This window comes from Hylobates moloch, unplaced genomic scaffold (assembly GCF_009828535.3).
Source record: "Hylobates moloch isolate HMO894 unplaced genomic scaffold, HMol_V3 SCAFFOLD_17, whole genome shotgun sequence".
Lineage (NCBI taxonomy): Eukaryota > Metazoa > Chordata > Mammalia > Primates > Hylobatidae > Hylobates > Hylobates moloch.
Window position 1 is genome coordinate 4497507 of NW_026652292.1, and position 279436 is coordinate 4776942.

The 279436-nt window shown below is 43.6% G+C and overlaps 1 protein-coding gene and 1 pseudogene across 1 annotated transcript; one reads left to right on the forward strand and one right to left on the reverse strand.

Annotated features, from left to right (window-relative positions):
• Positions 1-18331: 18331 nt before the first annotated feature.
• ADAMTS16 (ADAM metallopeptidase with thrombospondin type 1 motif 16) lies at positions 18332-184825 on the forward strand. Its single transcript, XM_032135772.2, has 23 exons — positions 18332-18541; positions 18666-18768; positions 24124-24449; positions 58316-58577; positions 62272-62471; positions 63919-64002; positions 66138-66297; positions 67829-67934; positions 76295-76432; positions 84953-85106; positions 96931-97026; positions 100760-100908; positions 103627-103799; positions 105608-105738; positions 107784-107907; positions 108317-108561; positions 110621-110759; positions 131015-131141; positions 168527-168728; positions 168831-169025; positions 171217-171441; positions 182642-182789; positions 183531-184825. The coding sequence occupies exons 1-23, from the start codon at positions 18470-18472 to the stop codon at positions 183644-183646; spliced, it is 3675 nt and encodes a 1224-aa protein (XP_031991663.1). The 5' UTR covers positions 18332-18469; the 3' UTR covers positions 183647-184825.
• A 61327-nt stretch (positions 184826-246152) lies between these two features.
• LOC131381751 (uncharacterized) lies at positions 246153-264130 on the reverse strand (annotated as a pseudogene).
• Between the last annotated feature and the right edge of the window lie 15306 nt (positions 264131-279436).

Genomic DNA, 279436 nt, shown 5'->3' on the forward strand with positions numbered 1-279436 from the left:
TTTTTATTTTTGCCTTTATTTCATTGTTCACCCAAGAGTTATTCAGAAACAAGTTGTTTAATTTTCATGTTTTTGTGTATTTTTTGAAAGATCTTCTTGGTATTGATTTCTATGTTTATTGCATTGTGGTTTAAAAGTGTCTTTGGGCCGGGCGCGGTGGCTCACGCTTGTAATCCCAGCACTTTGGGAGGCCAAGGCGGGCGGATCACGAGGTCAGGAGATCGAGACCACGGTGAAACCCCGTCTCTACTAAAAAATATAAAAAATTAGCCGGGCGTGGTGGTGGGCGCCTGTAGTCCCAGCTACTCGGAGAGGCTGAGGCAGGAGAATGGCGTGAACCTGGGAGGTGGAGCTTGCAGTGAGCCGCGATTGCGCCACTGCACTCCAGCCTGGGCGACAGAGCAAGACTCTGTCTCAAAAAAAAAAAAAAAATAAAAATAAAAATAAAAATAAAAAATCAAAGTGTCTTTGGTATGAGTTCATTTTTTTTTTTAATTTATTGAGACTTGCTTTATGGCCAAGCTTGTGATTGATCTTAGAATATTCTCTGTGTGTAGATTAAAAGAACATGTCTTCCATGGTTGTTAAATTGAGTATTCTGTAGATTTCTATTCAGTCCAATTGGTCAAGTACTGAGTTTAAATTCATAATTTCTTTGTTAGTTTTCTCCCTCAATAATTTGTCTAATGCCGTCAGTAGGGCGTTGAAGTCCCCCATTATTATTGTGTTGCCATTTAAGTCTTTTCATAGGTCAAGAAAAACTTGTTTTATTAATCTGGGTGCTTTAGTGTTAGGTGCATATATATTTATGATAGTAAGTCTTCTTGAATTGAATCCTTTATCATTATGTAATGCCCTTCTTTATCCTTCCTGATTGTTTTTTGTTTGTTTAAAGTCTGTTTTATTTGATATTAGAATAGTGACACTTCTTTTTAATTTTCTATTTGCATGGTAAATCTTTCTGTAGTTTTGTTTGTTTTGGTTTGGTTTGGGTTTTTTTTTTTTTCTGTTTACTTTGAGCCTGTGGGTGTTATTACAAGTGAGATGTGTTTCTTGACGGCAGCAGAGGGCTGGGACTTTTTATCCAGCTTGCCACTCTGTGCCTTTTAAGTGGGGACATTTAGACCATTCATATTAAGGTTTAACATTGATATACATGATTTTGATCCTGTCATTATGTTGTTGGCTGTTTGTTTTGTAGATTTGATTGTGGAGTTTCTTTATATTTTATTTGGGCTATGTGCTTGATTGTGTTTTTTTCTGGTAGCAGGTTTCAATCTTTTGTTTCCATGTTTAGCACTACCTTAAGGATCTCTTGTAAGGGTGGTCTGGTAGTAACAAAATCCCTTAGTGCCTGCTTATCTGAGAAGGATTTTATTTCTCCTTTGCTTATGAATCTCAGTTTGGCAAGAGATGAGATTCTTGGTTGGAGTTTCTTTTCTGTAGGAATGCTGAAAATAGGCCCACAGTCTCTTTTGGCTGGTAGGGTTTCTTATAATAAGTCTGCTGTTAGTCTGATGGGCTTCCTTTTGAAGGTAACTTAATCTTTCTCTCTAGCTGCCTTTATGATGTTTTCTTTTGCATTGACCTTGGTAATTCTGATGAATCTATGCCTTGGCAATTCTGATGAATCTATGCCTTGGCGGATCTCATGATCATCTTGTAGCTTGCAAGGGTTAGCTGTAGTTTTTGAATTTTTATGTCGTCCTCTCTACCAAGATTGGGAAAATTGTCATGGACTATATCCTCAAATATGTTTTCCAGTTTTCTATACTCTCTCTCTTGCTCTTTCAGGAATACCAATGAGTTATAGATTTGGTCTCTTTACATAATTCTATATTTTTGGAGGTTTTGTTCATTTCGTAAAATTATCTTTATTTTTGTCTGACTGAGTTGATCAGAAGAACCAATATTCAAGCTCTGAGATTGTTTCCTCAACTTGATCTATTGGGTTTTAATTTTCTGTTAACTCCTGGTGATCTTTCTTCCCATTTAGATTCTGAATTCCACATCTGCCATTTCAGTCATCTCCATCTCATTAAGAACCATCTCTGGGGGCCTAGTATATTTGTTTGGAGGTAAAGAGCCACACTGATTTTGAGTTGCTAGAGTTCTTGCACTAATTCTTTCTCATCTATGAGGGCTGGTGCTCCTTTAACTGTGGTATAAGTTGAGTATAGTCAGTTGGCTTTATTTCTGGGTGTTTGTAGAAGGTCAAGACTCTGTGCAGAATCTTTATTTGTGGCTGGATATTTTTCTCAGTTTTCACAGGCATTGTATACTGGCAGCATATTTTGGTGTTGTATTGTGGGCTTCAATCCAGTCAGTGGCACTTAAGAGTACTGGCCAGCAGATAGGCTCTTAGCCTTTTGGCGCAGTTGGCAGAAGTGTTCTGTGGTAGGGGAAAGAGAGATTACCCCCCTCACATGGTCTGCTTCTGGGCTTTGAAAGAACTCCAACCAGTCACTGGCTCTGCACCCATATTTTCTGGTCCCAATGCACCCCATTGCTCTGGTCCATGGGGATCCTTCAGGCAGAAGCCATGGTTGGCAGACACGCCCTGCCCTTCCCAGGCTGGCTCTGCAGAGGGAGGTATGCCCCAACCTCCACCAATCCACAAACCCAAGTGTCTCACCTCTCTCAGTGCTCTGAGAGTGAGGGCTCCCCTCCTGCTTGGGTGCCACCCAAGTCAGTGAGTCCTGACTGGCTAGGAGCAATGAGGGTGGGTGGAATCATCTGTTCCACCATCTGACATCCGAGTGCTTCCTGGGAAAACATGGGGCTGTGCCCACCTGCAGAGTTCAGGCAGAAGTGGGTCCACTGTGCTGGAAGTCCCAGCAGGCATGACCCATTCAACTAGGAGTGGTGTGGGTGGGTGGAGTTGTCCGCTGTGCTCTCCAGTTCTTTCCAGGGAAACACAGGGCTGCACTTACCCACAAAATTCAGGCAGAAGCAGGACCACTTTGCTGGAAGCTGTCATTGAGCCTTGTCTAGTGAGGGTTTGTGGAGCAATCTTACTGCTTCCAGGCACTGTCACTGTGGCCTCTATGGGGGCTATTGCACTGGCACCAGGCTTCTCCAGATCCCAATTCCCATGTGGGGCCCTGTAGACATGAGTGTTGCCTCCACAAATCTGCAGGCACTTTCTTCATTGGTCTAGAGGCCAAGAGGTTTAGAGGAAGTCTCTCATTCTCAGCATTTCACAGGCCCTTGTGGAAAGTTTGGATCCCATGGGGGCCTCATTCATTCACCCTTTCCCCATGTTGAGGAGCTTCTCCTGGCTCCACACCAATCCCAGATGGGCAGCTACTCAGCTTCATTCTTCTCTGTTCTCTGTTCTCCCCTCACTCTTTTGATGGATCCCCATATGGTTTCTTAGATAATCAGCTTCCAGGATCAGTGTTTACTCATCACTTTGTCCCCTCTCTTTAACAGTGGTGATCAGGAGCTGCCTCTAGTCTATCATCTTGAGTCTTTAAGCTGATCCTTACTCCACTCCAACAAAAGACTACAGCTGAATGAGAATGAGTTCATTGTGTTCTTTGAGAGTTAATTCTAGCATATCTGAAATTGACCTAACCTGCATGGCCCTGACAATGGGCAAGGTATGCTCCTCTGGTGCTTTGATTGACCTTCACTCTTAGCACCTGCCTCTGTGCGTGCCCGTGCCACCCCAGCCTTTTAACCACTCCTGTCCCTTGGCTTTGCTGTGCTGCTCTGTGTTGATCTGTTGTTCATCCGGCCCAGCTCTGTTCACTGGCAGTGCCAGACTCCTTGCCAAGTGCCTATCGAGGTATGAAAGCCCACTTAGGCCTCCCCTTGTTTGGTTCCTTCCCTGGAACCTGATTAACCCTTCTACACTTCTAGTCATCCCATCCTGAAGAATGAAAACGGTGCAGCCCAAATAATTTAAAAATATGTCGGCATATGTTGAATTGAAAGGTTTAAACATCTCCTTGAAGTCTGGCTATTGGGTAAAGATAAATAAATAAATAAATAAATAAAGGCTTAAACTGTCTTCATGTCCTAAAATATAAAGGTCTAAATTCTCTTCTACTCTGTGCTGACTGCTGAGGGAAGGAATGAGAGAAGGGGTACGGAGATTGAATGTCCACAGTTAATAAGCATTCCACTGGAAAATGAGGGCTTTCTATGCCAGCCACAGTGTTTCTGGGCAGAAAAAAATAAGGCCATTCTTTCAACAATTTGCACCGCTAAAATACATAGTGAGAGCTCCTACTTTTTGCCTATCATGAAAGCAGAGTTTGAAGTTTTTGAGGAGATGGTGGAGGATATCAGCTCTTCTATTACTGTTCCAGGAAAGTAATAGCCATGGATTTTTTTGAATATCATAAAAGGCAAAAAGGAAACTTGTATGTAGACCTGTTCCATCATCCAGGCAACTAACAGGTATTATAACAATACCTGGAACATAGGAACCTCACCACGTGCTGGGCACTCTCTGAGTACAAGAGATACAGCAGTGATCAAGACATTCTAGGGGGAATGCAAATGATCAACAAGGCGCTGAACAATTATGTTATGTGATTCCAGGCAGTAGAAGAGTGATAAAGAACATAAACTAGAGTGAGGGGATAGGGAGTGATTATGTCTTCTGAGAAAAGCATTATCAGTGTGGTTGAACCATATGACTCAGAAGGGATAGTTAAAAAAGAGAATGACATTTCCCCAGGCCTGTTTTTTTTTCACCAAGAATGCTTTTTATACACAGTGATTTTTCAATGTCCAAATTAGTGATTCACAATCAGAGTGTCTGCCCTTGCTAGAGAGATATGTTAAAGGTTTAAGTCAGATAGCATTTGAAAAAGTATAATCTACAACTCCATTGATTTACTTTGCTTTATTATATATGCAGTTCTTTACTTTCTAAATTGCATTAAAGGAAATTATCAGATATGTACATTATCAAGCTTGATTTGGTTTAAGGATATTTCAGAAACAATAGTCAAATTCATCAGTTCTTTTGAGAGGACAGATAGAAAAAGCTAGAGATCGAGATGTTTTTATTTTGATTATTAAGATGTGAAAATTAGGCATTGAAATTTCTCATGAGAAATTATTGCTCAGTTATCAGAAGTTAATTAGAGTTTTGTATTCCAGTGATTTTACACACTATTAATTTTGTTCATAAAAGAAACAATACTGTTATTATAAGTATGCTGGTCTTAGTCCGTAAAATTGCATCGTATGCTTCCAAGTTGGAATTTCGTAATTTGGAAACTTGAATTTTTTCATCTCTCAAAGATAGAATGAGACAGCTGAACTAAAATCACTTCACAATGGAGTCTTGATGCTAATTAGCTGTACATATCAAAGTTTTCCACTTGAATCTGTCCCAGGGCATGAAGAACATCATAAACTGTGGTGTTTGCAAATCATGGAGGATATTCATTATCTCTGAAAATAATCCAGACTTTTCCCATATGCTTTTGCAAAGATTAAGACTGGGCTGTCTTCTCCTATAATTTTTGTGAATCTGATGGGAAGTTTTCCCATTCGTTCAAGGTACTTACACATGAGATACGATATGGGAAAAATGAATCAGATTTGTCACAACAGATTTGCAGTGCAGTTTTTGGTCTTTGGGATGCAGGAATGCTAAACTCTGTTCAAGAGCTGCAATCTTTATCCTGGAAGGATCACTGGAACTATTTCCCATGTAAATCAACCAAATTTGGAAGCAACATTTAGAACAAAGAAAATGTTCATGTTGATTTTGAATTTGGTCATTACTGATGGGATACTACCAGCTATTTTTTCCCATTTGTTTTTATTTTTTAATAATTTGTATTATTTTTCATTTAAATGTATTAAATTTCATTTATATTGAAGTTTTACTAAACTTACATTGCAGTTCCTATGTTCCAGGTATTGTTCTAAGCTCTTTACAAATATTAATCTATTCTATTCTCATAACAACCTTCTGAGTTGGGTTGTATTTTTATCATGTCCGCTACACAGATGGAAACATGAAGACTTTTGAAGGTCAAGAAATGCATCCATGCTCATATCCTGTTCTCCCTGCTGTCTACTTACCTGAAAAAATATTTTAAATTAATTTAATATTAATGGAACAATTAATTTAATTTTATATTTCAGTTTTCATTTGCAGTATGTGTGTATTTTAAGAGTATACTGTTAAATTTCAATTCTTTAAAAAATCTAAGACAATGTTTTATAATAAACAAATTTAATCTACTGCATATAACAGATTAAGTTTTTTTGGATATTCTATTCATCTTATGCCTTCTAATTTGAATTTTTCTATTGCTACAGTTGGCTTTTTTTCTAAATAGGCAATGTTTATTTACTTCTATAATATATTCTGCTCTTTTTTATCAACAATATATTTCTTTTGACTTTTCAAAAGGATTTTAATTCATCTCTCTGATTTTCAGTTATGAATAAAACGGTATTCCCTCATCTGTTAAGACAGAATTTCATAGAATTTCACTTCACTTTTCTGCCACTTCTTCCCTTTCTGATCCTTGAAATTATTGTGAACAATATGAAGCATACTATTTGTATTAACCTCATTTAGTTAAAGATACATACGCATATATAGTTTTTAAAGTAATTGTCTTTGTCATTTTATGGTTTCAACAGTTGTATAAACTCTCAGCTTATCTGTTTTAATGCTAGACACTACTCATTTAATATTATATGTCCTCAATAATGAGCACATAAGTATACAGATCTTTCTAAAGCTGGAAAATATAACAAAACTGAGTGTAGGGCTCAAAAAAGTTCATTTTGTTCCAGGCAAAATGAATGGCAGAATGCACAGCCAGACACATCTTGCAAAACACAAGGTCAGAGACACATGAAAATCCTATGAGGATCCAGTCCGAGGAGCGAAAGGGGTTACCAATAAAATAACAAACCCAAACTTGCTTCCAGATTTCTCCTCTGCAAAAGTACATGTCAGATCACAACAATGACATATTTGAGAGAAAAAAAAGCTGTGGTTTACAATTTCTATTCCAAGTTGATGTTTTTGGTAATGTAAGGAGCAGATATAAATTGTCAAACATGCACTATTTGTCCCAAGTGTTCCTCACCCGTGATAGTTTGACTTCAGTTCAAGATTTTCCCTCCTCTGCCTTGGGAACTCCTCACTCCACGTTGGCCTCCACCCTGTGAGGTACAGTGGTTGATGTGTTCTGGGCTAAATATCTAAACTGTTGATACAAGAGCATGAAGTTCTAAAAAAATGAGCTAAAAGTGAAGGTGAAAAACATACAATGATTTACTCAGTTAATAGAGACTTTTTAGAGACTTTTTTGTCATGAAAACTAAATATGCAGAAGCAAACTGTATAAACACAGTGGAGCAAATTAAAAGGGAATTGGCACTCAGAAAAAGCAAAAAATACACTTTAATGCAAGTTAAGTAATATAGGAAACAAAAGAAGAGAAAGATCAAATTAATGCCAGGAGATAATTTATATACAAGGCAAAGGATGCTCAACAACATACGTGTGTAATGGGCTTCCGAATTACAAAGAACAGTATCAGGACTCAAGCAGATGCCAGATGCCTGTGCTCTACAATGTCACTGATGGGGATCCAACATCCAATGACAGGGGTTTTCTTTGCAGGGATTGGGGATGAGGACGGAGGACGGAGGAGGATAGAGAGGAGGTGTGATAAAACACACTCTTATGTTAAATATACATTTAGGTTTTAAGATGAAACCTCAATTTAACAAACATTAAATTGGGGAAAATTAATTTCACAATGGAGGACACGTGGACAAGAATGAAGACTTTACTAATCAAAACTGGGGGTAGGCCTGGTGCAGCAGCTCATGCCTATAATCTCAGTGTTTTGAGAGTCCAAAGCGGCAGGGCTGCTTGAGGCTAGAAGTTTGCAACCAGCCTGGGCAACAAGGCAAGGCTCCATCTCTACAGAAAATTTAAAAATTGGTTGAGCATGGTGGCATGCATCTGCAGTCCTAGCTACTTGGGAGGCTGAGGGAAGAGGAGCGCTTGAGTCCAGGAGTTTGAGGCTACAGTGAGCTGATTGTGCCACTGCACTCCAGCCTGCGCAACAGAGGAAGACCCTTTCTCCAGAAAAACAAAAAACAAAAAAACTGTGGATGAAAATATTTATAAATGTAGATAGGAAAGACACATATATTTATATATTTACATTAAATATATTATCATGAATTTGCAAAGTGTTTGGAAAAGAGCCCAATTAATAAATATATTCTTCATAAAATATAAAGTCCAAAAATAAAATTATAAGGCACAGTAACCATTCACACAGCCCTCTGTATTTCTTCAAAATATGCGATCACTGAAACATTGAAAGTAATTGTTCAATGTTGTCTTCCCCACTGAGTAATAAGCTTAATGGGGAAGGAACCTCCATGGTGGATTCTCAATAAGTAGATAATTATTCATAATTAAACATGATTAATGAGAGACTAATAAAAAAGTAAGAAACTATTCTAAACTGATTGAAGAGCTCAATGAAAGGAACTCTCTTATAGGAAAACATAAACTGAAAAACTGCTTTAAGACGACGGAGAGGAAGTGAAGGCAATCTGGCTGCAACACGTGTCACTAGGGTGGATTGGGCTGATCTGGCTGGCTAGCCAGGTGTCCCCTGCATCCCTCAGTGCTCCATGTGCATCTCTCCCAAAGCTGCACACTCAGTCCAAGAGGACAGCCATCCCGAATAGAAGAGGACTAGTCTTCAGTCAAGCCTACATGAGTAGTTATGCTCCCTGATAAAACCTCCAAACAAGCTCTTAAGGTGATGGAGGAAGACACAACAGGCCATTAACAATAAAACACATTGAATAGTTAGGCAAAAAATTTCCTCCGAAAAATAAATCAGACTCTAATAATTGTACAAGTGTTTTGTCAAATCATGAAGAAGCAGATAATTTTCACTTGCTTAAAATGTTCCAGAACACAGAAATCATTTGGGAAAATTTCCAGTTAACTTTACAAGTTGCTAAAGCGCTAAAAACAAAACGTAAAAAGGGAGGCAAACGTGTTTTAATTGCCTCTCTTTTGCTCCACTGGTGAGGGAGGAATTCCTGCCCTAAGGTTATGGGGAGGGCCAAGTGCATGACACATGGCGCTGGGCAGGGGGGGAACGTTTATTAGTCACCTACACTCACAGCCTGAGGAAGAGGGCGCTGCACTCCATGGAGGGCCACGTGGGGCTGCACTTGGAACAGACTGAACAACAAGGGCTGTGGAGAAGACTTTGTAGTACCCCTGTTCCCAGGGGAAGGTGTGATTGGCCTGTTTGAAGAATTCCACAAGATGACAGAAGACTGAAATCGTCTACTCAGGAATAAGCAGACACTGCTTCATCCCAGTGATAAGGAAGGTTGTCAACTTTACCAGATGTCAAGACAGCACATAATAGTGACCCTTAATTTTAGGTCTTACACTACAGTATGTCTAGGAGCAATACACAGACACCCCCCGCACACACACAATTGACAAATATTTCTTATTATTATTTATATAAATATACTCAACAAAATACTCTAAATTTGAATTAATCAGTATACTTTCAATTTAAATTTTAATTTTGTATATTAATCAATATAGTTTAAACATACCAAAATAAAGCAGGATAAATTCGTGAATAGCATTGTTCAATTTTTTTAAGTTAGGTAATTACATTAATTAATGGGGCAAAGAAGAATTAAAACTTTTAGAAATTGAAAAAGAAGACACATCCACTCCCCCAACCCATACCAGAGGGATACATTAGAATTACTTAAAGGTTTAAAAACATCCCCCCTTTCTCGCATTTTCTTAATCTCCAGAATGAGAATAATGATGGAAATTTGGGTTTGTTGAAGAAGAAGACTAATCCAGAGAGAATATGTTAAACATTCAATATTCCTTACCACTAGTACTTCTTAGCAAATTAGAAAAGAACTCTTTTTAGCATCGTAAAACAAATCTACTGGAAACCAAGGGCTAATACCATCCTTAGGAACAGAATGCAAGAGCCATTCCCACTACAGTTAGGAATAAGACAGCTGTGCTCCTAATCACCAGTACTTCGCTGCCTCTGGAAGCTTTCTAAAAGCCCAGTATCAATTTTATATTTGTAACTGTATAGTTTGTCTTAAGGACGACTCCCAGATGGTGAAAGTGTAGGTTCCACAGAGCCTGGATCCCCCACTCTGTTCAGCTCTAGCTGCAGCAAGTGCAGCCACCTTCACAGTACTCGTAAATGAGCAATACACGGAGAGAGGAAAGACTACAGGATTTCTGTGCACGATGGACACAGTGGCATGTTTTTTTTTTGAGACGGAGTTTCGTTCTCGTTGCCTAGGCTGGAGTGCAATGGCGAAATCTTGGCTCACCGCAACATCCGCCTCCCAGGTTCAAGAGATTCTCTTATTTCAGCCTCCCTAGTAGCTGGGATTACAGGCATGCGCCACCATGCCTGGCTAATTTTGTATTTTTAGTAGAGTCAGAGTTTCTCCATGTTGGTCGGGCTGGTCTCCCAACTCCGGACCTCAGGTGATCTGTCTGCTTTGGCCTCCCAAAGTGCTGGGATTACAGGCATGAGCCACTGTGCCCGGCCCCAGTGACATGATTTTTTAATGTGCAAAGGAAAGAATAGAATGTTTTAGAAATTGGGGAAGAAATGAGTTTAGATACCAGATAGCACTGACTACTCCCTGTGGGGTAGGATTGGATTTTCTTTGGAAGCTGGAAGAGGTGGAGGGAAGGAAGAGAGTGACTATAGAAGTAGACAGGTCATTTATGATGGGATTATGTTTCAAACACCCCTTGCACAACACCATTGAGGAGAATATTTGGTATCCAAGGGCCCGTTTCAATATGGGACTGTTTCCTCTTGGGTAACATGATGCTGATGTAGCATTAGATGTTTGCTTTTGTTTGCAGTTAGCTTCACACTCCACCAAGGTCAGTCACAGAAAGAGGGGGTTTCTGAAGAAGGGTCAAGCGTGCAGGGGAACAGTGACTAGGGCTCCGTGGCACTGGAACAGAAGGCATCAGGCTGGGAGGACTGGGGGAAGAGCCCAGCCTGCTGCATCCCATAGTCCTGGTCAGCCCACTGGGCTCATACAGTGGCTGAGGCTCTGCTGCTGGGTGGTGAAGCTAAGCACGTCCTCCATCCCCAGTCAGGAAGCCACCTGTGCCCTGTGCCTCACTCAGGCCTCCTCTCCTGTCTGGAAGCTGAAGGAGAAGCTAAAGTGACAGAGAATAAAGGGGCAGAAAAAGGGGGTACCTGCTCTGTCCTGGTTGGGACAGCACCTTTAGGAACCCATAAACTCTTTCCTCTTCTCTTTTATTGTGGACCACTCAGAGGGTTTCTCCTCATGAGACTTCCTCTGACTCCAGTTTTCTTATTTATCCATTAAAGAAGAAAGTGTTTAAAGCAGATACCAAATGTAGTTTTTCCACTGCTCTGTCCAACGTAGTTATCCTGCCAAGAAGGGATGAATGAGCCAGGAGTGGTGGTTCACACTGTAATCCTGGCACTTTGGGAGGCTGAGGAGGGAGGATCTCTTGAGCTTAAGAGTTCAAGACCAGCTAGGGCAACACAGCAAGACTCTGTCTCTACAAACATTTTTCAAAAAAATTTTAAAAAGAAGCAATGACATTGCTGAAGATATAATCTAAATTCTTTAGTCCAGTTTGTAAAAACTAAACATACCAACATTTCTTAGAGAAACATTGCATTATGATTACTTACAGAATAGTAAGATCAGGAGTGAAGATGGCTATGTCATTCTTAGATTTTAAAAGTCATTCTTTGATTTTTTTAAAGTGAGATAAGAAAAAAAAAGAAAATCTAACCATGCCAACATCTGGTTTTAAATTAGAAGAAATAATTCCATATTTTAAAATGTATTTTACTGGCTTTTTAAAAAACGTACAAAAGTCATACATAATTGCCATTACAATCTAAACAGCGTGAAATGTGTCTCAATATGAGGCCCACGGTCCCTGCCTCTCACCAGGAATCACCCGCACATCTTTTTCTCTAGAAATTATCTTAGAATTTAAAACCTCAAACAATGATATACACAATACTTGGGAACTTCACATTACAGATAGATAGACGTCCATACACACACATTCGCATAGGCACACTGCAACCATACTACTCCTGTACACACACAGAAGCATGAACAGTCACTGCACATGTGCTTCGGGGGGGCCACTTCCGTGCAGAGAATATCTAAGGGGCTGGGCGCGCTGTTGTACCCAGAGCCATCTTCCCCGACGGACACTCAGTGTCTTTACTGTCACCCTCCCAGCCGCTCAGCTCGAACCACCTGGTGTGATTCTTCTCCCCCAGCTCCGTTTCAGTGTCTGCAATAGTGGAATTGCCCCGGGGAATTCTCCAAATTGAATCCTGACATCCAGACCCTAGCCCTTACCCGTGATGTTGGGCTCTGGTAATGGGTCCAGAAATCAGGAAGTTTATGACTCCTGAGGGATTCTGAATGCAGCACAGCAGGAGGCCCACGGCCCCGATGAGCCTTCTCAGGGTGGGGTTCACTGGGAGGGGAGCACCTGTCAGGGTGGGTGTAGCAGCAGGCTGTTCTTAGTGAGGCAGCGGGAACCTCCTCCCTTGTTGGGGCTAACCCCAGTGCTCACAGGCCTCCAGGTGCAGCAGGGAGGACTCAGCCTTCATCCCAAGTGCTTCCTCCGAGGAAGCATAGGGCACATGAGCCCTGCCACCCCCCCTCTGGCCCGAGGCCTCCGCCTGCACTTGCTGCCAACAGCCTCAAGATCCCGGCCTCCCCCAGCTGTCCTGCTGGCAGGCCACAGATCACACACATGCCTTTCCTTTGAAGACCCTCGTGGAGGCACCCCCAACACCCCCCCAGCAGCAGGAGAGAGTTGTAGAGTGTCCTCCATTAGGCCCTGGGATGGAAAGAAGGTTGTAATGGATATTCACATTACAATGTTTCAACACTCTTTCCTAAGGGACAGAAACGTCATTGGCTCTGGCTGATTGTATGTGTTTGCACACCCTGAAGGCCTCATTTTAACTTGATTACCTCAGTAAAGAGCCGATCTCCAAAGAAGGCCCCAATCTGAGGTAATAGAGTCTAGGCCTTCAACTTAAGAAACAGAGTGGGTAGATTCAACTGGAAACACCGATTAACCTACTGTGTTTCAACAAACGAAGAAAACCAAGGCTCTTCTTCACTACCCCTGGAGAGCATGACTGGGGGGAAGGTGCAGAAAGCTGCCTCTCTAACAGCCCCACCCCCCACCTCCCCCCCACTCCCACCAGCATCACAGCCCTGACCTAACACCATGTACCTCTGTCCTCAGCCTGGCACTGCCCACGGTGCAGGTACTCCTGGAAGGCATCACACAGGAAACACCATTCCCTGGATCCAGTCTGCATCTCAGGTCACTGACGAAGGTAACACGGGAGCAGCGACAACATGTTCCTCAGATCAAAATCCACAAAATGGTGAGGTTTGAAATGAAAAGCCCTCCCTGGCTTCACACCTTTGCAATGTGGCCTTGCAGCTTCTCCCAGGAAGCAGCAGAGTCTCTTCCCTTGTGTCTGAGCTGCCCATAGAGCTTGGCCAGTAGAAGGTGGCAGAAGCAGTCATGTGGGTACAGCAGGCCCAAGCCCAGGACTTTAAGGCCTTCCATGCAGTTACTCTCTCTCAGAACCCAGCACCACCAGGAAAACAAGCCCAGGCTGGCCTGCATGAGGGCAAGAAACTGTAAGAAATAAAGCTGGAGCTGAACACTTGTTCCATTAATGTGAGCAAGCCCAATTCTACTCAGCCAACAACCCAACCCCGTGGACAGCACACCCGTGTGAACCCAGCCAAGATTGACAGGGCCCCTCACGACCACCAGATAACCAGCCAGGACGCAGATGCACAGGAAAAAAGAACTGGCTTTTGTTTCAGGTTTCGGGGTATTTTCTTATGCAGCAATGGCTAACTGATACACCAAGCTCTGACAATTATGCCGCCTTTGTACCCATTCGAAGAAAGTATGTTTGGCCGAAGCCAGTGTTCGTATGAACCAGAAGTCTTCAGGGAAAAGTGCTGAGACTTATTTCCTGAGGTGTCTGAGTGACTGATCTATGTGCAGCTTCAGCACTGGGGAAGAGTGAGGGGCCTCACTGCAAGAGGTGGTATAGAATAACAATAGCAATAATAATAAAATAACAAATATTTAACTTATTAGAAAAAAGATAATTATTGTATAATTAGATACATTATTACTATTTAACCTGTTTTTCTGTGTTTAATAATAAAAGGAAAGGAGCTTATAAATGCCATATTGTGATCATCATTGGTTTCCAATTTTCTTTTCTTCTTTTTACTAAAAACAGTCAAGTCTCAAAGTAAGGGAGGATGACAGAGACAAGAGTGCGGTAATGAACAGAATCGTCATGTAAACCGCGGGCTGACGTAATCTCGTTACTGCCTAGGTATTTGAAGGACGTGTTTGGCCCGTAGAGGGAAGGACTCTAATCCTATTAGCACTGAGGAGCTGAGATGCTCAGGTTCAGTTAGAACTCGGCCAAAGCATCTTGTGGAAACACAGGGGGCTGGGACAAGTGTTGCCAACCATTCCCGAGGCACAGTTCTTCCAGAGCCCTCTCATTTCCAAAGTTATACTCAGTCCAAATTCATAGTGAGTTCTACATTTTATAGAATTCATTTAATATTTCTTCTGTCAAAATATCTTTTTCTTGTGTTTTACTATGCGACCTTCTCACATTGTCGGGGTACTGTGAGCACTGGGAGACAGTGTGGCGCCTCACTACTTTCGGCCTATAAATCATCTTATTGCACAGGGGCCAAGAGCAGGGCTGGGAAGGAGTCAGTGTACGAGGCCTGAGCGCTCTGCACCTGTGGTAGGTCATCAGATCTGCTTGACCTTCTTGGGACTTGGGTTTTCTCAACTGTAACCTGCAAAGAAGGACTAGAGCCACCCATAGGCCTCCAAGCTGGAAAGTTATTTGACATCATTGTGCTTGTGTTTTAATGACATTGTGTCCCTATAATTTATATAAAGTAATAAAGAACGACTCTAATCTTTTAGAAAAGAATATGAACTACAAAAATTTTTCATACAATCACTGTAATTTTTTCCACTAAAGAAAAGTGTTGATGCACAATACGATGCTAACTTCTTTGAAACCTGACTAGTTTCAGCTGTGTGTGAGATGAGGAAGGAACAAAATTACAGACTAAACAGAATCTTCGTAGGGCACAAACACATCCAATTCTTCTCTGTTTCGGTTGTGTGGATGGTGGTTTTACATACAAGGTAATGTGCCCACTTGCACCGCTTTAGTTTAAAGTTTATGCAATTTAGAAAAGGGTTATGACAAAGCTTAATCCTTATAATCTAAAATGCCATTTGTTTCCACATGAGAAAGGGACCTGGCTCCTTTCATTTTGAAAGGGCACTGGGCATGGGAGAGCATGCCGCCATTAGAAGATACTCTCTCTCAGATTCTTTGCTAAGCACTTTGTTTTTATTTTTAATTTAATTTTTATTCTCTATTGAAACGTCTACCTGATATTCAAAATGACCTCAGTAATCAGAACCTCTGTCTGAAAGGAAACAAGTGCTAACTGTGAATGGTCTAAATAATTTACAGCAAAATCTTTCTGTGAAGGGCCAGATGGTAAATAGTTTAGGCTTTGCAGGGCACACAGTCTCTGTTGCAGTGACTTAACTCTGCCATTGTGAAAGCATTCACAGACGATCTGCAAACAAATAAAACTTTATTTACAAAATGAGTCAGCTGGCCAGATTTGATCTTAGGCAGTAGTGAGTTTTCTGACCCTGGATCTAAACAAATGACGACAAAATTGCTTTCCTAAACTTTGACCTCAAAGTTAAGAGTGCTAAGTTCTTGAACGGCTGCAAAGTGAAGTAGTTTGAGGCTGGCGGTTTGTTCTGATTCTTCCAATATTTGTTCTCAGGGTTACTTTGCTGGGACACTTTTAAATTGAAGGGATTCCATATACATATTTAGATTTCCATTTTACCTTTAAAAATTAGGCAGGTCTGGGCCCCAATACTGTATGGCACCAACCCACGCGCTGGCCACTCAGTGCCAGGAGTCCCTTTTAAGGCAGACACATGTGCTCCAGTTTGCCCAGGCCCCTCCCCTCCCTCTCCATCCCTCCCGGAGACTGACAGGCAGCTGCGAGTTACTGCCACCATGTTAGATGGCCAGTCTTAAACTCGGTCCACTCGTGTGTTGTGCATCTCAGCTCCCAATCTGGCCTCTATAGCCTGGACTCAACCACCCCTCTTTGTTACCTGGAGACATTCATACTGCAGGTTGAGTGCTGAAATCCGTGCACAGCTAGAGGAAATGGGAAACACTAGTCATTTTAAAGAATGTTGTCTCTTTCTTCACAATGAAAAGAGACTCATTAAGCATTGTTCTGGTCTTACTGTTTTTAAGCACACCCTAAGAGTGAATCCTTTTATATCAGTCATTCTTCTTTTTTTCCATGTTTGAACTGATAGAAGAAGGCCCCTGGGTATCTCCATGTGATAGACTCGAAAAAATCTCACTCCCTTTCATGTTACACTGGACACAATTACAAGTACGTAGAGATCCCCATTTATCAAGCGTGCAATGTACTCAGGACAACGGAAATTCTGCCGGCAGATTTTGGAGACTTCCAGGCACTGCCCAACCCCCCTTCAAGGTAAGTGTAAGCTCCCTGAGGTGTGAGCTGAGGCAGACACTTGTTAGGCATTGGCAGAGGGGAAGGGTGGCAGGTGTTTTAAGGTCCCTCCCAATGCCAGCCTTTATGTAAAAATATTTGCACTTTGAAGAATGGTTTCAAATAAATGAATAAGAGAGGAAGTGTGTGTTGCTATGGAATGGGGATGCCCATACACAGCCAGGCGGTTCTACTGCCTCTGCCTGGGGTCTGGGGCTTCAGGACAGCCCTAGCAGGGCGCCTGCTGGGAGCTCTCCCTGGGTACTCACAGGCTCGCGACAGGCTGGGCAAAGAAAGCCAGAACCCAAGACACCATTTCCCCCATTCATCCCCCTCTCCAAAGCGTGCAACAGAGGCAATGTCAAGCTAAGCTGGCTGTGAAGGACACCGGAACCAAAAGGCAGCTGAAGGCCCAGGATCTACAGAAGGTGAGTGATGGGAGAGCAGCCAGGGACGGGGAGCGCCACACGCACACACGTGTGCAAACATGCACTCCCACGCGCGCAGTCCTACGGGCTCACAGCGTGTATTCGCGCATACGCAGTCAGGTGTGGATGTACACCCGCGCACACCCAGGCACATGCACACTCGCGCGCTCACACACCCCATCCAGCTACGCAGAACTCCGGCCAGGCTGATGACGGCACACCTGCTGCCTCCTTGGCCACCCTGTCCACACAGTATCCCGCTCGACCCCTGTGGCAGCCGAGACCCAGGCCCATTCGCAGCCCTGAGACCTCCCTAGGGATTGCACCCAGCAGCCAGTCACCGGCATCCGCGGCCCGGCCAGTTGAGGGCGGCCGTGACCCCGGGGCCAGGAGCGCCGCCACATCCCGGGGCCAATGGTGCGGGGGAAGAGCTTCCTCCTCCGCCTCCAGGTCTCGGATCACTCCGCAAACTCCAGAGCGACGCACACGCCTTTAAAAGCAGGTCCGCGGCTCTCCCACGTCCTGGCGTCCGGTTTTCCGCACTCAGCGTCTCCACAGCTGTGCCCGGGCACAGAGGCGCGGCCAGAGCGCACTGCGCTGGCTGCAGGTGTCCCGGCCTCTGGCGGCGCCGGTGCGGCCCCCAAGGTGGGAGCCCGCGGAGCGACTGCAGTAGCTGGAGTCCCGCCGAGTCCCCAGCCCCAAGTCAGGGCAAGAGCGCGCACTGGCCGGAGGTCCATGCTGAGCATCGCCCGCGCCGGTGCCCCGCAGCCTCTCCAACCGTGTGGTCCCCGCGCGCGCAGCGAAACACGGACTGCAGGCCGTGGGCAGCTCCATATTCCCGCGTCCTCCTCCCCTGGCGCTGCCCGCGGTCTCCCGCCTTCCCTCTGCTCCCCGCTCGCCTCCGCTTCAGCGCCCCGCTGACCTCGCCTCCGCCTCAGCGCCCCGCTGACCTCTCAGCGCCCCGCTGACCTCGCCTCCGCCTCAGCGCCCCGCTGACCTCGCCTCCTCCGCTCCGCTCTTTGTCCCTGCACTCTCCCCTCCTCGGTCCTCTGACCACCCCTGCCCTCGCCTCCTCCCCTCCTCTCTCCCCTGCCCGTCCCCCGCTCTCCCACGGCTCCCGCCGCCCCCGCCGCCGCGGCTGCCACTCCGCCCCCCGCGCCGCGCGGAGCCCCAGTAATAACCCCGGCGCGGCGGCGCAGTCGCTGTGGGGAATCCTCCCGCGCTCTGCCTGGGTCGGGTCCTCCCTGCCCGCTCGCGCGCTGCCGGCCGGGGACCCTCCGGTGGCCCCTAGCCCCTCGGAGCGCTCCTGGATGAAGCCCCGCGCGCGCGGATGGCGGGGCTGGGCGGCGCTGTGGATGCTGCTGGCGCAGGTGGCCGAGCAGGTGAGTCCCGGGCGCTCCCGCCAGCGCGGAAACCGCGGGTCCCGACGGCTGCAGGCCAGTCCCCCGCGGCTCCTCTCCCGCGGACCCCGCCGTCTCACCGCGGTGTCGCCGCTGTTTTCCGCAGGCACTTGCGTGCGCCATGGGACCCGCAGCGGCAGCGCCTGGGAGCCCGAGCGTCCCGCGTCCTCCTCCACCCGCGGAGCGGCCGGGCTGGATGGAAAATGGCGGTAAGTCCGTGAGGTGGGGGCTTCTAATCCTTGCCGTTTAGCAGCTCGTAATCCCCGTGCCGCTGGTTTATTAGGTGCTGTGAATGTTCTGACTCTGTGGAACCCTACTTTTAAGATGCCGTTGTGCACTTTTTTTTTTTTTTAACTGTATGAGCGAGCACCGATGAGTGGACTTCCACCAATATTTACATTTTATTCCCTGGCAAAACGGTTTGCCAGAGTTATTGATATAGCATTAGGAAAAAGGTGAGGGAGTTCATTTTATTTTATTCTAAAGAGCTTAGGAGGAATCTAAAGCTATTAATGTATGCATCAAAGCCGTCATAAAGAGCAAATTACTTTCTTTTCCGTCCCCTCCTACATCCTTGGATCCTCCTTCCCGTCCCCAACCCCTCCTTCTCCTCTTTTATAAATTAAAGTATTTCTCTATTGTTGCTTATTCTCAGTGAAGGAGATAAAAGAAGCGCTTAGCATCTCAATACCAAAGTTAATGCTCCAACAATCAGGGCGTACTTCAAACATAATAGTGCCTGAAATGGCTAATCAGCTTATTGTGACACCATCAGCAACGTTCCTGTCCTGGGCCTCGATTTGACATGAGGGCAAATCTTACTCTTTTTCAATGCATGCTTTTACTTCTGCCACTTACAAGTGACATTTGCAAATTTGCTCTCTTATGGGAAGGGATCTCCGTGTCTTCACACTGCGTCAGGTAAATGAGAAAGCAGGTGTGTCACACTGGTTGCTAGGTGGCTTTTTAACCTGAACCCATGCAATGACAGTTAATAAATATTATTTTGCATTGTTACCAACAATAAATTGCGGTATCAAATATTAATATTAATTGACTTTTATAGGAAGAACTAGGTTTCATTCTCTCAATGTATTTCCAGAAGATCTAGAAAATTAAAGTTAATAATTCCGAATTTCTCAGTATAGTTATTTCAGTTTGATAAAATAACATAAAGGCAAGCGCTTAATATATGCATTAACTTTTGAAATTATTCCCTGCCAAAGGAGTATATAAATAGTATATAAGGTGACCAGTATCAGATTGACGCTCACCGTAGTACCTCTTTGAGAACCACCAGGGGGCGCTAAGTGCAAATGATATAAAATGTTAAAAAATTGTCACGGTGAATTTACAAGAGAAAGTTAATTATCTGTCCATTTACAGACTATCTTTTTGTGGTTGTCCTTGTCCCTTTTAGCGTTTTGCTTACAATACTAAAAGTTAATTCTTACAATTTTAAAAGTTAATTCTAATTCACCTTTTTAAGTAAGATTTTTGTAAAAAAAAAAAAAATTCTAGTTCCCTAAAATCATGAAAATTCCAGAGGGACTCAGGATATTTCCACAATAGCTTATGGCATTTATGAAGTTTTATTTAAGATAAAGCACATTATAGACACAGAAGAAAGAAAAAGAAAAGCCAGGGCTTCATGCCTAAGTGTGCTTTTCCCCTGAAGCCATTCAATCTGCTTCAGCATCCTCTCTGGGAGTGGGGTCCCAGCGTGCCGCTCTGAACACCTGGCACCTCGGTTGTTGTCACAGCCCATCGTCTCCATGACAACCACTTACCCGGCTTGGTGAGAACCTGAAGGGGAAGAGGCAAACCCTTCTTAGTGAAGTTCTAGCCCAGTGGACACAGCACACCCTCCTCCCTTAACCTTCTATGCACTTTGGCTCCTTAATTATAAATGGCTAACGTGTGAGTCTGGACATCCACAACAAGCTTCTGTGCTACCAGAGAAAAGATCCTGCTCAACAGTGTTGCCTGTTTCCCTCTGACCTGGAGCAGAAGAGCTAGAAGACACTTGGTGACTGCTGGGGTCGACTTACTGTTGCCTGTCCAGGTATCCATCAGACGAGTTGGTTCTGAAGTAACTAATTGTAGCCATATATTTTGTTTAAAGTAGCACATGACTCAAACTATTATTGCAAATCATTCTTGGTGGCTGAAGTAATTACAAAATAGCAAAGAGAACAAAGCTGGAGGTGTCACACTACCTACCTGACTTCAAACTATGCTACAAGGTTACAGTAACCAAAACAGCATGGTACTGGTACCAAAACAGATATATAGATCAATAGAACAGAGCAGAGACCTCAGAAATAACACCACACATCTACAACCACCTGATCTTTGGCACATCTGACAAAAACAAGCAATGGGGAAAGGATTTCCTATTTAATAAATGGTGCTGGGAAAACTGGCTAGCCATATGAAGAAAACTGAAACTGGACCCTTCCTTACACCTTATACAGAATCTAACTCAAGATGGATTAAATATTTAAATGTAAGACCTAAAACCAAAAGCAATTGCAACAAAAGCCAAAACTGACAAATAAGATCTAGTTAAACTAAAGAGCTTCTGCACAGCGAAAGAAACTATCATCAAAGTGAACAGGCAGCCTACAGAACGAGAGAAAATTTTTGTAATCTATCCATCTGACAGTGGGCTAATATCCAGAATCTGCAAGAAACTTAAACAAATTTAGAAGAAAAAAACAAACAACCCCATCAAAAAATGGGTGAAGTATATGAACAGACAGTTTTCAAAAGAAGACATTTATACGGTCAACAAACATTTGACAAAAAGCTCATTATCACTGGTCATTAGAGAAATGCAAATCAAAACAACAATGAGATACCGTCTCACACCATTTAGAATGGCAATCTTTAAAAAATCAGGAAACAACAGATTCTAGAGAGGATGTGGAGAAATAGGAACACTTTTACACAGTTGGTGGGAGTGTAAATTAGTTCAGCCATTGTGGAAAACAGTGTGGCGATTCCTCAAGGATCTAGAGCAAGAAATACCATTTGACCCAGCAATCCCATTACTGGGTATATACCCAGAGAATTATAAATCATTTCTACTATTAAGACACATGCACACATATGTTTAGTGAAGCACTATTCACAATAGCAAAGACTTGGAACCAACCCGAATGCCTATCAATGAGAGACTGGTTAAAGAAAATGTGACACATATACACCACGGAATTCTATGCAGCCATAAAAAAAGAATGAGTTTATGTCATTTGCAGGGTCATGGATGAAGCCAGAAACCATCATTCTCAGCAAACTAACACAGTAACAGAAAACCAAACACTGCATGTTCTCACTCATAAGTGGGAGTTGAACACTGAGAACACATGGACACAGGGGAACATCACACATCGGGCCTGTTGGGGGGTGAGGGGCAAGGGGAGGGATAGCATTAGGAGAAATACCTAATGTAGATGGCAGGTTGGTGGATGCGGCAAACCACCATGGTACATGTATACCTATGTAACAAACCTCTACGTTCTGCACATGTATCCCAGAACTTAAAGTATAATAATAAAAAAAAAAAATCAATGGTCACATGCTCACTAATGAACATAATAACAATACAGAGAATATAAAATAGAATTGTGCTAGTTTCTTTTCCTACCCCCCTCTGCCTTTACTATTTGCCTTCTACATTTTGTCCAGATAATCTACAAGAATTTACTTATTGCCCTGTGTTCCTTACAGGCTACACTTTTTTTTCTTTTAAAAGGTCACTTTGGCTTCAGAGCTTACAGCGTACTTTGAAAGATCATTATATTATGAACTTTGCCTCATGTGGTGAAATAATGTTTTAGATTTCATTATTTTAGAGTATATTTTTTATAAGCTTTCAGGTATTCCTTTCTATGGCTTTACTGTAATTTAGTTACCAATTATCTGTTGTTGATTATTGTTTAAAATTTTACCTCGTTACAAATAATGCTTCCATGAAAATATTTACATAAACCTTTTAAAATTCATCTGGGATTATTTCCTCCGGGTGATTTCCTAGGTCAAAGGATTTTGCAACTCATTGCCAAAGCAGACTTTAGGAGGGTAGTGTCATTTTTCTTTCCTGACATCAGCAGTGTGTCAAAGAGGTGGCCAGTGGTGGACTGATTTTTTGTTAATGCGATCGATTTCTATTTAGAAGGCTATACATCTCCCCCCACCTGCCCCACCCTTCTCTCTCTGTTTTCTGGATTCTCCTTCCCTGCTATCCTCCTAGGGTGCTCGTGAACGTTCCTTTGCTCTTGGAGAGTTACAGGCTCCGTCTTTGAGTCTGGAGCCAGCTGCAGTCAGGTGCCATCTAAGCAGCCAACTGTGGAAAGAGTGGGAAGGGTGGAGCCTGTGGGAGATGGTCCTGTCGGATGGGCGAGGCGTGGAGCTCTGGCCGTCTCCCCCAGCCTTTTGGAATTGAGCTCTCCCAAAACAACCCGGGCCTCCTGGGAGCCTTGCAGGGCTTCTTGGAGTTCAGTTTGCCTGAGCGTTGAGGTTGTGAGCCTACCTCTTACATATGTGAGTTTTTAGATGGCACAAACTTTTCCTCTTGCAAGGTTATCGTGTTTGAAGTCTTTCAAATACGTCTTTCCCATTTATGGAAAAAATACTGTATTAATAAAGACACCAAATCACTGGGAGAATAATTAAAATACATACATTTACAGTGAAATTAATTATATTAAAAACGTTGCAATACTCAAAGCTCATCATTTCATAATTATTTCACTATATTTGATAATAATCTAGGCTCTTGAGGCCACTGGCCTCTTTTGCATCTGTATGGTAGAAATAGCACACATTGGGGGCTGCTGCGTATCTCTGTGCACTGCACGTTCAGTGACGGCACAGCGGTCATTGAAATCAGCCATGAGGGGAAGATTTACACCAGGGAAACTGGCAAATGCCAAAATCCGGGTCATTCTTCTCCAGACAGCGGGTTGTTGAATGTTATTACCACAGCATTGTGTTTATGTAAACATGGCTTATCAGTAGTTATTTTGCATGATAAATATTATATGTGCCCCCTATAAAGGACACATATTGTCTCTCTTCAAAATAAAGGTCATAAGAATATGACTTATTTCATCTGAGAATAATTTGATTTTTTAAAGAGTAATCGCTTTTTTATACACAATAAAATGTGCTAACCTGCCAGTGTTTGGAACAAGCCACCCTGCTTTCAGTCATCCTTCCCCTGCCTCAGCTACAGCGGTAGGAGCTGGTGGGAGGTGAGGAGCATGCCCCTGAGTGGCTGGCAGGGCACGATGACAGCTGTTAACATCACTGCATCACTGTTGTAGAATTTCCTGGCTTGGTAATAGCACATTATGGGGCCCTTGTTACAATTTTTTTTTTAAACTGTGATGTTCCGTATTCCACACTTTGAATTCAGTATGGGTAGGTGTTGCATTTTTCTTCATCATTTTTGACTGGGTGGAAAGATCTTGTGGTAAAATATTATATCTTAAGACTTCCTGATTCTTCTCAGTATTCCGAAATGACTCAGCCTCTCCTCGCTCTTTTGATTTCAGAATATGACCTGGTCTCTGCCTACGAGGTTGACCACAGGGGCGATTACGTGTCCCACGAAATCATGCACCATCAGCGGCGGAGAAGAGCAGTGGCCGTGTCAGGGGTTGAGTCTCTTCACCTTCGGCTGAAAGGCTCCAGGCATGACTTCCACATGGATTTGAGGACTTCCAGCAGGCTGGTGGCTCCTGGCTTTATTGTGCAGACGTTGGGAAAGACAGGCACTAAGTCTGTGCAGACTTTACCGCCAGAGAACTTCTGTTTCTATCAAGGCTCTTTGCGATCCCACAGAAACTCCTCAGTGGCCCTTTCAACCTGCCAAGGCTTGGTGAGTACAGTGCAAGTCCCAGGTAGGGAGGCGAGGTTGGTGATGATGGTGGAAGGGAGAGCGTAACCAGGACTTTCCCTCGAATTCACATACATGTTCTTCTAGTACTGCAGTGCAGATTAAGCAGGAGGAATATTGCCAAGTACAACTTTCCAAAAAACATTGTGTGCCTCCTCTGGCCTATTTGGAAACAGTGTGCACACCCACCCTCCTGCTGCTGTTCTAGAATTATTGTGGAAGAGCACTTCAGCTTGAAAATTGTGTATAAGAACCTCTGGCCAAATCTGAATTCTTTAGCTTCTTAGGGGATGTTTTTACTCTAACTTACAGCTTCTAACTGACAAACTGGAGAAATGTCTTCATTTTGAATAAAACAACACTATTCAAGAGATTGGCCGTGACGATTATTTGATCAGATATTTGAAAGACTTTGAATACTGTACGTCTTTCATTCTGATGATGATAATCTGCTTACACATTAGGGCATTCATCCATGGCAGGGCGTTGCCGGTCGTCCTGGACTGATGAATCCGGGGTGCATTCTCCATGTCCTGCATATCGGGTTTGGAATGGCACATCACTTCGATGCTTCTGGTGCTGCGATTTACAGGGACCCTAGAGTGGGGGGCTTATGGCTGAGCTAAGAATCTACCTGCATCCCTCAGGCCTGCCCAAGTCAAAATCTCAATGGCTTGCTTTTTACTTTTCTTAAAATATTTTCATACATTTAGGGAGAAAAATCTTAGGAGATTCCTAGATTCTTGGCAACAAATGAATTGCTCAGGTGCAGAGGAGTGAAGTGTGACTTAGACAACAGAGTGAAAATGTGTGGTCAACAGTTCAAGGTCTTGAGGATGTTAAAGGTTTGGCCAACAGGTCTGGGACATTTATTGCTTCTCTAGAAAGAGCTTTCGGTGTGTCTTAAATTTCCTTCCCTCTTTGAAGAGAGGGAATTCAGACCCCACATCTCATAAAGATTTTGTGTGTGTGAATTTTGGATGCTGAATTCATAACCAATTCCTTAAAATACTAAATATATGCAAATGCTAAATCCTGTAAAAAAATTTTTTTTAAAATATTAACATTCTGCTTTTTAGGGAAATTTGATATGAGTTGATGTCATTGCTATTTCACTTGTAAGAAGTTTTTGGGTTGAGTGGCCAGGGATAGGGTGGTGGTTATTTGGCGCTCTCGTTAAGCATGAAGACAATGGGGCTGATTTCTTCCACACTCTCCCAAGAAAAATAAGTCTTCCTTAACGGACTAGAACTCTTCATAAAATGCACAAAATGAAGATACATCTTCCTTGGTTTTCTTACACAAGGGCTTAAGCCAGAAATGGAAGCCATCTGTGTGGCAGCGAGGTGTGCCATGCCCTTTACACTTGGGTAATTTTGGATTTGGTTGTGGAAATTGGTGAGGTGCTTCTTGCTAACCCAGCAGGGATGCAAGCTCCCTTAGGCCCCTGGGTTTCTCTGAGCCAGGGAGGCTGAGCTGTGCCCTGGAATCTGTTCCCTGAATTGAGGTGGTTTGCAGTGGCTTGAAATTTCTGGCTCTTTTGAGCTTGATCAGAGTTAACAGGAAAAGTTAACACTAAAGTAAGTGTGTAATTATAATGAAAGGTAAAGAAATTATAAATAACAGAAAAAAATGCTTCTCTGGATAATAAACAGTGGTATCTGATACTGTAGCTGCTGGAAGAGAAATTTATATGTCTTCTCCATTAATCTTCCAAATACCTGTAGTCCAGCTTTACTGATATTTTGTCCATAGATGGTCACTACAAATGTGACCTCAACCAGACTTAAGAGTGTGAGGCTTAGTGTTTTTGTCATAAGACAGGACAAATCAAAGGCATTTGAGAGGGCCCTGTTCTTATTTAGGTATCTTTGCAGAGCCCAGGGCCGATCACTTTGAAAAGAAGATCTCTTCTAGCAGGAAATGCTCTGTATTCCATTCTATCTATTTAATTTGTAGGATAAGAATATTACTTTCAAGTTTAAAAATATATTGCTTAATTATTACATAATATCTTGTATCATTTAATTAGAGAAAATGGTTTACAGTTGTGAGACAATGCAATTTCCAAACTGATGCATAGTTTTTCACCCTGGTTCTCAGATTCTGCATTTGGAAGTATTTTGCTGTTTTCCACTAATGATTGGTTTGAGGAATAGCGTGAATGTGAATCATTGAGGTATTGTCCTATCTATAGTAAATAAATATTCATAAAGAAGAAAGGAACAACTAAACAAACATAATACATTAAATCTCATGTTCACAATGACAATTTGAGTACTGAATGACCTTGAGAACTGCGTATGGCTGCAGCCCAGCAGACCTGGGCCCCAGGAGTTTATTGTCCAATGAGAGAGGCAGGACATAGGCAAGTCCCCTACAGGGGGAGGAAACAGGGACAGACATGGGAGCCAGAAGAACCCAAAGGAGAATGCCTCTGTGTGCCTTGCTGGTAGGTGGAGAGTGTCAGGGTAGGATTTTGGAGACTGTCCGGAAACCAAGTCCAAGCCCTGTCCTCATAGTAAAGTTGGAACGTGATGCCCATAAATGAAGGAGTAACAAGCAGTCCTGGAGAAGACTGCTGGCATCTGCCAAGCTCACAGATCCTGTTAACACCACCTATAAATGTTAAGAGCTTAACATTTGCGTATTAAACCCAAGTATAATATATTCAATGAGATCTGTAAACCCTAAAATTATTTCTAGAGTTTACCCTGATATTGCCACCAAGTATCTTGACTTAAAATATTTCTTATTCAGTTAAATAAGGGTAATTTTTGGAAAAAGGATCCCTGTTATATTTATGTCTCTACCAAATTGTCATTAGAGGTCTGTTTGTGGTCACCAACCACAAGCACATAAATGTGTGTCACTCAGTAGGTACTTTCTAGTTCTTGGTTAAATAATGGACAGACTTAGAGGGCTAGTTATAAGTAAGAGACAGTGATGACCATGGCAATAGCACAAAGAACAATAATGACTTATTGAATGTTATACTTTGCTAATAGCTTTACAATTGTTATCTCACTTAGCTTGAAGGTAAGTTGAAGAAATAGGTACTGTTTTAAAAACAGCTTTATTGAGATGTAACTCACTCCTTAAAGAGTTAATTAGCTCTATTCATTTAATAGTTTCACCCTTTACAATGTATTATTCAGTAGTTTTTAGTATATTAACGGAATTGTGCAAATATCACTAGAATCTAATAGGAGACATTTATATCATCTCAGAAATAAACTCCTTATGATCAGTTCTCACTTCCCCTAATCTCCCCGTTCCCATCCTAGGCAGTATAGGTTTGCCTAGTTTGGCCATTGATTATAAATAGAAGCATACACTATGTGGCCTTTGTGACTGACTCATTTCACTTAGCATAACGTGTTCAAGATTCATCCACACTGCAGCACATATCAGTACTTTATCCTTTTTTATTGCTGAAGTATACCACATATTTTATTTACCTGTTTATCAATTGATGGACATTATTGTTTTACTTTTTTTGGCTACTGCGAATAATGCTGCTGTGAACATTTGTGTGCAGGTTTTTGTATGAACATGTGTTTTCATTTCTCTTGGGTAAATACCTAGGAGTGTAATTTCTGGGACATATGGAAACTCTACACTTAACATTTTGAGGAATTTTCAAACCGTTTTTCATATTAGCTGTACCATTTTATATTACCCTAGTAATGTCTGAAGTTTCCTGTTTCTCCACATTCTTGCCAAACCTTGTTATTGTTCTCTCTTTTTAAATAGCCATCCCAGTGAGTACGAAGTAGTATCCATCGTGGTTCTGATTTACTGGGTAGAGATTACTGGCTTGTGAAGTGGGTTCACTGTGCAGAGGTTAGCAACTTGTCTGAGTTTGGTGAGACAGCAACCCCCACACACAAGTTACATGAAGTGGGTTTATTACTTAGAGATAGGTAGGGCAGCAAGGGACAGCGAAAGCCTAGGAATCATCACAGCCTAGGAATCATCACAGGGTCATCCTTGCTGTCATAAATGGTTCTTCTTAGTTGCTCACAACCAAAATCTTTATTATTTTTGACAACGCCCTTAGGCACGAAATTCCCACATTCTGCTCCAAATAACTTCAGGCCCTGGAGGCAAGATCCTTGTTCATGCAGACTGTCTCTTCTCCTGGGCAAAACCTCCAAGACACCGAATTGCAGATGGGACTGCTAGAGTGGCTTGCTTCTCCCACTGTGAGACCCATACTCTGAGTAGAGCTCTGGTGGGGATGGTAACCCCTTGTCTTCCCTGCTTTTGTTTCCTGTCTTGAAACTTTAACCTACAAGTGAAATGGAGTAGAGGTATTCAGGGTTTCGTTGCTGTTGGCCTGATAAGCCTGGAGAGTAGTGTCCATTCTATGTATAGGGGCTGCTTGGCAGAAGAGAAACAAGTTCTCATGGCCATGCCTGCCTGGAACAGAGCTTCTGCAATATGGAACTGAAAGAATTTCAGATGCAAGTGGCTTGCCTCCCCTGTGGTGCAAATGGAGTCCCAGAATAGAAGTTGGTTGGGGGTAAGGAAATAGGGATTCCTTATCTTCTTGGCTACACAGGCCTGGAGAAGAACTTCTGTTGCATTTAGCTGGGGCCAAGGTAAAGACTTGAGCAAACCATGGCTCAAACACTACCAAATTTCACTTTTCTGTTCAAGGTTTATTAAAATGTTTTTCAGTAATTGTTTCTCCGTATTTTATGCCCTTAAGATAATTTCCAAGGACTTTAAATTACACACATGTGTGTGTGCATGCATGTGTGTAATTTTCAGCAATAAGTGGTTCTTTCACTGGGGTGAAATCCCATCTTGCTCCTCAAATTGCCATTCTGGAAGTCTGTCTTCAATAGACACTATTATTAACATATTTTACAGATTATGATCCAAGACCACGTGATTATCCCCATTTTACAGATGATCCCAAAGCTAATTCTTCAAAACATGGGAATCCAGAACTAGCCCTTGAAACCACAGTACTATTTCACTTCCCTTCATCATGAAGCTGTTGCTGCCTTACAGGGACCTGTGAGCTCATGCCCACCAATCTGCATTGTGTCACCTGAACTTTCTCTAAGGGGTAATGTCTTTCTCATTGGTTTCCACTTCAGTACCATCTTCCTCAGCATCTAATGCTGTTTGAGCTTAGTGACCACATTTGCAGTGTGTAATGTTAAATTTACAGTGTGTAAATACTAAAGCACATATGTGTACTTTATTCCATAATTATTTATTTACAGGTTTTTTTTGTTTGTTTGTTTGTTTTGAGACAGAGTCTGGCTCTGTCCCCCAGGCTGGAGTGCAGTGGCACCATCTCGGCTCACTGCAAGTTCCGCCTCCCGGATTCACGCCCTTCTCCTGCCTCAGCCTCCCGAGTAGCTGGGACTACAGGTGCCCACCACCACACCCTGCTAATTTTTTTGTATTTTTAGTAGAGACAGGGTTTCACTATGTTGGTCAGGATGGTCTCGAACTCCTGACCTCGTGATCTGCCCACCTCGGCCTCCCAAAGTGTTAGGATTACAGGCTTGAGCCACCGTGCCCGGCCTATTTACAGGTTTTTTAATACCAGACTATGAACTCTTCAAGAGTCCTTTATTATTCATCTTTGTATCCCAAAGTTCTTGTTAAATATTAACCTAAATTCATTTTGTTCTTGTAATGAGTGATTGTATTTCCAATTTACAAACAGAAATCCTATATCTTCTCAACCTCTATTTTTGGGTATTAATAAAGGTAAAATTAGTTTTATAATCCACTTCATCTGATTTCTTGCTATGACTAATGTCAAACACTGCAAATTTTCTTTTGAAGTGTATAGTTTATTAATAAATGGTTCAATCACTAGGGTTTTTAACAAAACTATTTTTTAGAAACTCCATTAGTCAATATTTTAAAGTGAGGTTTGTTTAAAAATGTTTTCTGTTGCATATGATGGGAACAGATTTTTCTTAGGATTTTCTGAAAGCTCTGTACTTGGATTAGAAAAATATATATAATCTGTCGACTGCCAGTGGCATAAAATCTGCATGAAATTTAATTCCTCTTGCATAAAACATGATGTTTGTCAAGGCATTAATGCACAGGATAGGTGTCATTTTTCCTGAAGTCTAATTATTGTTTTCAAAAGTGTTGGAAAACTTGTAAATGTTGTAATTCTCAGTTCTGTCTATATTCTCACTTGATTTGACACTTACTCAGGGCCCTGGTTTGAATTGTACTGGGTTTTATTTCTACCCACAAACTCCAGGGATTCCCTGGAAATTCTAGTCATTTAGAGATTTTTCTAAAACACTCAATAAATCCTAGGAAACTATCTTAAATGCTGCCAGATTTTCAACTGACTTTAAAAAATGTTCTTGAGCCAGGATAATAAAATAGGAATACAAAGGAAGAACCTACATGGGGGATGATCAGAAGAGATACTATGATTTTTGAAAGAAAGGTGTCACTATCTGAGAAGACTGCTGATGGCATAAGCAGATGAAAATGTCAGTCTTGGGGGCTTGTGAGACAGATGTTAGGTTTGTGGATAAAGAATGGCCAAAGCTGGTGGTGACTAGGAAATTTAAGGTGGTTGTGAAGAACTAACTGAAAGTGTAGATAATTTCTTACTTTTCCGCTAATTACATAAGAATAAATATAATAGTGCAATTGGGAAATTAGCAGAAATGAATATATTTCATTAGATCAAATAATATTTTATAAGGTAATCTTTCATCTTTGAAGTGATGACAGATTTTTCTATTAATTTACTGTTAGTCGTAAACAAAAATTAGATGACTAGAGAAATTTAGCTATAAAATCTATGGTTTTGTTCCACTTCTCTCATTTTCGAAGTGATGAAACTGAAATCGAAGCGGAGTGGAGTCACTTGGTCAATATCACAAAGTCGGGTAGAATTCAGACAGGTCTAGGGTGCGTGTCTTCAGATTCTCTGTCCAGCAATGTTTTCACCAAGAATCACTTGATGATATTACTTCTTCATCATGAAATAGGGATCAGGTGGCATAGCAGAAGTGGGATTTGTAGAGTTCCAGCCTCAGCCTCACAAAGCAGAGTTTAAAAGGACAGTTTGGAGTTAAGAGATGACTTCTTAGTAATGCTCAGACCTGAAACTTGATTCCCTGGGTGTAACAGAAGATGATCCCTGTGGCCACTGACTCTCGGGGATGATACAGGCCTGGGACTGTCTGAATGACAGGATGTCTGAAATCTACTTTTAAAGAGAGTGCTTGCTCAAGCAAAAGTCCAGTACAAAGAGAGTAAAAGAGTCCAAATGAAACCAAGCTCTTGAAGGCAGGATCTTGCTTTGCCTGAGGTTTAACGACAGCAGCCTGATTGTATCCGCTTAACATGCATGTGACCTTTTTTTCCTCCTTAAATGTTACCTTTTAAGAAGGAAGTCCACTGGGGCTAGACAGGAAGCCCACTGGGACAGACAGGAAGTCCACAAGGAACAGATAGGAAGTCTGTTAAGGACTTCCTTGGCCCACCCATCTAAACTCGCCCAGTCCCTGTTTCATTCCTATCCCTGTTTCCCACTTCCTATCCCTATTTTATTTTTCTATTTGACATTTATCATTAACTGTATCAATCACAGTCTAGTCAGGAGACAGAAACCACACAAATTATTTGAAGAGAGAGAATTAATACAATGCATTATGTAGGCATTTGAGAACTGAAAAATTAAACAGAGAATATCAAAGCACCCTAGACAACAACTACAAGAATATACTGCCCCTGGGGCTGAGGAAACTAAGGGATAGAGTTTGGGATTTTCAAAATTCAGACGTTTGGAGCTGGGCCTCATATCCCTTAGTAGTAGGAGCTAGCTGGTGCTAGGACTCTGAGGGAGAACAATGTAGCTGGTTCTTTAAGTAAGCTACAAACGAGAATCAGTGGCTGCAACTGGAATGATCTGCCACTGCAAGGGTGAAGTGAGAATGACAGGAACAGGAGGCAGGAAGCCCACTGGAGACAGACAGGAAGCCCACTGGGGAAAAACAGGAAGTGAGGGAACAGACAGAAAGTCCACAGGAGCTGACAAGAAGTCCACAGGGGACAGACAGGAAGTGAGGGAGCCAACAGAAAGTCCACAGGGGTTAGACAGGAAGCCCACTGGGATGGACAGGAGGTCCACAGGGAACAGACAGAAAGTGAGGAGGCAGATAGGAAGTCCACTGGGGCTAGACAGGAAGCCCAATGGGACAGACAGGAAGTCCACAAGGAACAGACAGGAAGTGAGGCGTAGACAGTCCGCAGGGCCTAAGCAGGAAAGAGCAGGTTCTTCCACCTTCCTTAGACTGTCCCCATCGTGTGGGCTATTGGTGGATGTGAATAGAGAGCAGGTGGCAAAGCAGAAATGGGATTTGTATAGTTCCAGGTTCACATCAGGAAAAAGAGTTTAAAGGGAGAGCTTTGAGTTGAGAGGTGATTTCTTTGTATAATCAAGCTGCCTACTACCCTAAATATTGAGAGAATAACTACCAGGGATGTTTGACTTTTTCTTGCTTTATCCCCAACACTTTCAATAGTGCCTGGCATATAGTAAAGCCCTCAATAAAAATTTCTTCAAAGAATGAATGATTTTTGCAATGGAGGAACAAGACTTCCGTTGCCTTACAAAAATCAGCTACACAACCACCGATTTGGATGGGGGAAAAGAGACCCCAAAAACTGAAGTAGGAACATTCCAGCCTTATATAGGGAAAGGAATGGGCTAACTAAACCTTGCTAGGCCTTGTGACAGGCTTATTCTTGTATGGGGCTGGAACTGTCAGACACAATGTGTCCAGACATTCCTCCCCCATGGTAGGCTGCACTTGACCTCTTTTACTGCTTTGATTAAAATTAAGCCTCCTGTGTAGCTTGCCAGGAGAGAGAAGGAACGGTTTCCTCAGTAGGCTTGGGGGTAGTATTTCATGACTCATACAGGTATAAATTAGCACTCAGGGGCTTGTGTGTGTGTCTATTTTCAGTCTGAGTTTGGCTACTCTAAATCACTCCTGAAGGAGAAGTTAGGGTATATCTTCTAGAGGCCTGAGGCCGGACTCTGTATCAAAGGGAATTTACACACTCAGTGGAGTCCTGTCCTTCTTGATTTTGGACAACAGCTGTTCTCAGTAATCCCCTGCCAACTCTCAAGTGCCATGAGCTGCAGCAGTGTATCAGAAACTCCTAGTTGCACTTGCTCTCCTGTTGATCCTCCATCCCCAGTGATTCCAGGCATGGATCATTTTTACTGACTTTGATTCCTTTTAAAATAATAACATCCATCATTTGTCATTTGTTGAATGTATTTTTCACTACTTAAGAGTTTTAACTTTTTTTTTTTTAGGAAGAACAGCATGTGTTTAAAATCAAGTAAATCAGCATTTTACATTAGTAGCAAAATCAGTAGTAGTGCTAATTTTATATGTTCTTTCCTATAATTTCACAGAAATATATAGAAAATATATAAAAACTAAATGAAAATAATTTATTTGAAAAATGTCTACCTGAAAATAGGTTGAATTGCTATTTTTTCTTCATATTTAATTGATAACAAATGGAAATATCAAATAAGGGATGTACTGGCATGATGTAAAATCTTAGCAGTTTTGTAGCAAAAATAAGCCTCACTGGGATAAAACTTAAAAAAAAAAATCATATGCTGATCACTCCCTAGCTTTATATATATGATTAAATGGCTGGTTGCCTTTAGTTTAAAAATGGTAATAAAATAATAGAAAGCTTCAATAGTAGTGACATGATGCATCTGGTGGCTCTAATTTTCTGTCACTGAGTAATTTGTACATCCCTTAAGACATTAGAAATTGGACGCAAAACATGTCAAGTGAAATGTGGCTTAAGCAGTTGGTGATTTAGTATCCAAAATCTGTGTTAAGTAATTGTCTCAATAACCCTAGGGTCCTTTTATTCTTTTATCATAATTTAAATTTATATGAGTCTTTTCTTCTTAGGTGAAAAAAAGCAAGAGCTTTCCCTTCAATGTGTTAAACCCCTCTTTACGTCCACAGTTGTTGAGAACTTTTTCAAAGAATGTCGTTTTTGATTGAGCTTTCCTCCGCATAAGGCACTTCAAATTGTGCCCTGTGGAACTTCCAGCAAAAGTGGGCAAGGGGCCTGCACCAACTTTTTGTAAGTTCCAAAATAAAGAAACTCCCCATCCCCTTAGGGTTTTAGCGGATGCTGTTGCCTCTGCCTGCAAAACAATTCCCATCCCATCCCTTCTGTTTACATGTCACTTTGTTCTTTAGGTCTCAGTTGAAAAGTGACTCCCATAAGTAATATCACACGGTTTCACTGTTGCTCCAAGCCAGGGCAGACTTCCTTCTTATGCATCCATACTACACCTTATTTTTCTCTTTATGAAGACTTATCTCAATTAAATTCTTATTTGGGTTACCAGTTTAGCATTTACCCCTTCCTCTCAATAGACAAAGAGCATTTTAAGGGCAGCACCATGATTATTATGATTCCTACAGTACCACCACTGCCTGGCAGTGTTCCCAGCTCATGAAAGGAACTGGATGGATGGGTGGGAAGATGGGTGCATGGTTGGATGAATAAGTTGATGGGTAGATGGATGGAAGAAAGATGCTAGTTCTATCTGTGCTGGAGAGTCTCTGTATCTACAGAGAGAGTGCATTGACTGCAAAAGGCCCAATCTAAAACTGGACCTAAGTTGCATTTGGGAAGCATGCGCTCCCCAATCAGCCATCATGCAGGTCCAAGGAGTGTCTCTGAGGCCCTGGGAGCATATCTCAAAAGCAGGGAAGCAAATGGGGCAAGTGCTGTTCACATGTGGGTGATCTCAGGAAAGGCCAGTTGGAGGTGAGCACTTTTCAGTCCTAACCATGTGAGTCATTTTTCTATTTACAGATAAAGAAAATCTCTATACAAATTCTAAATAATAAATGTTGCAATACACTTTAAGTAACATGATATGATGTAATTTATATGAAGTACAAGTCAAGCAACTAAGTGGCATTTGTCCAGCTCTTAGCCTTTTGTATCTACTGCTTAAGCATAGAGACGTTGTAATTTCTGTGCTTCAGTCTCTTAGGCATGTCTTATTTAATTACCAAGCTTACTCCAAGGAGAGATTGCCTATTGTGTATTAAGATTCTTGTGAATAGGCACTTTCACCACCCTGCATCCTCCACAAAAAGTGATGCAGTGACCATCTATACTGACACCCAAAGACGAAAGGCTGGCACTTCTCGTAAAATCAGAAACATGCTCAACGTTTACCTTGTTTGGTTAGTTAAGATAAACCAGATAATAATCAATGTCTTTTATCAAAATCCAGAACCAAGAAAGTTAACAAGCACTTTAGAGAACCTACAATTGAAGGACTGTGGAAGTCATTCTGCAAAATAAATCAGTGGGAAAACATGAACTCTACATGCAAAGAAAGATATTGACTTGGACAAACATTCAAACGAGAAGCAGAATAAAAATGCTTCTTAAGTAAATGGAAAATATGATGAAAAACATGGCTTTTGGAGTCAGACAGGTCTTGATCAAGTGTGATTTATCTTACTAACCAGCTAGCTCACTACCTTGGGCTTCAGCTTTCTTAATTCACAATTAACACTGTGGCCTCCTAGGGCTGAGTGAGTTTTGAGTAAGAACATATGAAAGCCCTTAATACAGGGCTTGGCACAAAGTAAGAACTGAGCAAGTATTTGTTCTCCTCAGTCCCCCACCCCCCATTATTGAACTGTGTAATACAAATAAAATCTAATCAGAAAATCAGTGCACATTTTGTAATGCAAGCCAGTTCAAACAGAGTTAAGGAACCAAGAGGTGAAGTTATACTGACCTTCAGAGAAGTCCCACAGATGGGATGGGAATAGGATTAGAATGTATTTTATTACATTAGAACCTTCAGAGTGACTTATGAAAGCAATTAGGATGATAAAAAGACATATCATTTGAGCAAGCTATTTAAAATGTGAGAGTGTTCTGCAATGTTTAGAGCCATTGCTGACGCCCACATTTTGGAAGAAAGTTGTCTATTCCCAACACCTGGGAATGATAACTTAACAAGTTATCATAAACTAGGGAGGTGCCCAGAATAACCAGCATTTTGATTTGTATTCACCCTGAGGCAGTCAAAGGAGCCATAAACCTTGTTTTTATTTGCAGATATTACCTAACTGAAGATGGGGGAGTTTTTACTATTCCCTTTGCAGGTTATCATTAGGTAATAAATAAAGAATGATGGATTGCAGATGATAAGCCAAAAAGAAGCTGGGATCTCTTATAGCACATCTCCAGCTGAAATGTACAAGTATGTGTGGAAGACTTGGGTGGGTAAATACTGAATGTTTAAGAATAAAGGGCTCCGGGCCGGGCGCGGCGGCTCACGCTTGTAATCCCAGCACTCTGGGAGGCCGAGGCGGGCAGATCACGAGGTCAGGAGATTGAGACCACGGTGAAACCCCGTCTCTACTAAAAAAAAATACAAAAAATTAGCCAGGCGTGGTGGCGGGCGCCTGTAGTCCCAGCTACTCGGAGAGGCTGAGGCAGGAGAATGGCGTGAACCCGGGAGGCGGAGCTTGCAGTGAGCCGAGATCGCGCCGCTGCACTCCAGCCTGGGCCACAGAGCGAGACTCCGTCTCAAAAAAAAAAAAAAAAAAAGAATAAAGGGCTACGCAGAATAGGCAGACCATAAGTAAAAGCAAAAGTCATTATCTGTTCCTTAAGAAGGCCCAAATTTAAGTTAGCCTTATCTTCACCATTCAGCACCATTGTTCTGAATTTCTAGTGTTGCTTTGACATGTAACATAATTATATGTTTACTACTTTAAAACTTTCTTGGATCTAGTATCAATCCTAATTATCTATTCTGCTTTCAGTAGTTCAATATATTGTCCATTGGGAAATAGTTGTGGTCTCATGCAGTCTAGTTAAAGCCCACTGACTCCCAGCACTTTGAAGTTTGCTGTGATTACCCCATGAAAAGTTAGAGCAATACCTCCTCTACTAGATGAAGAACCAGAGCTACTTGGTTTACACAAATGTAGAAGAATTATCTATGCCCACATATTTGAAATAGACCCAAGTCTAAAGTCTTGAAATACCTGCAACTGCAACCCCAGGTGTGGTAGGTGCAAAATCTTTATGGGATAAATAATTTCCTCTGAATTTTGTTTCTGAAATACTGACTGGGTTATGCACAAGTTTACATTTACTTAAACTAGTGAAAGTGCACCTTACCTTGACTTAAAACTTTACAAACTTAAAAATATACCAAAAAAACAAAAAACAAAACAGCTTTACTTGACCTCAGGCCTAAGTTACATGTGTGCACCATTGGCTGAGAACTGGCAAACCCAGCTTTTAGTCCCACCAGAGAGGACAAGTGCCCTGGGAGCCCTGTGCCTTTATATGTATACAAAAAACACAGTGTTCGATAGATTTGGGCACATTTGTCTTAAAGTGTTAACTATCTTAGAATAATTTGCTAATCTCACAGATTGCAACTTAAATGTAAAAATATCTTAAAAGCCCATACCTTAGTCATCACATTATTGAGTGTCAGCTTTCAGTTACATATACACTAGTTTATTACCTATATTTTTGTTGCACATGGCATTATCTATACTATGATAAAATCAAGAGTTATCTGTTCTATCCAACAGACATATGCAAATATGAAGGCCAGGCATATTAATTACATTTTGACATTGTATCACATTCCATTGTACAGTTTGCAGATTAATCCTCTTATTTGGCAATTATTCACAGTGTAGATTTCACCTTCATCTTCTGCACTCTAAAATGGATTAGAGTTGGAGACTTTCAAGAGGTCATTTTTGTTTGATCTTGGTTTCAAAGTCAACGACAACCAACTTCTTTCTCCAGTTTCCACCTTTCATCCACCCTTTGTCAATGGTGTGGCTGACTCCAGGCTCTGTCATGGGATAAGGGGATGTAACACAGCTGTCCTAGATACAATGCCCATATGGGTGAAACTGTAGAGTCCATAAGTATAATGGAAAGTTAATTATCATGTTGGGCAAAATATCAGTAGATACGTAGATGTGTCAGAAGAGTCTGGTTGCTGTTGCCACCATGTGTGGTTGGATACTGGTGGATAATTTCTTTTGTGTTGAGCTAAATTTCCAAATTTCCATACTGTCTTAATTCACCTTCCATTCACAGGTGCTTTCCACTATTTTTCTCTTCAGGATAATACCATTCTTGTAGCCCACATTCACAGCCCTTACCTAGAAGTGTAGATTCTGGTGCACTCAATAATATATTTTCTATCATAGGAAGAGCAGACACATTCTTAGGCTTTGACCTGCTTCAGTTATGTGGGTCTTCAGAAATGGTTCTTCTGTTCCCTGTGACTAGATAATGGCTGGGGCAGGGGACAGGGACTGTGAAAGTTTTATGCAAAGGGCATTATTTATCTTACTGTTCTTTTTCAACATACATATCCCTTTTCTCCAACTCCCAAACCAAAGCTTGGGAGAAAAACGTTTTCTTATCTTTAGTGTACCCCAGTACCAAGGCATGCTTGTAATCTAATTTCCATGTTTGGTTGTTATGGAGCAAGCCTATGGTGAATTCTGCTTTATTAAGATAGACGTATGCATGTTAAAGTATGCGTCAGTGATATAATTTGAATAGTTTCCAATAAAATCTGAAAATGTACCCATTATAAGTCAGGAAAATAATTGATATTGAAATAAGCACCTACTGTATGCCAGGCATTTAAAAAATTATTTTAGGCAGATTCATTGCAGGAACTACTATTGCATTTAATTATATTAACATTATGAGAAACATTTTTATTCCTATTTTATTTAAGAGAAATCTGCCAATCAGATCCATTATCTAACCTGCCAAAAGTTGACATCTAACAAGGGTGAGAGCCCGGAAACCACACCGTGGCTATGGGATCTCAGTGTAAAGGCTGAGCATTTGACCAGGCATCTGTATCTCCTCCCAGGAACATTCCCATGAGCATCCATGGAGTCTAATTGATTGTTTGGACAACATTGGGTATTGGTGGGAAAAGAGGAACTTAGATGTACAAAGTCTGTGCTTTTAATCACTTTGGTGCATGCACGGGGAACAGCTCTGCAATTCTGCATGACCTTGCTGAGAAAACCAGGATTCCTACAGAGAATTCTGGAGGGCTTCTTTAACTTTCATAGCTCTGGTGGCTATCAGCTCCCATGATTATATGATTGAGTGATGAAAGACCAGAGAGAGAGAAAAACAGAGAGAGAGAGAGGAGAAAAGAGAAGGAGAGGAAAAGAGAGAATAAGGTAGACAGACAGAGAAACACATACATTTAAAGCATTTTTAAATCAAAAACTAATTGAAAGAAGCCTACAGAGATTTCCAGTCCTAGAGAGTGGATGGTCTCCTTAGTTCAGCTTGATTCACAGCTATCTGGAATTCTGCATTTATTGTGGACATAACAGCAATAGTTCCAACAGCATTATTTCCATTTAATGTGGCCAAGCCAAAAATGCTTCTGTAGAATTGACAGAAAGCTGATTTCAGGGAGCTTCGTGGCGACAGCCACCACTGCCTGCCCAAAAAGGGTGAGGGTGTCACCTGTAAATTGCTGAGAGAATAGGTACTAGGGCATTTTTATTTATTTATTTACTTATTTTGTGGAGAAAAATATGTAACTTGCCAGGAACCATCCGTGTCAATGAATGACATGCATACACACTGCTATATAGTGATTTCAGAACATTCTTTTTAGAAACCTTTTGTTCTGCTCAATTATTTTATTGGGTATCCTGAGCATAAATAACTTCACTATCTGCTATGGTTTGGCTGTGTCCTCACCCAAATCTCATCTGAATTGTAGTTACCACATCATCTGATGATTATACAATTGGAGCTAGCATCCTGAAAGATCCGTCATAACTTTTCTAATCCCCACAGGATTCTGACATGTGAGTATTTGCAGTCATATATACAACTGGGGCTGGAATTTATGAATGGTCAAATTTGGTAGCCACAGCAACAGGTGTTTAAGGTAATGGCCTGGGGTGTTACATGTGTAAGGGAAGTCATGTAGAATGTGAGTATTGGTACAAATTATCCTCCTCAGGCCCTACAGTGCGAAAGCCATGACGAGGCCATGTCTTCAGTCTATGCCAGTGAACTTAACGGACGGTTGTTGTACTCAGTGTTGCTTTCGATATGTATCTATTTGCCATCAGAAAATTGTGGTGTCTAAGGTCAACTTGCTTGAGAGTAAGGAAGTGTCAGTGATAAAAAACTCCACATAAAGTCAGATTGTGTCCTAGCAGTCCTTTGGATACGTGGTGGACACCCCACAACACCAAGCTTTCCTGCAGAGGCTGTGTCCTGCCCCCTGACTGTGGGGCTGAGGAGAAAAACAAACACAACAAACAGAGCACAGGGTGAACAGGACCTAGGCCTTTGTGACCCATGTGGGGTATCCCAGTGTTAAGTTTGTGAATCTTACTAAACATGTCCTTTATCACACCCCACCCACACCGGCTGAGGCAGAATATTTGGGGAAGGGAGATCTGAGATGATTCTCACAGACGAGAGTTCTGAGAATCATGGGTGGATATGCAGAAGGCAGCAAACTCAATAGGTAACCCTCAACCTATCAGTCCCATTTTCAGCGCAGATACATTCAGTTCCTGTTGTATGCCCACAGCTGGGAACCCACAAGTGAAAATATCTCTGACCTTCCATTTCGGGCTGCCCCGTGCAGTGGCAGTGTGGAGGAGGCGGGAAACAACTGGTTTCAAATCGTAGCTGCCTTTAGAGTGACGTTGCTGAAAGGGAAACAAAGATTCTTGTCCACAATCTTGCTGTGTTCTGCATAAGTCAAGGGGAGCGAGTGTGGCACATGCCACCTTCCTGGCACTGGCTGCAGTCTCTCAGCTTTCTTAGTTGCCTCTGTGTTCTTTTGTGAGGAACCTAGCCCTTCAGTCAGCCTTCTGAGTCTTTGTGCTGCACTGTTAGACTGATTCTCTTCCAAGGGCACTCCCTCCGAACGACAACAGCACAACTCCCTGGGCACCAAGGAAGCACCACGGTGTGGAGGAAGTGGCTGGAGTAGGAGCCCGCCAGCCCTGGGCTCACCGTGTCCTGGTCACCCTCCAGGGCTTCCGCTTTGTTCTGTTTTCTTTTTTTTTCAGACAGAGTCTTGCTCTGTCGCCCAGGCTGGAGTGCAGTGGCGCTATCTCGGCTCACTGCAAGCTCCACCTCCCAGGTTCACGCCATTCTCCTGCCTCAGCCTCCTGAGTAGCTGGGACTACAGGCGCCCGCCACCACGCCTGGCTAATTTTTTGTATTTTTAGTAGAGACGGGGTTTCACCGTGGTCTCGATCTCCTGACCTCGTGATCTGCCCGCCTCGGCCTCCCAAAGTGCTGGGATTACAAGTGTGAGCCACCGCGCCTGGCCGCACTGCCTTTATTCTTTAAAAATATGTCCTGTAATCTTGATTGATAACTCTAAAATATCTCTTTTTTTGCCATCTTTGAAGTTTGTTTATTTAATCTACAGTCATCTTGTGAAATAGTTATGGATTTATCCTCTAATTGCAAACATGGAAACTGGGTATCTGGACATACAGTTACTCTCTCCCCCTGCCCCACTCACCATCTCACACACACACCCACACACACACACACACACACACACACACATACATGCACACACACGGAGCTTATGCCCTGAAGACAGGCAAAGTCAGAACTTGCACCAGCTCTGTGACCTCAGAAGCCACCACTGGCTATCCGATGGCCACTGTGTGTGCCACAGACCTGGGTCTAATATGAGCTGCACCTTTAAGAGCAACATGGTATGGCTGGAGGGTCTTGAGCTCCCAGAGAGCCTGGGGGAAACCAACACTGGCCAGGGGGTGCAGGCTCCTAGGAAGGCTTCCCACGGGAGTCCTGGGCTGTATTCCCAGAGACAACACCGCACAGTTGTAAGTAGAGGGTGATCTGGTTTATAAAGCAGTAGAGAAAAAAATTATAAGGGATTCCAGAGTGATAGTAGCCAGATGACAAGTGTAGCTCTCTGAGGAAGAAGATGGTGATGTCTCAGATAGCACAGAAAACCCCAAAACTTTGAGCTGTCCCTTCCATAGAATGTGCTAAAAGATAATTTCCAAGACTGTGTTTCCAGTTGGAAAATAAGGCCCTGCTGAACTATTATTATTAATTGGTGAAAGTATCATATGTGTATATTTTGCAAAGAACACACATATCAGTGGCTGCCACGTGGAGCTGCAGGTCCTCACAGCGTCTCTTCCCTCCGCTGGGCCCACGGCCTTCCCTCCCGTATGCTCACAGCCAGCTTCTCGCTTCATCAAATCCGTCACTGAAATAATAACCCTATTTAATGATGACCCTATGTAAAAGTAAAACCCGTTTTCCTGCACTCTGATGTCCCTTTTCATCCAGAATTGTTTTTTTCTTTTCTTCTTTTTTTGTATTGCTCATTACCTTTTAACTTCTTATGCTTCACATTTTATGATGACTACTGTTGATTATCAGTTCCCCCACCCACATTGGAACCTAAGCTTCATGAGGATAAGGATATTTGCCTAGTTTATCCATTGTTGTGTCTGGATTGTGCAGTAGAGTGCCTGTCTCATAGCAGGCAGTTCATGAATAGTGACTGAATGACTGAACAAAAACACTACACTCCCTGGATAAGAGAGACTGAAGTTATTCCACAGTATGGAATGAGATTCATGTCTAAAGGTGACATGGGGTATCTTAGGTCCCAGGAATATATTCAGTCCTTTGACCGATGATCATTTGCTTCAATATTTCTCTTTGTGTCTTAGGAATGTAGAGGTACAGGATCTCGGAATCTAAGTTTTGGTTGTTCTTAGTTCAGGTGTTTTTGTGTCAACCAAAGCAGTCTTATTGATTAATCAGTCTAGGTTGGCATGTTCTGAATATTTTAGCTGGGACAGTTTTAGAAGGTTGCTAGTAAGTGTGATTTCTAAGATTGCCCCTAACTGGGCTATGTGTGCTACTTGTAGAGAAATATTGTAGCCACTTCTTTGTCTAGCAAATTAGTCTTAAGTAAGCTTTCAAATATGTGTTAATTACCCAGGGTTCCAGAGCCTTGCTCTCCACAAGTGCTTTGCCCTGGGATACAAATCTGTGCTGTTCAGTGTAGTAGCCACCTGCCACATGTGGCAGTTGAGGAGTTGAAGTTCTAAACATTAAATTTTATTTGATTTTAATTTATTTAAACTTAAATTTGAATACCCATGTGGGGCTATTCAGCAACTGGAGAAGTGCGTTTTTAACTGTATCCAATTTTAATTAATTTAAATTTAAATGTACATAGCCACATGTGGCTCATGTCTACCATGGTGAACAGCCCAGATCCGGAAGGCTTCCTCTAATAGACTTAGATCCTTTTAGTATGTTGGCCTGACAGATGTCATAGAATTGAAAAGCACAACAAATATAACTACAAATGTAACAACAAATTCACTAATTTAAGTAAGAATACTTACTATGATGACATTTAATCTCCAAGAAAATTTCCATCACTTATTTTAAATCTCAGTCATATATCATCTATTTTCTTGACTTTTTAATATTTTCATTCATTCCGTTTTTATGAGGCATGTCCATTTTGGTGTAAAAATTAGCTCTTGAATTGTCTTGACTCCTTTAATATTCACATTGTTTTACTCTTTTACATCTTTTTTTTTGTTGTTGTTGTTTTTTTTTTTGAGACGGAGTCTCGCTCTGTCGCCCAGGCTGGAGTGCAGTGGCGCAGTCTCGGCTCACTGCAAGCTCCGCCTCCCAGGTTCACGCCATTCTCCTGTCTCAGCCTCTCCGAGTAGCTGGGACTACAGGCGCCCGCCACCACGCCCGGCTAATTTTTTTTTTTTGTATTTTTAGTAGAGACGGGGTTTCACTGTGGTCTCGATCTCCTGACCTCGTGATCCGCCTGCCTCGGCCTCCCAAAGTGCTGGGATTACAAGCGTGAGCCACCGCGCCCGGCCACTCTTTTACATCTTTATTTATCTGAAACATTATTATTATTATGATTTTACAATTCTTTTCTGGTTTGTGGGTGGTCATTCTTTGCACTTTTTAAAAACTCTTCAAGTTAATGCCTAGTTTATTTATTTTCTTTACTTTTAATTAAAAAAAGCATTCAGGACTTTAAATGTCTCTAATTGCACCATAAGTAACTATCACCATTTTTATTATAGATAGGGCCCTTATTTTCCACTTTATAATTAACTAATTATTATAATTTTCTTTTCTTTTTGATCTAGTAGTTGCTAATTAGCAAGGAGCAGCTAACAAGCTGGGTCAGGAGTATCCTCACGCATTGAATCTGGGATAGACCCTGAGCCCCGGATTCCTCTCGATAGTACTGTGCAGTGCTGCTTCCTCGATCTCATGAGGTAGTGATACGTAGCATGGGTATCCTATGGCGTGGGGGCTAGGTGGTTTGAGATTTGATTTCTCACTTCCCGGCTTGGAAACTCAGGTTGATGGCTTAATCCTTCGTAGGTATCAGTTCCTACAGCCTCTTGACAGGTCTACAGCAAAGACCAATAAACTAATACCTATGAAATGCAGTTCCTTGCATAGATGACAGGCTCAGTAAATGGAAGTTCTATTTAATAATTATTACTATGCTCCTTCTGGCAACATTTCTTGTTTCAATGTAGGAGGAAATACTGGTCTTTGGAAAACATTCATGCTTAGCTGCTATGAATTCTCACAGAAGGCCCCTCCAGTTTTGTTAAATGCCCAGTGAAGGCTAAAGAGGGACCTAGGAGGACCCCCACATTCATTCCTCATTGCCCAGCACACTCAGTCTCCTGGAATTTTTTTTCCATGTTAGTTGTACTATCTGGGACCTCTCATGACTGGATGTGCGCTGTGGAATTCCTAGGTGGGACTCAGCTGGCTTCTGTATCATCACCTTCCTTGAGCCTTTGGTGTACTGGTCCTCCTCTGTTGCATCTGACAGAGCCATTAGTGATTTTCCTCCACATGGCTGCTTTGCCTTTCTGCCGCGTTGATTCTTGTCATTAACATTTAATCACACGATTGCTCGCTAGGTGTCCTTGCTGCATATTCATAGACCATTCACAGACTTCTTCTGTGGCTCCTTTTTGAGTGAGAAGCAGGTCGTCCGCGCCCAGTGTCTGCTGAGAGGGTGCTTACTGAGTTCCTGTTCTCGTCTGCTCATGTGCCCTCGGGTTCTTGTCTGGACTTGGGTGGACAGCAGAAGTGGATGTGTCTACTCCCTGGAGATGTGTGTCACCTCCTAATTTGATTCTGCTGAACTAATGTTGAGGCGCTTCACCTTCATCTCTAAATATTGGGTCATTTTCTTTATCCATTTGTTTTTTGATGGACATTTAGGTTGCTTCCAAACCATGGCTTTTGAGAATAGTGCTGTAATAAATGTGGGAGTGCAGATATCTCTTCGATATCCTGATTTTCTTTCTTTTGGATATATACCTAGGAATAGGATTGTTGAATTCTATGGCAGCTCTATTTTTAGTTTTTTGAGGAATCTCCAAATTGTTCTACAGAGTGGGTGTACTAGCTTACACTCCCACCAATAGTATACGAGGATTCCCTTTTCTCCACATCCTCACCAGCATTTTGTTGCCTGTTCTTCAGATGAGAGCCATTTTACTGAAGTGAGGTAATATCACATTGTACTTTTGATTTGCATTTCTCCAATTATGTGGAGCACCTTTTCAGATACCTGTTTGCCATTTATATGTCTTCTCTTGAGAAACATCTATTCATGTCTTTTGCCCATTTTTATTTTATTTTTAGTTCTATTTATTTATTTATTTATTTATTTAAAGACAGAGTCTTACTCTGTCACCCAGGCTGTAGTGCAATGGCACGATCTCAGCTCCTGGAAACCTGGGCCTCCTGGGTTCAAGCGATTCTCCGGCCTCCGCCCCCCGAGTAGCTGGGATTACAGGCATGTGCCATCATACCCGGCTAATTTTACATTTTTAGTAGAGACAGGGTTTCTCCATGTTAGTCAGGCTGGTCTCGAACTCCCGACCTCAGGTGATCCACCCGCCTCAGCCCCCCAAAGTGCTGGGATTACAAGCGTGAGCCACCACGCCCAGCCCTTTTGCCCATTGCTAAATCAAATTCTTAGATTTTTTTTCCTGTAGAGTTGTTTGAGGTCCTTATATATTCTGGTTGCTAATCTCTTGTCAGATGGGTACTTCGCAGATGTTTTCTCCCATTCTATGGGTTGTTTCTTCACTTCATTGATTGTTTTCTTTGCTGTGCAGAAGCTTTTTAACTTGCAGTTATCCCATTGGTCCATTTTTGCTTTAGTTGGCTATACTTATGGGGTATATTCAAGAAAACGTTGCCCATTCTAGTGTTCTGGAGAGTTTCCCTAATGTTTTAATAGTAGAGATCTGTCACTTCTTTGGTTAATTCCTAGGTATTTTATTTTATTTATAGCTATTATAAATGAATTTACTTTCTTGGTTTCTTTTTTCAAATTGTTCATTGCTAGCATATAGAAATGCTACTGATTTTTGTATGCTGATTTTATCTCCTGCAACTTTACTGAATTTGTTTATCAGTTCGAATAATTTTTTGGTGGCATCTTTAGATTTTTTCAAATCTAAGATTATTTCATTGGCAAAGAAGGATAATTTGACTTCTTTCTTTCTAATTTGAATGCCCCTTCTTTCTTTCTCTTGTCTGATTGCTCTAGTTAGGACTTCTAGTACTATTTTGGATAATAGTGGTAAAAGTGAGCATCTTTGTTGTGTTCCAGGTCACAGAGGAAAGGCTTTCAGCTTTTTTCCCATTCAGTATGACACTAGCTGTGGGTCTGCCATATATGGATTTTATTGTGCTGAGGTATGTTCCTTCTATACTTAGTGTTTTGATGATTGTTATCATGAAGGAACGTTGGATTTTGTCAAATGCTTTTTCAACATCAATTGAAATGATTATATGGATTTTGTCCATCATTCTGCTCATGTGATGTATCACATTGAATGATTTGTCTATGTTGAAGCATCTTTACATCCCAGGTGTAAATCCTACTTGGTCATGATGAATAATCTTTTTTGTCCTGTTGAATTTGGTTTGCTAATGTTTTGTTGAGGATTTTTGCATCAGTGTTCATCAGGGATATTGGCTTGTAATTTCCTTTTTTTTGGTGTGTTCTTATCTGGTTTTGATATCAGGATAATACTGACCTCATAGGTCGAGTTTGGAAGTAGTTCCTCCTCCTCTGTTTTTCAGAATAGTTTGAGTAGGAGTGTATTAATTCCTTATATGTTTGGTAAAATTCAACTGTAGAGCCATCAGATCCTGGGTGTTTCTTCCTTAGGAGATTTTTTATTATGGCTTTGATATTATTATTTGTTATTGGTCTGTTCAGGTTTTAGATTTCTTCATGATTCAACTTTGGTAGTTTGTAGGTGTCTGGGAATGTATCCATTTCTTCTAGGCTTTCCAATTAGCATATAGCTGTTCACAGAAGCCTCTAATCATCCTTTGTATTTCTGTAATGTCTCCTTTGTAATCTCTAATCTTATTTACTTGGGTCTTCTCTCTTTTTTCTTAGTCTAGCTAAAGTTTCGTCAATTTTGTTTACCTTTTCAAAAAACCAGCTTTTCATGTTGTTGATCTTCTTATTGTTTTCTTTGTTTTACTTTTATCTATTTCTGTTCTGATCTTTATTATTTCTGTTCTATTAATTTTTGGTTTTGTTTGCTCTTGCTTTTCTAATTCTTTAAGATACATCATTAGGTTGTTTATTAGAAGTTTTTCTACTTTATTGATGTAGGCAGTTATACCTATAAACTTTTCTTTTAGTATGCTTTTGCCTTATCCCATAAATTTTGGTATGTGTATTTTTATTATCATTTTTCAAATAAATTTAATTTTCTTCTTAATTTCTTCATTGACCCACTGGTCATTCAGGTGCATATTATTTAATTTCCTTGTGTTTGTATAGTTTCCAAAATTCCTCTTGTTACTGATTTCTAGTTTTATTTCATTGTGGTTAGAGAAAATAATAGAATTTCAGGGTTTTTTAAATTTTTTAAGACTTTTTTGTGGCCTAACATATAGTCTATTCTTGAGCATTATCCATGTGCTGAGGCGAAGAATGTGTATTCTGCAACTATTGGATAAAATGTTCTGTAAATATCTATTAGGTTCATTTAGTCTATAATGCAGATTAATTCTAATGTGTCCCTGGTGATTTTCTGTCTTGATAATGGGTGTTGAAATCTCCAGCTATTTTTTCATTGGGATCTATTTCTCTGTTAGCTCTGATAACAATTTGCTTTTTATATCTGGGTGCTGCAATATTGAGTGCATATATATTTACAATTGTTGTATCCTCTTGCTGAACTGACCCTCTTATCAATATATAGTGACCTTCTTTGTCTCTTTTTATAGTTTTTGTCTTGAAATCTATTTTGTCTTATATAAGTTTAGGACTCCAGCCTTTTTTTTTTTTTCATCTGCATGGAATATCTCTTTCTATTCCTTTATTTTTAGTCTATGTATGTCTATAGGTGAAATTACTTGTAGGCAACAGATCATTGGGTCTTGTTTTTTTTTCTTAATCCATTCAGCCACTCTATGTCTTTTGGCTGGAGAGTTTAGTCTATTTATATTCAATTTTATTATTGATAAGTAAGGACTTACTCCTGCTATTTTGTCATTTGTTTTCTGCGGTTTTTTGTGGCCTTTTATTTCTTTCCTTGTTGTCTTCCTTTTAGTGAAGGTTATTTTCTCTGTGATATGTTTTAATTTCTTGCTTTTTACTGTTTGTTTATCTTTTGTATGTTTTTTTTTTATTTGAGGTTACCATGAGCTTGCAAATAATATCTTATAACTCATTATTTATTTATTGTTTTTTGAGACAGAGTCTCACTCTGTCGCCTAGATTGGAGTGCAGTGGCATGATCTCGGCTCACTGCAAGCTCTGCCTCCTGGGTTCACGCTGTTCTCCTGCCTCAACCTCCTGAGTAGCTGGGATTACAGGCACCTGCCACCACGCCCAGCTAATTTTTTTTCATTTTTAGTAGAGATGGGGTTTCACCTTGTTAGCCAGGACGGTCTCACTCTCCTGACCTCATGATCCGCCTGCCTCAGCCTCCCAAAGTGCTGGGATTACGGGATAACTCATTACTTTTAACTGATGACTGCTTATCAGGATTTCATAAACAAACTAAAAACAAGCAGAGAGAAAACTAATAAAAATCCTGTGCTTTAACTCTGTCCTCCTGCATTTTAACTTTTTGTTGTTTTTTCTTGTATCTTATAGTATTATGTCTCAAAAAGTTGCTGTAGTTATTATTTTTGATGGTTCGTCTTTTAGTCTTTCTACTCAAGATATGAGTGATTTACAAACGTAATTACAGTATTATAAAATCCTGTGTTTTTCTGTGTATTTACTATTTCTAGTGAGTTTTCTACCTTCACATGATTTTTCTACTGCTCACTAATGTCCATTTCTTTCAGATTGAAGAATTCTGTTTTCTCTGCATATATTATTCTAGGATTAAAGTTTTCTTCCTTCAGCATTGTAAATATGTTATGCCACTCTTTCCTGGCCTGTATGGTTTCCTCTGAGAAGTCTGCTGCCAGATGTATTGAAGCTCCATTGTATGTTATTTGTTCTTTTCTCTTGTTGCTTTTAGGATTTTTTTCTTTATCATTGATCTTTGGGAGTCTTTTAGGTAGTCTTCTTTAGGTTAAATCTGATGCTCTATAACCTTCTTGTACTTGGGTTTTGATATTTTTCTTTAGGTTTCAGAAGTACTCTGTTTTATTTCTTAAATAAACTTCCATCTCTCTCTCTGCCTTCTCTTTAGGGCCAATAACTCTTAGATTTGCCATTTGAAACAATTTTCTAGATCTTGTAGGCGTGCTTCATTCTTTTTTATTCTTTTGTCTCTTCTGACTGTATTTTCAAATAGCCTGTCTTCAAGATCATTAGTTCTTTCTTCTGCTTCATGAATTCTGCTGTTAAGATTCTGATGCATTCTTCAATACGTCAAATGCATTTTCGACCCAGAATTTCTTCTTGATTCTTTTTAATTATTTCAATCTCTTTGTTAAATTTATCTGATAGGTACTGCCTGGCTGCCTCCAATGCTCATTCAAGGCCCAAGGTGTCTTCAGTCAACGTGTGGTGAATGCTGCCAGGCCTGAGACTCACTCTTCAGGGCAGTAGGCTCCTCTCTGGCCCAGGGCTCACCCTGAAATGCCATCCAAGAGCCAAAGCCTGGAATTGGGGACCCCAAGAGCTTGCTTGGTGCTCTGCCTCACTGTGCCAAGCTGGTACCTAAGCTGCAAGGCAAAGTCTCCATTACTTTTCCTCCTACTTTTCTTAAGCAGAAGGAGTCTCTGCCCATAGCCATCACAGCTGGAAATGTGCTGGGTCACACATGAAGCTAGCACATCTCTGACTCTCACTCAAGGCCCATGTCAAGTACTGCCTGGGTACCACTGCTGATTATTCCAGGCCCCAGGGCTCTCTCGTCAGCAGGTGATGAATCCTGACAGGACTGGGTCATTCCCTTCAATGCAGCTGGTTCCCTTCGAGCCCAGTGAGTGTCTAGAAATGTCATCTGGGAGCTAGGTCCAGGAATGGGGGCCTCAGAATTCTACCTAGTGCCCTATCTTACTGGAGCAGAGCTGCTCTCCGAATTGCAAGACAAAGTCCTCGTTACACCTTTTTCTCCTCTCCTCAAGTAGAGAGAAGGGGTCTGTCTCAGAGTGGCAAGCTGTGCTTTCTGAAGCTGGGGGAGGGTTGATACAGTCATTCCCTTGGCCACCTTGGCTGGTGTCTCATTAAGTTGCATCCCCCCAAGTCCACTGGTTGCACGCCCAGCACAGCACCAGAACTTGCACAAGAATTTCAGTTCTTGTGGCCTAGACGGCCTTTCAAGTTTATGTAGAACCTCAGAGCACTTTCGCCCACAGTGGCAAGGCTTACTGTATCTCGGATTCTGTCCACTGGGATGGTTCTGACCCTCCAGCTTGCCCTGGTCTGGTCTAAATGTTCCATCTGTGGGTGTCGGCTGAGTTCTGCCCCGTGTTGCTTTCCACTGTGATAGGGCAGCACTGAACGCCAATGCCAAGTCCCATGATCGCTGTGCTCTCCCTCCCACAATCAGACAGATTCTGTCTGTGCCATGTGGCCACTGCCAGGAGATGGGGAAGGGGTGGCTTTGGCAAATCAAGACTGTCTCTCCTACCCTCCTCAGAGCCTCAAGTGACTCTTTCAGCAATATGAAGTTAAAACCATGTACTGTGATTGCTTACCTGAGTTTAGATTCTCATGAAGGTCCTTTTTTGTGTGGATGGTCGTTCAATTTGGTGCTTCTATGGGGAGGAGGTTTGGTGGAAACTTCTGTTTGGCCATCTGACTCTGCCTTCTTAATATCGGCTTCTCAGCAGGCTTGTGCTGTTCCTCACTCACAGCTGGCTGCCTCCACCTGACCCTCCACTTGACACCACAGGCAAGGACAATGCTAAGGACATCCTCTCTCCCACTGAAATGTTTCCTTGTTGCACTTTGGGTTTGAGAAGTGCTGTGCTCCTGGGTCCTGCCCTTCTTAGAAAACCCTAAGAACTGGGTAAGAAGTATTTACCCCTGACAGAGGATCACCTTTCACTCCAGATTCCTTCTTCAGCCAGGGATGGAGGAAGTCACAAATATCGTTTTCATCTAAGCTCTAATCAAAAGTTACATCACTATGAAGATTAGATTGTAGAGTTTGGCAAGAAATCTTGGTAAATTTAATTAATGTCCAGGTGAATTAAATGAGTATTAAATACTAAAAATATGAGAGCTCTTCATGCTCTAAGAACAAGGTCAGAAATATGGATGTTCTCAGTGTTGTACCCTTGAGGCTTCAATGATGAGATTTTAACATACAAAAAAAAAAATCACTCTTCTCCTAGTGAACGAGGAACATACAGATACAGGAGTGGTTTTGAGTAAACCCACAGTCAATGATAATTTGGAATAGCCAAGGATAATCGTAGCGCATTCTTAAATTATACTATTAAATTACACTCTGCTTTCTCTAGCCTTCTTGCTGCCATAGAATTCATCCAAAGCCTGATTGGCTGATGACTCAGGTGTGCCCAGCTGTGCAGAAGACATGGGAGGCACGTTGGCCCTCTGAGACAGTATTTGTGGGGCATGTAGACAGTTGGCACTTCACCCAAGTCACACTTCTGCTGCTGGGATTGTTATTACACTGATCCAGTTTAGCCAGGCCACAAGATCCAGGTAGAACTCAATAATTTCGTCTATGCCTATGTCCCGTCAACCTCCAGATGACTCCTTCCCAGTCTTGCTTCTCCTTTGTCCGGCCCTGCCTCACCCTTGCCCCCTCTCCTCCTCATGCACAAACAACAGGTATTCATGTTTTACAAATGTGTGCTGATATCACTGCAGGAGGAACTGGGGTTTGTGAGAAACCAAGGACTGAGTCCTCTCTGATGGATTATGATGATGGGAATAACTCGTCACTCACAAGATTCAGCTTTAACCAGAAACTTTGTCAGAGTGTCCAGTGTCAAAGCCTTAGTAGTTTGAGTCTACACATAAGCAACTGGAAAGTGACCAGGGGCCAAGTTTAGAGCTGAGCAAATGACTGAAATTGTGAAGCCTGGACTTCTTTGGGTTTAGGATGATGCATGATTCCTGTGACCAGCGTATCAGCCCCATTGTGTTTGAAGACAGAAAGGTTGAGAGAGCCCAGTGCCCAAGTCAGGTGTAGTGGAGAGAGGAACAAAAAGAAACAGATACAAAATTTCTTGGAGAAAAAGGAAGCTTTTTGGTTTATTCAAGATTTTAGCCAAATTTTTATTTTCAAGATACCATGTATAATCACACAACAAGACTTACTGTGGCTTTTGGTGTAGATTCATATTTGGTTCTGAGGTTATAAGAAAATAAAAAGCAAAGTTTCACTTTGATTAAAGTTTGATAAAAATTGAAATTGTCTAGTGTTTCTGAAATATCACTAAGAAGACCTAGAATGAATAGAATATTCCCAAAACAAATGACACTTCAGGAGAAAAGATGGAGGAGAGTAAAAATGAAATTACTTGCAAATTAAAATGCCTCTTTCTCATAATGAGCCTAGTTACTTCTTTACCATGTTTATTGATAGGTGGCTCTCGTGAATAGGGCACTTGGCGTCACCTGAGACATGCTTGGAACTGGTTCACTGGGAGTCTGCCTCACTGCAGTGGAAATAACCTCAGTGATTGGGCATTTCTTCTTCTTAATTTCTATTTTTTGATTGATGAAACTTTAATGAGCAGTTTCTATGAATCTCAACAGATCCCAATTAATACACATCTACCAACTTTTAGTTATGAATGACAACAAATACACTACAGTAAACATCCCTACTGCTGAGCTTCAGTGTTTTCTTTACTTACATTGCTCACAGCTAGCATTTCCCAGCAGTAACAAACACATATTCGTTCGTTTCTTATGAAGGCAATAGAAGTGTTTGGTGAGTTTTTCTAATGTAAAATGATTTCCAGAATTGGTCATGAGAGAGGCAGACCCTGTGAGAGCAAAGCCTGTCCTCTGCAAAGCCTGAAGGACTTGGCCTTTTCTGAAGCCTGGTTAATAATCCACCCGCCTGACATTCCAGTGGTTACTGTGAGCTACAGGCAGGTTCCCCTAGACATTTTGAGTTTCCAAATATTCTTCATTCTGACAAGAAGAAAACATTAATCTTCTGCAATTTACCTTATCTTTTAGAATAGCTTGCAAACTAATAATGAAACAAGCTAATGAAGTAACTTTTTTGTGTTTATTATCTGTTGTTTATCAAGGGATATCAAAATATCAGTCTTATCAGTTACTATGTTCTATGTATTTAATGAAATTGGAGATTATTTAAATACCGAATATTGTAACTCAGACTAAATTATTAATGAAACAAGTATAATGCTTGACGACTTGGTTAATGAAAACTCAGAAATCTGCCAGCTGCAGCCAGACACCTTTGCCTGGGGTTCCGATCCTCTCAGCCTGGGCCACCCAGAATGTAGCCTTGAGCCTAGGGGAAAGGAGAGATGGTTCTGAATCTGAAACAGCTGTGTTCGATCACAAGCGTGTAGGCCAGGAACCAGAAAGAGTGTAAAAAGCAAAGCAGCAGGTCAGAAACAAAATTGTGTTTGGGATGATTGTGGTGCTGGGTGCACCAACACTTAGGACTTCAGAGGGATCTCCAACTACAGAGTGAAAAATTCCTCAGGGGCTCTCTGAATTATCAGAAGGAGAGCAAAGATCATCAGGGCGAAGTATGATATTTTACATCCTTCGTTTTATTAATTCAGCAAATCTTGTTTGAATGTTCACTAGATCATATACTTTAAGTATATTAAGTCTTATAAACCCGTGACAAGTAGCTGTTCTTGTATCTGCATCCTAGATGACAGAGCAGCACAGAAAGGCTAAGTAAATCATCCAGAGTCACACAGCTAATAAGTATGAGAATGGGATGATAAATTCTGCAGTGTCCGACTCACCCGGCCCTTCCCTTCTATCAGTCCGCTGCAACCTGCAGGGGAGATGCTGAATCACATCTATTCTAGGTTCTTAAGGAGCCAATCATCTTCTGAGGGGGGTTTGAAAAGTGAGCAATTGTTTACATATCAAAAAGTGCTGTTATTGTTTTAAGCCATGCATGAATTTTTCTTCTTTTTTGGTTTAATACCTAAACTGGTTACCTTAGGTAATGGAGAAACTAATTGGGTAGCGTTATACAAGGTTGAACACATTGATGACTGCTTACGCTTCTCAGTTAAAATCCAAAAAGGTTGAAACCTAATTGGCTTTAACCATTATTTAATTTATTTCACACTTGGCATTCCCTGGTAGAACTTCTAAAAGTAAAGTGTTGTTGTGTCTCTTCCTTTAGTTCCCGGAGTTCTAGAAGGCCAAGAAGGTTCCGAAGTCATTCATGAATAGCACTGCAGGAAAGGCTGCCTCTGCCCTCTCCCTCAATCCTGGGCATAAATTCCAAGAATTTCACTTGCCCATGGTAACGTGGTATTTGGGCCCCAGGAGGTCTACCCCCCATGGTGGTGCTGATGGCTTCACTGATAGTCTACCAAGCTTACCTTTGTCTTGCCTCCTCTCACCCCCAGTGGTAACACTGCAGCCAATGCTTCCTCTCCCAATATTTGATAAACCTACTCTCCTCTTTCTTTTATGTCTCCCACCCCAAATCCTATTTTCCTTGAGAGTTGTGTTTGGCATTTTCTCAAGGTCTAGGAAATGCCCCTCCAGGCCTGCAGTTCACACTGTACAAATGCCCAGACTCACCCAGGACAGGCCAGCCCCACGCAGGGCTTCACTACATGGACATTAATGCGAGGGAACTCTCCCTGCAACTCCCAAGTAAGAATCAGACCCAGGCTCCCCACATCAGAGGCAAATTTAGAATGGACATTGGACGCCCTGGGCAGCAGCTGAGAATACCTAGTGAGTGTCTCAGTCACTGTGCAGCACTAGATTTGCAAAATCACTGAAAAAAATCAGCATAATAGTAATACTAATTTTCATGTGCGTCCCTGTGAAGAGATCACCAGACAGGCTTTGTGCGAGCAACAAGGCTGTTTATTTCACCTGGGTGCAGGCGGGCTGAGTCCAAAAAGAGAGTCAGCGAAGGGAGATAGGGGTGGGGCCGTTTTATAAGATTTGGGTACGTAAAGGAAAATTACAGTCAAAGGGGGGTTGTTCTCTGGCGGGCAGGAGTGGGGGTCTCACAAGGTGCTCAGTTGGGGAGCTTTTGAGCCAGGATGAGCCAGGAGAAGGAATTTCACAAGACAATGTCATCAGTTAAGGCAAGGACCGGCCATTTTCACTTCTTTTGTGGTGGAATGTCATCAGTTAAGGCGGTGCAGGGCATTTTCACTTCTTTTGTGATTCTTCAGTTACTTCAGGCCATCTGGGCATATACGTACAAGTCACCGGGGATGCGATGGCTTAGCTTGGGCTCAGAGGCCTGACACTAATAGTTCAGTATTAATAGTTCAGTATTGGAGAGCTCTAAATGATACCCTGATGTTCTGTAGGAGTAGATTTCATTATAAAATTAGAGCAATATGTAATAACATTTATTAGGATTTTAAAAATTCATCTGTAATCCAATGATCCAGCAATGCCATTGACATTATTTTAAAAGAATGGATGCACAGACTTGAACTTGAGTAGTGCAGAGTGCTATAAAAAGGAAGGATAGTTTTCTTCTTGCGTCCCTCCTACTCAACTTTCTCCTCCTGAAGAGGCTTTCCCCCCCTGAAGATGGTTGTTGTTCCACCATCAACAATTTCTCTTCAGTCATGCAAGAAAATTCTTTTAAGTGTAGATACACAATTTTTAAAATGAACATAATTGAGAGCACGCTATATACTCTATTATATACTGTTAACAAATTAATACCTTTTGGAAACCCTGTAGTATAAACCTTAAACTTACAAGTTCTGAATGTACTCTGGTTTTGTTCTAATCCTTACACTGTATTTCCTGGCGAGCTGACCTTGAAAACATTGCTGAATCATTCTACATCACTATTTCCTCACCCATAAAAAGGGACACTGATACCTTACAGAACTTACCTATTGATAAGTAATCAATAGGTATTATATGGAAAATATGGGCCACAGCTTCAGGAACTAAAAAAAAATGTTTAATTATAATTATCATCAGTACATCCATAACTCTAATTTTTACTGGTTGTATAACCTCCAATTATATAAATACACTTTAAAAATTGACCCTGAATTTATTGGTAACCATTTAAATTGTTTCTTGTTTTTATTATTATTAGTTTTGTGATTATAAACAATGCTGCCATACACATTCACACCTGTTCACTGATAGTGAAGAAATCCTTACAAGAAATATTTGGCGAGAATTCCCAAAAGTTAGATCCCTGCAGTTGAATTGTGCACTTTAACTCATAAGGTCTGTGGTACACAGATGTATGGGCTGGCCCTGGGGCTGCCTCCTGAGTGGGGCCTCAGTTACATTTCCCAGAATGTAAGATTGCCGGCTTGTCCTCATGCTCACCAACAATCGTGCTACCAAGATCTTAAAAATATTTGTCACCCTAAAAGGTAAAAAAGCAATCTGTTGATTTTTTCTCTCTATGATTTTTAACGTTGTATTTAGTCTGTTTTGCCCTACAGACAGTTTTAGTATTTTTATAAAATCACTGCTTTCCTATTTCCTTTAATATCTTGCTTAGAAAAACCTTCCTGATTCCCTAAGAAAAATTTTTATGCTTTCCTCTGGATTAATTTTGTTAAGTTATACTTTTCTAGAAAGTGTTACATTGCTTTGTTTTCAAATTCGCTTTAACAGAGTTTTGCACGTTACCCTATTAGGATTCTAATTTTTATCACTTTATCTGAGACCCCTCACCAATATGAATATTTAATATTTAAGTGTGCACGTGTTCTTTCTTGCACCGTCATTACTTTTGGTGTAAATTAACTGACTTTGGTATGCTGTGCACCCTCTGTCCCTTTCTCATTTCTGGAGTCCAGTCCTGGAGCAGCTCCACGCCAGCCCTTCTCCAGGGATGCAGAGCCAGAGAGCTCAGACTGTGTGTGGAGGCCTTTCCCATTGCTAATTCTCAGCTGGGGTTTTGAACCTTTCCAATGTTCGCTCTCACTGGAGGGAACAGCATGCTTCCAAGAGAATAATAACAAATGCAGTGCTTGGACAATCGGCCCTGGCTTCAACCAGAAAGTCTAATTGTGTTTTCTTTCTTTCCTTTTATTTTTTCCAGTCAGGCATGATACGAACAGAAGAAGCAGATTACTTCCTAAAGCCACTTCCTTCACACCTTTCATGGAAACTCGGCAGAGCTGCCCAGGGCCGCTCACCGTCCCACGTACTATACAAGAGATCCACAGAGCCCCATGCTCCTGGGGCCAGTGAGGTCCTGGTGACCTCGAGGACATGGGAGCTGGCACATCAACCCCTGCACAGCAGCGACCTTCACCTGGGACTGCCACAAAAGCAGCATTTCTGTGGAAGACGCAAGAAATGTATGTAAGGGCGAATCTTTGCGTGTATTTAGTGATTCTGACATTTATGTAAGCTGATGGAACCTTGTACATTTTCTTCAAAGCATGTCTGCCCACGAGGTGAAATCTATCGACTGTCGTTGCTAAACTGAAGCAATGATTCCAGAGAGAGTCCCTTATCTGTAAGCTCAGCACGGGACGTCTCTCTGTGGCAGATGGATGGATAATGGTAAATGATGTTTTTTTAAGAACTCTTCCCTGGGCAGATTAAATGACACAGTGTGCAGAAGTGCAGAATCTACCAGACATCTTCAAAAGAACCCTGGCATCACTGCTCTGTCATTCTATATTTTTGAGGTTCAGATTTATTCAAGCTCACATAGTTTTCCTGCTGAGGTAATTCATTTATATGCATACTTACATACACTACCACATCAAAAGGGCAGACTCAGTGTGACATAGTACACCTACAATTTATCACCAAGGCTTTGTCAAAGTCTTTTTTTGTCATGAACATTTAGGAAATGGTTTATTATTTACATTTTATGTAGAAACCGCTCAGAAATTCAAGAATTGAAGCTGGGTGCTTTCTGGAATGTCCCTCACTTCCTTGAGCTCTCTCCTCAAGCATCACTGGGTGAACCTTCCCCAGGAGCCTCTGGACAGCCCCCCCTCCCCCAGCCCATCGTTTCCTGCGTGTTTGGTTTCTATGACTGCCTTACCCAGCACCCAGAATAGAGGCAGGCCTGTTGCAAGTACTTAGTGAATCTCGTTGAATGAGTGAATAAACAAAAATCTCTTGGCACCTACAACAACAGAATCAGTGCTTGTTAAACCATCAGTGCCTTTGTGTCCTCTGAACCCATTTCACCCTACCCCTGAAAGTCATGTGCTGCATTCTGATGACTGGAAAACCTCACACCCAGATGAACTTAGTGGGCTCAGGTGTAGGGGAGGTAGCAGGAAGAACCATGCTGAGAACAAATGGAGGTGAGCAGGAGGCTGAGAGAGTTGGGAATCCTGAGGTTGGGTGAGTGTTTGAAAAGGGCGTGCATATCAGCAACAGCTGCCCGAGGCTGCCTTGACCGGCAGGTCAGGACCCAGATGCGTGGTGGAGGCTTCCACAAGGTCAGAGTCAAGACTCTGCTGCCAGGGCTCACGGTGTGGATGTGGTCAGAGCCAGACAAATTCCATATACCAGGGAGATGAAGTGGCCCACACACCTGGATCTCAGCAGGAGAGATAGCAGGGCCGTCTTAACCGCCTTGACAGACCACACACCAAGCTCTTAAGCAGATGCTGCAGTGGACCTTGAAAACATCAAGCAATGCAGACCATTGTGAGAGGACTGCGATCCTTTCATTCCTCTCTGAAGGTGGTCGCCATCACTCAGGCTGGTAGCACAGCTAAGGCATAGCTCTGTGCGCAAGGCAGTAGAGATGATCCTCAGTGTGGTGTCCACATCTGTGCATGTGTGCATAGGCATGTGAGTGTGCGTGTGTGTGTGTGTAGTGTATGTTGCCTTGAGAGACATTTCAGAATTGTAATAGTGGTGGTAAGTAAAAGGCAGTTATGTGAAAAAGGATACTAAACTCTATAATACATTTTGTATTTGGAAAGTGGAAAAAAGTTCCCATGGTTTCATAATAAAACTAGCGAAAGAAAGCTCAACAAACTGCCGCTTGTAGGTGGAGGACATTGGTGATTGACATCCTGCTGTTTGCCAAATATTTCTGTCCCCTCTGGGCTATGCAGGTGACAGTACTACACTCCTGGGCCTCAAGTGGTGGGGGGCCATGTGACCAGCCCAGGCCCCGGAAAAGTGAGCAGAATCAACAGCGCTGCTTCCTACTGGAGCGTGCATCCTCAGGGCCCTGTGTCACCTGCTCATGGACGGACCCCCATGTCCTTGTGTCACCTGGGCATGGATGCACCGCAGCCCCAGGGTGCCATGTCACCTATGCACAGATGCACCCCCAGGGCCCTGTGCCACCGACGCGTGGATGCACCTCAGGGCCTTGTGTCACCTGTGCTCGGACACATCCTCAGCGCCCTGTGCCATCTGTGCATTGATATTTCCATGTTGTCCCTGAGGCTTTTGGGCTTTTGGACTTCCCCTGGAACTCAGGGCAGTCCTGCTCTTCTGTCTTGGTGGAATTCACACTTACAATGATTCTTTCCTATTAGAGTCTCCAGTTCAGAAAATGGGAGCCTTTTCTGTGTTCACTTAGGCATTTTTCGGTGGAAAAGGGCAAACAGAGGCAGGTTGATTTGCTGAAAACTAATAGGGAGGTTGGACCTCAGGCTGATTAGTGGACCTGCTGCCCTTCAGGTGATGGTGGGTGTGCAGCTGGGGCCTGTGTGTTCTGGGGACAATGTCGCAAGCTCCGTATTGAGGGGCAGTCATTTGCTGAGGGGTTTTCAGAGCCAAGGCCCATGAGATCACCACCCCACTGAGTTTCTGACCCCTGCCCCCAATACTGAGGGCCTGTAGCTGCTGGGCCCTTTGCTAACATGTTGTTTTCATCCTAAAGACATTTTTCCACCAGTGGTAATTAAGAACAAGAGCTCTAGGACCACACTGTCCAAATCTGAAAGCCATTTCCAACACTTTTGAAGGAAGGCGGTGTGAGCAAGTAATGTTGCTCTCCTCTGCCTTCATGACCTCATCCTTAGAACCCCATGCTCGGGCTGGGGTACAGACTGCACGAGTTACACAGAGACATCTCCTAGGGTGGAGCTCACACCTGTGGGCATTGCATAAACATTAATGGCAAATGATGAGTGCTCAGTAAACATTAGCTGGTATCATTATTATTCACCAAAAGCTTTACTTAATTTTGGAAGTATGTTAGCAAAAGAAAATAAAATGTGTTGGATATACCAGTCAAACAAAATAGCATCTGCTTACAGTATGCTCTGTGAATACAGTCTGCATAGATTTTGTGTGCATGCCACCTAAATGTCTGGGCTTTTTGAAGTCCACTTTCACATGAAACAACTCTAACCACATTTTCTGAGGCATCCACTAAACCTAATTGTTTTCAGTGTAGTGTTAACCTAACAATTATACATGCCAAAAATATTTTTAAAGGGATTACTTCAAGAGGAAAGTGTGTGCTTTGTCTTCTAATCAAATACGTAAATATTTATGGTACTTTCTAGGAAATTAAGCTCTTCAGTGAAGTGGAGCTGCCTCGAGCATTTTATAATCCATTGGAAACAGTGTAGACAAGCTAGTTATGTGTCCAGAGATTGAAATCAACTTTAAACATTGTCAAGTCGTTAAAAGTCTTCAAGTAGGAAAACAATGCAAGCCAGCCAGTTCATATTCTTGTAATTGTTTGTTCCATTGCTTTGTCTTTGCAGAGGAATCTGTTCTACAAATCCCTATGCTCAAAAAAGTCTTTGAACCCTTTTGCTACCAGATGCTAGGAGCTAGAGCCAAAGAGTGCCCTCTCTTGCTGTTTTAAATTAGGATGAAATTATATAAAGGGAAATACAGCCATGATTTCCATGATGCCTAGACTACGTGAATTTTACTTAAATTTAGTGTGCTACTTTAATACAAGCTTCTGTATCACAAGGTTTTAAAGGTTATGTGGTTTTTATCATGAGCATTCATTTTTGAGACCAAATTTCTCTATGACGATTTACAGCCCTGATTTTGTGTGTGACTTGTGCTTTCATTTGCCCTCCATGTGTCCCTCCGTAGACATGCCCCAGCCTCCCAAGGAAGACCTCTTCATCTTGCCAGACGAGTATAAGTCTTGCTTACGGCATAAGCGCTCTCTTCTGAGGTCCCATAGAAATGAAGAACTGAACGTGGAGACCTTGGTGGTGGTCGACAAAAAGATGATGCAAAACCATGGCCACGAAAATATCACCACCTATGTGCTCACGATACTCAACATGGTAGGATCATCCTTCCAGTTGAGGCCACCCATGTCATTGCACTTCATAGAGTGTGTGTGTGTGTGTTTCCATTTTACTTGTTACTTGTGGATTGATGTTTCATATATGAGAAATATTTTACTAGTGATAATTCATTTAGTTTTCTGTGCTCCAATGAAAAGAGCCATTTTCAGAACTTCATAGACTAATTCAGTAGGAAAAATCATTTGACCCTCTCTATAAGCCTCCGTAAGCCTGTGAGATGTTTTGGGCTTACTGGTGTCTATTGACTGGAAATCTCTAAGGGGATGCTGAGCCACCGTAGTGCAGTAAATCAGATTATCAGCATTAGATGTGTGATTTTAGATGGCTCTATAGAAATGCCCAACTTTTTAGAAATATTAATGTTCAAATGCTAAATATAAATTATTTGATCTATAAAAACAGGGGAAAAGTGCAACCTTTTAGAATATCACCTCAGGTAAAATGTGTTTGTGTCTCAAATTGGCAGCTGTATTAATCACTGAAGAGTGATGAGAGGTATACTAAGCCTCATTTCATGTAAGTGAAATCTAAGTAATAAAAGACAAAATCTTGGGTTGCCAAAGTGTGTTTTTAGGAATAGTTTTAATGACAGTATTTTAAAGTATGTCTTTGCATTCTTCTGCCTCAATAAACAGAGTACCCCTGAATGTGCCCATCTTTCCATGATGTCAGTGATTACTATGGCTAGTGTCATTTTTGGTAGACTGAACCACTCGGTTTCTGGTCTCCCAGGAAGCCGAGGAGGCGGTGAAATAGAGCCACCTTCCCGCCACATGGGGTCAAAGCAAGCATTGCCCTGTTGTCCTCAGCCAGCTGCTCTGGTGTGTGGAAGTGTTTGCCTCTCTTCTGTAGAGCTTTTCCAATATTTCCGCAGCTCAGCGCCAAATCACTTCAGGTTGCATTCCGTGGTGGTCGTGCTGTTCCTGCTCACCACCCCAAATGCCACTCTGATCATTCATTTCCACTTCCATGATCCATCACCTCTAATATTTGTGTCTTTCTCTCATCATCTCATTATCATGATTTTTTCTTTCTCTTTATTGTATCCTCTTGGAAACCCGTAAGTGCAAGAGTTTCTCTGGCACTTATGGAATTTCTTGCCAGGAGAGCTTGAGAAGTGACTGGCTTCTGTCGTCATCATGATTAGCTTAAAAATCCTCTTTATATTCTAAGAAGAACACTTACCAACTCACAGGCCTTGTGATCCTTTCATAAGTGTTTGACAGTAAGAGGTGGACCCCACTCCCCCCTGAAGCTTCGGCTTTTTACAGTGATATGATTAATATATCTGTCTGCCTAGCAATACAAGAAAATTAACATTGCTCTGTCACTGAAGAACAAGGGCGTTGGGTTCTAGGCCCACTAGTAAGTAGGGGGGAAAATGCCATTTATGGGGCTGACTTGGATTTCCTGTCTTTTTCAGGTATCTGCTTTATTCAAAGATGGAACAATAGGAGGAAACATCAACATTGCAATTGTAGGTCTGATTCTTCTAGAAGATGAACAGGTAGTTTATCTTTGAAACTATCTACTCTTTTTATTCCTAGAAAAACAAATGCAAAATAATGCTTTTTTCTTTAATATAATTGTTCTATGGGTTCTTCTCTCTTGAGGGCAAAAAGTATTTAGTATTTTGTGTCTATTGCAAATGAGTGTCTTTTCAATTCTTTTAAATGTTTTTTGGATTTTTTGTGCAGAAGTGGTAAGAAATTGTCCTTTAATTGGCCTGTAAGAAAATGGCATGTAAAAGCTGCCTTCAGCATATAGATGGGACACACACTAGGAATCCACAACACAAAATATATCTTAGCCATCATGAGCTTTCAGGATGCCAGTGGGAATGAGCCCTTTCTGCTTCTTGCTAGAGGAGTATAAATGTTTTGTGGTCTTGAAGTTACATTGTACTGTGTGGCCCTGCATTGCTTTATTCAATTATCTCCCAGTTCTTAAACTTCACCATCTACAGTCTGAGATTTTTATTTTTATTGAGATTTCTATGGACTCTCAAGTGCATTTCCCTCACTGCATGCAAAAACCCAGATTATGCTGGATCTTGGTAGCAGTGGGTTAAAGATCTTTTGCCTTCATTTGGGACCCCCGTAAATGCATAGAGGTGGTCCCTTCAAAGTGCGGATGGGCATGAACACCTCGTGGCACAAATAATGGGGAGGGATTTTAGGCACAAAAGCCTCTCACTTCCATTTTTCCCCAAGCTAATCATTGCGCAAAGAAGAGTGGGTGCTGGACAAGAGCCAAGTGCCCAGCCTCAGCTCCACCCTTGCTGCCCTTTTCAGAGTCTCCTTTTCGCCACAGTTTTCTTATTTATAAAACAAAGAATTTTTCAGATGAAACCTGAGATCATTCATAAGGTCTAAGATGCCTTCGATGTTAAAGTTCTGGGATGTTGTTCTTTTTCTGTGCAGGGTGGGGGCATGTGTGGAAAGGGCTATTTCTAGTCTGACTAGTCAGGGAAGATACAACCTCATTGTCTTTTGTGTGAGTGCGCAGTTGGGGAGGGGGTTGCTGAACATGCCGGGCTTCTCAGGTGACAGGTTAATTATTCCTGGTATTAAAACATTTTCACCTTGGAATTCATCCAAGCTGCAAAGAATAAGCGAGTTTATCGTTTGATCGTACACCTGTGTTAACTTTAATTAATGCGGTTTTCCTGGAAGTCACCTGCTAAAGAACGCAAGGCATGCCCCTGTGTTTATATGTAGCATTTAGCTTGGGTATATTTGACTTTCTGGAAAAACAAAACAAACATTTCCGGAGAAAACATATTCAGTATCTGAGAGACAAAAATTTCAATACGACATTCTAACAGTGCAAGCTTTAAACAAGCCAGTGTCCTGAAGTTGAGGTAATTAAACCTGGTGTTGCCCCACCAGCCATAGGAAACTAGAGCGTGCTGGTGAATAAGGTTCAAATAACTTGGTGCAGCCTGGTCTGATGCATGTTCTTCTCTGTCTCAAATTCTTCTGTTCCCAAGAGTTCCAATGTTCTACACTCTGTTATTTCATTGTTGGGTTATCTGAACTTGATGGAGACAGAGGAGGTTGAACATGGCTTGCAGAGTCTCCTTTTAGTTGCAGTTTGTTTTCCAGAAATAAAGCTTTACCAATTGACCTAACTCCTCTCAGAAATATACTGCCTTTGTAGAAAAGATATTTAACACTGTAATAATATTAAAAGACTTATTTATTGGAAATCCCACTTGCTTAACTTGGTTATGAGATAAACATATCGCCATCTAGACGTGTTTTTGTATATGTATGTACAAAGCCATGTATAAATGATTCTGTGACTTTACTTAATTTCGAAAAGTGTTTTTCAAAGATTTTTGAAAACAAAAATTCATGCACAGAAGTAATCTTTCTTGGGTCATTGAACGTGCGTTCAGGGTCGGCCAGATACATTTCAATTGTTTATGTATGGAACTAGAGAAACGTCCATAAGTGTGTACACTGGATCTGTACAGGTTTTATAGAGTACATAAAATACATGCATTAGCTTATATGCCGTCCAGATCCAGCCGTGTATTTGAAATCCAGGTCAAGGATAGTTTGCTGTGATGACAATGCATTATAACATGTTTTCTCTTCATTATCATGAGGTCCTTGGTCCTTGTCTCTTGCACAGCCAGGGCTGGTGATAAGTCACCACGCAGACCACACCTTAAGTAGCTTCTGCCAGTGGCAGTCTGGATTGATGGGGAAAGATGGGACTCGTCATGACCACGCCATCTTACTGACTGGTCTGGATATATGTTCCTGGAAGAATGAACCCTGTGATACTTTGGGTGAGAACCTCCAGCAGAGTGTGGGGACCATGTGTGGAATGTGCACCCCTGGCCGTGACACAGTGTTGAGTATTTTTGCCCTTGTTCCTTGTTAATAAGCAGTAGCAGCCTCTTAGGGAAGGTGTAAAGACTCACTTTCCTGTATAAACTTTAGCCAAACATAGAAGTATGCTTGCATTCATCAAGAGTGATTATTGAACAAGTAAATGTCTCTCACAGATTCCAGAGTTCCTATCTCTTCTAACATAATAAATATATATATATATTTTCTGTTTCTTCTACTGTTTGTGAGAATGGGGTGGATAGATGGAAGGCTTTCTCATTATATAGTGGAAATAGTACATTGATGAGTATTTGCGGAGATACTATGACCATATTATATTTCCTGTTTTTTTCACTTCTGTCTCTGTATCTCAATCTTCGCAATGTTTTAGACATTTACAGGGCTGGGTGTGACTTAGAGGCAGCACTTTGTGATTTTTTCCAGATGGTCTGTGTCAAACACTGTGCTACTGACCAGGATTCTGCTGAACATTTCTTCTAACTCTCCATTTCTTCCCAAGTTCTTAGGGAGGAAGAGTTTTTATTTATAAAAACTTTCAGATAAAACCCAATTTAATAGTGGTTAGTCTTATTGTGCAAAAACAAGTTAACGTGGTGTCCTGGCTGCTTGTCCTTAGACAGGCCTGCTTACCCAGTTGGCGCTTGGCTGGACTCCGAGAACTCAGGTTGTAGGATGGTTCCCACTGCCCTCCCTCCAACGAGTGGCTCATTGTGCCTAAATTGTGTGTACAAACAGTGTGGTTTCCTTCTGAGGGTCTGGAATTGTGGCACACTTTAGGCAGTGGGTGCCTATGTGACCAGCTCCCGGAGAAAACCCTGGACACTGAGTTTCTAATGAGTGTCCCTGGTGGACAACATTCACCTTCATTGTCACAACTCATTGCTGGGGGAGAAAGCACATCCTGTGTGACTCTGCAGGGCAAGGACCCTTAGACGTGTGTGCCTGTTTTCCGCCTGACTTCTGCCCATGTGTTTTCCCTTTGCTGATTTTGTCCTGTATCCTTTTGCCATATTAAATAATAACCATGAGTGTGACAAATGTTCATTATGACAGATATGAATCATTAAAGCTGGGGGTGGTCTTGGGGACCTCCCAGCACACCCATTCTCTACAGCACTTTTTCACTTGGTCTTTTGGGAACATAGGTGTTTAGAATAAGGCAAAGACCTTCCTCCATCTGCAATAGATTCCCCGATCTATTTTGCCCCAATTAGAGCCTGCACCAGGAACGTTACATAGAAACATGTATTGTGTTCCACAATACAGAGAGTCCTTGGGCTCCCTGGAATGGAATCCCTTCCCCTGTGTTATCAAATGTGCTTTATATGGTTGTCTAAGTGTTTCCCATTTCATATTTCCCCATATGAACATAAGAACTAAATTTCACTAAGGGTCAGAAAATAAATATACCATGCTTTATTTTATTACAGCACCGCTATGTGTTCTTTTCATCTTTGTCCTTCATAGGGTTTGCACCCATAAGTGGAATGTGTAGTAAATATCGCAGCTGCACGATTAATGAAGATACAGGTCTGGGACTGGCCTTCACCATTGCCCATGAGTCTGGACACAAGTAAGTGCGTCTCCATGGGAGGATGGCAACCCGAGTTTTTTCCTTACCAAATGATTTCCATAGAAATATTGACTCATCAAGTCAAGTCCATGAAGGGAATTCACATACATCCAACAAGAATGCCATTGACAGTTATAAAATGCTGTCACTTAGGACTTCTGTTTCTGTGTCCCACATCATGCAAATTTTATTCTTATTTATTACTTATTTTAAGACAGGCTCACTCTGTCAATCAGGCTGGAGTGTAGCGGCATGACCTCAGCTCACTGCAATGTCTGCCTTCTGGGCTCAAGCAATCCTCCTACCTCAACCTCCCAAATAGATGGGACTGCAGGCATTCACCACCATGCTTGGCTAATTTTTGTAATTTTTGGAGAGATGGGGTTTCACCGTGTTGCTCAGGCTGTGCATATTTTAAAGCCACAGCAATGCACAAGTTTCCATGTCCCTGGGTCTTTCTCCGACACTCCTGTACACACCTGTGCCTAAGATTGAGGATAGCTGTATCTGTCCCTATTCCTCTGTCCTGTGTTTTGAACATGGTCTGGTGGGCTGATCTCATTCCATGGTTAGCTGCTAACAGGGGACTCTAAATGATGAAGAACAGTGTCAACCCTCCCCTTGCTTCCTGCTGTTACCCTCACGTTGGTGTTCTTGTATATATATATATATATTTACAATTTATAGAGATGCTATTTTTCACTGGTACTCCAAACAAGAGTTTGGAAGTGTGGGTACTGACAAGAGATCGGGCAGGCCTCTAGGAACTGATTTGCCTCCCTTATTCCACCTCTGACTGCACCATGAATGGCTTGGAAATGAAAGTGTCAGGGAGCCCCACAAGCCTGGGGTCTCAACACAGAGGCCGGTCCTGGGTTGGCGGTCTCAGCAATGGGCAGTGGGTCATTAGTGTTTTCACCTTACATGAAATGCTTACGATTGTAGAATGAACAATTTCTAGCAATTATTTGTGGAAACTATTATTAATACAACTTCTGAGGCCAATAATTCTGTGAACTGCTTTACCTTGAAGTACCATCTATTAAATCAAAAATTCAAGGGCCCATTTGCTGTCCAAGCAGCTGGGGACTTCCTGCAGTCACGCTGATTAATACCAGAACCACCAGCTGGAATGCAAATCTTTTCCTGCTATGCTGAAACAATACTTGAAATTTCTCCTAGAAAAATTTACAACCAGGAATTATAAGTTTTTATATTTTTAAAATTTCAACCTGATTTTATTGGCAAAAGGAAAACCAAGGCAAGTGTTTGTGATTTGTGGTTTTGCAAAGCTGACTTATCCATTATTGGAAAATGGACTGAGGCCTCAGACTTGTTCAAAGCAGTGTGTGTGTGTGTGTGTGTGTGCACGCATGTGCGTGTGTGTGTACGTGCACACATACATGTGTATGTGTATGTGTGCATGTGTATACACATGTGCTTGTGTTTAATGGAATTCCACGAAGGTTCTGCACACTTTGGCTGTGTGTGAACTGATGACCTGAAAAATGAAGCTTCGTATCTTATTACTGATCCGTTCATCACTGCAGGTAATGATTGACTATTTCGTTGCTTAGAAAATTATACCTTCACTTTATAAAGCTTTCAGTTGAATCATAGTTGTATTTTTAATAGTCTGCTAGAGTTAAAACTTCAAAAACTCTCATTATTGTAACAACATGAGGCTTCTGCTGTCCTCTGAACCATACCTGAATTTAATTAAACAATCAAGGCAAGAAATATTTAAGTCACTGAGGGCTGAGCCAGTGAACGTTCGATAAGCAGTTGAGATATGGGAATTGGCAGCGCCAGCCGTTGCAGGTGGCGAACTTAACTAAGTTAAACTAGAGGCATCCGACACAAGGCCCTCAGTTGATCTTCAGTGTCAAACAAGTATCAGTGTTGGCATTTATTTTTCTTAGAAGTCAATTATTACTGTTTCCTTTCCTCACTCAAATTGGGTGTAGTTGGAAAAAGATTTTCTCCAAACAAGAAAAAAATGTTCTTTCTGGAAGGTCAGAATCTAGATGTGAATAAAGAAAGAAGCTCAGTCGGTCGTGGTGGCTCATGCCTGTAAACCCAGCACTCTGAAAGGCTGAGGTGGGAGGATCACTTGAGCCCAGAATTTCAAGAGCAGCCTGGGTAACATAGTAAGACCCCATTTCTACAATAAATTTCAAAAATTAGTCAGGCATGGTGGTGTGCATCTGTAGTCCCAGCTACTTGGGAGGCTGAGGTGGGAGAATCGCCTGAGCCCAGGAAGTCGAGGCGGCAGTCAGTTGAGATTGCACCACTGCACTCCAGCCTGGGTGACAGAATGAGACCCTGTATAAAAAAATAAATAAATAAGCCCTGCATGTGGATGAAGGAGAGTCCCATTGCTAATATGGGATTAACTGCCAGAAAGTATCAGATCTTTCTTGAACACCTGACTTCTTCAAGTTCTCTGAGACAGAGAACCTTGAGCTTGTCAACAAAAAACCTTCTGACCGTGTTGAGAAAATGGGAAATACATGTATTTATCATGTGCTAAATGCCAAAATGCGTGGCAATAATAGTAATAGTAGTAATGGTAGTAATAATGTAATATCTGCTCTTCATGGAGCACTTTTTGTAAAATTCGCCTAGCAATTTCACATACAGCTCAAACCATGGAGACCACTCGGGACAGTTCCTTCTGTTGCCTTCACTGACTTAGGAGAGACTATGTGGAATATTCAGCAAATGCGTATGAATGGAGTGGGGAATGAGTGACGCAGGGCGTGAGCAAGCAACAGGTGAGGAGTAAACATTTCAAATGAATTGTTAGCTGTGACCACCACTTCAAATGAGAAAGGTTGTGATGTGTAAGACTCAATGATAAAACTCCGTGTATCTTAGTTGAACTAAACTGAAGACAAACACAGTTGTTCAGTTCATTTATTTAGTGAGTTTTGTTTTTGGAAGAAGGAATGATAAGTTTGATGCATGGAGGGAACATCGGAACATTAACAATCTGCTTTTATCAATGAGCTCCAAGCAGAGTCAAATTTTTGAGTTCTGTACTTCAAGAATTAAAAAGCAATTCTGAATTTATTATGACTTTTACTATAAAAAAGTGTAAAACATCCTGCTTGGAAGGTAAATTTTACTTTTTCGGTTCTGTTTACATTCATGGGACGTTATTTGGGATGGAGGAGTACTTCTCCATGCCTGCAAGCCATAGGTTTCTAACCTTTAACTCAAATAAAGATTTCAGTTAGTGTCCATCCAATCTGTCCTCCTAAATTCCACTTTTTAAAAAAAAATCTCAAAATATCATGTAGTTTATGCTGGGGAATACGACCTAAAAATAGAAATTACTAAGAACAGGTGTTTGGATTTGTGTTGGAAAGAGAGGAGGAGAGACTGGAACCAGAACTGAGATATGTGTTCTCCAGTAGTACATGGGATTAAATCAGGATTTGTATTAAGCTGGTGGTACAAGGAGAGTTTCCTGGTTATGTTAAATCACTTGACACAGGACATGTGGTTTGCTAAGGCAGGTGCTGAAGCATTGGCACAGATGCACAAGGGCTGAACTGCGCATTTGGGAGAATATGTCATCTGTCCATGAATCCTGAAAAATTCCTATTTGCTAAGGGAAGTCATGTCATTTGATGGGTAGGGCTCTGGGACTCAGATTCCAGATCAGCACAGTGCTACCACAGTCTGATAGTGACCAGGGAGTGTCCCCTTAACAGCTCTCACCTAGGTTTCCCATCTGCAAAAACAATAGAGCACTATATGCTCTGTAGTTCATATATGCAAGTGTAATTTAGGTCGCATTATTTGAGCTGTACATTCTATAAAATAGGCTTAAATAGCTAAGTTGCATTATCATTTGAGACCATTAAGGTGCTATTAAAACAAACGTGTTAACTGTGCTCAAAAATATTCATTATTCATCAGTCTGTCTCTTGCATTTTCCCAAGTTTATGGACCCAGTCATTGGGCACAATTTGCATTCTGAGAGCATGGCATTGTGTAGGAATCTACAAAAAGACTAGTGATCTATGCCCTTCCAAAGTTTAAGAGAAAAGAATAAATAGATATGCCATGCAAGATATCAAGTAATGAGAGCTGTCGGTATTACAAGAGACCACACAGGGACAATCAGGGAGGTCTTCTTAAAAGAAGCAGCATTGGGCCGGGTGTGGTGGCTCACTCCTGTTAATCCCAGCACTTTGGGAGGCCAAGGTGGGTGGATCATGAGGTCAGGAGTTCCAGACCAGCCTGGCCAAGATGGCGAAACCCCATCTCTACTAAAAATACAAAAATTAGCCGAGTGTGGTGGCAGGTTCCTGTAATCCCAGCTACTCAGGAGGCTGAGGCAGAGTAACCTCAGGAAGTAGAACTTGAACTCAGGAAGTAGAGGTTGCAGCGAGCCAAGATTGCACCACCACACTCCAGCCTGGGCAACAGAGAGACTCTGTCTCAAAAAAAAAAAAAAAAAAGCAGCATTGGTGTCACTATTGGTGTCACTAGTAGTTAGCTTGAAAATACCATTCAGCTTAACCACAGTCACTGGCGATGCCCTTTTCAGTATTTGATGATGACATGTGCCTCCACCTCATTTGTGGCTGTGCTCTCTCACCAGTCTGGGCCTCTTCCAGTGCAACAGGGAGGCACGTGGTGATTTTTAAAGACTTGAAGAATATTGGAGAAAGCCAGCCCCTCTACCATCATCTGGACTGGGGATTGTCAGGGTGCTCTCTGGGTAGCTGTGGTAGGTCAGAGCATCAGTTCTTACCAGTTTTATTTGTTGTCATTCCTCTTAGGATTTCCTGTCTGTTTCTGTGTCCAACAAGTATTTAAAATCCATTAACACTTGGCCAGACCTTCCCATACACATGCATGCACACACGCATACCCACCATGAATGGCACTTAGGTGTTATGTGATTTGACCAAGACCACATTTGGATCCTGGAAGGGAATAGAAGTTTTGAATTTTCCTTTGTGATGTGCACAGTCCCAGGCATTCTGTACAGTTCATGAGGAAGGTTTTACTATCCCATTTTATATATAAGGAAACCGAGGCTGGGGGGGAAGTCAAGTAATTTGCCCAATATCAAGCAGCTTGTGAATGACAGAGCCAAGACCCTGACTGAGGTCCGTGCACCTCCACAGCCCATGCTCTCTCCCATTTTCTTCCCTGCCCATTTCCCTCAGTTCCCCACAACTGCTGTCTTCATCTGAGCCTTCTGCCTTTCATGGAGGGTGAGCTGTGCTTCTCCACACGCCTGCATGAAGCCTGCGTCAGAGCTCTGGGCAGCTCAGTCCTACCTGTGGTCACCATCATTATGCCAAAGGTAGACTTTGCCATCCAGATAACATTGGCCCATGGTTCCTTTAAAGAATGTCTCATGTCCTTAACCACTACTGTCTGAACAGCCTGAAATAAGTGATACAGCCCCTACAAACACTTGGCTGGTTATTCAGCATTCTCAGTATATCATGAATAATAAACAAATACTTCCCAATAGTAATTGAATCACTCAAAAAATATTGTAGAAGACAATAAAAGCATGACGTTGAAATATAATTCCCAAATTCAATTTAATCTGAAATTAGATTTCTGTCTGGGTATTTGAGTTAGTGTTATGGCAGAAAAGGTTGTCCTTCCTTCACTTAACAAACATGAATAGAAACCTGTTATGTACTGTCAAGTCCACTGGCAGTGGGGCTGTGAGCATGGATAAGAGGAGTCTCTGTCTTTTAGAAACTTATAAACTGGTAAGGGGGAAAAAGATAAAATATACTTACGATTTTAGCAAATGGGATGATAACCATTTTAAAGTACTACGGTGCACAGGAGCAAGATATATTCTCTGGTCTGCATAATTTGAATAGTAGTTATAGTTCTTGGTTGCCAAATAGCAACCTTATCTTCAAAATGTGTTCTATTCATTCTTCTGTGACTTTATTAATGGTGATATTAAATGTAATCACTGTGTGCTACTTTTTTATGCTGATCTGCTGGCATTCATTGCATTACAAATGTGGGCATTGTACTGATTGGAAACACAGATTGTGAAATAGTGGTGCTGAGATTTTGTTGGACATCAGAATCACCCGGGGATATGTTCGAATACACCCAAATGCCAGATCCTAACCCTCAACCCACAAAATTAGAACTATACCACTTCGGGCTTGGGTAGCTACATTGTGCCTTGTATCTCTCAGATGTTGATGCATCAGAGTTTGAGACTTGATACTAGAAAAAAATCATTGAAAATACTTTAAATGTAAAAGTTGAAGACCAAGATTTCCCCAGACTTGGGATATTGTGGACTTTGAATTCCTTAGAAAGGTAGGCAAACGCGGTAGCAAATTTATCAAGGGCAATTTCTGGTCTGTAATGTGTCTTCTTCATTAGCAGCTCAAGGGCCAGCCAGGGGAGGGTAGTTTGGTATTTCGTGTTCCTCCTTTTCTCCCTAAGGCAGCCTCCCATTTGGGATTTCAGCCTGAATCTTTTTCACAGCCATGACACATTTCCTCTGCCATATGGTTACCCTGGCCTTGATTAATTGCCTTTAATAGAACTTCAGAGAATGGGTGGAGGCTAAAATGACTACATCTACATCACCCTTGGTACTGATCAAGAATTTTGCAGAAATTCAGCAGTATTTGCATGCCAGATTTCCTTGGATACAGCCTTCAATCACATTCAGATTACACTATTAGATGAATCCTGGCTAGGCTCTGACATCAAAGTGTCAAGGTTTCAGCCTTGACTCTGTAACCCTGGATGAAGTCTCTTTCCAGTCCTTGGTCTTGCTGTCTTTATATTGAAGCTACCTTATAGAGCTGTGTTGAGTTTTAAATTAGAATATGGGTTACAAGCCTACCATAATAGCTGTAAAATGGTGAGTGCTTATAAATGTTAATTACTATATTTACTAGTAATGTATTACTAAATAGCTCTAAGCAAAGCAGTTAAATAGACAAATGTGTCTTCAGCCGAGGCAACAAATACAGATTCTCTTGACACCTTTTGGAGCTGACTTTCCCCTACATTGGTGTCTTCCTGTCCCTGCTGCCTTCTGTCCACTCTTTATGGAATTCTTGGCAGCATGATGTCCCCCATAAATAGAAACCACCATGTCCTTATTTGCTTTCCCTCTCTCTTGTCTTCCCCTTTTCTCTGCATCTCACTACATGGGACCCTGTGCTCAGGGAATCCATACAATGGCTGGGTGCCAGACATTAATGGCAATAGTGGTTTAGCTCTGCAAGAGTGTATTTACCTTAGTGAGAGGTCTTCAGAGCCATAAGAGCTCCCAAGGAAGTATGTTGTGTTCTTCTGGGATAATTGAAAATGGCATCATTGAAATAAGCCTTGAGAGCACTCAAGGCCCTCCTACAGCTTTCACAGGTTAAGAAGAAGAAGAGACTTGCTGATGAGGGAGGTAGCAGCCCCGGAAAATGTGATTCTCACAGGCGCACAGCTCCATTTTCTCAGGCATTATTAAGGGAGTGTTGATGGGCATTGTGGGATCTGAACACCTCTGATGGCCCCTATTAAGGGTTCCTATAGCTGCTGTAGCTTGAGATGTACCTGTACTCTGAGCCAGGTGTGGCTCTCCAAAGTAGTGTGGTTTTCACATAAAAGTAACCTGTGCTGCTTCAAACAACACCCACAAATACATGCAGCCATAGTCACCTGTTGGGTTTCTTTGGAGCTACTCTCTCCAAACAGACAGAGGGATTCAGGTCAAGCGCTGCCCGCCCATCACAGCCTCCAGCAGTGCAGGCCTAATAGTTTGAGATGCAACATCCCTAGGTGAGGGTAGAGACAGAATGTCAGCCCACCGTGAGTTGCAGTAGCTGTTTGTAGTTCCCAAATTGCAGTAAGCATCAAACTCACCTGGGGAGCTTTTCTGGACAGCTCAAACGCCTGGATCTCTCTTTTCTGAGTCAACAATTCCTGGGTAGAAGTCTGGCGTCTACATTTCTAATGAACACCCATTGAAACTCTACGCGATCCTGCTGAGCAGAAAAGAGTGTGGAGAAAAAGCAGCAACATAGAGCAGTGTTAGCCTAATCAAGAAGATCCCAAGTCCCTCCACCCCATTCAAAACGCAGGCATCTGGACATTTACTATGCTTTGATATTGCTGTACATTTTCAGGCAATTTGGTGGATGGTCCATTCTTCAGAAACTGTCTTGGAACACGTGAATATTCTCAACCAATTGGCTGTTGTGGCTTTTTTTTTTTTTGCCTGCCTAGCATACAGGGGTGAGGGAGTCTCACAGTCTTGACTTGTAATTGTTAGAGGGTATCAGATAGTTTAAACTGTTTTTGTTCTGAAAGAACCATCTCTCTCTCTCTCATAGCTTTGGCATGATTCATGACGGAGAAGGGAACATGTGCAAAAAGTCCGAGGGCAACATCATGTCCCCTACGTTGGCAGGACGCAATGGAGTCTTCTCCTGGTCACCCTGCAGCCGCCAGTATCTACACAAATTTCTAAGGTAGGAACTCTTTGAGCTGGTCTTGTGATCTTTCGGTGCCTTTGGTGCTCACTGCCTGGTCAGCCAGATCCTTTGCAAGCAGCCCCAGGCGGTGCTTCCTGATGTGGTTCCCTTCGAAGGTGTCTTGAGACATTCAGTTGACCAAAGAGTTTGCTAAAATCTCCTTAGAGCATGGAGGCCTGCTGGCTTAATCCGACATCGATTCATTCAAAGGGAATCAATGACTTGAGACTAAAAGGGAGCCATGAGACACTTACCAAAATATTTGTCACTAATATTTAAGTTTTACAATTCTCACTTCCATAATTAGGCATTTTCAGGAAGTGAATAGAAAGATCGTGCATGTACACATCTGTACACACAATAATAAAGCATAACTTTTTTTGGTTTTTCTTCTTTGTCTTTATTTTTCTTTCTTTTCTTTCCTTCCTTTTTTTTCTTTCTTTCTTTTTATTCCTTTATCTCTCCCTTTCTTTCTTTTTACTAAATGCATTCCTCATTAGGTGAAGAAACTTGAGTATATAAACTTTAACCTAGCTCTAATATTCTGTAATCTTCAATAATATTTTTAGAAATTTTCTCTAAGCACTAATTTATTTAGGAGATAAAGCATTGGGGAGATAGGGTTTGATTCTTGAAAAATAGTAGATTTTAAAATTTCAGAGAAATGAGGAACTTTATGAAACATTATTAGAACTGCTAGTTTGTACACTATTCCCTAAATCTCTTTGGCTTTGAGTTTGAAGTTTGGTTTAAATCTTAAGCCAAAACTTTCTTTCTGACATTACAGTCCAGTGTGAATTGGAATGTCTCTGCTCCACACAGTCGTTCAGAGACCCGGGTTTCTTCCATCCTGTGACCTTTCCTCTTCCAGGACCTAGTTCCCCACTGCAGCCATCCCGGGGACTGAGGACAGAGAGAGCATAGGAGGGTGTGCGGGACAAGGGTGGTGTTCCTGGAGGAACTCATATGACTGCCCAAAAGTGCAAGGGTCATTGAGAAATGTCCTCTACCCATGTGCTCAGGTGACAGCCATCTGTGCCACATGATGAACCCCAAATCCTATTGCAGAAAAGTAAATAAAAATTTTTTTAAAAATTTTTAAAAATTTAAAAAAGCAAATAAAAATTTTAAAATGAAGAACAGAGGGAAGGACACAAATGTATAGATTCTAAGGAACTAGCTAGTTGTGATAGGAAAATTTGAAATTTGACAAGAAAGGAATTATATTTTTATTACTAAAAAGTAGGGCAAATACTAATACTTCCAACAAAAGCAAAGGTTTTTTTTTTAAGTAACAGCTTTAATGAGCTAAAATTAATACACAAAAACTACACATATTTAATGTATATAGTAAGATGAGTTTAGACGTTTGCATGCACCAGTGTAATCTCCAGGGAAATTCCAGCAGGTTTGGTGGAAGAAGAAAATAGCTTGGCAGCACCCAAGAAGTCCCCAGGCTAGGAAACCAGATTATCTGACTTCCAAGTCTTTGTAACGTACATGTCTTTGCAGTCAAAACTAGGAACTAGTTATTCCAAACTGAGAACTAAGAACAAAGTTCCCCTACCCTATTAGATCCTGTAGACTCTTCAGTGCTCAACCGGCCTCTCTGGTTCCTTTCACTGACCTTACTTCTTTGTGTCCTACTTTTTTTTTTGTTTTCTTTCTTCCTTTTTTATTCATTTATTTAATTAATAGAGCTCTTTTTTTCTGTTGCACAAATTAAGTCGTCTTATTTCTAGGACACTATTTGAGTAGGAGGATCACACCAGTACTTCTGTTGGTTTTACTCCCATGTACTTCCTGGTGATCTGTTGCCCCAGGGCTCACCTGGGGCTGGATTGCCCCGATGGCTGCCTCTTCCTTCATTCTCTAGGGATCCTGGCTTCCCACCTTCCCAGCCAGAATCTTGATCATCAGCCTCCAGGGGCTGTGTTCCTCTAGCTTCGTCCTTTCTGGTGTTCCTACTCTAAGGACTAAGGTATGTTAACACATCAAGGAACAACTGTGTTTCATAGTTTATGCCACCCAGGATAAGTGACAATAGTTTGGACGATATGTGTATCTTGGTAATATAAACCCGTATTCTGGGAATATACACTTGATCATTTTTTAAAAAAAAATTTATATTACCAAAAAAGACAATGTTAAAGCTATACTACAACTGACATGATGCATAGGAGTATATTTAGCATTTGTTTTTCCCTGCATGATATTCTCAGAGTCAAGCTGGGAATTGTTAGCATTGTTTTTAGCTGTTTCTTGCAGCTGTTCACATTTTTCTCTCTCTGTGTATGTAGAAATTCTACTTTGGGTAACAAGCAAGATTATTCACTTTAGGCTCACCATGCTGTTATTTGCATTAATGAGGAAAATTCGGAGTTTTCTATATTCCAGATCCTTTCTATAGTTTTCTAGATTCAGAATTTTTTAAACCTCTTTTTCATGTTAATGGTTATGAGGAAGATACAATAACACTTTTTCTATTTTGAAATATCCTCTGACAACTTAAAAAATCAGGGGATTATAATTTGGGTGTGTAGTGAGAACCAGCGTCATGAAAGTCCAAAAAAAGTTTTGAAACTGCCAAGAAATATAGGCAGACTCATGGAAAGAAGATAATTACATGCTCAGGGAATAATTATTTTGAGGACGTTGAAAATAGAATGTATCTTGAAGACATAATACAGTCCTAAGAATGATTACTAAGCTACTGGAATTAAAAGCCATTTTCATTCTATGATACTGGAACACCTGAACTATAAGTTGAAGTGTGCTGATGTGTTTTTGTGTGAATCCAGCAAAACACTTCTATAGCATTTCAATGATAAACATTTATTTTCAGGGACTATACTAATTTCTTTTGACCACATGAATATAAATAAATAGGTAAGGTTTTACGTGCATACAAATTTGTTTTCTTGAATGGTGAAATTTTCCAAGAAAGTCTCTTGTTGTTAAATTCACTATTAAGATTCATTTTACTCGAAAACTGGTTGCAAATTGGACACTTCTACAGTGTGTTAAATCTTGATTTTTCACTGACTTAATGAATCTGAGACTGTCTTGTTTGATTGTTTGCTGACTTTCTGATTTCTAAGTAATCAAAATACTGTTACATTCTCCACCAATTAAGTGGCTCTGTGGATATGATCCCGACAATGAGGAAGGATAAACGGCTACCTTTTCAGATGAATCTGTTCTCCTTAGTAGTAGTCTAGCATTTGGTAGTGGAAAAAATGTAAGGGAACTCAATTGGCCTGAAGTTTTCAGCACAACTTTTCTCTATTCTTGGTAGAGTTATGAAGGCTTGATACTTTTTTGGAGTGAATTCATCAACCTCATCAATAAAGTCATGTGTCATTTTCCATTAACCGACACAGACCTCATCACATTACTCATGTCTGCATCCAGGAGGCCTGTGAGTTAGGGAAATTTTAGCTCATTATTTTAAATTTATGACAACAGGGACTCATCTTCAGTTACTTTTTAAAAATTTAAATCATGCCCTGCAGATCAGTGAAAATGCCAGCTCTCTGACCATATGAATCTGAACACATCAAAGCATAAGAAGGGTGACCATCATCGCAGGGAACTTGGAGTGTAAGCGGCGCCATACCCCATACTACTTCTGTTGATGGGAAAATGAGATCTCACCTGAGAGCCCATTAAGCATGTTTTTGCACATAATGGAAATAATACATTTCGATTCACACCCTGCTCTGTGATACAAAGCTCATCTCAAGTCATGGCCAGTTGTTGTCTCCGCGGTGCTAGTGTGACTCTAAGACTGGAGGGTAGGCACTTTCCTGCGGAGGAGAGAAGGACCGAGGGAATCAGGTCATGTCTTGTTCACCCATGTCTGGGAAGGTCTTGACTTCGGTGGGTAATATAACCTTTTCTGAGGGCCTCAGTCTTCTTAACTGAAAAATGATGGGATATAACTAAAAGATCTCTCAAGCTCTTTAACATTTTTTGGTTCACCACTTAGAGTGGGAAAGGGATTTTGAAATGTTGTAATGATACTTTTAACCTTCCTTAATGTGTTCATTAACATTATTTTTGTTGTGGTATGAAATATATACAGAAAAGTACAAAATCATAAGAGTGCATACAGCTCAATGAATTTTTACACGATGAACACAGTAGTGTAACTAACTTCTACCCAGATGAAGACAGAGTGTGGTAAGGACTTTAGAAGCTGCTTCTCCCCACTCCAAGGGCTTCCTCTCTTCCCCAAAGGTAACCACCATCCTGACGTGGAACACTGTATATTGGAATCAGGAGTTATGCACCATTGTGCAGTTATGAGATTCATCCTTGTTGCTGCATCTAAATATAGCATTAGTCTACTTAGTTATGTTGCATATAACTTATATACTAAGTATATAAATATACTAAAACTTATTCATTCATTCTGTTGGTGATAGACATTTGAGTTTCCAATTTTTGGCAATTACAAGGAACAGCGCTGTGAATATTCTCTTGCTTTGCATACATGTCTTGAGTGTACATAGGAATGGAATTTTCAGAGTCATACATATATATATGCACGGGTGCAATAGACAGTACTAATCAGCTTTCCTAAGTGGCTGTGTGAAGTTACACTCTCAGAAGCATTTGTGAAACTTTCAAAATGGTTTCAAATCCTTCCCAACACTTGGTCCTGTTGACATTTTTCATTTTAGGTATCTGGTGGCTGTGTAGTTTCATATCAATGTATTAATTAATAAGATTGAATACATTTTATAAGTTTAATGGCCACTTGAATAACCCTTTTAGTAAAGTGCTAAAATCTTTCGTGCACGTAAAAAAAATAGACCCTGTTTTTTTTTCTTCTCTCTTGATGGGAGTGTTGTATACATTCTGAGTATAAATATTTTGTCCCATTCTGGAATATATGTATTATAAAATCTTCTCTGACTCTGTGACTATTTATTTACACTTTTAATTGTGACTTTTGCTAAACAGAAATTTTTATTTTTTTAGTAGAGTCCAAATTATTGATATGTCTTTAGGGTTGGTGCTTTTGTACACTACTGGGAAAAAAAAAAAAAAAAAACTCTACTTGTCCCAAAGTTGCAAAGGTGTTCTTCCACATGATCTCCTACAAGTTTTATTGTTTGCTTATCACATGTAGACCACTTAATTTTTGTATATGGCATGCAAAAAAGTCAACATTCATTTTATCCATCTGGTTATTGTGGTCGATTGTTTATAAAATGGTTGCAATGATTTTCCCTTCTACACCCACACTTTTGGTGGTTGGACCATTTTGCATTCTCACTGTAGGTAAATGAGAGTTCCTGTTTCTCCACATTCTCATCAGTGTTTGACATTGTCAGTGTTTTGGATTTTCACTATTCTAAGAGGTGTATAGTGATGTCTCATTGATGTTTGAGTGCGCAATTCCCCAATGACATATGATGTTGAGATCTTTTTATGTGCTTATTTGCCACCTATATCTATTCTTTGATTAGGTGTCTGTTCAGATTTTTGTCCACTTTTTGTTATTCTTGTTGTTATTCTTATTGTTTCTTATTCTTGGATTGTAAGTGTTATTTATGTGTTTTGTGTAACAGTCCTTTATTGGCTATATCTTTTACAAATATATTCTCCTACTCTGTGTCTTGTCTTCCCATTTTCTTGAAGTTTATTTCACAGAGCAGACATTTTTTGTTTTAATGAAGTACAGCTTGTCAATTATTTCTTTCATTGATTGTGCCTTTGATGTTGTATCAAAAAAAGCCATTGTCATATCCAAGGTCACCTAGATTTTCTCCTATGTTATTTTCTAGGAGTTCTGTAGTTGTGCATTTTATATTTAGCTCTATGATCCATTGTGAGTTAGTTTTTGTATGGGGTATAAGATCTGCATTTAGGTTCATTTTTAAAATTTATTTATTTATTTTATTTTTTGAAATGGAGTCTCACTCTGTTGCCCAGTCTGGAGTGCAGTGGTATGATCTCGGCTCACTGTGACCTCTGCCTTCCGGGTTCAAGAAATTCTCCTGCCTCAGCCTCCTGAGTAACTGGGATTACAGATGCACACCACCATGCCTGGCTAATATTTTTGTATTTTTAGTAGAGACAGGAATTCATCATGTTGGCCAGGCTCTTCTCGAACTCCCGACCTCAACTGATCGACCTTCCTCAGCCTCCCTAAGTGCTGGGATTGCAGGTGTGAGTCACTGCGCCTGGCAGATTAATTTTTTTACGTGTAGTTGACCAATCGTTTCAGTATGATCAGTTTAAAAAGCCATCTTTTCTCCATTCCGTTGCCCTTGCTCCTTTGTCAAAGATCAGTTGACTATGTTTATGTGGGTGGATTATTGGCCTTTCTATACTGTTCCTCTGATCTATTTGTCCATTCTTTGTAACTTTACAGTAAGTCTTGAAGTTAGGTATGGTCAGTCTTTGTTCTCTTCCTTCAATATTGCTCTGGTTATTTTAAGTGTGTTGCCTCTCCATATAAACTTTAGAATCAGTTTGTTTATATCCTCAAAATAACTTCCTTTAGTTTTGATTGACATTGCATTGAAGCTGTAGATTAAAATGGGAAGAACTAATCTCCTGACAAGATTGAGCCTTCTGATATATGGACATGAAATATCTCTCTATTTAGTTTTTCTTTGATTTCTTTCATCAGTTTTGTAGATTTTTCTCATGCAGGCTTTGTACATATTTTGCTAGGTTTATATCTGTTTCATTTTTGGTTGTTAATATAAATGGCATGTTTTTAATTTTCAGTAAATTCTGTTTGGTTGTCACTGGCATATAGAAAAGCAGTTGACTTTTGCGTATTAAGCTTTTATCCTGCAACTTTGCCGTAACTTATTAGTTCCAGGAGTTTCTTGGTGGATTCTTTCAAATTTCTACATAGACAATCATGTCATCTATGAACAAAGATAGTTTTATTTATTCTTTTCTAGTCTGTATGCCTTTTATGTAATTTTCTTGCTTTATTGCACTAGGTAGCACTTCATTACAATGTTGAAAAGGAGTGGTAGGAGGAGTCATTCTTACTTGTTCCTGATTTTAGTGGAGAAGCTTTAAGTTTCTCACCATTAATTATAATGTTAACTGTGTGTTTTTTGTAGATGGAAGTTCTCCCCTATTCCTAGTTTGCTAGGATTTTTTTTTTTTTATCATGAATGAGTGTTAAATTTTATCAAATGGTTTTTTTCTTCATCTGTTGATATGATCATGTGGTTTTTCTTCTTTAGCCTTTTGATGTAATAGATTATGTTAATTGACTTTTGAATATTGAACAGACCTTTCAGACCTAGGATTAATCCCACTTGGTCATAGTGTATAGTTCTTCTCATGCATTGTTGGATTCAATTTGCTAACACTTTGTTGAGAATTTTTGTATCGATGTTTATGAGAGATAAGAAAAGCTTTCTTTTCTTGTACTATGTTTGTCTGGTTTTGGTATTAGGATAATGCTGACCTCATCTTAAAATTTAGGAAGTATTCCCTCTGCTCCAATTTATTGGAAGAGATTGTAGAGAATTGGTATAAGTTCTTCCCTAATCTCTGGTATAATTCACAGAGAACCCATCTGGGCTATGTGTGGCTTTTTATGCACAGAGTCCTGAGCTCTGAATCAGTGGAACGTGGGACTGGGGGTCCTAGAAATGAGCCAGAAATCTTCCAGTCACGGTGGACAACCACTCAGAGCCAAGTTTGGACGATGATCTGCCATTGCTCATTGTATTTTGATTATAGGTTTTTGTTTTTTTGGTTTTCTCAGGGAAGGACCTATTGAAATTTATAGGAGGGATTTAGTTGCTATTTGAAAACACAAAACTATTTAAATATGCTTTCCCAAATGCATAAATTATACCGAAGAACATCCTGGCAGAGAAGAGGATAATCTTTTTATGGAAAAAGAAATTATTGCTTGTTCTTTAGCCATCTACCAATGATTTTAGCAAGGTTAATTTTCTGCTTGACTTGGGGGTCATCAGAAATCATCCTGAGCATAGAGCATTGCTGGTGGAAATCCAGTGTTCCAGGAAGAACCTCTACAATCTGGAAGATAATATACAGGTGTCCCCTAGCCTAGGGGGAAAAAGAATCAAAAGCAAAGAAACAAAGAAAATTCCAGTCTTTGAAATAGACTATGTTTCATTTTTGTAATGCCCATCTTTTGGTTGATTCTGGCAAGAAGTGTGCATAAAAGCTGTCCATCATAAGAGCGTCTCACGTTGAACACTGGTTGTAATTATTCAGTTGCACTTTTCCTCATGATAACTTTAAGAAATTTAATAAGTACAAATCCTCTCCCTGGAACAGGTACAATGTATAATAAATAATTTCAGAAAATGGAGTCTCTGTATTTAAATATAATTAAGATAAATATTATATTGTACCTCAGGAGAAAAAAAGTTCTCCTCTTTGTATACACAATGTATGTTGTAAAATTGCATGGGGGAGAAAGGCATAATTAGTTGTACGTCCTTTGGTTACTCTGTGGGCAGTTACTAGTAGCTCATCTCCTCTTTGTTTCAGCACCGCTCAAGCTATCTGCCTTGCTGATCAGCCAAAGCCTGTGAAGGAATACAAGTATCCTGAGAAATTGCCAGGAGAATTATATGATGCAAACACACAGTGCAAGTGGCAGTTCGGAGAGAAAGCCAAGCTCTGCATGCTGGACTTTAAAAAGGCAAGTGATTATTGGCACATGCTCAATGCAACATAATTCATAAGACTGTTTTATTTAGTGTAACTGATGTTGATATATTCTGCGTTTATTGGGTACCTACCAAATGTCAAATCCTGTATGTTAAGGCTGGTCCTGTATAACAGGAAACACATGTTTCACTGGCAAAGAAGATGACAGGAGATACTGTTGTGGGTATCAGTTTTCATTTGAGAACCGACTTGGCCTGTTAGGTTGGATCTTTCTTTCTGATTTATCATGTGGGAGCTCAGCAATAACTTTTAGTCAGTGTAAGTTGGCAAATTAATACTCTGCATTTTTTTAAATGGTTTTAAAAAAACAAAGTCTCCCTCCTCTCTCCCAATACAAGCATACTTTACTATAAAGCAGCAGTCTACCTAGGGCTACTGATTAATAAATTTCCCTCAAACAAGGTATTTATAGAGTTGTCTCTCATAGAAGGTGATACCTACTCCGTCAACCCCAGGAACTTTACCAGAGTGGTTTACTAACAAATTCCTCATGTAACACAGAGACATATGCTCTTGCTAGAAACAGAAAATCGAGATTCAGGAGCCTGCTCTATCAAACACAGGAAAAGCTGTCCATAAATTAAATAAAAGTAACTCTTTTTAAGGTTTCTTTTATTCTAGTTTATAATAAAATCAAGAAGAAATTAGGGAAAAATATAGTCCTTCCAAACATTTCAAAATGCATTGGGAATACTCCCAACTTAAATCTAACGTGATCATCTTCTTCATTCCAAAGTGAAGCAGAGCTCCCCCAAAGATCAATTCCAGCTATGTGCCAGAACTGGATCCTTATCTCCCCAGCTGGGGAGTCCCAGACTGGAACAAGAGCTGTAAATCCGTCAGCAGCAGCAGACATTCTCAATACTGCCTTTTCTTGTGGGCAGAAGATGTGAATTCCCTAAGAAATTTTTTTTTGAGTGTTACTCTTCTGTTTGTTAAGGAAAATGGACATAAAACTAATGGGTTTTTCTCAAAGACAGGATCTTCTAGATCGTGCTTCTGGTTTCCATGCTAGTTAGCTTTGTGACCACAGACTGTGTCATTCATGGTGCCCTGGTGTCATTTGGAAAACATAGGCAATGAAAAGTTAGATGCAAGGTGCATTTTTATTATTGAGGACATACTTACATGCAGAGAAACGCATTCATTTTACATGTACAATTTGAATTTTAACAAATGTATTCTCCCATGTTATCGGCATCTTAATCAAGACACGTTTTATTTACCTAAGCCAGAACCTTCCCTGTGCCCCTTCCTTCAACCCCTCCCTGACTCCAGTAAGTAACAGTTATTCTCATTTCTATCATAATTGCTAAATGTTGCCTGCTCTTGAATGTTATAATTACCTTGCTCCATATGGTAACATTAAAAGTAAATTGTATAATATTTCACCATTAATAAGTATGATGTTAGCTGCTCGTTTTTATACAGATGCTCCTTATCAAACTGAGGAAGTTAATCTTTAATCCCAATTCGTTCGGAGATTTTATCACACAATTGTGTTGAATTTTGTCAAATCTTTTCCTACATCTATTGATATATTGTTTCCTCCTTTGTTCTATTAATGTGGTGAATTATATTGATTGATCTTTAGTTTTTTCCATTGGACTTTGAATGTCAAGTCAATCTGCATTCCTGGGATGACCTCACTTGGTCGTAATCTATTGTCACTATGAATTCCTTTAATTATTATAAGATCTGTAATGATAAATCCTCTTTCATTCCTCATAATGATAATATGTATTTTTAAATCTTTTTTTCTTATCAGTCTAGTTAGGAGTTTATCATATTCTTTCAAAAGCATCAATATTAGGCGTAATGTTAATTTTTAAAATTTGTTTGTTGGATTCTTTCTATTTCATTAAGTTCTGTTTTGTCTTTATTATATTCCAAGGCTTAGTATGCCTGTCTTTTTCATGCTCTTTGAAGTCGCATCTTGAATCACTGACTTTAAACCTTTCTTATTTTCCTGATATAACCATTTAATATATTTAAAGCTATTAATGTCTTTCTAAGCACATTAGCTGTGTCCTGAAAATGCTTACATATTGGGTTTTTAATATTATTCAGCATAAAGTATTTTCTAATTTAACTAGTACTTTCTTCATTAACCAACGTATTACTTAGAAATACATTAAATATTATTTAATTGCCAAATAATAGATAACTTATCAGTTTTGATTTCTAATTTCATAATTTTGTTCAGAGAATATACTCTACATGTACTTTTGAAATGTGTTGACACATGTTTCATAGCTTAGCATATGATCTATCTTGGTGAACATTCTGTGGAGACTTGAATATAAATTCTGCAGTGGTTGGGTAGAATATTCAAGAAATAACTATTTTTTAAATAATATTTCTTACATCTTCTGCATCTTCCATCATATTTCCTACTTGTCCCACCAATTTTACAAAGATGAGTGTTAAAATCTCCAGCAATTATTACATATGTTTCTATTTCTCATGTTAGTGCTATTAGTTTCTGGTTTTTTTGTTTTTGTTTTTGTTTTTTTTTTGAGATGGAGTCTTGCTCTGTCACCCAGGCTGGAGTGCAGTGGCACGATCTTGGCTCATTACAAGCTCTGCCTCCCGGGTTCACGCCATTCTCCTGCCTCAGCCTCCGGAGTAAGAGCTGGGACTACAGGCGCCCGCCACCACGCCCGGCTAATTTTTTTGTATTTTTAGTAGAGACGGGGTTTCACCGTGTTAGCCAGGATGGTCTCAATATCCAGACCTCGTGATAGTTTCTGTTCTATATATTCTGAAGCTTCATAATCAGGTGCACATACATTTAGGATGGCTATGTCTTCTGACTCTTTTCTCATTGTAAAATACCCTCCTTTATTGTTGGGTAATATTACTTTGCTTGATTTCTACTTATCTGATATTAATATAGCCACATCAGCTCACTTAGGATTGCTCTTTGCATGATCACTTTTTCCATTCTTTTACTTTCAGTTTATGTGTGTGTTTATATAAAATGTGTCTGCTGTAAACATCCTTTTGCCTAGTATTGCTTTTCTGTTCATTGGAACAATCTCTAACCTTTCACCGGCATGTTTAATCTATTTATATTGAATGTAAAAATTATGTAGTAGATTTAAATCTACCATTTTGCTATTTGTTTTCTATTAGTCTCATTTCCATTTTCTCTGTTCCCTTTCTTCCGCCTTCTTTTAGATTAAGCTATTTTTTAAATTCAGTATTTTACCTTGACTTGGTTTTTAACTATACTTCCTTATGTTAATTTATAGTGATTGCTTTAGAGATTACAGCATACATCCTTAATTTAGAGTCTATGTAGAATTAACTTTGTGCCCACTTTGTGCAAAATGCAAGATCCTTACAACAAATAAATCCATGCATCCCTCTTCCTTGCGCTATCATTGACATACATTTCATTTCTCTGCAAATTAAATGCCACAAAAAGCAATGCTGTAGTTTTTGTTTTAAAATAGATGCTTTTAAATAAGACAATAAATTAGACCATCTTTTTATATTTACTGTTTAGTATCTATGTTTTCCTATGGGTCTGTTTCAAAGTGATATCATTTCCCTAAGGCCTAAAGAACTTCCTTTAGCATTTATTCTAGCACATACCTGCTAGCCACAAATTATCTCCAATTTTCTTTGTCTGAAAATGTCATGAATTCATCCTCAGTTTTGAAGATGAAAAGTGTTTTGATAAATTGGTGAAATATACCTTTGGCTTATTGTAAGTTTTAGTTCCAGAATTCCATTTTGTATAGTTTCTGTTTATCTTCTGCATTTTCCCATTTGTTCATTTATCTCTACTTTTCCTTGAATAGTATATTATTTTATGTTATAGATATTTCTATTGCATTATGTTATTACATATAAGGTGAGTCCTTTTGATCCCCGAAGACTTTGTCTTATTCTTCATTAGGGTTCATCTTTTATTCAGTTTCTCTGGGCCCTGTGGTGTAGCCGGTACTGTCGTGTGTGGTTCTTCCCCATGAGGCATGGACTTCTGGGCTTTCCACTGAATGCCCAGGATGCTCATTGAGGTCTCTCTACTCTGTGTGAGCCAAAACTCTAGTTTCTCCCAGCCCTATGCATCCTCTGTCTTGAAGCCCTCATCAGCTTTCAGCCTGCAGTCCTCTGCTAGGCCACCTGGAATCTCCTCCTATGTGGCAGCTGCTCACCCCTTACCATTAGGACCTGTAGCAAAACCTAAGACAGACACCTGGGGCCCCCAGCCCAATGCAACTTTTTTCTATATGAGCCGACTCTCAACTAGCTACTGAACAGGCCTCAACTCTGATCTCTGCATCCTCCAGTCAGTGAGACTGCTATCATCTGCCTGGTATCCACCTCCCCACAGCAGGATCTGCAAAGTGCAAATGCGGCGTTCATCCTCCTTGCATGTTTTCCTTCCCTCGAGCATCACAGTAGTGTGTTGACTATTGTCAAGACCTGAAACAATTGGTCCATATATGTGGTGTATATAATTTCATAGTTTTGTGGCAGTTTTGTTTTGTTTTGCAGAAAGGTGAATTTGATACCAGTTACTTCATAGTGGACAGTGGGAGAAGTAAAATATCTTTTAAAATTAAACAAACAGTACATCTATTAAAATCACATAATGTCAAATCATTCCTTATGATATATAAAATTGTTCTTTAACACAAACTTTATGTATTTTCTTTTTTGTTTGATTGATTGATTGATTGATGGAGTCTTGCTCTGTCACCCAGGTTGGAGTGTAGTAACACCATCCCGGCTCTTGGCTTACTGCAACCTCTGCCTCCCAGGCTCAAGCAATTCTCATGCTCAGTAGCTAGGATTACAGGTGCATGCCACCATGCCTGGCTAATTTTTTGTATTTTTTGTTGAGACAGTGTTTCACCATGTTGGCCAGGCTAGTCTGGAATTCCTGACCTCAAGCAATCTGCCTGCCTTGGCCTCCCAAAGTGCTGGGATTGCAGCTGTGAGCCACCACACCTAACTTTGTATTTTCTTTTAAAAATTAAAAGCTATTTGTGTAGCCAGTATCTCTCAGACACCAAATCTCAAAATTACATATGGTGTGGCAATTAGAGATTTTTTTTAAATTTTCTGTGTGAATTGAAACATCTCAGAACAATGTAAACTATAAAACTTATTTTTTTAATGAAACCTGCTCAAATTTTATTTAAAAGGGCCTATTTTGTTCATATGAAATGTAGAGATCAGGAAATTTCTTAATGGGAGGATATAAAACAAGAAATAACAATAAGAAGCAAATGGCCCAGCGCCCAGACCAGCCCTGGGCACAGTAGACTCACTCAGAAATACGCTAATCTAGATGATGGATGGATGATATTTTAGGAAAGGATGAATCTCTTTTAAATACCTAACATTATTTCATTTGAAAAGTGAATAGACAATGTAAATGTGTATGCATCCTTTTTTTGTATATGTGAATGTATATTTGGTGTATATGTATGTTTACATACTTATGTATAATACATGACACATATATGACAATGGCTTTTTCTGTCCACTGATGTAGAGTGATAATCAGGATTAGTGATAAAAGCGTCTCACTGCTTGAAGAATAAATAATGATAATGCACTTTATATCTGACTGTAACATCAATTGTAACTGCATTCTTTTTTTCCATAAGTTATTGGGGTACAGGTGGTATTTGGTTACATGAGTAAGTTCTTTAGTGGTGATTTTTGAGATTTTGGAATACCCATCACCCAAGCAGTATACACTGCACCATATTTGTAGCCTTTTATCCCTCGGCCCCCTCCCTCTCTTCAGTCCCCAAAGTTCATTGTATCATTCTTAGGCCTTTGTGTTCTCATAGCTTTGCTCCCATATATCAGTGAGAACATACAATATTTGTTTTTCCATTCCTGAGCTACTTCACTTGGAATAATAGTCTCCAGTCTCATCTGGCTCACTGCAAATGCTGTTAATTGATTCCTTTTTATGGCTGAGTAGTATTCCATCATATATATATACATATACATGTATGTGTATATATATATCATATACATATATGTATATATATGTCACAGTTTCTTTGTCCACTTGTTGATTGATGGGCATTTGGGTTGATTTCACAATTTTGCAATTGTAAATTGTGCTGCTATAAACATGTATGTGCAAGTATCTTTTTTGAATAATGACTTATTTTCCTCTGGGTAGATACCCAGTAGTGGGATTGCTGGATCAAATGGTAGTTCTACTTTTAGTTCTTTAAGGAATCTCCACACTTTTTTCCATAGTGGCTGTACTGGTTTACGTTCCCAACAGCAGTGTAGAAGTGTTCCCTGTTTACCACATCCACACACAAACATCTACTGTTTTTTGATTTTTTGGTTATGGCCATTCTTGCAGGAGTGAGGTGGTATTGCATTGTGCTTTTGATTTGCATTTGCCTGATCATTAGTGATGTTGAGCAGTTTTTCATATGTTTATTGGCCATTTGTATATCTTCTTTTGAGAATTGTCTATTCATGTCCTTAGCCCATTTTTTAACGGGATTGTTTGTTTTTTTCTCACAGATTTGTTTGAGTTCATTGTAGATTCTGGATATTAGTCTTTTGTCAGACGTATAGATTGTGAAGATTTTCTCTCACTCTGTGGATTGTCTGTTTACTCTGCTGACTGTTCCTTTTGCCACGTGAAAGCTCTTTAGTTTAATTAGGTCCCGGCTATTTATCTTTGTTTTTATTGCATTTGCTTTTGGGTTCTTGGTCATGAAATTCTTTTCTAAGCCAATGTCTAGAAGGGTTTGTCCAATGTTATCTTCTAGAATTTTTAGAGTTTCAGGTCTTAGGTTTGAGTCTGTAATCCAACTCAAGTTGAAGAGTGTAGTACAGACAATTTGAGGAGGTGAATCTGGTGGTGTGCCATTCACAATATTGAAGCACTACAATACAGTTTCAGCCCAGCCATCTGAAAATGTTGGTTTTACCCGGGGTGTTATGTTGTGATGTTAAACCTTGACCAAGTTGGTATTACTGAAATTGTTTTTTGTGAACATAACTCTTAAATTATGGACTAGAATAAAAAAAGAGAGGCTTCATTAAAGATAGTATACCTTAGCTGCAAAGATAAAGCAAGAGTAAATGCTCTGCATAGGTTTTGACTCTTTTCTGCCCAAGTTAGGTATTTGTTATTAAAAACATTTTGTCTTCATCGCGTACCTATCATGCTTTGTCAGCGTTGCTTTGGTGGCCTGACCCTGCAATCTGAAACATAAGCCACCAGAATTGCTTTGAAATTTGATCACCTCAGCATCCTAGGGACTGTTGTTAAATTGGGAGTAACCCCCAAACTCAGCAAGTCTGACATTCCAACTGCCTGGACTCTAGAACCGTGATTTAATAGGATCTTTGTTCCAAGAAGACTCTGAAGTTTCATTAAGGATATAATGACCTACAACAATAATGCTTTAATAAAATCACAGTATGTTATGTACCATGAAGTCAGCAGTTAAGTCAAAGTGATAAAGTTGGACGGAACAATTGGTTTTTGGCTGTTCATTTGTAGTTTACTTTTCTTTTTTTAACTTTTTCTATTTAATGTTTATGGAATAGTTGCACATATTTATGGGGTGCTTGTAATACATCGATACTGAAACAGAAGAGTTCCGTTTTCCCTTTGCAGGACATGCGACAGGGGCGTGGCTCGCTCTTTCTGTCACCTCTCTGCTCAAACCCCTAGGGGGAGCATGCAGACAGGCAGGTACAGAGACTGTGGGGAGCACTCTTGGGCTCCGGCCCCATGGCAGCCTCTAGGAGTGGGTGTCTGCAACTCCCAAAGCCCAAGTGGGCATGTGTTACGGTGCACTCCTTCAGCTTCGCCATCTGTGGATGGCTTGTGTTAACCAGCTCAATAGACCCTCTGCCTTATTCCAAGGGCAGAGGGCCAATGTGACAGCTTTCTATATCCCAAGCTCTTTCCCAGTGTACTGGAAAAACTGGGTCACCCCCGTGGCCTCAAAGATGAGTGTGAGGCTTTATTGAGTGGTGGAGGTGGCTCTCAGCAAGATGGATGGGGAATCAGAAGAGCAGGATGGAGTGGGAAGGTGGTCTTCCTCTGGAGTCAGGCTGCCCAGTGGCCAGACCCTTCTCTGGCTGCCCCCCCCCGAATTCCCCTTAACATCCAGACATCCCTCCTCTCTTCCTCTGCCACGTCATTCATCTTTCCGCCGTCACTGGTCTGCCAGTCTGCTGGTGTCTGCTGGTCTGTTCCTCTGCTTCTCTTGACCACGTTCAGCCACTGTGTGTGCCCATTAAGGTCTTGGGTTTCTATGGGTACAGGATCGAGGGCATGGCGGGCCAGAGTAGTCTTGGAAAATGCAACATTTGGGCATGAAAACAGGAGTGTCTGTTCTCACTTAGGTCTGTGGGCACAGGCCTGAGGGTGGAGCCCTCTCCAGGGACCCCTCCCTTCTCTACTCAGCACCTCCCTGCCCCCTCCCATATCAATACAGGCATACAATGTGTAGTGTTGAAAGCAGAGAAACTGGGATATCCTTCACCTTAAATGTTCATCATTTCTTTGTGTAAAAAACATCACACTCTTCTATTTATTTAGAAATATACAATAAATTGTTGTTAACTATCGTCACCCTATGGCCCTACTAAACATTAGGTGTTATTCCTTTTATCTAACTGTATTTTTGAACCCATTAACCAACTCCTCTTTTTTCCTCCCATCCCCCTCCACTACACTTCTCAGCCTCTGGTAACCATCATTCCACTACTACGAAATCCATTTTTTCACTTCCACGTGTGAATGAGAATGTACAATATTTTTACTGTGTCATCGCAACTCTTAAAGACACTATGGTTTTTATTTGTTTGTCTGGGACAGAGTGCCATGTGTATTAAATGGCAGACAAGTACATCTATAGGATACCAAGGTCCCAAATTATGTTTTAAATGTTGAAAGACAATACCATGGGTTATATGATCGTCAAGTTTCTTCTAACTTTGTGATTTATTCCAGCCTTGAGGACTGGAGTTGGGGATTGAGCAGGTCCCAAAATGAGGCTGAAAACACAGATGGCATGAGCCGAATCACAGACTGAATTAGAGAGCCACATGATTTGGCGGTGAGCTGTCACCAGCATCCTATATTTGAAGGCTTTAGCCTTTAAGAAGTTGAAAGCCCATACCTTTAACAATATCTTCATCAGTATTTATTCTGCAAAATCCTCCCCAAAACTAAAACATAAGAATATTCTGGAGTTACTCTGAATGGTAGTCGGAATCATGGTCATCTTAAGTCATCTGTGGCTTTTTATGATCACAATTTCCTGATTCTCGCTAATGTTACTGTACGTAAAGCTTTCCTGGTCCTCTGTCACTGGTTTTCACAGGAGCAAATGAGTACATGTTCAATGTGCCCAGAAAGCATTTATTGATAGACGAGTAGCAAGCACTGTACCAGATAATGATAAGGAACATAGTAAAATAATTTAACATTTTAAAACACAATTTACCTCGTATTATCTTGAGTAGTCTCAGAAACAGCCCTGTGAATTAGGACCCTAGATCCCTAAGATCACAGCAGCCACACGGCAGAGCCCTGATCGCAGACGGAGACCTGTGCCATTGTTTCCTCAAGCCCTTGAAGTGAGAAAGGAAATGTGCAGTGCCTTAGTGCCTTTACTTTAGGTGCCACGCCCTGAGCTGAACACATCACCTATAACCACTGCATTTAGCCCCCAGGACAAGTCAGTGATTGGATGTTGTTATCCTCATGTGCACAGTGAGGACTCTGGGGTCCTGCCTGCCCAGATCTGCTTGCAAAATTCACCCTGGATCTGCTTATCTACCCGGGAATCCCAAACTCTACTGGACCATTGTGGCCATCTCCTAGATCACCCAACCACACAAGCAGCTTCTGCTTTCACCTTCATTCATTCATTCAGTATGAAGGAATCTGCTTTCACACTCATTCATTCATTCCTTAGGTATGCATGCTCAGCTTCCTGAAGCAGGAGGTCTCTACGCCCCATCGGTCCAGGAGGCCTCTGTGAGCCACCCAGGAACTGCCTAATCTCTCTCCCTAGTCTCCTGTTCTGACCTATCATATTGCCACCCAGACATCGAGCCAGTGTGCACAGGCTGTGGTTTTAAGGGAGTTTATTTTTATCCTGGCATTCTATCAAGTTGTCATTCCTGCAAGCAAATAGAGCTGTCCAGTTGTCTGTTTGGAGGATTACATTCAGGGCCCTTGAATTCATGGATTCCTTGGGTTCCGAATACATTTTTTATCTCTAAGCACCGTTCTGGCCAAGAACAGAGGCCCCTGAGACCATATACTAATGAACGTAATTAAAGCCTGTCTGAAGGAGAACAAACCCGGGTGCTCGCAGCAGTCCTCATGGGAGCAGCCATAGGAGCATCACTGTTTGTTGCCTGCTGACAAAGACCTCAGCCAGGCAAAAGCCCTGGCCATCAACACAACACACTTATCACAATGGCGAGGATCCCAGGGGACTCGAAAGATCATGACATTTCATTACACAATGATTGTAACCATATGAGATTTTAAACGATAGCGCAATGTGAAAGCAATTGATATCTGAATTAAAACACTCAACATTTACTTGTTAACATTTCAAGCTCCAAAATCTGATTTATTAGTGAAGGAGATATAGCCAGGGAAAATATGAAGCTGTGTCTTTAATAAGTACCTTAACTTCTAAGTATATAATGAAATACATGCAGGAGATTTAAGAACTAGTGTTAAAACCCTTCATGAGATGACTCACGCAATGCAGAAAACCTTCTTCTAACATGGTTGAAATATGGAGTGAGATCACCATGCAGCAAAATGCCATCTTCCCAGCTGCACTACGTTGATGTGCTTCACTGCCTTGCATTTTATTCATAACATGAATCACCCAATAGATGCATCCATTTAATTTCTTGGGGAATAGTGCAGCACTTGTTTAAATGTTCTGAACATTTGTGCAGACAATTTAAGAAATGTTTTCAACATGTCCAGTTGCGTCTACCACCAGCATTCCAGAAGGTTCCATCATTTCACAAGTCCTACTGTTTGCCCTTCATTGAGACATTCCTTTGGACTCAGTAAAAACAATTCCTTGCACTTGGAGAGTCTTTTATAGTTTATAAATCTTTTTCATTGGGGCATCTCTTTCTGTATGCGCCAAATGGTGATTTACAGCAAATTCCTTCTTTACCCTATGAAGACCAAGAGACAAAGAGGGTCATATTCAATGGAACCTCTTGCCTGGCAAGATGCCTCCCATATTTTAAGCTTTAATCATAGATTTGGGGATGGTGGATGCATGGTTAAATGGATGGATGGATGGATGGATGGATGGATGGATGGATGGACAGATGGATAGGTGGATGAACAAGCGAACAAGCATCCTAAACATCCTTAATTTAAAAATAAGAATTCAGACTTGGAGAGATTCAGGAAGGTGGGGTTGAGAAGAATACATTATGAGATATTAAGTTTAGTTTTTTTATTTTAACTTTTTTTAGTTTTCTGCAATGTCTGTTAAGCATATTTTACATTCTCATTTAGAAAATATAAGTTTGTTAAATAGATAATATATAAATAAAACAAATAAAGTATAAGAGATGGAATTAATTTGAACCAAGTCTAGAACATGAGTCTCCTTACTCCTTACTCTATTATATGCTATCATATTGCTAAGTAGGCATTTGCTTGTAAATTATATCTGTTGTTTTCACCTTAAATCTCTCAGTGATATTTTTATTATAGATGAATGGACAACATGATGTAATCCTAATGACCTTTTACAAAATTTCTTTAGGACATCTGTAAAGCCCTGTGGTGCCATCGTATTGGAAGAAAATGTGAGACTAAATTTATGCCAGCAGCAGAAGGCACTATTTGTGGGCATGACATGGTAAGAACCTAACTGTAGGTAGAGCATTGTATTCAGATGCTAGTCTTTCAACCCATGCAACTTTGCACCTCTTGCATAGGTATTTTTAAAACATGTATTTCTCATTTACATATGCATACCCATGCTCCTATCAAACACTGTTTATTTTATATGGATAATGTGAAGAGGAATCCTTTTCTCACTTTTGTGAAAATAAAATTGATGAGCTACCTGGAATTCATAGACATAGAAATCAGACAAGAGGTGATGACAGATTCAATCAATTGAGGGGAAACATTAAGCCATTGACCACCATTTATCATGGAAAGGACCAGCATTAAACAATGCTGTGAAAGCCACAGAACATCGGTTTGAAGACCCTGGAGCACATCATTTTCACTTATCGTTGCCTCTGTGAGAAGAGAGAGAGCTATGGTAGAGAAAAGAAGAAGTATACAAGATGTTACAGCAATGTGGATGCAGTTGGAGGCCATTCATTATCCTAGGCAAACTAATGCAGGAAGAGAAAACCAAATACTGCATGTTGTTACTTACAAGCAGGAGCTAAACACTGAGTACACATGGACACAAAGATGGGAACCATAGACCCCGGGGACTACTTAAGGGGGGATGGTGGGAGGGGGCAAGGGTTGAAAAACTATCCCATATTGTGCTCGTTGCATGGGTGATGAGGTTATTCAAGCGCCAGACTTTAGTGACACGTAATCTACCCATGTAACAAATCTGCGCATGTACCCCTGAACCTTGTATATTTCTCTGAAAGAAATATACAAGGTAACAAGTTTATTACTAAATAGTAAAGAATGACAATTTCATTATTAAAACTTTAAAAAATTATAATACTCCATAATATTTTAATTCTTTTGATTTAACTTATAATTGCATTTTTTAAATATAAAAGACTATTAATAAAGATAGAAAGATCCTGGACCCAAATTATCACATAACTATTTTTGCTTTTTATGTATCTGAGTTTTTTAGTGGCATTAGTGAATATGAAATGATATTTAGGCATTGATCTAGTATGGTATTTGAACATGCCCAAATATCATTGTTCTATTATGTTTAAATACCAAAGAAAATATATCACATCTTACACATATTCAAATGTGACTACAGACAGAAAGGTTTTAAAATGTTAACAACAATGCTAACACATGTTTTCAGGTTAAATTATTGCAGTGCCAACTGAAGAACAGAAATAAGATAAACTTATTGAGAATAGCCCCCAGCCACCATTCATTCTGGACACATTGCTAATATGCTTTTTTTTCAGTTCCTCAAAGGGCATGAGATTGATCATTGAATTCTTCTAATTCATTGAATTCTGCTGGTGATCCAGTGATCCAGTTGATTTAATCCGTAATATGTAATGTAATAGCAATGCTTTTCAGTTTCTTTTTCTTTTTTTTTTGAGATAGAGTCTTGCTCTGTTGCCCAGGCTGGAGTGCGGTGGTGCAATCTCGGCTCACTGCAACCTCCGCCTCCCGGATTCAAGCAATTCTCTTGCCTCAGCCTCCTGAGTAGCTGGGATCACAGGCACTCGCCACCACGCCCAGCTAATTTTTATATTTTTAGTAGAGACGTGGTTTCACCATGTTGGTCAGGCTGGTCTCAAACCCCTTGACCTCGTGATCCACCTGCCTTGGCCTCCCAAAGTGCTGGGATTACAGGCGTGAACCACCGCACCCGGCCAACTGCTTTCAGTTTCTTGAAAGAAAATGAGTGTAATGAGATATGGCGTGGAAATTCTAATTGTCGAAGGACATCAGGTAATTTACTTGAGTGTTAAGCTGCAGATAATCATGACTTCTCTGCTGTCATTGATTAAAATGGATTATTCAGGTGATCATTTGCAAAATTATGCCTATTTCTTAAAAGACCAACAGCCTTTCTGATGTTGCCTTTGAGCTATTGCCTGCATGAAATGCGAGGTGGTTCTCCAGGCATCCTGCTTTCTTTGTGGCCAGGTGCTACTTTTTCCTGGGTAATGTGGTTGTGATGCTTTTTCACAATAACCTGTATGTTCTGGTTACATTTTATTTATCTCAAAAGCACCATTAAATTGATTTCCATTGATATGTGACATTATTTTCCCTTGTATTTCAAATGTAGCTTTTTCCTTTGTCCCCAAAAAAAAAAAAAAAAAGGCCATGTTGAGATAGGGTAGGTTCCTACAAATTACACAGCTGAACCATGGTCCAAAGCAATAAAGTGTTCTGTCCAGGGTCACCTGGCTGTTCAGTGGCCAATGTGGGACTCTGTAAGCCAAAGCAAATAACTGAGGCAAATCTCAATGAATGTAGAAGTTTACTTTTCCAAAGTTGAGGATGTGCTCTGGGAGGGGGCAGGACAAAAATCACAGGAGCACCTGTGACCCCTGCCCTTTCCAAAGAGGACTTTGATGGCTTCCACATTTAAAGAGGAAAGAGGCCAGGCGTGGTGGCTCACACCTGTAATCCCAGCACTTTGGGAAGCTGAGGCGGGCGGATCATGAGGTCAAGAGATCGAGACCATCCTGGCTAACATGGTGAAACCCTGTCTCTACTAAAAATACAAAAATTAGCTGGGTGTGGTGGCGGGCGCCTGTAGTCCCAGCTACTCGGGAGGCTGAGGCAAGAGAATCACTTGAACCCAGAGACGGAGGTTGCAGTGAGCCAAGACCCTACCACTGCAATCCAGCCTGGGCGACAGAAGAAGACTTGGTCTCAAAAAAAAAAAAGGGAAAGAGGAGCAAAGGAAGCAGGAAAGAAGAAAAGAGGGAAGAGTAGACAAATGAGGCCAGCGGTTGCATCCTATGAAAGTAGCCTTTTTTTCTCTCTCTCTCAGTACAAATCTAGTGGCTCTAATCTTGGAGATAAAAAGGGACTTGACTTCAGGTCTCCCCAGCTCACAGGCCAAGCTCTTCTCACTCCACCGGGGCCAGGACAAGAGACAAACATCTTCCTTCTTCCTCTCAACAGACAGTCTGGACATCTAAGATCTTAGAATCCACACCAAACCACCCAGGGAACCACTGCTGTTGGACACGGTGTTAAATAGTGCATAGCCCTGATGTGTGGTGCAGTGAATTTGCCACGTGGAATTTAGCATGAATTAAAATGAATGAGCACTTCTCTGGAGAAAGGGGAAGAGATAGCATCTCCAGCCTTCGTGGGGACAGATGAAATTCCACATGGATTGCCTCATCGCCCTGGAAGCTGCGTTACCTCTAACGTGGCATTAATTAATCGTCCCAAGGCTCCGAGCCCAGGTGCTTTGGGGTGAAAGCACAGAGTACGGGCCTGAAATGACAAGGTGTTGAGCCATGCGGAGCCTCCAGCTGTGCTTTCCTACCTGAGACTCTCTCTGTTCTGAACATGAGATATGAAAAGCACCTTGTTTTCAGGACAGGTCAGAGTTCACCGACTTGGGAGTTGAACAGCCAGACTGAGTATTCAGATAACACTCCTCCATTAAATGTGTTAAGTTTCTAGGAGATCAGACATTTGAAAATGGTTTTTCTATTCATCTTCCCTGTATGTGAATTTATAGGAGGATGCTAGGTTGGGAAAGGAAAAAAAAAACAACATCGAATATACTGTATTTATATTAGGTGCTACTTGAGTGTAGGGAGGCTAATGTCTGCATAGTTTACAAAATTCCCCACTGCTCAGCCTTATAGCAGTGATGAGATGACCCCATCTACCTACCTGTCTGAGTCAAGTCAACTTATTTATGTTGAAAATTTTAGTGGTGCCGGGGAGGACAGTGTGTGAAATATGGTGATGAAGGCCCCAAGCCCACGCATGGCCACTGGTCGGACTGGTCTTCCTGGTCCCCATGCTCCAGGACCTGTGGAGGGGGAGTGTCTCATAGGAGTCGCCTCTGCACCAACCCCAAGTAAGTATGCCTTGACCGCCTTCCTCACAAACGACTGATTTCCATGCCATGAACCCTCCAAGCAGTATGCCTGTGTCTCAGCTCTTTTTTTTTTTTTTTTTTGAGATGGAATCTCGCTCTGTCACCCAGGCTGGAGTGCAGTGGTGTGATCTTGGCTCACTGCAACCTCCGCCTCCTGGGTTCAAGCTACTCTCCTGCCTCAGCCTCCCAAGTAGCTGGGACTATAAGTGCCACCACCACGCCCTGCCAATTTTTGTATTTTTAGTAGAGACACGGTTTTACCATGTTGGTCAGGCTGGTCTCGCACTCCTGACCTCAGGCAATCCACCCGCCGTGACCTCCCAAAGTGCTGGGATTACAGGTATGAGCCATCGCGCCCGGCCTCAGCTCTTAATAGCAAGCCTGTGCTGTGCATATGATCGTAAGAAGCACTGAACAGGAAAGGTATTTCACTCAAGCATTTCTTAATTAACTCTCTGTGCTATAACTTAAGATGCTTATAACTACCTGACCACAGCAAAAAATAACAGCACCAACAGTGATATTCAGGAATTGAATTTTAACCACATTTACTTGACATACCAAGGATCTGCTTAAAACAAATAAATAAATCATAAGAAAAGTATATAGAATACAAATAAATAGATCAATAAGAACAATGGTTTTATGTGGAAAAAAGCAAATTTGGGGTTTTCCATCAAATATATTTATCTTCACAACAGGAGGTTTAACTGCCAGCTTCTGTAAGAAGCAAGAATGAATGTGAGAAGCATCACCAATGTGCAGAAGTGAAGAGGCTTTAATTTTTAGTTTTTTAAATTTAACTTTTATTTTAAGTTCAGGGGTAGAATATAGGTTTGTTACATAAGCAAACTTGTGTCACGGGTGTGTGTTGTGCAGATTATTTCATCGCCCAGGTATTAAACCTAGTATTCATTGGTTATTTTTTGTAGTCCTCTCCTTCATCCCACCGTCCGCCTTCCAACAGGCCACAGTGTGTGTTGTTCCCATCATTCAGCTCTCACTTATAAGTGAGAACATGCGGTGTTTGGTTTTCTGTCCCTGCGTTAACTTATTAAGGACAAAGGTCTCCAGGCTCCATCCATGTTCCTGCAAACAACATGATCTCTTCCTTTTTTATGGCTGCATGGTATTCCATGGTGTGTATGTACCACATTTTCATTATCTGGTCTAACATTGATGGGCATTTAGGTTGACCCCATGTCTTCACTATTGTGAATGGTGCTGCAATGAACATTCATGTGCATGTGTCTTTATGGTAGAATGATTTATATTCCTTTGGATATATACTCAGTAAGATGATTGCTGGATCAAATGATATTTCTTTTTGTAGGCTTTTGAGTAATTGCCACATTGTCTTCCCCAATGTTTGAACTAACTTACACTCCTACCAAAGTGTATAAGTGTTCCTTTTTCTCCACAACCTCGCCAGCACCTGCTATCTTTTAACATTTTGATAGTAGCCATTCTGACTGGTGTTTTTTACATCTCCCTTTGCCTTTAAGCTTGTTTAAGATGTGTCACTTGGCTTGTTGTTTCAGTCCCAACTTTAAAGCATGAGCTCCCCTCACCCCCTACCCCCCGCTGTACCCCTTGGGCTGCCTGCACTTACCAGTGTGTCCATGCAAATTCTCTGGGGTGAGATGTCAGTGCCAACCAGCAAAGGTGACTGGTTCTTTAGTCTTGGTCTTTGGGTCCTGGCCTTGTCACCAGAAGACTGGTGGTGGAAAGAAATTTTGGTCTGGAAAGCAAAGTCATTGAACTTCCCTCTGAGTTCCACATTCCCTCAAATGTGCTATCCTGGGAAAGTATAGTCCTCCTCAATCGGCCCCTCCCTGTGCAAGGTGAGGACAGCCCTGCCCACCATGCCTCACCCCTGCAGAGGCGCTGGGCCCAGAGAGGAACGAGGACAAGCAAGCGTGCCCTGCCGCTCTTGTAAAGGATTCACTCCATAGAAAAGGGAGCACAACCTCACCGTTCGTGTGCAGGAATGTGTTCTAGACCACTTAGAAATCCACTTTTCCAGCAGGGCTCAGTGGCTCCCGCCTATAATCCCAGCACTTTGGGAGGCTGAGGTGGGCGGACCATGGGGTCAAGAGATCGAGACCATCCTGGCCAACATGGTGAAACCTTGTCTCTACTAAAAATACAAAAATTAGCTGGGTGTGGTGGCACGTGCCTGTAGTCCCAGCTACTCGGGAGGCTGAGGCAGGAGAATCACTTGAACCCGGGAGACAGAAGTTGCAGTGAGCCAAGATCACACCACTGCACTCCAGCCTGGGTGACAGAGCGAGACTCCATCTCAACAAAAAAAAAAAAAAGAAAGAAATCCACTTTTTTCCTAATTACCCACTCTAACACTCTTAGCTTCATCTCTCCAATAAGCCTAATTTTAAAAAATATAAAAATTAGCTGGGCATGGTAGCATGTGCCTATAGTCCCAGCTACTCAGGAAGCTGAGGCAGGAGAATCACTTGAACCCTGGAGGTGGAAGTTGCAGTGAGCCAAGATCGCACCACTGCACTCCAGCCTGGGTGACAGAGTGAGACTCTGTCTCAAAAAAAAAAAAAAAAGAAATCCACTTTTCTTGAATACCCACTCTAACACTCTTAGCTTCATCTCTCCAATAAGCCTAATTTTAAAGAATTTAATAGCTACTAAAATATGAAAATTCTAACTTCAAAATACACATTCCAGGCCATCGCATGGAGGGAAGTTTTGTGAGGGCTCCACTCGCACTCTGAAGCTCTGCAACAGTCAGAAATGTCCCTGGGACAGTGTTGACTTCCGCGCCGCTCAGTGCGCCGAGCACAACAGCAGACGGTTCAGAGGGCGGCACTACAAGTGGAAGCCTTACACTCAAGTAGAAGGTAAATCTCAAACTGCTTTCGGGTAATAGCCTCATGCTTTACTACCTTTACTTTTTAAAGAAGTACATGATTGAGAGTGTGGTGCGCAAATAAACCAGACGTCGCTCTGGGAGGTGAGGGTCGCATATTCTCTTTTGGAGGTCAGTTTTATTTTGCCACCCCCACTGTCACGACCTCTTATCTAAACTTGACCAGCTGTGAGGTCAGAAATCAACGCACCAGATAGAAAGCGTGTGCATAATACAATGAAACTCATCAAAGAAGTGATAAAAAATACAAAGTAGATCCTGCACGGAAATGGAGTGGAAATGGAATGTTTTGGAATTAAGAATTACAGTAGTTGATGAATTAAGAATTACAGTAGTTGTTGCTATAAGCAAGTTACCCATTGAATACTTGTAATTGTCAAAGAATGAAAAAGAAATTTCAGTGTATTTTAGAAAATATAATAATTTTGAAGCATACTATGTTCAGAAAGTCTTGATCTATAACTATAAACCAAGAAGTTTATTTGTGGCATGTATAAGACTTTACTCCCCAGTGGGAAAGAAATAAGTGTTGTTTTCATGATTAAAATAACTTAAGGTCAGTAGATCAAGTGGCATAATTAAGGAGAAATTCAAAGAAAACCTAATTATCTCATTGCTTGATTGGGATGATTGCTTGATGGGAACATTGCCTGAAAAAATGACAGAAGCCCTCTGGACATACATAAGTGGGATGTCCCATCTGACATTCACGTTCATCATCCCAGTGTATACAGTGTATTCACCGTGTCAGGTTCATGCAGTTAGAAAATTCTGAAAGGAAATTACAAGCAATTTCCCCAAAGCATGTTTGGTTGTCCCTTTACTCTTAAATCTGTACAAATGAAGCCAGTGTGATACAGGCCCCTAGGGAAGAGAGAAAGGTAGAATGAACTTTGAAACCGTGGTTCAAAAATGTGTGTGTGTTCCTCCTGACTGCCAATCTTCAGTGAATAAGCTCATTAATCATGGAAGCACACACTAAATTTGATTCTTAGAATTATTCAGTTGGGCCTCTTATCTTGAATGATAAGGAAAATATCTGCAGATGAGTCTCAGGGCTATAAAAATTTATAAGACAGACAAAATTTTCATCATTAATTGTCCCCCCCTTTTTTTTTTTACCAAGAAGAGAACAAAAGGGGCAAAATGGTTTGAAAAAAAAGTTCATATTAAATATAAACCAAAAAACCTTGAAATGGATTATTTAGGAAGGAAGTAAACTTCCTATTTCTCTAGGTACCAATATTTTAAAACAATTTATTATATTTGTAGGAAACATTGATCTCAAGAGATTTCATCTAAGTTATTCCTTTTATGGGTTTAATTTTTATGTATTTTACCAAATGCATTAAGAAATTCAGTGATGTTTTTGATTCTTTTATTACATTTTATCTGTAAGAATTTTGTGTATTACTACAAAATGGTAGTGATATTTTGCATTTCTACAAGATAGTGGTTAATGATACTAGTGAAATAGTAAAGCATTAATGTTGTAGCCAACAAATATTTATTGAATGCCTACTATGTGCCAAACACTGTATAAAAATCAAAGGTCTTAAAGGAGATTGTAGAGTAAAATTTAATAGTGAAGCAATAAATAAATTTAAAGAAACAAAACAAAACATAATGAGGCAACCATTCAAAATGCCATTGTAATGTATTATTGTGTGGGAGTGATTTTATGGGGGAAGAAAGAAAGTCTATCTAAAATTCAGAGCAAAAATGATCAGAGCTTAAGTATTTTTCTTATTTGTGTTTGTGTGTGTATTTCTTTTTAAGATCAGGACTTATGCAAACTCTACTGTATCGCAGAAGGATTTGATTTCTTCTTTTCTTTGTCAAATAAAGTCAAAGATGGGACTCCATGCTCGGAGGATAGCCGTAATGTTTGTATAGATGGGATATGTGAGGTAATCATGATCCTTCATTCATTCAACAAATGATTCCAGACAGTCTGCTTTGTGTCAGGCATCCCACAGAGGCTAGAAAGACCAGACATATAAGACAAGCCTTTCCCTCTAAGTCTCAGCCCAGTGGGGAGAAAGCCAGAAGAACACATTGATGACATGCTGCTTTGCTGCAGTGGAAGTGTGTGCAGAGCATAAGGAGAGGGAGGGGCCCATTCTGTCTTAGATGTGGGTCTGGGACATTTGTGGGGCTCCTAGGAGAAGGGAACATCCACATCCAAGCCAAATCTGAAAGGGTGATTTGGAAGAGGGATGTCAGGAAAATAGGGGACGTGGTGGTGCCAGATGCATGGGTTGCTAGCCACCGATTCAGTCATCAGAATGCCCAGAGGGAAAGTGGAGGATTGGGGGATGCTGTGGGAAGGGTTGGGGTGAGAAGAGGGTCTCCAAGGCCACCTCCAAGGCTGGATGAGGAGTTGGGATTTTTATCCTGTGTCCATGTAGATAGAGCAGGCATTGAGTCTGGGAACAGTGGAGCCGCAGGATTTGGTTGCGGTTTGTGGGCAGTAGTGTGGAGAGTCAGTGAAGCAGGGGTGGGTGAGAGCCTGGGCCACTTTGCAGCTTGGACAGAGGCCTCAGCAACATACAGCAGCTACACTTTCACTGAGGAGGGCGGGCGGACAGGGAAGCAGGAGACAAGCTGCGGAAGTGTCAGCAGCTAAATGAACTTAAGTGACTGATGTTACCCTTACCCTGATTGACAGAGGGAAGGGGTGGAAAAAAAAATGTTATTATAAACCAAGTGAAGGTGTTAGCAGATCAAACACATTGCATGTAGATAATGGGGTTTCAAATGAAGAAGTTTTTCAATCTGCATATCCTATGGAGTCCAAAAACATCTTTTCTAGTTCTCGCTTCCCCTAAATTATTGACCATGGTGAAGTTGAATCATCCACTGAGATCCTTAGTGTAATCATTTTTAATACATGAGGGTTAGGCTGGATGATTCCATTAAGATCTCTTTCATTGTACCTCAGCTGTACAGTCCTCAGTTTTGTCTCATTGTTAATTGATGTGTTCACTATTTCATTGTATTTAGGTATTCTTAATGATATAGTGTCATAATCCCTTATTTGTAACTCTGAAATTCAAAAACCTGTGAAAGTGTGGGGGACCTGAATTTGTTTGGTAGCAAAGCCTGCCCTGCACTGATGTGAGACTATTGATTGGTTTTATTTATCTCACTTACTGTAAATATGTAGGGTTTTACTATAGAAACATTAATTAGTTAATTATGGGATGCCACCCTAAGCCCTTGTGGGATTCTCATATGCATTACATATGTCACCTGTTAGACATAGGTCTAAAATTTTAATTTTAGAAAGGTAATATGTATTACCTTTCTAAAATTAAAAAACACTCTTAAGTTCTGAAATATATCTGGCCTTATGGATTTCAAGCCAAGAATTGTAGTTATTTTGCTTCTGAATTGATTTTTTTTTACATATAGAACCTATTCTCTTTGTTAGAAAGTGTAATACAAGCATCAGAGTAATTTTAAAGAGCTCCTGAAATTCTAAGGAAATGAATAAACATGGCCTTTATGTAATTACTACTGAGGAGAATTTCTGTGTGTCATCTGCTCCTTCTCTGTCATTGCATGAGACAATTAAAGCCCACAATGGCATATTTTGTTAGAACCTTGTGTAGACACATTGCTTGTCATTGTACTAAGCCCTTTAGGTCAGTCTGAAATTCACCCATCGCTCCAACATGACAACATATAGGTTTAATTTAGGGCCACTTGTGTAACAATACTAAAGAGCACAGGTTACGGTTCACAGTTTAAAAGTTTCCTACAGTTTTGAAGGGTAACATTGTAGCCCCACTGTGCACATATTAGGTATCCAATAAATACTTGTTAACTACCCTATGTTGGTGAAATTTTCAACTCTAGTGGGGAGGAGGTTTCTCGTGTGAGATTGGTGACAGTATTGCTGTGTTGTCCTTTCTTTCATGAATGACATGTGACCTCATGGGCCCTCCAGAGAGTTGGATGTGACAATGTCCTTGGATCTGATGCTGTTGAAGATGCCTGTGGGGTGTGTAACGGGAATAACTCAGCCTGCACGATTCACAGGGGTCTCTACACCAAGCACCACCACACCAACCGTGAGTACTTTAGAGCTGCCTGCAAGCCTTGGGCAAAGAAGATTGTAACTGGGGCTTTTTAGCAGAGGAGCTTGAGGTGACAGTGAAAACAGCAGGCCTTCCTTCCACTGCCTCACTTCCTGCCTCAGCTAGCACTTTGCTTCTCGAGCCTCTTGCTTTCATTGGAAGTGGTTGCTAAGTTATTTGAAATAAAATTGTTCTTAGGAAAAGTGAACATCACAGGAGCTCTGCTCCAATTAATAAAAAGCAGTCGGGTATAGTTCTAAGGTAACTGATCACCAGAACACGTCTTCCCCCAGTTCCAAATGTGGATTCTCAGGTTTTGTTTATCAAGGACTGGGATTGCTTAGAGATTTTGCCCCTGCTTTCTGGAATGAAAAGCTGTATCTTCCCCATTTCCTTTATCTAGAGTATTATCACCTGGTCACCATTCCTTCTGGAGCCCGGAGTATCCGCATCTATGAAATGAATGTCTCTGCCTCCTATATTTCTGTGCGCAATGCCCTCAGAAGGTACTACCTGAATGGGCACTGGACCGTGGACTGGCCCAGCCGGTACAAATTTTCGGGCACTACTTTCGACTACAGACGGTCCTATAATGAGCCCGAGAACTTAATCGCTGCTGGACCAACCAACGAAACACTGATTGTGGAGGTAAAGTCCAGCCTCTTGATTTTGGGGCTTGGGTTTTGGGGGTGTTCTGGTGTCCGTGTAAATTAACGGCTGTTGGCATAATTTTAGGAAGAATGTAAACAGTTTTAAAAAAGAGTGATCCATCCATAGCCAGAATGGGGCAGCAGACTTGTTTTTATCATCATTCACTTTTTGGTGTATGATTACGTTTGTATTTAAGTGCTCACCTGTGTTCCCATTTGGGGGTTTTAGCAGTAGATGTTTGCAGAAGCCTTCTTCTGTCCTGTAAGCTCGATGGCTGTGAGATGTGGCCACTCTTGGGGGAGAGAGGTGGGCTCTGACTTCGCCTGTGTCTGGGGTGAAATCAGTATTTCTGCTGCGTTCCGTGGCAATAGGAGAAGAGAGCCCAGAGGCAAAGCCCCTTGCTGTGTGATGACCTGCCTGTGTCACAGCACTGACCTTGGCAGGCCACAGCTCTGCAGTCACATCAACCCAGTGTCCAGTGGGAGGGTCACCTCCTGAACCCAGCAGTTCTGTTTACTCATGAATGCAGAGGCTCACAAAATATAGTCAGATTCTGACAACACCGTCTATCACGTGTGACTGTGCAGATGGCAGTGGTAGGCAGTGGATGTTCTAACTCCCCACCTTGTTATGTTTCTATGCACAGTTGAAAGAAGGTTGTTGGTTCAAAAGTTGCCCCATCCACCTACATCTTGCTGTGGAGGTACAGCCACCTGGATACCCCCACCTGTTCCCTGGGACAGGCCGCCCTATCCCATTCTCTTGTGTCTTCCTGGGAGATGCCGCCCCAGGCATTCGGGGTGTGGTTTAGGTGGAGCAGCTGCTGCATCTCCACAGGTCCTACTTCCATCTCCTGTCCTGCCCCTGAACTCTTTCATCCTATCCCTTTGTAAACATATTTATCTTGAATTCTTTCCTTGATCATGTCTCCCACCATCTAAGGCTTTTACCTTTAACAATCAGAGAGAAAGAGAGATGCCTCTGGGTTGAAAATAAGTGGGGCTTGTTAGGAAACTGTTATCGATGGAAGAAGAGTTGCAGAGACTCAGAATGTCAGGGCTGGAGAGTATCTCAATGGCCTTGCAGTGCAACCCCCTGTCCTGGGCTTGTACCTGTCCCACAACTTCAGCATCACTGAGACTGGAGCTGTGTCATCACGCAGAGGGTGGAGCATGGGGCCAGGGTGCTCAGGGGAGGGTGAGGATCTTTTTCTACTTGGGCATCATATCAGGATGCAATGACTGTCAGGTGCAGGCAGGGGATTTGTGTCAACAGGTTATGGAGAGTTTTCCAGAGAAGTCTTCTAACCAAGATTCAAGGATCTAATACATTTATGAGAGAAATGGTGGCTGGTCCATATGATTCGGTTTCAAGCTAGGAAATATAGAGTCCAAACACGTTCCATGCCCTAAACTATGACTCAGTGATCTTCTTTACTAATAAAACACATTTTATTAACTTAACAGATACCTGCCCATAGGCAAAAGTCCCCTTCATCTCTCCCAGTAGAAAGTGCTCTAACTTAACTTTGGTCAGGCATAGATCATACCTATTGCTGTTGAAGTGTCCTGGGTTCTTTGAATTCACCAGGAAGCTTGACGATGCTTTGTAGGTATCTCTTTCTGACTTGCTCAGATGCAGGGATTTGCAGGGGATCCCAAAGAAACACCAATGAGATAGCCAAATGATTTTGTTAGGATGTATCAGATTATCACATGTACCCCCAAAATATGTGTATCTATTATGTAAAAAATGGTAACTTAGAAATGCTTTTTCTAAGTTGCAAAAGTGTTTGAAGTTTTACAGCGGGCATACACTAACTGCAAGGAGAAGGGTACAAAGTCTAGGCATTTTTTAGATGAGCTTGACTCTAGATGGGAGGGTTATTCCTGTTCAGAAATTTTATATAAAGTTTGGATGATAGTCTGAATGTATTTTATCATCATAACAAACTTTTTGTTGATTGATTGTTGTTTTAAGTAGTCTAAAGCCCGTTAGCATGTACTTGCTGGTTTTTCATTAATTTGTTTTATTTTTCCCCTTTCTTGTTTTGTAGCTGCTGTTTCAGGGAAGGAACCCAGGTGTTGCCTGGGAATACTCCATGCCTCGCTTGGGAACCGAGAAGCAGGCCCCTGCCCAGCCCAGCTACACCTGGGCCGTCGTGCGCTCGGAGTGCTCTGTGTCCTGCGGAGGGGGTAGGTCCTGTCCAGTGCTGCTCCTGGTGGCAGCACGTGAGCCTTCAGCCATGGGGTACAATGCACTGGCCTTTCTTGAATCCTAATGAATAGCCCGGGGCTTCTCCCTGCTGGTAGCAGTGACATTCCCAAGGTGGGGAGTGGTGGTCCTGAGTGTCACTTGTCAGCCCGAGCTGCCTTCTCCAGTTTATCTGCTTCAGTGTGTGACTCTGAGGAAGTCAATAGATGCATTGGTTCCTACTTTCCATCTAATTTAAGATTTTTTAAAGGATGATTTTGTTAATTGCGATAAGTCAAATGAAAGTCACTCTAAGTATGAGATACATTATGTTGATGGTGAGAAACAGACGCTAGCATGGAAAATACACTGACCTAGAGTGGGTTTTTTAATCTAACTAATCTTGTTCAAAACGTTTCCTGGAAATAGCTTTGCCTGCAAGTCAGATAGTCAGATTTGTCCAGAAAATAAAAGAATATTTTGAAAGTTGCAATGAAAACATCAAGAAAAAACATGTCAAAAAGAACTGCACCTGTCAATTGAGTGCCTTGTCGCCTTCATACTGTAAACAATGGAAGCTCACATTTATATCGGTAAAGCTAGTTCCACTTAGAGAAAGTTTTTAGCTAGAGCCACTATGTACTGACTGTCTGATATAAACAGTGATGAGTACATATTTGCAAGTTTAAAACAACATAGTAAATTCTATCTGATATGTATAAAATACACAAGTTTCCATCTGGCCAAATGGATTTCAGCTTTGTGCAATCTAGGTTTTAATAGCTAAGAAGTTAATTTAGATAATATTATGTTTAAGTAAAAGAAAATGGTTCATAAATGAGAACTGGCATAAAGTAAGAAGGTAATGAATGAACAAAAATAGATAAAAATAGATTTATAGGTTCTCAATAGCTGCTCTAAATAAATAAGATGAAGAAACTAAAGGAAAACTGAAAGATTAACAAAAAGCTTAAATAGTCCTAAAAGTTAACACTATGTGCTTGACATATGTTCATTCTTCCCAGTATGAACTAAGGATGAAATAGTTAAATTATGGATGCTGGTAAAGCTAATGACTCTGAATGAAATACTGTCTTAGGAAAAACATGACTACCTTCTGCACAGAAGGACAGCAAGCACGTTGCTCTAATAGTGACCAGAGAGAAATATGAAGGAAATCTCACACTAGTGTTATGGCCCAAGTCAGCCACCAGTTTACTTTATTTAGAAAATAGTGGAACAGAAGGACATTGTATGCTCTTCTCTCTTTGTGACATGGGACATTCCTAACCATACGTATTTTTCCTTTTCCCTCTGATCTTAAAACCATACCCATGTTTTTATGGACTATGTTGAATGCACTTGATTTTACCCCTCCCTATTTAGGGTCTTCTAATAAATAGTAATTGGTTAGGATAATAATAGAATCAGAAAGCTTCATATTTGTGTAAGGAAAGTATGAGTTTTTGAACTCTTTCTTGTACATTTTCATTTGGTAAAAAATGTATAATGAATACCGTGAAAACATCTGTAGAGAATGGCCAGTCGATGATTCTGTTTCAGTCTGCCAGGTTCACTGGTGTCTTTCCTTTGAGCATCAAGCATTCAGAGGAACTCAGTTTTCTCAGCTGCCACCAGGCTACTCGTCTCGGTATCCTGAAACACTGAATGGATGATTAGTGTATTTGCAAGTCACCTAACTATCCCTAAGGAATAATTGAGAGTTTCTGGGGGAAATCAACGCAAAATCCATTCCCAAATCACTTTTCTAAAGAGCCGCATTGTAGAGCTAGTGAGTTCTGTTTCTTTTTAATTCCAGTGGAAAACGGGGATTCTCAGTTCAACAGCTGGATGGAGTACAGGATGTCTGTATTTCCCACATTCTGTAGGATAATGCTCTGCAGTCTTCTGGTAAAAACCTGACCTCTTCATAGGACAGAAGACTCAGAACCTAATCAAGGCACCCTGTCACTGGCCATGTGTGTATTATTAGGAAGGGGAACACTTGCAAATGGTACCCTGTAGGGTTTCAACTATAGTCGATCCTCCTCTGTTTTCGTAGGTGCATAAAACCACAGCCTTTCTCTCCTGTTCTCTCTCTTTCCTTCCCTAGTATCCCCAGAATTACTTTCTGTACAAGCAAGATGAAAGCAAGAAACACATTATTGCCATGTATTGAGCACCTACTATGTGCTTTCGCATATATTATCTTGTCAAAACCTTTGACAGGGTAAGGGTAGAAAGACCACAGGTTTGAGGCAGCCATATCAGATTCAAGTCTTGGCTTCATCAGGCCATGCTCCTTAGAAATTTTGAACCAGCCTTTCATGTCTGTGAAGTCTAAAGATTGTATGAATACCAATGCCTGGAAGCAATCCTTATTATCATCTCAGAGGTTGCAGGTAAATTGATCAAACAGGTTTACTGACTCCTATTTTTATGTCACCCCACCACAGCCAAACTGCAACTCAGCACATTACTGATGTTCACATTCTTTAACAAAGATTATTCTGCCAGGGAAGCACAACGTGTTCTTCGAACTTCCTGTCTTCCTTTCATAATACAGCTTCTACCTGGCAATGGGCGTTGCAGTCCATTGAACATAAGATTGAAGTATCAGCAGTGAGGAGGTGACCCTACACATAGGCGGTGCTCACGTTTCATGGCCATTCAGGATGAAGGCTGATCTTCAGTTCTGGTATTCAGTTTTCCCTTGATCTATGTTTGGGGGACTTGTCAAATTTCCCCCAATAGTCTTAACTAAGATAGTTATTCACCGAATGTTAATTACAGTGACTGCTTTTGAGATAAGGGCTTTTATTTCCCAAGACTTCATTACTCAATTTTAAGTGGTTATTTTGATTAAGCAGTTTATCAGAATTTACTGTCTCTGCCTTGTGAACTTTAGGAGTTTCAGGATTTGATGCTATCTGATGACATAGATCCTTTAGAACTAAATCCTCGATTACTTTAAGTTTATTAAATGCTTCATTAGTTGTATCCTGTTGGAGCCTTCTAAATTTCAAAAGTTAAATCAGATTATTTAAATTCTGTGGTATCTGACAATAGCATGTTTTAACCGCTTGGATGATTGATATTGGAGGGTGAAAATCCAAAATGAATCTCATTCTCAGTTTTTCAGTTTTGTGAGAGAATAATTAACTTTGCCAATGAGCGTGATATAATAACCTTTGATTATTGTTCTCATCTCTTAGAGGATGAGGTCAATGCATCACCTGAAAATTCTTGACCTGATTCCCAAAGGAAAAGGGAAAGTATAGATGCCATTTTCCTCTTATCTGCATATTGTATAATTTTTAAGACTTCTACCTGCATAGGCTTCCCGATGTTCTGAATTTGAAACTTTTAAATCATCTTTTTCTTAGCTCTCTCTTTGAAAATTTAAGGGTCTTCGAGGGGCAGTTATGGAATTCATGAATGGGAAGAAGATAGCTGGAAAATTTCCCCCACTTCTTGCTCTTCATTCCAGAAACATTACCTCGCATCAAAAGAGGACGGATAATTCTTTTTGATTTAAAGAGATCTCATTTCCTTATCTCTTACAATGGGTCCATCTCTTTGTAGGAAATAAGGTTTTCACACAACCAGGTAATGCCTTTTATCTCCCTTTTGACAGCTTCTTCTGTTTCTTTTTTCTCTCCTCTCACTTTTATGACATAATTGCATTTTTTAATTTCAAAGTTCCTGTTTCGTCATGCCCTAGCTGGACTCTCAGTGAGCATCTGGGGCATTGGTAATGGGGCATAAAACTCAAACAGGGAAACAGCATGCCAAGAACATTGCCCAGAACCAGTTTATCCTATTGTGTCTGTCTCTGAGACGGAGACTTTTTGATGTGGTAATGACTTCACTAGACTTTCGTTTACCTTGTCAAAACATCAGTTTTTTCTCAAAATTACATATGCTGTCATTTTAAAGTCAGTATCTACAATTTATTTGGCCCAATGTATTCCAAATCACTAATCTTCAACCTCTGACTTATTTCCAAATAAAAATACTTATTAAAACTTGACCTATGTCTTAAATTGTCCAAAATGTATGCTGTAATGTCTGGGGATGATGCATTTTTATTCAAATGGAAATATTCATCCAATTCACAACAAAAATTTCTCAGACAAATCTTAAAACTGACTTGAAAACCATCCTCTTTTACACTTTTTTCAATAATACTCTCTTCACCATCCACAGATATTTCTAGGGCGTAAGGTTTAATTCATTTAGGGATTAAGTTTGAAAAAAATGATTGAAATCGCTTGCAAACTTGCCTTACTTTGCTGATATCAAACCATCCACGTATCCATTCATTCAGTCATCATCAGTCAGCGTATGCTTGCGTGTTTGGATCTGAACCTTAAACATCTTAAAGCCACCTGAGGAAATACGAGAGACTTTTGCTTGATTTCTTCTCTATCTGAATTGAGCAATGAAATGCCAAAGTAGGTGTTGCTTTACATGAAAACTATTTAGTGCCTCTTTAGTGTCATAGCTAGTTGAGGTATTGTACATTTGTGCATCTTAATCGGGGAATCAAGTACTTCGATCCAGTGATTTTTTCTTAAATGTGCGAGCCGCTATGCTGAGTTCGGAGTGTATAAGGACAGATGGTATATACTTGGCCTTGTCCTCCAAATCATTTGCAGTCTGGAGCAAGGAGTTCCCCATATGCCCATGTGTGACGATGCAAGACGATAGACTGTGTTGTGTTCCAAGAACTGTGAGAATTCAGAGAGATCTCCAGGCCTGTGTGCAGGAAGAGACTCAGCTCAGCTGCAGTTGGGACGCCTGTCTTCCTCTGAGTTCCATTGCTGAGATGGCTGTAAAGAGCAGCAGTGGGTTTTGGTTCCTATTGCTCATCTGATTGGCTAACATTTCTCAATCTTTTACACAGGAACTGCTTCAAATGAGATCTTCCCCATCCTCACTTTGTGTGCTAGAATGTTCTGAATCCTAGAGTGGGTGTCTCTCTTTCTCTTTTAAACTTCAGCTAAAGGGTTGGGTCCCAGAGTTCAACTTGAAATGATTCTGGTTTCTTCCCTGCCTTGGGTCACCTTTGAGCTGATCTACTAAAAATGTCTCCCGTTCTTTTTTCTTTATCTAAGTCCCTATAAATTACAAAATATATTACCCCCCCCCCCCGCCCCCAACCCCTTTTTTCCCAAAAAAGCAGAGAGAAGAACAAAGGTTTGTTTCCCAGAGAGTGGGGTATGTTCCTCAGGGACCTGGGCTGTGTGATGTCACCCAGGCCCATTCCTTCAAGTGTGCTCAGAGGTCCAGGGTAAAACAAGGAAGCCCACATCTTCCCAAAAAGCAAGAATTCTTTCCCATTCCCAGAGTCTGTGCAGTTCCAGCAAGCCTCCACTCATCAGGGGTGCCGGGTCCCTCCCACGTTCCCACTATGTGGCCATGGCCTGTTCTTCTCCACCCTCGCTGTGCAGGTCACTTGTCCCCACAGGTCTTAACGTCTGCAAACTTGGAGCCCTAAAAATGGGCGATTACTGCCTATATCCAGATGGGCTGCATGTCCCTTTGCCATTGACAAGTCAAGGCTGTCAGGGAAATCAGCTAGTGAAGCCAGTTCCCTGTGAAGCAGGGAATCTGCCTCTGGTAAGGCATGTGAAGGTGCCTCAGCCTCCAAGCTCTAGTAAATGTTGGGATAACATGTGTCCACAGCGATTGTGCCGGACCAGCCTGTCACTTAAATACACTGGGAACCATTCAGAATTTGGACTGCATCCAGGAATACACCAGTTCTTTGAGCTATCTTCCCTCTTCTGAGTTCAAGGTCCTGTCATGCTCATGCATGAGGCATCAATAATATATCTAGCACATGTGATAGAAACAATGCATGCTTCTTTTGAGAGCTCATGCGTTCATTTGTGGAGCACTGTCTGGTTTTCCATGTAATTTTGCTTATAGAATTAGTTTGATTTTTTTTCCTTTTTCTTTATAAAAGGAAGATAAAGCTTTTGGCAACAGCTGGAATTCATTCTATAGTTCACATTATGGAAAACTCAGCAATTTTTTGATGAAATCATGATCTTTCAGACTTAAGACTCTTCTTCTAGACAGCCTGGCAAACATGGGGATTTTTAAGCGGTTTCCAAAGACCTGGCCAGAGCTGGTTTCTGTAAAAAGATGAAAGCAGTGCCCAAGCACATTGCTCATCAAACTCACCACCCCATGGCCAGGGTTTGTCTTTCCACGCTAATGGATTGTTCTTTCTGAGTTTCTTACATTACCTTTTGAAGCTTATGCCCTTCCTTTCTCTTATCTATTAATATAGATCATTTAGAAAATTGGCCTGCGTGATTCTGGCATTCAAATAGATTCTGTGATTTTTCTTTCTGACAAAGTTAAGTGATTGTAAGTACTGCTGAGAAGTTGTTTCATGGACGTGCCATTAGTCAGAGAAATAAAACCTGAGTCTCCATAAATGTTCAGAGAAGTAATACCTGAGCTTAATGGCCAAGGAGACTCACCATTCCATCATGTGAGATGCATCTGAAAACATAATCATCCAAAATCTGGCGTAATAATAGACCTTGGAAAGCCTCAATACTGGTGGACATATGGCTGTCTGTACATATTTTTACATACTCAGAATATTCAGACATTTGGAATTAGCCAATGGAATAAACACTTAAATTCACTTTTGTGTCTATTACTGTTTATATGGCTTGGTGTATTAGGGTCCTCCAGAGAAACAACCAAAAGGACGTGTCTGTCTGTCTACTCATCTGTCTATCTATGTAGAGAAAAAGAGATTGATTGGGAGAGATTGGCTTACATAATTCACTGTATGCAAGCTAGAGAAACAGGATAACCAGAGAGGTGTCTTCCAGACTGAGTCTGAGGTGATGGCTGGAGAAGAATGCTGTGAGTCCTGGGGACTGAAGGCCGAGGACCAGGAGTGCTGATGTCAAATACAAGAACTTAATACTTTAGGTCTAAGTAGACTAGTCCAAGATCTTGAGCAAGCAAATTACATGTGTATTGTCATGAAAAGTCTCTGATTAAGGACCCAAGAAAACCCCTTTGAAAACAGACAGAGTATGCAAGAACTGGAGTGTAGTTTCTTTTGCTTAATTTTTAGCTCTTGCAGTTTTTCCTACATGTGAGGCGGACATGTGGGAAATAGATGTCTTATTACTGGATAATGGAAACATGGATTGGCATGGTGTTCTGAACATGAGATGGGAGAGTGCCCTTGACTCCCTGCATGAGACCCGTGAAGGGGGTGACTCGTTTATTCAGCCACCGTGCTCAATCCCTTATGAGAAGGAGCATACAAGCAGATGGGTGTAGGAACCAGAGTGAATGAACGTTGGAACTGGCTGGTGGCTCCTGTGTGGTGGAAGCAGGCTTTGCACGGGCCTTGCAGTAGCATCCAAGTATGTTACAATTCTCTCTTAGCTCTGCCATCCAGGAAGAGGTGTCTGCGACCCCTGGAGCCCCAGAGGACCTGTGTTACAATCAGTCCTTTTTTAGCATTTGCAGACTGCTAAGTATTAACCAGATCAGTGGAGGGTCAGGTGACAGCCTTTTGCACCCTGCCCTCTTGGTACCCGAGTTCTTGTCCAGCGTCCAGAAATAATCAGGTCACAGGAACAAATCGAAGGGTGGTGAACATGGAGGACTTTACTGAGTTGTGGAAGTGACTCTAGCAGGAAAGGGAACTGGAAAGGGGGTGGAGTGTGAAGATCATCTTCCCCTGGAGTCTGGCTGTCCCCAGCCAAACTCCTCTCCAACCATCCCTGGCTGAACTCGTTTTCAACCATAGTCTCCAGTGTCCAGCTACTTTTCTCCTCGATGTTCGGATGCTTCGCTCTTCTGTGTATGTGAGTGTCCACTGAGTCTGAGGTTTGGGGCTCTTATGGGCACAGGATAGAGGGCAAGGTGAGCCAAAAGGCAACATTCGTGCAAGAAAACAGGAAGAGTTTCTCACTTTGGGCTGTGGGTCCAGGCTTAAGGGTGGAGCCCTCGCCAGGAACCCTGCCCTCTACCCAGTATTTCCCTGCCTCCTGTTCATATCAGATAGACAACAGAAAAGCAAGAGTTTGAGAGAGGATTTAGGGAGAAATCCTATAGGGGAAGTGTTCTGATAGGAGCCGTGCAGAAAATAAGGGACAAAATCAAAGATACGGAAGAAGAACTCTGAATGTCCCTGGCCAGTCTACGACCTTAGATTTTCAGGTTCTCCAACCAAGCAAAGACCTTCTGATCTCATGTGTTTCCCAATAGTGCTGGATTAACCATGAAAAATGGTTTCTTAAAACATGACTCAAACCTACTCTTTAGTAAGCCAACCATGTGACACCTGTGTGATCCCTGAGTGTTCAGGTATGAGTGTTGGGGCCCGGGCCCAGGAGCAGGACCCTTGTGTGATGGATGGTGTGGTGGAGAAGGTGCTGTTTGGGACTGACTTCTATTCTGCCTTCTGCTGAGAAAGGCACTTGAACTGGTTCATCACCCTGTCTGTCTCGTGTGTGTGTGTGTGTGTGTGTGTGTGTGTGTGTGTGTGTGTGTGTGGTGTGTGTGTGTGTGTGTGTGTGTGTGTGTGTGTGTGTGTGTGTGTGCACTCCTGGACAGGCACAGAGATGTGTTTTAAAGGGGCCTCTAAGGTCTCTCCAGTTTAATATTCTGTGGTCTGTGTCAGTCAGCAATATATAAGATGAATCAAAGTAAAACCAAATATCAGCTGCCTGGTAGCTCCTGGCTCCTTCCTCCCTCCATTCACCCCTTTAGGCCTTTGGATGCAGAGCCCTCAGGGCAGTGAAGGGAAGAAGAGGCCATAGCAGTGGTGGACAGAGAGAGTGCAGGCAGATAAGAAAGTTCGGACCAGTCAGGGCCTCCTCCTCAGTGTCCTTGAGCCAAGCCTGCCCAGGGCGTCAGCAAGACAGGATGTCAACCTTCATGAAGGCTCAAATTTGCAAGTTTTGGGCAAGTTTTTCATTACGAATGTCATAAATAAATGGAAAGAACACACATCATTCCTGAGACACCCCTCCTTGAAAGACATCACCATAAGCATCTTAGTGCACCCATTGCGTCTCTCCCTCCATGCACAGCTCTGCAAATGCATACCTTTCTTCAGGAGGGGCCTAGTGATCGGCTTTTTCTATGTCGCTATGTCATCTGTATCCTTCATTTGCAGAGAGTTTCTCCTTAGGTTTGAGCATGAACAGCCCACTTCTAATGTGGCAGCTCACATTCTTGAGCAATTATTAATATATCCAAGTGTTATTCCTACTTTGAACAGACTATAAACAAATAATGCTTCCATACTCCAAAGAAAGTTCCTTAGAAATTACAAATATTGGCTTCACTTTTATGGAGAGTGTTTCAAATGGGGTGGTTTCTAAAAGTCTAAAACCTTTTCTCTTGGGAAAGCCCTGACTACAAATATGTGTGCGTATGACACACACACACACACACACACAGATTTTTAGTTTTCTGTGGCACAGAGACTGAAGGGAGATGGAGTTGTAAACATTCCGATTTCACTTTTGTGAACCTGGGTGCCTACCAGGGTAAGATCACTGCTTGAGAAATCTGGTGGAAGAGTAGCTGACATGCTCTCTGCATCGTAGACCCCAGGCCAGCAGATTTGGCGTATTCGGCATCACTTGGGAACTCCTGAGAAATGCAGATTCTTGGGCCCCCAGCCCAGACCTGCTGAATCAAAAGCCCTGGGCATGGGGCCAAGTGGTTGGTGCTTTTTTTTTTTTGAGACAGAGTCATGCTCTGTCGCCCAGGCTGGAGTGCAGTGGCGCGACCTTGGCTCACTGCAACCTCATGGGTTCCTGCCATTCTCCTGTCTCAGTCTCCCGAGTAGCTGGGACTACAGGCACCCGCCACCATGCCCGGCTAATTTTTTGTATTTTTAGTAGAGATGGGGTTTCACCGTGTTAGCCAGGATGGTCTTGATCTCCTGACCTCGTGATCCGCCCGCCTCGGCCTCCCAAAGTGCTGGGATTACAGGCTTGAGCCACTGCACCTGGCCGTTGGTGCTTTTAATCCTATGTCCCAGTGTGTACAATGCACTGGAAAGCCGCTTTCCATTGTGTTTTCTCCAGGGGACTTCTCTCCAAACACATCCTATGCAAAGGACACTCACCAGTCCCTGGCTTGTACCCCAGGGAGCCCCCAGAGAGATTTCTGGAATCTCTGGCATTCAGAAGTCACAATGAGAAGGTGATTGCCCTGGGGGAAAAAAACTGCATTTTCAGGAAAAACAGTAACTCCACTGAATGCAGCAGTTAATTTTAAAGTGGCAATCAGAAGATTGCCTCTCAGGGATTGGGATAGGGAAAGGCCCACCTTTACGACCTTTGAAAGGTGAGTGTAGATGCCTTAGTGCGTGGGGGTGAAAACTGAAGACAAGGGCTTCCCTGCAGAACTCCCAGGATGCAAGCCTGAGGATCATTAGCAGACCGCCCCCCTCATATGACTTTAATCATGGTAATTTTGTAAAAAGAGGAAAACAATTTCTGTTAACAGAATCCCAAACCCTACTGATCTTTATAGATTAAAGTCAAAACTTTACCCTCGGAAGCAAATTGAAAGCCAAACCCATGATGGAATATGCTGCAATAGGTTCCATATGTTTTTGTCTCCTCCAGCCTAGGTCTCTGCGTATACACCAGGCAGTTTCCGTCCCCCTATGCAGGAAAGGCCATGCCACATGTAAGCATCAGCTTGCTCCCACCACCTTCTCTCAAGGGTTCCCTGTTACTCATCTTGTCATGTCTTTTTGCCCCCGAGGGGATGCACCTCCTCTCTAAATGAAATTCTCCACTGGTGCTCTTCATCCCATTATCCACTTTTCTCATCATCAAATATACCCTTTTTTTCATTCAATGTCATTCTTCCCTCTCTTTCCCAACCATTCCTTTTTCTTAAATGTGCTCAGGCCTCCATAATCTTAAACTGTTCTTTCTCCTACTCCTCCTCGTCCTTCTTTGCTTTTCAGTGTGAAGCTTGTGAATGCAAAATATCTGAGACAGGTCTTGGTCAATTTAGAAAGTTTATTTTGCCAAGATTAAGGACACTCCTATGACACAGTCTCAGGAAATCCTGAGACATGTGTCCAAGGTGGTCGGTGGTGCAGTTTACTTTTGTACATTTTTAGGGAGACATGAGACGTCAATTAATATGTGTAGGATGTACATTGGTACAGTCCGGTAAGGCGGGACAACTCAAAATGGGAGCTTCCAGGTTACAAGTAGATACAAGACAAAAGGTTGCATTCTTTTGTGTCCTTGATCAGCCTTCCACTGAATACACTATTTAGTCTGGCTCAGCACTTCTGCATTTTTACATAAACAATAGGGGTGAGGAAGCAATCAGATATGCGTTTGTCTCAGGTGAGCCTCAGAGGGATGACTTTGACAGAAGGGGAGGCACGTTTGCCCTAAGCAGTTCCCAGCTTGACTTTTCCCTTTAGCTTAGTAATTTTGAGGTCCCAAGATTTATTTTCCTTTCACAAGGTTTTCATCAGTGCAATCTGCACGTCCTGCTTGCGCTCCCACTCAGGGACTACCAACTCATCCCTAGTGCCTCAGTTTCATCTCTGCAATCCACATCTTCGAAGATCCTCCAATCCAGACCCTGCCTGGTCACCACATCCACAGGCTCTTTCTCAGCACTTCCTCCCTGGCCTCCCTGCAGCCTTTGACAGCTGGCCACTGCTACCTTGAAACTTCTTTCCTCTGTATTTCCAAGACCTGTTTATTCCCATGAATGCAGATGTCTAACAAGATCAGGACTCTCCTTTCTTTGTATTCTCCCTTAGAGTGATGGCTTATCAAATGCTTTTCCCCACCATCACTACCCAGGAAAGAGCTTGTGTCTTTTCATGTGAATCTCTGCCTCTATGTCTGTCCTCTTGTCAGTCCTACATGGCCTACGGTGGCCTGAAGGGCACCTTTGCTTGGTTTGCCCCATTGTAGCCAATTCACACTGTCTTGGCAACAGGGGTCAATTTCCCAGTTACCTCAAAGACTTCTCTGGGCTTTTTACATTCAGGCTTGATTTTTTTTCAAGTTACCCAAGAATCCCTGATCATTCATCTTGCTTTCCCTGCTTCTAGTCCTTTCTTTTCCCACTTCCAATAATCAGTTATCAGATCCATCTTAACGCCTATTCTCTTGAGCTTCCTAGATACATAATCATACCACATAAGCTTTCCCCTTGTCATAACTTTCATACTCCTTATATTCTTTTTATTTTGTCAAATTATGTCAGCCAGCATCTCCAAAATAATTTTAACTTATAATTTTTTTTATTTCTGACCTTAATGGGAATATTTCTAATATTTCCCATAATGCTAGCTTCTAGGTTTAAATAAACATACAAGTACCTATATTTATATATGTAGATACAGATATACACACATAAACACACAAACTCATACAAATATTCAGATATATTGATGTGAGTAAATATCCATCTGTTATCTGTTTCATTAATATTTTTATAAAAAATAGAGGGTAAATTTATGAAATGCTGAACTTTATTACATTTATGGAGTTTATGTTTGTCCTTTAATCCATTAAATGGTGAAATATATTAACATATTTTCTTGACATTGAACCATCCTTACATTCCTGCTATGAATCATTGTCTGGTGATTTATTTCTTTCTAATATGCTACTTGATCCTGCCTTCTCTTAATTTATTTAGTATTTCTCACATTAATACTCCTAAGTGTTATTGAGCTGTAGTTTTCTTTTGTGTGCTAAAATATACTACATTAATTTCTATAAGTGTATTTTTTATGCTCTGGAACAATTTAATAGCTTTGGTGTTAACTATCTCCTAGCATTTGGTAAAATATATTTGAAGCAGCTGAATCTGCTGCTTTTTGAAGGAGTTAGATCTTTGATAAATTTTTATATTATTATGTGTGGTAATTGGACTACTTAGATTGTTTATCCCTTCTGGAATTAGTTTTTCTAATTAAGAAAACCATCTTTTTAAATGTATAATTTAAAATTTAATTTTATATATTTGAAAAGAGTATCCCATTAGATTATTTTCATTTCTTCTACATGTAAATATTTTCTTATTCTCATTTCTTATCTTGCATATTTGTGCTTACTACTTATTTTCTTCATGAAGTCAATGTATGAGTGACAGTTTCACCAAGAAAATAGAAACCTTTCTAGGTATTTCAAGCAAGAAGTTATTTAATACAGAGCATTGGTTGTTTACAAAATAGAGAGATTGAAGGAGTAAAGGCCAGACGTCTGTAGCTCTCAGAGTTACTCCGGATTTTGAAAAGCCAGAAAGTTGCAGAAAATTTTAGAGATCACTGGTGATGATTACAGATAATCCAGCACTGGAGCAAGTGATTCCCAGGAAAATGCTTGAAGATGGCCACAGACCTTTGCATCTGCCAAAGCCCATCCTTACATCCACTGCTTCCAGAGATGGGAGCATGTGGCTTCTCACTCTTCCACCTTCCAAATCTCATGCTAGTGCCTCTGATTGGTGGGATCTAACTGAAAGCTTCACAGACAAGAGAGTTAGAAAATGGACTCCTAATTTTTAGAACCTGTGATACAGAGGAGAGTGTGAAAGAAGAAGGCATGCAAAGTTGTATGTTATTATGTCCAACATAGTGACTTCTGTTTCTAATATATTGACTTTTGTTTCTATATCAGATCCGTCTTACTGCTTTCCTGGGCTATCCTTTATTTCTAACATCCTGATTAAAAATATCTCATTCACTTATTTTTATTCTTACTCATATATTGACATAAGTATTTAAAGCCATGAATTATCCTCTGAATATTGCTTTAGCTACATTCCATAGATTATCTTTTGTAGCATTTTCATCATTATTTTCTTAAGTAAGTTTTTTGGAACCTGCTACCTGATCTTCTTTTTGCTCTATTTCTGTTAATTGCTAAAACTTTCAAAGGAACACTTTACATTCCTCTTTTATTTCCCGATTATATACTTACCTTATGTGCTTCTCATCCATCAGCATTCTCAACTGAAGATTCTACTGTCCCTCATAAGGAGCATTTGGAAACCCGTGGCAGTATTTTAGTTGTCATGATAATTGGGAGATGGATGCTACTGACATTTAGTGGGCAGGATCCAGGGATGCTAAAAGTCTTGCAATATGCACTGCTGTGCTACATAACAAGGAATGTTGTTGCCTGAATTGCTAGTAATGTCTCATTAAGGAAAAAAAAAAGATTTCTAAAGTCACAGCTAAAAAATAACTGGCCAAGGCAAAACTTGCACATACATTGGACAAACACAGTGTTTTTCATTGAGCTTTAAATTTTTTTACTACATTGTTACTAAATTATCACATGACTTACTAGATTCAGACTTCCCTGTTATCCAATTAACAGGTGAAAGTTCTGGGACTTGGACCTGGGACTTTGCCCACACTGAGGCAGCTCAAGAGTGAAGCTAAACAAATGTCTCCAATAAGAAAGAAAACTAAGGACATTAATAAAGCCAACTTCTGTTTCTATTTCAAAGCAAAACAGATTCCTTATTTGCTTAGTTAAGAGACTGTGATTTGCACAGAATCATCAATGACCATAAAGGCATGATTCTTTGTTCAGACTTGAACAGAAGGTTTGAATTTCACATGTTTTTAATTTCAAAGCAGGAAACCAAACTGAAGCCATTATTTATAGAATCACACCTCCTAGGAGTTTGGTTAAGAATTAAAAAATGGACTTTAAACTTGAAAAATAAGTGTAAGGAGAGGAACAGATTAATTTTCATCTGTATTCATTAGACTTCTAACAGTTTTAGAAAAATAGTATGGTTATTCAGTATGTTTCTTATTTAAATTGGGTCATCATAACTATTACACTTAAAGAAGTCTGTAATATTTCCTGCAGAACATTTTTAAACAAACATTTGTTTCTTTTTCTAATTTAATAGTCTCCCAGCCCTAGTTAGCAAGTGGAAAGTGGGTTCATAAAACATCTTCAAATTGCATCTCAGCATTGATACATGAGTCAGTCATTGAAATTGTGCCCCAGTTTGCCCTTAAGTAATATATAAAGAAAAGAATATCCCCTATTTTGATGATGTTTGGGGGGATAAGTATTAGTTAATCCACTACTAACTTGTCCAAGCTTAGAAGTTAATGAATGTAACAGAATTGCCTAGTGGCTCAAAAACTACTTACTAAGTGAAGTGACAAACTAATCCATGCATGCTACCGAAATTATAACAATGAATAACACATGCACTCTGCCCCTGAGAAATCTGTTCACAGATGACACACAAATGTTAACAGAACCTTATAATTAGAGTCACCATGTAATGCATTACTGGGATGCAAACTGGGATGTAATGCAAATTGCGATGTAATGCAAACCGCAACATAATGCATACAACTGGGATACTTTGAGAGGAAAAAATGTTACTGCTATCATTTTTCAGGGCAAATGTGCATAAAGCTGAGCTAGCCGGATGTGAGCTGTTTTTATTCACAGCCTTCTGACACCAAATCGGTGGGGTTTTTCCACACTAACAACCAGTTCTCCAATTCTCTAGATGCTGCTAGCTTGGTGTCCTACAATTCAGTTCAATTCTGATACTGACTACCTGGAATTAGCATCAGACCCCAGAGTGTTAAGAGCTCAATTCCCCAAGACTTTCCTCCCCTCAGATGCCAGTTTCCAGTCTTGAGTCTCGTGGGTACCCACAACTTGCCTACAAAGTCAGGGGTTCCCACAGGCTTTCCCTTTCAGTTTTGCTAATCTGCTAAAATGGCTCATAAAACTCAAGAAGCCGCTTGATTTACGATCATGGATTTACTACAAAGGTTACAAATGATGAAGTTACATAGGTCTTGAGGTCTCAAAGGGTCCCGAGCACAGGAGCTTTTGACCCCATGGAGTTGGGATGTGCCACCCCCACCATGTGGAAGTGTTTACCAACTACCAATCTCTCTGAACTCTGTCATTAAAGAGGTTGAATGACATCGGAATGATTGATTGAATCATCAGCCATTAGTCATTATCCAAGTCTCAAGCCTCTCTCCCCTCTCTGGATGTTGGTGAGGTGGCGGAATGGGGACTGAAATTCCATATTCCAGAGATCCCAGGGATCTTAGGAGTTGTGTGTACTAATCACACCTGGGTAAACTGAAATGGAAATCAATAGTGGCTTCTAAGATTGCCCAGAGCAGACTTACACTTCTCCAAGTGTAGTCCTTGGTCCAGCATCAGCAGTAGCAACTGAGCCTTTGTTAGAAATGCAAATTCTAAGACCCAGCCACAGACCTGCTGCAGCTGAAATCTAGAAGCAGAGCCTGGCACTCCGTGTTTTAATGAATGAGCCCTTCCAGGGTGCCCTGATACCAACTCAAGCTTGAGAACCAGTGAGCCAAGGAATCTAGAGTAGCAGGTGTTTGAGTCTGATTGAAAGGGATGAGAAGAAACCTGCTGGGGAAGCCCAGAGGCATGGCTGTAGAGGACAGCACTCCAGGTGGACAGAACAGCAGGTGGATGGTCCTGGGGAGTCAGAGGACATAGGAGAGGTTGCAGGGCAGGGTCACAGCGTCACAGGGCTAGAAGGGCAAGAGCTTAAACACAGTAAAAATGGGCTTTTAATCTGGGAGAGGCAGGAATGTGTGCATGTGTATGTATATTTTTAAAAGGAAATGCCATTTTTAAAAGGACATTCATTTGCTGGAAAACAGAAGCTGATCCAGAACAGAGTGCTGCTCTTCTCTCCTGAGGGCGGGAGCCGTTGTGAGGCCTTGACTATGAGGCATTTGGGGCACATTATTGCCCACCCCTCGGTACCCATGTCTGTGCTGGGTGTGACGTGGTGGCTCACAGAGCTGGTCCACTACTATCTCAGGGACACCGACAGCGATAAGTTTCTGGGACATCACTTCCTTTCATAGTAAATTCCACTGTGCAGCCATTTGGGTCGTCGTGCACAGCCACTGTGATTCCCGTACACGCCTGTGCATGTCTCTGGCCCGCTGAGTCCCACCTGAGCTGCAGCTGAGCCTTGTCCAGCATCACTGATGGAGCAGGATCCTGTGACCACTCAGGCTTCTGCAGATTCCACTTCTGCTCTCATCTCCAACACAAGGACACATCTGTTGAATCGAGGTTCAGGCAGCTGAGCATCATAATTCTAGAAGTCCACCCTGTTTACTGTAAAAAGTGTCTGAGACAGGTCTCAATCAAGTGAGTTTATTTTGCCAAGGTTAAGGATAGGCCAGGAGAAAGGAATACAGAATTCCAGAAACGCAGTCTGTGGTTTGTGCCTTTCTCCAAAGATGATTTATTTTGAGAGCTTCAATATTTAAAGGGGAGAAGTGGGCTGGAGGGGAAAGAGTAAGGTTATGGTCCCACTACTGAATCCACAGATTGCAAGGGAAAAGGAGCAGGCAAGGAATCATCAATTGAGTATTCATCTCACTCAGTAAATCGGCACTGTACAAGAGATAAGGTGAACATGCGGTAGCTACCAGTGGGGATGTTTAACCTTGTATCTTCAGCTTCCTTGTTAGGAACAAAAGGAAAGACAGCTTTTTGCATGACTCAACTTTCAGCTTCATTTTTCCTTTTGGTGTAGTGAATTGGAATCCTGAGTTTTTATTTTCTTTTAGCATTACTCTTACCCCGCTGTGTTGTCCCCTTTCAAAGGCTGCCCTGAGCAGCCCCCTCCCCCAACCTCCACTACACCTGCCTGGGGGGACTTTGGACACTCAAAGGACATGAGCTGTTTTTGATTTTCCTAAATTGATCTTTTAGAACAGATTTTGAAGCTACAGACTTACCAGAGTGCTGGAAGTATTTACTTGTATTGCCTTTCTGTTGCCCCAAGGGATAGAGGTCCATCTTCAATGGACGCTTCCTTGGCCCCCTTGCTTTCAGTCTATAGTGGTTTAAATCTTGTTCTTTCATAGGAATATTCTTCTTCAAGAGGCTCAATATGTTAAAATGATTTTCTTACATTTCTAGAGTATGTATCAAAGTCATTTTTAAATAACCTATTCCTGATCAGAGATCACTAAAATCAGAGAAATAATTGCAAAATTCACCTTAAGGGAGCACCATGTGGAAACCACTTACCTGGGTTAAATATATAATTCTGCCAAGTTAGCAGAGAGATGACTGGTTTTACCAAACTGTGAGGGTCCTATGTAACCACTCTTTCTGCTTTATCAATGCTCAAAGGGCTAACCCCCAGGAAATGGGTAGTTTGGGGCTTAGAGCCATGAGCTCCTACAGTGGCCCCTGCTTTGGAACTTAGGAGAGCTGCCCTCCTCTTTACCCTTGAGAAAACTGATACTGTACGGAGTGTAACTTTCCCTTCTGAATGGCCCCACTCCTTTTGACTAAGCAGCCCCAAAATGTCAAACTTGTTTTCAATGTATGTTTTAGAGACTTTGAATTTTCCTTAAGTCAGGAGGGGTTCGACTTCTGTGGAACTGGCATGAGAGATTTTTGTGCCTGGTGTCTACAGTCTGCTCCTTTCCTCCTCTGAGACAATCTCTTTGTTGTATTTCCTTATGAGCAAACTCTGAGCTGTCTGAGTCCATCTGAGTTGTACACGGCTTGGGCTGCAGAGGAATGAGGACAGGTGTTCCACCCAATCCACAGGACTCCTTCATCGGTATTTCCAAGTGGAGTGATAAAATCACTTTTAGATCTGAATATATTTTGTGTTAATTTTAAATCAACACTAGTTTGGTTCTATTTATTTTTTCCCCTACTGCGTCAACTCGTTTGAGACAGGGTTTCCCTCTGTCATCCAGGCTGGAGTGCAGTGAAGTGCCATTTCGTCTCACTGCAGCCTCTGCCTTCCAGGCTCAAGTGATCTCCCCTCAGCCTCCTGAGTACCTGGGACTACAGGTGCATGCCACCATGCCTGGCTCATCTTTGTATTTTTTGTAGAGATGGGGTTTCGCCATATTGCCCAGGCTGGTCTCAAACTCCTGGACTCAAGTGATTCACATGCCTAAGCCTGTCAAAGTGCTGGGATTACAGGTGTGAGCCACGACGCCTGGCCCTGCATTCACTCTTTAATATCATTCCTCAAAGTGTCTTTTAGTTATAACCTTTTTTTTTTTTTTGTCAGAGTCTCGCTCTGCCACCAGGCTGGAGTGCAGTGACACAATCTCGGCTCACTGCAGTCTCCAACTCCCTGGTTCCAGCGATTCTCCTGCCTCAGCCTCCTGAGTAGCCGGGAATACAGGCACGCGCCACCATGCCCAGCTAATTTTTGTATTTTTAGTAGAGATGGAGTTTCACCACATTGGCCAGGATGGCCTCGATCCCCTGACCTCGTGATCCACCCGCCTTGGCCGCCCAAAGTGTCTCTTTTTTATTGTGGCAAAAGATATGTAAAATTTGCTATTTTCACCATTTTTGAATGTATGTTTTAGTACTATTAAGTACATTCACATTGATGTACAACCATCACCACCATCATCTCCAGAACTTTTTCATCTTCTCAAACGGAAACTCTCTGTCCATTGGACATTAGCTCCCAATTCCCCCTCCTCCAAGACCCTGGCAACCATCATTCTACTTTCTATCTCAATGAATTGACTATTCCTGCTACCTTACTTAAGTTAAAGTCCTTTGGGATAAATTTAATTAATTGAAATATTGAACAAATATAGGAATGTTCACAAAGTCTTAAATAGATAGAAGCTGAGAATCAAACAAACTTCCATCTCCATTGACTTCCTTCTATACAACACCTAAGTCATGATTGTTAAAGTTCGCCTTTCAGATTTAGCTCTGTGAATTCTCTGGTGACAAACTGCTTATTATTTTGTTGTCTGTGTTTCCTGCTGATTTATTACTGTTTCTGTTTGTCATCTCAAATGGAAATGTGGAACAGGTATATTTAATATTGGTGTTTCTGCTGAAAATCCACTGGTGTTTTCAACTATGGAAAGAGGAGAAAAAGAGCAGGTAAATTTCAGCAAACGTATGATGACATCAATCACAAAACAAATGTTGACTTTAAACATGTTAAAATAAAAATATGGAGGGAAAATATATGCATCTTAGAATGAATGAAATTCACTAATTACAACTTATGAAGACAGATCAGAAAAGTGGAATATTAATAGTTGGCCAGTTGATCATTAACACAAAGACATGCCAGTATGGCTAAGATTCTTTGAAAGAGATTTTATTAGCTCATCATCTGCCTTTTACCGTGGGGCATGCATGTGAGTCTTTATTCTACATTTCATCCTTTCCTACAGGACAGATGACCGTGAGAGAGGGCTGCTACAGAGACCTGAAATTTCAAGTAAATACGTCCTTCTGCAATCCCAAGACCCGACCTGTCACGGGGCTGGTGCCTTGCAAAGTATCTGCCTGTCCTCCCAGGTAAGAAGCATCGTGTTCATCAAAGCAGGTTTCCCAGTTTGCAGACGTGCTCAGCGAGTCTTGTAGCTCCTGATTTCGAGAGAGAAGTGCTGATTGCCATCATGTCACTCACAACAGTGGAGAAGCAAAGGGGAAAAGAGCTGCCTGGACAAGGGACCTAGAGAGTGTGTTTAGGTAGGAAGTGGTCTGGAAATTCTTGTGACTGTAAGTGGACATTCTTAGAATGGCGTCTTGTTTGTTGTATTTGTGCTTTAATTGGTTGCAGGCTGGCAGGAGTGATAACACGCTATGGTGATAATGATGCATTCTCTCTTAGCCTGCTGTCCTGTCCACTAGTGTGTGCTTTCCTTGCCGAATGAAACTTGCTGGAAGAACCCATCACAAGGCCTGCCAGTGGGGAAGAGACCCTGGATCCCTCAGTGCCTTGCAAACATACAGGTGTGAGGGCTGGAGCCACAGAAAGCCAGGGATCTTGTCATCCGCTCTACCCTCACTGCTACTGCCCCTAAGAGTTCCTAAACCCAAGCTCGGGTTCTCTGAGGCAGGAGGTGGGGAAGGGCCCCTTGAGGCAGCCATGGTCCTGCTGCACTGTCAGGAGCCATCACGTCTGGGCAAGGCCTTCATCCCTCTGGTCTTCACTTTCTTCATCTTTACGTGGGACACGTCACAGAAGGTTGTGAAAACTGTTGCAGGATTTTTTTCAGGCTCTTTGCTGGACTCCCAGCAGGGGTGCCTCGTCTACTTGGCCTCCTGAACTCAGCCCCTTGTGGGAGGGAGCATGTGAGCAAGTGAGTACAGGATCCAGCTGGTCACTCTGAAGACACAGGAGCAAGCTCCGTGCAGAGCCCGCAGCCAGACCAGGAGTGTTGCCTGGAGAGGAACACAGTGGTACACAGGCAAGGGTGCCCATGACCCCAAATCCCCAGAGGGGATGTTAATGTGCTGATTAGCTCTCTTAGTTCCATCATCCACAGCCCAATGGACGAAGGTGTGTTAGCAGCTCAGTCAGCCCCTGACCCTGTAGTGTGGGGCAGCTGCCCTCCACCAGCCAGGGCAAAGGGCCAGCCTTTCTGGTACCCACACTCAGTGGGCCCTAAGCTCTTGTCCAGCATCCAAGAAGAATGAGGTCATGCTTGACCAATGAAGGATGGTAAGGGCGGAGAATTTTATCAAGCGATAAAAATAGCTCTCAGCAGAGAGGGTAGCTGGAGAGGGGATGAGAATGGCAGGCCGTCTTCTCCCAAAGTCTGCAGGTCTCCTCCCCCAAGTCAGGCCATCTCCCCTCTACCAACTCAGCCTGGGGTCTTTAGAGGCACAGGATGGGGGCAGGCCAGGCCATATGTACTTTTGGAAAGGGCAACATTCGATTGCTTAAAAGGCATTATTGAGAAAGAACCAATCAGAAGAGAGCAGGCAAACAGGAATGGAAGTTCTCACTCTGCTATGTAGGTTTCAGCCTGTTTTTGGCTTGAAGTCGGGGTTTCATGGGGGACCTGTGCCTGTCTGCTTAGGATTTCTCTGCCTCCTGCCTCTATTAAAAACCACCTGAGATCACATATTTACAGAATGAAATTCTAACTCCAACTAGATCTTTCAAATAGCTCAAGGCACCCAAAGACTTAATACAAGATAATCTAATACATTTTGATGATAAAGATCCACAGTAGCTGGAAAATTGATCCCAAGTTTGCTGAACTATGCCTCAAAAGCATGAAGCTGGGTACTCTCCCTGAGGCAATAAAATACAGGAAGGTGGGAGGCACCGTCTCTTTTTGGAGGTGTTATCCCTGGTCTCTCTCTCAGTAAAGAGAAGGAGGTCACTTACCAATATTTGAAGGGCCAGGACCCCTCTTGCAATCACAGTAAGGAGGACACCTCCATGGAAAGATCTTGTCTTCCCAGCATACCTGCCCCTGATGTGATCGGGGACCTGTCACCTTATAAAGCCACCAGCCCTGCCTCAGCCACATTTCCTGAACCACCACTTCCCACGATCGGCTATCGAGAGAGATGCAGTCAGAATTTACACAAGAAGTAAAGTGCTTAAGATGCAGCACACTGAGGCGTGGGACACCCTCTGGGGGACTCTTCACAGTGTCAGCCAGGGCCTGTGGAGTTGATGCACACACACGACGATGCTCCACAGCCCTCAGCTGTCCCTGAGCCAACCCTGTGGGCCACTGCAGGAGAGCTGGCTGCTGGCCTTTCCCACCCAGACAGGCCTCCCCAGCCTGTGCTGAGCTCCATGACAAGAGCACAGCCCACTCACCAGGGGCTCCCTCTGTGCCTGGAATGACACACCAAATACAGACACACCCGCATCGTTTAGGAAATAAACCCCATGGCTGGCTGAGGCAGAATGTAGCATGGCACCATTGCCGGCAAAAGTGACCTTCCTGTCCGAAGGAAATGGAGGCCCCTTGCTGAGTTGTGTCAAAGACAAACAAAGCCAAATACTAGGTAAAGTGGTCAGGACAGATTTTAGTCAGTGATCCCTGCTGCAATAGGGGAAAGATTCTGGCCCGAAGTGAACTACCTTCGATGAGCCCAGCAAGGACTGGGCATTTTACAGGGAGACTAGAAGACAGGGGAGGGCAGAACCAGGGAGAGTTGGGGAGGTGAAGAACTGCAAAAAGCATGAAGAAGGGTTGGTCCTTGTGAAGTCTATCTCGGTTTGCCAACTGGCGATCATAGAAGTGAGGCTCCCACCTTCCCACAGAGACTGGGAGACAGGGGTCCTATCCAGGTGTCAGCCAGAACAAACAGGAAATTCTTTGGGAAGCCTTGAGATTTCTCAGACAGGCACTTTAAGAGGGGCTGGGGTTATCTTAGGGATGTAGCCTTGAGCTGTTAGAAACCATGTTGGTGTTTGTTTATGACTTTATAAGCCAAGGTGAGGCCTTGTGGTGAAGCGGGCACAGAGGAACCTGGCTCGAGTTTGGCCAAGGACGGAACATTGTCAACTGCTGCACCAACTTGACCTCACACCCCCTGCTCCCCGGACAGTGGGGTCTGCTTGTGTTCCAGTTGGTGTTGACATCACTGTGACCTTGATTGCAGGTCCTTGCCTTGCCATGTGGAAGTCAGGAGCATGACTTCCTGTGCTGAATTCCTCTTTCCATGCTGTGTTTAGTCCAAGTTTGGGAAGGGAGAAGCATCTGTGGTTCCTCAAGGCACCTAGTTACCAGTGCTGTGATGTGGGGAAACCACTAAATTAGACTTAAAGAAGTGTGTGTGTGTATGTGTGTGCATGTGTGACTTTCACATGCAGGAGGGACTAGAGTTACCTGTTCCATGTGGAGTAAATCCGTCAGGATGCTAAATCTCAGGGTAATTGGAAATGTTGAGTGCTTGAATGCTATTTCTCAAGCTAGTCATGTTAGTGGATCAAGCACACCCTTGCAGTCTAGTCGGCCCTGGTCTACTCTGTGAAGCCCATCTAGAGAGAATGCTAGAGAAAACTCACCCCAACACAGGAACAAGCTACCAATGTCTGGGCTCCTAATTGTGTGCTTTGAGGTATCACATAATTCAGATATGAAGGGATAGTTGGGACACCCCTGAAGAGGCCCCTTTGCATCTGCAAACCCCACAGGACCAGGCATAGAAAGCAGGAGAGCTGGTGACCCAGGGCAGCAGAGAGAAGCAAAAGCAACAGCAGAGGGGAGCAACTACGTCCTTTGCCTAGGACGGGCCTCCACCCTACCGCATGGGGAGAATGCTGGCAGCTGCTTCAGTTCTTTCTTGGAAAGAGCAGAAGAGTTCATTTAAATCATGGTTGCCCATTGTTGCAATCTGCTTGTTGGTTGGTTGTTTTCTTTCTTGCCGCCTCCCCCATACTGCCCAAAGGGATGTCCTACTTGACACTCACTGCAAGAGGAAACCTGGGAGTTTGGGGATGGCCCCAGTGGGAAGGGAGCTCTCCTCCTCCTGGGGCTACTCTTCCTGGTGTTACCCAGACTTCTTCTTCAACCAAACCTCAGGTAGAACATGCTCAACAGATTATGTGGCGCTCATTTACTGTCACTCTTAGTGGTTTGCTGTTTCTATATCATCTCACCCTGTTTTAAATCTGTCAAAACATCACTTTCCAAGCGAGACCATAATACAATTATTGAATTTCAGTAATGGAAATCTAAGCAGCCTTATAATAATAATATAATAATATGCAAAATTGCCCTTACCACCAACCATTATCCAAGAATGACATCCTCACCTCTTGTATTCACTTAGATAAATCTTTGTTCCTGGTGCAGAATTTTCATACTAACTGTGGAAAAATCTCTTTGGAATTGAAACGGGAGGAGCTCCCTTTTCCCCCTCGCAAGGTGTGCGATGAGGGCGTGGCTCACTTCTTTGGTGGCCCACTGCTCAAACCTCTACAGGGAGCAGGCAGATGGGCAGGTTGTGGGGCTCCGACCCCACAGCAATGTCTGTGGGTGAATGTTTACAGCTCCTGAACTCCCAGTGGGCGTGTGTTACAGTGTGCTCTTCTAATTTTGACATCCCTGGGCAGCTTGTATTAATCAGCTCAATTAGACCCTTTGCCTTATCCCAAGGACAGAGGGCTTTCTGTATCCTGGGTTATTATTGCCTTGATGTGCTGGAAAAACTGAATCACGCGTGGGCTTGGAGAATGAGTACCAGGTTTTATTGAGTGGAGGTAGCTCTCAGCCGAGGTGAATGGGGAGCCAGAAAGGGGATGGAATTGGAAAGTGGTCTTTCCCCTTGAGTTGGGCTGCTCCGCGGCTAAGTTCTCCTCCGACCATCCCAGACAAACTCTGGTTGATGGCCTGCCGGCATCTGCTGGTGCCTGTCAGCATGCCCCTCCGCTGATGTGTTTCTCTCGATGTCAAACCACTTGTGTGTTCTTCCACCAATATGTTTCACTCGACGTCCAGCTGCTTGTCTGTGTGCTGGCTACCATCTCAGGGTTTTTATAGGCACAGGATGGGGGCATGGTGGGCCAGGGTGGTCTTGGAAAATGCAGCATTTGGGCATGAAAACAGAAATGCCTGTCCTCACCTAGGTCCATGGGCACAGGCCCAAGGGTGGAGCCCTCATCAGGGACCCCACCCTTCTCCTCCCAGCACTTCCCTGCCCTGCTCCCATGTCAGAATCAGATCTTTGCTTTGTCCACTGACACATCCCAAGGGATGAGAATCGTGCCTGGCTCATGTGGGACCTCAATAGGTGTTCATAGGAGACGTGGATGAACCATGGTCCCATGAGGCAAGGAAGAGACACTTCAGGCTTGCGGTGTGGCCTTGGGGAAGTGGCTGCACCTCTTTATGCCTCAGTTTGCCCAGCTGTGAGATGACAAAAAGAAAATGTGTGCAGTCACATCCCAAGATTATAAGCTCTGTGACCCCACTCTCCGTTGGGGCTGTTCTGTAGAGAAGCTTGACAGATCCTGTCTGGATTGCCACCACTGAGAAATAGGCACTACTCAGACATCATAAAGCTTCTGGAATCAACTGTTCCTTAATACATCTAAACCACATTTGTAAGTTCCCACATATCTGCCGTGTAAAGTATCTGCCTCACGTCAGCCTCCCTCAGGAGCTCCCCTGGGAAGACCCCAAAATAGGAGCATTTGCGGTATCCTTGACTCACCATAGCACTGCAGACGAAGGTCTCATCAGACACTCGATCACCACAGCTCCTGCGACTACTACTGCTGTGGTCAATTTGTCAACACTAAATCCACCCGTGGGATCCTTCCAACGCACCTACCTCTCTGTTCCTTGACTGTCCACTCAAATGGTCTCCACTGATTCAGTCTCTCACTCCTGCCATCAACAATAACTGCCCAGAGGTATCCCTCAAGGTCCATTTCTCCTTCCCGTCTTTGTTAATAGAAGCTGCTGCCCTGTACACTGCGTACACCCACCTGCACAGGGATCCCGACTGGATACTGTTTCTGCCCTCCCGGGCTGAGGTCTGGCCCATGGGATGTGAGCCTGTGTCCTCCATGCCGAGCCCTCAAGAGGCAGCTGCTCCTTCCTCTTTCTCTGCCCACCTCTGTGGCTGCAGCAGGGCCTGGCCTTAGTGAGCAGCTGCAGCCCCTCGGGCAGGGGTCACCTCCTAGGGGAACAGAGGACCAAGACAGAGATAGCCAAGCCTGGTAAACTGGAGAAGGACTGTGCTCCCCCTGCCTCATGGCTGCCCACCAGCTCAGACTCGCGCAAAGGGAACCGCTCCCTCCCTTGTTGAGCCATGCCTGCTGGGTCTAGTTGGTGCAGCTCAGCCACATTCTGAGCTCATACACACCTCACCTGTGACATCTCAGTCCTGAACACCCCTCGCCAGACAGACCATGCCTCTTGTCATGCAGCTCCTATGCTTCAGGATCCACACTGAAGTTGTCCTTCTGTCTCACTGGGTGGCTTGTCTTCCCACCGCTCACTGCCCAGGACCCCAGAACCCCCACCCAGGCCAGAGTCCATGGCAGTGCTGGAACCCTCCCCTCACCAGCGCCTGAGCTGTCTTGCTTCACCCTACCTCCCCTATACTGTCCTGGTCACCCCAGCCTGAATACCCCCAATTCTTGACCCACTCTGCACATGGAGCTCAGCAGTAAATGCTACCCCCCAAATCCCATGTTCTCACTCTAAAAGTGTGGTCACCCAAGGATGGTACACAAGCCTTACACCTGCCCCTGGGTCACTTGCTCCCCACCTCCCAGGACATTGGGTTCACATCATCTGCAATCTCCTCCGTCTCCCTGCCCCACACTCTCTACCTGGGACCTCAGACTAAAGAGAAGGAAGCAATGACCAGCCCTTCCTCTTGCCAGAATCTCCCTGTGCCTCCAACCCCCTGCTCTGCCCTCCCTCCCATCACAAGGGCAGATGGTCCCCAGCCTCTGGAGGAGCCTTGGGAAGTTACTATTTTTTCCATGTAAGGGGGGACCCATTTTGCCCTGTGGTTCCTGTTGTTTTTCTGGCTAGGCCTCCTCTGCCTCCACCTCTCTACGCTTGGTCTTTCTGGTATTGAGAGATTTGGAGCCAAAGACATCCCTGCGTTCTGCTGTGTCCTATCTTCTACACTTGACTCTTTCAAACACGGTTTAATACACACATGCTCTCAAGAGCACTGTGTGCTGGAAGAAAAGGTGCAGTTCAGCAGCAGAGGGCCAGTCTAGGGGAAGCTGGAGCTGATGTATCCGACAGCAGGTGGAAACATGAGACTGAGGCTGCCCCAAATCCACTTCAGTCAACCCTGGAGCCCTCCACGATGGCACCCTTTGACATGTGCACCTCATATTTTGGAATGTTCATATTGCCCTCTGAAAGGGGAAACTTTGAGACAATACGGAAGCCTCTCTGTGAACCCAATGCCATGCGTTCCTGTCTGGGAGAATCTTAAGGAGAACCAAGTAGATCTCCCCGTCCATTGTCCACAAATTGCCGGGGCCTGATCGCACGTGGGGCTTAGTAAATTTCTGTCTCACAGGAGAAAGAAGATCTCCAGGCTCCCTTCCCACAACTCTCCTGCACTGGAATTCTTTCTATGGAGTGGCCTGGTTGGCAGGGGTTATGTCCATGGGCCAGAGTCAGACAAAGGCGCTGGGCGGCATTGCACCTTGTCAAAGGTGCAGCCGTGACACTGCCTGCCTCCCTGGGCTCGACCCTGCTTTCCCCCTTCGGGCATGATCCAGGTCTCTTGTCTCCTAGGATAAGGTGAGGATTCCACATAAACCCTCTCAGGTGTGATAAACACTCACTAAATCTTGGCTATGATTATTGTTGCTGTAAAAGGAGAAACAAATTCACAACAGTTATGTATTTAGTCTATAAAGCAAAACTATCCATGGCAAAAACACAGAATAATTGGACCTACATGGCATATATCAACCCTTGGGGATTGTTGTTTCATTATATTATTTTAACAATTGAGTTGGGAACATAGATTTTAATTTAAAATGTTGCTTTACTTTTCTTCTGAAATGCAAAATATATTTCTATTATGTGCTGGATAGTAACAATTTTTTGTTCCTGATGAAATGGTCAGGAAACCCATGTTCCATTTCTCTGAGGATAGTGTGCGTCTTTCTTACTGAATTCTGTCTCCCTGCGAGGCTTCCCTGGCCTCTAGGCTGCAGGTGCTCCTAGCTGTGTCCTTAGCAGCCTGGCAAAGCTGGAACTGCAGCCCCGAGGGAATAAGCTGCGCTCTCCTTCCCCACAGTTCGTGTTGTGTCTGACACTAAGTGGGGCTCAGTGAGGTGTGATCTGGTGTTTCATGTTCAACTTAGAGGAGGGTCCCACAAGGATTGAGGGGTGGAACCTGTAAAACATCTTAATCCACAGCCTTCTCTGTTTTAACTTCAATGAAAACGGAAACCTGCTGTGCTGGCTGGAGCCCCAGCCTCCTCCTCAGCACCCAGAGGCCGTCCTGCAGCCTCGCAGGCTCCTGCAATTGCATTGCCAGATGGGATCCCCTAAGTCATAAATCTCTGCAGGGGGCAGGGTGTTGGGTGTCTAGAAGTCTTCTTGCTGGAGATTCTCTTAAAATGGCTGTGCAGCCTTGGCCCGCAGGAGTATCCTGGAGAAGTAACAGGCATCAGCAATTCCCACCTGCTCCTCCTGGACGGGGGAGCTGCGCAGCCTCTGGCTCCCTCTCCTCCCACTCCTCCCTCACGCGGACCCTCCTCCCTGCGAGGACACTGCCCAGACAAGCAGCCCACGGCCCTCCTGTGGCTGCCCCGTCTCCATCTGCATTCTAGCATGAGTCAGGCCTTTTTATCACTTGCTTTTGAAACATGGATGATAAATCACACAAATATTTATTCCTTTTATACTTCTCAGTTTATCTAAATGGAGTGGCTCTTCGGGTCATTCATCTTAACTCTCGTTTTCTGAGCATTAACACTAATCACACACCTTTCTGGACAGGGGATTAAAGATACAAGAGGAAATGCTTTCCAGATGGTAAATGGAGACTTCCCCTCTGTTTTCAGGACTCTTCTAGGGATGCCAAGTAAGAGTCTAGATAATGCTGTGTAAGAGTCTGGATCACATATCGTGATCAAATGCTTTGTTTTCTCTGTAGCCCGGTCTCCACTTGGTATTTGGATGGCTTGTTCTTCTTGCTTATACAAACCCGTTAGTGGAATAATTCCTTTTACAACCAAGATACATGGGTCCATAGCTCTGCCTGCTGGTTGCACACTCTGGAAATGAGAGATAAGGCTCAGCTCAGCAGGGCGGCTTTGTTTCCACTGCTCTCCTATAGAAACATTTGCAATGAAAAGGGGGGAGCAATTTCCTTTTCTGTTGTTTCTTATCTCTTTTCGATCTGAGGCTGTGAAAATACTAATCACCCAGTAAAGCACAGGTTACCAAGGGAATGAAAAGAAACCTGGTTGCTTAGGAGGTGTTTGCATAGGAGAGGGTTTTGCTCACAGGAATGCTGGAGAAGTGAACATCTTGGTTCATTTAATTATCTAAGTAGCTGAGCGTTCCCAAGCAGCAGGATGGGCTTCCTGGGAGTGAGACCCGCGCAGCCCCCAGGGCTCCCTGCTCAGAGGAGCCTCCTGTGTAGTTTTATTCTTGGCTGTCGCTGATGTGAAATTCCAAAGGATTTTTTTTTTTTTTGAGTTGGAGTCTTGCTCTGTCACCCAGGCTGGAGTGCAGTGGCGCAATCTCGGCTCACTACAGGCTCCGCCTCCTGGGTTCACACCATTCTCCTGCCTCAGCCTCCCGAGTAGCTGGGACTACAGGCGCCTGCCACTACACCCGGCTAATTTTTTTTGTATTTTTAGTAGAGACGGGGTTTCACTGTGTTAGCCAGGATGGTCTCGATCTCCTGACCTCGTGATCAGCCCGCCTCGGCCTCCCAAAATGCTGGGATTACAAGCGCGAGACAACGCGCCCAGCCTCAAAGGATTTTTAACAAGGGGCCTGGCACGTTTGTTTTGCACTGGGGCCCACGAATGGCACAGCCAGGGTGGCAGGCAGCCCCACTTCTGTGTCAACATGGCTTTCTGGAATATTTGGGGATTGTATTAGAATGCTTGGTGTTTTAGCAAATCTACTATGCATTCATTACTTGAGTTCAGGAAGCCATTCTATACTGTTGTCATATCATGGATGTGAGCCTCAAAGGTCCACGGGCAGTGGTTCTCTGCTGTTACTTTCTTTGTGCTTCTGGAATGACAGCCAGTTTTCCTCAACTTTGGAGTACTTGCAGGGGGAAGAAGTACCGTGAGGGGCCCTTCCAGAATCATTAGAGCTTCGTTCTCTAGATCCCAAGGCTTCCCTGCTCTGCTGGGAGAGAGCCCAGTGGGGTGGACACGGGACTATGTGTCTCACCCACAGAAGCCACCGTGCTGAGACCCACCTGATTGTCTTTGGGTACCTGTTTGCCCTCCACTGTGCCCTTTGCAAAGACATCTAACCAATCTCAGTCTAATCAGGGAAACCAGAAGGGCTAAGGCCCCTCCAGAATGAGTGCTGGGCCTGGCACAGTGGCTAACGCCTGTAACCCCAGCACTTTGGGGCAAGTGGATGGCTTGAGCTCAGGAGTTCAAGACCAGCCTGCCTGGGCAACATGGCGAAACCTCAGCTCTACCAAAAATACAAAAAAATTAGTTGATGTGGTGGCACATGCCTGTGCTCTCAACTACTTGGGAGGGAGAGGTGGGAGGATCACTTGAGCCCAGGAGGCAGAGGTTGCACTGATGGCACCACTGCACTCCAGCCTGGGCCACAGAGTGAAAACCTGTCTCAATAAATAAATAAATAAAATAAAAGATAAACGCTGTTAGGGAGCTGTTCAGCTACAGTGTGACGTCACCAGTTCAGGTAGGAATGCCGTGACTTGAAACTGTCTGATCACCTCAGTGTGCTGATTATGAGGTATAAAAGATGACACCTTACTGTATCTCCCCTGGGGAAAATGTGACTTCGCACCAAAACAATGAGCTTGAAATGTATTTAAGTAGGTACAGACATTGGCCTGCATACATCTCTAATGAAAGTCAAGTGATAACTATAGACAAACACAATAAACCGTAAGCCAGACTAATTGGACTTATTTCACGAAACACTGAAAAGTAACATAGAAACCATTGCAGAAGCAGTGGGGATACAACATTAACTTTCTAAATTTGAATGTGTCATTGTACATCTGGAAATGTGCCTTAAGTAGTCCTGTAAGGTATTTTGTACTTTGAGTTTTTATATTTTGTTCGCTTGATTTTCATTTTGTTGTATGTGTATGTGTTTTGTTTTATTTACTTATTTATTTTTAAAGACTATTTTTTCCAGCAGTTTTAGCTTCATTTCATAGCAACATTAAGCAGAAAATAAAGCGTTCCCATATATTTCCTAGGCCCACACTCGTCCACCCTTCCCCACCATCAACATTCCCCACCGGAGTGCTCCATTTGTTAAAATTTATGAACCCAGGTGGACACATCCCTATCGCCCAAGTCCGTAGTTTACATGGGTGCTCACTCTTAGTGTCATATATACTATGGGTCTGGACAAATGTATTCTGACATCAATCCACCATGGTAGTATAATAAAGAGGAGCTTCACTGCCCTGCAGATCCTCCGTGCTCTGCCTGTTCATCCTCCCTCCCCACCAACCCCTGGCAACCACTGACTTATTTACTGTCTCCACAGTGTTGCCTTTTCCAGAATGTCATATAGTTGGGATCATACAGCATGTAACCTCTTCAGACCGGCTTCTTTCACTTAGTCACATGCATGTAAGTTTCCTCCATGCCTTTTTGTAGCTCAATTTTTCTTAGCATTGGATAACATTTTATTGTCTGGATGCCCCAGGTTTATTTATCCAGTAACCTGCTTAGGACATCTTGGTTGCTTTACTTTTAGTACATTTTTAGCATTTTATATGTGTGTGCATGTGTATATATACATATATATATATGCCTACATACACAGACAGATATATATATATACACACATGTATGTATATCATCCATATAAGAAAGGGCAGAAAGATACCTTGATACTAAAGATACTAAAGAATACTTCTGGTTTTCAGGAAACTTAGCTGGTTATTTAGGTTAAATCATTAAATTTTTCATATTTTCATTACTCTGTTTTCTGGGACTCAGTGTGGTTGGCTCTAAAATTCACTGAGATTTCCCACACTGAGCGTGACTGTCCCCTAATAATTAAAACCATGGCACATGCTGGCCGGGCGTGGTGGCTCACGCTTGTAATCCCAGCACTTTGGGAGGCCGAGGCGGGTGGATCACGAGGTCAGGAGATCGAGACCACGGTGAAACCCCGTCTCTACTAAAAATACAAAAAATTAGCCGGGCGTGGTGGCGGGCGCCTGTAGTCCCAGCTACTCGGAGAGGCTGAGGCAGGAGAATGGCGTGAACCCGGGAGGCGGAGCTTGCAGTGAGCCGAGATCGTGCCACTGCACTCCAGCCTGGGTGACAGAGCGAGACTCCGTCTCAAAAAAAAAAAAAAAAAAAACCATGGCACATGCTTCAAATATTTCGGAATGAGAATGCAAAACAAACTGGTGGATAGATAGAATAGATAGCTTGCATTACAAACCTATTTATATCTATGTCCATGCAATTACTGCAAATGTACTAATAAATGCTTCCTGAAATATTTGCTGAAAACTGCAAGGTTCATTCAGAATCAAGGTTCTGGGGTTGGAGGGAAGAACACAATCTATTGTTTTTAGATACAGTTAGGCACCATTGCTCTATTCTCTGACCCATCAATAATTTAGAATTGTGATTCTATATTTCTAAATGTATGGAAGCTTCAGGGTACATTTTTTTCTGTTATTTAAAGTGTTCTTATATTGAAATCAAAGGAAGTTTTAAAGTTATCTTATTTTTGGCATTTTTGAGACTTCCTTTATGGCTTAGCAATGGGAGTTTGTTATAAATATTTCCCGTGAGAATCAAGGAATGTGTTCTGAATAGGGTTATTCATATGACAACTAGATCAAATTCCATAGTTATTTATTTAAATCTGTTATATTCTTATATTTGTCTACTTTCTCTGCTTCTCAGAGAAGTCTTTTAAAATTTCACATTATGATTGGTTGTTTTTCCATTTTTTCTCTTAGTTTAACTTTACAATTGACTTTAAAATTCCACTTTGTATTGTTAGATAGTTATAGTTTCTGCATAAATTGTTCTTTTGTTATTAAGTAATGACCATCCTTATTTCTAATCTTGCTTTCCAATTTATGATTTATATCGTCTGAAATTAACACTATGGGCACCAGCTCCATTTATTATTATTTTTTTGACCTGGCCTACATTCTTAATTCTTTTTATTATTAAATGTTTGTGTCATTAGGGTTACCTATGTCTTTAGTAAATAATATTCTGCTGGATTTTGATTTTATCAAGTGAAGAATCTATTTTTTTTTTTTTTTTTTTTTTTAGACAGCGTCTTACTCTGTCACCCAGGCTGGAGTGCAGTGGCGCAATCTCAGCTCACTGCAACCTCCACCACCCGGGTTCAAGCAATTCTCCTGTCTCAGCCTCCCGAGTAGCTGGGATTACAGGCACGCACCACCATGCCCAGCTAATTCTTATATTTTTAGTAGAGACGGGGTTTGCCATGTTGGTCAGGCTGGTCTTGAACTCCTTACCTCAGGTGATCCACCCATCTCGGCCTCCCAAAGAGCTGGGATTACAGGCGTGAGCCACAGTGCCCAGCCAAACCTATCTTTTTTTAACATAAGCTGAATCTCTTCTTATGGAGTGTGGTTGTATTTGGATTTAGGACCACCAATTTATTGTATGTCTTCTACTTACTATGTCTTCTTTTCTTCATCTCATCATTTCATGTCTCTGCTCATTTCTAATGAATCTGTAGAATTGTCTTTATTGTCTTCCATTTCTACTACTGCTGAAAGTGATATATTCTTCTATAAGACCACCACTTTCTGATTTAAAATAGATAAGACAGACCCGAGTATAAATTACTGTAACTTGCTAAATATCCAGGATTACTCACACATGATTATCTTAAAACTCTGAGAGATAAGTAATTTATACAAAGAGCTAAGTGAGCTGTGATGAGCCTAAACTGAAGATTAAATCTTTTTGCAGACCTATGATGCAGTGTTGCTAGATTTTCTGTGCACATTCTTCAAGAGGTGTTGGAAAGCAGCAGGCCAAGAGCCAGACGCTACGCAGCAGACACACTAGCATGGAAGGTCTCTGGGGAGGCTGGGCCAGCGAGCACGAGGGTAGGCATCCCTGACTCACACAGTGGGACTGCTTGCATTTGGAATCGGGTCAGCCAGGACTATTGAGCCTAGAAACAGGACCCAGCACAACTGGCCCCAGAAAGAGAACATCTCCCTCAGAGTATGACCACTGGCCTCATTTTTCTCTTTTTTCTTGCTAAAAACAAGAAACAAAACCAAATGAATGAAAACACAGAGAAAAAAAACTGCTTCATTAACCCTGTGTTTATTAAGAATAAATATGTTTTAGTGTCACGATTTCTTTCAAGATACTTACCTAGGCCTCATTTTCGAGAGCATTGAAATCTGTTAAGGAAAACCTGGCGAAACGCTGCAGTCTTTTAAACCATGCTTTGATTCTGAAAATCGCAGATCCTAAATGTGTTGGACATGAAATTTATGAAGATGTCACTAATTTAGAATTTGTGACTCTCAATGAGAGTTGGATTGAAATCTCCCCTTATGCTGTCTCCCAGCATGAGGTTTGCTAATGTAATTTAAAAGAACAGTCAAATGTCAGTGGAAGGACAGATGCTTCAACCACATCACAGAACAAAACCAGGCTTCCTCCCCGTTGACCAAGACAGCTTTTATCAGGGAGATTATATATACTACAGCATGTGTTCAGTTACTCAGCAGATACTTACTGAGTGACAGACAGCCCAGCACCTGCCACAGACTACATGGTTTGGAAGTGGCCCCTGAGCTATAGGGCCAACGTGCTAGAGAGGGGCGGTTGCTCACTAAGCTGACCAGTGAACGCACAGAATCATTTCAAGGTTTGAAATGATTGCAGTCATCATAAAGGAAGACCACAGTCTTCTAGAATGCGTGGGTTTGTCTGGATCCAATGCAAGGCAAGAATCCATGCAAGAATTCGCCTCTCAGCTCCAGCCACCCACATTGTCCCAGAGTCTGATTTTACTTTTATGCCAAATGAAATTTCAATAATTAGGACTTTTTCATTGTTTTGATGCATTTGTGATATATTTCCTTAATTTACAAAGACTTAACTGGGTGTGGTGACTCACACCTGTAATTCTAGCACTGTAGAAGGGTGAGGCCAGAGGATTGCTTGAGGATAGGAGTTTGAAACCAGCCTGGGCAACACAGTGAGACCCCAACTACACAAATAGTAATAATTTTAAAAATTAGCCAGATGTGATAGCATGCACCTATAGTCCTAGCTACTCAGGAGGCTGAGGCAGGAGGATTGTTTGCACCTGGGAGGTCAAGGGTGCAGTGAACTTTGATCATGCCACTGTCCTCCAGCCTAAGTAACAGAACAAGACTCTGTCTTTAAAAAAAAAAAAAAAAAAAAAGACTAAGGAGAGGTAACAAGAAGAATCTGTTTAAACTGTTAAAATTGTTAAAATTCAACATTTAAACTAAATTTAGGTTTTTATTTCTTACATCTATTATTTCAGTGAACTTTTTGAAAATACTCTTCTTACAAGGGTTAGCCCTAAATTACATAAGCTCCAGGCCTCACAAAACCTCCAGGATCCACTCAGATAATAGTGCTTATGATGATGATAAAAGTTTTTTAAAACTTTTGTATTAAACCACATTTTAATTTAACCCTTCATTTCTTATATCAAAGTAAATCTCATTTTGATCAAAATCAAATTTAAAGTAATGAAAATGTTTGAAGAGAATATGTATGAGTAAATATTTCATAATATTAGAGTATTAAAAACTTTCTAAATATATCATGTAAACAAGAATCTATTAAGGGAAACTTCATTACATAACACAAATATAATGTGTAACAGCAACAAATCAATGTGTCTGGCAAGATGCTACAACAAAATCCCATGATTGCTACACAGAGCGCAAAGGTTATGCACTGAGGACCAAACAGTTTATCTCCCAAACCAGGCCATAAATTTTGTATTTAAAACGTGTAGATGCGGAGACTGGGGAGTTGGCCATTGGGGACTGTAGAGTGAGAAAAATACCAGGGACATGCTTAACCCACCACCCTATTGGGTGGTTTGTAGGCATTGAATGTAAATGAATCCATGTGAAAGTGTATTTCACGGACTCTTATTTTTACCTTATTAATTTTTCGTGTGTTGTATGTGTGCATTAGGAAAATATGTAAATATAGACACGTGTGTGTGATAAAAGTGAATAATGTGTGTTTGAGTGTGTGTATACAAAATACAGAAAACGAAGGCCCTCATGATGAGTGTAATAACGTGACAAGTTATTGCATTATTATGATGAGTGTGATAATCCATTGGTTTGCTCAGAACAGTAGTGGTATATGCTCACCCGCTGCGCCTTTGTTGGCTAGCAGCCTCCGACCCTCTTGAGTGGCTGGTTTGGGAGATAAACTGTTTGGTTCTTGATGCATAACCTTCTCGCTCTGGGTAGCAATCATGGCAGTTCATTGTAACATCTTGCCAGATACATTAATTTGTTGCTGTTACACATTATATTTGTGTTCTGTAATGGAGTTTCCCTTAACAGATTCTTGTTTACATGACACATTTAGAAAATTTTTAATACTCTAATATTATGAAATATTTACTCATATTCTCTCAAACATTTTGATTACTTTAAATTTGATTTTGATCAAAATGAGATTTATTTTGACATAAGGAATGAAGTGTAAGGTTCCCAGTTATTCTTCCAATGCCTACCAATCTGTTCCAACGCCATTTATCGAAAAATTTATTTTCTCTGCATTGAGTTGGAAGGCCAGCCCTCTCCTCACTTAAATCCACGTGCGGTTCACAAAGCCTGACTCTCCTTCCCTGCCCTTCCCTGTGGTGCTGGCTTCTCCTCCCCACTGTTTCATCCCTGCAGTGGTTCCTAAAGCTTACTCCCCAACAGGGAAAGCCCACCTCTCAACACTTGTCTTTCTTAGACAAGTGTCTAAGAAAGTGTCCCTGATCTCAGTTGGAATGTTTCTGCATTTTCACAATTAAGTGCTGGCTCTTATTTGATATGTATCACCTATTACATTGTAATTTTCTATCTGATTATGGAAACATTCACTTATTTCCATCTTCTCAGCATGACTAAATTTTTGCTCATGGCTTTTCTCCTACATAACTATTCTATAGTGGCCTTGGAGAAATTGTAAAAAAAGAAGTTGACAAATGTGTTTTTTAAAGTTTGTGACAATCTGTACATAACACAAGGAAGAGACCCATGCCTCTACCCCCACCTCACCCCCAGAAAGCCCACAGGACACTGTCACCTCAAGCTCTGTGGCTACCAATCCTTGGTGACTATTTCTTTTATCAAGAAGATTGGGCTTGTCCAGTCACACAGGATCCTGGGCTCAATAGGCAAAAGGTGTAAACTCATTAGACCCCAGGGTCACAGTCACAGAGGATGCTGAGTGTTGACTGATGTTCTGTGTCTTTATGTACATGACACTGTGTTAGCTCCATCAATGAAGAACACTTGAACCCATGCACATTTCCATCACTCAAAAGAAGTGAGCAGTCATGACTTTATATTTGTGAAGAAAAGTGCACCTCATTCTATAGCCTTAGGTGAATGGAGCTTGGGGTGTGTGAGTAATTAAACCATCCTTGCACTCCTGTAATGAGCCCCAGTTGATCTTTATGTATTCTTTAATGGTCTGGTGGCTTTAATAGTATTTTCTTTATAATTTGTTATACATTTCATAAGATTGGTCTATGATATTATTTGTGTGTTACCTTTCAAAAGATGTCTTATATTTCATCTAAGTTTACTTCTTATTTGAATTATTTCATTTTTTCTAATGTTCACTTTTCTTTTATAGCTTTTGCTATATGACTGTCTTCTTTTTTGTACCCTTTGGTTATTTAGAAAACATACCATATATTTCTAATACTACTAGAGTTTCCTCTACAATTTAAAATCATTGCTTATGCCACTCTTTCTTGATTTATTAATGTTACAAATTAAACTAAAGCCATAAAGACCTTCACAGGAAAAATAAAGCTATTGTCACATTTCTACCTCTTTTATTTTCTCATCTTCTCATTTCAGTTCAAGCTCCAACCTTTGTTATAATTGCTTGCAGTTTCCTTATTTCAGTTTCACTTTAATATTATTTTTATATTGTGTACCTCTAATCTTTCCATAGTAATGCATGTAAATTCTGATTTACAGTCTTGACCACAGTTGTTCTGGTTGAATTGTCTATGTAAGTGGATCCAGTGGCCTTGCCAGTCCTTCTGTGCCGTAGCCTTTCTGATTCTCAAGTTTGATGGTATAATCTCCCAGCTCAGAGAGTGAGCATCTCAGGAGTGTTGTTCAGGAGGGTTGCTCCTGGATTTCCTGGCTGCTTGCTGCTTCTCTGTTGCTCCATGCCAGCTCCTGTTAATAGAATTCCGTCTTCTTTTCTCCACTTGGTGTCTTCATTGAATTCTCACTCTCTTATGTTACCTGACAGTGTAATCACATTTTGTGAAATTGATTTGCTTAAGTCGGTCTTCTTCCAGAATATTTTTAAAATTTTAATGCCATATACCCTTTTCATATATGTGTTTTTGTAGGGAGGGGTTTGTAATTTTTCTGCAGGTTCCATGTGAGGTTTCTTTTTTCCCAACTCATTCTGACCAGGGAATTTCCATACAAGTCATTTATAGACCAGAAATGGAGCTGATCTCCCCACTGCAGGCCTTGTTCCTCTGGCGCACTTATTCTGAGTGCTTTAGGGAACAAATACCAATGGCTTGTAACAAGAATAGTGCTTTTGTTTTGGTTCTTTTGAGATGTTCACAGTTTGTCAGCCTTTATTTGATTTGGGGAAAAGGAATCTGTACTACCTCACTTGCACCATCTCTCCCAAATGACCACCATGATGTTTAATATAAAAAATAAGTTTCAGAGAGATGTGTTTTTTTTTTTTAAATAAAGCTATCAAAGAGTGGTCCACACCCGTCAAATAATTGTATGGCCTTATAGTTACCAAACACATTAACTCAGAATCTGGTGTGTTGACCAACAGGAGCATGATTTCTCTCTGAAAACCATGCTGCCTTTCCACCTGCAGTGAAGGATGCCTGTGAAAGGTTTCCTCAGCACTGGCAGTGGCCACACTCTCCCAGTGGCCACTGTGCCCACATCTGGGGTGCGCCTTTAGTCTGCCTCTGAATGGTGGGTCTCACAATATTCCAAACTCAGGTGCAGCCCTGTCTGCCTGTCTGTGCTGGGATCCTGGCTCCACGACGTGCTCCTGGCAGCCTTGGGCACATTTGTTAGTATTTCTGCACCTGTTTATTAATCTCTGAAATGTGCGCAATAATCAAAGCTACCTCACAGATTTGTTGTGAGAATTAAAAATTTCATGCAGCTAAAGCACCTCATTAAATACTAGCTATTAGTATTATAGGAACTCTGTAAACTAGAGGGATTTGAGCATTGGATTAATTAGCAGGGATCATCTGACTGTAGATGGTTCAGAGACTTGCAATAGATGTTGATTTCTTTAAGACAATGAGATTTTTCACTGTCTGTTCAAGGCCACTTAATGCCTTTTAGCTCATAATACACAATGAACCGTACATTAGATATCTGCATTCAACTCTCCACTAATGTCAGCATTTCAGATGCCTTCACTTCTTCTTCTTCAGGAGAACCTTTTCTTTACTTCAAAGAATTGAATTTCCCCAGTGCTTTCCTGAGTTTGTGAATGCTAATGCAATTCTCTCTTGCAACTTGTGTATGTGTAGACTTTGCATCATAGGGCATTTCAAGGAAGACATCACAACACTGCCTCAACTACCCAGACACTGCTCCTCTGTTCTGCATAGGACTCTTCAGAATGAATTATTATAAATGCTACATGGGTTGGCTGCTTTCCCATTTAAACGAGATGAACTAGAGAACGAGGTCTTTAAATACAGCCTTTCTCTACCCCCAACTCGTTGTAACAATACTGAGCATATGTGAAACCACTGAAATCTAAAATAGAGTATTTTCTGATGTCTATATTTATATACATAAATAACCACAGAATCATTAGGCTCTTTTGCAGCATAGATCAATAAATTATGCCAACGATAATACAGCTAATTTCATTAATGAGATACCAGTACAGTATATTCCTCCTCATATTCCCTTAGTTTTCTGGACCAATGTTTTTAAGAGCAATAGATAAATATGACATTTTCAACATGATTCATTTGGTAAGTTTTGTGATGTAATGGCTAAAGCTTTACATTCGGAGTTGATTCCAAAGAATGAAACAGTAATTGTTGTTTAATTATTTAGCTGACTAACTTTGGGAGGCCGAGGCGGGCGGATCACGAGGTCAGGAGATCGAGACCACGGTGAAACCCCGTCTCTACTAAAAATACAAAAAAAATTAGCTGGGCGTGGTGGCGGGCGCCTGTAGTCCCAGCTACTCGGAGAGGCTGAGGCAGGAGAATGGCGTGAACCCGGGAGGCGGAGCTTGCAGTGAGCAGAGATCGCGCCACTGCACTCCAGCCTGGGGGACAGAGCGAGACTCCGTCTTTTTAGTGATAAATAATATCTAACAATATTTAAATTTTTTAAGATTTTTGCGCTTTGGGAGGCTGAGGTGGGCGGATCACAAGGTCAGGAGATCGAGACCATCCTGGCTAACATGGTGAAACCCCGTCTCTACTAAAAATACAAAAAATTAGCTGGGTGCAGTGGCGGGTGCCTGTAGTCCCAGCTACTCAGGAGGCTGAGGCAGGAGAATGACGTGAACCCGGGAGGCAGAGCTTTCAGTGAGCCGAGATAGCGCCACTGCACTCCGGCCTGGGTGACGGAGCGAGACTCCATGTCAAAAAAAAAAAAAAAGTTTTTATAACCCTTTAGTATGTGCTAATATATAGAACCTACTTGATGGGAAAAAGATTCAACCAATGAGTACCTAAGACTTAGTAAGAAAATCAGAAATAACTAATCTGAAGTTGTCTTGAAGAAGAATGAAGGCATCTGAAAGTTAGTTTCAAGGGACAGGAGTCAGGAGGTTACATAAATATTGTTCCACCTACTCAATATGTTCATTTCCTGGAGCTGATTAATCTCCTCCAAGTGCCACAGTGTGAAGTCCTTCCTGCAGAGAATGGAATTGTTCCAGACTTACCAAGAAAGATGACTCCAATGTCAAATGTTAGCCATAGACTCTTGGCAGACCCCTGGCCTAACAGCATCTATCAGCCAGAAAAACTGTCTGCAGCGTGTGATGCCTTCACACCTGAGTCTCATCGTGGTAGCTATTTGAAAGCTTAAAAGATAAAACTTACAGATTCTTACGAATCATTGTAAAAATTCAAATCCTATGTGGAAATGACAGTCAGTATTCCTGAGTCTGCTGTCATTTCAACTCTTCACTTTTCAGTTCTTTGCCTAGACCCATCTACAGAGGCTTATAGCTCATATGCCTCATCATTCAGTTGCCATTGACTGCTTTCACCAATTTCTTTAAAAGCAAGGAAATTCGATTCCCAGTTTTGTTTAGCATGAGCAAGCTAACCACGTAGAAAGCGACGTAGAGAGTTCGTGGATCCAGTGATGTGACCAAGATATTCTCACTGCCTGACAGTAAAGAATGTCCCTGAGGCTCCGGGCGGGATATTGATGTTGGTTTCACAGACGGTGTCAGCCTACTTGCGAATTTGATCTGTGTAAAATATGGATTCAATCCGTTTCTTTGGTTTCTTTCTTAAAACCCATTAGATTTATAGTGATTCCTGCTGACCCTGTCACTGAAGACTTTGCATAAAACCTTTGTGGATGGTCCTAACTGGCCAGTCCTGCTCGGCCCAGAGCCTCACAGCCCCCGCACTCGTGGAGCTCACGAGCCTTAGGAACCGTGCGGCTGCAGGTCAGCCTCAAAGCATCCAGGTTCGCTGCAGGAGGACACCTGGAAACAATTCTCAGAAAAACAGTTCAAGAGCCTGGAGAAGACCATTTCTAAGTATTAGTCTCAGAGTGAACATCCAAGAAACCCTGATGCGAAAATGCCAGAAAAGCCCGAAACTAGAGGAGGAGGGAGGCCATCATTTTAAAATCCTTGTCATAAAAGGAAGGAGTCGCAGCGGGGAGGGTTCACGTCTGTGATAGAATGGGAAACGGACAGTGTTCCCAAGAAAACGAAGAGCCGAAGAACGGAAGCCCATACACAGTTGCTAGTGAATCCTCCGTGATTTAAATTGCATTTCACACCTTGAGAAATGAATTAAACCATCTCCTGTGGGAAGGTCATTCATTTCAAAAGAAAGAAAAATGAACCTACGTTACTCATGAAATGTTTAAATTCCCGTTAGACATGTAGGCTTTCCCTAGAATACCACGTAAAAGGCTCTGGTGAGAGGCAGGAAAAGATATTTCAGATATTATAGACAATCTAAGTGTGCATAATGACTAAGGGAAACCTGTTTGGAACAATCGAGGCCCTGAATAACTTGACGCTAATTCAATACTGAATCATTCAGGAATTTTTGGAAAACTTCTCCGAGTAGATAATCAGCCAGAAAGTAGAAATACACAACTTTTACCAGGAGTAATGAACTCTATACTTATCTGGGTATAAAATAGATAGGCATCACATAAATTGCCATTGTCCAGTTAAAATAGTCAAGCCCACAAAATTACTAAATATATACATTTTTTCTAGGTCATTTTAGAGCTAAGCAACATTAAATTACAAACTCACATCAGATTTTTCTCCAGCTGGCAAGCCAGCCTTGTAGAAGTTGTATTTATCTGGGAGCAATGCAGCACAGTGGATAAGAACCCAGGCTCACTGGGCTCCTTTCCTGATCCTGCCACTCCAGCTGTATGATGCTGACCATCAGCGACCTCTGTGGCTGCAGACAGGGTCCTCGGTGTCTCTAGCCTCAGCTTCCCCGTTCGTGAAATGAAATTCTAACAGCATTGCCCCGTAGGGTTGTTAAGTGGGCTAATGCATGTGAATGGGTTACTTGGTGTGTATTGTGCCCTTTAAAAGGAACCAGAACTGGTCATGAGAGTCCAGGCCCTGGAGCTGGGCTTCCCGGGTGTAAATCCCATCTCACACCACTTATGTCGCCTTTCTGCACTTCACTTTTAGGAAATAATAGCATCTGTCCACATCATTGGTTTGCCGGGAAAATTAAACCAGTCAATAGATAACAGAAAAAAAAGCTTAGTGCCCTGCCTAGTATTTGGTTTGTCCTCCAGGGGCACTGATTCTGCGTGGCTGTTAACCAAATTCATATACTACATGTAAGGTGCGACTGGTTTGCTTTCTTACTTACTGCAATATTTGAAGCCGTCTGCATATGCTTCATTTCATCCCTTAAGATTTGCAAATATTTTTTTAGAACTTCAGGCTTTAATATGTGGGCTTGTTGTTGTTTGTTGTCATTGCTGTTGTTTCATTGTTAACATTCCCAACAATGGGGTCATTTGTCCTAATCTAGTAATCCATGATAGCTAGGCTCAACATAGGTATCAAACTCCAGCAGGTCTATCTTGTAAGGTGTCTTGGGTGCTGTAAAAACACTAATTGCTTCCTGGTTTTTGCAGGTATGTCCAATTCGATTATTCATAAGTAGAATTGGTTAAATCAGCAGGTGGCAACCTATGGGCTGTGCGCCAAGTGCAGCCTGCCATACCTGGTTGTGTAAATCAGGTTTCATCAGAACAGTCAGGCCTGTTCATGTACATGCGGTCTCCAGTGGTTTTCTCACTGCTGCAGCAGGGATGAGTCCTCGCAGCAGAGATCTCCACCAGCCTGAAATATTTACTATCTGCCCCTTTAATAAGATATTTGCCAACTTTTGGGCTAGATGAAAGCATCCTCCAGCAAAATGAGTGTCTTAATCAAAAGTGCTGTCTCTACGTCACCTTTCAGTCAGGGCAAAATAACATTGTTAATGGCATGGCAGCCATGAATTTCCAAGTAGTTCAGAAAACCTAAACCTAGTTTCAGTCTACAGTCATCTCATTATTAGCACGCAAGTATCTTTCGTTGACTTAGATGATGTATTGTTTAGTACATTTATCTTCTCAGCGATTTAGGAAACATATTTCCTTTCTCAAGAAAATGGCTTGTCCTCAGGATAGGAAAATCTCCTGAGCTAAAGAAGCAAGTCAGATCTGAAATCATCAAATCTGTGTAACACACAAGCTTGTGTTCTTGCAGCTGGCTTTCACCTAAACTGTATGAGGAAGACATTTCCTAGCCAGCTGTTAAAATGTCCAAACGAAGTCAGTGGTCTCACGATCACAGTCCATGAACTTTGTGGCAGAAGGGCCACTTCTCTCCTGGCAATGTTAATAAGGTGTTTCCCAGGCCGGGCGCAGTGGTTCACGCCTGTAATCCCAGCACTTTCGGAGGCCGAGGCGGGAGGATCACCTGAGGTCAGGAGTTTGAGACTAGCCTGACCAACATGGTGAAACCCTGTCTCTACTAAAAATACAAAAATTAGCTGGACGTGGTGGTGCATACCTGTAATCCCAGCTGCTCGGGAGGCTGAGATGGGAACTTGAACCAGGGAGGCAGAGGCTGCAGTGAGCTGAGACCAAGCCATTGTACTCCAGCCTAGGCAACGAGAGTGAAACTCTGTCTGAAAAAAAAAAAGAAGGTGTTGCACAAAATAGAGGCCCTAAAATTCTTGTTTCCATGCTGCAGTGCGCTTCAGCAGCTTCTCTTGGGAGTTAATCAAGTTTTTAATATCATTTTTCTGTTTGAAACAAGGGATTTGTAAGAGGCACTGGCAGTCATTTCTTTCCCCTTGTAAACGTTCACTGCATAGGACCTGAAAGGCCTGTTCTTCCCGCTGTGACCACTTGCTTTCATTCTCTCCCCAGACGAGGTGGAGAGCACCTGTGCCGGCTCTTCCAGCATCGTTGAGATGGCGTTCACTTTCTTTTCAATAGGTATAAATAAATCCGTCCAGTTCCCACTGCTTGGGAGCATTTTTTTCTGCATTCTTTCAACCTCCCCGTCCTTCTAATTCTAGAAATTCTAAAATTTCTCAGTAGTTCTCAGAAGAGTAAATATTCCAAAATCACATCGTTCCATGTAATGGCCATATCATGACATCATTTTTACCCATGCCAGAAAATCACTAAGAGGCAATACAACAAAATTAATGTCTGTGTCTCTGTGATTTTTTTTTAATTCATATTTACCAGTCAGGTCTTTAGTGGTTCTTTGTTGATTTTCAGAAGGGATGTGTATAATAAGTATAAAATAATACCGCTATAGGAAAACGTGGCTTTCCCTCTTGTACACAGACTGAGGGACTGAATGTCGGGAGTCCTGTGGGCCACATGTGAATGAGCTCCCTTTCCCAGGTGAGGGTTGAGGAGGAGAAGAGGCAGGGACAGGATGAGGAAGAGACGAAGGAATGAAATCATGATAACCACAGCCAGCCCTTCCCGAGCACTTCCTCTCTGCTAGTCCTCCCAGCCTGCCCAGCACTGCATAGAAAAGCTACTGTGACCATCTCCCCTTTGTGGAGGAGAGAATGGAGATATTGGTGTCCAATGATTTCCTGAAGGCCGTCCAGCTGGCAAGGTTGGAGCTGAGATTGGGAACCCAGGCATCCTGACTGCAGAGCCACCGCTTCCCCACCAACGCACCACAAGGCCTCAGACACAGAAAGCCTGTCCTGGGGCAGTCAGCCAGCCAGGGTCATGGACCAGGGCGAGACTTCACAAAGAACTTTGATTTGTGTTGCCCTGTTGGTGCCTGGTTATAACTTTATGGATTTCTGTATCCACAGGCAAAAGCAAATCTGCTGAAACACAGGTACATTATGCTGAGCCCAAAAGGAAGCTTCTAGTGATGTTACTATATTTAAGAAATAACCTAGCTCTGTGTCTGTGAATTGAGGAGGGTGATGTTCATTGTCAACTGGTCAACAAATGTTTAGTATTTTTGCATGTGCTCAGTCCTGTGAGTTTCACAGAGGCATTGATGAAATGTCAAATTCTAAAGCATAAGTTTTGTGGACAGAGAGAATGGCCTTCTCTAATGGAAGTGAGTCTCTAGTCATAGTCAAGCCACCAGCCCCTCACCCTTGCAGCCTCAGGAGATTTGAGTAGGAAGTTCCACCTACAGTCTAGCTTCCTCTAGTGTCTTATTCATTCTGCAGTTGCAGTGATCTTTCTAAAATACAAACCCGGGCCAGACACAGTGGCTCACGCCTGTAATCCCAGCCCTTTAAGAGGCTGAATGGGGTGGATCACCTGAGGTCAGGAGTTTGAGACCAGCCTGGCCAACATGAAGAAATCCCATTTCTACTAAAAATACAAAAAATTAGCCGAGCGTGGTGGTGCATGCCTGTAATCCCAGCTACTTGGGAGGCTGAGGCAGGAGAATGGCTTGAACCCCGGGAGGCAGAGGTTGCAGTGAGCTGAGATTGTGCCACTGCCCTCCAGCCTGTGTGACAGAGTGGGACTCCAGCTCAAATAATAATAATAATAATAATAATAATAGTTTTAAAAATAAAAAATAAATATAAAATAAAATACAAACCCAGTGTAGACACTTCTCCAAGTCCGGCCTTCCATGGCTCTCCATTGTCATTTGCTTGGTACCCAAATGCCATCGTGTGGCCTCCATGACCCTCCAGGACCTGCTACTGCCTCCTCCAGTGTCTTCATGGGCCCTGTCCTAGCAGCCCTCATTCCTGCCACACTGAAGGCCTCCTTGCCCTGCTGTCACCATAACCTTTCACTGTTGACTTCCAGCACAGCCTATCTTAACGTTCACCCCTTCTTGGGACACATTTGTTTGTCATCCCTCTTCATAGCCATTCTTAATGTCCAGGGAGGCCCTCAGTTGGGTCTGGCAGGGTGCACAGGCTTGTGGTGCCTGGCCCCTGGGCCCCACATGGTGTCTGTGACAGGGATAGCAGGCATTCCCTCATTCCCTTCAACACAGCGAATGCCGTGGATGGAGGGCAAGGCACAGGCGGTACATCTCACGGGCATGGAAGCCACAGTGACCCTGTGAGTCTAGGGGACCCAGTGGAGGACATAGAGATGGAGGGCACCTTGACAGGCCATTTCCTGGCCTGTGTGCAAGTGGCAGGAAGAGGCTCTGATGGTGTCACGGTTTTCTAGCTCTTTTTTAATTTATGAGATGTAATTCCTAACATTGTTTTTCTGATGATGGTGCTGGCACATTCTTAGCTCAATGGGTGTGGTATTGAACCTGAGGACAGTTAGGAGTCACTGCCTCGTGTGGCTGTGTGTTCCCAGTTTCCTTTCTCGGTTCTCTCATGCAAGTCCTTTGTGTGAGAAGAAAATATTCAGTGGGTAAAGTGGCCTCCTGCCCAGGACAAAGCCCTCAGAGCACTTTCATGCTGTTTCCTCTTGATCCGCAAACCAGTCTCTCTCATTCCCTTAAAATACGTGATTTCATTCTTGCCATCCTTGCATCACAATGTCTCTCTTCAGCACTGTCAGAAAAGAGCTGGCCAGAGAGCACCCCAGGCCGGGTTTCAGGAGCTGAGGTGGGCAGGTCTGTCCTGGAGCTTGGATGCTATGAGAGGGGGCTTCTCTGTCCTGAGATCGTGAGCAGCTGTGTTTCCATCCTTGTCCGTGCCTTTCCAGGGTGCTTGCAGTGAGCTTGCGTTCCTTTCCTTTAAAAGGAGAAAGAGTTTACTATATTGCTGAGGCAGGGGCCACATATAGGGCAAGACTGCCAAATTGAGCGTTTGGTAAAAAAGCAACCAGTGGACATGTTAGTTAGGTACTTGGAGTGACCAAACGAACCCTTAGGTCTGGACGTAAAGGAAGCAACACCAGAGATTTGCCATCCTGTGGTATGTTGCCAACACAGCCCATCTTTACTCTAACAGCTGAGGGGCCCTTTCCTGGGAGCTTTGAACTCCTGGAACCGCTGACACACTGGGGCTTGTGGGCATTCAGAGAGGTGGGGGATGGAGGCCGCAGGTGCATGTGCGTGTGCCCCGTACCCTGGTAAATGGGGAGCCGTGGAGAATTTCAAATATTATAGTAATGCTGTGTGCTCATGTTCACACTGAAAACACTTCTTCTTGGCAACAGAGTAGAGATTGGCTTTTGTCAACTCGGACTCAGAAGCTAGGGGACAATTAAGGAGCAATTCCTGTGAAAAATGACAGAGATCTTGTATTGGAGTTCTGCAAAGAACCAGAACCAATTAGATGTGGATGTGCCTGTGTGAGGTGAAGGCTCTCCTGGTTGCAATCATCTATAAGACTTCTAAATAAAACGAACTTTAATTCTTTAAAAGCCTGCCTGTTCTTTAGCTGACAACGAGACAAAGGAAGATTTATTTTAAGGAATTGGTTTATGTGATTGTGGGGACTGGCAAGTCCAAAATCTGCAGGACAGATCAGCGGACCAGAAACCCAGGAAGGAGTTGCGGTTTTGCAGTTCAAGTCTGAAGCCCAGACTTTTTTGGGGGATACCTCCCTCTATTCAGGCCTTCAACAGACTGGATGAGGTCTACCCCCATTACAGGGGTACAGCTTTATTCAAAGTCTACAGATTTGAATGTTTATCTCACCTAAATATGCTTTCACAGAAGTGTCTAGAATAATGCTCAGCTAAATATTCTGCTGCAGTCTAGACAAGTTGATACATCAAATTAACCATCACAGATCTGGACTCAGCCAATGAATATCAGATACACAGGAGGAAGTAGCTTTTCTGGAAAATTGGGAAGCAGAGTCTGTGTGATTTGGTGGAATCAGGAAAAGGCTGGTGGATGAAGCCGGGGCATCCCACTTCTAGGATGACAGGAAGGGCAGGTGACAGGAAAGGAAGAGGGAGCAAAGATGGGGACCACTGGCTCTGAATTCCCATTACCCACCAGACAGAGATGTCTGTAAGCAATGGTTTATACAGCTGTGGAGCACAGAGAGGATGCAGGTGTCAATACCAGACAGAAGAGAAGACCTCTTACTCTGATGAAAAAAGTAGAGGGAAAAATTATTTTTGAAAAATGCACACACGTACCTGAAACATTTATTTTCACTTAAAAGACATAAATGTGCATTCATTTGCTAATTCTTTTAATTATGGCCCAAGGGTTTTTTTGAGTAGGGTCTGCCTGTGGAAGGATCTAAGTGGATTATTTCATAAAACATGCTCACTGCATATAATTTCCAGTTTGAGTTTCTTTAAAAAAGGATGAAACTTGTCCCATTTATCTTGAGTGGGAAGTCATTTTAAAATTTGTATGTTTCCTCAATATTTTACTTTTGTCTCAGCCACACCTAATTTGACAGCAATGCCGTTTAATGACTGGTCTCAACTGAGTCATTCCAAAGATTTAACTTCGTTTTCATAGAAACAGCTCTTCTTTTCTAATGCTCATGTTTCATAGCGCTACACCAAATTTAATTATATTACATAATTCCAATAACAAATTCAGCTGCCGTAAACAGATTGGAGGACAGATTCAGCCCATTCCCTGTGAGCCCTGGAGTAGCAGCAGAAGGATGCTGACATCCCTGGGCAAGGCTGGCACCTCACCCACTGGCGCTCAGCATGGTGTGGGCAGCCGCCAATGTGTTTTGCCAAGGGATGAAGAGGCACAGTGAGTCTCATGTGTCAGTTCAGAATGACTAAAGAAGAGTTTCTAACAAGGCTGGAAGTAAACCATTGAGCAGGGAGGAGCTCATCCAGGCAGCACATCTAGTGTCCAGAGATGAACGGAGCAGACAGGTGGAGAGCCACTAGGACAGAAATAGATCCAGAGAATACTCTAGTGCTCTGCCCTCCAGAGAGTAGAAAGCCGAAGGGTCTCACACCGGAAGTGATATACCCAGTGGAAAACCACTTGTGTGCTTCCATGTCAGGGTAGCAGAAGAATGTTTGTAACCTGAACAGTTATCAGTACATCCATTACAACCTTCTATGTCCAAATACAATGTAAGTTTAAGATCTCGCCCTGAGGGTAGGACATCCTTGGCTAGGAATATCTCCACAGTTCTTAAGCTGAGTTGTTTAGGAGGCTTGAAAGAACGTTAATATTGGAGATCATTACCTCTACTTTTCAGACACCTATATTTCAATATTGGAAGAGTCAGTATATAAGGAAGCGGCTGTGGTCCATCCCAGCTCTGAAACCCCTTTGGTTCTGGGCAGATCCCTCTTTGAGAAGGAACTCAAGCTTCCATGACTTTGCACTCACAGAGGCTGAGTCACAGGCTCTGAGCCAGCAGCCTGCTGCAGACACGCACTTCAAAATCAGGAGGGCTGTGCAGAACCAGAGAGCCTGCTCCACAGAAGAGCTCAGATGGGCTTTGCTGAGATGCTAATGACAGGGAATTAAAGCATCTGTTTTCCTCCAGAAGAATTGATTGACCAGACTCCCCGCCCTCCCCAGTTTTTTTATTGGCACATCCTAGTTAGTCCTCATAATGGTTAAAAAATAAAATTAGTACAACTTTAATACAAGAAATTGAGGCCACAAAGGGGAAGAGAGGGTAGCTCAGAACTTTTGTGGCCAGTCTCGGGGATTTTCTGAAGAGCTGGATGTTACATTTCCAAAATCATGTTTCCAAAGCTGCCAGTCATCCAGGCCCCCAGGGCTTTGCACAATTTCAGATTCCTGACCCTTAACCCCTAAGAGCCAAGGCCGTCCAATTTCTGGTTCATACAGAACAGGAGCGAGACCAGGAATGTGCAGGTGTTTGAGAGCCCCTTTGTGCTATCGTTGGGCGTGAGAACTTTGGATGTTAAGCCTGGTAAAGAGGAGGGAGTTACCTCTTACTCAGACAGGACTCAGCCTCAGATGTAATTAGGTCTAGATCATTAGGTTGCCTACCCGTGTGTTACCACCCCAGTAGTTTTTAGTCCACAGCAAAGGTATTTGTAGTAGAAACCGTTGGCTCAATGGGTGGGTGTTGAAGGGGCACAGAAGCGGCAAGGGAGAGTGGAGCTTCCAGCCCAGAAACTGAAGAGGACAAAATACTCTCGTTCTTTTGAGTAGAACAGGAATGATTCTGATTGTGACAACAGCACTGTTTTGGAGAGGGGACTGGCAGTAAAACGTGCATCTCCTTGCTTCTGGGAGCACAGTCTCCACACACATAAGACAAGGCTGGTAAACGTGATCAATGCTGGAGCCCTTCCCAGCACATAGAGGGCAAAGATGGGGACCACTGGCCCTGGATGCCCTTTACCCACGAGACAGAGATGTCTGTAAGCAATGGCGTATATGGCTGTGGAGCACAGCAGAGAGGATGCAGGAGTCAACACCAGACAGAAGAGAAGACCTCTGACTCTGATGAAAAAAGTGGGGTGCGTTGCTCTTTCTTCCAGTCTTCGCTGGAAAGTGGGCAGAGGGGCAGCCTCCCCAGAACCAGAGTGCTGTTGCCATTTAGAGTTGACTGGTTTCCCTTTTAAAGGGGAATGCAAAAGCCCCCAGTGTTCTGCAGAGGAAACCCTCAGACCAGGGGTGTTCATTGAACGAGGGAATTACTGAGGCTGTCTGTTTTGAAAAGCGAGGTCAGTTCCTTTGGTCTGTGTGTCTCATAATTCCATGTTCCTGTCTGTCCCCCATCAGTAAAGCTCTGTAGATCATACTGATTCCTTTTAACATAAGCTCTGATGACAGGATGGTGAGACAGGAAAACCTGGTAAAAATGGCATGCTGGCCTCAGAGTAGTAACTCCTCACACACCTTTGGCTCCTCACAGTCCCTGAAGTTGACGCCCACAGCGCCACCTTTGTGAGGAGCTTTGATGTCCTCAGTTTGGCTGTGTGTGCTTCAGCAAAGAAATCCTGCATTTAGAGGTGAAAACAATTCAGGGTCTTTGTCTGGCTCATTGTAAATCTCTCCTTGGGTTTCACAAGTCAGGCAAAGTGGTTTGACTTTTGAGACTGAAGAAAATGAAGTGACTGTCAAGTTGCAAGCTTCCAAATGCTCACAGCGAGCCCTGGAGTGCTGGGCCCTGTTCCTTGCCAACCAGTCATCAGAAATGGGCTGTCCGTTCCCATGTGAAAAACCAGACCAGACCCTGGCATTAATTCCTAGATGGACACCTCCCAGGAGACAGCCCAAGGGTCCTGCCCTGCCAAGCAGTGTCAGGAACATCTATGCAAAGCAGCTGCAGCTGGGAGGGATGAGCTGGCATGTTGCTGTCATTTCTGATGTCCCGACTGCTGGGTTTTTGGAGGATTTGACTTCTGATGTACCGACTGGTGGACTTTAGGAGGATTTGGAGACTGGAGTGCCTTGCTCCAGAAGGCATCATGTGTGGGCACAGTGCAGTCTGTCTAATAACTCGTTCTACCTACTGTGCTCGTTTACCTACTTGGTCACGGAGATCATTGTTTATTTCAGAGCTGGACTTCTACCTTTGAACTTGCTTGGAGTGTAGCTGGCACCAGGTGATACTGATGAAGCGTCCTTTGTCCTAGACCCATAGCAAATCCCCAAGCCAACCGAGGAGGATGGCAAGCTAAAAAGGCCCTCGGCCACCTGCCCGACAGGCTTAGGACATCACCGTCTCCCAAGTTCTGCTGATCCTGGCCTCTGTACTTTCAGCTTACAGCCGGTCTGCACTCTTAGTTAATTTGTTAACTAATGTTTTCCCTATGGAAGAGGCAGATTTTTCCAACTGTCCTCTCTTTATTGTTGAATGTGCATTGTTATCTTTAAAACATTCAATTTACTTACATTACATTAGATCTCAAATTATACACGTGAAGACGCTGCTATTTTATATGAAGACAAGGTTGTTGTGTCTTCAAAAACCAAGTAGTATTGATCCTGTCAGACCATGTTGGCAGCTTTCTTGACCCCTGGGCCATTGAGTCTGCAGTGTGTGAGTATCTGGGTATAGTCAGTAACATGAACGGTTTAATTTAGAACAGCCTACTGGACAGTTGTGACCCATACACCAGCTTGCAGAAGTCAAGAGTCCCCACGTCTAAGTCTGATGCTGAAGAGGTACCACCTAGCGAATGCTGTATTCTAATGTTGCGTCTCACGGCATCCAGCACCCACCCCTCTGGACTAAATCCAGCTGGTGCTGGAGCCCTGATACTCATCAATGCCTCGTGTAGGTTTCTGTCGTGACAAGGTTTCTGCCCCATTGTTATTCTCTGTCTTTATTGTGTTATGAGAGACTCCTGCCTAGAATTCCTAGAGTCGTTCTTGAAAATAGAACAACAGAGTGCTGGATGGTGAAACTTCAAAAAGAATCAGCAGACAAAAGACACTGAAAGTAAATTCTAAAAGGGAGGGCTCAGGGAGACTTGCTGATGTGAAAGCCACAGGCAGAGCATGGCTGCCCGGGTGGGGCTTGGCCCTAGGCCGCAGCTCCGGCCCAGCCCAGGGCTGGCCTCTGCATCTGAATTGTCCTTACGACACATAATCTGCTGGTGTGGTGCGTCATGACAGGGGACTTTACTAAACCCTTTTTGGAAACTTGCATTTTCAAAGAAAGCATTACATGCAAAAACCGAAATGTCATTTTAATTTTGTTTTAGTGGGAAAGAGGGAGTCATTTTGTTGAGAAATGACTAAAGACTGTTTGGCATTAGGAATATTGTGTATTGATTAGATGGTACCAGGAAATCCTGGGTAGACTGTTGAGTGAAGGCTGTAAACCTTGTCACTTTTGTGGGCAGTGTTGAGAGCCACAAAGGCGCACCCTGGGAGGGAGCCTTGGGCAGTGGAGGTCCTGAGGGCCAGTGGGGACTGCGTCTCCAGAGTCCTGCCGTGGAAACTGACTGATTTGGGTAATACCAGCCACTTTGCATTCTTCCAGTTGATGGACTTAGGAAAACCAAGACAAAGCGAGAACCCCTGTGGCCACTGGTGGGCAACTGAACACAGCTTGTTACTGTTCATGGAACCCGCAGACATTAGCACAGAAGCTTGCGTGGATTTTGACTCATTCATGAGCTGAAATGAAGACATTCCCCTAAAGCTCGGTTTTTTAAACAAAACAGACACTTGGTGTTTCCAGATGTGGTATGAAGGGGCTTTGTTCGGGAGGACTGTTTGAATGATGTCAGCTAAGAGAGAAGGCAGAGAATTGATCGACCCAGTTGGAACGTCTTAAGATGGTGGAGACAGAAGACTTAACGAGGCGGTGTGAAAAGCTCTTGAACAGCCAACGTGTCTTTTGCAGCCTCAGTGTAGAATACCCATCGTAATTTATAAGGCTGCAGGATTGAGAGAGCAAGTGTAAGAAATGGGAGGAAAGTGAAAAACAACAGGAAAGCACACGGAAGCGTAACCGAGAGGCTTCACATGCAGAATTATCACAGCCAGGAAGCCAAGAATCCATTTTTTATAATGAGGATGTGTGTGTAATTTAGGTGGCTTAACATGGAATTAAAAAAAAAAAAAACCACTAATCTTGTTGACACTGAAAAATTGAAACGTTACCACAATCCATATAGGGCAACTCCTCCTACAACGCTGACGTGTTTACTTTTTATGCGTACACAAATTTACATTTTAGTCTTTTTATAATTTTCTTAAAAGTATAATTGAATCTTTTCAGTAAAAATACTTCGTATAAAATAATTCAAGGCTTCTACAAACCAAAGTAAGTAAAACAATCATGGTGCTCGGTCTAAAGGCCGTAAGTAATGTGCTGTGGCTATCAAGGGTTCGGAGTGGGATCACTTCTGTTTCCCATCCAGGAAGTAGCATCAATTTCCCTCTCCTTCAAGGTTCTACCACCTAATTCATCCTCAGGACTTTCAGAAGAGTCCAGACCTTGGCTCTAAAATTACTTGAGTCACAGACTCCCTGGAGAACTTGAGGAAAGGCACTCATCATTTTGCTCAGAAATGACGTCCAGCCAGGCATGCACAGAACTGGAGCAGTTTCTGGATGTTCCTGGATCTCCTGGAGCTTGAGGTCCAAAGCTTTTTATCTGTATTTTCTTACTTAGGTATCTGTATACCTCGATCCAGATTGTGGAATTAGAGACACTGAAATGTGTTAATAAAGGCTTTGAAGTGTAAGAAAAACGCTTGTTTTGGACAATGAATTTTTATTTTTATTTATTTATTGTATTGTATTCTATTTTTTGAGACAGATTCCTGCTGTGTCACCCAGGCTGGAGCGCAGTGATGCCATCACAGCTCACTGCTGCCTTGACTTCCTGGGCTCAAGTGATCCTCCCGAGTAGCTGGGACTTCAGTTGTGTATCACCTCACCCAGCTAATTTTTGTATTTTGTGTATGTGGAGACGGGGTTTTGCATGTTGCCCAGGCTGGTCTCAAGCTCCTAGGCTTAAGCGTCCTCTTCCTAGGCTTACTCCTCCTGCCTCAGCCTGGAATTACAGTGCTGAGATTACAGGCGTGAGCTACCACACCCGGCCTAGACACTGAATTTTTTGAATGCTGAATAAAACTTGCATATACTGCCTGCTCTGAACCATGTTAAAAATATGTTTACACACAGAAAGCACTGGAAGCAAGAATGAGGAAATCATCGCAGTGATGTTCGTAGAAGGGATCATTGGCGGGATTTCCCTTCTCCTTTCTGTCTCTCTCTCTATGTAACTTGGGTCCACAAATGCCATTCTCGAGAATACTTCTCCCAGGTGCCGTGGCTGCTGCCAGAGGCACCTCCGGAGTTCCTGGCCAAGCCCTCTGGGCTTCTGCTTTGACACCTAACCTGAGGGTACTGTGGAGTTCAGTGTGGGGGCACAGGATGGAGGGTCAAAGGAGAAGCCTGGGCATCTTCACAAGTCCTCGGGTTTACCCTGAGATTCAGGAGCAAGTCACTGTTGCCCTAACTCTACTCAGCAATGATGTAGAGTGGAAGACAGGATGCCCCTGCCCTGGGTCCTCAGCACAGACACAGCTGCAGGCACAGCCTCGCAGGCGACCCCTAGGTGGGACCCCTGGTGCCCTGCACCGATGCACTTGCAAGGAGGTGGTGAGGAAGCCAGCTCCCCTCCCATCCCCTTGTGACTGGCCCAGAGAGGGTTGCACAGGGAAATTAACGTGAATGGAAATCATCAAGTCCTCAGAAGTGACTCCAGGAGGCAGCTCAAGCCCTCCTGCCCAGTGAGTCCCTGTTATGGGGCCATGTTTCTGCCGTCCTCTTGACGACCTCTCCAGGGTGCACACCGAGCTCTCCTGCAAGTGGGCTTGTGCGAAACCAGCTGAGGCTTGGTAGACACACTCAGGCGCAGTGTCTTGATCAAAGGTGATGCCACTGGGCAAAGCCTGGCTCCGACTCCACTCCGCACCCTATTACCTGACAATATGCATGTTGATGGAGTATACTTTTATCACCAGGAAAGGAAAACACATTTACAAGCATCAACAGCTGCTAATAAATTGAAAGAAAGATAATCAGACATCATGAGCCTCCTGCTGGAAGAATGCATGATCACTTATGAAATAATCATATGAGAAAGTAGAACCAGAATCTGAAGAAGCCTCTAGAACCAACCACTAAAGAATTAAAAGATAGAGGACAGAGGAACACAAGAACCAACACCACAGAGATGTAATTCCAAGAATCCTGTAACCAGCAAAACACGCTGTGGAAGATTCAGGAAGGGAAAGATCCGGTTTCTTTAACAAATGCATTGAACATAAAAATACACAAAATTTAAGGGAAAGTCTAAAGACTAAAAGAGAAGATGTGAATCTGTTGCACAATCTGGACTTTATTTGGATTCCTCAAACAAACATTAAATTATGATATTGATGACACAGCTGGGAATTGGAACACTAGCCCTTCAGGGATGTTAACGAATCATTAATGCTCTAGATGTTATGATGATATTATGGTTATGTTTTTTAAAAATCCTTATTTTTTAGAGATGCATACTGAGATAGTTTCATGTCTGGAATCACCTTCAAAATGCTGTCGGGGTTGGGGGCATACACTGAAAATTGTGAAAGCTGAGGGGACAGAAACCCAGAGGTGTTTTATTGTTTATATGTTTGAAATTTTGCATTTTTTAAAAAAGAAGAGAACAGACACGCTGTGCCGAATAGGGTTCTTTCCAAGTCCACTACCCAAAAGCTAGAGGAAGGGAAAGAATGGCAGATCGTGAATCAGGATCAGGGAGGTGGGAAATAGCAGGGGGAGGGAGACTCCGGTAGGAATGCTCACCTGGGAAAGGTGGAACTGAAAATAACTGCACACACACAACCGTGGCTGGGAAATCTCGCTGCCACCTCCACATCAGATGTGGGGCCGCTTCTATCAGAGTGATGGAGCCATCCCTCACCGAGGTCTCTTTGTCCCTGCCCAGCTGGTCCGTGGGGAACTGGAGTGCCTGCAGTCGGACGTGTGGCGGGGGTGCCCAGAGCCGCCCCGTGCAGTGTACACGGCGGATGCACTATGACTCGGAGCCAGTCCCGGCCAGCCTATGCCCTCAGCCTGCTCCCTCCAGCAGGCAGGCCTGCAACTCTCAGAGCTGCCCACCTGCATGGAGCACCGGGCCCTGGGCAGAGGTAACCAGGGCGGGGTTGGCATGGGTGGCGGCAGGGCCCCTGCATGATCTGCTGTGTTGCACATGGCCCTCACTGGGTGCTGATCCTGACTGTTCTGTGCAGTGCTCACACACCTGTGGGAAGGGGTGGAGGAAGCGGGCAGTGGCCTGTAAGAGCACCAACCCCTCGGCCAGAGCGCAGCTGCTGCCCGACGCTGTCTGCACCTCAGAGCCCAAGCCCAGGATGCATGAAGCCTGTCTGCTTCAGCGCTGCCACAAGCCCAAGAAGCTGCAGTGGCTGGTGTCCGCCTGGTCCCAGGTAGGTGCACTGGTCGCGGGGGAGTGAGGTTGACCAGCTCTTCCCTCTGGACTGCCTCTTCTCTCCTGGTTTTTCTCTTCCCACTCCTCTCTCTTCTCCCTTTTTATCTCTTCTTGGCTTCCTTGCACTGCCAAGTTTCTGGTCCACCAGCTTCGGACCACCCTCTCAGCTTCCGTCAACTTGTCAACTTCATGGGGTTGCTTTATCTCCTTTGGCTTCTGAATCGTGTCCTGGGAGCAAATCTCACAGTGGCATCCACGTCATCATCACTGGTCCAGCGTGGAGCAGAGGACGAGAGGGTTGAGGGGGTGTGAGCATGAGAATAAGGGTTCACTCGTCTCACTGACAGCAGGGCCCTGGAGACCCACCTAACCCCTGGGCAGGTGTAGCCACATTCCAGGAAATGCGCGCTCCTGGAGAGCAGGAACAACATGGGTTGCTTGGGAAGAAACAGTACCCATTTACTGAGACAAGTTTCCGGGGTCAGCTCTTCTGTTTGTGAAAGGAAACTCTGCTGTTAGTTTTGTTGAAATCGATCACCTGTTGCTGCAGGAGGCTGGGAAGCCCTTTCCTCTGCACCATTCAGGAGCTGTCCTGGAGCTCTTCATCATGGGAATAATGTTGGAATCATGAGTTTGGAATACTGATGGTTTCGTGACTAGCTTTGGACCAAGTGGTTCCAAAAGCACTTTGGAAATCTTACACCCCACAGAGTGGTAACAGCACCACCAGCCAAGCATAAGCCTGTCTGAACGGGGTATTGAGAGATGACTGTAACCCAGAGCTGCGCCTCTGCATTGCCACAGCAGTCGTGGGAAGAAAGCTCTTCCCTGATGCCATGCTCCTCAGGGAGGGACGCAGATCTCATCAGGCACTGCGTTTTCTCCACCCTCAAATGATGCCTTCTTTGTTCAGATTGGTAGGAAGTGCCAAGCAAGGCATTGAATCCTGTTGAGACTCTGTTTTCAGTTTGTTACTAAAAAATAACACTCTTGCTCGCTGAAGTGAGCTTGCCATTGCTAACAATGCACTTCAGGTCCTCTTTCACCTGGAGGGTAGGAATGAGTGTCCCACACAACGGAATGCACTGTCATTGGAAAAGACACATCCCCGGGGGCATATCCCTAGAGTCAGAGTCTACAGAAAATAAGCGACGTGGGCTGCATAATCTATGGGCTGTGTCCAGGTAGAAAGTCCTTGCCCTGAAATTTAATACATGCACACACACATCCCACACCACACACACACGACAGAGCTTCTCTCTTAGGCCTGGATCAGCGAGCAACCAAGAGGAGTGTTCCAAGTCCTCTCCATCTTCGATCAGGATGCACAAAAAGCACACCTGTAAGCCTAAAGATGCGAGTGCGAGGTCACGACCTGGGCAGGTGTTGCCACCTGGGCTCCTCTGCTGGGGAACCTGGGAGCACTTCAGCCAGAGGTCCACTGGAGCTGCACAGCATCGCCGGCTCTACCCCAGCAGGAGACAGCAACGCCAGGGGCCGGGACCTCTGTCCCAGAGACCCTCCGTGCCCAGTCTGTGGTGGGACAGTGTGCCTTGCTCCTGTGTGTTCTCTTTGCAAGTGGGGGCTGCAGCCTCCCGCCTGGCCTGCTGGTTTTTACAGGGCACCTCTGCACAAGCCAGGGTGTCTGCAACTGGAGCAGCTCAAGCTTAGAGCCTGCCTTAGCGGGGAGCTAAGGGATTTGCTCTCCGTGCATGCTTCCTTTCCTCACAGGCAGCACTCACATACCTAGAGAAGATGGTGAGCCCTGAGTTTCTTCTACCTGCCCCAGCTTTAGGGGCCAACATCGCTGCAGTTGGGTGGGTTAATCCATGGAGCGGTGGTAGTTACCAAATGTACTTATGTATTAAGTTTCGGTATGTTCCGGTATCAGTGACAGCCCAACATTTTAATTTTCCAGTGAAATGGTAGCTTAGAATTACTCCCTTCATGGTTTCTGACTGCCCTGCCCCGCTTATGCCCCATGATGCTGTGCCACTCTGACCTCAAGGTCCTCTTTATTTTTAATGATAGATTCTATGATGTCTCTTGAAAAGGCTAAGGTCCAATAATTTTCACTGAATGTTCACATTTATATAAATGTTCAAGCGGATATCTTTGATATTTTAACCCACAGATTTTGCAAAAAAGAGATTTTTTTTCACTGACATCTTTTGTTCTCTTATTTTTAGTGCTCTGTGACATGTGAAAGAGGAACACAGAAAAGATTCTTAAAATGTGCTGAAAAGTATGTTTCGGGAAAGTATCGAGAGCTGGCCTCAAAGAAGTGCTCGCATTTGCCGAAGCCCAGCCTGGAGCTGGAACGTGCCTGCGCCCCGCTTCCATGCCCCAAGCACCCCCCATTTGCTGCTGGGGGACCCTCGAGGGGCAGCTGGTTTGCCTCACCTTGGTCTCAGGTAGGGAAGGCCCTCGGTTCCTGGAGAGTGGGCGAGCACAGCTTGGCCTGGGGTTGGCAGCTAGCTCCCGGGGATGCTTCTGCGAGGGTGTTTTCCCCAAAGCTGGCCAAGCTACTGCATGAGGTTTTCTTTCCAGAGCATGTGCGGGTGGCCTGGTTCCTGGGTGTGGGTGTGGCTTTCTGAGGATGGTCTCCAAGTGTTGCTGAATCTTTTAGGGCACATGTGTTTTCCTCTAAATGTCACCCAATTAAGTATAAGGAAATGCAATGCTTTGGGTAAAAGCTGGGCTGAATTCCCCAGAGATGAGTGTGAACAGGAAAGGAATGTGAGCCCTGGAATAAATAGGTGGTTGTCAGTTTACAGTTCTTTTCAGCCCACCCTCAGCCCTCACTGTTTCCTGATCAGGTCCCTAGCAGCCTCACACCCACCACAAAGACCTCGGGGTCTCTGTTTCTGTGTTCCTCATTGTCTGTGCCTGCACCTCCCTCCACCCCCACGATGCTGCTGGCGTTTCTGCTTTTAGGTCGGGGTGGGCCCAGACCCCTTAGGAGTTCTGAAGGCTGACACTCGGTTCTCTGCAGCACACCGCAAGCGTGTGCACCGGCTTGTGGCTGCCCAGCAGAGTGGCGCTTTATCTGGTCTCCTTTTCCCATCTCTTGGCTGGGAGAGTGAGCCTCTTTCCAATTTACACAGAGGCCTTCTGCCTGCTGCAGAGGCCCTGGCTGTGATTCTGTCGTTTTGGAGAGATGGAGGTGGAAGGAAGCAGGCGGAAGGGAATAGGAGTGACTGTGTGTGGCAGCAGCCCCTACATGCGCACTCTCACTGTCTTGCCCATCTCCATGAGGGTCCCTAACTGGGTGCCACAGTGGAATGAACAGGAATAAGTGCAGGGACAACAGCTAGCCCCCGTGGAGAGCCCTGTGTGCTGGCGCTGCTCTGAGTCAATTCCTTTCTCTCTCCTATTAACCCTCTAAGGGGTAGCATTTATCATCCCTATTTCACAGATGGGGCAACTGAGGCACAGAATCAGTCCCCACAGCGCTAGTGAGAGGCGCAAGCTCACCTGCTCGATGGGGTCCACACGTGTCATTTGGCTTCAGAGAATAGTCACTGCACTGGGGTCCTTGGGTCCTAGCCATGGTCCTGCCCGGGGCCCTCTGCTCTATATCCCCACTTCTGGGAGGCAGACAGAGGTTGCATTTCCTGGGCGAGGGCAGCAGAACAAAGACCCGGTCGGAGCCTGTTGTCATGGGGGCTGAATGCTGGTTGCTAAAAAGCAAATGACAATGACCTCATGCGTGTGCTTCTGCTTCCCACCTCATCAAAACACCTCCGCCCGCGGCCAGGGTTGCATGACCATAACAGGTGGCACACCCAAGGTGACGTCCTACGTTGATCGTGCCACCAGGACACACGTCACCAAAGCCTTTCCTGCAGCATCCAGCTAGGCCTCTGTGGCTTCCAGCATCTGATTCCAGAGGTCACTGGGCTGTGGCCTGTGCTCTGTCATTCAGAGAAATGTTCACAGGTCTTTGCCTGTCTCCAAAGACATTTCCCAAATAATCAGCGTGGTGCCTGGTGCCACAGGAATAACCCTATCCACAGTGTACATACAGCCTTCCCTCTCTGCCCACCTCTTGCCACTGTCCACAGAGAAGTCCCTGCTTGGCCTCTCCCAAGAGTCCTCTTCCCGGTTTGCCCACTCATCCACCTCTTCAGGCCAACCTGTTCTGGATCCCCCTGCACCGTACCAGGTGTTGCTGTGAGCTCTCAGCATAACAAGCCCATCCCAAGGAGAAGGGAGCATCCTCCCAGGGAGCACCTCACACCTTCAGTCTCCCCCAAGGCCTACGCTAAAAGGAAGTATGGACAGAAAACAGACGGCTGCCCGGACACGCTTCCTATCCCATTGTGGGCCCCAAGCCTAGTAAGGCCAGCATGGATCAAGGCTGCTCAGAAGCAGATAGGATCCCTGTAATCCCAGCACTTCGGGAGGCCAAGGCATGTGGATACTTGAGGTCAGGAGTTCGAGACCAGCCTGCCCAACATGGGGAAACCCTGTCTCTACTAAAAAATACAAAAATTAACTGGGTGTGGTGATGCATGCCTGTAATCCCAGCTACTCAGGAGGCTGAAACAGGAGAATTGCTTGAACCCAGGAGGCGGAGGTTGCAGTGAGCCTGGATGGTGCCACTGCACTCCAGTCTGGGCAACAGAGAGAGACTCCGCCTCAAAAAAAAAAAAAAAAAAGCAGATTGGATCACATGAAAACCATCAAGAATGATGTTTATCCAGATTGCTTTGTTATGCTACGTGTTTTACATGTATATATATTTATAAGTGTGCATATTCACACACATACGCACTCACACACACATGCATAAACCACATATACAGTCATCCCTCTCAATCTGTGGGAATTGGATACCAAAATCTGAGGATGCACAAGTTCCTGATAGAAGATGGCACAGTATTTGCATGCAGCCTACACACACCCTCCAGGTGCCTCATGCCATCTCTGGATTATTAATAATACCTAGTACAATGCTGCACATCACTTCATTCTCATGGAGTCAATGTACTAAGTGGTGCAATTTTTGGAATTTTGTGAACCTTTTTTTTCAAATATTTTTGATCTGCAGTTGGTTGATTTGGTTGGTTGATTTCAGGGATGTGCAACTCACAGAAAAGGAGGGCTCATTGTCTTTGATATACCATATATATGCCAGCCATGCACCTAACCCATACTAAGTATTCAGGAAATGCTTGCTGAATGGTGAATTTTAAAGGAAAGGCAAATTCAATGAGTGGGTCCCGGCAGCTACTAATATTCCGTCTTTAGAGAAGTTTCCTCCTGCAGCACAGACCATCAAAGCACACACTTGTCTGCGGTTTTTCTTTCATTGTCCATGGATACTATGCATCTGTTGAGAGACCTGTTTGTGACGGTGTCATCTTTAAAAGCCAAAGGTAACCCTCATTGGCCAACCATGTGCTTCCTGGCTGCTGACCCATGATGCAAGTGGAAACAGATACACCCAAGCACACTGCTGGTTGGGGTGGGCTGGAGAGTGCATCTGTGGGTTTAGGAGATCCAGGCCATGTCCTCGTGTGTGTGTCTGTGTGTGTGTGTGCATTTGATCAGAAGAGGGAGAGGCGCTGCCAGAGAAAGCAAACAGAGTGTGGCCAGATGAGCTCATAAAGAGTCGTGCACAGTTCACATCCCGGTCAGGTGACCAGGCCCCGTAGTAACCAATTTGATTGGGTTTGTAATGATTGAAGAATTCCTGAGACTGACCTGCCAGTGGGGCAAAACCCACCATAGGCCACTCCACAAGCAGAGGGCTCCCTGCCTGCACAGCCTGTCCTGGAACAGAAATCAGTGCAGGTGCCTGTTGGGCAGCCGGGGTCAAGGTGTAAACAAGGGAGGCTGAGCTCAGCAACCAAGCATCCCCCAAATGCTGGGTGAGATGGAGCCATTGGTCCCTGATGGTGACCAGCTCTCCTCAAGCCTGTGTCTCTCCTCTCATATCCACCATCCTCCAGCTTGTAGGACCCCACCCACACTGCACAGCCCATCTCTCATCCTTCCTAGCCCCCAATTCCCTTTCCTGTGGCCACTTCCAGCCCGCCACTGGTCATCTCTCCTCTGGAGAGGGACCCCACACTGTGTCTCATTGGCAGCGTCCTGCGCTGAGTAATGTCTCCAAAATTCATGTCCACCCGGGACCTCAGAATGTAGACTTATTGGAAATAGATGCAGATGTAATTACCTGGGCTGACATCATCCTGGATTAGAGCGGGCACAAACCCAAAGACTGGCTGTCCTTGTGAGAAGACCACAGGAAGACACAGGGACTCCTCACATGGAGAGCAAGTGTTGGGTGGCACTGGCTGTGTGATGGATGACAGAGGCAGGCATCGGAGTGGTGCCCATATGACAAAGAACACCGAGGACTGCCGGCACCACCAGATTCTGCACCAGGCACGATGGGCCCCCCCTCAACCTCCAGGAGGAACCACCTCTGCCGCTCATACCTTGATTTTGGATTTCTGGCAAACTAAACTGTGAAAGAATAAATTCTGTTGTTTCGAGCCCCTAGTTTGTAGCAATTATTACGGCAGCCTCAGGGAACTCACAGGGGTGTTATCTGTGTCCTTGTCTCATTGTGTCTCTTCCTGACCCCAGAGAGGGTCAGCTGCCTGAAGGCAAGTGTCTTCTTTCGCTTTATATGCTGCAGAGTCCTAGCCCAGAGCCACGAGGACCAGGGGTATGTGAGCAGCAGGGGCTGGGTCTCACTGAATGCCCGTGGCTTCTGCTGGCACTTGGACTTCTCCCGTGTCAAACAAGAGACACAGAATCTCAGGGCCCTGTGCCTTGCAGCCCCTGTGGCCAGGACATTGGGAAGTGATGGACTTGCTGGCTCTTCCACTCTCGGCCTTCCTGACTCCCCCTGAAATGGAGTAGCCCTAGCTCTGCAGGCCTCTGCCTTCACTCACACCCACCACCCACCGAGACCCAAAATCAGCATCTGCCAACTTAAACCCAGCCCTGCACAGGAACCTGCAATGAACCAGGCAAGTTTGACATAGGCAAAAATAAATAAATAAATAAATAAATAAATAAATAACACATTCTTTTTGTTTTATCTAAATCTTCGTAAAGGAACCAAACAAATATTTATCTGAACCAATTTAATCCACCCTGGAATCTTTTTTCAGTATTAGCTAAAATTTTACTAAAATAAAACCATTTCAAAATCCCCTCCAAATGACATCACATTTCACTCCGCTCGCTGGAGCTCTGGGTGTGCATGTGTGAGATGGTGTTGCTGTGTATCAGTCCGCTTGTTTTTTGTTTTTTTTTTTTGAGGTGGAGCCTCGCTCTGTCACTAGGCTGGAATGCAGTGGGGTGATCTTGGCTCACTGCAATTTCCGCCTCCCCAGCTCAAGCGATTCTCCTGCCTCAGCCTCCCAAGTAGCTGGGACTACAGGTGCACACCACCACACCCAGCTAATTTTTGTATTTTTTAGTAGAGATGGGGTTTCACCATGTTGGCCAGGATGCTCTCGATCTCCTGACTTTGTAATCCACTCGCCTCAGCCTCCCAAAGTGTTGGGATTACAGGCATGCACCCGGCCATCGATTCGCTTCTTTAAAAACTGTAGTGTCTGAGCCTGGCTGCAGCTGTATTTCTTTATTTCTCCACAGAATTTTTGGTGCCAGTCCCTGAGCTCTGCAGGGACTGGGAACCCGGGGAGAAGCAGCTCATAAAGAGCTCACACCAGCTCTGCGTGCTTCACCGGGTTGTGGGCCAGCTCCACTTCTGCTTCCTGTTTACCTCCAAACCAGATGCAGCTTTTTCATTTAGAAATACATGAACCCCTCCCCCAAAAGTATTCCAATTAGAAATAAATCATTGAAATTAAATTATTGGAGCAGGGAGCATTTGAACTCTATCCTTTGCAAGCATGTCCTATTTTAAATGGACAAAAAGTATCAGTAGCTACAAACTTTGCCCAGAAGACCTGTCATTTTCTCTCTTTTTTTTTTTTGAGACAGAGTTTTGTCTTATCACCCAGGCTGCAGTGCAGTGGTGCAATCTCAGCTCACTGCAACCTCCCCCTTCCAGGTTCATGTGATTCTCCTGCCTCAGCCTCCCAGGTAGCTGGGATTACAGGTGTGCACCACCACTCCCAGCTAATTTTTGTAATTTTAGTAGAGACGGGGTTTTGCCGTGTTGGCCAGGCTGGTCTCGAACTCCTGATCTCAGGTGATTCGCCCACCTCGGCCTCCCAAAGTGCTGGGATATCAGGCATGAGCCACTGCACGCAGCCCCCTTCCTTTCGTTTTCTTCTGAGTCTGCTGTCTTTTGAGTCAGATGAAGCAGCAAGTGAGCTAGGCAGCTGAGTCAAGGCATTTCTCAGGCAGACACTTTGCCTTCTCTGTGAGAAATGTGGGTCAGGGACAAACTGAGGACCCTGAAACTGAACCCTAACCTCTGGCTGCCAAGCCCACGTTCACCACCCTCCGGCTTACTGCAGAGACTTCAGGCAAATGTAGGAAGTGGAAAGCAAGCTTTATCATTATTTAATGTATACCCTAAAATACATCTAAAACCTAAACTGCGTCTTTAATAGCTGTTGCCGGTCTGAGATACTCAATCTGTTTAAGTCATTTTTACCATAAGCTGGCTGAAGTCTTTATCCACCATGATTCATCTGCTGCGTTCTGAAGTTGTAACTTTTCCTGAAGGTGGTAATGGCTGAAAGGGCTATGTTTACCGTAGCGCTTGTGCCCAAGTCTCTGCCTTCACACAGTGGGAAATTGTCAGACGGTAATGAATGGCCCGGGCCTGGCTGAACTTTGCCACCAGACAGGCTTATTCTTGTGACAGTCTAAAGATCACCGTTCCTATTATTTGGTCTGCGGGATTTCTATTGCTTTAAATGTTTTGCTTATCTTCACATTTCATGGTGCAGGGCAGCGCAGGACTGATTTAAATCACTGCAGTCATTTGGGCTTAGTGTCAGGTTGTTCCCACGCTAATGTGGTCTGGGAATGGCTGGCGTGCGATCACCTGTTGGACACTGACCCCACATGCAGAGACAGGGTGTGCCCTCGGTGCTGGGCAGTGTGGGGGGGCCCCGGCTCCTTCTGGGAGCTCCCCACAGTTTGGTCAATTTGTGACCAGGACGGTGCAGACACTGATTTGGAAACTCATGGGCACTGAGGGGCAGCAGCCGTGACAGAGAATGAATTTGATTTTCCACCGTGGCAATTAAGACTGCATTCTGCACCAAGTGCACACAGGAGCACACGTGCCTGCGTGTGTACACAAACACGCACAGAGTGCATGGAGATCTCAACCGATGTGGCTGGGTGAGCGCTGCACAGTCTATCCCAGGGTTATCCCCTGAACCATGATCTAGTCTCCCACCTCTGATAATTCCACACTAAATCAGCTCTCATCATCTTCCAAAACTATGTGGTGCCCAGAAAAACAAGAAGTGGCCTGCTGCTGGATAGAGAAGGTCACCATACACACCTCCTGAGTTTGAGGGAGTTTCTATTTGTAACCAGTGGGATTTGTACAAAAATTCACCTCAGTTATGTGGACAGCAGAGGTTTCTGTGAATAAGGCCATTGAGGTCTCTGCCATCCCATCCTGAAATGAGCATGAACATTTGGTCCTGGAATAGTGGAAAGTTACAGGGCAGAAGCTCTAAGCCGGGAGAGAGAGAGCACACCAAGGCCCTCAGGAGGAAGGTGAATAAAGAGAGGGACTTAGAGCAGGCCTCTCAGGAGAGACTTCACAGTAGGAAAATAAATGGGTGAAGCCTGTGGCCTCCAGGAATTAGCATGTATTTGTTCATTTTCTGTTCCCTTTGTTTGAGAGATGAGCTCTGCCCTGCAGGAGTCTGTGCGATTGTCAAGGCTCCAGGTGACTTTTAGGATCCGGCTGTTTGGAAGTCGCCAAGGGAACGCCTGGAAGGTGAATTCTAAACGGCTGTGCTGAGTTTTAAGCCATAGTATTTGGGAGACTGAGGAACAACTTAGATTTTTTTCTTCCTGGAATGAAAAGTGAACAAACATTTTCAGGTTTCTTCTTTTTCATCTCCTAGTATATCACCATCTTTATCCATTCAAAATATTTTCAAAATGTGCAGCTGAACATCTTTCTTTCATCTTACATAAAGAAATGAAAATTTTGAGAAATGTGGAAGCTTTTTCCCCATGAATTTTTCTCACGGGGAATTGTAAAACTCTCTGGACTGGTGCTTCTCACACCTCCTGTGCATAGGAATCATCTGGGAATGGTGCAGATTCTGACACCGTACGTCTTGGAAGCAGGGATGCTGATAACAAGCTTCCCCCCAGTCCCCTGTGGCTGGGCCAAGAACCTCATCGTGAGTAGCAAGGTTCTTCAACTGTCCTAAGGCTCAGGGCCGAGTCGATTGTGTTCATCACTTATGTCAAGTGCCTAGTACTGGGGAGGTGGGCGATTGTATTAGCCCATTCTCACGCTGCTAATGAAGACACCTGAGATGGTCAATTTATCAAGGAAAGAGGTTTAATTGACTCACAGTTCCGCAGGACTGGAGAGGCCTCAGGAAACTTACAATGATGGTGGAATGGGAAGCAAACATGTCCTTCTTCACATGACGGCAGCAAGGAGAAGTGCTGAGGAAAGGAGGAAAAGCCCCTTACAAAACCATCAGATCTCATGAGAATTCACTCACTCACTATCACAAGAACAGCATGGGGGTCATCGTCCCTGTGATTCAGTTACTGCCCTCCTGGTCATGTGGGGATTATGGGATTATGACACTTAGGGATTATGGGAGCTACAGTTCAAGATGTGATTTGGGTGGGGACACAGCCAAACCATATCAGTGATTAAAATCTGCTGAATAAGTGAATCAGTGACAAAAATGAATCAAACCACAAATTAATTATTTTGGAACTGTTTAAATGATACAAAAAAAAAAAAACCAAACACATGTGGAGATTTCTTGATTTCTAATTGAGGCATATCTTAAGCAAGAATGGAATTCTGCCTGAGCCACTTATCATAAAATAAATCTAACCTAAGAAACAAAAGATGTTGTGGACACTGATGGATGCAGATGTGACCAAAGAGTTGCTGCGACCTGCTGTCTCAGCAGGGTGACCACAGCCCTAAGGTTCTCGGTGCACTGTGTGAGCTAAGTGGGTGTCTGGAATGCAGACAGCAGAGAAAAAAGGCAGAAATGTGGTTCTGCAGAATGTTCAGAAAGATGTAATAAGTGATGGGCAACATCTGGCTCTATCCTTGTGACCCTGATAATTCTGAAATCAAACGTGAATCTCCCCACATTTTTTTTTCTACTTTCCATAGTCATATATTGTTGACAACTTTTTCTAAAATTGGGTTTGAAGCAAAGGGAGTAAGCCTCCCGGATACGTTCCAGACACATGCTCAGGGGCTCAGCCATTCTTCATCCAAAGGGGAAAAAACAAACAGTTCCAGCTTGTGACTTTCAGGGCCATTTGTGTCTCCAACTTTTCTCCTCTCAATGGGCAGATAAAGATGTTTGACCTGCTCCATCACTGAATCCCGTCCCCAGCGATTGAAGTCACTTTGCAAAGCTCTGATTGCAGGAGGTCCCAGAAAGGTTCAGTCCCTGGTTGTTCGCTTGCAGGCTGGTTTGGGCTGTGGAGAACCAGCCCCAGGCCTGATGCCGTCACTTGCTGGAATGGTCTCTGACATACTCTCTTGTAGGTTTGGGGCAGCAAAGGGAGTCATGCATGTCCCCGGCTTTTCACAGTGTGATCCTTGCATTTTAAAGCAACAGTTTTGTTGTTTTGTTCACCCACCATGTGCCAGGACTTCCAAAATGTTATCTGACCCGGATCTTCTTGCAGGTGCTCTTGTAATTGCTTACATTTTCAACATATTCCAACCCTAGCCTCGTTTGAGCACAATTTACATGATTTAGTCTAGACAGTGGGTAGTTTTATTTTTCAAATGACTCAATCACAGATTCCAGTGTCTCTGTCTCTTTAGTTGCCTAACCCCTGATTTATTTGCAGTGGTTGATCTCAGATGGGTCCCGCTGGTGTTCTGTGGTGTGTGTGCATTATGCCAGCTCATGAAAGATAATCTAACTGAGCTCATTCTCTTCCTTCCCTCTCTCTCCCTGTGCTGTTGATACTCTGAGTATTGGGGGAGCCTCAATAGGATGCCAACACCTTAGCAAAATAAGCCCCAGCAGCTGGCGGTGCCCACCCTTATGCATCGGGGGCCTGGGAGTGTGGGTGATGGTGCCACTGTAAAGATTGGCTTGTCAAGCTTCTCCCCATCGGATCACCAGAAAGGGTGGCTTGGCAAGGGCATTCCCTGAAGGGCACTACTTCTTTCACGCTAGGCTCAGAGAACAAGGCTGGTATCCCCAGATATGCACCAGTTTCCTTGTGGCCACACAACTGTCATTGACACACTCAAAAATACTCTAGCCTTCCAGACACTTCTCCTTCTATCCATACCTGAGATTAATTTTGGCCAGCCACTCACAGTTGTAGACAGAGAGACCACCTCAAACGGTCTGGGTGGAGGGGGCGGTGCTTTCAAATGCAGAGGCAAGAGGAAATGAGGGTTTGCCCCAACCAGCAGTGACAAGGGCTGGCCCTGGGGACAAGAGTTAGGGAAGTAAGCACCTTTGCACCAGGTCCCAGGTGGTAACATCAGCAACCATGTTCTGTGAAATACCGTAAATAGAAACCAAGATGTTAAGTCTTTTCGTGTTTTTCAGTCAGAAGGATAACTTGTAGCTAACTTTATTGGCAGAGGGATCTAAGGTTGTTCTTCCTTGCTGCCTGTAATTTGAGGAGATAATATGCCAATCCATGAATATCAGCTTTTTAAATCAGTTTGTTTATTTATTTATTTATTTATTTATTTATTTATTTTTTTATTATTTATTTTTGAGATGGAGTTTTGCTCTTGTTGCCCAGGCTGAAGTGCTGTAGCATGATCTCAGCTCACTGCAACCTCTGCCTCCCAGGCTCAGGCGATTCTTATGCCTCAGCCTCCCAAGTAGCTGGGATTACAGGTGCCCATCACCACGCCCACCTAATTTTTTTTGTATTTTTAATAGAGACGGTGTTTCACCATGTTGCCCAGGCTAATCTCGAACTCCGAACCTCAGTTGATCCACCTGCCTCAGCCTCCCAAAGTGCTGGGATTGCAGGCATGAGCCACCGCACCCAGCAGTATACTTACTTTTTTAAAAAGTGAACTCAGCCCATACAAAGCCCAAGCCCGGGAACCCTCTGTTGAGACCGTAGAATCCAACTCTAGCGGTTCAAATCCCAGCCTGAGCAAGTCCTGTCCCCGCTCAAGGCTGTCTTCTATCTGAACAACAGAAAGGGTTCCAGGAGCTATGTCAGCTGGGTGGTTTGGAATGCTCTGCTAGAGGCCTGGCCCAGTGCATGCCTGGTGCTTGCTTCTGGAAAAGGTGAGCAGGGACGGTGCTCGCTCGTGCACATCGTGGCCAACCATAACTCCACCTGCCTCTGCGAGGCTCTCTTCCCATTGAAGTCGCTCTTCCCTTGCTGGCCTGCAGCAGCAGGCCTCTTAGAAAGGTGGGCACACCAAGTTGGACCAGGTGCCTGAGAGCCTGGGGCCATGGTGACATGTGTGTGTTGCTCTCACAGTGCACAGCCAGCTGTGGGGGTGGCGTTCAGACGAGGTCCGTGCAGTGCCTGGTCGGGGGCCGGCCGGCCTCAGGCTGCCTCTTGCACCAGAAGCCTTCGGCCTCCCTGGCCTGCAACACTCACTTCTGCCCCATTGCAGAGAAGAAAGGTGAGTGCATGGGGCCCCTCGGCATGACCTGGGCATGGGGCTGGAATGTGAGGTTTCTGGAGCAGTTCCTTGGAGGGCCTGGAGTTAGGGTCTTGTGTCTGATCTACCTTTTCTCTCTTTGCATCTTCTCCAGTTTTACAATGAAATGGTCCATAGAGCAGACCCTGCTGCCTCTCATGACGCCCCAGGACAACATAGGTGGTCGTGACATAAGCGTGACTTCTTTCCTGTATCAATGCTGTTCACTGTATTTAAAGAAAGCAATCTTAACTAAAGCAGCTTTTCTCCCTAGGTTAAACAAAAGCCTCCCTTATTCACTGGGTGCCCTCTAAATGCCATCCCTGTGCACACACAAAATCCCCCGGCATTGCAGAGACAGATGGCCGGGCGCCCGCTAAGGCTATTCTCAGAGATATTATGGCTCGAGGAGGGCGAGTGGTTTGTCTCAACCAGAGAATTGGAGAATTGAAATTCAGTCAACAGAGGTTCCAACGGGTAGATGCGTGGTTGAGTGAGTGGGTTCAGCACAAGAAGAAAATTTCGGTTTTGCAGGAACCTTCCAAGAAGGGTCTTGTGAAAATAATAAGTTCCACGGGACCCCTATCAGACCCGGGGACTGCCTCTGTGCAGCAGCCGCGGAGCGTGACAAATTCGCTTTTATTTGCCAGACAGAGCTATTAGCTGGCAACATCAGTCGCTGCGCTCGGGATCACTGAGTAATGCAGCTCTGCTCATTTTCAGATGCCTTCTGCAGAGACTACTTCCACTGGTGCTACCTGGTACCCCAACACGGGATGTGCAGCCACAAGTTCTATGGCAAGCAGTGCTGCAAGACTTGCTCTAAGTCCAACTTATGAGTCAGGACCGCTTTCCATGGCAGAGAGAGTGCCTGCGTGGCAGAGAAATTTCCCACAAATGAGCTGTGCAATCTATGTCGGAATACATCCAAGGAAGATCAAAGCCAAAAGAAGAAAACCATGTTAGGCTCTTTGACCAGGATTGTATGTATGTACGTTTCACTGTGAGCCCAGGTGCAGACCTGTGTCCCCGTGCACACAGCCCCTCCTGTTAGGCTGAAATGTGGCACCCTGGCAGACAGAGCTGTGGCTCGTGAGGCAGAAGGCAGGCTCCACAGCGGGAGAGGCAGCACTCACCCCTGCCTGTATTGCGGCTAAATCAAGTCAAAAAGACAGGCGGGGCTGAACTTGCTAAATGTCTGGTGCCTTATAAAAAGAAGGAAAGGCCATGAAATAAGGAAAACATACAAAATATGTACCCCCAAGGTCACCAGCCTCCCCTCCCACTGGGAAGGCCCCTCGAGCCATCAGGAGTGACCAGCTTCCTGAGTGGAGGTCAGGGGAGCTCCAGGAGGCTGCCCAGGCTCCTCTTCCTCCCCTCCAGCTGCCGAGCATCTCTTACCAGGAACCTGGAGCCACCGCCTAAGCCAGCGTCATCTCTAGGGTCACTGGCCAGGGGACTGCATTCTGATTTGGGACTTTGCCTATGGAAATGGGAAAAATGAAATTCCTGCTAAGGTGCTTCCATCTCTTTCAGATTCATGCATTGAAGGAGAGACTTTTTATATTTTATGTTTTATCTTTCTCAGTTATTTGCAAGTGGGCATCCTTTTAAAAACCCACTTCTTCATGCTTTTCTTTGTAAATGACAGATCGAAGTGTAGGTTACATCAAAACCCTACCATCCTGAGAAGAGTTATGGTTCTATTATAGCAAACGTCAGCCACACAGCCGATGTGACAATAACCTTAGAGTCCTGTGTTTTGTTTTTGTGTGTTGCGAGATTTTAATCTTTTTTTTTTTTCGGTGAGTCTGGCCATTTCTGTAACACCAGGTGGGAAGCCAGGCTGGAGGGTGTTAGGGTGGGAATCTGCCCGGCGTCTCCGGCGCCCCCCCGCCCCCCGCCATCCTCAGTGCCGCTGCTGTTCTCCTGTCCGGTGCTGTGGCTCCATTCCGAAGGGGCACCTGGATATTTATATTTGCTGAGGTTTTATAATAAAGTTTATATGGTACAGTGTGCTTCTGAGCTACCTCGTGATTCTTCACAAGGTTTGTTTCTGAAATCAAAGGATGGAACAAAGATACCGGGAGACAGGTCTCAAAGCGGAAGAAATGGGGCTCTAGACTGTAGGAGAAAACTAGAAATGGCCTAGAAGAAAGTGCCCCTGAGTGAGGAGGAGGCTGCAGGGGAGATGTTGGTGGTTGGTGATGGTGGCTTCGTGCTGCATTTAATTAAAAGGAGGTGGGACCTCCCCGTGCCACCTCAACTCGTGTTAGGCTTCTTCAGAGAAGCAGAACCAGTAGGACATCGAGAGGGTTGGTGGGGCGGGGGATGGGGAGCAAATTATTTTCAGAAATTGGCTCTCAGGATTGCGGAGGCTGGCAGTTTTGGAATTTGGAGGGCAGGCCGGCAGGCTGGAGATAGGTAAAAGTTGATGTTGCAGCCTCGAGTTTGAATTGCACAGGACAGCAGCCTGGCGCCTCAAGCAGAGTTTCTTTTCTTTCTTTTTCTTTTCTTTTTTCCCACTTTTATTTTAAGTTTGAGGGTACGTGTGCAGGAAGTATAGGTTACATCAAAACCCTACCATCCTGAGAAGAGTTACGGTTCTATTATAGCAGACATCAGCCACACAGCCGATGTGACAATAACCTTAGAGTCCTGTGTTTTGTTTTTGTGTGTTGTGAGATTTTATTTTTTTTTTCGATGAGTCTGGCCATTTCTATAATGCCAGGTGGGAAGCCAGGCATTATAGAAATCTTATGTGCAGGTTTGTTACACAGGTAAACGTGTGCCATGCTGGTTTGCTGCACAGATTATCCTATCACCTAGGTTTTAAGCCCAGCATCCATTAGCTATTCTTCATGATGCTCTCCCCTCCCCCAATCCCCCACCCTCTGACAGGACCCGGTGTGTGTTGTCCCTCCACCCACTCGTGTCCATGTGTTGTCATCATTCAGCTCCCACTTATAAGTGAGGAAATGCAGTATTTGGTTTTCTGTTCCTGCGTTAATCTACTAAGGATAATGGCTTTCAGCTCCATCCATGTCCCTACAGTGGACATGATCTAGTTCCTTTTCATGGCTGCATAGTGTTCCATGGTGTACAGGTATCACATTTTCTTTATCCAGTCTATCATTGATGGGCATGTGGGTTGATCACGTCTTTGGTATTGTGAATAGTGCTGCAATGAAAATACACGTGCATGTGTCTATAATGGAACAATTTCTATTCCTTTGGGTATATGCCCAGTAATGGGATTTCTGGGTTGAATGGTATTTCTGTCTCCAGGTCTTTGAGGGGCCACCACACTGACTTCCACAGTGGCTGAACTCATTTACACTCCCACCAACAGTGTAGAAGCCTTCCTTCTTCTCCACAACCTCGCCAGCATCTGTTGCTTTTTGCCGTTTTAATAATAGCTATTCTGACTGGTGTGAGATGGTATCTTATTGTGGTTTTGATTTAAATTTCTCTAATGATCAGTGATGTTGAGCTTTTTTTCATTTATTTGTTGGCCGCATGTAGGTCTTCTTTTGAGAAGTGTCCAGTCATGTGCTTTGCCCACATTTTAATGAGGTTCTGTTTTTTTTCTTGTAAATTTGTTCCTTGTAGATGCTGAATATTAGACCTTTGTCAGATGCATATATTGCAAACATTTTCTCCCATTCTTAGGTTGTCTGTTCACTCTGATGATAGTTTCTTTTGCTGTGCAAAAGCTCTTTAGTTTAATTAGATTCCATTTGTCAATATTTGCTTTTGTTACAATTGCCTATGCCCATGTCCTGAATGGTATTGCCTAGATTTTCTCCTAGGGTTTTTATAGTTTAGGGTGTTACATTTAAATCTTTAATCCATTTTTAGTTGATTTTTGTATGTGGTGTAAGGAAGGGATCCAGTTTCAATTTTCTGCATATGGCTAGCCAGTTCTCTCAACACCATTTGTTAAATAGGGCCCCTTTCCTCATTGCTTGTTTTTGTCAGGTTTGTCAAAGATCAGGCGATTGTAGGTTTGCTATCTTATTTCTGGGTTCTTTATTTTGTTCCGTTTGTCTGTGTGTCTGTCCTTGTGCCAGTACCATGCTGGTACTGCAGCCTTGTGAGATAGTTTGAAGTCGGCTAGCGTGATGTCTCCAGCTTTGTTCTTTTTTGCTTATGATTGTCTTGGCTATTTGGGCTCTTTTTGGGTTCTATATTAATTTTAAAATAGTTTTTTTTCTAATTCTGTGAAAAATGTCATTGGTAATTTAATGGGAATAGCATTGAGTCTATAAATTGCTTTGGGTGGTATGGCCATTTTCATATTGATTGTTCCTATCCATGAGCATGGAATGGTTTGTTTGTGTCATCTTAGATTTCTTTGACCAGTGGTTTGTAGTTCGCCTTCAAGAGGTGCTTCACTTCCCTTGTTAGCTGTATTCCTAGGTATTTTATTCTTTTTGTAGCAATTGTGAATGGGAGTTCATTCATGATTTGGCTCTTGGCTTGCCTTTTGGTGTATAGGAATGTTAGCAATTTTTGCACATTGCTTTTGTATCCGGAGACTATGCTGAAGTTGCTTATCAGCTTAAGAAGTTTTGGGCTGAGATAATGGGGTTTTCTAGATGTAGGATCATATCATCTGCAAACACAGATAGGTTGACTTCCTCTCTGCCTATCTGAATACCCTTTATTTATTTCTCTTGCCTGATTATCCTGGCCAGAACTTCAATACTATGTTTAAGAGGAGTGGTGAGAGAGGGTATCCTTTTGTTGTGCCAGTTTTCAAGGGCAGTGCTTCCAGCTTTTGCCCATTCAGTATGATATTGGCTGTGGGTTTGTCATACATGGCTCTTATTATTTTGAGGTATGTTCCTTCAAAACCTAGCTTACTGGGAGTTTTTAACATGAAGGGGCATTGAATTATATTGAAGGCCTTTTCTGCATCTATTGAGATAAATCATGTGATTTTTGTCTTTAGTCTGTTTATATAATGAATCACATTTATTGATTTGCATATGTTGAACCAAACTTGGCATCACATGGATGAAGCCAACTTGATCATGGTGGATAAGCTTTTTGATGTGATGCTGGATTCAGTTTGCCAGTATTTTATTGAGGATTTTTGCATCTGTGTTCATCAAGGATATAGGTCTGAAGTTTCCTTTTTTTGTTGTTATGTCTCTGCGAGGTTTTGGTATCAGGATGATGCTGGCCTCATAAAATGATTTAGAAAGGAGTCCCTCCTTTTCAGTTGTTTGGAATAATTTCAGCAGAAATGGTACCAGCTGTTCTTTGTACTGCTGATGGAATTCATCTGTGAATCTGTCTAGTCCAAGGCTCTTTTTTGGTTGGTAAACTATTTATTGCTGCCAGGCAGGGCTTCTGTGTTGCAGTCTGTGAAGTGCTTAACGTTTCAATCAATTGACTGTAAGCAGAGTACCCTCCATAGTATGGGTGGGCCTCATCCAATCAGATGAAGGCTTTAAGAGCAAAGACTGAGATTTCCCTGAGAAGCAGCAATTCTGCCTCAAGACTGCACAGCCACATTGCCACATAAAATTCACCATTATGCCCCTTTCCCTGGGGTTGGATTTAACCAGCAGTAACTGGGACCCAGTGAGAAGCCAGTACCTCTGGTGTGACAGAGGCAGACACCTGCTCTCAGGATTTCGGCTGCTGGAATGGATGGCGGGTCCCACGCATGCTCGGGCTGCCTGGTCTGTGCATAACACCAGCTGTTGATGTGGCACAGCAGGCTCTGCACCACCTCTTCCAATGCACAGACCCACTCATGGGAGGAGATATTCCCAATCCCATTTTGCAGAGCAGAAATTCTGACAGAAAATTTATATAGCTTTTTCTGGAGTTGCCAGACAGAAAGGGGGATTCTGCAGAATTCTACAGGATTCTGGGGAGCTGGGGGCAGCTTATTCCAAAACCCAGAGCCGTCGGGTACCACAATCTTATTGATTCACCAGACAATGGGGCCACTGGGGCCACTAGGGCTGTCCTCTAAACCTCTGTCCTTCAAACAGAAGCTTTTCAGTAATCCTTTTATCATATTGTCAATAGCCCTTCATGGGACACCTGCTGACCTTGTTTCATGAAGGAGGCAAAAATGGCCAAGATGTGGGCCTGCCTTCAAGGGCTTTTTGTTCCAGCAGTGAAATAATGTATGGCCGCAAATGGATGTACTATGAGGTTGACCATGACCACAGGATGGCGCCAGGCTGAGGGGGTGGATTTGCTTCTGTTAAGGAGGGAAATGGTAGACCAGAAACCTGGGCTCTTCAACCTGGGCTCTTAGAGTGAGAAGAGAGCATGGGCAAGGGGGGCAGATGGAACAAGCACCCATAACCTTCTCAGGATCCACCCATGATTTGTCTGTGACTTGCCTGTGACCTGCCTGTGGTTTGCCTGTGACCTGCCCAGGCCCTGCCTATGACTTGCCAATGATCTGCCCATAATTTGCCTATGACCAGCCTGTGTTCTGTTCATGACTGTGCACTTGAGACAGATGCCGGGTGGAGAAGGGTGGTGTGGCAGGTGAGGGGTTGCCTAGAGCCAGGATTGTTGGGGCTGCAAGACTCATCAGCCCAGCTGGTTAGCATCTCTCACTCAGGCCGTCTCTGTGTCCCAATCTGCTGCTTCAACTGGCCTGACACACCCCTACAAGGGGCTCAAAAGGGGCTGGCTTAGATCATGTCAGGCACTGGCCAAAGCCTTCACCTGCTTCTATAGCCAACATCACAACATCCAGCTGGGGTGGGCTGCATTTCCCTTAGGCTATATTTAGCATTGGCTGTGTGCCAAGCCCTGAGATGAGCACTTCATGTGCAAAGCCCCACTTGACCCTCCCTTGGGGGAGGTGCCATCAATGGCCCTGTCCACAGCGGGAGGAAGAGGGAGCAGCACATCGAGGCCTCGTGACTCTCCCAGGCCATGGAGCCAGTAAATGGCACAGCTGGGTGTTCAACTGTGACCTTGCACCTCACCCTGTGCCCCTCACCTTCCGTTCCTCTCTCTACATGGTCTGTCTTTTGTGGACACACAGTGCCCATGTCATCTCAGCCTCTGTGGCTTTGCCGGGCCACGTCCGTCATCTCTTCCCCAGTGCAGCCCCTCCCTGTACACTACCATTTTCCTGCCTGCACCTCCTTGACTTCCTGATGTTCTGAGAGCTCTTCAGAAGCAGGTGCGTGGCCTTGCCCACCTAGGACTCTGGAAACTTCTGGCCAGCTGAGAATCTCTTTCCTTCTGGAGTGGTGGGGTTTGGGATTCTTCTCTTTGTTTTTTCACAATATAGTCTCAGCATGTTTGGCTGGAAACAAGCTCTAGATGTGAAGTTCATAGCTACCACAGGGGTGACTTCAAAATCCAAGTCTAGAGAGGGCTCCTTCACCCGCATCCCATCCTGACATGAATATCTTGAACCCTCAGCCTCAGTGGATCCACAGGTGCCCACGATTCACTCCCCTTTCCACTCAGTCTCAGGCCACCATGCCCTAAAACTGCAGCTCCCCAGAAGTCGCTGTGTGGTTCCTGGGCTGCGGGGGGCTTTGTCTGGGGAGTGTTCAGTTAACCTGATTCTCACGAATTGCAGTGTGATCCTCACTGCCCTTGCCTGCCCTAGATGGGTGAAAAGGGGGCCAGTTACACAGCTGTCTTAGCATCTGGACAGCACCCTGGCTGATATATAGGTGGACGCCCAGCTGCACCAGGTGGGGAGACCCAGGCTTCTCCTTATCTCAGGGGCTGCCTGTGGGGATTTTCTCCACTTGCTTCTCAGTTGCCTTCCAGTGCCAGGACAGAGCCCAGCGAGCCTTTGTTCTAGTCTCGCTGGACCCCCAGGAAGCCCACCAGAAGCTGCCCCACAGAACCTGAAGGGGAGAAGGGGGTCTCCCCATGTGCCAGGAAGCACATGCCCTGGACTGAAGGCAGCCCCCAGGAATTCCAGGCCGAGCGAAGCAGTCCAGACAAAACAAAGCAGTGCTGGAGGAGGAGCGGGGCTGGCCCCAGCCGCACACATTCCAGCCTGCAATCAGGCTGCCTCTTTCTGTCTCCCTCCAGCTCTCCAATGCCACCCCCACCCCCATGCCCAGCTGGAAACACCTCTAGCTCCCAGCTCAGCAGCCTTAACAAAGTCAGCAGGAGACTTGGGAAAGTGAAGAAACTCTCCCAAAAACCCCAGAACGCTGCACCTTTCCTATGACAAAAACTCACATGAAACCCCCCACCCCACCCCTGCCATCCTGTCTGCTTCCTGAACAGTGTGGGTGAGCCTGGACCAGGGGCTCAGTACAGGCCCTTTCTCAGCCTGGAATTCTCACTTCTGCATCTCACAGGATGGGTTCAGAGGCTCCTCGGGCCGGCTTGCCAGCAGTCTGCTCCCCAAGGCAGCAGGCCAGGCTGCCTGGAGGCCTCTCTGAACCCTCCTGAGCCCACGCTGTGCCCTCTCCCTGGTGTTCCACTTCTCCCAGCCCTCTTCCGAGAACTTCAGCAATGCCAGGTGCTGTATCTGTCCCTCCCAAGGCACCCTCCTACCCCTCCCCTCACTTATACAAGTTGTGTGCCCTGGTCCCTGTGTTGGCTTTCTCACTTTCTCCATGAGGATGGGGTCATCTGGGACATCCCACAGAGGTGGGCCTCCTGAGACCCGCCACTAGTGCTTGTCCCCTTAATGGGAATCATGTCCAGGGTCCATAGGCAAGACCAGGCTCTTCCCTGCACAACAGCCTCTCCTCAGCTCTGCACGAGGACCACAAATGCACTCACTTGGAAGCCCCCGTGGGAAGGGAGCCGCTCACTCCCTCTTGCCATTTATTTCTCCTGCATGCACCAAAAGAAAACCCAGTGGATCCACAGATCCTCTTTCCCCCATGATACACTGTTGCTCAGTTGTGTCTGGAGGGGCCATAGGCAGAGGCAGCAAGGCGCTGCTCTGGGGTAAGTAATCACAAGCTTTCCCTCACCACCTCTCACCCCAGCCCAGACACAGTGATAAGACAGGTCAGAGCAACCAGCGCTCTGCCGGAACGGCAGCCCCAAGCTCTGCACAGGGCACACCTGCAGAGGATGCACACCGGCCTGTCGTCCCTCCCAGCCACGGGGGCTCAGGATGCAGAGCTTAGATGGCTGGAGGCCAAAGACCATGTGGTCGCATCTCATTGCATGGACAGAGGGCCGAGGGTACATCAAACATTGTCACCAACCCCTCTCTGCTCTAGTGTCTCATTGTAGTTTAAGTAATCAGAAGTATTCTAGGAGGGGAGAGAGGTCCCGTTTCGGTGACCCCTCAAGTAGTACCCACTCTTCTATTGTCCCTGATTCCTGCCCTGCTCTCTCTCAGGAAACTGCTGTTGCTAAAGTCGCTGACAGCCTCCTGGTCGCCAGATCCAGGCACACTGGTCATTGCTGTCTTCCACAGCCTCTCTCAAGCATCTCTGCTGTAGACATGTCCTCTGCCATAGGGCTCACCTTCCTAGGCCTGGGGCACACCTTTCTTCTGTCTCCTCTTAGTTCTCCAAATGCTCCCAGGCACTGTGATGCGACACACTCCAGGCCAAGCTCACTATTTCCTACTCTTCAGCCCCTAAAGTTATCCCTCTTGTCTGCTGTATTCTAGGGTCGCTTCTCACAGTGTCCTAAACTGGAAACTTAGGGTCATCCTTGGACTCCTCTCTTGCTCCAGCTCCACTCTACAACCCCCTCCAAATCCTTCCCTGAACACTGTCACTGTCCGGTCTTAAAAAGTGTTCCGTTCTGTCGTCTTGCCTAGATTGTTGCAATAGTCTTTTAAATGGTCTCCATTCAATTGTCTTCTCTCATTCTATTTGCCAAACTGAACCCGTCAGATCACAGTCAGCCGCTGGGTGAAGGACTTGTGGGTAAAACCTGTGCTTCTCAGTGGGGTGTACAGAGCCCCTCACTGTGGGCCGAGCTTCCTCTGCTTCCTCCTAATTGGCAATAACCTTTCACTGGAAATCTCTAGTCACTCCTAAGCCAAGAGTGCACTTTTCTGTCTAGTGCAAGTGGAAGAGTCCAGCTTATTTAAGGGTCCCCCCTCTCAAACACGGGCACTTTTGAGAGGCCTTGATCCAGCCTCCCAGGTTCCTCTAGCCCCCGGTACTGGGTCGTGGAGACCCCATCACAGCACCAGGCACAGCGTGTGAGGCTGGTTGGCCTCCTGCCTCTTCACCTCGGGGGGATTTGTTCAAGGGTAAGAACTTTGCTTTCAGCCAACCGTGCATGTCCTGGAATTAGCAAGGGGCTGGCAACTAGTGAGCCTCAGCAAACCCAGTGTTAAGGGTGAAGAAGAAAGGACTTTATACAAGAGGAAGTCATAGAAACAGGAAAAGGTCGGCAAGAGTGGTACCAAATAAGAGGTACCAAGAAAGAGGAAAATAATAAGCAAAGGTGGGATACAGCCTCCAGGGCCATCACGTGCTGGGCTGTGGCTCACCAAGACCAGAGACCTTGTGGAAAGGGCTCCAAGAGATTTGACTGCATGGGATAAAAATGTGTTTGAGAACCAGGGTGTATTCATCTGTTTTCACACTGTTGATGAAGACCAACCTGAGACTGGGTAATTTATAAAGAAAAAGAGGTTTAATGGACTCACAGTTCCATATGGCTAGGAGGCCTCATCATCACGGTGGAAGGTGAAAGGTACATCTTATATGGCAGCAGGCAAGAGGGAATGAGAGCCAAACGAATGGGAAAACCTTTTAGAAAACCATCAGGTCTCATGAGACTTATTCAATACCACGAGAATAGTAAGGGGAAAACCACCCCCATGATTCAATCATCTCCCACTGAGTCTCTCCCATGACACGTGGGAATTATGAGAGCTACAATCGAAGATGAGATTTGGGTGTGGACACAGCCAAACCATATCACACAGGTGCAGGCTGTCAGAGCTGAAAAGAGTCTTAGAGACGCTGCAGTCCAGGCATAACTTTAGAGAGAGAGATCCTGACTCCCAAGAAAGACAAGTGCCTGGCCCAGGATTTCATAGCTCAGGGGAAAGGCTTCACTTTTTGCCCTTACTATTTGATGGCAAACTTTAAACCTCAGAAAGAAAAGCAGCTACCATTTGGAAAGAAACAACAGCACCTCATTCGGCAATGTTTTGCAATTTTTTTTGCAAGGAAATAATTGTAACAAGATTAAGATTAGAGGCTAAATATAAGAGTCCCATATTTTAACATTTAATTCAGATGCCATTTTCTGGTTGCTAGAATGGAGGGAAAGAAACCTATTGCAGTGCGAATTAGGATGATTTGACTCACACTAAAGAGGACATGGTCCCAGCTGAGGCCATCTCAGTTATCCCAAGCACATTTTTTTTTCTGCTCCTAAATTATCGTTGATTCCAGTGTCAAATTTATAGTTGAAAAGTGAAAATAATCAGTAGGTATTTCTAATGTACTCATTTTATTTTTTAGACCTCGAGAGCATCCTACTAGGCTCTCATTTCCTCTGCTGGATCCTAGAACAGATTATCACCTCATTGCAAGCTCAGCTTTGCAGAATTCACCATCTCCCCTTACCCTGTTGAAGATTCTGCTCTTTAAAAGACCATTTTCAGGAAGTCATAGGAGTTTGGAATACAGTGAAACTCTAATAGTAAATGGCAGCCATTCAACAGTGCCATAAATTCAGATGCTTGAAAATGGATTCCTTTGGGCGTGGGCAGCCTGGGAGTCTGGTGAGGTCATGGAGCAGCCAGCCTGGGAAATGGTTCCACTGCTGCAAGCAGAGAGATGGGTCTGCATTATCAGGCTGAGTAGGTGCTGGCAGATCAGCAGGTCATCGGAGGCCAGTGCCCAAATAACTCGGTTGGTTAATTTTGTGATAGTTAATTTTAGGTGTCAACTTGACTGGGTTAAGGGACGCCCAGGTCCTTTTAACTCAGAGGTGTCCAATCTTTTGGCTTTCCTGGGCCTCATTGGAAGAAGAAAAATTGTCTTGGACCACACATAAAATACACTGACACTAACAATAGCTGATGAGTTTTAAAACACACACACACACACACACACACACACACACACATGCACACACAATCTCATAATGTTTTAAGAAAGAATGTTTAATGTTAGCTGCATTCAAAGCTGTCCTGGGTCGCATGCAGTCCGCAGGCCTCGGGTTGAAGAAGCTTGCATAACCATTATTTCCAGTCGCATCTGTGAGGGTGTTTCCGGGAGAGATTAACATTTGAATTGGTAAATTGAGTAAAGATCTGCCCCCAGCTATGTGGGTATGCACCATCCAATCCACTGAAGGCCCAAATAGAACAAGAAAGCAGAAAAAGGGCACATCAGCTCTTTCTGCTTGAGCAGGGGCACACACTCATCTTCTCCTGCCTTCGGACATCACAGCTCCCCTGAGTCCGGGGCCTTTAGACCCCAGGACTTACACCAGCCCCTTCCCAAGCCCCGCAGCTCTCAGATCTTCTGCCTTGGACTAGATTACAGCACCAATTTTCCTGGTTCTCCAACCTGCAGAGGGAACAGAGGGAGACTTCCATAACCATGTGAGCCAATTCCCATAATAAATCCCCTCTCATATATCTATATATCGATATTCACATTTGTCTATGTATGTATGCATGTATCCTGTCAGTTCTGTTTCACAGAAAAACTCTGACTAATGCACTCATCTTGGTTTAACTTGGTATGCTGGTTTTCCTCTGGGCTCAGTCGCCATCTACATGTCATTGTCCTCCGCGTCATGATGACAGACTTAAAAAAGCCTGCAGCTCACCAGGGAGAAAAGCTGCCTTGACCCATCCAGGTTGAGAGCATAACTCAGGTGAGCAGAGTCCCAGGATCAAGCAGAGATCACGCTGGGATGATCATTTGCCTAGAACCAAAACCCAATTTTGCCCTGTCACCTAGACATGGAAAAGGGGTCCTGTGATGAGGGATTGAAAACACAAACGTATGAATTCAGGATCCTGTTTTATTTCTACACATACGTTCAGGTATGCAAATGCAATATTTAAGTAATGTGTGTATTTGAGTTATTATCAGTAGGACAGATAGATATATAATAAGTTCTTTTCATATCAATTCATTTTAATTATCTTCAACCCAAAGTAATTAAAGGCTTTTTGCTTAGGCTTCAGCTAGTCCTATCTGTTACTGTCTAGATAAACTAGTTTTGCACTTGGGGCTAAGCCATCTCTAGGGCAACCATGTTTCTCATCATCCAGGAAGGATCACCTCACTTCTGAGGACAAGAGAGGGCAAAACAACACACTCGTCAGGATGGCAGGGGAGGCACAGGCTCACCAACACGTGTAACACTCTGCTTTAACCATTTCACTGGAACTGCTTTTAGTCTCCTCCAGGCGAGACAATGGCTTTACTCATTGTACCTGCCAGAAGTGGCAGCAGCAGGAGCTGATGCTCAGTGGGTCACACTGCTGAGGCTGGTCATCTGCAGAGCTGTGCAAAGCATACATATTGGCAGTGTCACCACTCTGGGTCCACACATGCCTCAGGCTGTATTCTCAAGAACGCTCCTTCATCTTGGTATCCCTTTTCCATGCCCAAATTCTTCTAGTTTAGCCCCATAAACCACTCCTTATAAAAGGAGTGGCCTGAAATCCAGATGAACACCACAGTATCTAGAGGGCAAGGAAAGAAACAACCTTTATGCCTGGTTATTTATTCTTCCATTACTTCAACCTATAGTGACTGCACACCACTGTGTCTGTCAACTTGGTCACTGGAACAAGAGCCTCAAGATCTCAGCCACTTACAACAATAAAAGTTCATTCCTTCAACACGTTATATCTTGGCTGCACGTTGCCTGTGGGTCTGTCCTCTGCATTTTCTTCAGGCCAGAATCTAGGCTGAAGAACAGCCCCTATCCAGGACATCCTGTTGTTCTGGCAGAGGAAAAAGAGTGAAAAGCTACTAGAAATGTCAGCTGCCTCTTAATCCTTCTGCCCAGAACCAGCACCCTGTCACACACTCATGCCCCACTGGCCAGAGCAAGGCACATGGTCAAGTCCAGTGTCAATGAGACAGGGAAGTGAACTCCTACAGGCAGGCTCTGCATGGTAAATGTCAGTGGTGGGGTAGGTAAGGCACTCACACAGAAAGGGAATGAGTAATTCAGAAGAATACCACCCACCACACCTACTATGTGCCAGGCTCCAAACTAAATGAGCCATGACCCCTTCCCCTAAGGTTCCACAGTGCAACAGGTGGTTATATTAACTAGCTGGGTGACCCTGGGAAACTCACTTTACTTCTCTGGCTGTTGGATTTGTTACTTATAAAACAAAGGAATTGGATTCCTTAGGCTCTTTCAAAATTCTGAGATGCAGCCTTTCCATTTCACTTACTATTATTAAATTAATCCATTGCTTAAAGTCATGCATCAACCTTTAAAACAGAATCTCAACTCATGTAATATAGGAGACGGATAGGAAGTTATGCTCTGAAATAGAAGCCAGGCAAAGTGGGCTCTGGAGGATTTTTAAGGATTTTGGGGATGCCTGTTCACATTTTTACAGCTACATTTACAGACTTCCTGCTGCCGACAGAGCCAGAACCACCTGTAATACTTCGAGAGGCCAAGTGAGTGGAGTCCAGGTCAGAATATCCAGGGCTGCCTGTCCACCTGGCAAATCCTCCTGCCAGTGGGTCCTTCGCAGAAGCGTTGTCCAGGCCCACGAGCCTGCCAGACTCGCCCGGGCAGCGACCTCGCTCCCCTCCACGGTCCGGATGCTTGAGAAGAGTCTCACAAATCTTCCCACTAGTGCCAGCCTCTGGGCATGGTTCTCAGCGGCAGGATTTCTTGTTCTGACTTCAGGGTTTAGATGGCTGGCCCGGGCAGCTGACTCCCAGCTGGAAGCTGAACCACAAAGCCTCTGTAGTGGGTTTGCAATCATGAAGAGCTTTAATCTGAAGTCTGGAAATAGAGCCAGCAACGCTCATGTGCCGCAGGGCTAAGAGTCAAGCGAGTGCCGAGCCCTGGTGGGAACCTAGGCCTGAGGAGTTCTGCAGGTGGGTGCCCTGTTCTTGGGGAGGGGGCACTGCTGCCTGCTTTGCTTGCACGTCTGGTCGTCACCATCCTTTCTTCAGAGCCGAAGAAGGCATGCTGGTCTCCCCAGGAAAACCAGGCTCAAAACCATCAGGATAAATGAAAGGCATGCTACATTTGTCTCCATAATCCCCCTGGGGTGCCATTTCCCCTGGTTCACTTCACCAAATAACTGCACCATGGTGTGCCATGAGCTTCCCATTCTCACTCAACCTGAAAACCACGCCTTCTCCTGGAGCATTGGAAGGTCACAAAGCTGTCCTCCCTGGAGGAGGCCTCCTGCAAATGCAGAAGGGCCCCTAGCTCTGTTTGTCTTCTGTACTTAGTGCACCTAAATAGCCTATCACTGCACGTGGGGATCAGTGCCTGAGGGGAAACAGACCAAATATTTGTTCAGCTTTAACTTTATCCCATCATTTTTGAGTGAGTGCAATTATTGCTGAATGTGCTATGCTTTGTCATACGTCTGTACCCACTAAGCTTACTTCCAGACCCTTAAGTACCCAAAACCCCTCCTCAGGACCACATGTCATGGGCTGAATTGTGTCCCCACAAATGTGACTGTATTTGGAGATAGAGACTTTAAGGAGGTTGTCAAGGTCAAATGGGGTCATCAGGGTGGGGCAAGAGGACAGGTGTCCTTATAAGAAGAGAAAGGGGCACCAGAGACCTCTCTCTTGCTCTCTGTGCACACAGAGAAATGGCCACGTGAGAGCACACTGAGAAGGCGTCACCCATGCGTCTGGAGGAAAGCCCCCACCTGAAACCAACCCTGCAGGGGCCTCCACCTAGGACTGTTGGCCCCCAAAACTGTGAGAAGATAAATGTCTGTTGTTTAAGCCCCCCTAGATATGTATGTCTCTTTCTGTCTCTTTCTCTCAAAAAAGAATTTTCTTATTCTTCTATTCCAATTTTCAAAATGAGCCCTGTATCTTCACCGGCGCCTCCATCAGCTCCTGGTGAGTTTAAATGAAGGAAGGAGAGGAGGTGGGAGGAAAAAAGCTACTGGTGCTATTTTGATTTATTTATTTACTTTTTTGAGACGAAGTCTTGCTCTGTCACCCAGGCTGGAGTGCAGTGGTGCAATCTCGGCTCATTGCAACCTCCACCTCTCGGGTTCAAGTGATGGTCCTGCCTCAGCCTCCCCAGTAGCTGGGACTACAGGCACATGCCACCACACTCAGCTAATTTTTGTATTTTTAGTTGAGACGGCATTTCACCATGTTGGCCAAGCTCGTCTCGAACTTCTGACCTCAGGTGATCCGCTCGTCTCGGCCTCTCAAAGTGCTGGGATTACAGGCATAAGCTGCCGTCTCTGGCCCTGATGCTGCTTTTAGAAATTGGCGGTCACATAGGCCTTAAAGTTGTAGGCACAGCCATTCAACATTGGAAGTTTCATCAAGATAGAGCAACCTGCATGGTTAATTTAAAAACACAAACACACATGCACACACACGCAGGCACGCATGCACATGTACACACATACATGCACACATGCAGGCACATACACGTGCACAGTAGTTCGTTCATTATCATCTTCACTGAGGGTGCAGCCTGGGAAGACCGCATGACCGGTGGCATTGTGTCTTCCATCTTGAGAAACAGGAAACCACAGTAAATAAGCATCAAGGATCTTCTCGGCATCAGTCCTTCCTTCTCAGGCACCCCTCAGCAGCAGGACAGAGTTCCTAGGACTGTGGTCAGTCACTTTTCACATCTACCACGTTTCTGTCTGTACGCGGACATCAACACCCATGGCCTCCCAGGGTATGGTGATTTTCTACAGGGTCCAGTCTCAGACATTGTTTTATGTCTCAGCCTCTACTCCATATACTCATGCTTCTCCAAACTCAGAGAGGGAGTTTTGTTTCTGGACAGAGTGCAGGGTTGGGTTGCAGATCAGCAGACAACGGGGCAAAGGCTGTGTGTGGACAATGTTGCCACTTGCATTTGGTCAGCCACAGAGTTGTAAGGTCTCTGCAAGTTCTATTCTAGGGGCTGCAAGAGGCAAAACCCAGGGCCTGGACAGTTCTCAGGGCCTTAGTGGAGGGCGCGGTTCCTTCCTAGACTCTGAGCAGAGGAATGACCTTGCTCCAGCGTGCCGCAAACACTCATCAACCTGTTCTCCAGATTTTCGCCATGGTCACATGCTGATTTTGGAAGCTGAGCTCACTTTGTCTATTTTGGACCCAACTGAGTCAAAGATATAGAAAGACAGAAGCCCCCAGGCTGATTCTGCGTGGCTCCTCTCTGACGGTCCATGGCCACCTTGTCTGCTTGGCAGCAGGGATGACTCCCGTTCTGCCTTTCCCAAGAGCTCCCTGTGCCCACTTGGCTCCCTGCTTGGTCTTCAGCCTCCAAATCTTTCCCGCACGGGCCTCCGGTTGTCAATTGGCCCCTGAGACAAGCTCCCCTGGGTGTCCTGGCAGGGCCATGCATTCACCATGTGCAAGTACGAGCCCAGCACCTGCCCCCCAGCTCCCTCCCAGCCCCACTAGGCTCCCGCAAGCCCCACACCCTTATCCCTTCTTCTCACCCCCAGTCCCTCCACAGGACATCGAGGGGTCCCCAGCATATTTTCTTCCTTCCATCCACACAAGAACAACCTACCTTTCACCTTGGGTCCGAATATCCTTAGACCTGGCTGAATTTACTTTTAGAATCTCAGAAACAGACTCATTTAATGGAGGAAGTGATTTAATGAGGAAGGAGCCCCTTTTCTCAATAGAGTATCTAAATAGAGTATCTAGTCCCAAGAAAATAAGGTCACTGGCACAGTGATGAAGGATCCATGCTGCAAACGCACCTGGTTCTCTTATGGATGGGAGCGGGCGGTGAGATATTTTCATTTCAGCCTGACTGCTTAGCATTTCTCCTCAGCTCAGTGAAAACAGTTAGAAAAAGATGGATGGCTCAGCCCAGAAGACCAGGGCAGAGAATGTTGGGGCCTCAAGGCAGAGTCTCTGTCCAGTAGCAGATGGTGTTTCATAGGCTGAGGTATCTGACACTCCAAAGCTCTCAGGCAATAAGTCTGCCAAAAATGAAAAGATGAGAAACTTCTTCCTGCCTTCCACAAATATCATAAATGGGCAAATATGTGCAGAGTAGAAGAACAAAGATTATCTTCCAAATAGGTCCCAATTTTCTTGCAACTTAGTTTGGTGAGGGTGGAGGTCAGGAATTATTGAGAAGAGAGTAAATGTGTATGTTTGAACCATATTTCCTTGTCAATGAAATAGCAAATGTAAAGATGGTTAACAAATACTCAGTGTTTAATAAGGATTATTTGAAATTAAGCGGGTGACCCAAATTATGTATTTATGCACACAAAACCATGGAAAAGCAGAAAGACCTATGCATGGGAAGCTGGTGTGCTGGATCCGGCCTCTCCTTGAAAAGTAAATAGATAAAAGACATAAAAATACTTGGAAAAGTTGAAGCTCTATAAAATGTAAGATATTGTTTTGATAGAGTCATCTGTGAGTCATGATTAATTACCATTTTAAAAGGATTATCTTAAGCACACATCTCAGACCTCCTTAAATCACTCCTCAGTTGCTATCTTACGACAAAGGAAAACAAAACTAATCATTGAAGATACCTTTTCTTTTCTCCTTCTCAACCATGACATCTTACAAACCAGTGTTAAATGAACAGTGAGTACGAAAGCAGCCCCCGAGTGTGCATTCTTCTTTCATGCAAAGAGTGCTTTCAAGTAAAGAAAATACTCACTCTCCCTGGAGTTTTAAGCTGCTATGTGCCAGGAGTCCCCATCCCTGAGGTCATGCTTTGGCTTTAATCACATGAGACGTTATTTGCAGACGCTGTCAGGTCATGGCACTCAGAGACTAGTGTGCACACATTCCTCGAGGCTCAGCAGTTCTGTCCTTAACACCAGGACCACAAAGTTTGTGGTTTCTAGGGTCAAAAACCCCAAGAACTTTTCATTCCAGAAACCTCTCCAGGAATCTCCTTCAATTCCTGTTTCTCTTTGTTTTCCTGTCTTTTACCCAGGTCAATCCACCCTAAGTCACTTGAGACACTGAAACTTTCCAATGTCTGTTAACACCATGAGGTTAGACAATGTTGTTCTCAAAATCACAAAGGCTAAAAACACTGGAGGCTGAATGTTTAGATAAATTCATTTCACCTTATTCGTCAATAACTTTGTCTGAGTTCCTACTGGTGCTACATAGGTTGAAGAATGAGAAGTATATAAGCCAATCCCTGTTCTGGAGTGGCTTTCTAATTATATTGTGGAGATAAGTTTTCCAAATGTGAAGCTGTAAGCAGCTACCATAAGAGCCTGCATAAATAAGCATGGAAATTGACATGTTGATTTTAAAATCATGGTGTTGACGTTGAGTTTGGGATGAGGGTGGGAAGAGGAGCCACTTATTTGATTAGGAGGAACTCGCTGGGGTCTGGAGGCAAAAACTCGCCAGGCTGATGTCACAACACAGGCACAAGAAGCAAAATATCAAAAGTACATGTAGGCTGTGTGAACCATGAACACCGGCTGAGTGCAGGGCCAGGATGGTGGGCAGGAGAGGGGCTGCGGAGCAAAGGCACCTTCCCGCAGGAGCCCCGGAGGCGAGGCTGGAACCAATTCTAAGGATGAACTGAGACTTGCCAGTCAGTGAGAGAAGACTGGACCATTCAGGAAGCCAGGACAAGTGCCATGGGCAGCACAGGGAGGAGGGACGAGGGTGCTCCTCAATGATGTGGCAGAGGACTGAAGCAGGAATGCGAAACAGGAAGAGAAACTAAGAGGTAAGTCACCAGAAGTACGGAACGTAAAGAAGACCCCATGAGCCCTGGATTTACTGCCTGAGCGCCTGAGTCATGGTGCCGGGGAAAGGGGAAAGGTAGGAGCGTGGGAGACACAGGTCTTCCATCTTAGAGGCAGAGAGCCAGGTTGCCCCAACCATCAATCTAACTCTTTTCCTTCATGGATCCTAATTCTGACTGATTGTGTGACAGATGCTTTCTCAATAATTACTAAATGGAGCTTTTGGAATTTTTATGAAAGCTAATATAGTGTTTTTCTTTAGAAGCCAACGTGTCCCAAAGTAGACATCACTGCAGTGGAAGCAGGATCATTCTCCACCATGAGCGACTGTTCTGGTGGCCCACTGTGGGGTGGTAGGTGCTGCGTGCCTCTTCTCTAAACAGAATACCAGGTGTGCCCTCCATTAGCAAGGACAAACTAGGACAGCATGTGCACTCCCCATGCTCCCTGGTGGTGGGGGCAGCACCCCAGGGGGAGTCACAGCCAGGTCATTCTGCCAGGGGAAGATGTACACGTTGGAAAGATGAGCACGGCCTTCCATCTGCGCAGAGAAACGTGGGAGGGGGCACATGAATCAAATCGGTAATTATACCTCAGTGTAGAAAAATCCACTCATAGAAGCATGTAAAATACCAATTTCAGAAGCCCAGTCGGTGCACAGAGGAGGCTCAGGATGACTTCAGCATAGGAGCAGAGACCGGAATTGAGTCTTAAATGGTAAAGGGAAGGCTGGAGCATTTCAGGAGTGGCACAACGGGCACACAGACACATTGTAGGGTATGTGTGTCCTTACAGAGGACACACCTGACATTTTTCAACACTCAGCTTTTGTGTCTCCTTTAGATCATTTTGAACATGACAACTAAAAACAACCAAACTTTTAAGAGATACTGTCCAGTGAAAAACACAAGAAATGACTCTTAGGAAACTCTGAGGTTAGAAAAAACGTCAGTCAGATAATAGATTTCATTTTTTTATTTGCTATAATAGTTCATCCAAGACAATTCAATGGGAAAAAATAGCCTTTCCAAAAAATGCTGGTGGTGCAACTTGATATCCACATGGAGAAAAATAAAGTTGGACTCCTACCTCTCCCCATCTTCAAAATCAACCCAAAAAGGAACAGACACCTCCATGCACAAGCTGAAATTGTAAACCTCTTCTATAAATCTGTGTGACATTGAATTCGGTAACAGTTTCTTATTGTAACACAGAAGGCATAAGCAACAAAAGAAAAAAAATAAATTGGACTTCATGAGAAGTACAAACTTTTTTTTTTTTTTTTTTTGAGATGGAGTTTTGCTGTTATTGCCCAGGCTGGAGTGCAGTGGCGCAATCTTGGCTCACTGCAACCTCTGCCTCCTGGGTTCAAGCGATTCTCCTGCCTCATCCTCCGGAGTAGTTGGGATTACAGGCGTATGCCACCATGCCCGACTAATTTTGTATTTTTACTAGAGATGGGGCTTCTTCATGTTGGTCAGGCTGGTCTCGAACTCCCAACCTCAGGTAATCCCATGCTGGGATTGCAGGTGTGAGCCATGGGGCCTGGCTAAGAAGTATAAACCTTTATGCATCAAAGGACATTATGAAGAAACTGAAAAGACTACCTGTAGAATAGGGAAAATATTTTCAAATGAATTATCTGAGAAGGGTCGGCTGCAGTCTGAATGTTGGTATCTCCTTACAATTTATATATTGGAAGCTTATACGCAATGTGATAGAATCAGGAGGCGGGGCATCTGTGAAGTGATTAAGGCATGAGGGCTCCACCCTTGTGAATGACATTAGTGCCCTCATGACAAAGGCTCAAGTGAGCTTCCTTGCCCCTTTGGCCATGTGAGGATGTGGTGATGAAGCACCATCTTTGAAGCAGAGCAGCCCTCACCAGACAGAGAATCTGCTATTCCCTTGATCTTAGATTTCCCAGCCTTTGGAACTGTGAGCAATGCATTTCTGTTGTTTATAACTTACCCAGTCTAAGGTATTTTGTTATAGCAGCCAGAACGGACTAAAACAGGCTCTACTATTCAAAACATATAAACGCTCGTACAACTCAACAATAAAAAGGAAAGTAACCCAAATAAAAAATAGTCAAAGAAATTAACTGGATATTTATCCAAAGAAGATATACAAATGGCCAACAAGAACAAAAAAAGGTGCTATGTATTATCAGTCATTAGAGAAATGCAAAACAACAAGGAGATAGTGCCTCACATCCACTAAGGCAGCGATATTTTTTTTAAGTTAAATACCAAGTGTGGATTCAAATGTGGAGAAATTACCCTAAAACCTTGCTCTCAGGAATGTGAAATGTTGCAGCCTGGAACAGCTTAGCAGTTCCTCACAAAGTTCAGCACAGAATTCCCATATGCAAAGCAATTCCAATCTCAGGTGTAACCCCAAGCAAAGTGAAAACATATTCACTGAAAAATTTAAACATGAATATTCATAACAGCATTATTCATAGTAGCCACAGCCAAACTTGAGGGTGAACAACACATTGGACTTTGGAAGAGTACATTTTCTTTCTCTCTCTTCATGGAACAATCTATTAGGAGACTAATAATTGTCACCATTTTCTAAGAAGTCAAGGAAGAATCCATTTCACTGGGCAGAGAAATCTTTGTGCCTGGGGCCAGCCTGGAACCACATGCCTTTGCCACGGCCTCTCCTGACCATACTCCCAAATCTGCATCAGGTAAGCGGAGGCCTGGAGATGTGGGAATGCACCCCCACCCGCCGTTCAATGTTTCCAACAGCCGTGGTTGGTAGCAGAACAAACTGTGGCACAGCCGAGGTGTCTGCGCACCTACACTCCCTCCTGGATTTGGCAAACCTGGGACCTGGAAGAAGTAGGTTTGAAGTTTCCTTGACTTTTCTCAGGACATTTCTGTAAGCCGCTCCCAGAATGAAGTTTAGAACACGTAGGCTAACCTACTACCACTTATGTTTCTTTTCTTCTCAAAGATATTAAACTATTTCTGGGGCAGGGACCCTTTTTGTTTTGATTACTGTGTTTTATGATAAATCCCAAATTGTTCACATTGAGTCCAAATGTATGGAACAATTTTCATTTTGTCTCTTCCATTTGTGTTCATACGATTAGTGGTAAAATTGCCCAAGCTTGGCAGCTTCATCTCGGTACCTCCCTATCCCCTAGAAGGATTTGAGGCCAGAATAGAACTGTGTGTGTCTCCAGAGAGCCAAATGCTTGGCTTAGAAAGCCGGGGGCATTGAGCAACATCTCAAAGGCAAATCACCGAGGAAAGCAATCAACCTACCGATCCACTCAGGAAAAGTCACTGCAAGGAGATTGTAATTAGCAGTGGGGGATAGCAGGAAAGATGATCCTAAACATTAGCACACTTTCCCAGAGCTCCTACGCTCTTGCCACATGCAGCGCCCCCAGGCTCCGGCTGGCTCCCTCGTGTGTGTGGAATTCTCTGTGCATTTGTTTCCTCTCGGCATTACTCATCCCACCACGGATGACTCAGCTTTCACAGGCCTGAGACTCCCTCCCATCCCCAGACGGCTCACAGATCACCGTCTCCTGTCTTCCTTTCTTAATGGATTCTGATTGATTTATCTCTAAGTATCTGAAAAATCAATTGCAGATGGAACTCTGTAGCATTGCCTCTCTTCGTGGCTGCCTCCCGCGTCTTTCCTACAGCCTGGCTGGGGTTTTCCCAGGCCCAGATGCTCATAAGTGGTCCAGGATTGTACTCACGGAAACAGGACTCTCAATCCATTTACAACACTGAACATAGGACCCTTCAACTTGATTGAGGAGTTAATTTGGAGGAGTGCTAGCCATTCATCAGAACTGAAGATCGAATGTGAAATCACAGAACAACAATATGAATTAACCAGCCAGTCATTGAGTGACCCTGAGTATCTCTGCCGTGAACGGAAAGGCAGACCCTCCAGACACCCCCAATATAGGCATTAAAATAAAGGAGCCAACCACAGTCATGGAATCATGTTCATAGAATGTGATTGTTCTTGGGGACGGGTGCTGGGGGAGAAAATATTAACTGTTTTCTTGCGTTCTGTATTCTTGACTCTGTGGTGTGTGTGGCCTCCCTGATGGGAGAGCCTGATCTTTCCAGAACTGCTGAGCTCCTAGAGCCAGCGATGGGCTCACCCTGGCGTGTGCAAGCCAACCATCCCAAATCCGTACCCCCAACCACACCCTTTATCCAACTCTTACTCTCCAAGCCAGTGTATCCCCCGTCCTAAATCACCCCAAAGCCAGGTACCAGGCAACCAGAGACCACCCTCGGAGCCCAGAGCCTGCTGACACTGTTGTAACCGTCCAGTGCCAAGCCCTTCCCATCAGGCCTTGCCTTTCCCGCAGAAAACACAAGCTGCAGCCCAGTCTCTGCACTCACTCCTCCTCCTTTCTGCCTCTCGCCAGACACGGGAGCTTCCCCATGCGGCCCCACTTGGCATGGTGTGATCTCTCCACTTGGAAAACATGAAGAACAAACATCTACTTTCAGCGGCACTCTCCGTGCCGTCATTCAGTCATCCTCATGAATGGCAGTCCCAGGGGAGGACCCTGACACGTCCCTGCTTATTGACCCTCCTTGTCTGCATTTGTCTGCTGTGACCAAGCCCTAGACACAGAATCTGCACCTGAGGCTGAGGCTGCAGTGGGCAGTGGGGAAGGCGTGCTCATCTTAGGCGGAGACCCTGGCAGAGCTCGCTCTGTGACCACCTCACTGAGTTACGTGTCCTCTAAGCCCCTGGAGAGTGCTGGAATGCCTGAACTGTGGCATATACACCATCCAGCCTTCAGGATACCCCAAGAAATGTTCTTTAAACACAACCCCCAACATCTTATCTACAAATGGCTTGTGGGTGCCTTCCTAAGACACAATTGGTACACTATAAAATTCACCCTTTTAACCTGTACAATTCGGTATTTTTATTTATTTATTTATTATTTATTTATTTTATTTTTTATTTTTTGAGACTGAGTCTCGCTCTGTCACCCAGGCTAGAGTGCAGTGACATGATCTCGGCTCACTGCCAGCTCCACTTCCTGGGTTCAAGCCATTCTCCTGCCTCAGCCTCCCGAGTAGCTGGGACTACAGGCGCCTGCCACCACGCCTGGCTAATTTTTTGTATTTTTGGTAGAGAGGGGGGTTTCACCGTGTTAGCCAGGATGGAACAATTCGGTATTTTTAAAGTATTTATATGTACAAAGTTTTGCAATCCTCACCACTATCTAATTCCAGAACATTTTCATCATCCCAAAAGAAACTCCATACTATTAGCAGTCAGAGCCTGGCCCCTGGTAACCACTGATTCATTTTCTGTCTTAATGATTTAGCCCCAGGCATTTCACATCAGTGGAATCATATGCTACATGGCCATTGTATTTGACTTTTGTACTCGGCATAAAAAAAGGATAAACCTATTCATTGCAGGTAGTGGAGGTCCCACATTTTGTTAATTCTTTCATCTGTAGATGGACATTAGGGTTTTTGCTGTGGTTTGTCTGTTAAGAATCATGCTGCTGTAAACAATGTGTGCGTAAGTGTCTGTGTGAACATGCTTTCATTTCTCCTGGATTTATACTAGGAGTGGGATGGCTGGGTTGTATGGAAACTCTATGTTTAATATTTTGAGGAGTTGCCATATGGGCTTCCCAAGCAGCTGCACCACTGTGTCCACCAGCAGGGCACGAGGGTTCCATTCTCTCCACATCTTGTTATCCACCATCTTTTTCACTGTAGCCATCCTAGAGGGTGAGAAGTGCTATCTCACAGTGACTTTGATGTGCATTTTCCTAATAACTAATGACATCGAGTGTCTTTGCACATGTTAATGAGACATTTATATATTTTATTTGAATAAATGTCTGTGCATGTCCTTTGCTAATTTTTAACTTGGGTCATTTGTGTTTTAATTGTTGAGTTGCAAGAGTTCTTTACATACTGTGGATATGAGTCCCTTATCAGTTATATGATCTGTGTTTATTTCTCCCATTCTGTGGGTGGGTTTTTTTTTTTTTTTTTCACTTTCTTGATAGTGTCCTTTGAAGACAAAAGTTAATTTTGGTGAAGTCTAATATATCTATTTTTTTTTCTTTGTTGGTTTTGCTTTTGGTGTCATGTCTAAGAAATGATTGCTTCATCCAAGGTCATGAAGATTTATGCCTGGTTGCTTCTCAGGGTTTAATCTCCCTTTGCTTTTGATGACTCCAGTGATGATCTACACTCTTCTAGGAGGATAAGGAGGAAAAATATTACAGAAAAATGAGTCATTCCAATGCACTCTTTTTTTAGTAATCCCAAGAGATTAATGGCTGACATCATAGAGAAGACCAGCACTTAAGACTACATGGAAATTATTAAATTGTATATTTTGGGGAGACTCCCTCTCCTTTCTTTCTTTCTTTACATGCCGCTGGTGGCCTTCAGGTTTGCCTTCTGTGCATGTGAAATAAATGAGCTTGTTATTGGCACTGGCTAATGGAGGCTGCAAGCCTTTGGAGACCTTCCCATTCCTGTCTCCCTCCATCCACTCTCCTGAAGTTGAATTTCTGTTCCTTTTTTTTAAAATTTTTTTTTTTTTTGAGACAGGGTCTCTTCCTTCACCCAGACTAGAGTGCTGGAGTGCAGTGGCTGGGTCATGGCTCACCACAACCTCGACTTCCTGGGCTCAGGTAATTCTCCCACCTCAGCCTCTTGAGTCGCTACAACTATAGGTGCATGCTACCACACTCAGCTACTTTTTGTGCGTGTGTGTATTTTTAGTAGAGACGGGCTTTCACCATGTTGCCCAGGATGGTCTGGAACTCCTGGGCTCAAGCAATCCACCCGACTCAGCCTCCCAAAGTGTTGGTATTACAGGCATGAGCCCCTGCACCTGGCCCCCTCCCTGTCCTTTTACAGCTGCACTGACTGCTGCTGCTATGGACTGTCACAGGACCCCAGGGACCAGCACTTTTCAAGAGTGTAGCCATGTGTGGCATGCAGTGGCTGCCTTCTCAGGGCCAAAGCACATTAAGAAGGCCATTGTCGTGTTCCACGTTACACAACAGACTTGAAATCATTGAAAAGGACTCTTGTTGAGTCTTACTTCATTCCACACCCACATCTCAGCTCCTCAGGGCTCCTCCGTTCTAGATGGTGCTGCACAAATCTGAAAATCTAAGTTTTTATCATCACTGCAGAACAAAGGACCTTCCACTTCGGTTCAGCCCTGCTGCAGATGGAAACATTTTCCAGCCACCTGAATGTGATGCATTAGGACATTCTAGGCCTTCGTCCTGGACGTGATGCATGCTTCCCTCTCTCCCAGACACCAAGATGCATCCCACAAAGGGGACTCCCAGCCTCCGCAGAGGGGCCGCTGGAGCTCTTCCCTCCTCTCCAGTCTGCAGTTCTCTGAGTACCGCACTCCCTGGCTGCAGTCCTACCCCCAGCCCAGGCCTTTGGGGCTCAAAACTGTTGCTTACACATTCAGGAAATTAAGAAAAAATAAAATAAAAACTCATTCAACCCACACTTCCTGCCCTGGAAAAATCCGACTATTGTTCTTTCTAGGCAACATCCTTAAAGCCCCACATTTTCCCAGATTGTATCACATCTGCCCCTGGAGGCTGGAGCTTCTCATTAATATACAGTATTCCTGGAGTGTGTTTGGTTTGGTTTTCTGCTGCCAAGCCTGGGGGAGTTGGCAGTTCAAGCCAGCTCCTGACATTTAACCACACTTTGCATTTTACCCATCCATTCTCCCTACCCCTTTTACTAGCTCACTTTTGATGAGAAAGAAGAAACTAATTTTAAACACACACACACACACACACACACACACACACCACAGTAGTAACACTGTCTCTGATTCATTCATCCATCAGCTCAGAAATTATAATTATAATGCATATTAATTTGCAAGTTCTACATAATTTGATTTGTGTATTTAATGCCAAAAGATTAGACATTTCTCATCTTATGCTGTTCCTTCCAGCAGCAATTCATTCTCTATCCAGGGTGCTGCTCTATGGCTGACGTGGGCTCTACTGGTCAGATTTGAGGTAACACAAAGATAAACCACTTCCTGCAAGCTGGTGTACATCCAGATTCTCTACACTTTAACCAAAATTATGACCAAAATCAATTAAGTGATTTAAAAGTAAAATGAACTGGGTGAGCTTTGTGTAGGGAAGACAGTACTCAAGCAGTCTACTCTGAACATTCAAGTAGAAACTGGAAAAAAGTCTCTAAAATACCTGAAGTCAAAGTGTCCCCAGCCTTTCTGGAGATTAAAGGACTAAGATAATGTATCACGCAAGGATTCTTTCTCTAGATTGGACAATAATCTTTACTTTGATTTTATATTTAAGGCATGTGAGTTACAGGAATATGCAGCTACTAATAATGTGTATTAATAACAAACCTCTAACTATAAGCCAGGAAAAATGCTAAATATTTACAACCAGGACCTCAAAATTTATAAAATAGTATTAACATTTTTATTTATAGAACAATCAAACTAAGTCAAAAAAATATTTTAAGTTAACTGGCCTAAGGTCACAGGGACAGTCAGTGGAAGATCAAAGCACAGGCAGTTTCACTGACTCTGAAGCCAAGTTCTCAATCCCCAGAGCTGGTCTTCAAGTCCGATGTCATTTTGACGACTGGCATGACCATCTGTAAATTTGCAATTTACAGCCTGAATTTCCCCACTTCAATGGAAACTCTACAAAGGAAGGTAACTTCACCATTTTGTTCAATGCTGTACATTCAGCCCCTGGAACAGAACTGGAGTCTTGGTAACTACAATAAATCTTTATTGAACAAAGGAATGGATCCGAAAGGTGTCATGAGGTCACACCACCATCATCTGGCCATTTATGCAAGGATAACTGCAAATGCAAAAAAGAGCTTCAGAAGCCTCTCTGGACTGAATATAAAATGGTTTATGCTCAGGCTGGGCGTGGTGGCTCACGCCTGTAATCCCAGCACTTTGGGAGGCCAAGGAGGGTGAACCACAAGGCCAGGAGTTCAAGATCAGCCTGGCCAATATGGCGAAACCCCGTCTCTACTAAAAAATACAAAAATTAGCCGGGTATGGTGGCACGCACCTGTAGTTCCAACTACTCGGGGGGCTGAGGCAGGAGAATCGCTGGAACCCAGGAGGTGGAGGTTGTGGTGAGCCGAGATCGTGCCACTGCACTCCAGCCTGGGTGACAGAGCGATATTCTGTCTCAAAAAAAAAAAAAAATTGTTTATGCTCAAATTTTGCAATACTAAGGAAGGATGTTAAATAAATGCCATGCTTGTTTCTTTTATTATTAGCGTATACATTTTAGTCTCTTCTCCCTAACATCTCCACCACAATAATCCCCTCAGCCAAAGCTGTTGTTGATTTGATAGTGAGCTTCACAGCTGAGCATCTTATACTCACAGAAATAGTGTGGTCAAATGGGCTCTCTGGTTCTGACACTGTTTCTTGATGGTTCCAGCAGCAGACATTCTTTCTTGAATCTCAGGGTTCTCCTGACAACCCCTAACATTTGCTGTGGCTTTCCTTGTGTCCACTTCTCCCTGGTTGTCAAATTATCTAGGGGGCAGCTGTATCTTGGTGTCCGCTCCAGCCCAGGGGTGCCATCCTTGCGCATATACCATCACAGGCCGTTGCACCTGCAGACTTGCATACACTACCACTGCATCCAATCTGGCTGCAGCCTGATGTTCCAGGAAATGCCTTCTTAGCAGCAGAGAGGGGGGACTAGAAATTCTGGATAAGCAAGTGGTGCCTTTTTCATAATAAGTTCAAAAAGAAATATTGCAAAACAAAAAACCTCAGAGTCATTCTTTTCACTTGTGTTCAAAATCCTCCTCCAGCCCTCAATTCTTTCAAAAGAAAAATTAGGATCCCAGATGCTCCCCCAAATCTCTTCCAGTTTCAAAAACTCTTCATTTAATCAAGTTTTCTCTCCATTTTGGATTACTTCATAAAAACATTGAGTTTCTTAAAATAAACACAAATGCATTTTGTACCAAAGTTAAACTTAAGAATGTCTTTAAGCTTACCTATCTCACATCAAGTTCAATCATCATCTAACAGTCACCAAACACGAGCAAATAAAAATCCTCAGTGCCACCACTAAGGATTCTAGAGATGCAGTTTATACACATTTTGACTACATTTATTCTTGCTCTCAGGTTTCTTTAAGAGAAAAATGATCATTTTGATGTGAACAGACATTGCCAAAGAAGGGTTTCACTCTCAGTCACCAGTAGGGTACAAATAAAATTATAAATTCACACAACAGGCAGGGTGGGGAAGCTGAAGAGACCCGGGCAAATTAGAGTGTGCATACTTCAGTGAAAAATGTTCAATCACATTTTCTAAAAAGTAAAAGCTGTGTAGGCCAAAAGTAGATTATCTGTTGCTACTCACTGAATGTTTGTGTCCCTCTGAAATTCACATGTTGAAACCTTGTGAATTTATTATGGTTGGTTATTAGGAGGTGGGGCCTTGGATAAATGACAGGTCATGAGGGTGGATCCGTCATGAGTAGAATTATATTATAATAGAGACCCCAGAGAGCTCTCTCACCTTTTTCACCATGTGAAGATGCAGATCCCGGAAACAGGCCCTCATCATGCCCTGAGTGTGCTAATGCCTTGATGTTGGACTTCCCAGCCCCTAGAACTGTGAAAAATAAATGGTTGTTTAAGCCACCCAGCTATGGTATTCCGTTATAGCAGCCCCAATGGACTAGGACATCTGCACTTGAGATATGGCCCTGACGTCTAAGATGCAAAGGCAAACCACCCATTCACATATTCCTTGTGGATACTAACTAATAAATAACCATGAGATTTAGTATCAACCAATGTAACTCTTCCAGAGGCATATGTGTGGATGACACCCTTTCAGGTCATACGAGCTAAACAAGTGGAGGATATTCTCTCTTCTTTCTTGGCTACAGAGCCAGATGAAGGTTTTTCGTTTGGTGCTCCTGATGTGATCTTGGAAATTAAATACTTCAGTGAAGCAGATAGAACCCTCTTCCGTACCAGCAGATTCCTCCGAAGGTCGTGCATCACCCCCTGTGGCCTCTGGTAGAATGTGGGTGGCTCTGGGCCCCCTATGACCCTGTGAAGTTTTCCCACCTCTCCTGTAACCAGCATTAGAAGAAAGCAGCTCAGAAGCCACGGGTCCAGGAAAAGAAGAACCTAGTGGCTGCTGAAATAGCACAGCCTTCCTGTTTCATCACCTGTGATACCCAAAATGCATGAACTAATGGAACATCCTGCAGGAGACCACCTGAGGAGCTGTCAAAAGCATCTTCTTTTCCGCAAGGTGAGGGGGTAAAGGACTGCCTCTTGGAAATTAGCCCCTGGAGAAGAATCAACGTGGAGAAATGAAAAAATTTCTCTAACACTAAGCACTTTACCAGGAATATTAAGCTGTTTTTTAAAACTTTCTCCCTGTCCATTCCCGTTAGCTCCCCTATGTTATCCCCATATCAGGTTTCACACCAATGGATCCTCTGATTGTTTCAAGCAAAGTGCTTCGGGCCAGAATCACTCAGCATTGAGGATGGGCATCTATGTTTTCCAGGCTGTGCCTACACAGGCCAGGCACAGCAGCTATTTCCTGATTCCCACCTCCACCTCTATGCCAAGTGCCTCCTCTGTTGGTTTTCTGTGGCTGCTGTAACAAACGACCACAGATCTCATGTCTTAAAACAACACACATTTATTCTCCCACAGTTCTGGAGACCAGGAGCCTGAAATCAGGGCCACTGCGCCAAACTGAAGATGTGAATAGGGCTGTGCTCCTGGAGGCTCTGGGGGTGGTCCTTCCCAGGGGCTGGGGGGTCCCTCCCTTGCTCCTTCCAGCCTCCTGTGGCTGCGGGTGTCCCGCAGCATTCTGGGCTTTTGGCCACATTACCCCAGGCTCCTCCAACCTCTCTCTGCCCCGTCTTCATCATTGTCTTCTTCTGTGTTTCAATCTCCCTCCACCTGTCTCTTATAGGGACCCTGATGATTAGATTTAGGGTCTGCGCAGATAATCCAGGATAACCTCACGTCTGCAAAGTCTGTTTTGTCTAATAAGAGGTGACATTCGCGGATTCCAGATTTCAGACCTAACGCCTTTGGGGGTCATTCTCAACCTACCCCATCTTTCCAAGATGGTTGAAAGGAAGGCATCCAAATTTAGGAGAGGGCTGTACCCACTGAGTGCGCACTGAGAGACACACGGCAGCACGGCCTCAGCATGGCGGCAGGATAACATAAACCTAAGGACAAAAAATCCAGATTGATCTAGACCTGGAGTCATGGGCTCAGAGCATGAGATGGGCCTTAAGGGAGGCCCCATTCAGTTCCCATCCTGTTTCAGGTTTCAGCCACTCGGCAATCACTCTGACCAGCAGGGTGGTTCAGTTTCTGCTGCAGTGCCTCAGGCAGTTGGGCATTTACTAATCATGCACAAACACACAATCTTTCCAAAATAAAATTTATATCATACCCTTCCCCTGTGTGAGCACATCAGTGGGTCCTTCGAGATGACGCCCCAGCACCCTACCTGCTTTCAGGGTCCTTTGTGGTATCAGGTGCAGCCCAGTCCACCAACACCTCCCTAAGCGATAATCTTTATAATTTGGGAATTATAATTCCCAGCATGCCATGCGTTTTCTGCTAGGGCAACTTCGCACCTGCTGCTGACCAGATCTGGCCGAAGCCTTCCCTACTTCATAATCTCTCTTGCTGCAATGAGGATGTCCACCTTGTTATTTTGGCAGTTTTTGCTTTGTCTGTTGTGAGGCTCTGTTATTAGGTAAATACTAATTTACTGTCATTGTATCTCCGTAACAAATTGTTCCGCTTATCCTCCAGGAGTCCATTTTTATCCCTGGTGCTCTCTGCCTTAGAATCTACTTTGTCTGACATCGACATTGCTGCCTCAGCTATAGCGGCACCAGCATTTTCTGCGTATAGATTTTTGCATTTTTCTACTTGCAATTTTTCTGCATCTTTATGTTATCGATGTGTCACATGTAACAGCATAGAGCCAGATTTTGAATGTTAAAAATTACCTGCGACTTCTCCTAGCTAGTTGTAGAAATATTTTTGTGTTGGGGTAACTGTGCTTAGTAAAGTCACATCTTCAAGTCCTTTGTGGTTTTTGCCTCGCTTCAAGCCTCTTTCACATTATGTACATAATACATATATTATATTCACATATATGTCTTTAAATTGACTCGATTCTTTACATTTTAAATAGGTGTTACTTTATTTTAGAAAGTTAATTATGATAAAGTTAAATAACAAAAGTTAAAAGTTAAATAACTCTTGCTATTTTGTCCTAATTAACATTATTTACCAGGTCATAGGTTTAATTAAACGTATGTGTGGATGTATATGTGAATGTGTATCCTACAATGTATTGAAATAACTATGGAAGGAAATGTGGAAATGTTTTTAAATGTTTGTTTATGTACCACAAGGAATGTTTTAGAGAATCTCCAGGGTGCAGTCTTTCAGTAGCCCTGGACAAATTAATAATCTTTTATTTTCTAGAATAAAGAACTATCTGTTTACGTAAGACTATTTAGATGAGCAAAGAATTTGTCACCTTTTCTAAAAATAAATACAGGACAACAAAATTACCAGCCAAGGCCATCTGGGGATAAGGCAGAGGAGGGTGGAGAAGCCATCAGGCCAGGGCTGTGAAACGTACACCATGCCTGCTCCACGGTGGTCGGCTAGGCAGAGCCCCACATTTCTGCTTTGTAGAAAAATTAGCAGACTGTGCAAGCATGGCTGTTTACTACTTAGAGTACCCATAACATAAAAAATAAAGTAGATGTTCAGAATGTGTAGGAATGTTCCCAGCAACTGAGGCATGAAGACATTTCCCCCTTGGGTCACCATGAAGAGAGCAGCATGTAATGCCAGCTTCAGCAGTGGCCCAGGGGTCAATGCAGTCCTTCAATCTGTTTCCTCCTGCACAACCTGGTGTGGACCGATGGCCCCAGGCCAGAGTGCCAGACAATGCAGCAGCTCTCCCCGAAAGCGGAGCAAGCCCAGTTTCACTGTGCAAGAGCACTGCTTGACCCCTTTTTCAGGAACCGCTGAACCAACGCAGCCCACGGAGTGTCTGTAGGACCGCAGGGCTGTACTGCTGAATCGTTCCTGAAGACTATTTCTGTCCATCGAGCTTCTCATAAGCCCTTGAGTGGCAGAAAGCTTAAAGTTCTGCTTCACAATGCGTGGAGTGTGGCGATTCCATTTTCCTAAGTTCAGACTCAGGCCAGTACAAGGTAGGTTTGAAATATGTCTGGCAAAGCTGAGAAGCTTGACTTGAATGTGGATTGGAATCAAAAGCTTGCTGGGGAAAACTAGACGCAGAGAGACTGTGAAGGCTGGAAGTGACATCGCAAATTAAAGCCTCTAAGCCTTGATGTATCCTGCTTCTCCTGGCCTTCTTTCCTCAAGCAGGCCTGAGACGTATTGTGTTGTTGGCTGTTGGTCATTCCTTTTCACATCTTTTTTTTAATTGTACAAGAAATGTATGAATACATTCCCATTGGGAAAGATTTAAGCTATTCAGAAGAATCAGATCAAACTGTGGAAGGTCCTCATCACCATTCTCGTTTGTCTCCTGAAGATGTCTTAGCATCCTTTAGTGCCCTCTGCCTTGCATTTATACACACTCACACATATGCACACGACACACAAATCCTCCCCTGCTCAAACACCCACACACACATACACACCCATACATCACGCTCACACACACACACACACACACACGTGCACACTCTCACACCTCACCTTTGCCTTACTTACCTATATAATGTGTCTGAAGGATACACCCGTGCTGTCTGTATTCAGCATCTGGCCTACACAAGTTTAGCTCCCATTTTGTTTTTATTTATTCCAGGTGGATCTTAAATCATTATGGATGAAACATGAATTTCACCTGAAATTCACGCGTGCCTCTGAACGTGACCTTCCTCTTTGGAGATGGGCTCTTTCCAGAAGTAATCTTGTTAAATTGGCTTCATTAGTGTGGCTCTTCATCCAGTATGACTGGCATCTTTACAAAGTGGGAAATTCAGACACAGACACAGGGGAAGAGCACCATGTCCACATGAAGGCTAAGATTGGGAGGGTGCCTCCCTACGCCTAGGAACGCCATGATCGCCTGTGAACCCCGAGACACTGGGAGAGAAGCTGGAACTGATGCCGCCTCATGAAACTAACATTGCTCTCACCTGGACCTCAGACTTCCGGCCTCCAGAACTGGGAGGGGACACATTGATCTCATTTAGGCCATCTGGTTTCTGGTGCTTCATTAGAGGGGCGCTAAGGAACTAACACACACACACTATGCACACACACACACACAAACACACACACATAAACATACACACACATAATATGCCAAAAGGTTTTAAGAGCTATGGAGAAACATGATAAACAGTGAGGGCAGTGGGACTCTGGGAGCGGGGATAAGGGAGGGAGGGACATTGCTGCTTCATGGGAAGGCCTCACTATACGCAGGGCATCTGAGAGCTCAGAGAAGGAGGACAAGGCCAGGCAAGTGCCAGGGGAAGAGCACACTGGTCAGAGGGAGCCGCAGGGCCGAGTCCCCACAGCAGGACGTGGCTTGGGAGGTGGAAGGGGCGTCTAGGAGCTCAGGGAGGTAGGGTGGGGGCCCGAGTGAGAGGGCAGGGGCACCATGGGATGTGGGGTCTCCTGGACCACTGTGTTCTCCTGTGTCTGCTGAGCTGCGGGCAGGAGACAGGCGCAGGGGGCGGGGAAGGAAGACTGACTTGTAAGACCCTCTGGCTGCGGCGAGGAGGAAGTGATGAGGAGGAAGGAAGGGTGGAGGCTTTGAGGCCGACTGAGAGGCAGTCACAAAAATGCTGGTGGGAGACAGCAGCTCCAGAGTGGAGGGCGTGGGAAAGAGGCCGAGCCTGGATGCCTCCTGCAGGTGGGGACAAGGAGCCTTGTTGATGGATGGGATGTGGGCGTGAGCAGAGGGAAGCCAAGGATGGTGTCAAGGTTTGGGGCCAACACATCTAGGCAGATGGGCCTGGGCTCCCTGCAGTGATGGAGCAGGGATGAAAGGCCGAACCTATTGGCTCAAAGCGCAGCATGGCAGCCAGGCAGCACATGTTTTGCAGAATTTTTGAAGAATACTAAGGTTTCATTTGCATTCTTATTTGACTAAACATTTTCCACCTTAAACTGTCTATTGTTGAAAGTTAAACACGTCCTCTGTAATGCCAGACAGAAGGGTTTTAACTAATAGGTGCCCCGGCTTCTACCAAGCTGTCTTCATTCCCGAGCCACCTCCACCACGTGTTCCAAGACACTGGACAATTCTCCCTGCCTTAAGTGGAATGGATTGTCAGTGACAGGCAGTCAGCTAGGAACATAACATTTTTCTCCTCCAAGCTGCAACCCAGACAGTCCTTTTTTTTTTTTTTTTTTTTGAGACGGAGTCTCCCTCTGTCCCCTAGGCTGGAGTGCAGTGGCACGATCTCAGCTCACTGCAACCTCCGCCTCCCGGGTTCACGCCATTCTCCTGCCTCAGCCTCTCCGAGTAGCTGGGACTACAGGCGCCCGCCACCACGCCCAGCTAATTTTTTGTATTTTTAGTAGAGACGGGGTTTCACCATGGTCTCGATCTCCTGACCTCGTGATCCGCCCGCCTCGGCCTCCCAAAGTGCTGGGATTACAAGCGTGAGCCACTGCGCCCAGCCCAGACAGTCTTTTTTAGGACAATTTAAGCAACAATTAGGTGTCCAAAAATTTAAATTAAAATCCAGCTGTGTGAGTTGCTGCCAGTGCTACTGAGGTGACAAATGGATGGATAGAAGTACTCCCCTTGTGTGCACACGCGTATACACATACAAATAAAAATAACAACACAGAGGAAATGAAGCCATGAGAACTGTGCTGACCTGGTGTAAAGCAGTAGACCTGGTGAAGTGCAATTTACTTTACTTAAAGTTGAAATAGAACCATAATGTTTGAGAAGAACCAGTGTTCTGTGAAGGACTCTTTGGTAGAAGAGCTCATCGGATCCACCTCTGTTTTATAGGTTGAATAGCTGAGAGCCGAAGAGTTTCAATGACTGTCAAGGTCACGTCATGGAGAATGGCAAACCGGGACCAGGGGTCCTTACAGCCCCACCTCTCTGTCCATTACTCGAGAAGCAACTCACAACTTCCTCCCTACGTGCTCTGCCTGTTCCTAATGGAAGACTCTCAGGAACTTCAAATTCCTTGTTTTCCATAGCCCGCAAGCCATCCAAATCCCTAGCCAAGAAGCGAATACGAGAAGAAACACTAACAGTGGCGAGAGAGGCTGGAGCAAGGCCGCCCCAATGGCCGACCCCCTACTTTGGGGCCCCGTTGTCCGTGGAGACCCACAGGTGCTCCACAGGCCATCCCTGGGTGGGATTGCATGAGATGTCATCCCTTTAGAGGGCCAGCTAGAGAACCTGGATTGAGCGACATTTAGAAGGAAAGGAATGTGGAGGGCAGTTCTAGTACAAGCAGGAAGTTGAAAGCGTGAAAACACCTCGCAGGAAGCCGTGGAGTGGGCTAGTACAGAGAGCTCCTCCTGGGGTCCAAGGCACGTGGAGCTGGGTGAGCTCTGCAGCTTGGGGGTCCGAGGAGCAGAGGAGCAGCAAGGTGACCTGGAGAAGGAATGCTGTGGGTCTGTTGGACGCCAGCACATCCACGAGGGAGAGGTCCTCTGGCATCTCATAAGAAGAGTTACTTTTTCCCCAGCTTCTCTTTGCGGTTGCCCTGGGACCATCCGGGGGGACACTGCCCATGTCGCCGTGCCTGGGCATCCCGTATTGTCTTCATGGTAGGTTGTTTTCTTTTCTATTTGCACCCATGCTTTGAGTCCCAGATCTTGTAAACTTTCTCAGGCACTGAGTTCTAAGATCCTAGAGACAAGCTTCAGCACTTGTCAAGAAGAGTGAAAAATGGACGTACCAGGATGACATGGAATTTCTAAATCAGCACTAAATATGCGTCTGGGCTATAAACGTCTCAGGTCTCTTTCGTGCTGCAGAGTAATGTAAATAGTATTTGTGTGCCTGTCTGACCTCTCCTCAGTTCCCCCGATTTCAGGCTGTCAAGTCATGCTTGGGGCTGGGGGAGTGGGGACCGTGGAGCAAGGGTGTGCCTTAGTCACCGTCCTTCCCCCAGTCCACGGCAAACATTCATTGTGTCCCAATGAGTCACCCCTTACTGGAGCCCAGGTGCTCTTTCACTCTGGTTGGTGAGCTCCTCTCTTCCCAGAGTGTTCAAGGGCCAAAGAAAAAATGTTGTTTGCAAGTACACGAGGGTCTAAAAGTAAAACTGTTACTTCATTCATCACTGTGAGGACACTGGACTCCTACGTCTTCTGCAGGGTCTAAGATCAGTGAGAAGACTAAGACATCTTTGCACAGAACTTTGTCAGACAAAGATGATGGTTTTCTTGCTGTTAAATTCCAATGTATCACAGAGTGAAAGGAACAGAAAGACTTAATAACAAATCAGCCCACATATGAAATTTCAGAAGTTTTCTCTTATTAAAGAAGAGATGATCCATCCATTAATCTCACCGACTTTTGTGGAGACCTACCATGCATCTTACCACCCTCAGAGAGCTGAAAAGAGACAGACTCCAGACAAACCTTATATTGAGCCAGAGAAGGGCTACAGTAGAGTCATGGCACAAGGGAGGGAGGAACAGGGCCCTCTGGGGTCTGGTGCATGGGACAGGGGAGAGGAGGTGGGGTGACAACAGCAAGGTTTACAATGGAAAGTCTTCAGTTCTCTGCACAATCGCTAAGGAGATGAAGTATTTCCGGAAGAATTTTCTATTTGATGACGCCGCTAAGAAATCCTTAATAATTTTAAACTCATACTTTCTTACACTTCAGTGTTTCTGTGGGCACCTAAAATACCCAAATTTACCGAAAAAAAAAATTTTTTAAAGGCCAGTCTTTGAGACAAGCTGTAACAATATTCTGTTTTCAATCATCTACCAGTTATTTTCCAGAAAAATCTAGATTAGAGGCCTGGTTAGTGATTTAATAGAAAATTAAAATTAATGTTTTTTAAATTTTAAAATTTTATTTTCTCCCATTTGTCAGAAACAGATAGAGCCAATTTAATAGGGTAGGGCTCTCTAGAGAATCCATCTAAGACCTGAATACACAGTGCTTGTGGTATATTAGGAAAGGATATTTGGTCTTTGTCTCCAGTCCCTGGCTCAGAGCTCCTAAAACCCTTGGAATTTTCTGAGTGAGAAGGGGGATTAGAGCATCTGTTGTTCTAATGGGGCAGCTCCCTGTGGGCTCCTGGAAAGCTTCAGGATGGGGGTGGTCATCCGAAAGACCAAGCCTTGATTAGAAGCCTGGGGCTTTCCGCCCCACCCCACAGGGAAAAGGGGCCAACGGTTGAGTGAATCACCAACAGCCAGTGATTGCATCAGTTCCATCTATGTTATAAAACCTCCATGAAAACCACTAAATGACAGGTTCAGAGAGAGCTCCACATGCCTGGAGGGAGGATGTCGCACCCCAGCTCCACGGGGCAGAAGCTCCTGTTCTCAGGACCTCTCTGACCTTGGGCGATGCACCCCTTTATCTGGCCATACGCTTTGCCCTTTATAATAAACTGGTGGTCATAAAGGGAGTGGCTTTGCCAGCTCTGTGAGCCATTCTACCACATCATCCACCTGAGGAGGCATTGTGGGTCCTCCAGCATGTAGCCACTCCGTCAAAGGAACTGGGAGCCCAACATGTGGGGTTGGATTGGCGTGTGGAGTGAGGACTGAGTCCTTCACCCATGGGATCAGCATGTGGGGTTGGATTGGCATGTGGGGTGAGACCAGTCTTGTGGGACTAGTCCTTCACTGATGAGATCTGATGCTACCCCCTTAGAGAGTGGCTGAATTAAGTTGAATTTTCAGACACTCAGCTGGTGTCAAAGACTTGGAGAAGTGGCCTTAGAAAAGACACCATACATTTGGTGTCAGGAGGGAAGCAAACCTCCCAAAGCCTCACCCTGGAAAGGATGCCGAGCAATGCTGATTAAATCAGTGGAGTTGGTGGGGCCCGGTCGTTCACACCTGTAATCCCAGCACTTTGGGAGGCTGAGGTGAGTGGATCACTTGATGTCAGGAGTTTGAGGCTAGCCTGGCCAACATGGTGAAACCCCATCTCTACTAAAAATACAAAAATTAGCTGGGCGTGGTGGCAGGCACCTGTAATCCCAGCTACTCAGGAGGCTGAGGCAGAAGAGTCACTTGAACCCAGGAGGCAGAGGTTTCAGTTAGCTGAGATTGCAACACTGCATTCCAGTGTGGATGACAAGAGTGAGACTCTATCTCAAAATAATAATAATAATAATAAATTAGTGAGCTAATGGAACTCTATATTCAAAGTATCAGAAACGAAGGTACTATCACACACACACGCACACATGCACACACACGCATACATGCACACGCACACATGCACTCACACGCATACACACATATGTACACACACATACACGCACACTCACACACATGCACACTCACACACACACGCACACATACACACGCACACTCACACACATACATGCACACTCACACACACGCATGCACACTCATACGCAGCCACACTCACATGCACACATACACTCATGCACACATACACACACATACACATGCACACTCACACATGCACACACACGCATGCACACATACACATACATGCAAACATACACACATGCATGCACATTCTCAAATATACATACCTATTCATTGATTGCTCCATTCAGATTTTCATCTTGAGGAATGAAAATCACTTAAAAGGTTTCTTTTAACCAAGCATTCATGGACAGTAGATTTATTACACATCTGTGATTATATTCTTAGCAAGTCTAGAAAAAAATTATCTTTTTAAAGATAATTATTTTATTTTTTAATTTAATTTAACTTATTTATTTATTTTGAGAAGGACTCTCACTCTTGTGCAGGTTGGAGTGCAGTGGTGCGATCTTGGCTCACTGCAACCTCCCCTTCCTGGGTCCAAGCAATTCTTATGCCTCAGCCTCCCTGGGAGTTGGGATTACAGGCATGCGCCACCACGCCCAGCTAAATTTTGTATTTTTAGTAGAGACAGGGTTTCACCATGTTGGCCAGGCTGGTCTCGAACTCCTGACCTCAGGTGATCCACCCACCTCGACCTCTCAAAGTGCTGGGATTACAGGTGTGAGTCACTGCACCTGTCCTTTAAAGATAATTTAAGTAATTATCTTAAAAAAAAATTTTACAAAACAATATTTTATTTTGTAAAAATAAAAGTAGACTCCAGGATATTTTTTCCTCATCTGGTAAATGCTTAAGAAAAAAAAAATTGTCTGTATATACACAGATAAATGTTTTTTCTTAAAGAGAGAGCGATAGACGATGAAAACACCTGGCTTTACAATAAGTGGATGATAAAATTTCTGAGTAAATATAGTGTGGATCAGTTCCGCTGATGATCCTGGCCCCCCTGCTGCTGGGGTCCAGCCGGTCTCTCCCAGACACTCAGCCCAGGTGGCACAGTCACAGGCAGCCTCAACCCCGACAGAGGGGAGGGAGAGCAGCCCAGCGCCTCCGGGTAGCATGAGCATTGCCCACGCCTCTCTCCACCAGCCTCCCTCCAGTGGCCCCTGAAAGAAAGAACACAGCCTCTCGTTTACCTGCCGGGAACGTAGGAGCCTGCAGCTGCAGGAGAAGCTGCTGCTCTTCATAACTTGCGGGGGCGTTTTGATGCATTTTTAGGATTGTTTTGCTCTTGGTGCTCTCCTGAATTCACTGCCCCAGCCCTGGGAGAGGCCTGGCCCTGTAACATGGCTCTGCCCTGATGTGCTGCCTTCTGAATTGGTTGCTCTGCAAATGGGCCTTTCCCTTCCTTGGAGAGGCCCAGCCAGCACCTTGGGTCTGGTTCCCCAGAATCCTCCTTCCATCTGGCCCCACCAGACCTTGCCATGCACCAGCGTCTCCCATCATGGCCACTCCATGTCATCCCGCCCTGTCCCTCCTGTGCCGCAAGGGTCATAATCAGACAGTGTCAGGGAGACAGCTTTGTCATTGTGGCTCCAAGGCCATACTTAGGGTGGATTTTAGTTAATTTTCTTAGACTATCACTACACCAAAACACAATTACAGCCTATAGCACTTGGCTTCTGAATCGTGTTTCTCAGAATACTGATCCCATGAAGATACTGGTGAATGTTCTGTGAAGCAGATGTAAAGATAGAGAGAGAGAGAGAGACAGGGCCACCTGGCCTGCAGCCTGTGGGACAGCCCCCCACCAGGCGGACAGCAGAATGGGCCCGACATGCACCCACACTATAAAGCGGGCCTGACACCGGCGCATTCCCCAGTCTGAGCCAAGCTGGGACACAGGACGCGCGCCTGTTGCGTAACTAGCTGTCCCCCTCGTGTAGCGTGTAGTTCTCACTGAGCGAGGCCCAGGTCCGTCAGTGCAGGCGTTCTGGCAGTGGGTGAGCGTGAGACAGCAGCCCCGTCTGTTGCTGTTTTGACATAAAACTTCTGTGCTGGAGGCATCTGCACAGTGAAAATGGTTTGGTTTAAACCCTTTTGGTCCACACAATGTCAGGAAAGCTAGTTTTCATTGCTATCTGGTGGTCTGGGCATTCGGGAGACATGGTCGTAGAAACATCTGATGTGCTGGCACTTATTACATCCCATCAACTTGAGAAGCTCTCCCCCTTGGTTTCCGAGGAAATCAAGACTCTAGCATGGTGAGAAAAAGGGGGTTGGCTTGCTCTTCACCATCACAGCAAATGTCCTCTTAATAAACACACAATCAAGTTCATGGGAATCAACACTGGCTTCTAAAGGGTAGTAGGTCAGAAGCGCTGTGCAGGAAGCACCGTGGCTACTGCAAAAGGCCCCTCGAGGGACAGTGACAGTCAGCCACTCTGGTACTCCAGCAGGAAGAACTACAACGTTTCAGGAATTCCAGGTTCATTCAGGCACACACTTGCCACTGCAAGCACATATGTGCTTTAAATTTAATAATATTCTAGGTGCATTCACACATTTGATCCTGGGAGACGCCAGGTGACTTGGGCAGGATGGGACACCTCCCCGTTTCGTACAAGTGAGAAGATTAAGGCTCCAGGATGTGAAGTGGCCGACATGGAACTTAGCTGGTCAGGGGTGGGAAAGAGGCCAGGGCCTTCTGACTGCAGTGCAGGCTTGTCCTCAGGGCTCCCTGCAACAACTCAGTGTCAAACAAGCAGCACTTCCACAGAATGGGCCCATCAGGTTGGAATGCAAAACTCCCAGGGGTAAGAAGCACTTAACTTGAGCACTTTTCCTTTCAAATAAACACACACACATTCACACACACACACACACACACACACACACACACACACACACAGCTACTGCTACAATAAATATACAAAGTCTCCTTAAGGAATCATTGTTACCAAAACATCTTAATCCGAAATATGTGCATCACACTTCACGTCACAGAAAGCAAAGGCTAAAGTTCTTTTCCGAAGACCCTTCTGTTGGTTACCAAATAGGAAAATGGGTCCTTAGAGAATTTTATAATGCAAAAATGTCCATTTGCTTGGAGCAAAGCTGAGCCATAATTAAAGCCACAATGTCACAGAGAGGCTGCATGGTGTGGTCAAGCCTCTCACACTGGCGTTGACCCACCGGGATGCAGCAGTCTGCCAACAGTACAGCCTGCTCCCCTTGAAATGATCACATACTCACTGTAGGTGAACTTAGAGAATATAGGGAAAAAAAAAGATTTTGGCTGATCTTGCCAGCTGGGAATAATCACTATTAAGCTTTTTGTACATTTCTTTCCAGCCTTTTAAAAAATATTTTGTGATTGCAACCTTTTGAACAGTAAGACTCCCACTCCATTCAACAGGTAAACTCACAGAATTGGTATTGGATGTACTCTCCCAGTGAAGGAGGCCAGTGGTTTCAAAAACAAATGCCCTTGAGTGGGGAGGGCCCAGGAGCCAGCAGAGGGGGTACTGGGGATGGCAACTGTCTGTCATCTGCAACTCCTGGCTGCAGCCGAGGCCCGTCTGTCGGCTCTTCCTGTTGGGGGCTCTGGATATGTGCAGATCTGGGAAAAAGCATTCTGATGCTTAAAAATGTTTCTTAAAACCCCACTGCAGTAAAGTCACTTAAAACGCTATCAGCTTCTGTAAAAGGCAGAATCGCACTTTCCAAGCCAGGCACGGTGGCTAATGCCTGTAATCCCAGCACTTTGGGAGGCTGAGGTGGGCGGATAACCTGAGGTTGGGAGTTGGAGACCAGCCTAGCCAATATGGTGAAACCCCCATCTCTACTAAAACTACAGAAATTAGTCGGGCGTGGTGGTGGGCACCTGTAATCTCAGCTACACAGGAGGCTGAGGCAGAAGAACTGCTTGAACTTGGGAAGAGGAGGTTGCAGTGAGCCAAGACTTTGCCATTGCACTCCAGCCTGGGCAACAAGAGCAAGACGTTGTCTTAAAAAAAAGAAAAAAGAAAAAGATTTGCACTTTCCAGTGCTGTCTTCACGGTGTTCTTGCCACCGTTTAGCCCTACTGGTTTTCTGCTTTAGGGACACATCCCACAAGCACTTGTGAGCAGGTCTCAAGGGCAACTCTTTAACAGCACGGGAGGGTTTCCCCAGCTTCCTGGTAATTTAGTTTGGTGGAAAGAACACTCAGATATTCCCAAGACTGCTGACAAACCATGGGGGTGAGTAGGTAGGGGTACGACATTCACACAGTGCAACTCCAATTTTAAAAAGCAGGCAAGGTTTCTGTATTTCCTTATAGCTAGCTGAACTTCCAGTGCCCCTCACACTGCCGATGGCAGCGGAAACTCGAGTTGGCTGGTCAACTGCAACTCACAGCTCCCCCTCTGCCCCTGCTGAGAGATACGCTTAGTTCTGTTGAATTCACTTTCTGATAGGATGCTTTCCTCTCCAACAGTGCTGCTCTTAGTAGTAGTAGTAGTAGTATTCCAAAGATGCCCACAGCATCCACAGCTCCAGCTCCACCTGCCACTCCTAGTGGCTCCCACACCCCTCTCAGCCTTTGTGTTCAGCTGAGATGTCCACGGCTGGTGGGCCTCCTGGCCCGATGATGCTTTGTTTCAGCCATTTTCATAGAAAAGCATTGACATCTCATCATGGTGTTAACTGGCTTTTCTCTGGTGTCTAATTATGGTAAGCTCTCTTCTAGGTGCACATTTGTCGTCTGAATATCTTCTTTAGCAAGGTGTCTTTTCAAATCTCTTGCCCATTTTTGTCACATGATTTTCTTATTACTGAGTTTTGATTCTTTGGCATACAAGTCCTTTATCAGACTTATCATATTTTTTTCCTGTCTGTAGCCTATCTTTTCATTTTCTTGACAACATCTTTCGAAGAGCAGAACTTTGTAATTTTGATGAAGCCCTGTTTATCGTTTTTTAAAAATTGTTATGAATTGTGTTTTTGCTGTCGTATCTGAGAGATCTTTGTGTAACCCAATGACACAGATATTTTCTCCTACATTTTCTTCTGGAAGTCTTATAGTTTTAGGTTTTACATGTAGGTCTATGATCCTCTCTGAGATGTTTTGGGTATGAGATTTCAAGGTCATTGTTTCATATACAGATGTCCAATGGGCCCAGCACCACTTGTTGAAATAATTTATTTTGCACGACCTGTATAGCGACACAGCTCTGGACAACGTGCTCTCTAAGAACCTTCTCGCTAGGTTCATGACAGTCCTGTGAAAATTGAGGGTGGCATTGTCGTCTTTGTCTGTGACAGATAGAGAAAACAAGGCAGAGAGTGTGTGAGTCCTTGTCCAAGATGGCCCAAGTGCGAACAGGTGGAGCTGAGACCTGAACGGTGTCTGCGTAGCACCCAGTCCTGGACACCTGTGCATTTCATTCTCTGCCTTGAGGGACAAAGCAACATGGCCAGCTTCAGGTGGTCTCCTTAACCTGGGAGTCACTCCCACTGAGGCTTCTGCAGGACCGGGGATGCCCAGCGAGGCAAGTCTCTTCACTAGCTCATGGGCTAAACATGACTCGAAGTTTCAGCGTATTAGAATGTATTCAATACACTTACCCTATAATCCTGCCTCTGGTGAACCTGTCAACCACAACTGGCACAGAATTGCCTTTCCCTCCCCTTCCCTACAAGACATGGCTTGGGCAGGAGCCACAGGCCCCCCCCAGAGACTAATCCACATCTCACAGGAAGAAAGACCTCGACAGAGAAGGCCTCTCCAACGCCAAGGCTCCCCTTTCAAAAGAAAGGAAACGCCGTCCCACCCGGGATCAACATCTTAATGTGGTCCCACCCGGCATAAACATCATAATGGAAAAGGCAAGGGATTTGTGTTTTGTCGCATTTTTGGGCTTCCTTTATCCTATTGTAAACATTGGTTTTGGACCTCGTGCTAAAGCCCCACTCCTATTTGATGTAATCCTTTGTAAAATCATGGCCATCCCAATGGTCTTGTACTCCTTTTAAGTTTTCAGTAAATAAATACAGTCTGGCACAGCTGCCCCCCATGGTGTGACACGCCAGCACCCCAAAAGCCTCTCATCAATCATAAGATGGGGAAACCTTGTAATTCTACATGTTTCTGATATTTCCTTAAGAAAATCATGTGCTCAGCTATTTAAAAATTACTTTTCATCTTAGATTACTCTAGAGAAATGCTTGCCCAGTGAAGCCTAGAAATCTGTGAGCCCTTTAATTTTAGAACTTCGATTCACTGAAAGGAACTATAACCTAATAGTCAACCTTAATGTTACCCCGTGTAGGATAAAAGTGGGAGTTTAACATTGGACTTAACTCATAGACTGTTCTTTCTTTCTTTTTGCTTAGGAAAATAAATTGCTTCATCTTATTGCTACAGTTTGATAATAATGTGGATGACACAATTTTATCAATCAGTCGATGTGTTATACTATTAATCTCCATTCAGATTTCAACCATAACTAACAGTGCTTGGTTATGTATGACTTTCTCATATGCCTTCAACATCAATAAAAATTGGTTTCTCCATGGCAAATCCAGGCCTAGACTGTGGCACAAATCGTGTTTACTGAGCCACCACAGGCCCCAGGGATTTTTGGATGGTCCTTAACACTCCAGGTGGAGTGAGGAACTGCCGGTGGTCCTGGCCAGAATCACAGCTTCCTTCCAGATTGTGTTCTGACTCCAAGAGCTACACTGCTAAGGAGAACCAGTTAGGCCACCTTCTTGGATACCCCCATTTCCTCACCAGCCCTAACGCGCTGGTGTTAGACACCAAAGGAATGTGGTGTCTTCAGGCACTCTCCCAAAGCTCCCTCCTCATTTTCTATTCTACATTTCTCTTAAACACTTCAAAGTGAATGAACTGACCTGAGAGAAGGAAGTCAAGCTGTGTGAGATACACCTCATAATATGTAATTCCTTGCACTATTTCCCACGGCAGAAGGAAAACGCAACTCACTAATGTGAGAAAATAAAGACATGAACAAAAGAATGAAGGAATGAATGAGTGGCTGGCTGGATGGATGGTTGTATTCACGAAACGTCATTTTCTAACAAATCAATTTTATTTTGTTTAATATGGCCAAAATATTTGGAAGTTAAGGTCATAGAGGTTTAAATTACACAATCAGCAGAAATTTGAGGCCAAAATTAATTTTTACTTTTCTTTGGAAATCATTTCACCAAAGTACACAATCCCTCCGGGAATGATAAATTAAGTTCAGTGTTACTAATTCTGAAAAACATGCCAATCCCTACTGAGGTGTTGTAAATTATTTGTAAAGTCTGTGGATTAGATGTGCATTTTTATTTTTTTATTTTAAGTTCCAGGGTACATGTGCAGAACATGCAGGTTTGTTACACAGGTAAACGTGTGCCATGATGGTTTGCTGCAACTACCAACCCATCACCTACGTATTAAGCCCAGCGTCCATTAGCTATTTTTCCTGATGCTGCCCCTCCCCCTGCACACCCCCCTACAGGCCCCAGTGTGTATTGTTCCCTCCCTGTGCATGTCCATGTGTTCTCATTGTTCTGGATGGAGCTGGAAGCTACTATCCTCAGCAAACTAACACAGGAACAGAAAACCAAACACCACGTTCTCACTATAAATGGGAGCTGAAAGATGAGATGTGTATTTTTAAATAAAAATCCAATTTTTCAACAATGAAGTAGAAAGTGTGATTATGCCTATACTTGTGTTTGTGTATTTGTGTTTCTATAGCCCTCTTAGAAATAATTTAAAATTATAACATTCTATTTATTTGTAGAATAAAAAGTATTAAAAGTATTTTGTGTGTCACGCCCAAAGACTTGAGAAATTTACCTTCAGAAAGAAGTGATTTTTTGCTACCTTAAGTCTGTCACCTCCTGGAAATGCCTATCAAAGTGAAACTTTTGGACTATTCTCAAGCCAGAGCTCACAGGCATTCTAGAGGACAAAAAGGATGGTGTTTTTGAGAAACCAGTGTCAACTATACTCATTGAAATTATTAAAAATGTAAACAGCCTCTGATCATGACACAGAAACTCACTTTTGGACATGGTATAGCCCCACACCTAAAAGCAAAATAAACCAGCCCAAAATACACAAACATAAAGCACAGGGTCATCAAGGAGCCACTAAAGGATTTCTTATCCTACTGCAGATCATAAAAGACAGAAGTGAATGCAACTTTATCTAGAGTTGGGGACCTCATCTATGCATGAGGTCCAGCAGCCAAAGGACCCTGGGAAGCATCCAGGTTACTATAAAGAAAAAAAGAGACAATACCAAATATTATTACCTTGACAAATAAAATATTTCTCTCATCACATTAAGATGAGTGTCTATATTCTCTGACATTCCAAAGAGAAGATAACTGCAGCACATGCTGTGGAATTAATATTTCAGGTTGTTTAATGTTTTGAGCTGCCTTTTAAAAAACTTTGATTGACCCTCAGGTCAATACAAAGTTAAATCCCTTTGTATGCCTAGACACAGCCTGAGCTAAGGTCCTTATAATTGTGACTTACTTAAAAGGGGACTAACAACATGCCTATGCTGGGGTCCTTCATGAGGGTGTCATGTTGACTGATGGTCATAGTACATGAGAAGCACAGATGTCAGATATGAGATATACGTGTCAACTTGCCTGTTTGCTTTATAGAAAACAGCGTTTCAGGGACAACATGCATATATGACCAATTTTGTAAAGCCAAGTCTTTATGTAAATTTGGGCCAACTATGTCGAACTCTTCCTGTGGGTGCTCGCAAGGGAGCCCTAGATCCTGAAACTACAGATGCTGTTTGGAAGCTTTGGTTAAGAATCAAGACTGAAGGAACAAATCTTCAGATAGACCAAGAAGGACTGAAATCCACTGGAGAATTCTGAGGACCGACACAGATCAACAGTAAGTATAAAATTGTTTTATTTCTTTAGCACCCAACTCTTCACTCCCAAAAACGTCTAAGTTGTTTCTAAAATTAGGTAACAATATCATTAACACTAGCATAAAATGATGACAAAAAGATGAATAGTATTCCACTTGGCCTTTGGTATTTTTCTTTTTTTTTTTTTGAGACGGAGTCTCGCTCTGTCGCCCAGGCTGGAGTGCAGTGGCGCAATCTCGGCTCACTGCAAGCTCCGCCTCCCGGGTTCACGCCATTCTCCTGCCTCAGCCTCTCCGAGTAGCTGGGACTACAGGCGCCCGCCACCACGCCCGGCTAATTTTTTTTGTATTTTTAATAGAGACGGGGTTTCACCGTGGTCTCGATCTCCTGACCTCGTGATCCGCCCGCCTCGGCCTCCCAAAGTGCTGGGATTACAAGCGTGAGCCACCGCGCCTGGCCTGGTATTTTTCTTTACAGGGGGATATTTTTCATTTACTTTCTCATCAAGACTTACATGGGTTCCAGGAAATGGATGGTGGCAACCTCAAACCAAGATGTTTGAGGGTGCAACTGGAGCCCGGTGAGCAGGTTTTCAGCCTTGCTAGAAAAGGGAATCAAAATAACATGTGGAAGAAAACTCTGTCCCATTGCTTTTCCGAATGTCCTCTCCTCTCTTTCCCCACACAAATGCATTTCTTTTTCAAGTACTCACATTTCCACAAGACAAACAAGGCAAATATGGAATTTCCCTTCCACATAATTTCTCTTTTATTTTTAAGCAGAAAACATACTACACACAAAATTCACTGGGGAAAATGGTTCTATTCTTGACAGGGAAAAAACAAAGGTCAAGTTAAAAAATTGTAATTAATAGATTGTCAAGACTGCAAGCTCTCTCCGGAGCGCTGGTTAGACCAGTTCTCTCATTTTCCCTCTATTCTTATGCCTCTTGGGTCGGGTGAATGGATTCACCACCCCAGTGCCCTGGATTTGCTCAGGCAGCAAAATTTCCCAACATGTATGTCTCGTGGTGTTTCTCAGGCCATCTGTGACCTGCCTAAGATCTCCAGCAAGGCCCAGGGTGACTAGGAATCCTGCTGTCTTCCTACAGAACCAAAAATCCAAAATGGGCTGGGCGCAGTGGCTCAACCCTATAATCCCAGCACTTTGGGAGGCCAAGGCTGACGGATTACCTGAGGTCAGGAGTTCGAGACCAGCCTGACCAACATGATGAAAACCTGTCTCTACTAAAAATACAAAAATTAGCTGGGCATGGTGTTGTGTACCTGTAATCTCAACTACTCAGGAGGCTGAGGCGTGAGAATCGCTTGAACCCAGGAGGCTGAGGTTGTAGTGAATGGAGATAGCGCCACTGCACTCCAACCTGGGCAACAGAGTGAGACTCCATCTCAAAAAAACAAACAAACAAACAAACAAAAAAAGAAACGAAAAAAGAAAGAAAGAAAACCCCCAAATGAAAACATGAAATAAAACCCAAATGCCAACAACACCTCCTGTCATGCCCCCCATGTCATGCACTTCTCCTAGAATTGATTTCCATCTCTTGTTCTAAGTAATGGAAATCACTCAAGAAAGCAGAGAGGTTGGGAGAAGAACAAGGCATCACAGGGTATCGGTGAGCACAGCTCCCATTTCAGCAGCACCCCCGGGACAGGCACACATCATCAGTGTACAGCGTTGTCCCCACACTTCAGACATAAACTGCTAGTGACAGGTGAAATATTTATGCAGAGCAGGATGTTCTGATGTGCTGTGGCTTATTTAATGTTGATATTTTTCTAGAACAATTGGGGGATTTTGCTCTGAAATGTGCTATTGTTTCTATCATTGTTGTTTTGTTTTTATCATTTTTAAGTCAGATCAATTCTTTTGGAGACTCCACTGGTGGACTGGAAATGCCACAGTTGTGTGCCAGGAGATAGCTGCCTACATGTTTATAAAATCAACCCTATTACTAAGAGTTAACTACTTAGTGGGTGTTTGGTGCTAGGTGTGACCAAAGAATTACCTACATGATGTCATCACACACTTGGGAAGTAGGTGGTGTGGTTCCCCATTACAGACAAGGAAAGGCCTGAGTGTAAAAGTCTTTTCCAAGGCCATTCAGTGATTAAGTTGAGGCTGGAGCCATGATTCAAAAATCAGATGTGCCTGGCTCAACCCAGAAGACTTCGCTGTGTTCCGCCAGAGGGAGGACTCACGGTGAAGCTGACACAGCAGACGCTTTGCTCCCAGGGTCCTCTGGGTAACCCGGGCTGCTCTGCTCGGGGGCAGGTGGGGAGGGAAGCCAGGCGCACTCCAGGAGCAGTTTTCGGGATGCATTTCTCATAAATCTTTCCTTGGAGTCCTAGGAGAAAGTGACCTGAGGCTCTCCCATCTTTTGTTGGGCTTTCTTTTCCCATCCCAAATCAACGCCCACTTTTATACCTAATGCATTATTTTTCTTACAGAAGGCACAACTGGTAAAGCTTCAGGCCCCCACAAAACCTGGATCTTCCCCTATCAGCCACTCAATGATCATCTTAGAGTGGGTGTGTCTAGCAGATTATTTTATGCAAAGCAGGGTCTTAAAACACTGGAATGCTGGGCAAGTGTGTTTGGGTGGAGGGGACGGAAGCAAAAGTTCATGCCTCTGAGGACACATTCTGTACCAGAGAGAAGGGCCATTCAGCACATAGCAGAAGGATATACGTGCCCAGAAAGAGGTGAATGAAGAAAGCAAGGCTAAGAGAAGGGGAGAGAAAGGAAGGCGTGAGAAAGATGACCCTACAAGGCACCCATTAAAAGAGCAGGGAAGGGGCTGCGTTTTTTAATGGCAGCAGTCACCCCCCCTAAATCAAGGCTGGAGGCCTACAGGGGCTGGAGAGCAAGACCTGCAAGAGAGACGTCTAAGAGTCGGCTGGTCTAAGTGTGGGCCGAGAACAGCTTTGAGAAGAGGTGGACACAGCGTGGGCTCCCCTGCAAGGAGGCAGCCGGTGCGTGGGAGTGCAATGTGGAGATGTTTTTAAGTGCACATGTTTAGTTTAAGGCAACAAAAACAAGCCTGCTTTGCTGCACTTTGGTCCGTTATAGTTGACTGATGTAATTGCACTGACAATTTTACATCTACGTTTCCCATACTCTTGCCTACTGAATCCCGCGCTCTGCTATGAGCGCGCCTGCTGACTGCGCCCCTCCTGCAGAGCTGCCGCACATTCTGGAGAATCTGAGGACAGGAGGATCTGCTGGGCGCACAGAGGCCTCTCCCCAATAATCTGTGTGACTATGCTGGACTTGTAAAGGGTGGGCGTAGGACCAGCTGTCATATTTGATGGAAAATGACTAACAGGATAACCAATTGTCTGACAACCAACACGCTGTGCCCCAAATCGCCGTGTGACATCTTTGGAAAACATGGACTCAGCGTTTAGGAGTTGAAAACACAGCCTCTTTAAATGAGCATTTCCTGCAGTTTTGCCTAAACAGAGGGGTATTTGAGCAGATTCAGAAAGCTGAGCGAATAACAAAAAAAGAAGCACAGTGCTTTTTCTAGTCTAAACAAGAACTGTGAAGCGTTGGTTATCACGTGTTAGCCTCAGTGAACTCTGAACGCCAGAGGCTCAAAGCCTGAGAACTTGTGACAACCAGTGGCTGGGGCCGTCCTTACCCCTCTTGACCTCTGGTTTCTCTCATTGTAAAAGCTCTTTCAGCCTGTGCAGAAGACAAAAGCCATCACCAGGACACCAGACGAGTTTGGTAAATAGAGCCGTCTGGGCACAGAAGGTGCAATCCCATAAATCTTCATTTTTCCTCATCTGCCCAGAGTGGTTAGGATAAGCATCTATATGAGGGACATTCACCTGGAAAGCGGCACAGAGGTGGCATTGGCATCCCAGGGCCGAGACATGGAGGCAGGGCTTCCTAGGATGTTGGCAGGACATGGCATCTTTATGCCTGCTCAGTTCTCCTGCTGTCACCACCCGTCAGGGACAGATTCAACCCTGGGGGCTCGTGCGTTAAGGGACCATTGCCAGGAGGGCATTCCTTTACTGTAGAAGAATTCAAACGCAAAGCACAAGATTTGTCAGAAGAGCTCAACAAGTATAAAGTCGCTGAGGCTTGGAGCACCTTTGTGGCTCACTTCACTTATAAAAAATGATAAATAACCACAGCCCAACTGAATACAAAGAAAATTGCCTTCTTTTTGGTGTTTCATGGGCTGGGTCTGTTTTAAAATCATTGTTCTTATATAATAGTCTCACGTGATGATTGTTTATACCAGTAAAAGAAAAAAATCTTAAAATCTCCTTTAAATTAAAAAGAAGATATAAACTATCACTCCCTTATAGCACCCCTTTTTATAAGCATAATATTGAGACTAGTTAGATTTTATCGGAAAAGATGTATAGTTTTACATTCAATCTATACATGAAAACCAAGGGATTTTTTCCAAGAACTTTACAAATAAAACTGAGTAAAGGGGACAGGGGTGATGGCTCACACCTGTAATACCAGCACTTTGGGAGGCCCTGGAGAATTGCTTGAACTGAGGAATTTGAGACCAGCCTGGGCAGTATAGTAGAACTCTGTCTCTAGACAAAATAAAAACAGTTAGCTGGGCATGGTGGTGCACCCCTGTTGTCCCAGCTACTCAGGAGGCTGAGGCAGGAGAATCTCTTGAGCCCAGGATATCCATGCTGCAATGAGCTATGATCACACTAGTGTACTCCAGCCTGGGTGACAGAGCAAGACCCTGTCTCGAAAACAACAACAAACTGAGTAAAAGGATTGAAGCTCTCCTTCCCTGAATTCAGACATGGCCTCAGCAGTTGTTTCTTGCTTTGTTTCTTCCAATTGTTTGTCCTGAGGCATACTGTACAATAACAGTTTAAATTCTCTAGCTCATTAAAATGTTCCTGAAAGGAAAATAAGTCTTGGGGCCCCCAAATCACAAGCTACATGCAAAAGTCAAGCTGGGAACTGCTTAGGACAAACCCACCTCCCATTCTATACAAAGTCACCCACCTGCTCACTGAGATAAATGCAGATCTGATTGCCTCATTTGGAGAGGTTCATCCAAGCTCAAAACAACGCAGCCCTTTTTCTCTTATCTACCTGTGACCCAAAAGCCCCCTCCCTGCTTCGAGTTGTCCTGCCTTTGCCTGGAGTTGTCCCCCCTTTGCCTGGAGTTGTCCCAGCTTTCCGAGGTACAATTTACACTTATTGATTGACATCTTATGTCCCCCTAAAATGTATAAAACCAAGCTGCGCCCCTACCACCTTGGGCCCATGTTGTCAGGACCTCCTGAGGCTGTGTCACATAAAATAAACTTTTTAACTTAACTGCGACCTTGGAAAAATAAACTTTTTAAGTTAACTGAAATTGGTCTCTGATTTTCAGGGTTCACGTTTCATATGCAAAATGAGTTCATACATTTAATAGGTGTTTTGTTCTTGGAGAACGTTAACTCAATGCCATTCTTTTGCTTCATAAAAGAGTTCCCATTTTTGGCTAAAGTTAGAGTCAGGTTTTTTTTCCCCCCCGCCCACGGCAAACAAAACCTGACCCATTATGCCTGAGGAAGACATTATTGAGTCATAGCTCCCGGATAGTCACATTTGAGGTCAATTCTCTCCTATACTCTCATTACATTTTGTCCTGGGGGGTTTCCTGTTTGCTAAGGTGGCAGGGGTGAGTGGCGGGAGCACTCTATTTGAGAGCTGAGACCAGGATTTTCATCACAGTTCTGCTTCCCACCTCTGTTTGACACTAGGAGAGAGGCTTCCGTTTCGACAAGAGGAAAAGAAGCAGTTTGGGGTGATTGCTCTTTGGGGTCCCCTTTAGCTCAAATTGACCTAAGTGTGCAACTCTTCTCGTCCATGGAAACCCGCCGGCTTTAGAGCTTTACTGAGGCGCCTCCCCCAGGGGATCATTTTTTGATTCCTCTTGTCTGAAAACTGATGGTTTTGGACCTAGGGTCTGGATTTGAGGCTGGGGGTCCATGACACCCTCCATGGCTGCCCAGCCTGCGCCGCGGGCACCCTGGAGCTGCTAGACTGCCTGAGTACACAGCCAAGCTCTGCCTTTCTCCCCTTTCCAGTGAGTGAGGTTCTCCAGCCTACTACCGTGAAGTAGGGCTTGTCCTGGGATGTCCCTTCTGGAACTCACCCGTGAGCCACTTCCCCACTCTAGGGGCAGAGCCTCTTTCCTGTGGCCATGGCAGCTGAGCTTCCTTGAGGGTCAGCAGGCCCGAGGTCCGAGGGTCCCAACTGCAGGGACACATCTGGGCATCTCCGTGGACCGAATGTTGAGAGGCGACAGGCTTCCTGAGGCTAGGACATGAGTGTTTCCTGAGCTCCTCCAAGGCCACTGAGACTGCTGCAGCCTTACCTCAGATAAAAACAAAGGCAGCCTTCTTCATCTAAGGAGAGACTTTATTCGAAAGGATTGTTGCAAGAGGACAGGGCGATTGCAGTGTGGGATGAAGGCTGTTGCAGCAGAAGGCTCTGACCAAAAGTCTGCAAGCTTCTCAAGGGTTAGGAAAAGGCTAGAAAGAACTGGGTAAGGAAAAAGGGAATGACATGGTAGCTGATGGGACCACAGATGAGAGAAGACTTCTCCCGGAAGCCAGGCTGTTCCTGGAAGGGAGGCCTGTAGACTCCAGCTGAAGGTCTGGCCAGACCTCAGTGGCCTAAAGGAAGGCGATGCTGACGCCAAGCTTGGTCCACAGGCATTTTGTTCCAGTGTACTCATGAGGACAAGACACACAGCATATCATTTTGAGGTGGAGAATGGGGGTCTGCAGGTCTGTGTCTGGCTGGTGCTGGACAAAATGGGGGCATCTGGGAGTCTCATGGCCTCATCTGGGAAGAGTGGTCTTCACAGTGAGCCCATCTCCGGAACACAAAGGGTGGGGGGACTGCTCGGCCTTCACTGTTAGGCAGGAGCTCAGGGCTCCGGTAAATTTCAACCTTGTTGAGAGCCAGATCCCCATGAGAACCGAGGTCTGGCTTTGCCCCTATTTTTTGAGCCAGAACAATAGGTCACGGGCCGTCCTGGGATTTGGGCCGCCTGGGTCCGAATCTGTTAGGTCTAACTGCGTCATGAGTTCCTCCAGTTCAGCGTCTTGCTATGCTCTATACGGTGAGAAAAGAACAGAGAAAAACAATGGCAGCAACGAGAACCGGGGCTCTCTTTCGGTTGCTGCAGGGCCTTGAAGTCCAGCGCCGAAGAGGCTCTGAGGAGCCCCCAAATCTGGAAGGTGACTTGAGGAGAACAATTGTTAGTGGTTCTGGAAGAAGAAACTTGAAAATGATGCTGTCAAAAACATTTAGTAAGCACCCACCCCCTTTCAGGCCTCGTCATCTAGGCACAGGGGACCACCCCTGTCCTGAGAGAGCTCCCAGCCCACAGCACAGAACAGCAGGGGCTGCTGGGGGCAGGGGGGCCTGTAGCATCTGCTCAGGGCTTGGACTCCCCTAGAGCTGGAGACGCCCCTGAACTGGCTGCAGTGGACTCTTTCTTTTCTATGGTGAGCAGCCCAGAAACTGAAAGCAGGCCTGTGAGGGGACAGCCCTGCCACCTGCTGGGGCTGGGTGGGTGATCTCAAGGGGCACAATTTGGCTACAAAAAAAGCACATATTGTAAAAGCCACTAGATAAGGGTTCTCTGCATGAATTCAAAGAAGGGCATTTATGAAGCCTCAGGGGCGTTACAGAAAGGCAGCAAGGAGAGGCCAGTGGAGGGATGGTAGGGGAGGGTTACCCCAGACCGTCCAAGTAGGGTTCCAAGAGAGGGGCCCAGCACTGCCATGGAAGACGAATGTTTGAGAAGCATTGGATAGATCAGGGGACTGTGGGGCCTGTGGGCCTGGGGTCCTGGGATAAATAAGAGACTATTCCACGCAGAGGCAATGCTCTGTAAAAAGATACAAAGGTGGAAATTGGTCTGCAAATACATGAGAATGTCCTGTGGACCAGAGTTAGCGTGAAGGGAAATTTCCTGCTGGGGAGAGGCCTTGGAGAAGTAGGCTAGAGCCTGTGGAGGAGGTTCTAAATACCCCCACCACTGCCCCAAAGAGCAGGGACTTTGCCTTGTAACCAATGAGAAAGCCTAGAAGGGGAAAATTAGACTGAGGACTACCGCTGCATTTTTCTTTTACGTTATTTACTTAACTTTTTTAATGGTAAAATTCACAGAGCAAAAATTTTATCATTTTAGTCATTTTCCAGCATGCAATTCAGTGGCACATAGTACTTTCACAATTTTATTTTAATTCATGACCCTGCTCTAAATGAAATAATAATTTGTGATTTTATTTTTTAATCAGTGATTGAATCTAGAAATAAGCATAGTGGTTGACTTTATATTAGATCAGAAAGGACATGAAAGCAAATAGCTAATTCCAGGTGTGCTCAGAACCTCCACTTGGTAAGAGGGTTTTGTGACTGAAGACACAATGTTTGATATCAAATGTGTGCATAATATTGCATAGAATCGCTTTTTTTTTTTTTTGAGACGAAGTCTCACTCCGTCACCCAGACTGGAGTGCAGTGGCACAATCTTGGCTCACTGTAACCTCCACCTCCTGGGTTCAAGAGATTCCCCTACCTCAGCCTCCTGAGTAGCAGGGATTACAGACATCTGCCACCACGCCTGGCTAATGTTTGTATTTTCAGTAGAGACGGGATTTCACCAAGCTGGCCAGGCTGGTCTTGAACGCCTGACCTCAGGTGAGCTGCCCACCTTGGCCTCCCAAAGTGCTGGGATTACAGGTGTGAGCCACTGCACCCGGCCTATAATAGCTTCTTAATATCCACGTGGACTGTCAGAGAAACTGACTCCCGGATAGCAAGTCGTGCTCCACAGTGGAGTCCTGGTGGCAGCAGGACTGGCCTGAGAATACAGGGTCTCACTGGCATCACAGCTGCCTCCAATGTCCTTCCCTACAAGTGCAAATAAGTGTTTCCTTACCTCCCTCATGAAACCTGTCAAACTAAGCTGTCAGCTCTCTACGAAAGCAAACCAAACTACACAGAGAAGACACGAGCATTAATAAGCTTGGAGGCACAGCTGGTGCCCCATACACGTGCCCTGGGGAGCAGCTGGCCTAGGCTGCCTCCTTGTGTTGTAGGAGTTTCTCCTTCGTTCAGCTGAAAACAGGGTCTTTGTCACATGGCCATGAAGTATTAGGCTCGCAGACACTTTGAAGGGTGAGAAAAATGGAATTTATTGGATGAAAAGGAAAAAAACTCAGCAAAGCGATAGAGGGTTACTGTTAATAGGCTCCCATCTAACAGATTGCATCCCCAGTTACCACACCGCAGAAAGGAGAGAGAGGCCAGGCTCCTCCCCCTTGCAAAGGGTGCGAACTTCCCACGGCTCCACCCCCGAGCGCATCCCTCCCAGTGTGCAGGCCGGTAGGTGGTCCTTCCAGGGAGCCCTTCCCACCAGGCTGTCTCACCTGCAGTCCGGCCGCCTCCAGCATCACTACCACTCCAGACACCTGGATGGGAATCTGCCAGATGTGAGTCTTTCCTTTCTCTCCCTCCTTCTCCCACTCTCTCTCTCTCCCCATTTCACTCCTTTTTATTTTATTTTATTTTATTTTTGTGACGGAGTCTCACTCTGTCACCCAGGCTGGAATGCAATGGCATGGTCTTGGCTCACTGCAACCTCCGCCTCCCAGGTTCAAGTGATTCTCCCGTCTCAGCCTCCCAAGTAGCTGAGACTACAGGTACCCGCCACCATGCCCAGATAATTTTTTTGTTTGTAGTAGAGACGGGGTTTCACTATGTTGGCCAGGCTGGTCTTAAACTCCTGACCCCTTGATCTGCCCACCTCAGCCTCCCAAAGTGCTGGTATTACAGGCGTGAGCCACCGCGCCCAGCCCCCTTTTCACTCTTAAGTGACCAGTAAGACCCTGTTAGGTCTTGAAGGTTACAAGGATGGTGCACATGCTCACTCACGCATATCTGCATGGACAAACACACATACATGCACACATATTCTAACACGTGTGCATGTACACATGAACACACACACACACACACACACACACACAATTGGCTTCTACCCCAGAACCAGGTTAGGTTCAAGAGTTCTCTCCCTCAGGCCCATGACCCATCTCCCACTGTTTCTTTTTTCATGAGTATATGCTAATTTTTTCTATCGTTTAGTCATCGGAAGTGCAGCTGAGCTGCAGACTTGCTGTAGAAAACCATGGACATTCTCTCCAGCCTCTTCAGAGCTTCTTCAGAGCACTTTCAAACAACTTCTCTTGCTAAGGAAAACTCCAACTGTTTATTTTCCTTCTTGGCAATAGGTTTTCCACGGGAACAGGATTCTAACCCCACATCCAATTTGCTCTCTTCTCTGGAATTGTCTTTGGCCTGGGCCATTCTCCTCTTGCAGAATACTGTTTGTTCTTCTGTCATCCTGGCTTAGAGGCCATAGAAAGCGGCACAGCATAAAGTTAGGCTGGAAGATAATAAACAATTTAGGGACACATAAAATGTGTTTAAGGAGTGGCTGCTATTGCACGTCCTGCCAATTTGAGTGGAGATCTACAACTTCACAGCTTTCTAATTACCGACTTTGATTTTGGTCCCTGCCACTTAGACCTTCCAAGGCCTTTTTATGATTTCTGCATCCAAGTTAGATAAGGAATGTGTTTTGATGAGGATTGTGGCAGCTTCCTGAGCCACTGGCCCACGAGTCTCTGAAGATTGCATCGCCTGTCCCACTTTATCATGATTCACTTTCATTATCTCACCCCTTCTTGGCTTCAACTTTGGGGAGGAAGCTGAGCAGCTACAGAAAGACCAGGAGTTCTGAGAAAAGCTTGCAGAGATATTTTATGTTTATGGCTTGGGTTTTAGCTCGTTTTACACATAAATGTTGCTTTTCCTATGGAAATGTGATGACATGTTATTATGATTACATAGATTCATTTATTCACTTTATATTTATTGAACACCTACTATGCACCAGGTCATGAGGTGGAGACATTGAGGTAAAAAGGATGACAGGATTGCTGTGCATGGAGAGCCCACCAGCCAGGGAAGACGGGGATGCTGGCAGGGGCGGGGGGGGCCCACAAAGAACCCTGAGTAGTTTGGGCCTGATAAATCTCCCTCTTGGCTAACTGTTAATTCCAGGCCATCACATTTCCTGCTTGAGCTACATGTAGTCTCAGTCCAGAGGAAAATGAAATATGTAGATAACATCAGCCATGCCTGGGCCAAAGGGATACTGTATTAGTCCATTTCTTGCTGGTATAACAGAATACCACAGACTGGGTACTTTATAAAAGGAAAAAAGATTGTTTGGTTTTTAGTTCTAGAGGCTGGAAAGGCCAAGCGTGTGGCACCAGCCCCTGGCAGGGATCATCCCATGGCAGATGGCAGAAAGCAGAAGGCACAAGCAAGCTGGAGAGAGAGAGAAAAATGGGGCAGAACTTACCCTTTCATCAGGAGCTCACTCACAATAATGGCATTATTATTAATCACCTCTTACAGGTCCTACCTCTCAACACTGTTATAATGGAAATGACATTTCAACATGAGTTTTGGTGGGAATTCAAATCATAGCAGATGCTGTCCACCTACTCAGGCTGGAAGAACTTACTAGAGGAGCAATGTTCTACCCTGCTCCTTTCACTAGAAAGCCATGGAAGCTCAGGATGTGTTTCTATGTCCCTTCTGGGGGCAGCCACTCACAGCTTGTCTATACCCCACCCACACAGTCAGAAAGAACCCAGTCTTTTTCTGCACAATAGTGGAACCTTATGTAACATGTCGGGACAGAATCAGGGAAGAAGTCATTTCTCAATTTAGATAAGTCGTGTTTTCCTTATAGCAAAACTTTGTTTTGTTGTTTTACTTTTTTGGAGATGAGCTTGCTTGGTCAGCTGGTCATCCGTTCCAAGCATCACAGGCAATATGCTCACTAGAAAAAGCAGAACCTGTTGGTGGGACTGTAAACTAGTTCAACCATTGTGGAAGTCAGTGTGGCGATTCCTCAAGGATCTAGAACTAGAAATACCATTTGACCCAGCCATCCCATTACTGGGTATATACCCAAAGGACTATAAATCATGCTGCTATAAAGACACGTGCACACATATGTTTATTGCGGCACTATTCACAATAGCAAAGAGTTGGAACCAACCCAAATGTCCAACAACGATAGACTGGATTAAGAAAATGTGGCACATAATATACCATGGAATACTATGCAGCCATAAAAAATGATGAGTTCATGTCCTTTGTGGGGACATGGATGAAGCTAGAAACCATCATTCTCAGTAAACTATCACAAGGACAAAAAACCAAACACTGCATGTTCTCACTCATAGGTGGGAACTGAAAAATGAGAACTCATGGACACAGGAAGGGGACCATCACACTCTGGGGACTGTTGTGGGGTGGGGGGAGGGGGGAGGGACAGCATTAGGAGATATACCTAATGCTAAATGACGAGTTAATGGGTGCAGCACACCAACATGGCACATGGATACATATGTAACAAACCTGCACATTGTACACGTGTACCCTAAAACCTAAAGTATTATAATAATAATAATAATAATAATAATAATAAAAAGAAAAAGCAGAACCATGGTCCCCAGGGCCTCCACAGCCTGCACTTATGGTGGGGGGAAGGGGCCGACCCAAAAATGCGCCAGCAAAACGACCTTCACAGAGAAAAGAAGGGGCTCTCCTAGGAGAAGGATGGGGTGGCCAGACTTTAGCAGGGCTGAAAGGAGCACAAGCATGGATTTGGGGATGATCAGGGTAAAGCTCAGGTCATGGGGTGCCGCCCCTCCCCTCACAGGGGCAGGGAAAAGCCCCTGCAAGGCTGGTCCAACCTGCATTCCCCCAACCCCTGCTAGGAGGCCCCGCCCCTTGGCCTGGCTTGTTCAAACACACTCAGAGTTCCAACTGGACAGGTCTAGGTGGGGTCCAATAATTTGCATGTCTAACAGCTTCCCTGGGTGATGCTGACACTGCCAGTCCAGGGACCCCACTTTGGGAACCACTGATGTTATCCCTTAGACTTGCTGTATCGTAATTCCACGGACCCTGTAAACTCTAGATGCTGCAATGACAAAGTGAAATAATGGAAGGAAAAGAAGTGGCCGGAGAGTCACAAGGAGCTCAAGGATTTTCAAATATATTTTGATCATATTATTGTTCACTTAAAAATGAGGATCATGGAAGTCTTTGGGCCTAAGACATTGGATTTTTAAAGAACTTCTTACAACTGAAGAACTACAGCTTTAGTTCTTAGCTGTGGTTTCCTTCCAGTTGATGTCAGCTAATATTAAGCAGTATTACATCTTCTAAATCACTCTTTACAGCCCCCATGGTATTTAAAATATCTTTTGTTTCCAACATCCTGGAATACTTAACTAGCCCTTTTCCAGATCAAATGAAATCCCTGGTGTTTTTGTTTATTTACAGTTTTTGGAGGTGGCATGAGAGCTGAGGCTTATTGTTGGCACACAGCGGGTGTTTTTCACCCTGTGCTACCTAGAGGTTAATTGAAATGAACACCCTGGAATAGAGAAAGTAACCAAATACGAGGAAGCCAGAAAAATGTGCAGCCTCAGTCCAGCCTGCTGCTCCATTGATTAATACAAATGGCAAAATCCCAGAAACTGAGAGTGCCCAGGCCCCAGAGCTGCATCTGAGTGACCTAAATCATCAGCCAGGACTTGGGACTTACTAGTCCTATATTTCGTCCTTTGGGGATATCTTGCATCACACTTTTTATCATGGTTAACATTTTATTTTGGAAATAATTTTAATCAACATTCAAGAAAAAGGAAAACAGAAGAAGAACAACTGTATTCCGTTTACTCAGAGCCAACTGTTGTTACCTGTTTGCCCACCTGCTTTTTCATTTATTCTGTCTCTGATTATGTGTGTGTGTGTGTGTGCATGGTTTTGTAATATATGTATGGTATGCATATATATTATATTACAAAAACCACACACACACACACACACACACACACACACACACAGCACTTTAAGGCATGACACTCTCCTACTCTTCATCAAAATCCACCTGCCCCCTGAATAGACCAAGCATTCACGGATGCTGAAGCATTCATGGTTGCTGCGCATTCATGATGGTTCTCATCTGAACCGTTCTTTACCGCCAAGGCTACAGAATGAGGTTTTTTGAAGCTCAGCACACCCTCCTCATGGACCAGCCCAACTTGGCTCTTGACGGCAAGCAAGAGCTGCCCCTTCTCCCGTCTATTTTTATGGACCTATTTATTATTGACATTGACTCACGGGCTCATTTGCAGTAATCCACTGTTACCCTTATTGTTTTGGAATGCCACTTGTCCTGGGCTTGTCTAGTGGGAGCGCCTTCTGCTGGCTCCGTGTCCTTGTGTGACATGCTCCTGTCATTTTTTATTTTAAGCAGTTTCTTACTTTCTAACACAACAGGATGTTTCAAACTGACAAAGATTCTCTCCTTGACCAAACTCTACTCAGGCCCTTTTGAGATCTTTTTCAACTAGACCTTGACTTTGGGACTTCTGGCTTTGTCTCTGTGTTGTCCAATTTTAGCAAGAATTTGTTTAAGTCAGTTTAGCCCGAATCCACAGTTCTGCACATCTGGTCGTGCTGGATATCTAATCAGGTTTCTCACTCCCCACGATCCCCCAGGAGATGTCAGCTCACCCTGCCTGCCTTCAGCTAGACTCACCCCGGCCTCCAATGTTTCCCCCTTCAGTAATTTTCCACCCACTGATGCCCACCCTGCCCCTTGGCTATAAATTCTCCCTTTTTCATGTATTCAGAATTGAGGCCAGTTCTATACTGGGGTCTCTTTTACCCTATTGCAATAGTTTTTCTGAATAAATATGTTTTTACCATTTTAACTAACTGCCATCTATGGTTTCTCTTTGACAAAACTCATCTATTTTCCCCACCCTCTCTCTGGGTTCTGTCTTTTTTATGCCTAAAACAAGGCAACTGACATCCGTTTGGTTTACTTTAATGCTATAAAGAGTGTGTTCTTTACTACGTATCTGGGGTTCTGAATGGAAGTCTTCTGGTCAAATAGGACTCCTTGGTAGCAAGAGACAGAAAATCTGACTTGAATGCACATGAGAAAAACATCCATTAATTGGTCAAAAGAAGCCAAAGAAGAGTTGAACAATGAACCCCTGGGAGGGGAGGGGTGCATCTGGCCCCAGGGACCGCTGACAACCAGGATGCAGATGCTGCCAGGAAGTCTCCCGGAGCCTCACCTTTGCTTCTCCCAGTGGGCCACTGCAGCCCCGAGCTGTGTCCCTCAATGGCAGGACATGGCATGACACCCCTGCTCAGTTTCTACCGCCAGGGAATTCCTGTTCAAAAAACAGGGAAGAAACTCTGAATTTTCTGGCTTGGATGAGGTTTCCAATCCTGGATTAATCAAGAGGGCCATGGATGCAAGCTCATAAGACAGGACAGATCTGGCCAAATGGAAGGAAGAGAGCAGACAACCGTGTGCCTGTTTGTCACAAACATGATGGTTGCTGACGCCTGCTCACTATGCTCAGGTGTCAAGAGGGAGTTACTTTTTTTCTTCTAAGTGACAATGGATGGTAAAGTTTCCAACAACTACAAAACCATATGATGTTCCTGACAAAGTTACATGGGCAATAGCAGTGAAGTATTGAGAATGTCAACCAACACCACTTCCTTGTCTCACATTTACGTGTCTGCACTGTGGCATTATGTTTATTGTGTAAATACTGAAAAAGCCATCAGGAGACAGAGGCACTTGGAGATCGGTCCAACTTTCTGTAACCTTGGGCAACTGGCTCAGCCTCTTGGACATATGCCAGCAGTGGTGAATCCTCATGGGTCTGCAGCAACCTCAGTTCTTGTCCCTCAGAAAAAAGAATTTGACTGAGGAGGCAGAAGGCAGAAAGAAAGACAGAGACCGAGGCAAGTTTTAGAGCAGGAATGGAAATTTATTAAAAAGCTTTAGAGCAGGAATAAAGGAAGTAAAGTACACTTGGAAGAGAGCCAAGCAGGTGACATGAGAGATCAAGGGAACTGTTTGACATTTGACTTGGGGTTTTATGTGTTGGCATGCTTCCAGGGTCTTGTGTCCCTTCTCCAGGATTCTTTCCTTGGGGGAGGCTGTCCACATGCACAGTGGCCTGCCAGCACGTGGGAGAGCCACATGGGCACTGTGTTTACTGCAGTTGTGTGCTTGCTCACTTTGAGGCGTTCTTCCCTTCCAGTTGAATGTTCCTAGGTCACAGACGAGTTAAACACCACCATTTTGCCTCTTAATGTGCAAGCTTGAGCCCACTTGCCCAACTCTTGAGATCTTATCAGGAAGCTGTCAATCACCAGCTTCAGCTGTTTTCTATCTATTGGGAGGCTGCCTTTCCCTGGTGCTGGCTGGGACCAATTATTATTTTAGAGAGACAGTGTAACAACTGCCTGAGCATCACCAGATGGTGGCCTGACATTCCTGGGGGAAGGGAGGGGCCTCTCCTGCCCTGCTCATGTCCACCCGACTACCTACTGTAACACTTGGGCTAGCTTGAAAGTCCGTTGATGCTCTCACATCCCATGATTGCATGGTCTGTGTTCAAGGAGGCTCATTATTTTGACAGCTTTGGCCTTGCTGTGTGTAAAGCTCAGCCAACCCATGACTGTTGGTGACCACAGATGGACACAGAACCTAGTCATGGACCAGCCTCCTTCCCTCCCTATTACCTAATTCCCAACTCCCTTCTGGCAGCCTTTGACATTCTTCTGGTTTGGAATCCATCTGTGGGTCCTGTTTCATCCATCAAATTCCAAATTAGGTTCATCTATTGCCATAACAAGAAGTGGACAACATGAAGCTGCCGGCCTTTTCTACCCCAAAGTGACAGCCACTGTGCTCATCTGGGAACAGCCTCACCACACAAAGCCACCCACGTTTGCAGACCTCATCATGGCTGCCATGGTGGTCAGAACAGTAGCCACTCCCACCACTCACTGGGAGGAGCTCCACGAGGCTAGGGCCTCCACCAGGATTACAGGACCTGCAGAAAGACATTTGGAAGTGGGTGCTGAGTTACAGGCAGGGGTAGGTGACTTGTGTTTTGACTTTATTATGAATATGTCATGTTTCTAGGAGTATGAACATGCCTGGAAAGTGGAGTTGAGACTAAACTATTGGTTCCACCATAAGGGATGGGATTAGTGGTTCCTGGGCCCTGCCAGCAATGCAGCTGTATAGACAAGCCACGGTGACCTAATCTCCCCAAGTATGAGCTGGCCCCTCCAGCTGTGACGGGGGAGTTCTAGCTGGAGGGTGTGAGATAGATTTGAGTGGAGTGGGAAAGTCTGTGAGTGTCTGTGGATATGAGAGGAGAAAGGGGGTGGCTGTATGAAAGAGAAAGAAATATACCCATGATTGTAGAGGGAGACCATGTGAGCAGGTGGAGAGTATTCTTGTGCTCAGGAAAAAGGAAAAAGGCAATGAAATATGGGCACCAAACAAATTAAGAAGAAGGCAATGCCCATGGGAGAAGCAAAGACCAGCAGAAAAGGGGACAGACCACTTTTGTCCAAAGGAAGTGAGTCATGTTCCATTTGCAGAAAAGTGGCTAATAAAAAAAGTTGGTAAAATCAGTAAGTTTTAAAATATTTGGTTATTTTCAAAAAAAGGAATAGGGAGATGTTGAGTCCTCATTCTGAGCAGATTTTCCCTGGTGCTGAGTGTGGTCAAGCTCACATCTTCCCCCACAGGGTTCCTTGAGAGTTAATGAGGAGGCATTCTTGTACATATTTCTTCCATTCACCTTGTAAATTTCCAGCACATTATTCCAATTGTAGTTAAATCACTCATTGTGTAATTAGCTGATGGTCTAATTTTACTCTCTCTCTTCCTTTTCTCCTTCCCTCCTGCCATCCTATGTCTTTTGGATAGATTTACAGGTGAACAACAACTGAAAGTGAAGAAATTTCGACAACTCTTAGGTTTATTTTAACCAAACTTTTTCTACGTATTTTTAGATAGTTAAAAAATCAATAAGGAATTATTGAAAGCCTGTTTTTCCAGGCCTTTGGAGCTTAAAAATTAAGACAATATCCCAAAGAAAGGATGCAACTAAATTTTTTAGACAATGAACTTCAAATACTCATATTTCATGTATTTCTTTATATCAAAATGAAACTGAATATTTAAACTAGAATGATAGAGCATGTAAATTCAATTACTTAGCTGTCACTCATTTTAAGAATACAAACATATAAGTGACTCAATCAAAAGTGGATATTTTAAAAATATATAGAACAAATTATAATTTCTGAAAGGCTCAAATTAACCAGTTTAGAATGTTCAAAATTTGGTCCAAAAGCTGGAAACCAACTCCTGTAAAATTAGCATACTTTATACAAATGGATTAATCCAGCAGATAATACAAGATCCCTGTGTACTCCTGTGAATTCAGCTTCCTTCTGGGTCTTTGTGTCAATATTGTAGCCATAGCATTGTTGATCGAGATACATAAAAGTCCCAGGGATTTTGACTGGATGTGTGGCTGGCTGTCGCCTTTCCCTGCACATCCTGTGTGAGTCCCTCTATATATAGAGAGAGGAAGTCTGTGTGTGTGTGTGTGTGTGTGTGTGTGTGTGTGTGTGTGTGTGTGTTGTGTGTGTGTGTGTGTGTGTGTGTGTGTGTGTGTGTGTGTGTGTGTGCGTATTGGACTTGGCAAGGTTTATTTGGAAGGGCACAGAGTATATCACTCCCCCAGGTCCTGAGAGTGCACTGGAGGGAAAGGGGTGGATTTCGGGAACTTTCTTGCTGTGTTGGATGCTCTTGGGGAATGGCTGCAGGCCCAGCCAGAGCTGCAGCAGGAGGACAGCATGGCACACAGGCTGGGCAGCAGAGCTGCAGGATGTGGAGGGGTATGTGTTCCAGGAGAGCTCCATGAGCCCCACCACCAGCAACCTGAGCAGGTGTGTGAGCCAGTGTGCAGTCCTGGCCCCCAGGAGGTAGGGCAGTGTGTGGAAATACCAGACATAGAACTGGTAGTGGAGTGGGTGGCTGAAGCAGATGCCAACGAAGTTAGAGGTGAAGAGGGCAGAAACGATCTGGTTAGGTGTGAAGGGCTGGGGTGGAACCTTCCTTTTGGAGGGATCCTTCAGCAGTGACAAGATACATTCCCCCATCCTGTGCCACCAGTAGAGGGTAAACACCCACCAGTAGAGCAAGGTGAGCTGGCCAGCAGGGCGAGGTGGAAGTCACGGTGCAGGCAGAGAGCCCCTGGGAGGAAGCACCGGTTCACTGTCCAGCAGAACAGAAACTGGCGGCCAAGGTCAAAGGAGCGAGACAGGTAGCCAGTGGGCTTCTCCAGCAGGAAGGGCAACCCCAGCACCACCTGAAGGCCAACACAGATGCCCAGCTTGGGGAAGGCCCCATGGCAGCCAAACTGTGTGAGGAGAAGAAACAGTAACCCAGGGCAAAGAGCAGCACATTCATCTTCACAGAGGCTGCCAGGCTGGAACACCAGCAGCCCCAGCCCCAGCGCTGGACCAGCAGGAGGCTGATACTGAGGGCACTGGGTCATAGAACAGCCGCAGCACAAAGGTGGAGTGAACACAGTAAGAGGCGTGGCACATGAAAAATAAGATGAAGGGAGGTGCCTTGTAGGTCTGGAGGTAAATCAAGAAGACAGGCAGCAAGGCGGCCAGGTAGAGCACAGCAAAGATGTTCTGGGCATGTGAATGTCAGTGCCTCGGCCAGGGGCATAGAACAGCCCCATAAAGATGGACACAAAACCAGCTGGGTACACAAGTGGCCCACTGTCATAGGCCACTGTCATCCCGCAGCTGGGTCTAGTCATAGGTACCGCTGATGACGCCTTCCACCTGGGCCATGTAGGCCTTCTGGTCGATCTCTGTGTCTTTCACTAATTTTCAGACTTCGTAATAGGAGTCTTTCAGGTGCCTGTAGAGGAACTGGTACAGGATGTGCAGGGAAAGGAGAAAGACAGCCACACATCCAGGTGAGCCAGGTGTGAGAAAACATGGGCAGGGCCAGGTGTGGTAATCCCAGCACTTCGGGAGGCCGAGGCAAGTGGATCACTTGAGGTCAGGAGTTCGAGACCAACCTGAGCAACATGGCAAAATGCCATCTCTACTAAAAATACAAAAATTAGCCAGGTGTGGTGGCGGGTGCCTGTAATCCCAGTTACTTGGGAGGTTGAGGAAGGAGAATTGCTTGAACCTGACAGGTGGAAGTTGTAGTGAGCCGAGATCATGCCACTGCACTCAGTGAGCTGAGATTGCACCACTGCACTCCAGCCTGGGCGAGAGAGCAAGACTCCATCTCAAAAAAAAGAAAAGAAAGAAAGAAAGAGAACATGGGCAGATGCAGTACAGATTTGACTCAAAAGCAACTTGTTTCAGAGGGTCAAATTGATCTATGCACCCTTCTAAAGCACTCAAATGGTTAAGAATGTCACCAGACGAATCTCAGAGTAAAAACCAAAGCCCAAAAAGATTGCTCCAAAAAGAGACTCATCATCAAGAACTTCTAGGTCAATTACACATTTTAAGGTCACCAAAGCAGGAATATCACTAAGGTGAATTTTTTCTTCAGGGCCTGCTAAACAATGACAATACTCAGATCAGGAAAGTAAATGAACTTATTGGGACTGATTTTAAATTATTTCAATTGCCTGAATGAGCACTATATTCATTTGCATCATTGTCCCACCCGAGGCTTCTGCTAAAGCCCTAGTGTTTCAGTTACTTTACAAAAAGTCTTAAAAAGCAAGTGAATTCTCATTTCACACTCAAGTGAATCAGCTTTTACTTTGAGTTTCCATAATAACAAAGTAAGTCTTTGATATGCTTTGGCTGTGTCCCCACCCAAATCTCATCATCAGTTGTATCTCCTATAATCCCCACATGTTGTGGGAGGGACTCGTTGGGAGGTAACTGAATCTCAGGGGTGGATTTTTCCCATGCTGTTATCATGATAATGAATAAGTCTCACGAGATCTGATGGTTTTATAAAGGGAAGTTCCCCTGAAAGCACTCTCTTGCCTGTTGCCATGTAAGACGTGCCTTTGCTTCTCCTTCACCTTCCACCATGATTGTGATGCCTCCCCAGCCATGTGGAACTGCGAGTCCGTTAAACCTCTTTTTCTTTATAAATTATGCAGTCTTGGGTATTTCTTCATAGCAGTATGAAAATGGACTAATATAGCTTTAACGAAAATTGCCCTATGAGTATAAAAATTACAGGGCCAGAGCAAATCTTTCCAAAGCAAGCAATCTTGGATTCTGTCTACAAGTTGTGATTAACCCACCTGGGACAAGAAGAATATGTGTTTTCAAATGGCCACCGATCTGTTGCAATAAATAGTATTTTCAAAAGTAAGGGATGCAGGAGTAGAGCAGTAGCACTTAGTCAGCTTAATTTATTAACACACTTAGTGTGTACTCTAAATGTACCCTGAATGCAGGTTCCTGAGGTGCCAGTCTTCTGAGATGTGCTGGACCTGAGAAAGGGGCCAGGGGTAGTGGGTGCTTAGGGCCACCAGGTGCTTTGAGCCATGGCAGAGCTCAACAGTCATCCTTGTCTTCCTAACACACAGTCTGTGGAGGCTGCTGCCCTTGTGAAGCTGTACTGACCATCCTTCAGTAAAGTCACAAGCACAGGAGGGAAGAAGTCCAACAGATTTGGGAGATGTAGGAGAAATACATGGAGAAAAAACATGGACTACTAACATTTCAATAAAACTTCTTTGAGCATCTGAGCATCTTTTGTCACTGCATTTTTGTCCCCTTGCAAATTTGGTGCTGGTACATAAATCTGCTTCCATGAAGATTTACTGAGTTGACCTTCTGCTAGAACTTGAATTTCAAGCTAGGAATGCAGGGCTAAGGAATACCTGTGATGCTGTGGATGGCCCGGGCAGAAGGTCAGGGCCCAACCAACTGTAGAACCCCATATCTCCTGGCCACCAAATGTGCCAACGTTGAAATGAAATAAAAACCAATAATCTCTTCTGTCCGTTTCAGGTGTGAAAGGAAAATAAAATCTTTGCACCCCAGACTCATTATGCCAAGGAGACAGTTAAGCTTGGGAACTAAGTCATGCAAAAAAGAAAAAGAAAAGAAAAAAAGAAAACTTGCCTTCCTTTTTGTTCCCACACAGATGGCTGCAATGACAGAAGGCCACATATCTCCCCAGGTGGCCTCCCTCACAAATTGCTCACGTGGAAATTTTGTATGGGCCCCCAAATATTTCAGAATACATAGCCCCTGATAACCCATAACCCTAAGGCAGAGTTCTATGGAACCTCACCTGACAGTGTAAAGTAGTAGCTTATCTTCACAGGCATGGGACAAAAACAAGACTAGAATGCTCCCTCCCTCTGCCCACCCTGAAACAAATGTACATTTGACTTCCTCTACTCTGTGTTTACCTTATCCTGTATAAAATGCAGATTTACTGAATGCAGATTTACAAGTGCAGATTTACAAATACATAATTAACTGTTTCTCTACCCCCTCTTTTCACATGTAAAACGTGGACTCAGCCAGTGCTAATCAAAGCCTCACTAGAATGTAACACTCAACTCATCGTCTACCTTCCTCCCCTTCTTTTCTTCCTTCCCTTGCTGCTCACTCTTTGCCCTTTAAATATGGATGTCCTCAAAACCTTCTTTGGAAAAAGCCCTGACCACAAATCCTATTGTGACTTGTGTCTCTTTCTCCTGGACACATCCTCAACTTTGGCAAAATAAACCTCTAAACTGATTCGGATCTGATTCAGATACTTTTTGGTTTACATAGTCCTCTCAGTAAAGGTAATACGTTGTTTACCTGGTTAAATTTGCAAAAACCTGGACAATCCAAGGCTTTTCACTGGACACACGTGGGGAAAATCCAGAGTGCCAAGCTGAGGTCGCTGCAATGTGGAGGTAGTGGGAGTTATCACAAACCTCTGCTTTCTCCTGAGCAACCCAGAAGTTCAGAAGGAGTTTTTGCAAGACATATACAGATTCTTACCTACATGTACTTGAGCTGTTTTCTCTAGTTTAACTGCCCTGATAACTTGCCTCATAGGTGAACTTTTACAAAGTAAAAAGGCAGGCTTAAGGAAACAAAAAGATAAAACTGCTTGTCCAGAATGAGATGAAATCTGAAACTGGATTCTGTTCAATTGCCATTACTAATTCAAAGAACCACTGGAATCTAAAACTGAAATATCTCCACTCCTCTGTTTCTCTCCCTTGCTGTCCCATACCAAAGTTTGGGGTCTTAAAAAGGAAGCCAAATTCAACAGGGACAGATATTTTAGAAGAAAAACTCATTTTCTTTAAAACTTCATTTTATTAAACTCAAGGTATTTGTCTCTAGTTGATGTGATGACTCAAAGGGTTCATGTTGGCCTCCTCTGAGGGCTTTGGAAAGCCTCGCATGCCCACAGAGGATGCAGCTGATAAAACAGAGACGGCCAGAGACGGTCACTTATCCCAACATCAATGGGTGCTTTCAGTTGATTCAGATGTAATTGAAATGCCCCATTTGCATTGAGTTCGCCAGTGCAGGAAAACACAGAAAAGAAGTGCGGGCCTTGCCCCGGGTTATAAACAATCTCCGGGTTTTTCATGAATTACATCTTAGGACTGTTTCTAAATTTGAGAAAATAAATTGTCTAGCCACCAATGTGCGCAGATCTCATTTCATCTTCATTCAATATCCACTCCGCAGACAGAAGGTAAAAACCAAATGAACAGATCACCAGACTCCATACAGAAGAGAAGACATTCCTGCCAGGGCATAGGCCACCCAGTCCCCACCCCGTCCCCTCACAGCAACAAAAGTGTGCTTTAAAACAGCAGATTTCTCTGGCGGCTGTGTGTTTGTAATCACCAAAAGAAATATGTCCCCCACAATAAGCTCAAAACCATCACGTACGTATAGAACGATTAGGTGCAGATGTTGACTCTTGTACAAATATTTTACTATGGATTCAATTATTAAAACTTTTGCCATACTTAATCACATAAACTATGCTTGAAGAATATATATGCCTCATTTCAACACAGCAAATGCTGGGTGATGCCTGGATTAGAGGAGGGATAAGACCATGTGCCGCTGTATATTGGGGAAAAATTCATTTTCTTCCTAAAACGACCCCGTAGTGTGTTACCAGAGTGACTGGAGTCATTTTATTAAAATGTTTAGTGAGAAATAAGGCAAAACTTTTAGACGCACACACGCACACACACACCCCATGCTAACATCCATGCCTTTAATTATTACAATTAATTAGTAGAGTAGATTTTACTTAGAAGGGCTTAGTTGACAGATTTGTTTGTGGTAGAGCATTTCCTCCTCTATGGAGCTAGAAATATGGCTGTAAATATGGCGGTTAACAACATCTCTGTATGCCGCTAAGAGAGTGTTGACACAGATGTTTGGCTAATCATTTATAGCAAATAGCTATTCCCATAAAGGCTAAGATTAGTCGGAATTGGCATGCACTTCTTTCTTCTGTGAGTCTCATTTGATTATGGATGATGTTTTGTTAGAGTGTATCCATGCAACCTCAAAAATGATGTAAAACCCAAGAAAAACACAGACTCTGTGCCAAAACCGAATTAAATAAACATCAGAAAAATGTGAGCTTGATTCAGGTTCAGGTACCATGAAACTTGCCTTGGTCTATTGTTGTTAAAACCTTCAGGAAAACTATAAAAAGCAAGCTTGACATTAATATCAATTTAAAGTCGGCGTGGCTGCCAACAGTTATTCCACATGAAGCTCAGCTGGCTGCATCGTCTCCAGCACAACATATGGTGGCAGCAATTGCAGCCTCCAAAAACTGTGAAAAATGGCCCACGCAGACTGGGCAAGGAAAAGCCGTCTTATCTGTGTAGATGTGCTGCCACTGTCAGCATTTTTCTAATGATGAGCACAGACCCGTCTGGGAGTTGGATGTGGAGGTAGTTGTTCCTCCCACTTGCACTCTGGGTGAGCAGTTTCAGAGTCGCTTATCGGTGCCGTACTCCCTTTCCCCTTCCATCAACTGACCCCAAGAGGTCTATTCAGCATGCCACCTCTCTTCTCTCCTTTGCCACCCCATCCTCACACAGATTCTGGGAAATCCAAGTAGAACTACCCATAGTATTACTTCTGGAGTCTCTCAAGGAATCTGGAAGTCCTCGATCTTATTTCTCTACTATCCACAGTCCCAGGAACGGGGCTTAGGAGAACAAGGGCAATACCAAAGCCCAGTCGAGCACTGGGGCCTCCAAGAATCAGGAAAGCATCTGTTCATTTGTGACTTGAAACATCATGTATTCCTGCGGTATGTGCCTGCTACTGGGAAGGGTTCTACCAGGTGTTGGGGGAGAAGGGAGAGGGACAAAGACCTGGATGTGAAATGGTTGCATAAACTTCACCTGCTTGCCTGCTCACTAGGGAACTGAATCATAGACACCAGAAAGCAAAGTCACAAGGGGAAAGCGGGTAGAGGGTGTGAAGAGTTGGAACTCTTGAGTATCAGGTGAGCTGATAAGCATTTCCCCTGGCAAGGAAATAAGTGACATCAGGTGAGTCGGAGAGAATGCCAAGTTAGCTTTCCCCAAGGGAGGAGGCTAGGCCATTAACACTGTGAGTGCACAGAACACCCAAGTTTGTGGAGGAACCCTCTTCTAAAGCTGAAACCACTGCTTATCACAGGAGTGTCTCATGTCCAGAAACCTAAGACTCTGACTCCCTTCTTGAGAGTTTTCATTTGTATGAAAATACAGCGTCCCCTTCAAAATTCATACTGAAACTTAATCTCCATTGTGGTGGAAGTAGAAGGTGGAGCCTTTTAGGAGGTAATTAAGAGGGCTCCACCCTCGTGAATGGATTAGTGCCTTATGAGAGGGCTGAAGAGAATGAGCTTAAGGCCCTTTTTGCCTTTCTGTCCCTTCTACCCAGTGACGACAGAGCGTTTTTCCCCTCCTGAGGATGCAGCAACAAAGCCCATCTTGGACGCAGAGACTGGGCCCTATCGGACACCAAACCTTGATCTTAGACTTCCCAGACCCCAGAACAATGACAAAATAGATTTCTGTTCTTTGTATATTAGCCACATGGACTAAGTCCAGCAGCTCACACTGTCTTACTCCATCTCTATCTCCCAAATGCAAGTTAAGCTGCTGCTATGCCATGTGACTTAGCCCAGAACTCCCTAGCACTTTTCTGTTATAAACTTCTATATATGTCAATCTCAACAAGGAACAAAAGAGCCATGCTCTTTTATTTTAAACAAAATCTGTAGGGAAGAGAGGAGAGGAGAATGGGCAAGCAAACACAAAAACACACTCAGACCTTTACATCTTGTGCTGAATGCTTTCTACATTTGTATTTACTTTCAAGATACTTAATAGCATCAGCTTCTAATCTCCTACACTCTTCATTGCCTGATAACTCCTGGTCCTCCCTGAAGACTTGGCTCAGGAGTCAGCAACTGCAGGCCCCTTTGGCCTCTGGGCATCCTTAGCACCCATTCATACATGTACTAGGGACTAATAGATGGTGTTGACTCACCTTTCCTTTCCCCGTGGATTGAAGTTCTTAAGAGAGGGTAACAATGCCTTTAGCAACATTTTATGTCAGCTCTGTGCAATGGAACTGGTGGCAATGATAAAACGTTGTACATCTGCACTTCCCAGTTGGCAGCCACCACCCACACGTGACTATGGAGCATTTGAAATGTGGATAATGTGACTGAGGAACTGAGTCTTTTTTCATTACATTTCATGTTAATTAATGTAAATGTATATCTCAATCAGTGCACGTGGCTAATGGTCCTTATATGGGACGGTGCAGCTCCCCAAGCTCCTATACTGCTTGGAATAGGGAACCCGGCCCACTGTTGATAAAATAAACTGACCTTAGTAGCTAAAACCTATCTTAGTTCTTGGCTTAAACAGTGAAACCTTCTGAAATATCAGGGAAGTTACTCATCTCCATCTTTATTCATTTTCCACACATTTGACCAATCGCCCTGTGCCAACCTGGTGGGACTGCTGTCTCACTAGACTCCCATTCCATGCAGCTAGGGCCTCTCCGCAGAAGTGCATGTGAACGGAGACCTGTGCCTTGTGTGGGAAGATCTGGAGAGAAGGCTGTGTGCTCCAAGCAGAAGTCCAGTACCTGAAAAGGCCCCTAAAGTCCTGGTAAGTGAAAAGGGGAGTCTGCTCTTGAAGGCAGCAGTGGAAGAGGCGGTCTCCAAACAATGCAGGGCCCTACAGGTGTCAGAACATTTGCATTCTACTTTACGCACAGTGGGAAGCCATTGGAGGGCCCTGAGGAGGGGCACAATGTGATGTTCCTGAGGGTTTAAGCCCCCTCTTCTCACAGTTGGGAGAACACTAGACACAGGTGGGGGGCAGGAAGGAGAGCAGGAAGGCAGGTGAGGGCCCCTCCCCAGTGGTCTGGGGGCAGAACTGGCCTGGCCAGAAGGAGGCAGCCAGAGGGACAGCGCCAATAGGGTATCTCCAGGTTGAGCTGGAGCACTGGGCACTCCAGACACAGAGATGTGTCCTGCAGTGAGGTCGGAGTGGGTGGCAGAGCTGCTTGCTGAGAAGTCCAAGATTTCAGGATTGCCAAGGTGGATGCAAGGAAGAAATGTCGGCGATCCCCAAGAGACATCTATGTGGGCATCTATGTGGGCATGTGGCAGGTGAAAGCCAGCAGGGAGACATCCAGAAGAGCTGACCTCAGCAGCCACCAGCACCCTTTGCCCTGAGATGTAAAGCCTGTTAACACAAGAAGACACTGTGATGGGAGCAGACCAGTCACATGCCTCTTTCTCTCTCTCAAAGATTACAGGAGAAGGTCCGCCCAGTGACTGAGCTCCGATCCAAAAGCTTGGCACAGGGCTGGTGACCTACTGGGGTGCGCAGGACAGCTGCGACACTTTAAATCGCCCCGGAGCTGTATTTCCCATGGACTGAACCCTTAGATATAGTTGTTGAGAAGAACTGGGATGCCCCCCAGATTTTCTTAAATTTTATTTCTCACAGTGGACTCTCGGCAATGAGATAAATTTAGATTCCCAGTTAAGCAACGCACCATGGTAATTGAGCAAGCATGATGTTTTAAATTACACTTTTATTATCTTGCCTTTCTCTTCCAACTTCTAATTCTCCTTTCTCATCACTCTCTGGTTGTTCCTGATCTGTAACCCTTCCTCCTCACAGGACAGTCATTAAACGGCTCCGATCTCCAGTAAATGGTGGAAAGAATGAATGGGTTTGGCTTTAAACACTCCTAAATAGACAGTTGGGAAGTGGTCGAAAATTAAAACCAGGCAGCTTAACGATATTAATATGGTCTGTTCGAGAGAATGAGCCTCAGCCCCTTGTCTCTGGGCTTGGCTTTGTCTGTGACCTCAGAGCTCAGAGGGAACAGCTGGCAAGGGGAGGCTGTTGGTGACTGGGCCCCCCAGCAGAGGAAACCAAGCAGTGGGGCTCCTCTCTAGCCCCCAGGGTAGCTTCGCTCGCCTCACATGGAAACAGGAAATCCAGCTTCCTCGGGTCAGAATGGACAGCCGACGGTTCCCGCAAAGACGAGGCTGGTGGAGGCTGAGCGGATAATCCCTCGGCATCTCTCCAGCACCTCTTTCCCAACTCTGCCAGAATATGGAGAGCTGCAACCAACTCACCCACACCCTAGGCAGCCTGTTAGGGCTAATGTTTTTACTTGCTGGGATCTCACTGAAAACTTTACAAAGGGAGGAACTTTTACAAATTTGACATCAAGAATTCAGAACGTGCGTCAGCTACAGCCTGGTGAATATAATGACCTGGTGCAAAGATGTGATATTCATATCCAAATGCCTCAGTGTGAGGATTTGGGGTTGGTCATTTCTTTTGATTTATCATTGAGGGCAAACAAAAGGTGAATTATATTAACATCCTGTCAAGAATAGCAGCGCCATGATTGTTTGTCATTTCATTGCCCCAAATATATCGAGCACTGTATCAACCACAGATAACAGGGAAGCCTAAAATGGACATTTTAAAAATCATGCATAAAATGGTAACTTTCTAACAACTATGCCAATTATTTTGATCTCTAGAACAGGAAGCAGGCAGGAGGGAATGCATTTTGTCAGACATAAAGACTTTTCCAGGTTGTCCTCATTGGCATCTTCGGATGCATTCTACTCACACTAAAACAAATCTGTTCAGACTCATTGATTTCCCCAGTCACACGCGGATCATTCTAGTAGCACAGGAAGGATCTAAAGCAAGTACAGTCCTGATGCCCCAATGAGAATGAAGTGAACGAGGGAGGCAAAGTTCTAAGATGACTCCCGAAAGTCCCTGTTCAGCCCTGGGCCTGGTATACACAAATTGTCACCCAGTTATTAAATCAATTACTAATCTAGGTTCTGCTGTGAAGAGATCTTGCAGATAAAATCAAAGTCTTGAAGATGAATCCAATGAATTGACTTCAAGATACAGCGATTATCCTGGGTGGGCCTGATCTAATCAGGTGATGAGGCTCTTCCTGAAGAAAGATATTTGAGGGTGACCGGGAGAGGGATTCTCTATTGCTGGTTTGAAGATGGAGGGGCGCATGTGGCGAGGAATGTGGGGAGCCTCTAAGAGCTGGAGTTCTCAGTCCTAGAGCTAGGAGGAACTGAATTCTACCAACATGAGGCCTCTGCACGAGGCGGAAATAGATTCTTCCCAGAGCCTCCAGAAATGAAAAACGTCCTGCCAGCACCCAAGTTCACTGCACAAAACCCCTAGCAGGAAATCCAGCCTCACCACACCCTGACTTCTGACCTATAAGATCTATGAGCTAATAAACGGCTATTGGTTTCAGTAATTAAGTTTGTGGTAACTTTTGCACAGCAAAGGAAAAATACAAAATCTGTTTTGGAACCAACAGATAAAGATTGCTAAGAAGACGCCATGGCTACACGGTGTCCACGCTCAGCCTCAGTTTCCTCACCTACCCGTGTGGCAATGTCTGTCTATACCGTGCCCCGTTGGGAAGGGGTGAGGACTGCCAAGAAAATGTGTAGAAATCGTTCATCAAAATAGAAGCTGCCACCAAAGGTAGACTAAATCCTGTTCTTGTTGTCAATGAGTATAAATAATTACAGTCATTCTTATTTTCACTGTTGGGGACATTTCATTTTTTTTCACAATGTTTTTCAAAAAAACAACAGTATCAGGAAAATAGCCTTTCCCAGGCAGCAGTGCTCAGAAGGCACGCATTCATTGAGATGTCAATGGTTGTTTCTTGAAGAAGGGTGCCAAGGTCTAATAATCATCACATTCTCGGAGAGTCACAGGCTATCGGAGATTAAAGGTCCTGAGAAGTCCTGCAGCAGAGGAACTTGCTCAGTATTATCTAACCTGGCACTTTGTTCCTCACTGACTTAATAAGCACTCTCCTCCAGCCGCTTGGCTGAATCATCATGGAAATGCAGTGGTCCATGGAACCCACTTTGAGGAGCTGGTTGAGAAGCTAATAAGAACAAACAAACAAATGAAGATCTGCTGTCTCTCTGTAGCAAGCAATCTGGTCCTTCCATCACGTGGGGCTGTGAGAGTGCCTGCACCCCATCTATGCCCAGGGCTCTCTGCCAGCTTTTAGACATCCCACCCCTTTGTCCTTGGGCCTCAATGTTCCAGGCACTCTGGGCAAAGGAAAATGAGCTCCGGTAACAATATTTAAGGTGAGGAGCACTGCCCTTCAGTACACAGGGAAATAAATGTGCATCCTCAACATGTTCACTAAGAAGTTAAAGGCATTTTTAATGGGAAAATATTTGGCTAGATAAGAGAATGAAAAATCACTGTCCTTAAAAAAAAAACCCCACCTTTTAACTTATCCAAATTCCATAAAGATAAACACTCTATCTACTTGCAAATAAAAGATAAGGCATTTAAAACAAGACCTGCTGTGCCAGATAAAGAAGTATATCATCAATCAACAGGAATTTATACTGTATGACCTTGGGCCAAGACAATAGGCAGATCAAGGGAACAGAGTAGACAGTCCAGAAGCGGCCTCTCACACACAGGGACTAACATATGAGCCATATGACTTAAAAAGATGAATTACTCAATAACAAAGTCAATAAAACTTGCTAATTCTTTGGTAAAAAGAAAAAAGTTAGTCACCAACTCTCATCTTATTTTAAAATAAATTTCAAACGAATTTAAGTATAACTTCTAAATATACTAAAAAAAAAAAAGCATACATAAATATTTAATCCCAGGGTTAAGAAGGAACTTTTCTACACAATCGCAGAAGTGAAAGCACAAAAATAATTGATGGATTTGACTACATATAATTTTCTATATTAAAGAAAAACATAAATGAAAAGGCAAAGAAAAATGGAGAAAAATATTTGCAACATTTATGAAAGACAAATGGTGTTATACGGATGTAAATGAATAAGAAAAAGTTGAATTCCCCAAAAGGAAAATGGACAAAGGACATGAATAGGCAAAGTAAATTAAAACACAAATGGCCAATAAATATGTGAAAATATATCTGACCTCACTGTTAAGGAAATAAATGGACACAAAATAATGAGTTATCTGTCCAATAGGGTATAATAAAAATGAGTGATAATCCTTCCTGCTGGTTTGGCTATGGGAATTGAGTCGGTTGAAGGGAGGGTAAATTTTAAAATTTCAGGAAGGCAACGTAGAAAAAAAATCAAAACTTGGAAATAGTCAAAAGGATGGCTCTGTCTTTCCGCGTCCTCATTAGGGGTAACGGTCTTTGCTTTGACTTATTATTTTCTATTGGTTAGAATCTACCACAGCCATGTGAGGGTCCCTGGTATTATAACACACAGAACACTGACAGCAATGCCCATGAGTCTTGTCTGGTGTTGACACAAAGGAACAACGCCCCGCGGACTTGGAAAGGACCGCAGCCCAAGCATCAGGGTGTCCTTGTATGACTGAATGACCTTCTTCCGAGGCTTCTGCGGCCTCTTTCTGCACTCTGTCCCCATGCTGCTGCAGCCTCACTGTCCTGCTGCCTGTCTCACTGCATTAGAGAAATACATCTTTGACATATGCTCTGTATGTATTTGTATGAAAGTCATGTTTTTAACTTTTTAAAAATGATACTTTGACAGAAATTTGGCAAATATATATCAAAGTTCTCAAGTGAATATCTCTTCTCTGCAACAGGAATGTCGCTTCTAGGAATTTTCCCTCTGAATAGAATTAGATAGAAGTTGAGGCCAGGCGTGGTGGCTCATACCTGTAATCCCAGCACTTTGGGAGGCCGAGGTGGGCGGATCATGAGGTCAGGAGATCGAGACTATCCTGGCTAACACGGTGAAACCCCGTCTCTACTAAAAATACAAAAAAATTAGCCGGGCATGGTGGCGGGCACCTGTAGTCCCAGCTACTCAGGAGGCTGAGGCAGGAGAACGGTGTGAACCCAGGAGGCGGAGCTTGTAGTGAGCTGAGATTGCGCCACTGCACTCCAGCCTGGGCAACAGAGCAAGACTCTGTCTCAAAAAAAAAAAAAAAAATAGAAGTGAAGAGACATCAGCAAGGAAGTTCAGGTGGCTTTGTCTTACGATGATAGTTTAAAAAAAAATGTCATTGGTTCTCAACCTAGGGTGATTTTGTCCTCCAGGGGACATTTGACAATGTCTAGTGACAGTGGTGATTGCCACAGCTAAGGGGAAGGGATGTTTCTGGCATCCAATGGGCAGAGACCAGAATGTGAAGCCACATCCTGCAGTGGCCAGGGCAGTGTCTCTGACAAGGATGGGCTGTCCCAAACTGCCCATGGTGCTGAGGCTGAGAAACCCTCACTAATGTACCACCCTAGGGATTAGGAGGAATACATTAAAGTGGAATGTTTTACAACCATTTTAATTATGATTTAAAAAAAAAAACTACGATATTGTCCTTGTATATTTATGTTTAAGACTTATTGTTAAGTAAAAAAATTATAAAATTATATTTGTGGTGTTCATATGATCAGAAAAAATTCATACATTAATTAAAATTTCATATGTAAAGAATATTACATCTTTCATGTTTTCCATAGAATGAATACATTTTTGTATGTATGTGTATATACAGAGAGGGGGAGAAAGAGAAAGTAGCATATAAATAAAAATACATACATTTTATTACCTATTACAGTATTTCTTCTTCTACACACTTCTCAGTTCATATATGTACGAGGGCTTTCTTACATCCTGCACGGATGCCTGAGTTTCCACCACTAACGAGTCTTGGTCTCTAAGTGAAGAAGTCGTTAAAGCTGTTTACGTAAAGCCTGTGTCTTGGAGACAGGGTGTTAACTCTTTATCAGTCACACGCATTGGGTATGAAATGGCCGATTGGATGTGATTGACAGGATATTTTTGGCTTACCTAGTTCAACAAGTATGATGTCATCAAGAAATTGAACCAATATACCGCCCTGTAGAATAGGAAGGTAATCAAGTTCCCTAGGGCTAAATTGTGATAGAGAATAAGAATGCTGGTATCTAGCAAAAGTAAAAGACTCCAGAATATCTTATACATTTTGCCCAAACTCATGTTCCTTTTACCCTGGCTTAATGTCTTTATAATATATGACAAGACATGTTACCCAGCTTCTTCTGTAATTCAATATCAATAAACGTAAATTAATGTAAATAAATATAAACAAATTGTAAAACATCGTAATTACATTGATGAGTAACTCCTTTCTTCCTCAGTCAGATTCTACACTATGCCTCTAGAGTATACGGGGATCCGATTATAACTATAGGTGTAGAGGCAGTGGGGGAGGTAGAAACTGGTATGGGAAGAACTGTCCTTTCTTTCAAGGTAACTACATTAGGTGATGGTAGGATTGGCCTCATCAAAGGAGGATCCTCTGTTAGCAGGAGAAGCTCCGAAGTCCTCACTCCCTTGTCTCCTATTCTCACTCCTAACCAAAAAATTTCCTATATTTGCTAAAGAAGACCTGGTGAACGAAGTTCTGAATCAACTTACTCTGTAATTCAGTCATGTGCATGATTGGCCTCCATTTGGGATTTTTGGTGAAATCAGGCCAGCAGCTACAGGAGATAAGCAATCATTTAGGACTTAGAGGCTTGTCACTGGACATACCTTGAACTGAGAATGTAAACCCCTGAGCTGGCATTTTCTTTCTTTGAACTCTTCAGTTTGGTCATGAGCAGCCGCCCCCCGCCCTCCTTAGAGTCCTCAGTCTCACCATGATGTTGCTGCAGTCACTGGGTCCTCCGTCTGCCTTCGACAGGCTTTGTATTCCCAGGGACCACAGGTGATAATTTAAGCAGCTGTTTCCTAGTGTGTCATACATCCAAGTTCTCACTTACTAGTGGTAATTAGGTTCTTACTGCCTTCAAATCCAACCAAGGCTGATAAGCAGTTATATGGTCTTGTTCTTGAGGGACCATTGCCTACAACTAATTTTTCTACCAAATTCCATATTAGTAAGCATTAAATTGCAAGAAATAAAAACATGCACAAAAAGACAAATACTGCATGATCTCACTTACATGTGGAATCTTAAGAAGTTGATCTCGTAGAAACAGAGAGTAGAGAAGTAGTTACCAGAGTGGGGGGCTGAAGGGGTAGGGTAAGGGGAGTTGATGGGAGCTAAACAATGTGTACACATGGACATACAGAGTGGGATAACAGACATGGAGACTAGGAAGGGTGGGAAGGTGGGAGGGGTGAGGGATAAGAAATTACTTAATGAGTATAATGTACACTACTCTAGTAATGGTTACACTAAAAGCCCAGCCTGTGTCACCACTACACAATATATCCATGTAACAAAAAATTGCACTTATACCCCTAAATTTGTACCAATGTTTTAAACAAGATACAAAATTTCAATTAGACTAGAGCAATACGTTTTGGTGATCTACTGCACTGCATGGTGACCATAGTTAATCATAATGTATTGCATATTTCAAAACTGCTAAAAGAATAGATTTATAACATTCTGTCTCCACACACACACAAAACAATAAGTTAGTGAGGGGATGGACATATTAATTTGCTTGATTTAATTTTTCTACAATGTATCTATAAATCAAAACAGTACTCTATAAAACATGTTCAATGAATGGACAAATTAATGGAGTTTGCCTTCATAGTTACCTTCCCAAATCTGGTTTCCTACTATTTAAGTCTCTATTACAGTCAGTCATCTTAGGAATAAACGTAGGCATTGACCACCCAAAAGGCTGTTTCTGTCTTCTTCACAAAGTGGGGCTGGAAAGTGGGTGACATTATTACTGACAGAGTCTTCTGTAGTGGCCACTTGCATGACAGGAATGGCCAGTACCCAGTGCCTTTCCATAGTAGTCATGCCTGATGCCATGCGTAAGGAACATGGCTGTGCTGCAGCTAATCAGGCATAGGGCAGCAGGCATAGGCTGAGGTAAGCAGCCTGGATGACTCAGAGGGTTTGTGGTGCAGGCGCACAGTCTCATGACTTATATAATCACAGCCATGTGGGCATAACATAGAGAAGCTCACCACCTAGCTCTCAACCACTATTGTGTAATGTATAAAAGTAACACTGACCCTGTGAGGGAGTTGCTGAATAAAGGCATGCCTCATCTACCTGATGTCTCTTGAGTGTTGAGTGTTCTTCCAGCTCCCTGCCCCACATCTACCTGCTCCTCTCACCCCTCACCTGGGGCTGGAACCTGACTCTGAGCATGACCCCATGTAGGTATCTGCCCTTGTCCGTTTGTGCAGCCCATGGGGCAGGGGGAGCTGACTTCACTGCAGTAAGTCAGGGCACAGGACTGAGACCCAGGCTTCTCTCAGCTGCAGGACTGGCATGAGGTCCAGTATGAGGACCTGACCCAAGTGAGCCAAACACAGTGAAACGTAGGATTTTGTTTGCTAGTGGCTGGCACAGATGTTCTTTCCTAGCGGATGAGAACCCAGAGGGATGCAGAACAAGGAGTGGCTATAACCCATCAGGTGATTATGAAGAGGGGGCTTGTCTGATCCTTGAAACAGAATCCCAAGGTCAGATCCACTGAACTCTGGATCTGACAAGTTACATGAGCCAATACATTTCTGTAATATAAAATGAAGTTGAGTGTTCTGTTTCTTACAACTGAAGTATTTCTAAGTGATAGAACTACCTGACTTTGGCAGAATCTCAGATAACTTTGCCTGACCAAAAGTCTCCACGATTGTTTATACTTCTGGGGTGGGGGCGGGGGGAAGGAAACATCGTCTGCATTTTTCCTTTCCTCTTCCTTTCCAACACCTTTGTGTTTCTTAGCCAGTTCTTGAAAGCAAGGATGAGTCTGACAACCTGCAATGTGTTTTTCAGAGTCTGACTAAGATATGACATGTCTTCGCAAAAGTCCTTCTCATATCTTATTTCTGAACTTTCAAAGAGGTCTCAACCTGTACTTCGACATACATTTAAGTTTTCTTCTTAACATTCATAAAGCCCCTTACTAGATAGGAAATCTCTTTTTTTTAATAGAAATTTGTAATATAAATAAAGAGGATATATTCAAGAGACATTTGAGGTTCATACTTTCCTATCTTTTTTTTGCAGTGAAGACTCTTTTTCACTATGGTGTAAGTTGAATAACTGTCTAAAAGTCTTGAAACTTTCAGCACATATCTGGAATGTGTTGTTCAAGTGTAGCACTGTTTTTCTTTATGTCAGGGATGGAAGATGAGGCCACAAGAAAATTTCTGGCCAAACATGTTGCTATTAAATATTTATTCTCTCTGAAACCCATGTTGAAACTTAATTCCCAATATCACAGTACTAAGAGGTGAAGGGCCAGCACAGTGGCTCACGTCTATAATCCCAGCACTTTGGGAGGCTGAGGTGGGTGGATCACTTGAGGTCAGGAGTTCAATATCATCCTGGCCAACATGGTGAAGCCCTGTCTCTACTAACAGCAACAAAAAAATACAAAAATTAGCTGGGCATAGCGGTGCACACCTGTAGTCCCAGCTACTCATGAGTCTGAGGCAGGAGGATCATTTGAACCTAGGAGGCGGAGGTTGCAGTGAGCCCAGATTGCACCATTGCAATCCAGCCTGGGGGATAAGAGTGAAAAACTCCAACTCAAAAAAAAAAGAGAAAAAGAGGTGGAGTCTTTAAGAGGTGAGTGGAGTAATCTAGTCCTGGATTAATGGGTTATAGAGGGCATGGGTTGGTTTTCAGAAGAGCAGGTCTATACTAAGAGCCAATTTGGCCATCTCTGCTGAGTCCCTACCATGCGATGTTCTGCACTGCCTTGGAACTCTACAGAGTGTCCCTACCAGCAAGAGGGCCCTCACCAGATGTAGCCCCTAGACCTTGAACTTCCAAGTCTCCACGTCTGTAAGAGCTGTGTGATCTTTCTTTGTTAAATCTAGAAAGAAAGTAAACAATCTCCTCTAAGTTACAGGTATCTTTGAAGTAACACATCTCAATTTCCTGCCCAAAGCTGATTCTTCATTCCCAGTTCAGGATGACAACCTCCCACCCCTTCTGTACTCTTACTTTCTAGTGGTTCAAGCTGGAGTCTCAGGAGTTGCTCATGATTATTTTCCTTAATTCTACATGTAATCCCCATGACCGCCTTGCTGGCAATAACTGCATGAATCCTCACTCCTTCTTCTTTTTTTTCAGTTATTTTATTTGAAATTCCCTGTCATTACCCTGCATTTACTTTCATTTAACATTTTTATTAAAGTACAACCGACGCATAATAAACTGCACATACTTAAAGTGCACAACTTGGTAAGTTCTGACATATGTATATGCCCATGAAATCAGCACGATAATTAAGATAATAAACATATCATCATCCCCAAAAGTTTCCTTGGGACTTTCTGTAACCCCTCTTTCTTGCTTCTCCCTACTATCCCCAGACTACCACTGATATGCTTCCTCTCACTATATATTAGTTTGCATTTTTTAGAATTTTACATAAATGAAATCATATCTTATGTACTCTTTTTTATTGGCTTCTTTCACGCAGCATAAGATTCAATAATTTTGTAGCATATATCAATAATTCATTTTTTATTGGGGAATTATTTGCATACTATCAATAGAATGCAATACAATTCCACAATAAAAAATGAACGTCACAGTTCGCTTAGCCATTCGCCGGTTAACATTTGTTTGTTTAGCCATTCACCTGTTAACATTTGGCTTGATTTCAAGTTTTGGCTATTACAAATAAAGTTCCCATGAATATTTATATGTATGTCTTTTTTTTTTTTTTTTTTTTTGAGATGGAATCTTGCTCTGTCACCCAGGCTGGAGTGCAGTGGTGCGACCTCAGCTCACTGTAACTTCTGCCTCCGGGGTTCAAGCAGTTCTCCTGCCTCAGCCTCCAGAGTAAACGGGACTACAGGTGCACACCACCATGCCCCTCTAATTTTTGTATTTTTAGTAGAGATTTACTTTCTATTTAACATCTTTATTTATTTTTTTTTTGTATTTTTGTATTTTTAGTAGAGATTTACTTTCTATTTAACATCTTTATTTATTTATTTATTTTTTTGTATTTTTGTATTTTTAGTAGAGATGAGGTTTTCCCATGTTAGCCAGGCTGGCTTAAACTCCTGATCTCTGATGATCCACCCACCTTGGCCTCCCAAAGTGCTGGGATTACAGGCATGAGCCACCATGCCCAGCCAGTACAAGTCTTACATAGTCAAATGTCTTCATTTCTCCTGGGTCAATATGTAGAACTGGGATGTCTGCATCATATAATATGTGTATGGTGAACATTTACAAAACTCCCAAGCATTCCTATACCAACAATAGACAAGCAGAGAGCAATTCTGCTCGACAAGCAGAGAGCAATTCACAATTGCTCCAAAGAGAATACAATACCCAGGAATGCAGCTTAGAAGGGACATGAAGGACCCCTTCAAGGAGAAGTAAAAATCACTGCTCAAGGAAATAAGAGAAGACACAAACAAGTGGAAAAATATTCCATCCTCATGAATAGGAAGAATCAATATTGTGAAAATGGCCATACTGCCCCAATTAATTTATAGATTCAATGCTATTCCCATCAAGCTACCATTGACATTCTTCACAGAATTAGAAAAAAAAAACTACTTTAAATTTCATATGGAACCAAAAAAGAGACCATATAGCGAAGACAATCCTAAGCAATAAGAACAAAGCTGGAGGCATCACGCTACCTGACTTCAAACTATACTACAAGACTACAGTAACCAAAACAGCAGCTACTGGTACCAAAACAGACATATAGATCAATAGAACAGAACAGAGACCTCAGAAATAATACCATGCATCTACAACCATCTGATCGTCGACAAATCTGACAAAAACGAGCAATGGGGAAAGGATTCCCTATTTAATAAATGTTAAACTGGCTAGCTATATGCAGAAAACTGAAACTGGACCCCTTCCTTACACCTTATACAAAAATTAACTCAAGATGGATTAAAGACTTAAATGTAAAACCCAAAACCATAAAAACCCTAGAAGAAAATCTAGGCAATACCATTCCAGACATAGCCATAGGCAAAGACTTCATGATGAAAACACCAAAAGCAATTGCAACAAATGCCAAAATTGATAAACGGGATCTAATTAAACTAAAGAGCTTCTGCACAGCAAAAGAAATTAGCATCATAGTGAACAGGCAATCTACAGAAAGGGAGAAATTTTTTGCAACCTACCCATCTGAAAAAGGACTAATATCTAGAATCTACAAGGAACTTAAACAAATTTACAAGACAAACAACAAACAACCCCATCAAAAAGTGGGCAAAGGATATGAACAGACACTTCTCAAAAGAAGACATTTAGGCGGCCAACAAACATATGAAAAAAAGCTCATCATTACTGATCATTAGAGAAATGCAAATCAAAACCACTGTGAGATACCATCTCACGCCAGTCAGAATGGTGATTATTAAATAGTCAAGAAACAACAGATACTGGTGAGGCTGTGGAGAAATAGGAACGCTTTTACACTGTTGGTGGGAATGTAAATTAGTTCAACCATTGTGGAAGACAGTGTGTTGATTCCTCGAGGATCTAGAACCAGAAATACCATTTGACCCAGCAATCCCATTACTGCATATATACCCAAAGGAATATAAATCATTCTACTATAAAGACACATGCACTCGTATGTTTACTGCAGCACTATTTACAATAGCAAAGGCATGGAACCAACCCGAATGCCCATCAATGACAGACTGGATAAAGAAAATGTGGTACACCTACACTATGGAATACTATGCAGCCATAAAAAAGAATGAGTTCATGTCCTTTGCAGGGACACGGATGAAGTTGGAAGCCATCATCCTCAGCAAACTAACACAGGAACAGAAAACCAAGTACCACATGTTCTCATTCCCAAGTGGGAATTGAACAGTGAGACCACATGGACACAGGGAGGGGAATACACACACCAGGGCCTGTCAGGGGATGGGGGGCAAGTGGACAGAGACCATTAGAACAAATACCTAATGCATGTGGGGCTTAAAACCTAGATGATGGGTTGATAGGTGCAGCAAACCACCATGGCCCAAGTATACCTGTGTAACAAACCTGCACATTCTGCACATGTATCCCGGAACTTAAAGTAAAATAAAACAAAATAATTAATTAAAAAGAAAAGCAAATTGAGGAAATGTGCATTAAGGAAATACACAAGAGGTATTACTACTAAACTCATGTTAAATTGGCTAAAATTAAGAGACTGATTACATCTAGTGTTGGCAAGGAAGGGGAGGAATTGGGACACTCACATATACTGCTGGTAGGATGTAGTACAACCTCTTTGGAATACAATTTGGGATCCTCGCTCCTTCTATTTCCAACTAACTCCACTGCCAGGACTGCAGCCATGCCTCCATTCTCTGTGTCCTGGATCACAGCCTGGTCCCTGGTGTCCCAGCTTCTTCTGCTGCCTTGTGCCAGTCCATCTCCCATGAGAGGTAGTATGAAATATGTTTAAAGTAAATCAGATTATGCCACACTCCATTTCTTAAACCTATTCAAAGATCTAAAACTTTTCTACCCTGGCTTACAAGACCTTATATGATCTGGCCTGTGTCCCGCCCCTCCTCTCAAGTAAACCAATACCAAGTGGCCCCTTGTTCACTATAGTCTGGGTTCCCTGAGCTGACTTCTGATGCTTTAACATGCCACATTCACTCCAGATAGGGAGACTTCCTGTCATTACTCCCACTGCCTGGAGGTTTGCTCTTGGTTTTTGTTGTTTTTTTCTCCAAAGAGACTTTATTTTTTTACAGCAGTTTTACTTTCACGGCAAAATCAAGCAAAAAGGACAGAGTTCTCATATACCACCTGCCCCCATGCATGCACAGCCTCCTCCACTATCAACACCACACTCAGAGTGGTACGTTTGTTATAACCAATGAGTTTATACTGACACATTGTTATGTGTCACACCAAAGTTCACAGTTTACATTGGGGTTCACTCAGTGTTGGACATTTTAGGAGTTTTGACAAATGTAAGACATGTACCCACCCCTATGATATACAGAATTCTTTCACTGCCCTAAAAATCCTTCTATTCATCCCTTCCTCCCCTATCTCAAACCAAGGAAACCACTTTTTTTTATGTCTCTATCATTTCCCTTTTCTAGAATGCCATATAATAGGAATGATACAGCATATAGCCTTTTCAGGTTGGCTTCTTAGTAAATGTAGTGTTCATTTAAGGTTTCCCTATGACTTTCCATGGCTTGAGAGCTCATTAATTTTTTAGCACTGTATAATATTGCATGGTTTGCGATATAGTTTGGATGTGTCCCCACCCAAACCTCATCTTGAATTGTAGCTCACATAATCCCCACGTGTTGTGGGAGAGACCCAGCGGGAGGTGACTGAATCATAGGGGTGATTGCCTCCATGTTGCTGTTTTCATGAGAGTGAATTCACACACAATCTGATGGTTTTATAAGGGGCTTTTCTCCTGTTTGTTTGACACTTCTCTTTCCTACCACCATGTGGAGGGCTGTTTCCTGCCCCCTTCCTCCATGATTGTAAGTTTCCTGAGGCCTCCCCAGCCTTGTGGAACTGTGAGTCAATTAAACCTCTTTCCTTTATAAATTACCCAGTCTTGGGCAGTTCTTTATAGCAGTGTGAGAACAGACTAATACAGTCTGTATGCATCACAGTTGATTTATCCATTCACCTACTAAAGGAACATCTTGCTTTCTTCCGTGTTTTGACAATTCTGAATAAAGCTGCTTAAATACTCTTGTGCAGGATTGTGTGTGATGTTAACTTTCAACTCATCTGGGTAAAAACCAAGGAGCATGATTGCTGCAGCTTTTGGTTTTTAACCTCACTGGATTATACTTTTACCCAGATATCAGCTGTTTAACATATTAATTTATTAATTCACTCAGCTCACTGATTCAGCAATCATTTCCTGGTAACTGATGTGTAGGAGACATGGTCTGGGTGTTGGGGACATGACAGCAAGTAGAGTAGGTTCTGCCCACTGGGACAGATGTCAGGGCACAAGGACTGGAGAGGATGATGCACACAATGAGAGGTGCTGGGAGTCACACACATGCTGACTATGGCTGGCTGACCCCGTGACAGGCTGTGGGAGTAAAGAGGAGTCAGGCAACCTCCTTAGTTTTTGTCCCTAGCAAGTGGGAGAAGAGGGGCACATGCAGGCAGCATGCTGCAGGGAGATGCTCCTCGCAGAACCCAGGAGAGAACCGACTGCCAGGGATGGCAGTGACCATGATGGCTGTGGTGGGACAGGCAGACAGCCATCTTACCAACAGAACTCATGCTGCTTATATGTGGGGAGGAGACAAAGGAAAAAAAAGGGAAGGACCAAGAACGATACCCCAAAAAACAGAAAAGTTTGATATTCAAAACACTATCAAGGACATTTCCCATAGAAACTGGACTTGAATGGACCTTGGAGAACTGGTTGGATTTACTGCCTGGGATGGCAAGGGGGTGCCACCTGCATGCCAAGCCCAATCTCACAGAGGGGCTGCCTGGAGCTGTGCACTGTGAAGGATGAGAGCTGGGCACACACAACTGAGGAATTCACTGGGAGGTGGGTCAGAAGGAGGAGGAGGAGGACGAAGAGGAGGAGGAGGAGGGGAAGGAGGAGTGAGGGGGAGCACATACCTCAGGAAGGGCAGCACCGAGCAGAAGATGATCATAAAGTCACTTCCTCCATGTCTTGGTTTTTAAATCATTGTTGTCTGTGGGATTTGTCCTCTGGGCTCTCTCTTACCGAAGACGCAGTCTTGGGCATGCACCCTAGCCTTTCCAGTCACTCTGAGACAACACAAAGTCCAGTGTGATGTGCTGTCACTTATTTCCTGTCTTCAACTTAGCTTCTCACACAGGGAGCTGCTGGCCGTTCTTAGACGCTAGCAAGATGGGTGTGGGTGGCTGGGAATGGGGCATGACAGGCTTTTCCTTTGTTCCAACATTTTCCTTATTCACCAGCTTGTTTGTGATCCCTCCAAGCTTGGGGCAGGAGACGGGATCAGGAGAAAAAGATGCAGTCTTTGTGACCTGGCTTCCCAAAGTGCTTGAGTCACAGTCCAGGGTCAAAGAACAGGCTGGTGGGGTGAGCTTCTCTCCCGCAGGGAGCTCCTCGGGACAGTACAGCATCTTCCACACATGGCTGGGGCAGAGTTCAGCCAGGAGACCCACATTACACCCAAATTATTTTAAGAGAGAAAAGCTAAAAACAAAACACTAAAATATCACAGAAGGAGCCACTGCAAGAAGCAGCTGACAACTTGGGCTGGAGAGAACAAAGGAAAGAGGAAGGAGTGAGCAAAACTCAGAAATGTGGAGGAGCTGCCGCCCAGAGATCACACGCAGACATCTGAAGAAGGGACCTTCTGGGCTGGTGCTGGGGCCTCTGCTCTTGGAGTCAGGGTTCTGTGGAGCTGGGAAGCCAACTTTGCTGATATCTCCGAGGGGACGCTATGAGGCTGGCTCTGCATGTGTCAGAGAAACTGCAGACCGAATTCGTATGCTGCTTTGCTCATGAACTGCCACTGCCAGGGTGTAAAAGCAAGGATGGCATGACGCTGGTAGGACCGGGAGTCAGACAGGACAGAATGGGAGGCACAGGCCCTTCTCCCACCTCTTATCTTCTGGTTGCCTTGGGTGCATCTGTTGGCACAGCTGAACAGGACTCTGGCAGGAGAGGTGGCACATGGCTCCCCAGTCCCTACATTACAAGGCAGAGTATAAAACGGAAGGTGTGGGGCCGAGAGACGGTAGCTTAAGCACCAGCTCAGGGTCCTGGGATTCATCCCTCTTCCAGCCAGCAGGAAGTGACAAAAACCACAGGAAGGCCCTAGGGGCCAGGCCCCTTTTGCTGATGTTTGGCTGGTAGAACTTAATCACATGTCAGGTGAAGGGAGGCTGGGGAACTCTTGGATGCCTAGACAAAATAGAAAAAAGTTTTTGTGAGTGGCTGCCATTGTCTGCCACTGGTGCTGTGTGGATACAGTTCAAACTGAGGATTTTCCAGCTGTGGACATCCAGCTACAGTTCTTTGAATGGGGGATGGAAGAGTAAAGTTTTATTTTTGGCTGCTCACTTCTGGCTGCTCACTTTGCCTCAGCCTTGCTTTCCTCCCAGCTGCCACTGAAATGCCCACCGTATCCAGTATGCAGAACCCCTGCTCATCCCAGTACAGGGGAGCATGCAGCTCAGTCACCTCCAACCCATCTCCTGGAGCTGTCCCACGGTTCCCTTGGAACCACTCTAGGGCATGTAGTGTCTGACTCTGAGTGCTTCACTTCGTGGGGGCACTGCTTAAAACAAAAGCTCTGGAATATAGCACCATCGAGAGGCAACTGTTAATTTATTAACATACACGTCCACTGAAATGGCTGCTAGATGTGGTCTAGAAACCAAGGAGACCCTTCACTGGCCTCAGGTGAAGGGGAAACACGTCCCTCCCTTTCCTATCCCTCCTCGGAGGTAGGTGGGACATGCCCTTGCCAACTGCTCTACAGAGAATCCCCTCCTCAACACGTGTCACCTCTGAGCACCTGCCTCCTTCTTCCTCCAATCCCGGAAGCTACAAGAAGCTTCTCATGTGACCAACTGTTACAGCCGCCAGGTGTTCACAAATCCGAACTCTTACAGCTGCCAGGTGTTCACAAACCCGCAAGGCAGAGCGGGCTTGTCCTCCTTTACAGAGGGCGACTGCAGCGCGAAAGTTGTGAAAGTCCTTTCAAATGTTGCTTTATCTTTTTTTTTTTTTTTTTTACTTTTCTCAATCAGCTTTCTCAGGTTGAAGAAAATTTTGCTTTAATAATCTTATCAGTTTTGCTTTCTATTTCAAACTAATTGTTTCAAAACTAAATTTATTTTGTCCGGTTTCTAAGTAACATCAGTGTTTCAGGAAGAAGCAACATGTTTACTCTCTGGCTTCAAATCACTTTGAGGGTAAGAGCTGAGGCTGTGAGCAAATTGCTGATGTCTGAGGACAAGTCGAAACCCCACCACTATAACCCGGAGTACTGAGAAAAACTGGAGCAAAGACAGCTTAGGACTAAGCCTGGTGGAACGTGTGTGGGTGGATAGCAAGGTGGGTCCCACAAGACGCCTTCCACCCCAGGATGCCCCAAAGGATGGCCTTTCCCCTTGGCAAGAAGGTTCGGTTAAGTCCTAATACTGTCGGAAATTCTATTTATGTGGAAAACGCACAGGGAGAGACAGACATCTTGTGGGCATACGGTAGCATTACATCACAGGTCCGGAAATTAATACCTAATAATCGGATCATATCATCGAATAACACACTGTTAGTCACAAACAATTCCATCAAACATCTCTCCAACTTTTAAAAGAAAAAAATGAACATATAGTCCATTTTTCTTATGGTTAAATGCACCAATTAAAAGCATAGCCTTGAACTTCCAAAGAATAGATAGCTTTCCATTTTGAGTTCTCCTTGGTTTCTAGACCATATCTATTAGCCATTTCAGTGGAGGTATATGTTAATAAACTAAATAAACAGTTGCCTCTCAGTGATGCTAATTCCAGAGCTTTCATTTTAAGCAGATACCAAGTATTTGAGCGGTAATGAGCGTGTGGGGTGAGAAGTGAGACTTTTTGAGTTGGATCCTCTGAACAGCTGGCTGGATTCGACAGGCACAGGGAATCCCAGGACCAGAGTCTGGAATGCAGACATTCCTCCGGGTCTTAGGGCTTCTCTGGCAGAAAAACAACAAGTTTATCTTGGAAGTTTGACAGGAAAAATGCTCTTAAAGAAAAAGCAAACCATCTTTTTCCTATGAGTCAGCTGAAGATATATTTATCTCCTTTCCAAAATGGATATCACCATCAATAAATTATTAATAACTACTATTTGTGTAGTGAATCCTATAGAGTGGGTCCCATCCTTGTCACTTTTTACTTAAATTACCGTTGGTCCTCTGTAAGGAAACACCAGTACAAATAGGTCATTTGCTTAAGAATAAAGACAGATGTGTGGTTCCAAAGCCACAGTTCCCCACTTGCTGCAGTATACACACTTGCTTGTTTCCAGCGTCATGAAAAAACAGGTGTGGCCCATCACGCGGGAAAGAGAAACAATGTAATTCTGACCATTCCTCAATTAGTGGCCTACTACATTCTCATTATGACCAATAATCACACCTGGTTTTGTACAGCCTGCATGCTAAGAATGACTTTTACATTTTTTAAGTTTCTTAAATAAACAGAAGATGACAAATAGGTGGCATAGACCTGTGTGACCTACAAAGCCTAAAATATTTACCATGTGGCTCTTCAGAGTCTGCCTATCCCTGCATTACATAAACAAGACTCGTTTTCATTAGATGTCTTGAGAACTGGCTTTGAGAAAGGTAGGAGAAAATACACTTTTATTAACGTTTTTGAAGGGAAATATTTGTTGTTTCTTACCTTCAATTATTTGCAGTAAATTTCATTCCTTCTGACGTTCATTTAACATCTGCTATGCAGCACTTTGCAGCATAAAGACTCATCTCTAAGACATAAAAATCACTATCATCCAACTCAAAATGTGATGTTACTAAAAATCACTCGGTGCTAAGGGACTTTTTTGCCCCTTCGGTGGCAGATCCTTGGGGTTGTGGAGGTAAACCACGGCCCCTGGAAGAGCAGGTAGGATTTCTACACCTAGAACTAGCAGGAAGCGTGTTCCAGGTGAGGGGAAAACACTCGCAAGGGTGCACAGACAGGGAGGCAGCAGTGAGAATTCCAAGTGCCCCGATCATAAAAGTGTGTCATGGCTGCGGGTGGATGGTGTAGAGGGAGAGAGAGCT

Excerpts from the sequence above, each read along its gene's own strand:
- ADAMTS16 (XM_032135772.2), top strand. The coding sequence starts at position 18,470 with ATGAAGCCCCGCGCGCGCGGATGGCGGGGCTGGGCGGCGCTGTGGATG. Across the intron at positions 62,472-63,918 it reads TGCTCACGATACTCAACATG|GTATCTGCTTTATTCAAAGA; the intron begins GTAGGATCATCC and ends TGTCTTTTTCAG. Across the intron at positions 105,739-107,783 it reads GTATAGATGGGATATGTGAG|AGAGTTGGATGTGACAATGT; the intron begins GTAATCATGATC and ends TGGGCCCTCCAG.